General features: G+C 36.0%; 1 protein-coding gene across 3 annotated transcripts; it reads right to left on the reverse strand.

Annotated features, from left to right (window-relative positions):
* Positions 1-78,335: 78,335 nt before the first annotated feature.
* Top2 (DNA topoisomerase 2) lies at positions 78,336-222,986 on the reverse strand. 3 transcript variants are annotated; one of them, XM_081746017.1, is made up of 28 exons: positions 222,627-222,986; positions 205,233-205,416; positions 199,248-199,425; positions 196,219-196,462; positions 192,085-192,297; positions 188,640-188,813; positions 186,183-186,422; positions 183,725-183,830; positions 180,541-180,731; positions 176,254-176,385; positions 170,335-170,545; positions 164,983-165,092; positions 163,454-163,684; positions 157,109-157,356; positions 152,411-152,642; positions 143,408-143,604; positions 141,892-142,027; positions 138,973-139,130; positions 135,069-135,210; positions 125,338-125,547; positions 122,173-122,391; positions 117,253-117,382; positions 108,046-108,231; positions 102,438-102,555; positions 97,686-97,843; positions 88,256-88,504; positions 83,301-83,446; positions 78,336-80,034 (listed from the first exon to the last, which is right to left on the reverse strand). In XM_081746017.1, exons 2-28 carry the CDS (start codon positions 205,399-205,401, stop codon positions 79,870-79,872), a joined length of 4,893 nt encoding a protein of 1,630 aa, XP_081602143.1. In that variant the 5' UTR covers positions 205,402-205,416; positions 222,627-222,986; the 3' UTR covers positions 78,336-79,869. The 3 variants fall into 3 exon arrangements, with proteins under 3 accessions (XP_081602143.1, XP_081602144.1, XP_081602142.1); XM_081746018.1 differs by lacking the exon at positions 222,627-222,986 and adding an exon at positions 222,491-222,509; XM_081746016.1 differs by lacking the exon at positions 222,627-222,986 and adding an exon at positions 222,086-222,298.
* Between the last annotated feature and the right edge of the window lie 54,202 nt (positions 222,987-277,188).

The following is a 277,188-nucleotide window of genomic DNA, read 5'->3' on the forward strand; positions in this document are numbered from 1 at the left end:
ATTGAAAGATGGAAATTATCGAAAATAATAAATAAAATTATGAAAATATGAAATGAAATATGAAAACGAAATGTGGTATTTTTTTATCTTTTGTTTATTTTTATTTAATGTTTGTTATTTATATTTAAAAAGTGCGAAAGAAAATATACGACACTTCATTTCATACTTATACTTCCACATTGTACAAGTAATAGCTTGTTGGCAGTCTGGAACAGTTGAGCCATTTCAAACTTATATTTTGTTTTTCATCCTGCCGAAAATGAAAGAGCATTACAACTCTTGATACTATGATAGGGTTGCCATATTTCAAAAACGAAAATCCGTAAATTACGAGAATTTTTGAAATACTTAAAATGAAAAGAAGTGTTATTTACTAATTTACTTTCTTCCATTAGATCGAGTTGTTCAAGTATTATGTAATCACATTTTTAGTAATTTTAGTAGACTTTCTCCTCCATACTTAAGCAAACGTAACCAGTTTTGATTTACCCCTCCCCGCTAGTAAACATTTTTTTTCTCGGGATCTGTATATGTTTCGTGGCTTTCAAAGTTTGTTTTAGCTCATTCAAGGTATCATTTTCCTTCCACACGTTTTGTCTGTTCGGTTTTTCAATTTTTTATTTTATTTTGTTTTTTTCTAGAACGATTAGTATGTTCTGGTGGCGTTTGTTATTGTTATCTTCAAAGAACTTCTTTCGTTGAATATTCACTTTATTTCTGGGTTATCGTTAACAAACTAACAACTCAATAGCTTACACGAATGCTTCGTTCAATGTCAAAGTAGTTAAATCGTCAACTTAATTAAATCCATGTTTTATATATTCACGTTTTTTTTTCTTTTTTTCTGAATTGCCATACTCAGAAGTTGAAGAGAATAATTATATACCTGCTCCTGTGAAAAAAAAAGAAAAAAGAAAAAACAAATTATATTTCCTTCCTTTCTACCTCGCTGAAATCCGGGACATTTAAGCGTCCCGAGAAATATTTTCGGGACGCCGGGGCACAGACCTCGATTCCGTGATGGTCTCGAATTTTCGGGAACGAATGGTAACAATATACCTATGACCGAAGAAATGTGCAAATCTTGGAAAATTGTTTAATATTTCTCTTACACTTCTTCCTCAATCGTTGTTGATGAGATTTAATTATGTTCTGTGCGGTGGACAGATACAGCTAATTCCACAGTTTCTACACACCACTCATCATTGGAATTTTATTATATCACTAGTCTCAGGATATATTTACGTCCAAATGCTTCTTTTCAAAATATCATAACCTATAGTTGCAATTTTAAATAAAATCACACTTGGTATAAAATATGTATGTGCAAATCTTTTACATAAATTTCAAAATTTATATTTTTTTCAACGCAAATCTACTAAGTAATTATTAAAATTTCTCTTACTGTTTTGAAACATTCATAATGAATAACAATAGTTATTTTATCTTTGAGAAGCGTTTTTATTTGTTTGGCCTCCCCAAAGGCCTGTTCCGGAACGGCTGCAAGGGCTGCCTTGACATTTGCTTTGATGTCCTCGATGGAGCCGAAACGTTTTCCTTTCAGCGCTGATTTTAAGCGCGGAAAAAAGAAGTCAGGAGGCGACAAGTCCGAACTGTAGGAAGGCTGGTGTACCACAGAAACGTTGACTCGGACCAGGTAGTCGGTGACGACGAAGGCGGTGTGACTGGGGACGTTTTCGTGGTGAAGCTTCCAGCTGTTCTTGATGTCCCTGTGCTTGCGCGCGACGCTTCTTTTCAGCCTTTTCAGGACTTCCTGATAGTAAGCAGCGTTCATGGTCTGTCCGGGCGGGACAAAGTCGTAGTGGACGATCCCCGTCACTCCGAAAAAGGCGATGAACATGGTCTTCGTCTTCGATTTGCTCATCCGCGCTTTCTTGGGACGGGGTGAGTTTGAGGTGTGCCACTCAGCGGTTTGCCGTTTTGTTTCTGGATCATACTAAAAAGTCCAAGTTTCGTCGCCGGTTATCACTTTTTCGAGAAAGGCAGAATCGCCTTCGCACAATTGCAGCAGTTCTTCGCATCGGAGCACTCGGTTCCGTTTCTGTTTTTTAGTCAAAACTTTCGGCACAAGTTTCGCGCAGACTTTCCGCATGTGCAAGTTTTCGGTAACAATGCGTTGCACCATTGTCTCCTATAAGTTTAGAGCTTCAGCTACTTGGTAGAGACTCAAACGCCGGTCTGTGTTCAAAAACTCACGCATTCGCTGCACATTCACGTCAGTACGGGCGTCCAGACCGGGGTTCGTCAGTCACCTCTTCCCGGGCCTCACGAAAAGCCTTGTGCCACTTTTTGACTTGAGAATAGGACAGACACTCAGTCCCAAACGCCTGTTGAAGCATGGCGAATGTTTCGGAAGGAGACTGCAGGGTGTGCACGCGTCAGTATAAAGTGAGGCTCATTACTTCTGAATCCTACCCTGTATATCCTTTGAAAAAGGGTCATTACTTGGCAGCACTTAGTTTTACAGGAGGCAAAACGTTTTTTGATCTCTAGGAGGAAGTCTACATTATTTAATATCTATCTACAGGAGGTAGTGGAAAAGATCCTACAAAATAAAGGCGGCATTTCAGTAGAAGGTAGAATGATTACGTGTATACAGTTTGCAATGATATGGCGCTTGTTGCAGAATATGAAAAGGAACATCAATAAGATGTTAGAAAACTTGAGAAAGGTCTGTGAAGAATATCGGATAAAAATAAATGTTAGAAAGACAAAAGCCATGGTGATTGGAAAGAAAGGGTCGGTGTCAAATATAGAAGTAGGACGGGAGAAAATAGAACAGGTGACTAGTTTTCGATACCTGGGTAGTATTATTGGTAATGATATGAAATATGAACGTGAAATAAAAACAAGGATAGGGATGGCGAAAGAAGCCTTTAGGAGGAAGAAAACACTATTTTGTGGGACCTTGAATAAAGAGTTGAGAAAACGAGTAATAAAATGTTTCGTTTGAAGTATTGTACTGTATAGGTCAGAAACTTTAACATTACGCAAAAATTATGGAAAACGACTGGAAGCTTTCGAAATACGGATGTGGAGAAGAATGGAGCGAATTAGCTATGTCGAGGGGAAAACGAATGAGATTGTGTTAGAAATGGTAGGGGAGAAAAGAATAATGTTAGATATTATTAAGAAGAGAAAGAGAAACTTGCTAAGAAGAAACTGTATCATGAGGGACGTGCTAGAGAGTATGGTGGCAGGAAAGAGAGAAGGGGCGATGGAGACTACAAGTAATGGACGACATCCAAACAGAAAAATCATACGTGAAGACGAAGAGGTTAGCCGAAGACCATGCAGCATGGAAGCTTACCTTTTGCTGCAAGTAACCTGCCAATAATGGCAGAATACCTATGATGAGGAGGAGGAGGATGAAGAAGGAAGCATACTGCACACTTCCTCCTACCAAATTATCTCACTATTTTTTATTAACAATTTAACAGCATCATTGTCCTAATAGAAGTGATCATAGCTCCTGTAGAATGTGTAGTAACGATTTCTGGTATACCGTGACGGAGCACTGAATCTCGCGAAATTGTTGCAATTGTGCCATCTTTCATTTTAATATTCACTGCATCTCACCAGTGCACCTCAGATATATGTTTTCTAGCTTACCATTCGTCTTGGAAACACATCAAATCATGCTGAAGAGTCCATTCGATAATGTATCTCTACTCTCATCCTAGTATCAGTGTTCACTCAATGTTCAGTTTCTGCAAGAGAAAACAGACGATTTGCCTCTGCAATATTGAGACTTGACATGGAAAAGCTATCTGCGCAACAAAAGACTATTTTCATTTTTATTTCTGAAAAGTAAGAAAAGTAATTATCTTACTGAACAGAGCGATCCCTGTTTCATTTTTTAGTATGAGGAGTAGATTTACTAAATGTCAAGCGTTCCTTTTCTCTTGTTGTAGCACCTTCAGCTCACTGTTAATTTTCATACTGTGTCTGGTGCCTCATTTAATATTAGCTAAAAGCAAATGTTCCATTACACCAAGTAGAATTCAGAAGTAGACGTGTACCTCAAAACTGAACACAGAACAATTTACGGTGAGAATATAGTGTGTTTCTATATCTATAAACGTCGAATTAAATGGATGTTTTCTCAAGTGTACTGACTCGAATGAAATGTCAATGCAATAGCTGTAGGTATAAGAAAATGAAAAAATGAAATCTTTAAGTTTTACGTCCCACGGATATGCCGGTTAGGCTAAAGGAGAGGTGATTATGAGAAATGAATGAAATGGTGGAATGAAGAAAGTTTGAGGAAACAGGAGAACCCCGAGAAAACCCAAGAGCACGGTGTTTGTCCACCAGAAAGTGCACACGGCGCGAGCTGGGATCGAACCAGGGACCCCAAGCACCCAAAGGTGAACTCTCTACCACTGAGCCACCGCGCCCCCTGTAGGTATAAGAGTTTATTATTTGTTGTAATTCATCATCTAGTTCCATTACTTGATTACTTAATTTACATGCTTCTTGACGCTACAGCTTGGTGGCCCGGTGTAGGGACTGGCGTCCTCATCGATATGCCTCTATTTTTTCTATTGCTGATTCTCTTGTTCCATCCTCTCAGTTTCATGATCTTCAAGTCTATTATATCATCAAGCTAACTCAGTTTATGTCTTCCTCTTTTCTTCCCATTATATAGCCAACCTCCCTTTATATATATTCTTTTGGCGTGTCATTGCAGGTTACACAGTCACTCAATTCTCTGAATCTTTATATCCTCATTGTATCTTACGCGACAGATTTCATCTTGCCTTACAGACCTATATATTTTCCTTAGCACCTTTCTAAACAATGTTCTCAACCTCGTCTTTCCTCGTCAAAACCCACATCTCTGCACCATAGGTCACCATAGGTCTCATGAGTGTACGAGTGTATAGTATTTTCATTGTGTTAGAAACTAGTTTACTTCTCGGGAGATTGAGACTTGCATAATAAGCTTAGTTTCCAACTTGTAGTCTATACTGCATATATATATGTATTACACTAGACTCCCGAGTATCCGGCTAGCGACAATCCGGCCTAGTTTTCGTTTATCGTAATTAAATGAGGAAGGCAAGGTATTCCATTGGCAACATTGCCAAGCGGACGTCTACTATCCTCCTACGTGTCGTGTGCAAAATACAAGTTGTGACAGGAAATGAGCAGCGTTCTGCTCCTTGTTCATTGTTTCGTCAGTGTGTAACGACCTCAATGCAGTACGTTTGCCACTGTTCCTGATTATAATTGTACAGTACGTGCAGTACTGCATTCGTACATTGCTCTTGGAATATGCTTTTTTTTTTAATTTAATTTTACTCCAGTGAAGAAGCAGTCATCTAGTAAGGACTTTTTCAAAAATAAAAACTGTAAGTTTTGGCTCTTATCGTAGGGCTACTTTTTCATATCTGTGTACTGTAAAATCAGTTTGTGTCAATTTTCTTAAGAATTAGGCCTACGATTTACGTTAATGTTTCCTGCATTTAAGTTAAGCATTACAGAATTTATATTAAAATGTGAACTGTTTACAAATACTGTACAAATACTGATACGTGCAGTGCAGTACATGAACATTTATAAACTACCAGCACAGAGCCAAATAAGAAGTGAGAAAATACGTACTGTATTACAACAGTGAGTTTTGGTATAAAAACTTTGTCTTTTGGTATTGGTGGGGCAAAGAAATTAGTTCATAGAACTCCAGCCTATCCGGCCTTCCCTTCTACCACATTATGCTGGATACTCGGAGGTTTACTGTATATACCGAGTCTATTGCTTTTTATTCATCCCATTGCTTGTCTATAGTACCTTTATCTAAATTTAATTAGGGACCTTGGTTCTGATTAATTTCTTGAGTTGATTTTAACGTCCCGTTCAGCAGCGAGGCTATATAAGACGGGACCTACTGATTAACGTGGAATCCAAACCATATGAGCTCCCGTCGGGAATCGAACCCGGGTCTCTTACGACAAAGATGCGTATGCTAACCGCTTAGCCACGAAGAACTAAATTCGTATTTTCTTTTCTATAAACGTTTACGTCTTTTTACAAACAAAGAAATTTTGTGCAAAATGTTGGTTTATTTTATGGAATGGTTAGATTTACTTAGGTGGTTTGATAATTCTGAAACCGCCTGATTCTTATCTTAGAGTCATTAATATGAATAAGTTTCTCTTCGGCATACAATTTCTTTTCTTTTCTTTCTTTCTTTCTTCTTTTTTCTCTCACGCGGATGCCTTTATTCTGCGTTAAAGTGTTAATCAAATATCTGAAAGAGTTCCGTGTTATTGTTATTATATCTTTTGTGTGTAACTGATCTAGACGAAATATGTTTATCATTAGTAAGTTTTTGATAGGGAATTTATGAATATTTTTTATTAAATAATACAAGAGGCGTAAGATTGTTCTTTGGTCTTAATATTGAGGTTGCTCTTCTAGTGTCTTAATAACCTAAATGCCAGCTGCTACTGCATAATTCTCAGTCATAATAATTCTGTGCTAACAGAATATCTCCATCAACTAACAGGAAACCTCGCGTTATCTCCACTATATTTATTCATGCTTCCATTTCTTCTGGCAGCTACTATTTCTGATAATAAACCGCAATCAATTATTATACAATTATTCTAACTTTTACATTCAATATCACACCTACTTCAACACGAAAAACATATGAACAACATCGCAAAACGTAATCTAAAAATTCTGTTTTCTTCTTTATAGTACAGTCACTATTTTAAAAACATTTATTATCCCTCACGAATTGAACTCTACATGTGGAACGTCAGTGAACCTCGTCACATGTTTTGTGGGTACACTCGGATGATTTTATCTCCATCTGTGTGACCCTGAACCAGTTTTCCTCTCTATATTCAAACGTGGCGTTTTTTGATTCCCTGTCTCCAAATAGCTAATGCACACAGTCCCGGATTTGTACCCTGGTGAGGATACGAAGCCTCACATATAAATCGAAGGAATGGCTTGGATTCTACTTCAAGAGGTAACTCCCAGTCACCTACAGCCTTGGTACTGAGGACATTAAATTCCGACAAGTCAATCAAATAAGGGAAATATATACTTGTAAGATTCTCTATGGTGAGTTTCATAGTTGTCAATTGAAAACTAAAAATTGAAAGACATATCAAGATTCAATATGGACAAATATAACAGAAATCGCGGATTTGTGGTTATAAAATATCAAGTAGACTATCTACTATGGTCATTCAAAAAGTTGGTTGCACTACTTCAGAAAATAAAACAGGATAGAAATTTTACAATAACTTTATTTGTACCGTAAAGTTCCATTCACAATCTACTTTTCAATGTAATTACCTCCGTTATTTAAGCATTTGTCGAGGCGTGGTACAAGTGTTTCTATGCCTTCTGCAAAGAAATCCTATCTGATGCCCGCTAACTATTCTTGGGCTGCGGCTTTCACCTCGTCATCCGAGTATATCGTAATTTTGAAAGTTCGTCTTTCATGGAACCAAACACATGAAAGTCACAAGGTGAAAGGTCTGGGCTATAATGAGGGTGATCCCACACTTCCCACCTAAACTTTGTCAGAAGTTCGCACGTTTGTTGTGCTGCATGAGGTCTTGCACAATGCTTTTGAACAGTTTACTTGGCCGTCAACTTTTAAATGCTGATAAATTTCAGTGTAGCCACACCTTTTCGCTCACAAAAAAAAGAAAAGAAAAGAAAAAGAAAAAGAAAAAGAAAAAGAAAAACTGCACGCATTTCCAATTTGGACGCCACTTGCAGCTGTCGAGACATGTTTACGACTGATTATCAGAGCACTTCCACTTGCCTCGTGAAAGCCGCTACGTCACACGATACAGCTACGTATCTGTAGTGTTACCACACAATTTCATCAAAATAGCCTTTGACTGAAAATATTTACGAAAGAGTGCAACTAACTTTCTGACTAACCCACGTATTTATAGAAGCTATAGGGCACGTATTCATAAGAAAAGTGACTCACCTTGTGCCTCCAGGTTTAATACTTTAATTGAATATTTTCTTCCTCTCTGGGAAGGTCACCAGCACCACTTTTATTACTTATCACCAGATTCTTACTCTTATATGTCATGCAAAAATTCTTTAACTTACAAATTGGCTAATTCACTAACATCTTTCATTTATGACACCACACCTTTTGAAAACTTCATCAAGAATGGTAAGGAAGTCATTCCAGACATCATATCACTAGTTAATTTACATCTATCTTCGCTGGACGTCAAAGTTGTGTTTACTTCAATACTGATCAATTTAGCTATATCCTGTACACAGAGGAAACTAAGAGAAACAAGGTATCCGATCTCATCATTTACGAAGTCATAAAACTCCTTTAAAGCTGTCTCGACAATAATTATCTAATTTGAAGAATATATCCACAACCAAAAAGATCTTGAGATGGGAAACCCATTTTCTCCTCTACTTAACTATATAGTTATGGATAATTCGAAAAGAAAATTCTTAGCAATGCAAAATACAAATTCCCGAAATATTTTTGGTACATACACTATCTTCCAAAAAGTCACCGGTCACCCCCCAACTTTTGGAATGAAGCAAATCGTGACTTATTTAATATTGGGTAGAGCCTGGATCACAGCATGTATCCTTCGAGGAAGACTTTCCATCAGTTGCTGATAGGTATCAGGTAAGATGGCAGCCCACTCCTGCAAGGCGGTTCCAGGTGCGGCAGCTGAATTTCGACGAGTTGGTCTGGACCTTAAACGACGCTCCAATTCATCCCACAGATGTTCCACGGCGATTGAGCAGGCCACTGGAGCTTTGTGACCCCTCACATTGTTCCCGTAATACCACGACATAACATTCGCAGCTTTATGGCAAGGGGCATTATCATCCTGATAGTAACATGGGTGTATTCCAAAGAATTTCCATAATGTGGGAAGCACTGAATTGTCCAAAACGTCCAAATAATTTGCACTTTTCGTGTTACCAGGCACAACAAAAAGTGGGCCTTGGCCGAACCAACAAAATGCACCCCACACCATTACACCATCACCACCAAATTTCACTGTTGACACAATGTAGTCTCGTAAGAAGCGTTCCCCGGGCTGTAGCCACACCCACATCCGACCATCTGACATGAAACACGTGTAGCGTGATTCATCACTCCATAACACATGTTTCCATTGATCTAGGATCCAATTTCGATGAGCCTTACACTATGCCAACGTTCTGTCTTGGTTCGTTGGAGTGATGTGTGGCTTGTGGGCAGCTGCTCTACCATGGAAACCAAGTGCATGCAGTTCTGTCCTGATAGTGCTCAGTGAAACTAATGTGCCCGATGTAGTGTGAAACTCATGCTAGATGGAAGATGCAGTTTGACGGAGATTGCTAGATACCACTCGTTTCATCACTCTCCGGTCCCTGTTCGTCAATTTCTTGTGTCGGCCGGGCCGTTTAGGAACACTGGTGACACCGTGACGTTTCCATTTCAGGATTACATCTCTCACCGTTGATTTTGGGTAGCGTAACTGGGCACGAATGGCACGATTCGACAAACCCGCAATATGACAGCCGATGATGACTCCCCTATCGAACTCAATAAGTTCTTGTCTGTGCGCCATTCTCAGTCAAATTGACTCCTCGCCTGACGCACCTTCTGCACCGAAACAAATTACTAGCGTCCTGCAGGTTGCTCTGGATTTCTTACGGCAATGTCCTAGCAGACTGACCGGTGACTTTTGGTAGATAGTGTATGTTGATAATTTTTTGATCATCTACAAAGATCAGAACACCTTCTCACACCTAATCAAAGAATTCAAGAGCATTCGCAATAGTATAAACTTCATCACAGAAGAAAAGTCAGAAAACAGCATTAATTTTCTGGACATCCACATTTATAGGAAGCACAACAAATTCTTCACTTCGGTCTACGAAAAAATAAAAACCAAAGATTTTTTTTATAAACAATCGGCACATTCCCACCCCATCGAAGAGATTATTTGGAAAACTTCTTTTAAGAGCCTTCAAGTATTCTACAAAAGAACAGAACTCAATAAAAACATCGAAACACTGTTTGATTAAGGAAGAAAAATGGCATTGTCACACACACACTAGAAAAATGGAAAAGTTCAGTATGGGAATATTATTAAAAAAAAAAAAAAAAAAAAAAAAGAACCACGAAAGTTGACAAAACATGGGTTCCTTATCTCTCTGGCCAGTATTTTCTGAAAGGTTAAAGAAAGTAGGCAGTGCCTTTGGAATTAATTTCTCGTAAAATCTGGTACCACTTTCGAAAGGTTCTCATCAACATACAAAAATCAGTTTAAAGATGATTTGGTTTCAGGGATCTACAATATTTCGTGCGAATGTAATGAATCCTATATTGATATGACAAAAAGGAACATTTCAACCAAGATTAAAAAGCATTTCAAGAAAGGGAGAACCCTCCCACTTCCGGTCTCTCAAATCATCTGCAAGATACAGGACATAACATAGAACGCAACACAGCTTTATACCCTTGTTCCAATAAGACAGAAAGAAATGTTTATGAGTTCTTTTTCATTAGGCCCAAAGAACCTAAACTCAGCTTAGATAAGGGCATTCTAGATCACAGATGAAACAACAACTTCTCATCAACATCTCAAGAAAAACGTAAAATTAAGGCAAATATTTATTTATATTTTATTGCATTATTTATATTTTTGTCACAGATCTTTCCATTTTATACAACTTCACCGTTAAGATTCAGTCTTATCAAGGAACCTAAACAGGATCTCAATAGATGTTTTCTGAGGATATTTCACGTTGCCTTCACTTGGACTTGAATCGTCAATTGAAAATTATTTCACAAATTTACAATTTGATGCCAACAAAAATTTAAACTAGCTTTCAGAATATTCTAGTTAACAAACTACACAAGCCACAATAGGTGTTAAATGACCTTAGTCCAAACATTCACAAAATTTTGAAATGTTAAATCTGCCAGTAAAATTAGTGTTTACAACAACCAAAAATGAATTGAGGAACATCCACATTGAACATAAATTAAAGACATATTGTGGAAGTTTATTGTTAATGTAAATGGAATTTTTTATAAACATAGAGAATTGACGTGAAATACACAATTATTAACGATAATCAAAAAATCACAATTAAGTCATTGAATAGTTTGCACTAATCGTTAATTAAAGAAAACAAGATTTACAATAGGAAATGTACGATGTTGATTCAACATGCTTCGCTCCTGATCCGTTTCTAATGAAAGTAGAGACTTGTAATTTTATATTGAGCATAATATTGAGCATAATTTAGACTAATATCCACAAAGTTTCAAGAATTTACAATTTTTCTTTTTGTTACAGGCTGATGATCAGTAAGAAGTGTAGCCACATTTGAAGTAATAGAAAAATCAGAGGTCCGAGCAGTGACAAAATATTTACTCAAGAAAAATGTAACACCGAACGACATCCATGCAAATAAGGTGGGAACTCTTGGAGACTCTAGCCCTACATATGACCTAGTGAAGAAATGGTGCAATGAATTTAAATGTGGTCGGTAGACCTGTAAAGATCAGCATGGTAGTGATTCATGTGCAACGGTGACCACATCAGAAATGATTACAAAAGTGCATGACATGATTTTAGCAGAACGGTGAGTGACTGTCTGCCATACTCATGTGGCATCTCAACTGGCAGTGTGCGTTCCATTCTACATAAGTCTTTGTTAATGAAAAAGATCTCTGCACGTTGTGTCCAGCGAATGCTGACGTCCGACCAAAAGAGCACATATTGTGTGGCGAGTCAGAATCTGTTACGGACAATAAAGGCTGATATGCCAAAATTTCTAAAGAGATTTGTTACAATGGATGAAACGTGGGTTCATCACTTCGATCCCGAATCTAAACGCCATAGTATGCAATGAAAACACCCCAATTCTCCACCACAAAAGAAATTCAAGGTTCCACCATCAAAGGGAGAAGTCATGGCATCTGTTTTCTAGGATACAGCAGAAGGAATTCTTTTGATATATTATCTCAAACAGGGAAAGACAATCACAGCTGTTTATTTTGAAAACTTGATTGCACAATTACTTATTGCATCAAGGAAAAACGCCGCGGAATGTTAGCTCATTGCAACAATGCTCCTGACCACGCCTCCCAAGTTGCGGTGGGTGTAATTTATGCAGCAGGGTTCGAAATTATCCCTCATGCTCATTATTCTCCAGACCTGGCCCCTAGTGACTTCCACCTGTTCCCGAACATGAAGAAACATCTTCGTGGAAAACATTTTGCCAGTGATTCAGAGGTGATGGATGTTGTGAATGAATGGTTGCAGGACCAATCAAAAGAATTTTTTTTCCCGCTGGAATTGAAGCACTGGAAAGCTGATTGGAAACATGTTGCAGGGGACTACGTTGAAAAATAACTGGTTTGGTTTTCCGACGGGGGTCCTTCTATGTCAGAGGCGGAGCATGCTGAACCACCCTCGTAAAAGTAAGGACCGGTTATACAATAATAAAAATGGTGCTGATATTCACTGAAAAAAAGAAACAATCCCGTTCTAATAATAAACACAGAGGCACAAGGTGAGCCACTTTTCTTATCAAATAGGCTATTTTGTTTTTCTTGCCTCAAGAGACAAACAAACGGAAAGTCTAGAACGTAACATCAAAATAATGATATTATTTTTTAATTACTGAATTAAACTGTAATTTTAGGTTGAAGTGCTAAAATTCAAAACTCTAATTCTTTAGTAAGTTTTACATATAAATTTATCTACCTATATATCACAAGTAGAAGTTGATTTCACAGATTACACTGGGTTCGATTCGATTCTTGACTGAAGGATTCATATTTTTAATATAAGTTACAATAGTAGAAAGTCCCGCGAAACATGAGGTAATCTGTAGGTAAAAGCTACTTAAGACGAGCATACCTTTAATAATATTAAACATTGTCATTTATCTTGAATGCATAGTTTTGTTTACACGCAACTTATTATCCGTTATCACACTATTTTGTAGACATTGTCATGTTAGTATAAGGACCAAACATGGCTAATTATTAAAACTAAACTACGCAGTCAACGTAAATAACAATTTTACTATGCATATTTTAATGTTTTATACCTTTACTGATTTTAGGTTAAACTTACACAGTCCCAGTCCTCTTCGTAAAATTTGACTCCAGGTGCCGTCGAATCTTTCTTCAGGTGAAGTTGGCCGTACATTTTCCCTCCTGCTTTTGCAACCGGGCTGGGGACCGGCTTAGGCGAGTTAAAAATGTACTGCAGCCACCTCTGCAGTTTTCCTTAAAAATAAAACATACATTAACGTAACACTAAATGAAATAGAAGTCACAAAAGAATATTACATATATTTCATTTATATATATATATTTTTTTATTCATAGTTTATGTGTTTTATAGTATATGTTTGTTTGTGTTTCGACTCTTAAGCTGTTTTCGGTGCATATAGTTTCATGTTCGATTTCCAGTTGAAATGTATTCTTTATTCTGTAGCACAGACTAAATCTTGCAAAATGAATTCAGATTAAAGGACATTAACTATTCATTCCTGTTACTGAACTAGTTTCATTGATTAATACTAAAAAAGTGAAATATTAATAAGATACAAGATCGGAAACCTTAATAATAATTCATTAATTCATTCTCTCAATGTTAGTACCGTACAACCGATCATATTCTTTTGTAACATCTATTTACCTTATAGACATAATGTACTACATACTACGTATTATGTAATAATAATAATAATAATAATAAGAAGAAGAAGAAGAAGAAGAAGAAGAAGAAGAAAATGAACTGAAAACTCTAAGACGACGACCGCGGAGATTTTTTAGATTTAAAATTATGAAATATAACAGAGGTTTTCAATATATATACAGAGATCGATGTATATTTTTAAGATTCTTTTTCTTACTTGGGAAATTCAACTTCAAATAAAGGTAAAAAATATCGTATCCTTGCTTATATTTATGGTGTCTAATTATTTGAAAGCAAGGGGCAAGCGTGTGGCTAGAGGGAAAGAAAATCGAAGACGTTAAGACGTTCTCCTATTTAGGAAGTCTATAATCCTCGAATGGAAGAAATGAAAAAGACGTAAATTCCAGAAAAGCGCGGGCTAAACAAACATTCAATATAAAAAGAGGACTGCTAACATCAAGAAATGTGTCGTTCAACGTTCGAAAACGATTTATTGAGACTCTGATATGGAGCGTGACGCTTTACGAACCAGAAACATGAACATTGGGAAAAACCGAAATATCCAAGTTGGAAGTATTTAAAATGTGATGTTGGAGCAGAATGCTGCGAATATCACGGACCGAAAGGAAAAGGAATGAAGACATACTAAAGGAAGCTAATGAAGGACGACAGATCTTGAAGATAATAGGAAAAAAAGAAACAGCATGCTTGGCCATCTTATTCGGCACTCCGATTGGATCACTGTGTTGATAACGGGAAAGGCAGAAGGAAAACCAGGAAGAGGAAGAGCAGGGATAGACTAGATGCTCTTACGAAGAAGGCACCTTATCAAAGTATAAAACAGCTCTCCCAAGGGAGAGAAAAGCTTTAAAACTTCCATGTTGCCCAATAATCTATGACTGAGGACAGAAAGAATTATTTGAAGCACATATTGGAACAATCACCAATCCTCAATCGTATATTAGACATCTTCACTGGCTAGTGGCTAGAGCGCACGCCTTTGGTACACGTGATCTCGGGTTCGATTCTCCGTGGAAGAGCTTTGAAATTTGAGCGTTTTACGGAAATTTGTATTGCACCTTTAACTACAGGTCTACATCACATATAGCTCTGGTGCTGAAAATGGATGCTGAACCAAGAAATCAACTGTTTATTAACTCGGAAATTACTAGAAAATGTGAGTTATAGTTTTACCTCGGATCACAAAGAACCTAGGTAATAACTATTTATTATTATAATTATTATTAAATTTAATCTATTACCAGGTTAAACATTTCTCTTCTTTTTCCTATACACTAAATAAATGCTATGATAATAACTTCCTTCTTTTTCGATCCTCGAAAAAGCCACAAAACACAAACATGAAATAAGAATAACAAAAACATCCCAGCAAAATAACGCTTAAGAAAATGTTTGGTAAGAATTTTGGCTAAACTACTAGTTTTAAATATAGTTTTAATACAGTCTTTTAACTATAGTACCTTAATAACTATTTGATAAGTAGTGAGATGTTGCACAAGTAATGCAGGATTTGGGGTACCTCAATTTAAAACATGACTGTCATCCTAGTGATGTTATCTATATATACCGTGTTGTATATCGTTCAACAGCTTATATGTTACTTATTTTAGCTAAACACCTCGTAGAAAATATGAATTGTATTTCCGTTTTGATGTACTGAAACGATTTCTGTCGAATCTACCTCCACGAATTTAAACTTCACTGTAGCGTGCATAAATAGCTGAGCAGCATGTCGAGCTATGTCATCGGTATTTAAGCCTGAAGATAAAGTTAAGTCCCGAACATTGGTTTAATGCTGATTACAAATTAAAGGACATCCAGACCCGGGGACAACGATGCGAGAAGTTGTACGGGATTTCCGTCGCACGGCACTGGAGAAATTATGAAATGTCTAAACGATGGACACATTCATAGCACAAGAATGTACAAAGAATCGAACAAATTGGTACTTTTAATTAAGAAAAAAAAGACTGGAGGCTTTCTAAATATAGCCGTGAAGAAGAGTAGAGAAACTTACCTAGGTTGAACGGGAAATCAATAAGAAAGTATTATAAACAGTGGACGAGAAAAGTACAATTTAGAGGAAGAGAAACTAGTTGGGACATTTGCTGAGAAGGCATCATATCATGAAAGACATGATAGAAGCTAAGGTGAAGTGGAAAAAGGAGAGCGAAAGAGCCTACAGCTGATGGACGGTATTTAAAAAGAAAATTCCTACGTCAAGATGAAGAGATTAGCTGAAGAACGTGATGCATGGAAGCTTCTTTGTTGCCGCAAACTACCTGCAATAATGGCAGAATATCTATGATTATGAAATAAAATGAATGAAATGATATCTTTTAGTTTTACGTCCCACGCATATGCCGGCGAGGCTTAAGGAGACTGTGATGAGAAAAATGAATGGAATGGTGGAATGAAGAGTGGGAGGAAACGGGAGAATCGCACACGGGTTTGTCCACCATAAAGTTCACTTGGCGTGAGCTAGGATCGAACCAGGGACCCCTTGCATCAGAGGTGAACGCTCTACCACTGAATCTATGATTATGATGGTAAACGCTGCTCCTGCACAATAAAACAGATTCGGTTTTAGAACACGTTGTAGATCTTGTATGACATTTCGCGCGAAAGCTAGATTGCGCTTCTGCTCCTAAACACTTTCTAATACAACAGTTATACCCGAAAATCATGACAACTATGTAGTGATCTTTAGATGGAGTGAACCCCACAATCCGCGCAAATCCATCACGATTGAAAATTATCAGGAAATTGACCAAATGCATCAAACTTTCAACGCCTATGGCAAGCATTGTTGAACATAAAAGGCTCAATCATGTTAGTAACAATAGTGCCGTGCAAATGATGTTGCAGAACACTTATTAGGATACGAAACTCAGCATATCGTCCAACATATTCGTCAGACCTCTCGCCCACTATCACCTTTTTCTACACTTGGACTGCTTCTTGCCCGAACACGTCTTCAATAACCAAATCAAGAATGCGTTATGAGATTTTACCAGTTCTACAACCACAGATATTGGCAGAACTATATTGATGATGTTAGTTTTTACTTCAATAAATTTCGTTCAGTTTCATGTAAGTTGTGGCCATCTGAACCTGTGAACCAAGATCCTGCATTACTGTGCACCAATCTAGTAGGAAATTAAAGAAGATCAGAATACTTACGATATCAGTCATCAATAAATATACCTTTTAAATAGCTTCTTCCTATGAAGAACTCCAGAACAAACTGAAAAATTAGTCTCAACGAAAAAATAATTAATTATTTAAATAGCCAAGGAGTAAAGCAAGATTATTTGAAGACAAGAACGGAACAAAATGAGACCTATAATACACAATATGTCAATTGAAAGTTTTACTGAACAAATACACAGAATATTTAATGACGAACATAGACGGACTCTCAACATGCGGCGACAAACACCTTATGCAAACTGGGCAAACCCCAAAAGACTAGACTGAAGATACACAAAACACATTTGAACTTACACACCACAGATCAAAGATAGAAGGAAGAAAAGGTTTCCATTTGACAGCATAAGAGTATTTTATAAAATCAATACAATGGATTAAGAAGTGACGAAATTTACTAACTAAATTCTTTTAAAAGTGGCATATAGGAACATTACTTTTATGGTATTATTTAGATAATTTAAGCAATATAAATAGAACCAGATTATTACTTATGATATTGAAAACTTTCTACGTAAAAATTACTTTTATTACAACCTTATGTATATATAATGACCTCATCAATATTGGACACTAACGAGATATAAACATAATTTAAAAAGGAAAATTTTTCGCTGTAATGAAAAACTTGTAAAATTTATCTTTCATAAAAAAAACACATGTAACCTCATTTATTGATATGCAATATATATGAAATTTAAATAACAAAATTACCTCTAAATTGCCAGTCTGCTAAAATGAAATTAAAATTTAGTTAAACAAGCTTATTATATTATTCTTCAATAGAAAGAGAGAGAGAGAATATAATTTTTCGTAGAAAGTGATGATGTAACTATTTATTTACCATCTAATCTTACTTAAAACACATACACACTTATTTGTTAGTATTCCTAAACAAACCACGTCATATACAATTTAAGCCACTTAACATTAAAAAAAATACATACTTTTTTTACAACAAAACGAAATGAAAAACAGCATATACCTGGAAATAATTGCGACTTGTTCTAATTCTACAACCCTATGAATGCAAAAAGGAAAATCCAGTTCATTCATTCACAAGACTACTTTTTTAATACTAATTTTAAAAGTGCGCCAAACAGCAATATACCAAATAACTCAATTTTACATTAACATATTTTTATATCTGTTCTAATGTTACTGGATACTTTTTTCATTTACAAGCATTATGTGCCTCTATAATTTCAACATTATTTCCTATTTTAGTCCAAGTAACCGATTCTTATAATGACCTCTACATCTATCTACCTACCTACCTCTACACTACATCCTATTTTAGCCCGAGTGAACGACTGCCTGTATATCTACCTACCTACCAACACACTTACATACTATATGTACGGTATATCTTATTTTGACCCTAATGAACTATTCTTATATCTATAGATGTCTATTTTTTCAACCTCTAGGTTAATAGTTTTGGACTATCAAACGTAGAGACATCAAGTGTAATCGTAGAGCTCACAAAGTGTGATCTAATGCTGTAAATCGCTTTCTCTAGGCTTCAGCCACAATTTGTCATCGAATGAATGATCTCTACAGCGAGAACTTTATGAGTGATAGTCATGTGTACGAGAGCACACAAAGTTTTAAAAGGGACGTACCAAGGTGAATGGCAATGGTAGTCACGGGCGGAAATCTATGACGATGTGGTTGATTAAATACGTAGATTTTAGTCTTCTGAAATGTCTGCTGTCTTCCCTGAAATTTCAACATCAGTTCTCTATGGCACTTTGACTATAATGCTTGAGTACAAGAAACTTGGTCCACTGTGAGTTCCAAAAATTGATTACTGATCACCACAAGTCTCAGCAAATAGACTCGGCCTTGAAATTTTTGGAACGCTACGACGCGAAAGGAGAGAGTTTCCTGAACAAAACTGCTACGAGGGACGAGATGTATGTGCAGTTCAAAATTATAGAGATGAAAGTCCATCCCAAAGCTAACAAAGGCTTATGGCGTCTATAGCTAAGTGATCAGAAAGAAATCTACTTCGGTATAAGAAAACCCTTACCAAGGTATGATAAATACTTTAATCACAATGGCAGCTATGTAGAAATAACATGTGACATATCAGAGTGCGGTATCTTGAGTTAGCAGAATTAGAACAATGTTTAGCAAGTGAAAAATAAAGAGTTGTTCGAAGGTTTATAATTTTGTTAAGTGTAATATTTAAATTTGGAGCACAGATATGTATCTTGGTCGGCATTGCCACAATTTTTAGTTGAGGCAGAGTCCCATTGAACTGAGAAGAAATTTGGAATTTAGGTAAAGTGGACAAACAAAACAGATTTAAGAGGTAAACCACCCGTGAATCAACACGATTCAGTAAGAAATCCATACCAGTTCCCATCACGTAAAGCGGTATTAACAAGATAGCATTGTGTAGATATATAATTCACAGGCATCTTTTACCTGACAAGGTAATTTAAAAGCAGTAATTCAGAATTTATTAACACTATTTCTACAGTAGATGAGAAAATGTAGTTCCACAAGGAGTGTGATGTCCTTAAGAAACATGTACTGAGAATGACAAAATTTGGTCGTTGAAACGTTTACGTCAAGTTGTTATATGAGTACTTTGATGACTAGATTTATTCTGATGAATTTATGTATTCATGTTCTTATTTCTACTTTACTAGAGATTGAAAAAATAGCCCTCCTGTGTGCATATATAGCAACAACGCTACATTAACAAGTTACAAATCAAAGTACAATATCTTCTTCAGATATTGTTTACATCTTTATAAGTACAATAAATATTTTGTATTTACCTTTAACATACATTGTTTGTTTTCCTTTCCAACAGAAAGTTTATCACAGACTATCCTGTTTTGCCAGCTTAATTTACTCACTTTACAAAATTCACTGTTAATATACACTCAATATTTAAAAGGAAAAGAAAACATTTGAGCTAAGTACAAAACTATATTGGTAATAATTATTAAAGCTAACAAACAAGTTAGTAACAAAAACATTGATATATAGTATATACAAAATGAAAATGTAAAATGAAAACATGAACAAACAAAACAACACATTTAAATATATAATTACGCAGTAGCGTAATCATATGAACATTTCATAATTATCTACTCATAAAATACACAAAGATAATTATTTAGAAAAAAACATAACATGACATATATATATATTAAAATATTTACAATAAAATTACAAACATAATTGAAAACATGACATATAATTATTATTTTCTCGTTTTTATGAATATTTCAAAAATATTACTCTCTTACGCTTTCATTAAAAAATTAAAAAATACATTATATTAAACTTGTTCAATGCTTATGAACTAAACTTAGTTAAAAATATACTAATTATAACTATATTAATTACCTCTTACCTCTAGTGGGCCCTTCGCCCCAGGGATAGCTTCATCATATGAAGAGGAGCTATTCCTGGACACCCCCTTCGCCACGAGACACTGCACAACTATTATTAAGCAACAGCCAACAGATAGTAGTACAATTTCTAATTTCTAATAAGCAACAGCCAAAAGATAGTAGTAAAATTCACTAATTTATTTTTTTTACGAAATAATATCTATCAGATTACTTTTTGATGTTATGCTTTGAATATGGAACGTATAAATGCAAACTGAAGAATTTTTTTTTTTTTTTGTCCAAAGGAAACCACTATCTGGTTATTGGTTTTCTTTATTTACTTCTAAATAACTGCACAAGCTGCCTCGCTGCAACAGATTTCTACTGAACAGAATTCAGTAGATATCATTTTGCACGTGTAGGCGTCCCACAGGAAGGGGATTTTATTTATTTAAAAAATATATAATAAATATGTACATTTATATGCCACTGCTTGACAAAATTACTGTGTTAATTGAATGGAGTGAAATTATGTTTTTTTTCATTCATGATATTATTTACCTATGTATTGTTAACTTTCTCATTAACTGTTTATTTTGGATTTGTGAAGATTAAGATACGTAATGCATCATTAGTGCTATAGTAGTTAAGATGCAAATCGAAAAATCAAGAGACACTTTATGTATGAATATGAGTTAATAGGACGTATAAGAAATTATGCAACCATTTGAAGACAAAGAAATATCTGAAAGAAGACGTGTAAACATAACCGAAACTATTGGAAGAAGGAAGAAAGAGATACGAAGATTATAATATGTTCTAGAGATTTTTTAAAAGAAAGAATCATATAAGTACCAGAGAATGAATGAGTGTATAATTTATCACTTAGGGTTGTAATGGAAGAGAATTGTACCACTCAAATTTCACCAAAATTTGATACATATTTCAGAACATGACTGTTTACAGAAAGAACCAAGACTACTCTATTTAAGGCTAGGGTCAGACACGCCTCTTTTTTCGCCGTGGAAGCAGTGGTCAAACTATGACGTCACATGGCGACAACTAAAGGGACAAACACACACACATACACAAATGCAAATTAATGGGAAACATGTGTGGCTGAAAACAAGAATTTGAGAAGGGTTTCTGTTAGAAATTAGTTTGTTTTGTGATTGTGTTGTGGGCTGTGTTTTGTTGTGTATATTTTTTCATTATTATCATATATTCATGTGTTAATGCTGAGTGAGTGAGTGCATGTCTAATATCTAAAGAAAATGCCGTCTGAGTGTGCTGTTTCAACTTGTAAGAACAACAGCAGAAGTTGCAATAAAGACATTATTTTTCATCGTCTCCCAAAGGATTCTGCGGTCTCTGCGGTGTGGACAGTGAGGTGCAAACGAAAAGACAGTTTTAAGCCCGAAAATAGTAGAATTTGTTCTACGCATTTTTGTAGTGGTTATTATGAGCGTGACTTGGAACATGAATTATTAGGCCTCCCTCCCAGAAAACGTCTTAAACAAGATGCAGTTCCCAAAATAAGTTTACCGTCAAATTTTTCTCCCCAAAAATCAGAACGAAGTGATCGACAGTTAGTAAGAGAGAGGAAACGACAAATACTACTACATACTACAAGAATCATCGTCATCTCCTAACAAGAAGTGTAAAAGTGTACCGAGTGATAATATATATGATAATGATAATGTTCTCCAAAATAACTTAGTAAAAGAAAACGAAGAATTACGTGCGCAGCTAAACTAGAAACCGAAAAAAGGTGCAACAGAGCTTATCAAGCTCAAATTTCGAATTTGCGTAAAAAATTAAATCCCAGTAGGCAGCACGGATTCGTTACGAGTGAAGTTCGAAGAATTTTACAAACGTCATCCACTGACAGCCAAATTGATTGCCTACTTAATCAGAAAACGAGAACTAAATGGCAACAAGAAGATAAGACAATGTGTTTGTCTCTTTAGATTTTGTCAAAGAGAACATACATGTTCTTACGCGAAAAGTGTCATTTTCCACTGCCGAGTGTAAGTACCATTCGCCGTTGGTTTCGTTCAATAAAATGTGAACCAGGTCTTCTGAAGCAAGTCATATGCATATTAAAGGCCAAAGGTGAAAGTCTATCTGTTTCAGAAAAAATGTGTGTGATCTCGTTTGATGAAATGAATATTCTCCAAAAAGCTTGTTACGACAAACGGACTGATACTGTATATGGACCTTCTAAACAGGTATTAGTGGTGATGGTTCGAGGATTAGTGGGTAAATGGAAACAAGCAATATATTTTGATTTTCATATTAGGTTTACAAAAACATTATTTGACACAATTGTCCAAGTTCTAGAAGAAATAGGGTATCCTGTGGTTCCTGCAGTATCAGATCTTGGAGGATCAAATAGGCGTCTTTGGAAAGAGTTAGGAATAACAATGAGAAACACGTCATATCGCAATCCTTTCGACACTGAAAGAAATGTATTCTTTTTTGCCGATATTCCTCACATGATTAAGTCATTAAGGAATCATTTCTTAGATGAAGACTATGTATCACCATCAGGAGAGAGAATTTCAAAATTCCCATTAGTAACTCTTTCGAAATATGACTGTAATGAAATTAAAATATGTTCCAAGCTTCGTGACATTCATATTAACGTTCATGGAACAAACAGACAGTGTGTGAAATAGGCAACAGAACTTTTTTTGGAAAGTGTTGCAAAGGCAGTGCGGTATGTGTATCCAAAGGAAGAAACATTATCGAACTTCATTTTGGCTATAGATAAATTTTTTGATGTTTTTAATTCGGGCCTACCTTTCGATTTTAGAAAGCTCTTAAGAAATGCTTTTGGAAATTCTATTCAATCCCAATTAAGTATTTTGTCACAAATGCTAAATCTTACCTTAGATATAAGAAAAGTAGGAAGCAAAAATATTTTGCCATTTCAGGAAGGTATTCTATCTATTAAATCTTTAATATCTTTATTCGAATATGTCAAAAGTAAATATGGTATACAATACATATTAACGAGTAGACTTAACCAGGATTGCTTAGAGAATCTCTTTTCGCAGCTGCGCTTTGCTGATGGACAGTATGATCATCCTACACCAGTTGAAGTTAAGTATCGATTAAGAAAACTAACTTTAAATCGCAGTGTTTCCGCTGTAAGTTCAATTTTGAATGTGAGTGAAGACAGTGACGAGCCGTGTGTTTCCTCCGAGTTTTATGTATCACTATTGAAAGAATCACAGAGTATAGTTGAGAATCTCGAACATAAAACTGGTGAATGTTCAAGTAGTAATTATGCAACTGAACATGAAGGGCTTCATCGGAACTCTGTACACGAAACGCTGGAGGAAAATAGTGATGAGAACATAAACACGTCAAACGAAGGTGTTGTAAATGGCTTTTAGCTTTCAAAGAAGGTAAAAAATATCCAGAATAAATTATGCTCAGAGGACAAGAAAATAATAGATGGAAAAGTTTCATGGTTGTTTCTCTCTAGAGGTAGTCTTGTGCACCCGTCGAATAAATTTCATGAAGATGTGATGTTCATGAACAGAGAATTTTTGAAGTTTCATGGTTCAACATCATTTCGACAAAGGGCAAAAGTTGTGAAAATCCTATCCGAATTGATATGGCGCAACCACATGTGCCTCTTAGTGTAGTCGAAAGATTTATAAGATTAAGAACTATAATTAGGATTAGGCATATAAACAATGTTAGTTTACCAAGTCACGCTCAACAAAAGAAAATGAAAAAGTTAGTGAAGTAGTCACACAATGAAGCTTAACGTATCGATATAGCGTCGAAGGAGAGGGTAAGTTCTCCATTTTATATTACTCGCAAAAAAAGAAAAAAAAAAGTCTTTTAGTAGAATAGTTTTAACCTTATGCATTTTTTGTAAATATAGCAAGTCGATTCAAATTTCTTGCGCAAATTACTTTTTTTTTAGGGATTTGTTAATTACTTTTCATTTACTCGTTTGATATTTATGCCGCTAGTTACTTCATTTCGGTGTTTGTGCGTGTGTCAGGGGTGGAGTAGACTGTTGCAACTTCTAAAGTTAGTGTGAAAAATGTTATTTATAGGTAGGACACTGAGGAAAGCTAAAATATCCAAGCTCGAAGCATTTAAAATGTGGTGTTGGCGTAAGAATGCTGCACATATCATGGACCGAAAGGAAAAGGAATGAAGTGCTAAAGAAAGGTAATGAAGGACGATAATAGGAAAAAGAAGAAACAGCATGCTTAGCCATCTTATTCGGCACTCCGATTGGATCACCGTGATGATAGGGGAAAAGGCAGAAGGAAAACCAGAAAGAGGAAGACCAAGGATAGCTTATCTAAATGCTGTTACGAAGAAGAAACATTATCAAATTATAAAACAGCTTTCCCAAGCGAGAGAAAAGCTTTAAAATTTATATGTTGCCCACCAACCTATACTTGATGTGAACAAGAAGAAGATCATCCCAGAAAGAATGGAAGGTTGACTGGTAAACTCTGAGAGCCTGAAATATATTTAGAAAGGAAGCTTCAATGAGAATTCACATTTTGGTATACAGGAAGATCGTTTGAAATCGTTGTGCAACTATTTTGATCGCACAGCTTTGATTAATTTGTAGATTGAACTTGCACGTAAGTTAGTCTCGATGAAAATTATTTTCAGGTTCAATTTGATTATTATTTGGCCACGAAGTTGTCTTAGAGGAATATGTGAAGGTATTGCCGACATGAATGTTCTGTTTATAAAGTTACTTAAGAAAAATTAGATTTCCCGTAAAGTAAAGGTTAAACGTTCCATAACTCTCAAAGAATATTAGATATAAGTCTTCCCTCTTCTTGCTGATGCTAGATGGGGTAAATTGTGAGAGTGATCTACATGAACAACAAAGAACTTGTGATAAATAAAAGATAGAAGGATGTTAATTTTGATACCTAGCAACATTGATGATTCATGAAAAATGGAAATACTGTCATAGAATGAAATAGCGGGAACACGGAAGGCAGTCTCAGCTTGTTTAATTTATTACAACAGTGTTTATTATGGTCTTTAATCAAGTCTAAGTAATGGAATATACACATGAAAATCGAAACAAAAGAAGTTCAACAAAAATATGTCAATTAATTTTAGTAAGCATTTTTTAAAATTTGTCAAGCAGTGTAGATTGTAAAAATTGTCGAGATTTACGAAATATGTGGTTCATTTCTATTCCAAGCGTAATGACTTCCATTTTTCAACTAATCTAATATTCATTTTATTACAACAAATACTTTAAATTTTTTTTTATTCTTTAATTAACTGATATTCATTTGAAATCTACCCTATACTATATTTCTACAATCTAATTCTAATTTTTTTTTGGAAATCAACCCTAGAGTACAATGATCATGGTAAAAGATGTATCCATCTAATGTGCTCTAATCATTCAAAGAGCGCCATAGAACACGTGGACATTCTCATGAAATCTCTTTGCATAGCATAATTTGTCGATGCACACGAAACAGGAATTTCAATAAAAGAAAATAGCTTTTAGGACGACCTACAAATACACTATTGTGAAGAAGCATCTGCAACTTCAAGTATGACAGGAAGACATAATATCATGCGAAATGCCAATTGATAAGGTCAATTATTTAGAAAAGAATCATATCTAGATGCCGTTATTTTGAGAAGGTGATTTGGAAGATATGCTACATACAATGTTACTGTCACACAGTAAAGTGTGTTCAATATAAATATGTACAAACTTCTACAGGACAGCACCTGTCTCACGTAGTACATGAACAGGCGGTAGACCTGTCAGGATGATGAGCCAGTAGTGCACCAACAGATTGATATGGTCAATTATTTACAAGAGAATTACAGCGACATGACGTTCAGGAGGCGATTTGAAAGATATACTAGATATATTGATAACAAAATCGATGTTTGAGAAAGAGGCGAAAAAGAAAAAGAAATGTGCCAAGAGAAGGTTTATTAGTTTTCATAAAATGTTACTGTCACACAGTAAAGTGTGTTCAATATAAATATGTACAAACTTCTAGAGGACAGCACCTGTCTCACGTAGTACATGAACAGGCGGTAGACCTGTCAGGATGATGAGCCAGTAGTGCACCTATAGATACAGGTACAAATGGTGTTATCGTGATCCTGTTTGACGGCGAGGACACAACAAAGCACGAGTAAAATGTGCACAGTAAAACATTTTACAGCTGAAGGAGTGCCGCGTAGAACAACCTACGACATCATTAAACGATGTAAGAATGGGATTGAGTGACCATCCAGAAGCGCACAGAACAAGTAAAAAGTATGGTGAAACTCAAGTGTGGCCACTCGATGCTCGTGATTTCATCTTGGATGATGAAACCTATGTTACATTGTCCCATGCCTCTATCAATGGAAATGTTGGCTTCTATACATCCGAAACGTCTACAGCCCCATCTAGTGTTAAATTTGCCAAAAAGAAGAGATTTGAAGAGAAAGTGCATGTTTGGATTGCCATGGGTCCCAAAAGTGTTAGCCAACCGTTGTTGTGTCGATTTGAATTTGCTATTAACGCCCAGACATACCTGGTACAGTGCATTAGGAATAGACTAACACCGTACATACGTGTCAAAAATCCAGTCGAAATCCGTTGTGGAAAAGGAGCAAAATTGATGTTGTGACGCTTAGCAAGTGATTCATTTTCTCCTGATTTGTTGTACTTAGGGTTAATCTTTTTTTCTTTTTTTCTACTTCGCTTGGAATCTATTTTACTTTTGTTTCCTTTTTGTTTTTCAGATTTCTGCATTACTCAATATATTTTCTATTTCTATATTATATATCTGTTCTATACTACACTACATTCTACTTCCTACACAACTGTTCTACTTAACACTACTTTCTACCTACTTTATATTTTTAACTATTTTTTTTATTTTTTTAATTTTTTTTTACTTTTTTATTTTTTTAATTTTTTTTACTTTTTTATATTTTTTTATTTTTTTTACTTTTTTATTTTATTATTATTATTATTATTATTATTATTGATTTCTATATTGAGTCTATAACAGTGCATATGTATTGTGTAAAGAAACAGTTGGAATATTGGCATTCTCAACTTTCGATCAGTAAGTCTGAGGTTTGATGTTCGTAACCGCCTTTAACTTTTAAAATAAATCAAACCCGTTTGGAACTGTAGCACCATCATGTGTGAATAGATTGACCTGACTTTTTAACACTATGTACTAGATAATTTTATAGTTCTCTCTTGTATTTAAAATCTACAATCGCTGAAATATTTACTTAATGTGACTGAGAGTCAGTATGTTTCTCAAAAGTCACCACAAACATTCAAGCACTTGTCCAATTATGATACTGTTTAAATCCCTCCACACAGAATTCAGGAAGGTGGTCTTTGAACCACTGTTATACGGTGGCCTTCATTTCATCACATGTGAAATGTCATCTCATCAAAACCTGTCACCTTAGTGGCTTCTTCAGCAGACCGAAGATGTGAAGGTCCCAACGTGACAGGCCAATGATATAGGAAGGATGACTCAACATTTTTCACTTGAATCGTTGGAACAAGTCCTGTACTACTGGTTCTATATGAAACTTATATGAAACAATTTGAAACATTCTTTGATCTTTTGAGGTTAAGTAATGATGATTTTTGTTTTCTTGAAGAATAAAAGTGTAACAATAATCATTAAATACTGTTATAAACTCAATACAATATAAACTTCATGCAGAAATCTTCCTACTACAGTGATACCTTTGAATAACGGGCATTGATAGGGCATAGCTGTTTGTCTGTAAATAAAAGTTTTAGTTACAGAGAGAACATGTTCAAATTGTTGGGGGAGTAAAATAGGAATTCGGTTTCTAAACAAATAAAAGTATTATTGAAGAGATGTGTTTATGTGGGGTTGCAGGGGAAGATGCAACTACCAAGGGAAACAGAAGTAGTGACATTTTCAGGGAAGAAAAGAAACTTCGTGTAGAATTCTTGGTCTTATAATTGGTTCTCCTCCATAGAAAGTGTTGAAGGAGTAACGCCAGGAAGCAATTTAGTTTGGATAGATGTACAGGAAAATGAAGAATGTTATGTGTAGTGGTTCACCAATTTATTGAGATTGAATTTTAAAGATGTTTTGTAGAGAAGAGAATTTCTGTTTACTTAGCGTGACCACGTTTTATTTTTTAATTGAAGGAAGCATTTTTTGTACTGAATATGTATAAATTGAGAACAAAGAGCTTACTAAAGCATTAGGGGAAAAGAAGACTGCTGAGGCTCCTATCCTATTATAATACAAACAGTTTTAACGGGATTAAAAAAAAAAATCTGTCCGTATTGTGGAGGTGTCCGTTATTGTGAGGTTTCACTGTATTAGATTCTACAAAACGACTTGCCACTGAGAATTAGCAAAAGCTTACTATTAAATTTTGAATAACTACAATTACCACATAAATTATATACACATATATATACATCATCCTTTGGTCTTATGGATGTAATTTTAGTTCGTGAGGAACTGGAATATTCTGAGGCAAAAAGATAGGTAATAAAGATGTATTTAATCTTAACATAATACTTAACCCTTCTGCAAAATGATAACCTAAAGGATTGAAAAAGATGAAATATTTCTCAAAAGTCGCCGAGTTGAGAGTCCGTCAAATTACCCGAAATCATAACTGCAGACAAGTAATACAGAAAGTCCGAGACACAGACGTCAAAGAGAAATATCGAAGACTTACAAATACATAATACAGATAAGGACATTAAAGCGAATTGATAAAACGAAAGATATATTATGTTTAGATATTCTTATCTTTTTACCTCAATACCTCTTTAGATGAAGCACTCTCACTCACTGTCGTCGCACCAAGGAATGAAGCAGCAGCAGCAGCAGTACATATACTCCTTGCAACAACATTCAGTATTATGGGGGAGATGAAGTAAGTTGGGAGGAAGATCCCTGTTTCCATGCTGTCTTTCCCACTCTCTTCTTCTTTCCTCTCGTAGATCTAAAATGAACAAAAATATAAAAATAATGAGGATTTGAATTATTATATTTTATACAATTAAAATAGCATTATTTCTAATTTCAGTTTTTGTACTTGGGTTCATCTGGGAACTATTAGTACTCATGGGAACTAATGGTATTTAGAGGGACGTTACACGTTGAATACAGTATTATATAAGGCTTTCTGCGTACAAAATGGAGCTAGTTTCTCAAGTCTCTGGGTATATAAGTCGCAGCGTGTCCGGCATAAGGTCATTTCACAGTTGATAATTGAAGCTAGTAGATGTATAAGTTATGGGATTCTTACAATTAGAAGTAAGTGGATACTTTTAAATATCTAGGATCAATATTAATAGATGGAAACCATATTCACGAAAAAATTAAATGTCGACTAAAACAAGGGAATTTGTACTTATTCAGTTCAAAATCTATATTTATTTATTATTCAGTTCAAAATCTCTTGTCGTCGCGAATTCTGTCCAGGAATTTGAAACTTAAAATATATAAAATGATAATCATGCCTGTTGTGCTGTATGGTTGCGAAAGATGTTCGCTTACTCTGAGGGAAGAACGTAGATTATAAGTATTTGAGAACAAGACCCTAAGAAGAATATTCGGACACAAGAGGAACGGAAAAGGGGAATGGCGGAAACTTCATAACGAGGAAGTACATAATTTATGCGGTTTACCAAACATTGTTAGGGTCATCAAATCTAAGAGGGTCAGGTGGACAGGTCATGTAGCCAGGCTGGAAGAAAGCAGGAACGCTTTCAAAGTCTTGACTGGAAGATCAATCGGAAAACGACCATTAGAAAGACTTAGGCGCAGATAGGAGGGCAATATTAAAATGGATCTCGCAGAAATAGGAATACAAAGTAGAAACTGAATTCAGTTGGCTAAGGATAGAAGTCAGTGCAAAGCTTCTGTGAACGCTTGAGATAAATAAATATAGACAACTAGACTTGTTTGCCGCAAAAAGTTGCAATGTACTGGACTAGGTATGAATTAGTTGCATTTCAGTTCAACGGATAGCATCAGTAATCAGTGCTATAAGATGGTTTCACCGTGTAACCAAGTAAACATTTTATACTGGTACATAAAAGATTAACTCATAAAGATTAATGATCATAACTCTTATGGTGATAACACTAATTTGTACAGATTAAAATATCAAAATAACTTACACCAATTGTTGCATGGGTCCGCTTCTAAGCACAAAAAAGCCGAAAACGGGGCGACAACTAAGCTAGCTGCACAACTAAGCACACACAGAATTCTGCTTCGCCAAGATAAAGGATACGGCGGCTCCTGTAATAAAAATATGTTCTGTGAATAAATCTATAAACATTTTATAATTGTATCAATCTTACAAATATACAAATAATGTATATATAAACAATATATATATGAGTCACAATTTACCTGAACTGGGTGTTCACTCAGGCTATCATCATCGGCTTCACGCTGGTGCTCTCGCGGTGACCTCTCGGTGACCTCTTGTCTCTGCTTTCTCCGTCTTGTTGGTTCTTCTCGCCGTTCGCGCTATAATAAAACAATATAAATTTAATAACAATAGAGAATCATTTTTTATTGTTCTTGAAATTTCATATAGAAAACTATATATAATGATAATTCTAAGCTACTTACGTTTCGTAAAAAGAAAAAAAAATCAGTATCAGTGATGTTATTCAGCTAGTTCGCACAGATTCGCCCGAACTGGTTGTTAAAATCGCCTCTCCACCTCTAGAGCTAATAGAGAAGCACTTATGAAAAAGAAAGAAAAAATTAGTATTGTTCTTGAGAATCTAATATATTTATTTTCCTTTCCTTTCCAGCTTTCAAAGAGATGATTAACACCACATTAAAAAATTTTCAAGTGTTTGTAGATAGTCAAGGTTTTCCTAAAGCAGAAATTCATCAAATCATCAAGGAGGCAAGAAAAATAATTAAAGTTATTGCTGAGAGTTCCGCAAAGCCAGAAGGCATTCAATTTAATAAACAACGTAACTACAGATAAAAGAAACTCCCTCCTTGCTGAAACTCGTATCTCACCTCTGAGAATAACTTCTTGTAGGAAAGCATTTAGAAAAATGGGATGCAACGCACTGGTAAAAACGTGGTTACACCAAGGGTATTATACACGTGCCGATTGTTGGGTTAAAAAGAAAGCAACATCCGAGTATTCTAAACATCGACTTTAATTCTAGGCTTATCTCAACACCGGCGAGTTTTGCAAAGTAAATATTAAAATAACCATTTGCATGACTTCAATCTAATACTGTTATTAGTATCATTGAAATCAATCAATCAATAAATAAATAATAAACTAGCTTACCTCCTTGATCTCCTCCACGAAAACTTCTTTGACCATCGTCTCACGCTCCATCTGCGAGGTCCCAGGAGGAGAGATGGAATGACTTCGTTCCTCAGTTGGTGGTGGAGTGATCCGTCTTCGTGTTGCTTCCTCCTACGAAATATAAATCAAGTTATTTTAGTTCCAGTTCAAATCTGTTTCATCAATGACTCATCTTACTTGTAACAATACCCCTGTACTTTTATTTTCTACATAATATCTCTAGTTGCATATAAACATCATTAACAGCTGGGAATTCAATAGTATATAGATAAAGAGTGTTTGTGTCAACAATAAGTACAATCTCCTACTTCAAGTGAATTTTGCCACATGTGTAGTATGATTTCTTCCAGCATATTAAAAACAGTCATTTATTATTTGTAAAGAACGACATTATTTCGTTCATTTCCGTGGGATCTATCGATTTGTCTTATCCATCGGCGCAAATCTGTCTTCAACATTGGGGGGGGGGGACGGGTAAGACAGTTCATTTTTTTAAGCGATGTTCAAAATAGTTATGAAGTAGAAAAACAATGTTGTGAAGGATCAGGAGAGCACAGGTGTCTTCAACATTGGGAAGCCGGCAAATTTGAGGCTTATTCTGGAAAGGGGGAGGGGAGATGAGACTCATATTACGGTAGATGAATTTGATTTCCGAGGTGAACCTGTTGTGTATTATACAGCAAGGGACATCAATTTCATCTCAGTTTTCTTTGTAGTAAACACAAATAGTATCACATTCCCCCTCCCCCAACAAAAAAAACACATTTCAAATCGAATTATTGGGGGGGACATTCCCCCAGCCCCAAGATTGAGGGGAATTTGCGCCAATTGTCTTATCTTTGGACAATATTTTAGTTAAATAAAAATAAAAATTTAAGAGTTCATGATAATTTAGGGCTATATCTCATTAACAATCTATGTCTTAATGAAAAGCTTAATGGAGGGTTATTTTAACATGTTTTAAGAATAAGTTCTGGTACAGAATAAATTTTTAACTTTATAAATTAATTATTTTTTCCCTCCATTCTCTCAAAAACTACGCATGACCTTTTAAAGTCACACATATCATTTTGTTCTATCGATTGGTATATTTCTCATCTGTGAACATTTTTTTTCATTAAACGCTAAGAGTATTCTAGAATTGGGTTAAGGTACGTTTCATTAGTGGATTATGCTTTATTTCTGTGACAGGAGGTTAAAACTATAAATATGGATGACAATTTCACTTCTTCCTTTTCAGAGAGGTAACAGCGAAGGAAAAAAATCTGAGTTAAACTATATCCTAACCAACTATTAAATTAAACTCCGGAATGCGTCTAAATACCAGTTGTCAATACCGAAATTTTCAATGGGAATCTCCATCTTCTTCAGATGCTTATTTATTTACATAAACACACACTGCTCTTTTCAATCACATTTTATAGTTTCCATCACATAATTTAAAATATATATATATATATATATATTTCAGATATGGTTAAGCTTACATCTAACATTGGATAGTTTGTAGCAAATATGGTAATTTATAATACCATAAATATAATTAATGTTTCTGTTTCAATTAATTATTGGGGTTTCATCTGCGTTGTGAGAATTTTTTTTCTTTTTATCTGTGTAGTTATGCTTCCTGGTAATATGGTGAAAAATAAAAATAAAATCAATTAGTTCAGAAAATAGTTTGTATTAACTAATAAAGCTCAGCTGATAATATCACTTTCCCTGATAGCTCGGAATAGTAGATATGATTTGCTTCAAACTTTTCAATCTGCAAAGAATATTTGGGTCGTGATTTTCTTGATGCAATGATCCATTACACGCTGAAGAAGATGGTGACTTGCATTGAATATTTCGGCATTAACGCGTAGTTACACGCATTCCTGAATTTAAATTAAGAATTGTGAGCGTCAATTTAGTTTCTTCGGAAGTTCTATCTTAATATCTTCACATAAACAATTTAAACCTTTTGTCACAGCTTTTACGCTTAGAGTTAGTACAAATAGAAAAAATAAACTTATAAATTTCATAATTATAAATAAATAAAAATAACAAACTTCCTATTGATTAAAAATTAATTTCTATTTTATCGTCTTACCCTTCTCCTTGTCTCCGTCGGCAAATAAACCTCCTTATTCTGGTCAACCTTGAAGAACTAAGATAAAAAAGAAATTAGAATTCGTGTGAACATAAATACAATTTTAGTGCATTAACAAATAATAAAATAAAATTTGTAATTTCGATTAAGTTTTAGTCTTGTTATCATTATCAATATAATTCTCAGGTCTTTAACAAGCTGGGCCTGAGAAATACTACGGTCGCTAAAAGTGCATAACCCAAACCATTTTCAGAAGAATATGTATACGAATAAATAAGACTTTGAAGTATTACCTGGAACGGGGAGGCGGTCGAACAACTGGACCGTACACACGCTTAGTTCTTCTCTCTGGCTCGTTTCTGTCATCCATGACGGTCGATATTCCAGTTGCTGCTTCTTCTTCCTCCCTGTGGCTGCCAACTTCCTCCTCGGTGCGTGAGTGCAGTTCATCCTCCATTTGAGATGCAACCTCAGCTACACCTGATTCCACCAAATCTTCTCTAGGTGTAATGGCCTGTGTTGCCCGTCTCTTCAACTGGAGTAAGCGCCACAGGTAACATATACTTCTGAAGAAAATGGTTAGTGGCGATTCTTCAGGAGGAATACCACTGAAATCGTGTTCTGGTAAGTCCACGATGTTCCATGGCATCCCCACCTGAATCGTCTGCCAACTAACCACGTGGGGTGTAGGTACTCCAGGCATTAAGGTACCTGGAGTTGCTATTATCAGCAGGCTTCTAATGCGTTCGGCTGTAGAAACGCTAATAACGGCTAAATATGATATAGGTGTATACCCAAGAATCATTCTCAGCCATGGTACAGACATGGACTGAGGATGTACAGGTAGCACTGAGGTTGACTCAAAAGGAGAAAAAAAGCTCTCAACACTACTCTCTGCTGTTAGATCCTAATTCAAAGAAAGAGAAAACAGAGGTAAGTCACATTAACTGGATAACCATCAATAATATATAACTGGTATTATGTAAACACAATAGAAGTCTTTTAAAAAAATCTAGTTGAAGCAAAAGATAAATTAAAATACGAGCTATGAGTAATCACTTCAGCTCACGAGCTGTTGCCAGCCTGTGCATCTTCTCCCGATGTGATTTTATCGGAGGATGAACCTTGTAACTCAAGACTCCCATTTGTAATGGAAACCACGACTACGCCTATCGAAGACATACATAGCAACTGCATTTTTATTCTTCTTTTCATGATAAAACTAGCCGGAAAGAAGTGGCAACTGAAAAACAAATATTCTTAAAGAATTTTTGAAAGAAATGAGAAGTACAGTGGCGTATGTAAGGAAAAGTTCCAGAATGGATGACTCACTCGTTTTTTTCCATCACGTAGTGGACAATCTCTTTACAGGTGATAGTGTTGTCTGCTAGGTTGGTAGTCTGTTAATTGTTTATAGTGGGTAACTCATAAGTGTCTAGAGATTGTATTGTTCGTACCGAACGCGTGCTGTTCTTTTTCTACTCTCGTTGAAGGACAATAATAGTGACTATGCTTGGGAAAAGAATTTGTACAAATAAGGATTCAGAGTGAAGAAGGCTACAGTACTCGCCAAATTTCTGCCAGATTAGGTTGGCACAAAAAACAGTTGCCAGAGCAATAAGTAAAAGTAAGTTCCAAACCACTGGAAATTATGGAAAAAGCTGGAAAAAGCCAAAAGGACGTCAAAAGTGCACAACTAAGCGTATGGATGATGCCATACTTTTGGCAGGAAAGAAGTCACCCAGAAGATCAGCCAAAGCAATCCAGGCTGGTTTACTAAAAGATAGGAATCTATCTAACCGAAGGACAATCCGCAGGAGGTTATTATGTGCCAATTTCAAATCCTATAAGATTGCCAAAAAGCCGAAATTGCCGACCAAGAACATTGCCGATTCATTGACATTTTGTAAAAAGTATCAGGGATGAGCTGCTGAACAATAGAGAAGAGTTATGCTTTCGGCAGAGACCCAAGTATTGCAATTTTATACCTTTTGTAGACACATACGATGCCTTCCAATACAAGGGATTTTCAACGCTACATCATTCCCACCGTAAAGAATTCTAAAATCATGGTCTGAGTGACATTTCTCCTAAAGAGTTGTGGTTCATGCCTGAAAGGATATTAATGAATGGAACTGTCTTTCTCGATATGCTTAACGAGTAGTTACCTATGGAGATCAACCAGTGCACCCACTTCCAACATGATGGAGTTGTTGGGTAATTTTAAAGCGGAAAGTGGCTGAACGTAACTTCAGTTCAGTTTCTCAATTAAGAAAAGCTATAAAACACGTCTAGGTTACAGAAATTTCACCAGAATACTGCGAAAAATTGTATCTTTCCATGCCTTCTCGTATCTAAGCTGCGTTAAAAAAAATAAATAAAGGTTTCCACACCAAATATTGAACTCGCTTTCAAGCGTGTATACTTCACTGTGTTTCTATCACTGAAATGTATCCTTTGTATGTGTTTTTAACCTGAAATGTATCTTTATATCAATGTACATCCGTATTTAAATGAGAATATTCTTGTGTATTCATAAGCATGATACTTATTTGTGGTGAGTCATCCATTCTGGCCAATATATCGTGTTTCATAACAAGTACAACGTTTGAGAGGTGCTTCCTAACACAACATTCATAAGGACCTATGGAGAAAGTTGCTTAGATTCACAGCTAGGACTGTCTCAAAGTGAAAAAGCTACAATGCAACAAGAGAAACCATGGAGTGGTGCTACATATGAGTGTAAAAGAAGCCACATGCCATTCAATAATGCATTATTTCAGTAATATGCGAGGTGTACGCAAGGTATTCCCTCACAACATAAATTCCAGACATGCTAAAAACAGAATTTTTAGATATACTGTGACTTAAAAGGTGCATCTAAGTAGGCAAAAGGTAAGCTTTGACAACAGTAAATACGGAATGCGTAAGCCGGACGTCTGAAGTATTAGGGAACCCCAGCTCCGCGGTTCCTCGTGTTGGGAATAATGTATGCTAAGGTGAGATGTGCCACAGTATATTTCACGTATTTTTTTTAATACATATAAGCGTCAAATGATATATCACCTTCTGAGCGTTGACGGTGTTGTTTTGAGCACCCTATATATATGAAAATCACACTTGTCCTGAAATTATATGAAATAGAGTCCTTGAATCCCCCCTGATTATATTCTGCGTATGCCACTGGAAAAATATATTTAACAACTACTGAATATAATAAATAAAATGTTTGAATAAGAATTACATATTCATATTAAATACAGTGAACCCTTGGGTCCCTAATTTAATCCGTTTCGTAAGCTGTTTTTGAATGGTTAATTTGAACCTTTTCCAGTTTGAACAAATAGTTAAGGGAGGAGATAGAACCTATTCTTGGGACGCTGAAGTGATTAAAAACTAAAATTATTTTTGTTATTGAAATTAATGTAAATATACACAACAATTGATCTATTCTGGCTGCAGAAACATGCTATGTATTTTTTTTATTTTTTATTTTTTTACCTTTTTAAATGTTTCTTGTGATGAAGAATATAAATGAAAATACTCTTAATTATCGTAAACTAGATATAATGAAGACTAAAATACAAAAAAGGGCAAAGAAATTTTTGAACACCACACAACGACAAATAATGTTTATGACAAATGCTTGAAAGCACTACTGATAGCGTGCATACAAGTGTGTCTTCATAGCCCGAAATATCGTCGTGAACCGATTTGCTATCTCAAAAAGCCATTATTTGCTATCTCCTACTGTTTTTGTTCTATGGAGAATCCTATTAAAACCGGAAGTACTTGTAAATTTCAACCACTCTCGGTTTTCGTAGTGTGTTGTTGGTAGTGATAGTATATTCCCTTGAGACGATGATCGATTGCAAAAAAACCCTTTGTCGCTATCTATTACTGTTTTGGTTCTATGGTGATCAGCGTTGAAACCGGAAATATTAGACTTTTATCACTTCTGATTTGAACAGAGAATTAACAAAGGTGATGAAACTTATTCTTGCACGCTGAAGCGATTGAAAAAAAAAAACTCTTCTCGACGTCTTTTATCGTTTTTGCTTTATTGAAGACAATATTAAAACCGGAAGTATTAGTAAGTTCAACCACTTGTGGTTTTGGTATAGTGTTGTGGGTTGTGACGGTATATTTTCTTAAGACGACAATCGATTACAGAAAACCGCTTGTTGCTGTCTATTACCATTTTTGTTCTATGGCAACCAACGTTGAAACAGGAAATGGTTAATTTGAACCTCTTCCGGTTTGAACAAAGAGTTAAGGGAGGAGATAGAACCTATTCTTGGGACGCTAAAATGATTGAGAAAAACTGCTTCTTGATATCTCTTACCGTTTTTGTTCTGATATCTCTCGACAGACGGACGGAAAGAACTGTTGTATAAGACTCCGACATTTATGCACAGCATAGTATGGAAGTCTGATAATTCGTTCATATAAAGCTACACTTATTTTCGTAAATGTTAAGATAAAAATTACAAGGTAATAAAGCAGTAGAAACTTTGATGCAGACATACCTCAGACGCAGTACTCCAGCTACTACTGTCTCCAGTGTTACCTTCCTCACTTTCTGTCAAATCCGGGTTCTTTTCTAACGTCATATCCGTGTAATCGATGGAGTAGAAGCTTTCCGTTGAATCGGAACTATTCTCCTAAAATAATAATAATAATAATAATAATAATAATAATAATAATAATAATAATAATAATAATAATAATAATAATAATAATAATAATAATAATAATGTAGAAAATTATATACATTTAAAATTCTACAGCGTTAACGTCTATTCAAAGTCTATACTCATTTTCTTAAAGTTAATCTGTATTTATAAAAGTTTTAAGTACAAGGCATCCCTATAAACTTTTAAAGTACAGCTGCCTCCCTTTAAAATATTGCCATGATATAACAACACTGGAAACACCTTTGTCTAAGCTTCTTGTTCGTGCCTATTTAAGCTGGTTTGATGCAGTCTGTATCTGGGTAAGCCTGCGACAAATGTATGTAATGTGAAGTCATCGTACGAAACACATATCGAAATAGGGCAATATCCTAACACTAAGCTTTGTTACAAATTGGATAAAACTTGGATCGAAACGTTGCAGATATGGATGCAGAAGTGTTGACGATGATACAAGATCAGAACTCCATTGAACGTCAAGGAATGAGGCGAACATGCGAAAATATCGTTGAAATTTGATAAACATATAACTTCACAACAAATGTCTTTGATTTTTTAACAGAACAGTAAAAAAGCCAATAAGAAAGAGTAATGTGAGTATTTGGTGGCTACTGCAGTACGGGAAAACACCTTTCTAAAGTACATTGTGGCGGTCGATCAAACCTGACGTTCAAAAGTTTCGTACAACCATTTCACACTATATGCATTTGTCGAACGTTCACTCAAATACAAATTGCATAAAACTGATTTAAACAGGCACTAATAAAAAGCTTAGACAAAAGTATTTGCAGTGTTATCATTTTACGTTTTTTAAAGTTCAATTGAGTTGATTTGAGTTTAACGTCCCTTCCAGCAGCGAGGCTATATGAGACGGGACCTACTGATTAACGTGGAATCCGAAACACGTAAACTCCCGCCGGAAATCGAACCCGGGTCTCCCTTGCTTAAGTTCGAGTACTTTATAGGCGCGTTACTTTGTAATATTGAACTTTAGCTGCACCAATCACTTATATACGTAATAATGTACTTAGAAATTTTAAAAATGCGAGTAAGTAACTTAAAATAAATTTAAATATCTCTGACAATAAAATTTATCATCTAATTACATCTGTACAAACATCTATAAATTTTATTTGATTAATATTTTTAGAATTATAAATAAATAAATAAATCTTTAAGGTTTGATCATTGATATACGTAGAGGAAAGAAATGTAAGTGGCCACATTGAAGAAATTTAACCATTTTGTTTTAAGAGAAACTACCTATGTTCAAATATATCAGAGAAAGAGCTTATCTATATTTGTACACTAACTGTTAAATATTTGAATAGTAATCAAATATTGGGGATATCAGTGATGGAACGCTTACCTCTGGTTCGATCACAGATCATGTGAACTTACGGTAGATAACATCGTATCCATAGTTTCAGGTTTCCTACATTTTCATTCCACCAATTCTTACATAATCATTCAGTTTCATTTATCATCCGTCCTTTACTCTAAAGAGCATAATCATTGGGCGTAAAACTAAAATTCATTTCAGTTTTTAAAATGATAACAATAATAATAAACTTTCAGTCTAAATATTGCATAAACAAAAACATGTATTATTTAATAGTTGATTTATATGAAAGAAATCATTTTAAAATATCAAAAGAAATTTCATTTATTTTCATAATCGTAAGGTCAAAATTTAGAAGCTAGCAAGGCAGTAGAAACATTGTGATAAGCAATAAAATCTCAGAGAAAGAATATCGAAATTAATGGAGTCATGAAATAAGCTACGTTTATATGTATAATACGGATGTCAAAGAAATTTTAGGTCTTCAGTTTAACAATATACTGTATCGAGTTAAGCAGACGAGTTGAGTTCAGTTGATTTTGAGTTTAACGCCCCTTTCAGCGGCGAGGCTATATGAGACGGGACCTACTGAATCTGAACATGAGCTCCCGCCAGGAACCGAACTCGGGTCTCCCACGCTAAAGACGTGTATGCTAACCACGAAGAAGCTCAAGCAGACAACTTGAATAGTATAGTAAGACTATCCATGGCTTTGAATTGCTTATTTTAACAAAAGAAACACTGACCAAAGCTTAAAACACACTTTATTTTAAATTATAATTTGTAACATAACATATCCATCTAACATATCCTTCTTCAGACAATATCGAAAAATTGAATAGTATGTATCATTTATTGAAAATAATAAAAAGTGTATCAAGAAAAATCTATTTGACGATTCTAATTGAGGTTTCAATTCTTCATTTATATGATAATTTTGGAGAGAAATTTTCAGGAAAGTCATTTGTTACTTCTCCTTTAAGTTATACTTTCGGAAAGACTATACACCTATCATGCAGTAGTACAATATGTAGCATCGCAGTATTTGCTACGACTACGTTGCATAGCTCTTAATATATCGTACAATTTTTCTTCGTTGCGTATGGATAGTCTACCATTTTCTCATAGTTCTTTATCGATCTAGTCCCCGTAAATTTCTCAATTATCACTCCATGGAGATTAGGAGCCTTTGTACCTACAAATCTAATGGGAAACTGGTCTTTCATTGTCACCATGCTCACGACGTAACATCATTCTGAGCTCACTCGGCAAGACACGGTCTCACTCATTCAAAGGCGATGAGCAACAATGAACAGCAAAGAGATAGAGACATCTCGTCTCAAGGTTACCAACCTGACAGCTCGCGGAAGCAACCTGCTCACAATAAAGGATTACCAATTTTTGCAGAAAGCATTACTCGCAGCACACAGAATACAGTCTCTGAACATATAGGTGTATAGTTACTTTTTGAGCATATGTTTATATATGGTTTATACGATCCATTTATTGTGGAGTCTATCACAATATTTAAATTTACATATGATTACCTACTGCAATAGTCACCACACACACAAAAGAACCATATAAACTAATTTTAAAGAAAGATAAAAATAGCACTAACATTTTCGCTTAATACATTTTACCTTATTATTGTCATTAAATCATATATCATACAGTCTTGAACAATCTAAGTGTACTGACCTCAACATCGGGTTGCACTAGTTCCATTTGCAACTGCAAAATGGATGTCCCAATATCCAATCTTGTTCTGTAGATGGTTTCTCTGAAGCGCTCTTCCTCCTCTGTCAAGTCATCTACGAAGTTAATGCCTCTGGCAATGAACTCGTCAATCTGAAAGAGGAAATAAATAAACAGCGTGTACAAAGGTTTCTGTTTATAAATTATAATATACAGGGTGTAACGAAAAGGTACTGCAAAGTTTCATGGGTGGATTCCTTATGGGTAGACAAGCAAAAAAATTCATATGATCTTATGTCGGGAAATGCATCGTTACAGAGTTACGGCCATTGAGCCGCCTAATGGTGTGAAATAGTCACATTCTGGTCGCTCCTTAATGTGACTCAATTTAAATTTCAATAACTCAGACTATAGTTAAGCTACGAGGATACTTTTAGTAGAAATGTGTTCCTGAAGGATGAAGGTTTCCGTCTATATGTATTTTATGAGTGTACCCCCAAAGGGGAAGGAATGCCATCCCCAAATTTCTTATGCAAAAAATAAAAGTACACGTAATTGCCCTCCTCTGTCAGCCGTGGTACCCCTTACATACATAAAATACATATCGGCGGAAAGCCTCGTTCTTCAGAGATACATAGATACCGAAATTGTCTTCCTAGCTTAATTAGGGTCTGAGTTATTGAGGTTTAAATTGAGTCACATTAAAGAGCGACCAGAATGTAGCTATTTCACACCATTAGGAGGCTCAATTACCAATCTATATTTGTTATTTCCATATGACCTACAATTATGTCCTAGAATCTAGATGTTATGGGAAAAATCATACAACTTTTTTCTTTCGGACAATTCTTTCCGGATTTGGTTCGATATTTGCTACTTTTACTCTCACATAAGAATCAATATTCACATTTCTAAGTTGGTTTTCAAGAAACAAAGCATGTAAAATGCTAATACATAAAAGTAAGTACTACAGAACGGAACCAGATGTTCCAATGTCTTTTCACCTACAGGATTCCAACAGATTTTTTTAAACTGTTTTCCCTTACTTTTACTAACAAATAATTATCTATTTCTCTGACAAAAGTTTGTTTAATTTCTCCACTTTTTCGTATCCCCAGTAGTTTAATTAGATACCTAAATTCTCAGAACTGGAAAATTTTTTTTCTAGCTAAAATCAAATAATACGACATGCGAGCCAAAATTACGTGTCGTTTTGCCACAGTACAAAACAAATAATGGAGTATTAACCTAATTTACATTGTTTGATTTTGGACTTCAAGGTATAACTACAAAATCTCAAGCTTCTATATTCGTTTTTCATATATTCGTCTGTGAAAGAAAGTTCTTTTTAATACTATCCTGAAATGATTGATTTCACCATAGAGGTATTTAATAAAGATTTTGTTTACATGTTGGGTATTCATCTCTAGTGGAAGGATGCTTCCTTTGCAGATTCTACTATATGGAAGTGGATTGGGTGTCAACTGAAAATATGTCAACTATGTGAGAAAACTGTTCTTTAAAGATGTCCGTAACCTTAGAAAAGTTTCACATTGTATCGTGGAAAAAACTTTGACAAATCACGTTAGACTCTTCGACAGCTGGATAAAGAGAAGATAGTCTCTCGGATGTGAAGAAGGCTTTTCACAGGGTAAGAATATGAAGGGGTTCCTTATCCACTCTGCTTCACTGACTTCTGTCCGTTTTCGAAACTGAAAGATACCAGTAGTTGCGACACAGATATTTTCAGTCCAGAAGTCTCCTCGGAACTGAAATTTTTCCAGTGTCTAAAACACACCCTAGAAAAATAGTTCTCAGACGCTTTTGATAGCGACATACAAATATTGCAACGACGTCTAGAAGTGAACGGGAATTATCCTTTGAAAACTGACAGCAACATATATATCTCTCTCGAAAATAAAAACTGCAAGAATTATGGGGAAATGGCATGTAATTTTGGTACGCACCTCATATCGTAGAATTTTTATTATATGTACTCTTTTAGAGTAAGATAGACTTATGGTTTATATCTATAAATAAATGATTTAATTACTGTCAGAGAAAATTGTACATGGAACGAAAGAAATGATTGTCAGAGTTCAGGAAGAGGCCGTATGAAACCACAATCAGTCAATATATGACGTGACAAACGTACTTGACTCTCTCAAGGATTACTTTACGCTGTCTTAATGGAAGATTTTTAGATGCAAGGTGTATGTGTACGTTATTCCCAAGAAGTTAACCAATGAGTAACAGGAAGAGCGATGTGCAGTGGTCAATGGAGAAATAATTAGCAGGGTGAACGAGGATCCATATCTTTTGAACAGAGTGATTGATTAATTACTGGAAGTTTAATGGGAACGTCAGCAGCAACCCCTGTTATGTAGGCATTCATTACCATGTTTTAAGTTACGAAGTAATTTGTTAGGGGAAGTTGTTAAATTTATGAAAGACGTAACTCCCTTCCTACCCCTTTAAATATGGTCCAGGTGTTCCAGAGTTAAGCTGATACATACACACACATATTTTTATTTATTAAATATATAGATAGAGGTCTTTTTTAATTACTGGTACTATTTTCTAAATTAATTATAATGTGAATCAGCTAACCTGACTGTTAAGATTGCTGGTGCCTGGCTCGTGTCCCTCAAGCACACGCCGAAGTCTTTCTCCTTCTGCCAGGACACTTTGGGTCGTCTCTACTAGGCGTCTGCGAGCAGACGAAATATCTTGAAGCACTCTATTCATCTTCTCCATTGCTATCCTATCTGTAAAGAAAGGTGATAACACGTTAGGAAAATTATGTTCATCTTGGAACAACTTAGGAACGCAAATTAGATTTATATCTTGCGAGAGTAAAAATCATGCAATCCAATGGATCGTGAAAAAAAAAAAAAAAAAAAAGACTATCGGAATCTTATTTGCGCTCCTGTGCTGAGTCTTATTTCTAGAGAAGTCTACCAGTATCTACAACATCCGTTAGTGACCTTTTTGATTTTGTGTTATACCATTTGTTATAACAGTTACTTTTTGTACAATACAACTGCTTGTCTGATGGCTCAAATGTTAATTTCATGTTGTTCTTATGACTCACCTCAAAGGTACAGCACTATACTTTAGCGTGTCAGAAAATATCTACTATTTGACTGCCCTTTTTATTCTAAGAAGTATTTATGAAAAGTTTAAATCTCTTGTTTTGAGATTACACACATTGTTTATTATTATTATTATTATTATTATTATTATTATTATTATTATTATTATTATTATTATTATTATTATTATTATTATTATTATTATTATTTAAATATAAAATAAAGGTATACTATTCCAGAAATAAATATAAAAATAAATAAATAAATAAAGATAACCTGTCTTCACTTCTCTTTTAGGAATAACAGATTAAAATGTTATAGTCAAGTAACTGAAATGATGAACAATAAACTTATTTCATTTACAATTTAAACTTTTATGGATACTAACAAATTGGAGAGCATAATAGATGAATTGCTAACAGTTTCTGTAGGATAACATTTTATTTATTTAGCAACTGTTATTAGTTGATAATCGATAACGTTTTATTGATTTAGAACTGTTATTATAATTAGATCAACTTGATCAGTAACGGAATGTTTACTACATCTACTTTTTTTATCATTTTGGTTTATTGGGCTACATTCATAATCAACTATTCACTACTCACAATCTACGTTCGTATCTAATGAATGTATGCCCTCTAGATCCTGCATTATCTACAGTACCATGAACTACTTTACTTGTCAATTTATTTTAATGCAGGCTTTGCAACGTTATCTACTTCACTCACAATGTACAACGAATTCAAGTCAAGAAACAATGTTAGAAAACTGTCTTTATAGGTATTAGTTGATTGTTCCAAAGCTATATGTTCAATTTTAGTGGTAAGGATATATATAGTTTGTGTGGGGTCCCAACTACATGCACTAGTATACAAGAAAACGAAGTTGGATCTTCCAACCAAAAGCGAAAACGCTAATTATTTGATCATGAAGCACTTGTAATAGATTGCGGTTGCTCAGTGGTAGAGAACTCACCTCTAATGCATGAAATTCCTGGTTTGATCCCAGCTCGCGCCAATTAGGCTTATTGGTATGGTGGACAAACACCGTGTCATGGACGTTTCAGGGGTTTTCCCGTTTCCTCCTACTTTTTTCATTCCACCATCTCGTATATTATTATGATCACCGTCTAACTTAGTCTTGGAACATAATCTTGGGACATTAAGTTTAAAAAAACAACAACGAAGTAATGTCTTTCCTCAAGAATTACATTAGAATACATTTCCAGTAGAAGCTACATAAAATACTTCAGTTTTCATATTGGAAACATAATTCTTTGTTTTTAATTTTGTTTCCAAAGGAAGAAAGTGAACCTAAAAAATCTTCAGTGAAAACAAATTAACAACTACACAAAAAAAGTTTTGGTAATTTTTACAGAGTTACATGTAAAGTGCATAAATCGGCTTTTGATCAATTTAACGCATTTATTTTATTCAATTAATTATGTATTTTGGAAATTAAAGTTTTAAGAGTTAACATTTATCGAAGAAATAAGGATAAAATATCCGAAAACTATCTATATTTCGATAGTATTTTTTAAATATTTTATATTTATTACCACTTTATTATATTTATTATTTTATTATTATATTAATTATTTATTATTTTATACTATTTTATAAAAACAAGATGTTTGACTTGAATTAACTGCACATGTAAGTCTACTGAATTCTAACTACGCTACTTGGCCAAAATGAAATATGTGGAAAGTCTGGAGAACATACAGCAGATGGCACAGTGCTAAGATGGACCAGCACTTCAGGACTTAAGATTCGGATGGAAATCTGAGAACTGGAACAGCTTATTTCACTGAAAGCATTGATGGTTTGATTCGAAGATATCAGCGTGGCTTGTACAGAGACATTGGCTATCGAAGGCGATGAACTGGAACAATCAGAGGCAGTAGTTTACGACGTTTGTAATAAATACCCCCCTCCCAGTTTTCGAAGATCTTAAAATATAGCACCCTTCTGAACTTTCGACGATCGCGACAATTACCCCCCCTCCCATCGTTATATTTCGTTTAGATAATTAATTAGAATTAAACTTAGTAATTAGAATTAAGCATAGTAACTTATCATATTTTAAAAATAGTAAACAACGAAATACAATATAAAAATCAGATTATAAATAAAAACAGTATACAAAATTTAAAATATCTAAAAAAATAAAATTATGTAATAAACAATATGTAAATTGTAAAATATCAAAAAGTATTAACAAAATTATTATAAATAATAAGTACTCAAAAAATATATAATACAAAAATCATTAAAACCTCATTCCAAACACAGGTAAATACACACAAAATAAATAAATGAATAAAAATTATGTATAAGATGAAAAAGTAAATATCATAACAGAACATATACATAAAGAAATATTAAAATTGGAAACATATATAATTAAAAAAAAAGCTGCTAAGAAACATGGAGATTTCATGACTATAAAACACAATAGGAAAACTGTATACTCATACAAATATTTTAAAACACACAAACAGAGTAAGACGTACATAAAATATAAAATTTAAATATATCTGAAAAAAGATTGTAAAAAAAAAAGAAGTATTGTAAAACAAAAATTGTATACAAAATTCAAAAGAATAATAGTTAAGAATATGGTTTAAAATTTTAAAAAAACAACGTAAAATCATGAATATACAAGTGCATACGAACAGTATAATCAAAATATATTAAAAATTTAATTTAAAAAATGTTATAAAATAAGTAAAAAGAACCAAAATAATGGCAATAAACATAAAAAATAATGAAAAAAGATTGAAATGTAAATATATATATATAAATATAAAAGAAATTATAAAAAATAAAACAATAACTGAAAAGAAACAGAGAAAGGTATGTATTATACATAAAAATACACAACTTGAAAGAAATAGTAAAAAGATTCAAGATTATATTACTACACTTACTTGCATACAAACACACAAACACTAAAATAATAAAACTGAAAAGAAAAGCGAGAAAGTTATACATCGGATTCAACTCAAGAAAGTATATGACTTCATAGGCACTAGAATTGTTACATTAAGAGAAAAGTTCTACGTTATACACAAAATGATAAATAAAAAAGCACAAAAATACACAAAATTGTTATTAATGTTTGTACATACATACAATGTGGTAATTGAAGGGCAAAAAGGGGGGAAATCGCCAGGCACATCTGAACACTTCCCTGGAACCTCGTTCCTTTTGTGTTTTCTAAGGGGGGAAGGGACTTGGTAATGACATCAAACCTTCATGTTTAATCAAAATTTAAATTTATAAACAAATAAGAAATCAACAGTTTCTCAACTTACTACTAAAGAATCTGTATTGAAATAAAATCTTACTCCGAGAAGACAGAGTACAAAGTTTTAGTAAAGTGAGTTATGCGAAACGCTGAAAAGAAATATCTCCTGAGCAGTGAGCTACTTCTAATAAATATTCATAATAAATACAGTTATGCATTTTTATAACTTAAATTTAACGTGGTGTTTTAGTGATTAAAGAATATACAAATAAGATAGAAATATAATGCAAATACAATAACAAGAAATGAAAATAAAGAAAAAAATACTGTAAATGATTTAACGCAGAAAAATGGACAGTTCGAAAAATTTCTACAGACAACATTAAAATCAATTTGGAAAAAAGATATTAAAAAGGTGGATATTCATGCCATGTTCTAAGTATTCATAGGCATGAAGTGAACGGAGGACATTATTCATATAATGCCCTTCAATGGGGTCGGAAATTTACTGTTTATATAATGTAAACAAAAATGATGTTTACATTATGCATAGTCAAGAACAAAAGAAAATAGCATATCTTATATACAGGCTGTATGTAAACTATTATATTTTCTTTTGTTTGAAGCTAGAAAATACAGAACTTAAATCATAGGCGTTAGCCTGAAATCAAGAGGAAGAGAGAGAGACAAATTGTATTGTACAATTTAGACTATATATATATAACATAATAAATAAATATATAAAACAATGGAATAAAACAAAAATCACATGACACATAGAAACAATATAAAAAATTAATATCTAAAAGTGACGTTATAATAAACAATACAAAAATTTGCCAACCTATTTTTATTGACCCCATTTTTATATTCTTAACTTTGTACCAAAGGAAGATCTTTTTCCGTCATATCACAATATCGTGTCGTATCTAACTTCCCTCAATTCCTTTTATAATTCTTCCTGCTATCTTTAAGAGCAGTAGCAGATATAAAAGAAACGGTCAAATGAAAGAAGAATTTCTTAAAAACACATCACGGTCAGGATATGGAAAAGCTGAAGAAAATGAGATATCAACGATAACTTATAGGAATTCATGTGGGCATGTGTACCTCATGTTACATAACGAGAAAGCTCTAGCAGAGATAGAGGGAGACGTCAGTTATATCGTTATTCAATAGAGAACTGGCAGCCGTGTTGGAACTCATGAAGGTGCCACGATATTCTACGACGGGAAAAAAAAGTAAAGGGACACTTGCAGTTTCTCGCACTAGGGTTTGGTATCACTACTAGTATCTAGCGCTGAATTAGTGTCGTCTGCAATACTTCTATGCAACATGTCACTTTTATTCCCGTGTTAGTCGTTGGAGTGTAGCAGACATTTAAACATGGCAGCTCCATTGTCGATGTGCACAAAGGAAGAAATGAGGGCAGTGATTCGCTTTTCGTTTGCGGAAGTTGTTGAACCTGCGGAAATTATTCGTTGAATGCAAGCACAGAATGGTGACAGCTGTTTATCTTGAAGCAAAATCTACAAATGGGTAGAGTATTTCAAACAAGGAAGAACTTCTTTATGTGACGAAGAAAGATCAAGCAGGCCATCGACGTCAACGACTGGCGATGAATCGATAGGCTAAAGTTTCAGAAAGCGTGTGCAAGGTGGGTCCCGAAAGAATTGTCAGCGCAGCATAAGGCACAAATATTGGAGATCTCTCGTAAACATAAATCAATCGAATCATTGTCTGTATCGAGGGCCCCTACGATCCTTCAGATTAAAATTTAGCATCATAAACAAATCAAAGTTGCTAGCACATTGGAATACAAGAAAATAGGTTAGGATGTGCTTAGACCATTATCATATTCCGTTCTATTTTCTATTATCTCATTTAAAATCCTACATTACTTAAGTTCACAAGAATTACGAAGGAAATGAAGAACAATTATTATACAATAATGCGAGAAAGTGAAATGTTCACGTTGTGTTTCTTAGAATTAATTTTGACTATTTCGTTTGTTAAGGTATCGGAAATTTTAATGTCTATCGTCAAAGAATTCTTGAAAGATATAAATAGTTCACAACGTGTGTTATGCAATATACGAGTCATCTAACTTCCAATGAACTTGAATGATTTAAAAATATTAGGACTCTAAACTGGATTTCATCAATGATTAATACGAAAAATGTTACTCGGGGAAATCTCATAAGTGTATGCTATTTATTTTTTATATTTGAAAACAAAATCGAAAGTTTTCTTGTAATGAAAGTCAACACTAATGCTCGAAATAATTCCTTCTAAAATATTAACAGGAGCAAACCTAAAATACGAAAATTTCACTTTTTTTTCTTTTAAAATTATTAAATTTTATTATTCATGAGTACAAGTGTGTATTTTTTCTATAGATAAAAAATTATTAAACCAACTTTATTGTTTCTGAAATAGTTCAAATAAATGACTTTTATCCCTCTCTTCAATTTTCTAACTTCAGAAACGTGAATACGCCTTTCGATTCACATTACATACGGATCGAACACTATGCCTTGATTTCTGAGATACTAAAATCAGGGAAATTCATAAGATTTTGATATGAGCTAACAAGCTTGATCGAAAATAAATAATAATCCCTAGATACTGTCTTATTAATTTGGTTGATATTTCAGGTATAATTTCTACCTTTTTCAGCAACCAAGATACTACGGCTGGGCTGTATAAAATGGAATGTATTAAACGAGATTACAATTTAAGACTACATAATATTGGAGAATTAAAATTTATCAAACAATAACAAGTATAAAAATATTTGAAACTAAACTAAAAATATATTACAAAATATCAAATTTAAGATATAAAAAAGAAAAAGAATGAAAAAGAAAAACAAATGAAATTACAGGCTATATTCTAACAGTAATTATCAACCTGTGAATAAAATACTCTAAAATAAAAATAAATAAATAAATAACTTATTAGAGAAAATAAAATCAAAACAATCTATATAAATTATATAAATTGGAAATCGAAAATTTTAAGTTACAAGTCACATCCAATCTGTTGGTTAGTGTTCAAACTTAAAGGAATAAACCAGGGCGCAAAATTTCAAAATCAGATGCATCGAGAATCCAAAAATGATGGTCGCTAGTATCTCTCACATACACATAATGAGAGATCCCCTCCATCCCCACCCAACGGCCTTTGGTTTGACAAATAAATAAATTACATGAGGACATAAAATTTCAAAACCAGACAATTAGATTCAGGATAATCAATTTTGAACTGGGCAATTCACATACATGTTAAAAATATCTTACCTTAAGACTTCACGTTTGTGTAATGCTCTCTCTCTGCACTGAAGTACCAGTTGTCGATTGCAGTGATAATGGTATCCCACGCAAATATCTATTTTTTAACAATATTTTATATATTTATTTATTTATCACTGACATCGTGACGTGATTGGTTGATGTATTCTGTCCCCGCAGCTGTTCTAGCTTCAAACAGTGGGGAAACTATCTCTCGCGTTGACGTACCAGGAGGCAAACCTTCGATTGAGGGTAGGAAAGGAGGGGCCAATTACAACGTTCTGATGATTTCACTTTCCATGTCCGTTGTGAACACTTCATATTTCCTGTTTTCTCTCACTCAGTCACAATTATTTTTGTGCGACACTGAAACTGCGCAGTCCTGCGAGTTTAGGCAGAAATCATTCCTACTGAATGCTGATTGCCAGCTCTAAATTCCTAGTCGCCAATGGCGATCTGAGGACCGGAAAGTTTGCGCCCTGAACAAAGTTACTATATCACGGAGAGGAATGTGCGTACGGTTTCCTGGATTCTTTAAAAATTGCGATATTTACCATTATTTAACGTAGATATTAAAGCAGTAGAGCCCTTACGGAATCACAGGTCTGTGGGAAACATATTTTGAGAATTGACTCCTATGAACAGACTTGAGAAGTAGTTGCAAATTCGAAAAACACCTATATACTTATGCATAAGTTCAGTATGTGCCCAAGTTGTTTGTTATAAAGGGAAAAGTCTATTACATTTTGTTTTATGTAGCAGCGATTAAATGTTGGCAGCGTCGTCAAACGTATTTCAAAGAACAGTAGTTTCCAAGTAGTACAACCAAGGATGATCTATGCTACTACCTTTGTGGATAATCGTTATTTCGAGCGTTTGCAAGTATAATAATACTAATAGGGTTGAAAATGAAGTAGACTTGGTGCTAGAAGCGTGCAATAAGTTGCTACCGTTGGAGGCATTGTCTGCTACAGTCTATCTCGAAATTGATTCTAATTGGTTCATTAAATTCTAAAACTTCATGACACACGCAATGGGATTGCGCGACAGACCGGTTGGGAACCACTGCACTATACAATGAGTTGGATAACGCTAAGATCACCTATTGTATTACTGTCCATCTTATCCACCGGATACGTATTCACATAATGTGTATACATATACATAATAAACAGATATAACACTTTTACTCGCTCCTAGGATCATTGTAAAACCGAAGTTGTACATTGTTAGCACATCAATCATTTAATATTTCATTGGAGAAGTATACCCTGTCCACCACGCACCAAACACACAAGAAAGTCAATTAAGTGTAGGTATGCATAGTCGCTATACAATCAAATACAGTCGCTTGGGACCTATTACAAAATCTACATCGTTCCGGCTTTTCTTGGTGAAGTTTTAAAATGATTATCCTTCATCCGCTATTTAACTGAAACGCCACTCGCAACTTCTGATGTTACCTAATTAATTCTACTATCACCCTACATTTATAAAAACTGGAATACGTGACACCAACAATACTAATATATGTACACTACACGGAAAGGGGCCGCGATGGCTCAGAGGTAGAGCGTTCACCTCTGGTGCATGAGGTCCTTGGTTCGATCCCAGCTCGCGTCAAGTGAATTTTGTGGTGTACAAAAAACCTGATGCGTGGGTTTTCTCGGGATTCTCCCGTTTCATCCCACTTTCTTCATACCACCATTTCATTCATTTCTCATCATCACCGTCTCCTTCAGCCTAGCCACCATAACTGTGGGACGTAAAATTTACTGACTTCATTTTCATTTTTCACTTGTTGGGGAAGCAATAAAGTATACCCTTTGCTTTTGAAATGAGCTTTCAAATCTGCAATTGAGGAGGGGAAGAAGAAATAGTAGTGATATTGTTTCACGTCACACACTTTATTACTCACAAATTGCGAGGCGTACATTTTCCGTCAGTACTGCTTTTGTATTTTTACGGAAATCAAGCATGAATATTGATTTATTTGGCTTAATTATGAAAAGGAGGAAAACGATTGAAGAGTAAACTAACACCATCGACTATGCAACCTTTCCTTAAATTTAACATTACGTTCTCTCTGCAAGGATCCTTCCGTCTGGAAATCACTGGAAACTTCCCAGTATTTCGGAGACAGTTTTCACCTTGTCCACCGAGACATTACGTTCTCTCTGCAAGGATCTTTCCGTCTGGAAATCACTGGAAACTTCCCAGTATTTCGGAGACAGTTTTCACCTTGTCCACCGAGAACAAAAAAATAACACCATAAACAAGAGAAAATAATTTTATAACTAATCACTAAGATCACTAACATTTTGTTTGATCTACAGAATTACTTTATGGAAACAAACATAAAACTAATTGAACTATCAACATACTGGCTACTTAACAATTGTCTATCCAATGGCAAAGGAAATACAGACATCTACAACTTCAATAATCCTAATTTATACACCTAATGTATATATAAGTTCAAGCTTGTAACATACACCTATAAGTTTGGGTTTCCGGCAATGACGGTGCCAGTTTTAATTTCTTGGGCCGGCAAACGGCGGGTAGAGTTTTGGATGGCCAGCTATTCTTTTGTATACCGATAAAGGTAGTTTTATATTACGTGATGTACTTTACAGTACATGTCTAGAGAGCAGTCGGGGTTGAATGCAGTCGCCAGGGGTGTCCGAATTCGTCCCCCCCCCTCTGGTGTCGCCACTAGTTCCTGGATTATTCGAAAGAAAAATAGGATATTTGCGTCCTTGTCCCATAATCAACAATATAAAACACTCAATTCTTGGGATTCAATATGACCTTTACTTTTTTCTATCTACAATTTATTTATTTATTATTTTTTTTTTTTTTTTTACTCAAACACGAACGCGGTTAAAAGGAAGTTACCGTGGCCCCATATTTTTCAGCTTTTTTGGGTTTAAAATGTAGATTTCGATGAGCTGTACCCAATGGCACCGCTTTTGATTTCTGGAACCGACAGCTTCAGGGTCAAATTAGGGGTAAAAAATAAAAGGTGTGATCATTCGGGCAATAGGGGCCAGTGACTGACTGAGACAAAATGGGTGTCATTCGATTCGCATTCACACGTACATGAATAATTGATATGCCATTTTACCGAAGATTCTATTTTAACCCCGAAAATTCAGGAAAATCCAAGATCCAAAATTACAGATTTTCGTTAATTTTCGGGAAAATGTCATATCAATTATTCATGTACGTGTGAATTTGAATCGAATGGCATGCATTTTGTCCCAATCAGTCACTGGTTCGCATTTCCCAATTTGTCTCACTTTTTATTTATGAACTCTAATTTGACCTTGAATCGATCGGTGACATCAAAAAATGATGCCATTGGACACAACTCATCGAAATCTACATTTTAAGTCCAAAAAAGTTGAAAAATACGAGGCCACGGTAATTCCCTTTTAACCGAACCTGGGTCTTCTATGCCAAAGGCGTGTATGCTAACCTTTTCGCTACGAGAGAGTCCAGTGTTTTGTACAAATGTAAGAGTACTAAGCAATTCAAGGTCTTTTCTATACATCGGAAACTGCAGATCTCAACAACTATGGCTATAACTACAATGGTCAGCATTTTTTTAATTACACTCCCTCACCTTCTATTGTATCTTGTAGCCGGCGTCCCTACCTGCATAACTATCTATCTTTCTTTTCTAAATTTATTCTTAGTTTTTTAAGAAAAGAAACTAATTTTTATTTTTTACCTTCCATATTGATTTCCTAGGCGCGTCTTGCAATCCTAACGTTGAAGAAATCTTGATTTAACCTATTCTATGAAGTTTTCACCTATTCAATGTAAATTGCCACCGAAAGGAAATATAAAATAACCACCGCACCACACTAAAAGCCATAAATTTGGCTTAAATCTACAAATATACAAAGGATAGGCCTACTAAGAAAATACGTAATGCGTTTTCTGCTGATTATAGTTGTAATATATTGCTAAGTTTTAATCTACAAAATTGCTCAATCAACTATTAGCTGATTAAATAGAAGAAAAGTTGGGCTTTAGATATTACACTAATGTGCAAGATGTACTGCATCTATATTTTTAGGCCTAAACTACATGTAAGCCTAAGTTCAATAATTACACCTTTAAATACTCAGCTAGCTCAATCTGACCTTTATCAATGAACTTGAAGCTCTTTTTTCCGTTCTTGATCTTCATCAAAACCATTAAAAAAACACACACACACATAAATAATAGTTATTACTTCACTCACTGCACTTGATTCCCATCACGCCACCATCTTTACATTGCGACTTTCACTGCAATGATAGTTTCCATAGCATTGTAGATAAAAGAATAACGATATCCGATATATCCATTCTTAGTTCTCAAACAACAATGAAACGCATTTTTGAAATAAAAACTGTTAAAACCAATTGTAGACTAGCAAAGTAAATTATACTATCATAGCAACAAACACGGTTTATTTCTTTTGCTGAGGGTTGCTTATGTAAAACAGAATATAATCATAGTTTTTATTCACGTATGAAAAAATCGTATTAAACAGGGCATCCGATATACTGGGTGTACCAAAAGTTCGGTATCAAAGACCAACTCCGTTATGTATAAAGATACGGAAAATGGAAAGCATGGAAAGTTTTTGGAAATACGCGGTATTTAAACTAAAATAGTGATTTTTTTTCAATCGCACCAGCCATTTGGGCTCCACGCTGGTAAACAGTAATGTAGCGTGGATTTTTGAAATGGGAAGGCATAACTTATCGGAAAGTGGTAATTCATGTAATATATTATTTTACAGTTGACTGCACAATGCAAGAGAAAATATATAACATTGCTTCTGTTTCATAGAGAGTATTACTGCTTGAAATGAACAAGTAAAAAACTTTTGGAATTAACTATTCATCATTCAAATACGAACTTAAACTATCCACTTCACTCATAACCAGGGGTAAAAGTGGATCTGAAAAGATGGGGTAGGTAGCGACATGACTTCACGCCGTTCCACCTGCCTATCTTTGCCCATTGTAAAGTTTTAGGAACTGGGGGGACGCCGTACATATTTTTTCGAGGTGGGGGACGCCGTACATATTTTTTCGAGGTGGGGGACGCCGTCTCCCCGCATTCCCCCGCACTTTTACCCCTGCTCATAACAAGAAATATCGAAGTGCTAAAACAAAGCATTACTATTGCAGAATAGCACACAATACTTTATTCTATTACGAGCACAAGTTCACGTTCTTTGCACGGGAAGAATAAGTTTTGATGAAGATCTGAATTTTGAATATTGCAGAAATTTCCCATTAGAAGCAAAATTGTCGAAAACGATTGAACACTTGTTCCCGTATTTTTAATAATGAAAAGTTTAAATAGCGAATCCAAGGAAAGGGGAATTTTAATATTATAAAAAAAATAATCCATTCTCTATGTTTAGACAATGAAATAACGTATTTCACAGTGTTCCCTTGGGCCCTCACCATAACAACAATATAGCATTTTGGAAAATGGATTAGAGCTGTTCTAGATTCCATCGCGTAATAACGTGCACGTTACCCGTGTCACTTTTTTCGTGCCATTACATTCCCCTTGAACATCCTACTGAAGTGGAAACGTTACTTTTTCATTCAACATAGGGCGTCTTAGCAGTGTTGACTCCAAACGGCTGGAGTAATTGAAAAGATCCATAATTTTAGATTGAAAATCGTGGATTTCCAACAGTTCATCTCTCTTAAACTTTCTTTGTATCTTTAATCATAACATAGTTGGCTCATGACCCAGGGCTTTTGTTACGCCCTATTACAAGAGTAAGTCATAAGTCTTGCAATATTTCCACAACCCAAACACCAGGCGCGTGTATACGCCGTGATTGAGCGTAAATATAAGGTCAAACTGATCCAAGTGACAAGCGGACTGTTTAACAAGGAGGCCACCACTGCATCAGTATCTTCGGTGAGCTTAAGTCCCAGTGACAATAAGTGTTCAACGTCTGATATGTCAACTGTTACTCCACGAGTTCGAACTCGAGCATAACGCTGCGGTAGCAACCCAAAACATTTGTTACCCTAAAGGGAAAGATACAGTGACAACAACACAGCAATTCGTTGGTTCCAAAAAAAAAAAAAAAAAAAAAAAATAGTGCTGATTGTAAAAATGCCAAGATCAGCGCATGTCCGGTCACCCAGAGTAACAGATTCTGAGATCATACCAAGGATGTTATAAAATAGAGAATCTTCCCATACAACAAAATTGTGAAGCAACACGTCACAGCTTCGCCACACCTACTCTGCCCACTTCGCGCCACTAAGATCGCAATGTTTCGAGCCAACAATCATGGCGGAAACGAGAGTAGCCAATCAGACGTGCCGGCTCAGACGATGCTCGGTTGTTTTTTGGCTTCATTGAGTTCATATGTTGAAGATACGTATGGGCAGATCCTCTATTTTATAACATCCTTGGGTCATACGACACGTCATTGAGGAAAATGCATCCACCAGCAAAACATAAAGGATTGTCAAGCCGACTCCGCACTTCTCAGTATACGAGTGTCACCTTCACTAACTGGAGAAAACCACCAGGAGCTGATGCATTGTGCTATATGAGTTGATTCCAGCTCAGGCCTAGAGGAGAATGGACGTGTACCAAAACTGCTGCAAAATTCGCATGATGTGTCTTTCCTGAAATGGATTTTCATATGCAGCGAGAAATTGGTGTTTTTCTGAAATCCGAATGTGGAGAAACAATGTTTGAGCAAGGGCCAACTTCCAGAACTGATCATGAAACAGGGCCGTTTAGAACACAAAGTCGTGCTCTCTTTGTGTTGGGACTATCAGGGGATAATTCAGTTCGAGTTCGTTCCTAATGGTCGTTCCACTAATGCCGAACAGCTGTAGTGGATGTATGCTGCACTACGCCAAAGAATCCTACATTGGTGAACCGAAAACGCGCCCTACTGCAAAGGGTAACTGAAAACCACTCTCGGCTAGAAAAACGCGACAAAAAGTACAGGTACTTGATGGTATCAAACTGATGCCACTTGCGTCAGATGTTCTGACCTTACCCCTTCGGATTACTGAATGTTTCGGTCCATGACGTCGAAATAAAGAAGATCGATAATCAAATAATAACATGTATCTGAGATCATCTTTGAAAAAACAAAATGAAATTAGTTTAACGTTCTACGACCATGACCTATAGGTTAAAGGAAATATATCATTACTGAAAGCGAATAATGATGTATTTAATTTTGTGCTCGAGAACCGAACCCGGGTACACGTGCACTAATGATGATGAGTTGATTTTTAAGTTTAACGTCCCATTCAGCAGCGAGGCTATATGAGACGTGCACCTACTTATTAACGTTGAATCCGAACCAGATGAACTCCTTCCGGGAATCAAACCCGAGTCTCCCACGCCAAAGGTTAGCGTACGCAGGAGCTCATGTGGTGCGGATTCCACGTTAATAAGTAGGTGCACGTCTCATATAGCCTCGCTGCTGAACGGGGCGTTAAACTCAAAAATCAACTCATGCTTTAGTACTCTTCGTATTCGCATTTTTCCCCTTTTATTTGTGCTCCACAGTAACCGGTATTGAGATGGATCAGTTTTCAGAAATCCTTCTTCCCTAACTATATGAATAGCTTATTTATTATCTGCATTATCGTATAAAGATATAATTATCCAGTTTCTCACACTATCTATGGTGGGTAAAGGTAGACGTCGACTGCAGAGACAACTATGACGTAGACCAATAAAATTATGTATTTTTCCGAGAGAATTCGGATGGTATTACTTTGCTTGATATATCCAAATACTAAATATGTTTGACGAAATATTTTAATTGACATTTTATATCGATGTTCTACATTTATACAGGCTATTATTTTTGAATTTAAATATAAATTCAATCTGTATTTTAGTGGAAATACCCATTTATAAGGATACAGGCCAAAGGTCTTGGAAAACAAAGCGCTCAAATATATATTCTTATGCAATGAAGTACGCAGAATTTTATGAAGTAGGAGTTCAAATACCCAATCTCATATCCTTTCAGAACACGTGTAAGCGGTCCTGGGTTCAATTCCCTGTGGGGACACTCGGTCAGCCTTTTTTTGTTTGTTTGTTTTAAGGTCTCCACATTCCCCTGCCGTTGCCAATTATTTTTGGACTTTTATAGGGCAGTCGCAACTTTGCTTCTGCTTTTATTTCTCTCTTTTACTTTTATTTTCGTTTATCTCTCTCTTCTGTTCGGCTATTATTCCTCAGCAGGTTGAGGTGAGACATATTTTTCTAGCATGCCATCTAATACTTTAAACCATGACCTTTTCTGTATCTTTTTCTTGGGCTGCTTCCTCTACCGCCATCTGAAAATAAACTAAAAAGAATATACATTAATAACAATATAGCGAAGAAGAGACAGTGCGAAACAAATATTGGTTTGTACAAGTTTCCTCTGAGTTTTTCCTGTCTTTTATTATTTCTTTTTATGTTATTATTATTTTGTTTATTTCTTGACGTCGCACCAAACATTCACATTTAAGACACACAAATTACAATATGGACACTAGCACTGACACTAAACACTAAACACAAAACAAAAATAGCGTCATCCTGCTTGAGGTTTTCCTGGGTTTTCCTCATTCACACCAAGCAAATGCCGGAACGGTACCTAGCATAAGGTCCCAGGCTGCTTCCTTCCTTCCCCTTTTCCGGGATATAATGCTCGCCGAGCGACATCTTCCCTCATATGTGATGAGCTTATGACAGTAGTTGTCAGTAATGTCCATAGCTAACACGTGATAAACAAATAAATAACGCTTGTCCATAATGTATAAATAAAGCATGATTTCTGTATATACAAGGTGCGACCCAAAAGTATTGAAACAACTCTAATGTGTAAAACACACACCAATGTTAATACGGACATTTTTATTTTTATTCTTTAAAATACATTTCTCTTTGATCGATGCACTTGCACGTTCCTTCATCGTCTTCGTGGGCTGCAGAAAAACAGTTTTGGAAGATGATGAGAAGCCCCTTTATCGCAGTGACCCAAGAATATTGAGATGAGATGTTTTAACAAGTTACTATACGTGTCATCTAGTAGTTGACATCGAAGCTACGAAGCCAAGTGGTTCGTGTAACACGTAACTGAGTTTTTCAACCGTTCTCGGTCATGAGCCTATCAAGACGGACGCGGTTTGTAAGTAAAGATTTTTCGCCTTGTCATCACCGTCATGAGACAAGCAGAGAGGGGTAATTAAATTTTATCTTAAAGCGGGCAATAATAAGTAAAAGCCATCCTACTCACCAGATCTTGCTCTTGCTGATTACTTTCTCATTCCGAAATTGAAATTTTCCTTTTAAAAAATGACATTTTCAAACAGTGGGAGGCATTCAGAGCGCCGAGACAAAGGAGCTTGCAACATCTCCAAACCTTCTTTTCCATAGCCAGTAGCGTAACTAAGGATGCATGATGCACCTTACCCCCGCGAAAATGTCAAAAGGACTCCCAACTCCTACGTTTATGAAGACACGTAACATTTATACAGGATTAGAAAAAAATATTTTGACTTTGTATGTTCCATCTAGTCAGTCACTATTTGCTCGTATTATACAAATAATAATAATAATAATAATAATAATAATAATAATAATAATAATAATAATAATAATAATAATAATAATAATAATAATAATAATGTATTATTATTATTATTATTATTATTGTTGTTGTTGTTATTATTATTATATTTTAAGTACAATCAAATATCACGAAATTAATTATTAGTTTTAATTAACTGAATCGAGATGAAAATTAAATCTTAATCTCGAAAGATTAACTTTTAAGTTTATGTGTTCTGTATCTTTTTAAAGTAATAAATGCTGGAATTGATTTCAGGGCTGTTTCTGAGTGAATACTTTCTTCAAAATAATATTAAAAATTATAGAAAGATTTTCGAGATACTCGAGCCGAGTTGAGATTTTTACGAGCAGTCTCGACTCGAAAATTTGAGTCGAGAAATACGTTTGTCTCGACTCGTCTCGAATTTAACAAAGTGTGTCTCGACTCGAATTCGAGTCGAGATTCGAGACATGTCTCAACTCGTGCGCATCCCAAAGCCTAGGATAAAATATTTTCCGAACAGAGAACGAAATATAAGTTAAATTTTATGCAAGAAAAAGAAAATAAAAGTTTTGTATCTGCTTCTTCTTTTGTGGTACTTTTTTTCTTGTCTGTCAGATTGAATTTAGGCAACCAGCAAAATGTATATATGTCCATAAAATTGCAACGCTACCTTTGAACATCTCCGTTAAACTTTCTGAGAACAGGGAGTAAGAAACTTAGGCAGGTTGTATAGATTGACAATAGTTTCTCGATAAAATGAATTCATATTTAGTTTGTCATAACTCTCAACAAGAGTTACGTTCCATATTGCATTTTATTCCATTTCAACCTTGGAAAATGTGGTGCAGAAACCAAAAGAACGATGGAAGTGTATGGGAAGGATACCATTGATACAAGTACGGTAAGAGAAAGGTTTACCAACTTTAAGAAGGTAGATTTCAACCTGAAAGACAAGCGAAGGAGTGGAAGACCTGAAGAACTCGTAAACGATGGTCTGGAAATGTTACTTGAAGAAGACTCGAGCCAAACAAGTAAAGAATTGGGTGAGAAGCTTGGAGTCGACCATTAGACAATCGCTGAACGTCTACACGCGCTTAGTAAGATTCAGAAAGCAGCAAATTGATTCTACATGGACTTAAAGAACGCAGTATAAAGGTACAGGTCGTCTGAACACTTGTGTGTTAATTCATGCTTGCCATAAAAGAAAGTCTTTTATGTAGAAAATTTTAACAAGAGATAAAAAGTGGGTTTGCTGCGATAACTCCAAACGTCGAAAATCTTGGGTGAATCCTGGTCAGCCGTCAACTTCTGTTGCTGAAACGACATCCATAACAAAACGGTCTGTGAATCCGGTAGGATATTAAGGGAGTGCTCTATTACAAATTGGTGAAGCCTTGTGAGAACGCTGACAAAATGAAGCTAATGTGTAGGCAATATATTTGTGACAATAATATTAAAAACGGTAGCCATTGCTGCAATACAAAGCGAGATAAAGTTTCAGAACGAAATTTCTATAAAAACACCCTGTATATCATTTTCGAAGGGCTGTTGCAGACTTCGCGTTGGCGGTCCTGGTAACCCCCTTAATTATCACAAAGTCATGATTGATACATCGTTGGAAAGCTTATGAAACACTGATTTCAACGAGGTAACAGGCTTCTAGACCAATTCAGTGAAAATATATCTTGTCTTATATGGAACCGTCTTGGAAACAAATCACCCCCAGAAAGCAGAAAACTAAGCGCCATTTTCCTTGATTTCCACATGACCAAGAACATGGCAATGGTCACACAAGCAGTGTTGCCATCTCAACACAAACTTATAGTTTTTCAAATAAAATGTATATTATTTTATGGCATTAAAACAATTGGCATAAAACGTGAAAGAAAATAAGCAAAAGATGAGCTATCAATGTTGCCAAATAAGGGAGATTAATCTTTGCGAATCGATTCTGACGTACTTTCTTGTCACAGATTTGTTACCTTTCGTGCCACAGCTTTTATGTACTCTTTTCAGGCGCTACGCCGTTGTTTCTGTGGTTTGGAAGGCATGGAGGATTTTATGCAGTGTTGTGACCCCAAGACAGTTCGTTTTATATCTCTTGGGAACAGTTCAAGATATCGATTTCACACAAATGCAATTGGAATTGCTGCGCTACAGGAAGACTTGCTGTTCACATTTCCGCATTATGTCACATGGGACTTCTTTCTACTGTTACTCTACCATGTGCCTTTTTTTTATGAATGATGTATCAAGCTCGTTAGTCACTGGATGTTGTGCATGTTGCAGTTTACTCTCTACTGTACATTTGTTCCTTCTGCAGTCTTATCGTTGTTGTACACTTGTTCCTTTCTCTGTACGGACCCCATAATTTATGTTCTAGAGCCCCGTATTTCCGTTATTTGGGAATACTGATAACCCATCTTTTGCTAATTTTCTTTAACGTTTTATGCTAATTGCTTTAATGCCATAAAATGTTATACGTTCTATTTGAAAAACTATATATTTGTGTTGGGATGGCAACAATGCTTGTTTGACATTACTGCCGTGTTCTCGGTCACGTGTCCTCCTCTCGTAGGTATTAGGTTACCAGTATACATTTTTCATTTTCAGCCTTTTTCCGGCGTTTTTGGGGTATAACTCGGCACAGCCTCACCCGGTCACTGCTTGGTATATCTATTATACATAGCAGGTAAATAAGGCATTTCCGCACCGAGTGACTATCACTACGACGATTAGCGATCCACAATTAGTCAGGGTACCAATTTTCATAAATATCTAGCTGTCATGGTTCGCATACGTCCCTTGTGAGAAAAACTATGAGCACTACAAGAGATTAATCACAAACCTCCTAAGAATGTGTATTTTTATGGGAGAACACGCGAGAAGAACTAACAAATTTCTGTTACTCTAAACGTTAAATAAATTAACAATAGTGATTAAACAATAATTAGATTTTAAAATATCTCGATTTAAGAGAGAAAAAATAAAAATAGAACAATGTTTTAAAAAATAAGCCTATTTGTCATTATATATACTCGTACTAGCTGAACCTGCGCTCTCTACACAGCGCATCTTTTACATATGAGCATGAATCTTCTTGTTATTCCTTACAACTGTACACCCAGAAAAGAAAGCATTTGACAGTTGACAAGTTTTCTTTTGCCAATAACTCGGGAACAAATGAATTAATTTGGATCTTTTTTGTTGTTATCCTTAGAACAGTTATAATTTGATAAGTTGCCAAAATCGGTATTCTAATAGGTTAATTTATTGTTAAGTTTTTAGGGGGGAAATATTGTCAACTGAAAAATTCTTTCTTTCGTGACTGTACATGTCCCTTTACAGACAAGTGAAAGACGTCTTGGCAAGAGATACCATAAAGAGGAGATTTTGTCGATTATTTTTTCAATATCTCGCACCGTTTGCAAGATTTGGGCCTACTTTCGGTTGGAGTTTTTAATTCATGTATGATTAGTGTTTTCTTTCTTCTTGCATGCAGTATGTAATGAGCAAATACATTACACACACAATTAATTATAATGTCAGTGATATATGGTGTTCATTTGGCAAAACACTCCAAACAGTAAAGATTCAACTTACTGTTAGAGTGGAGAAATGGCTATCCTTCGTTTTTCATTATTATTTGGCCATTAAATAAACGCATGAGAGGTATGCAACTCCTGTATACAATTATGTGGTGTTGGAATATATAATGTGTAGGATATGATGCTTTAGTTTCTTTTTTTTTTTTTAGTTTCAACACTTCCAGTATATGCGTAAAAATGTAATAAAGAAATAATGACCATGTTTTTTTTTAAATATTCAATTAGAACTGGACAATCTACACAAAATTTGCAATCGAGCAGCGAAAACGTCATCTTTCTAGAACCTGTAGTTTCCGAGATCTCATTATCGAAAGGATTGGCCACAAACATATAAACGCCCACAAAGGTATAGTTTAAAAGAACTCCAAAGATGGTAGCACAATTCATTGGTATTGATTTTGGAAAAGGCTTATTAAAATACAAAGGCTTTGAACAATATTTTGAAAACAAACTTTTTATGAAAAAGGTCTACTTAAGTAATTCATTTAAAGTACACATAGTTTAAAATACTTGTTTCTGTTAAACGTGAAATCACAAATAACCGTAAATCAAAGGTTATAGGTTGGAGCTCAGGCGCTTTTGTTGCTATCATAGCATTTTAATAGATAGATTAATTGATTTCTCTTGACTGAGGGTGTTTTATTACGCAACAAATCATTGTGTCTTCTCTCTCCACCCACAGATTTACAGATACTTAACAATACTCGTCGACTGAGAAATAATTTTAATGTCGCTCTTGTAACGGCTCCGTTTGCTACTTTTTAATTATTTTAATTTTCGCATTTCGTTACAAGAATGAGAGTTTTCTAATACAAATTTAGTAACTGTTCGGTTCTTCAAGCCACGGAGATAGTTTTAGTTCATGAAAGGAAACAAATAAGATATCTGATTTGCTTGAAAACATTCAATGCACTCATGACGATTCGTGTGGGTGTACGAAGAAATTAGAAGCGTTGTAACAACTATGACCTGGCGAAAGAAGTACTACTGAAAATTTGTACAATGGCAATCTACACAACCAATCCACAATCCAACGATGGTGCATCCAGTTCCAGCGCCTCGGCTAGCTGCGACGTCATCGATGATGACTTATTTCAATTCAACTGATAATATGGCTGTTGATTTTCACAAATCAGATGAATTGTTGATGGATTTTAATGTATGTTGTTTGTTAGTCTTCAGCGAATAAAATTCAACATTTCAAATTGTACTATAATTCACTTCTAATCTTACACACACAAAAAACTGTTTAAAACCTACAATATGGGTTAAAAGTTAGCAGTTCAAAATCTAGCCATTTTTTGGATAAAAAAAGCTTATTTCTGAAGGTCATCTAGCCTATTTTCATCAGAGGTTGTTGGCAACACTGCATTTGATTCATTTATCTTCATTTTCCTCATTGCATACACTAACACTTTCTTTGAAATTTCCTTACTTTCTCATCTTCAACAATCCTATATATATATATATATATATATATATATATATATATATATTAGCATTCTTCTATTTTATCATTCCCATTCTCCCTTTTTTCTGATAACAAATTATTTGGTAGCGTATTGCAGCAAAACCTTTGGGATTGAAAGAATACCATGGGGTTTGCGTCGTGAAATACGAAGGAATTTGTTAGAATTCCCCCCACCCTTCATCTCATCATCATCCACTGGCAAGTTACTTGATAAAGTATCGCAGCAAAACCTTGGCATTAAAGGAATTCCAAAGGGTTTGTTTGCTAAGTGAAATATTAAGGAATTTGCTAGAATCTGGTTCTCCGGCATAAAATCGTAAGGTGCATATGGTCTTACGTCCCTCTCCAGTCAAAAGTAGGCCCTCACAGACGGTGGAGACCTTGACGAGGTTGTGGAGGCTTTCAACCAACATCTGCCTGCACCAATCTTCTAAATTTGTTTGGAACAATAATTTTTTTTTTTTAACTTTCTTTTCAGGTACACAAGGTGTATAGAGATGTTTAAACCACATCATTAGTTATGGACGTTACAAGAATTAAAGGCGACAAACTTGTATTGAAAATTGGAAGTATATAATTATTCAAAAGTTATGAGATGAAATGAGTTATCAACTTATCATACATCACTTCCACACTCATCTATTGGCAAACTCTGTTACGTTTTGGTAGCTTAGTTATTCTCTTGTCCATATGCAGCACACATACAGGGTCCATTATAAAAGTAATGCGCATTTTCTGAAGAAAGAAAAAAAAGACTTATTGATCAGACCTGTACAAATGCTTAAAACTCTTCGAAATACTCTCTCTCTCTCTCTCTCTCTGCATCAATACACCTGCGAAGACGTGTCTGCCACGCGTGGAAGCCACCCTGAAAGTCCTCAACGGAAATGTCTCTCAGGAACGTTGTAACATGCTTTTGGATGTTTTCCACGGTCTCTCAATGCTTTCCTTTTGAGCTCTCTCTTCAGTCGGGGATACAAACCAAAAAGTTGCACGGAGCCAAGTCGGGACTGTAAGGGGGATGGGGGACCATTCGGGTGTTGCTTCGAGGCAGGAAGTTGGCACACTTTCGGCACAAGCTTCGCGCAGACCTTGTGCATTTGCAGATCCTTGGTCACTATCCTATGTACCGCAAATGTAGACATGTGTAGGGTGTCAGAAATTTGCTGGATGCTCAATCGACGGTCGGAACGCAAAACTACGAACACACGATGCACGCTTACGTCGGTTCTGGCTGTTGTTGGGCTTCCAGAACGGGGTTTGTCGGCGACCTCCTCCCGGCCCTCCTTAAATGCCTTGTACCATTTCCCTGTAACCTTGGACTGTAACCTGAAATGTAGTCGTCGTTGAAGGCATCTTGAAGCATCTGGAATGTTTCAGTTGCATTCTTCCCAAGCTTCACGCAAAACTTGGCGTGTCGCTGTTCAAACGAATGCTCCATCGCGCCGTGCTACAAAGTCGAAAAAACACTTCAAACGAAGGCACATCTTTCCGCTCACACCGCTTGCATTAAACTGGTGACCGGCTGCATTGGAAGGGCAGACCCCCACCACATTGCCCGACCGGTTTTACCGCCCTGCCATAGATAATCGCGTCACAATAAAATCGTGCATTATTTTCATAATGTACCCTGTACTTTGTCACCACTTTAGAAAGTTTATCCAGAAGTAGTACAATTAAAGATTTCATATTTTCGTTACATTTTATTCGTTGTATATTATTACTTTAACAATAATTTTAATGAAATTGTTCGAAGCAACAAGAAAACAATAAACTTGAATATATCTTTTAAGATTACTGTTGATCTTATTTCACTAATTAGCATGTATTTGTTTATGTCCTAGAATAAGCTAATTTTCTAAGTGAATGATTGGGGTTTAGCAACTTGATTAGATTCCTATGTATTAGCCACAACACATCCACTCGCTTTTCTTGTTTATTCTCTCATTTCCCCCATTTTTCACACCTAGACATTCTCATAAGACATAACTCTCCGATGCAATACTGAATCCCTCTCTTTCTCAAATACAGTTCATTTTAGTAGTTTGTAGAAATTTTTACGTGAAAATAGCCTGCACCTCTTCCGAGAATTCAATGAGATCACAGCAGAGTATTTAAATTATTTTTCAATTTACTTCCCAAAACGTGGAGATGAAAACAATTGGATAGCAAATAGCTGCAGAACAGCTAACAGAACTATTTTACTGGTCCTTCTTTCAAGGTTAATTTCAAAAGAAAACGTCTTCTCAGCATTTGAGCAAACATCAGTGATGAGTATGAACAACTCACAAGGGAAGTACTTGAAGTGGTACGCGAGGATCTTTATGTATTATATATCGTTGGAAAGCTCACACCGAGTACACCTCACATGTGAAATATCTCGCTTGAATGGGACCTGTAGGGGGCGTGGCGACCATTTGAAGAGCAGAACAAGGCACGTTCCGAAACACCACAAAACGTGGACAAAATAGGAAGCTATGATGTAATTGTTTTGAGACGTGGTGTATATATAGGTTTAAAAGGTAGCTGAGTACGAATCTGACATCAAATGTTTACAAATCAAAATGACGGATCGAAGATGGCGGACACAAATTACAAAAAAAAAAAAAAAAAAAAAATTAAAAAAAAATGCTATAGATCTGAAATTGGGTACATAAAGATATTCCAAGTCACTGTGTATGAATTGGATACCAAAAGTGTACAATTCAAATTGGCGGATCCAAAATTGCAGGCAAAATGCAAAACACTGCTATGGAACTGAAAGCGGGTAGGTGGAGGTTTTCGTGGTGGCTGAGTACGAATTGAATGTTAAAAGTGCACAATGCAATAAGACGGATCCAATGTGTGTGTGCACAAAAAGTGCAAATACTATATACAGAACGAACAGTGTCGGAGCCCCTCTGGCTCACGAAAATGTATACGTAATATAGTAAACCACGTATATTAAATACCGGAAATGGCAGACGTAATATAGCAACCATGTAGATGGGCCCCTCTAGAAAATTTTCTTCCGTCGCCCCTGGTCATGTTGGTTATTCTCTGGTAGTGAAAAGTGGATGGGCAACAGAGATCAGAGACTGGGCAAGGATTATAAAAAAAACTAATAATAATAAAGTAGCAAAGCAAATCTCAAAATCACATATTTGTTTTTTGATAAGTGGAAAATGAATAGAACCATTAATGATTCAATGGAGAGTGAAAGGAAATTTGAAGCAAAGTTTTGGGCCCAGGTTCTGGAAAGAATTTTCGATATTACATTCACATTAGCATTTAGAGGCAGTAAAGAGCATGATGGACGCTACGATGGGAATTGTTTGTCTCTCGTACAGTTGTTAGCTACATATGATCCTACAATAAAAAGGGTAATCAACTTACCCAAACGCCAGATTAAGTATTCCAGCCATGATATTCAATATCAAATCATCCATTGCCTGTACTTAAACTTAGAAGCTAATTTGTTGAAGGAAATTACAAAAGTGGCATTTTCCCCATTAATCATTGATACAACTCAAGATTTATCAAAGATCAAATGAGTTTCAGTATTCACTATGTAAATTTTACAGAAGTAAACGGTAGCTTTAAAAAACGAAGTTTCTAGTCAGGTCGAAATTGAAGAAGTTTATTTAGGATATTTACATTCTCCGAAAACTTTCACTGACAAGTACAAAGGCTAACAAGGTATCAGAAGCAGGGCGATTGGTGAAAGTCAGGGATTGCTACGATTTTATCTTTCTGACTGTGGTACTGTCAAAAATATTTTCACAACTGAACATCGCATCACTTCTTCAAACTAAAAAAATGACCTTGAGAAACCTTTACGCACTCTTCAAGAGAACTGAGAAAAATTGAAGAAAATGAGAGAAGAATACCATCAAATAAAACAAGAGGTTACAATTGTTGCTGCGAAGTGGAAAGGTAGCCCTGTGTTCGTAGAAAAAAGCTAATCCAAAGTGAAACAAACAAACAAACAAACAAAAAAACGATGAACTGGTAGAAGATTATCGGCTTTCGGGCACAGAGGCTTGTTTCAGGGTTAATGTTTACAATAGACTTCTAGATATCGTGTACAGCGAAATAGAGAATTGTCTTACATCGTTACAGGCAATTCTTGATGAATTTTCAATCATATTCCCAAAATTACTTGTGAACCTTTCAGACGAAGAAATTCTAGTTAAATCTGAAAAACTACAAAAGACATTGGCCGGTCGCTGCCATTCGAATTAATTTCCCTTTGCACTGAACTTAAAAACCATATTTCAAAGATCACCACTGTTCTTGAATTGGCGGTATTACTATACGTCGAGTTTAATATTACTACCTCAAGTTATCCTGAAGTTTTGACTATTCTTACTTTATTCCTGACTTTACCCGCGATTGTGGCTTCCGCTGAAAGGCCATTCTTAATCTTAAAGAGGATCAAGAGCTATGTAAGATGTTAAATGACACCGGAAAGACTTGGAAATGTTGGCAATCAACCATGAGAGGGCTTGGACTATTGAAAAGAGAAACCTTATACGGGAGTTTGCAGGCGGAAGGATTTGTTGTAAAACGTAAATATTTGAAGCTCTATTCCATAGCAAATAGAACACTAGGAATATTTCATTAAAATGTATTATTAAAAAAAGTATTGAATATAGAAGGGGTTCTTTCAAATTTTCTTGTGGAGGGGCCCGAAATTTCTAGATCCGGTACTAGTCACAAACATAATGACATTCATTTTTGGATCAAAAGATCCAATATATTTCATTCAATCAAAATTTTGTAGCCAAACCCAAACTATCACTTAACTCAGTATGATGTGCTTATTCCGTAGAAAATACAAAAACTCGGTTTAGGGACCGTTCAAAAATATTGTGGCTCCTAATCCAAAAACTAATTATTGGCCAAGATCGCAATATTTTGATCCATTTGTCTTCCCGATCATTCCTAAAATTCTTTTGAAAAAAATGAAATTATGTTTGTGTTCGAACCCATACGAAAATGAACATCTGCACACACAGACATGACCTTTATATATATACACACCACAAAGCCAAAACTATGAGATATTTTTGTCTCGCTGTTTTTTGCTCTTATGCCCTACACATATTTTGATTTGAATTCGGTTCTTTCTAGCCTTAGAAGTACTTACAACTAATGAAATAAAATCTGACCAAAGGAAACACATATTATCTACAGGGTGGCCCATAATTATGTATGTTTGACTATATTATTTGTTATTCTGGACAAAAAGTTTCGATATGGCAACATTGTGTACCCTGAAAGTGGGGATAACGGTCCTGGCTAGACAGGATGGTGGAACAGTTTTTCTGGAACAGCATGTACGTTTATATTCTACAAGAAACGATTACGCGGTGAGATGGAGGATGGTATTTGAGTTGAAGGAAACAATCGCAAGAATAAACAATAAATTTGACGCTACTGTTGATGTTTTACATGCGAAGGGAGTGGCTATGCCCTGGGATATGCATACCAATGATAACAGAGCTCCTGTGTCGGAAGCCGTTAACTTGTCCCCTGGGAAACCAAATCTCAAAGATGTATGTCCACAGGGTTGAACGGAGATTAAAATTCTTTTAAGAAAAAGTACGAGAGTAATGTGTTTATGTTCAAGTTCTGTTGCTAGTTTCTTTGCCGCAGTCTTTGAAATAATTATAGCCCACCCCGTAGGTATTGCTAATCTGTGTTACAGTTTCGGCAATATATCATTACCTTCATGTAAGTGATGAAAGTAGTGATATAGCGAGGGCTGTCCAGAAAGTCCTAGACGTTTTGGCCTATCGCGGCAGTGGGTAAGGCTAGTCACCATCTTGGTGTCAGAACGTTGCCACATTCAGTACGCACGCAGCCGTGGTAGCGTTAAGACTGTGATGCTCTTACTGTGCTTTCTGTGACGTGTTACAATGTGCGCTACAATGGAAAATCCCACCTCTTGTGACGTGCGTTCTGTGCTTATGTTTTTGTTGGCAAAAAATCATAAGCCAATCGAAAATCCATCGCCAACTATGTGAAGCGCACGGACATGGAAGGTGTTGTTTTTTCACGACAATGCACGTACACAGACGGCCAAGCGTACCCGAGAGTTCTTGGTTGGTTTTGGATGGAAGGTGTTCGATCAACCACCATACAGCCCAAATTTGGCGCCAAGCGACTACCATCTATTCCCAGCAATGAAGATATGGCTCGCTACACAACGCTTTGATACTGACGCCAAACTGCATGCCGATATAAGCCAGTGGTTGAAATCGCAGTTGGCAGATTTCTACCGCGACGGTATTGAAAAACTTGTGCCTGGTGTAAGTGCCTTAATTTGCATAGCGATTATGTGGGGAAAATAGCTGAAGAGCGTACATTTCAAATGTATATAATACAATTTGGTTTGTTCATTCGGTTACTTTTTATTTCAAAACGTCTGTTACTTTCTTGGAATTTCTTGTAACTGATTTCTACATGGCAATTATATAATTACTTGGTGAAAACACCCATATTTACTTCTCATATACGAAGAAAACCAGAAAAGTTCTGTAATATGACTAGGGACACAAGTTTTTCGCATTGAGAATTTGAAAATTTCGCTTTTTGTTTTTCATATTTTGCGTTTTGTCCCATTTCCCAAATAAAATTTCGTCTTTTGTAGCTCTTGTGGAAAAGAATTCCCTGACATTTTTACAATTGTTACTTTTATTGATAAATCACTATAAAAATAAACCATAAAAACAAAATACACTGAATATTTCATTTGACAATGTCAATTTCATTTATAGAAAATTATATTTTTTTTTAAATCAAACTGACGAAAATCAGTAACTAAAGTTACTATGAGTAGGAAAGTATTGCTGTCTTCTGAAAATACATAGGCACAAATTGCATTTAAGCATTAAATATAAGCATGCTACATGTCACTTATCATCAGTCCATACTTGGAAAAAATCTCTCACAATTGGCATTGCTTGTTGGAAGCCACACATATGTAAGTGCATTTACAACAAACTTCAATCATCACTTCGGAACTCCCCATCCAACTGGGATGGTGATAGCAAACGGGCACCATGTTCCGTATAGTCGTGTCCTAATCACCCAAAATGCAAAATTCATGCCACGTTCTACCGTTCCGTCATCGGAAAATTAGCGTTTCTAAAGTAATGAAAACGTATTTTTAAAATTTCGCGTTATATCGTTAGGAATTGTTAAAAAATTTCGCGCAAAACTGCCAATTTCGCTTTTTATTGCGCAACGGAAACCAATGAAAATACACATAGAATATCATAAAACGTCAAGAAACTAAAAATTACTTAATTCTGACGCATTTCGTTTTATCACACATTGCGAAAAACTCGAGCCTCTAAATATGACGAAACGGATCATCAGAGGCGGTTGTAAGTTACCGCATGTTTACAATCTATTTACTGAAAGGTGGCTTCTGACAGATACCTGCACATGTTGTAAACAAAACGAGAGGGAGGATTGTTCGCCAATCGCAGCAGTATTCTTTCACGCCGTTGCTAGGCAACGAAGGTCATTGACCGCGCTGTTGCCGGTAGTTGAAACGACTTGTTAAACGTCTTAAGTTTGTCCCTAGAGCTGCTGTCTCTGTTGCTGAGCCTCTGGCAACAGCGCCTCCATTACTCCACGTGCTTTACCCAACTGTCAGAAGTCACCTTTCAGTAAATCGAGATTAGACAGGGCCCAACTTGTACTATAGCAGTGCTAGTCAGTATCAGTAACAAGAGGTAAACATTGCATAGTGGAGCAAAATCTCAAAAAAAGAGTAATTAAAATTATTTTTCCCTCAGACTAATTAGCTGTCACATGTATTGTTTACCACCTAAGGATATCCGAAGGCTATGCCTGACTGCAAGACGATAAGGGAGCCGTAGTATGATAAAGTGGAAGAAAATTCTGATGAAGTGAGTAGAGCTGCGCTTCATCTCATGGAATTCGATTAGTACTATTGCAGGTTTCAAATGATAAGCGGCATGGCCTTGAGTTGGCTTCACGCGGCGTCCAATTGGCTTTGAGCGGTGTTGACAATTCGCGACAAGCAGTCCTGCACGCTGATTTCTCGCGCTACTGCGAATCTTGACAATACCAGAGGCGCTTATTAGAAATATTGTATTAGCACATCAACTGCTCACTTTACGAAGTAGAGAAAAGAATTACGAACACATACGTGAAAACTACATCTTTTTATGTCAACTGGTTGTTATGATACACGCTTTTAAAGGTTTCCATATAAAACAATTGAATGGGTGAGTTGAAAAAGGGACATATTCCAAAAACCTCAACTTTCAAACATGGGTGGAAATATGAACACATTCCAGAAATATCTTCGATTTTTCACACATACGTTCCCGTAGACTTCAGTAAAGAGGACGTAAAATTAATGAATGCCTTCCTTGTTCTTCTCAAGCGGTGTAGGTACATATAAAATGAATATAACCATCCCGGTTTAGCTTGCCTATTTTCTGGAATGTGTACCTTTTTCAACTCACTCGTTCAATTAGTAAAACGAGCGATGAGTCCCGCGACTAATTTCCAGTGGATTTTTCTTCAATTTGGAAATAGAACTCAACTTTTATTACAGAATAATCATGGGTGTAACCAGCAGGTTGTTCTAGGGGAACATTATTTTCAGGGGGAGGAAAGCTTTTCACACATTTAAAAGAGAACAAATGATCTCTTTCAGAATATGAAAGCATTTTAACTCACCACACATACTATACGCATGTTATATTTTTACGATGCTACCTTATCAAAAGACGGATCTTGACAGTACTGAGTTGAAAACCGGATTGTAGATGAATCAATAAGCTATTCGTAAGAAAACAAATGCTGTTTATAGCAGACTGTTTATCTGACTTTGTATTTATATGGGTTAAAATAGTAAAGGAAAAAAAAACTCGAAAAAATATCAACTCAGATATTATTATGCAAGTGCGGAGTTTTCTTTAAAAAAAAAAATAAATAAATAAATACAAAAAATAGTGCTACGAAATCAGGCTCGAAGAATTATTTTTTGTTTACATTTTTTTTAAGCCCATAATAATAAATTTACAAGACAGATTCAGACAATGGCGAAATATTAACTGACATAGACGATAGTGAAAGTAGTGTTGAAGACGAGTGTTTAGCATATCCACTGGAAAAGTTAATAGGTAAGTAATTTAATTGCTATATATACTTCTAGGATGCACAGTCAAAATTCTTGAGTTTGTTGGAATAGTATATTTACATTGCGAATAATGTTGCCAATGTATGTGTCATAATCTTAACTGGAGGAAGAGCGAGAAGGGAAAGGGGAGTTGAGTTGATTTTAGTTTAGCGTCCCTTTCAGCAGCGAGGCTATATGAAAGGGAAAGGGGAGTCCATGATCCGGCAACACCGCGCGGAATATCGCGCACCATTGGCTATTGCCCGTGATGCTTTACATCTGAAACACACAGTAAGTATTTTAGCAGATATGTTCGTATTTTCAACTCATAAGTTCAATACTCAATTCTCCATGTCTGTGTGGCTCTGTCTGTTATTTGCGACTAGCAGCGTTCACCCCGCTTCGCTGCGGTCACCCCGGAACGCAATAAACTTTGTTACTTAGATAATTTTTACTTTTTCGCTTTCAAGTGATATGATAAAAACCATAGAAGATTGCAGTAAATGTTAACATTATATCGCCTGTCATTTATGTTAACCCGCCCCGCTTCGCTGCGGTCACCCCGGAACGCAATAAACTTTGTTACTTAGATAATTTTTACTTTTTCGCTTTCAATTGATATGATAAAAACCATAGAAGATTGCATTAATGTTAACATTATAGCGCCTGTCATTTATGTTAACCCGCCGAGTGACACGGTCATGCGGGTTGCATATAAATACGTTTATTTTTACCTATGATGAACTAACAAAGGATTTGTACGTTATGGACACTTGAATGGTCAATTATCTCAAGACACTGGTAATTAAAAATTAAAGTGATATGATAAAAACCATCTAGGGTCCAAATCCTAATAACCCCCCAAAAATAAAAGAAATTGGTTCAGCCGTATTAGCGTGATGAGGGAACAAAGGATTTGTACGTTCTCTTTTATAATATAGATTTTTTTCTTTCTTTCAATTTTGAGCCCTCCATTCGATAGAGCATCAAAAACTATCTGAGAAAGTAATGGATTTATTTGCGTCGGTCTTACCACTCCCGAGATATTGGCCAAAAAATAATTTCAATTTCGGCAGATTTAGGGAGCCATATCTCGGGAACCGTAAGTTATAGAGAGTTCATATTGGTGTTGATCAATACCTAAGAGGATGGGGAACATTTTGGTACCAAATAGTAACCGGTAGCGGTGGCCACTGGCACCCAGATATTTGCCAAAAAATTTCGAATTTAGGGAGATTTAAGAAGACATATCTCGGGAACCGGTTTCTTTGAAGCAAGACAGGCATGTGACTTACCTCCAAATAGAGGCGTCCTTGGACATAAGAGATATGATATTTTGCGAAAAACACAACAAGGTATGGATAAAAAAGATTTACTTTTACATGTAAGAACAGTTATCCTTCCCGCTCCATCTCTGCATTCTTTTTAAGTTGTTCTGGCAATGCTCTTGGAGCATTCTTAACTGGTTTAATAAGTTTTTTAACATCGCTTTCGTTTCATATTTCATATTATTTTTTGTTTTTTAATATTATTTTTATCGACGCGTAAGATTTAATTGTTGTAAAAACATTTGTGAGTAGGTATTTATGATTTTTTAAAAATATTTCTTCTTTCATCATTATTGTCACTAAAATATTTATTTTGTCACATGAACATATTTCTCCGAAAAAAAAAAAGTGTTTTATAGGTAGCGAATTTTTCAATTTTGATATATGTTGGAGACGTTACAATGTCGAAAATGTTGATTTTGAAATAAAGTATTTTTATTCCTTTCACGCAGTTATTTTTCTTTTTCGATCTTTTAATGTGTTCGACTTACTAAACCAGTGACCCTCTGTGACAAATCAGCCAGTGTGCCAATTTTTCCACACGTTATTGTTTTGAACACTTTTTTTCTTTTCATTTTTGCCCCACTGTGCGTCGTTGTGGTCAAAAACTAAATAGTGGGTAATTTTTGCACGTGACTTAAGTGTTGATCAGTGTCACGAGGAAATTGTTTTTGAAGATTGTCCTCATTGTACAAAAATATTTAAGTGATAGTGAGTTTCAAAGAAATTTGACTTGGACGACACTCCCAAATTAGCTCAACCATCTTCATAATAGGACTGAGGGATTATTGCTGCATTACGTAAAATATTTGAAGCAAGACAGGCATGTGACTTACCTCCAAATAGTGGCGTCCTTGGACATTAATGCACAGGCAGTTCTATGAGATTACCTTAGAAGTTAGATAGGGGCCGCATTACTTGACCGACAATCAGATGGGACGTCGGTTTCAGGGTCTCTTGAAATACTGAAAATATTTGAAAATGGGAAATCTCCCTACGTGAAAAGTATTGTGACAAGTGATGAAATTGGGATGTGTTATTATGACGTCCCCTCCCATGACTTAGAAAATCCACATCAGTGAAGAGAATGGTCACCATAAATATATATGTATGCATGTGTCTGTGAGGGAGTATCAGAGGAAGTTATTGTATGTTGGAAACTCAAGAGGACAGTCACAGGGAAGTGGTATAGCGATGAAATCCTGCTTAAAGTTGTCGAAGATCTCAAGAAGCTGGGTCCAACTAAAGATAGACAGTTCTTCCAATACAATAAATTCCAAAGTTTGCTCCGAACATTTGGCCCGTAACAAAACAGTCCTTCTTATAGTCCTGACCTCCTTTACGTATGTTCGCCTTCTTCCCCCACATGAACAGACTGAAGGGACACGTTTTATAAGCGATAATGACCTAAAGGTTGAAATGATGTGTGTGTCTCGATCTGTGGCAAAACATAGCAAGATTTGTTTGAAGACTAATTTCAAAGGATGAAGAACTGTATAATGCGTGGTAGAAATTACTTTGAACAATTGGAAAATTTTCCTAATAGTGTACTATTTGTGTTACTCTGTGACAAGGGAAAATAGAATTTCTTGCGTGTAGACGTTGAAATCGGAAAGAAAATTTTCTGGTCTAACTCTGAAAGCCTCTTTATGACCAAAAGTGTACAAAACAGTTGTTTTTGATTAGTCTTGAAATGCTCAAAGCCTTTAGAGATGGTCGGTACAACCACAAGCACGCTTAGATTTGCTCCAATGGTCAGTGATACACGGATCTGGTCATTACACATAATTTGCAACAACTATAGAAATTACTTAGGTTAACCAATAATGCACTACAGTCAATGGTCACAATTCCATTATAATACTTACTGCACTTACTGCAGAAGTTTCATTTGGAAAGATCATGTGTTACTCATTCCTAATGTGCTGAGATTCACTAATCATAAATTTGCCTTGTATTCTACCAACCATTACAACTACTAACAGGCAAAAAGAAAAAGGTTTCAGGAAATAACAAACACAGCTTTACATAAACATATTTATTTATCAAAATGTCAGGTTCACATCGAGGGCTTTTAATATTATTATAGGGAGAGTTTAGCAAGAAAATACAGTACAAAGAACAGCCTTCATAGGAAAGCAAGACTATATATTACACACAGGAAAGGTGCCTACTATTCTAAGAATTTTCAATTTATCTCTTTTTTAATATCTAGTAATTTGGAATGGAGGAATAAAGAATGTAGCTTTACTTAGCTGTCATCAATAGTATTTTACGCTACTCTAAAATATGTAACAACATACATTATTTTAACCACAAGTTTACTGCCACAGAACACACAAATTGTTTGTTCTATAGTTTACGCTGAAATTTCAGCAAGTTCGGTAATCTGTCCTTGAATGGTAAATAAGATCAGCCTTGGAAAATGTAAAATGGATTGTACACAATAAAATATGATAACTTGTGCAGTGGTCCTCGTCACAATGTGATGTTAGAATGTACGTTTGTAAGTTTTTACTGCATGTTCAAGAACTGAAGCTCATGACAAATTTACTGTATGTGCTTCATAATTTCCAGGCGAGATGATCAATATGAAATCAGCTATATTAAACAAAACTTACACTACCATTAAGACAAATTGGTAATAACTTTAAAAGAGAATGACAATAGTTTGTATCAGTGTTCTGTACTCTTGAACTGCATCATTTACAATGAGAAAAGAATAAGATAAAAGTACATAATAAAACACTGAACTTCCTCCGACGATTTTATACATAGACTTTTAAAAACAAGTACTATACGGAAATATAAATGATGTTCGCCCAGAGAACCTGCCACACGCTAATAATTTAACATAATGACATACGAACGATTTCAACACAATGAACTATTAAAACATTTCCATTCTGAAGATAAACTTTTATGAACTATCCTGTAAATACTGATTTTAAAAAAATAGTAATAAAAAAAGATATAACATGAACCTTCGTACGCGAAATCTCACCTTATGAAGAACAAATAAAATAAACTGAAAAAACAGTTAACGTGAAGGGGAATATGCGAATGACTACATGAAACTTACGCCGTAGTTCAATTGCGAAAATGAAACAAGCTAAAAACATAGCTCAGAAGATTCCTAACTTTCAGCAGACCTGGAATCTCTTATGATCGTACTCAGTATTAAAATTTGTTTTAAAACAAACATGACTACGAAAGCCTTCTTTTTGGGCACTCAACCATATACGATAAAATTTCAGAATAATTCTAGAAAACACTAACTCAATTTCCTATTACACTGTAAACGTAGAAAACTATTCCAGTTCTTTAAAAACCGAAAGCCACTGTGCAGCACCAATAGCATCATTTTACGTTTCGGAGGTACTTACAAAACACGTTCACTACCACATGAACAGTACAAAAACTTTAAGAACATTTCGTATCTTTCAGAGTAACCACACAACAAACTGTGTGAACAGCATCCGTACAAAAATATGTATGACTAATTTTTCTCCCTCACTTTCAATTTCCATACACGCATCTAGCACTCAGAAACATATTTAAAAATCAGAATCTTCGTCTGAGTCATCAAAGGTATATTTTATCGGTTTCCTCGCTCGTCCACTGGTTTCTCTCGCAGGAGGTGGAGGAACATCTTCAGAAGAAAGTCCAAGTTCATCGTCGTCCTCGTCTGAGCTGTCACGCTTCTTCTTTTTCGGTTTTTGCTGAAAGAAAAATAGACAGATGTCATTAGCGAACTGAATATAAAATTTTCGATTGTAGAAATTACTAGCTGGCGTATAAGTTTAAATCCGCTGTTTCCTCATAGATGGCGTTCGTGCGCGTACGAACCCATCATGGGCACGCCATATCTGTTGTTTGTAGGAGTTGGACATCTGACAACACGAATCAGTGCACATCGTCAGCAAGTGCAGACAACACACACTGGTTCCGTTGGTAAGCATGTCTAATTTTGTGCCCAACATAGAGAATATGTGGGAAGATCTGCTTTTCTGTTTCCATTTGAAGAAATAGGCTGCCGAATCGCATCGAATGTTTTTGTGAAGGCCTTTAGTGACAGTGCTGTATCGGAAACAAGGTGCCGAGATTGGTTTCGTCGATTCAAAGACGGCAATTTTGACCTGAGTGACAAGAAGCGTGAAAATCGGCCTCTGAAGTTTGAGGACCGTCAACTGCAGGCTCTCTTGAACGAGGATGCTATCTAACTGCAAAAAATGCTTGCAACTGGGTGTTACTAAAGCAGTTATTTCCATGCGTCTACGTGCCATGGGAAAGGTTCAAAAGATCGGAAAATGGGTGCCGCATGAATTGATCGATCGGCAGCTGGAGAGACGTCAACACACATGCAAAATCTTGCTCCCCAGACAAAAATAAAGTCGTTTCTGCATCGGACTGCGATGAGCGATGAAAAATGGATATATTTTGGGAATCCTAAACGCAAGAAATCGTGGGTTAATCCCAGCCAACCCTCAACATCTTCCTCGAGACCATATCGTTTCGGACGGAAGATGATGCTGTGTGTTTAGTGAATCAGCAGGGTATCGTCTACTTTGAGCTGTTGAAACCTGATGAAACTGTCAATGCCCACCGCTACCACCAACAACTGATCAAATTGCACCGTCCTCTGTGTGAAAAAAGGTCGGAGTATCAACAAAGACATGACATGCTGATTTTCCTCTACGACAACGCCTCGCACACGTCAACAGTGAGGTGCTACCCCATGCCACTTATTCACCAGACCTGGTCCCTTTCGACTACCATCTGTTTGCGTCGATAGGCCACGCCATTGCTGAGCATCACTTCGATCCGTATGCAGACGTCCGCAAATGGCTTGATGAGTGGTTTGCCTCGAAAGATTTTTTTTTTTGCGTGGTACCTACAAATTGCTCGAGAAGTGGGCAAAAAGTGTAGCTAGCGAGGGACAGTACTTAAGTTTCTTTTTTGCTTTCTATGAACAAAACGTGTTTTTCTGACTACAAAACAGCAGATTTAAGCTTATACACCTGGTATAAGGCCTGAATACGTAAAAAAATCTATCATGAAAGCTAATATCATGAATATAAGCGACGATCACTTCACAGGAATCTTCAATATATGAACTGAAATAAAACCAGCACACAAACAAGAACAAACCCTCTTGAGTCTGTTACTAAAGCCGTAATTTTATCTTATTATCAGGGAATGTTGGAAAATTATAATTTAAGCATTCATCCAGCAAGCAGAATATGAGCTTTCGAGTTAACGTATATCCAGCAAGCCAGATTTCATCACTGCTCTGTACTGTGCAAATGGTAGATACAAAGTCCATTCAATAAATAACCGGAAAAGTTGTGTAAGAAATACAATACTTCGACAAACTTTGTGCTTCTTTGTTATTTTTTTGGATGTTGTGCTAGAACTATTATCAGATAGGCCTGGAACGCCTGCCTCGCAAACGGGATGCTGGGAATCTGAAACAAGATGATGACACGCTTGCAGGTGTGCACCATGTGGAGCAGCGGAGTGTCATTGGATCTGTTTGCTGAAGGGTTGAAAACAATCAAAATTCACCGTCGGATGGCAGTGCAATATGGCGAATGTTGTTTGTGTAAAGGTGAAGGTTGCGAGGTGTGACACTCAGTTGCTCCAAGTGGCGCAAACTTACAAGGGCCATTTTGTTTCATTGATTCCCAGCGTCCCGTTCGCGAGGTAGGCGTGCCAGGGCCTAGATCTAGATAATAGATCTACGACACCACCAAAAAATAACAAAAAAGTACAAACTTTGTCGAAGTTTTGCATTTTTATACAACTTTTCCAGTTATTTATTGAATGGACCTTATACAAACACTTGAAGGAAGAAGTCTATTAAACATATTCAGACAGCGTTTTGTTTAGGAGACTTTGATCTGGCTTCAAAAAATAAATAAATAAAATAAAACAAAATAAACAAATAAAGGATCAAAGCAAATCGATCATTTTCTAGGAAATAAAGGGTAAATCGCGGATGCGGTGGATTCTCCAGTTCGAATGTCTGATTTACGAACTACTACTGTTCAACTTAGTAAAGGAAGTAACAGTATCAATAATAAATGTGCTGAAACTGTAACGATCGAAAAGAAAGAAAGAAAGAACGAGAGAGAGAGAGAGAGAGAGAGAGAGAGAGAGATTAATTGATAAAGAGTGTACAGCCCAAACGGCTAGTTCGATTTAAAAAATTCCTTCACTTAAAGATTGAGAACACCATATTTGAAGACTGTTTCCCCTCTTAAATTTTGTTGCAACTCTGGTAACAGTTTTAAGATAAAAAGTATAGACCAACCTGGGTGCACAAATGCTTCCTTTTGGAGTTATACGCTGCTAAAAACATGAAAAATGACATGAAAGAAAGAAAAAAAAAGAAAACTAAAGTTGATCAGGAGTTTAACGTCCCGTTCAGCAGCGAGGCTATATGAGACGTGGACCTACTGATTAACGTGGAATCCGAACCACATGAGCTCCCGCAAAAGAAAAAATCTAAAGGTCCACAGTTCCAAAACTATGGGACCTAGCGTAGTCGGTTCAAAATTTACTGGTACGTGTCCTATCCAAATATCCAAGTTTCAGAATCCTGCCGTACTTTCGCAACAATTTTTGTAGAGGTAGTTGTTGAGTACTTCAAATTATATGCTCGTAGCCAAACTCCCTCTATAAAAATTGTTGCGTGAGTACCTTAGGATTCTGAAACATATATTTTTGGACAACGCACATATTAATTCCTAAGTGAAGTCTTGACCCGATTAGGGTAGGTCCTATAGTTTTGGAGTTATGGAAAGTTCATTTTTTCATGTTTTCGGCAGCCTATAACTCCGAAAGGAAGCATTTGTGCACCCAAGTTGGTCTATACGTTTTGTCTTATCTTGGTGTCAGAACGGTGTTCTGAAACACTCTCTATATATAAAGTTATATTTTACTCGAAAGTTAAGTTACTGACAGAATTAAGAACTGTGAATACCTTCTTCTTCGGCTTTTCTTCGAACAAATCATCTTCTGAATCAGACACATTCTTCTTTCTTTTCGGAGCTGCTGGTTTTTTAGGTGCTTTTTTCGGCTTTGCTTCACCGTCTTCCTTTTTCTTTGGACCTCGTTTCTTTGGTGGTGCTGGAAGTAAAAAAGAACGGAAAAATCTTACAAAAGTCGAAATTCACAGAAAACTTTTGTAAACATAAAAGGCCATTCTGTTATTTAGTAAGTTTAGAAACTAATGAAGCTTTATATATATATATATATATATATATAAAGTAAAAGTAAAAGATAGTCTACATGTCTGACGAACTGTCCACCACAATTGTTCTGCGTGGTAGGTGGGCAGTCGTCGTCCTTAAGGCTGGTACTTGATACCTTAAATCTGTAGGTCCTCAGGTGGGTAGTGATTTCATTCAAAAGTATCTGCACAAGAAACTCTTACAAGGAGGGTAATTGGATACGCCCGGTTACATACTAGTGGAGGAAACTCTCCTACCGAGTAACAAAAATGAAACGATATTTCAGTTTTATGTCCGACAAATAATGCCGGCTAGGTTACAGGAGATGATGATGGAAAATGAACGAAAATGGTGGAATGAATAAAGTAGGAGGAAACGGAAGAAAACCCAAGAACACTGTGTTTGTTAGCGAGTAACAGTCTACCAGTATCTTCAGTATTGGTAGCCGAAGCGTTAAGGCAAGCTTATCTCACCGTTTTGATGCTGAAGCACCGTAAGGTACCGAATCCCAGGGTAAAACCACAACCCGGTAGAGTCAAACTCATTTCTGGGGACCCTTGGAAGCCATCGGGGGATAAATCCCAGCCTTTCCTATCTCAAACATGTTTGGAATTGCGTGCTGAAAAGCCATGTACACTCCAGGACACAATGACAGACGCGCGTTAGTACCTCATTTGAGAGATGGGCTAAAGCTCTCCTTCCCCGCTAGGGCTCGCAATTCAACCCATTTCTGGGAAGACTCCTCCCACCTTAATTTTACTTGAACTCAATGGCACGTTACTTGCCCATTTGAGAGATGAAAAACCTCTTCCTGGTAGGGACAGATAAAGTACACAATCGATGTATAGTTGTTTCCGTACTGACGTAACCAAGTGGGTCAAAATGTAGACTGCATTAATACGTTTGCGTCTTAATTATGGCCTTTAGGCATAGTGGGCAAAATTGTAGTCAATACGATTTGTGAATAAATAATAATAATAATAATAATACATTTTCATACTTCGTGTTGACTATTTATTTTTGTGAGAACTCTGTCTTCGTAATTCTATAATTTCAATAAGAAAATATAACAAATGTACTGAAACTTACTTATGTAACCTTCCCTGAGGATACACCGAAATTTAAATTATGGAACTGTCTATCAAAAACTGAAATAAAATAGCAACAGTACGAAATATCATCATCTTTGAAATGAGTTATTTTTGACGTGTCGGATGCAGACGGAAAAGATTTCTGAATCATCACTCCTTTACGATGAATACCAGTGACTGAAAAAACAAAGCAAGTCGTAAGCTGTGATGTTCCTATCTTTTCAACAAAGACATCATTTTCACGATGCTATCGCTTGACTTACTGTTGAGAAATGTTTTGCCCTCCTATTTAAGTATGACACACAGGACAGTCTGCAAGACTGCTTATTTACAAGCAAAACACTCTTGTCCTGGTTTCATATTCGCTAGATCAACCCAAAATTCCAAATACTTTGAACGTACAATAGCGCATTCAAAAAAGGGGGGGGGGGGGAGAAAATTTTTTGGTGGAAAAATGCGATAAATAATCAGGCGCTGCACACACACACACACACACACATCTTACTTGCTGCAAACTACATATGTTTCCATTATTTTGATAAGGATCTGTGTATATTTAATGTCATTATAATTTAGGAGGTGAAAGTTAAAAACCCTATCCCAAAGTTTCGTATCTCAAACATACTGACACAACAGTAAATGATATATTGATACGACAACAAAGAAAGAAAAAAATTGGTGAATAATCAAGTTTTAGTACCATATTAAATTATCATAATCAAAATTGCCATTGATGGTTTTAATTTTGCAACGGAACTCATATTGGAATCTCCTAACTGAATATCTGACAGCATTGCGTTCCCCGACAGAAGAACGAGATGTAAGCGTAATTCTTAGCAAAACAAAAATGACTTTGTGTTCCTTTGTTAATATTATCGCTTGCCAGTTTGAATTTCAGCACACCACGAACACATATGACAAATTTGTAACTTAGATGCTGGTAGATGGTTGAGCAAACGAAGTAACATGTTGGGCAGCATAACTAATTCCTGCTGGCAAACACTACAATGAAAGTATGAAAATGAATCAAGACAGCCGACCCCGAATTAAACGTAGGGCCCCTAGGCACTTTATGCTGTACAGATATTTCCTTAATAGTAGAATTCATTACAGGAAAATAAAGTTAGTGGTTGAGTTTAAAAAAATCATCAAAACCCAGAAACGGCAAAAATGTTCATCTCAGAAGTTTGCTTCTTTTTATTACTATTATTTTTATACTCAACACAGCCTAACGCAAGATAATCGCAGTGTACGAATGTCGTAATTATCGTAAAGGTTACATATTGCTGATCCTGTACATGGTTATTTCCATTATTTTGATAACTGCCTTGATTCTTCGTAATAACAAATTGAAAGCGTGGTATTTCTAATAGAAAAAAATGTCAGTAAGAATATGTTTAGTATTGCTCTGAAAAAAGTTGCTGATTGGCTGCAAAGCTACTAGCTATAGAACTGAGGTAGTACATTCACGTCTTACTCGTAACTCGGTCAAAGCACATTCCAGATCATTCAACGGCAATGCAAGGTCTATCCATACAAGGCGGAAGGGATTCTTGGAAATCTGTGAAGTCAAGGCAAGTGTATATGAACATGCTTGGATTGAGTAGTTACCAATAAGCAATAATATGTTTGTAGCTAGTTGTCATTTCAGATACTTTAGAAACAACTGATATGGTTAATATAAAACTCATACACGATTACATATCTCCGAGAATAACAGACTACAAATAAAGATCCCACTACAATCATTAACAGAGATCCCTAAATTTTCACGCAAAGGTCTTCCGATAATCCTCTCAATATCTGTTCAAAATGACTCTCGAAACTATTATTATCCTTTACTGAATCATATTTAAAAGTTGTTAGGCTACATTATATACAGTGTTGTTCAAAACATTTTGGCCACAAACCTTGCTTGAAGCCTATATTCTAGTAAGAGTACATAGGAAATTTTAATACTTTGTAAATACTTTTACTCAATTGGCCAAAGAAAGCCCACTTTTGTTTGATTTAATTCCAATTGTAGGTAAGTGCTGCACTTTTCAAAGATGGGTGGCCAGGTTTATTAAACAAGATTGTATACATCCCACTAAGAATAGGGAAACAATGTCTTACAAAACGTATTATCCTATCCTCCTGTGACCTGAGGCTAATTTTTAATCGCTCAAGCAACCATTCGGTTCTTGTGTTTTCAGGCATCGCTTCAACTTTCAGCGATCGTGAACTTGACGGTTGTTCGAGCAACCTTATAGGAACGTAATGGAAATTGCAGAAGTTTCTTATTCCGCCACACGTCGCAGCACAGTCAACAAGTAACCAGCAGTCCTGCTAAAATGGACGTGCCTGTAAGACGAGGTACGTCAATTTTTTTGCTCATAATTTGTAAGTTATTTTTTTTTTTTTTTTTTAATGAATGTGTAGGGAATTACTACATATACTTAGAATTCTGAATTTGTAAATAGTTTGATTGCAATGTTTGTTGAAAGTAGGTGATTGCTGTAATAACCAGCAGGTTATTATTGGTAAAATCTGGTAGTTGTTTATATTTATAGAAAAATAAAATATAGCAATGTAAATGTCATTCCCTAATGAAACAAGCAATGTAAAGGAAAAATAATTACAAAATTGTAGCTTACTTCAGAAAACACGTTGCTCTTAAGTTTAGCAATGAGACCTGAAGGTTGCTAGAGCAACTTTTCCTCACCTTTACGTGTTTTTCAAGAAAACTGAAACTTTACGTTTGAGTAGGTCCTCATTATTATAAAAACCATAATGAAACATTTTTGCAACATTCAGATTGATTCCGGGTCTCAGGAGGTTGTGAGAAGTTCCAACTTCCACAAAAATGAGGCAAATTAAGAAGTACAGGGTGCGGCACGTAAAACCGGCCCGTCGTAATATTCTGGTATATTGTGTTTTTGGCAACACTTAAATAATCTACCTTCCTACCAAGAGATGGCGTGTCGAGGTCGGGTCGACTTACGTGACCTGCAGCAGTCACGTGCAGCCGCAGCCAGTGAAACTTGTCGAAACCAGTTGAGAAAAAGGGCTCGTTGTGTTAAGCCGGGTGAGTGTCAGTGTGTGATAATGCCGTATTCGATACCCTTGCGTGTTGCCATTGTTGAAGGGTTCATTCTCACTGGATCTTTTGTGAAAACAAAGAATTTGTTTCGGGAGAAATTTCCAGGACGTTCTGTGCCAGCAAAAAGCAGCATTCAGGAATTGATTGAAAAATGACGGCGTACAGGATCGGTTCAAAATGCTCCCAGGAACAGAAGACCATCTGTCTGCACACCTGAATTAAAGATGCAGGTGGAGGAGATAATGACAAGAAGTCCTCGAAAGTCAACCAGGAGATTGAGTCAACAGGTTCATGCGAGTGAGAGAAGTTGCAGACGTGTTTGAAGGGACTGAAGTTAAAACCGTGCCCGTTTATGTGTTCACTTTACGGGCCGGTTTTACGTGCCGCACCCTGTATTATTGCACTCATTGCATCAGGCTGTATATTTGCATCAGATTTTAGACTACGTCTTTCAGGAACGAAGATTTGAAAGTAAGTTTGACCACCAAGGTATTTTGGGTCGCGATTAAATGTAATTACTATAACAACTTACGTTTTTCCTTCTCTAAGACGGGAGGCGGTAAGGAAACGGATGAGTTTTCATCATCTGAAATTACTGTCCTCGCTGGCTCTGGATCTTTCTTTTCAAATGGTTTATCATCATTGGGAACGAAATCTCCATCACTAGAGTCACTATCATTTTCATTCCTAACTGGAGCAGATGAAGGCTTGAGATCTTCGCTTCCTCCTCCACTACCACCAAGTAGAGAGTCAAAAAGAGCATCAGAAGATCTGTTGGACTCTGAAAGAACAGAATTTGAAGGAAATGGTATTAATACAATTCACTTTTTCATTTTTCTTAACATATCCATTTCTTGTAAATACAATAAATCAATAACATCAACAATTTAACAATTTTCAAACGTAGGTGGTACAAAATAGTATTAACCCCTTATGTTCCAAGTGTCATTTTCCTATGTGCGTGCTGCAATACCAGGTTTTCATTTACTGGTAAAAGACTGTCTAGACCAGCGCTGTCTAACGTTTTCGCCTTATCGGGCGCAACTGGCTCCTGTTTTCCGACGTGCGGGCGCCTTTCGAAAAAGTACAAAACTACTATAGAAATAAGTCTACTGCTACTAGACAACAACTACTACTTATTATTTATTTGTTATTAATATTATCATCATCACTATTATTATTATTATTATTATTATTATTATTATTTTGAAAATTGATACATACCTAGTGAGAAGACTGACACTGCACGTTTGCTGCCAGTTGAAGGAAATCTGGTGTGTAGCTGGAACAGGCTGCTCTTATTGCGTCATCCAGGTGAGAGGGTGTCAAGGAGGTTCGGTACTTATGTTTGATCATGTACATGGCAGAAAATGCGACTTCGCAAAGATAAGTTGAGCCAAAGCAGGAATAAATTTTTTTGCAACACTGCTCAGAAGGGGGTGTTTTACTCTGTCCGTTAGAATCCATATATTAGTACAAGTTCAATAGGAAGATTTCAAAACTATATCTTCTTGAATAGTTAGGATTTCAAGTTCTAAATCTTCAAGATTATAATTTCCAAACACTTCACATATCCTACTACCAAGATCAATAACATCAACAGAGACAAATGGATTATTGATGAACAGAACCACTGGTTCAAGTGCTACAAACGGCAAATCTGTTCCGAAACTCAAGAATAAGAATTTTCAAATGCTTTGAAAATTTTGAAAGATCACAAACAACACAATTTACCTTTTCCACCATAGATTTGAAGTTTGGAAAGTGAGAAAGGGAATTCCTGTTTAAGTGAGCAATCCACAGCTTCATTTTCTTTTGAAAAGCATTAACTGTACTTATCATGGCTGAAATGTTATGGCCTTTGCCTTGCAATTCTAGATTTAACTCATTTAATTTGAAAGTGAAATCTGCCAAGAAAGCTATATCTAGCAACCATGATGAATCATCGAGATCATGATAATACTGACCCTTAGATGACTTATGAAAGTCCCTGATTTCATCCAAAAGACAACAGAATCGTTCCAGTGTCTTGCCCCTATTCAGCCACCTGACGTCTACATGAAAAACGACGTCACCATGCTCAGCATCTGATAAATTCAAAATACTTTTGAATAATCGATGACGAGTGGAAGATGGCCTAATGTAATTTACTACACGAGTTACTATTTTCATGACATTGTCGAATTTTAAAACTTTTGCACATAAAGCTTCCTGATGAATGATACAGTGGTAAGATAGAAATGTTGGAAATGATTCATCCTTAGCACAAAGAGCAAGAAACCCGTTATTCCTGCCAGTCATAGAAGGTGCCCCATCCGTTGTTATTGCGACAAGTTTAGAAAGAGGCAAATTGCTATCCTTAGCAAACTTTTGAAAGGTGTTAAATATATCTTCCCCCCTAGTATGCCCATGAAGTGGCAGCAATTTGAGAAATTCCTCTTTCACCGTGAAATCACTAAAAATCATTCTAGTAACTACGCACAACTCAGCAGTGTCGGACATATCAGTACTTTCATCTAACTGGAGCGAAAAAAAATCACACGATTGCAAGTCCTGGTGCAAATGATTTTGCAGATTATTCGAAATCTGCTCCACCCTTCTAGCAACAGTTTGGTGAGACAACTGGAGTGCACTGATGGAAGACACAATTGTATGTTTATCTCTGTTTCTATCGAACAGAGATTCAGCGGCACTAATCATTGCTTCTTTCACTACTTCACCATCACGAAAAGGCCTTTTGCGTTTTAGCTAACACATAACACACTTTGAAAGAGGCAATTGTTACGTTAGTAGCTTGTTGAACAGGCCTTTGAAACACATTTTGTTGCAGCGTTAATTTAGATTTTAGATTTCTCACTTTGTGTTTCCTGAGTTCAGAATTTATAGGAAATTCAGTATCGAAGTATTTGCGATTCGTCGCGAAATGCCTCTCTACATTACTTTTCTTAGGAATAGACACACTTTCATTGCACAATAAGCACACCGGTTTTCATGTGTATTCAACAAAACAATATTGTTCCTCCCATCCACAGTTAAAACTATACGTTCTTTGTCTCTTGGCCATGGCAAATAAAGCACTGAAAAAAAGGAGTCACGAGTACAGTTGCAAATTTTCGCAATACACACGAGTTCACACCAAAAATATTCCCCAAGAGAGAGCGAGTCTATCCTCACAATGGAAATTTTTCAAGGCGCGATATGACAAAAGACGATCGGGTAAAGACAGACAGCGCCGCCAGCAGCAGGCACGCGAACTACCGCGGTTGTCATAGCGTAGCGGTAGCCTTATCCAAGTGTAAAGTAACAAATGTTCAAATTAATGTTGTGAAACTATTTCTTCGATTTTGTTGGATGTTTTTTTCCCAGAGTTCAGAACAGCCAGAAGTGCAAGTTACTAGTTTCGAAATGAAATAACAGAAATAAAAGAATATCTAATGTTGAAAACAAAAAAAAATTGCGTATTTTAGTTCGATTTCAGAGGGCGCAAGGAAAATGCTTGGCGGGCGCATGGCGCCCGCGGGCACCGCGTTGGACAGGGCTGGTCTAGACCGTTATATAGGGCATAGTTATTGTACAAGCGCGAGGATAGCATTCACATTACTGATTTAATATATATATATTTGCATTGTGGAACATTTGGACTGAAAAAGGGAAATTTTAATGTTCTAAATGGATTTTATACTGCTTCAGGTTGGCAACATTGACCTGAGATCAAACACAAAGTTATTTTCTCTTTCCTTTTTCCCCGATCTCGAAATACGATATCGGAGTTGCCAATTAGTTATCGTCAGAACAAAGACATGTGTGTCGTAATTGAACACATGTATTGCCAATTGTTGATTGTCAAAACAAACACATGGCTGTCGTCTACTGAGAAAACAATGTTTTGTCTTTTCTGTCAGTAAGGTGCTGTCAAATGCTGGGTGCTCTCAAGGTGCTGTCGTGCCTTGCATCCACTAAAAAAATTCATCATCTCCGGGATTAATATGGCCCTTAATAAAGGATACGTTTTCATGACATCCCTATGGATCTCACTGGAACGCAAAGGGATAAATAAACTAATATTTGCTTTCAAAATATTTCAAAGTGCAGAGTGTTCGACAACTGTGACGTCAAGCACTACGCGGATTGATTTCTGACAGTAAGAACGTCTTGGGCACAGTACTTACTTTATTTAACAGTATTTTGTACCTAATATACTGATATTTTTGATTTTCCTTACTTTATTGACAAACATTTAAAAAAATAAGAGTGCTAGTGAAAAACCTTAAAATGTTATTGTTTATAAATGGATACCATAATTTATAAAAATATTTCAACTTATTTCTTCCATGAAATTCAGTTATCTACAACCTTGGCTCTCGCGAAATACAGATGATTATTTCAGGTTTATGATAACGAATTTGGCACCTTTACCAGCTTAAGAAATACCACGATGCCACCAGGTGATGTGCTCGATGTGCAAGCCCTGTCTATGTAGCTAATATCGCTGTATCTCAGTTGCCACTGAAGAGATCTCGCTTCTTTCAACAACGCACAAATAAACGAAAATCCATTAGGAATTTATTACGAGATTTCACAGGAATGCCTCTAAATGGGATCGTACGAATTTCTGTTTCATTACACGAGGAGGGTTAGGTAAGTTTCTGGCCTAACACAGTACATGAACTCATATTTCAAAATACTTATGTAACTATATTTTAGAGGATGTTTTGCGGGGAAAAAAATACAAATACCTCCCTTTTGTTGTAGGTTCGAAGTAAAATGAAGGAACACATTGTGACTTTTATGTGAAAAGAGCACTCACCAATACCTCTTCTCAAAGAATCTGGGAGCGAAGGAAATTTTTGATAAATTGATACAGACAATGGTCAATGACTGTCCCTCATATAGCACAGTGAAATCGTGGCTAGCAGGGTTCAGGAGGGGCAGGAGAAGCACCGAAGATGAAGAGAGGTGTGGAAAACACAAAACAGTAATGACTGTGGATCTTGTGCACGACACGAACTTTGCAGAGAGGCGAACTGGTCTTCCAAAGTATTGCAGACACTGTAGGGATTAGTGTGGAGCATGTGCATTGTATCGCGCATGAACTTGGTATGAAAAAATTGTGGGCAAAACGGGTGCAAAAACTCCTCACAGCTGATGAGAAGCGGACGAGATGAGACTGTGCATACAGTGTGTTGTGCCGTTTTTCAGTAAGTGCTTCCTACTTTAGTAAACAAATTGTTACTGCTGATGAAACGCAATTACAGTACATGTGTGTAATCCCAAGACCAAAACTCAGTCTATGCAGTGGTAACATAGTGGGTCACGAAGGCCGAAAAACTGTCGCAGTGAAAAATACGCTGGGAAAGTGATTGGTGCGATTTTTTGAAATTGTGAAAAGGTAATACTGAGCGAATATTTGAAAAAAAGGCACTACATTCAATGCTGAAAGATATGTGAACCTGCTGGAAAAATGCATACTATATTGAAGGAAAAAAGGCTAGAAAAACTGTCCAAACACATCGCCTTCTTCCAAGAGAATGCTCTTTGCCAAAAAGTAGCCATCGCAAATGCAGAAACTGTGTGAACTGAAGTTCGACATCATTGACATCTTCCTTATTCTCCGGATCTGGCCTCTCAAATTATTATCTTTTCCCTAAACTTAAGATGCACCTAAAAGGAACTGAATTTAGAGACCCTAATGACGTCATAGCAGCTGCAGAGGCATGGTTTGCAGCAGAAAACAAAATGTTTTATCATCATGGGATAAAACTGTGGCAGGATCGTTGTTTTAAGTGTGTCAACTCACAAGGCAACTATGTTGAATAAAATGGCACCAATGTGTACCTGGCGTCATGTTTTCACTCCGAGGCCAGAAACTTTTCTACCCCTCTTCCCCCCTCCTCGTATCTTCATGTACGTCACCGTTTACTTTCCCGTATGACTGAACGTATCATCCTGGTGAACGAATACGCAAGATGCATTACTGCCATATAGTGATAAAATATTCTGGCGGTATAGTGGCTCGAAAATATTTGTATGATAATAAGTTCAATTGATTTTAGTCTTTCCACTCACTCTGCGAACGTAAGTTCTTTATTACAACAGTAATCACCAACAACCATAAGGCCGTGTGGAAAATTTTTCGCAAATCCACATGCTGTGAAAGCGACCTCTGGAATCACAGGACTGAGGGCTGATAGAAGACAGCCCTATCTTTATCACATTCCAACAGATACACTACTAATTTAGACCCAGAAGATCGCATTTGCATGAATTTCGACTGTTCGTCTTTCCATGATAAATGAGGGACGGAGAACATAAACCTTATTCTTCTGTACTATATGGAAACCTTGAGTGTTTACGTGTTTTACGGTCTCGGCGGAACGTTGTACTGCCTTTGTAATTGTTCTTTGAGACATTGGATCTTCATGCTGCACAAAGAACGCACTTTTTGCACACGTCAGCGGTATGGCCGAGCCTCCGAGTATTAACCCCTTTCTGCATGATTGTTTTCTTTTAGCGAAACAAAATAATCAGTATTGGAAATCCTCATATGGGAACTTGAAAAATGAATTAAAACTTGAATTTTAGATTTTTCACTTAATTCCGACGAGAAATAAGTAAGTGTCATATATGACACACTTACAACTCACGAAGAACATGCCAGATGACATCAATCTCTTATTCATACAAGTCAATATCTCACACACAGGACAAAACAGTCATTTGGTGCCTTTGATAAATCACACAAAAGCTAAAGTGAAAAAAGGGTATGTGCCATATATGGCACAGCATGCGGTAAGGAGTTAAAAAGGGCACAGCAACAGTAGGAGAGCACGTTTAGTTGCGATTCAACAGTATTGATCACTTTCTTTGACATACGGAAACGTATTATCATACACTGTAAGTCGGAAAGGAGAAATTAGTTCTCTCAAAAGGATGTAATTTTTCAGATCCATATAACCACCCACACATACACACAATTCTCTTCCCTGCAAGTCGACACATAACACTTCTGAACAACTCACAATAATTTCTCCGGTGCGTTCAATATGTGCTCCTACCCAGTGATCGAATTAGTTATCATAAACCTGAAGCTATGTTGAAATTACTGACGTATCCGTGTACAAGTTTTTAATTAAATAATTTCAGTAATTTCTGCTACTTTCTTCAATAATTTTCTAACTGCTACACTACTCATTGTGTATCTTCCTATCCTTGACTGTCTCAAAAAGAACGTTATTTTGGAAACGTAGATGAAAAATGATTTATGACAGACGTAAAATTATGAAGCACTTGTACACGTGTTCTTACAAAACGTCATTTCAAATTCACACACAGAGACACAGCAAGCAAGAAGACGACTGTAATCGTCTAACTAAAAAGAGTATTTTTTTTTTTTTTCACGGATATAAGGTTGGTAATTTCAATTTATAAATATGTATCCCATAGCATCCATTAGTAAAATACTGGAACTCCGTAATATTTGGTTACGGAAATTATGTAATTAAAAATTCAAAATAATTACATAAAACTAATAATAAAAAAATGCTGGAAGGTGGTGTGTGATATTAATTTTATAATACCTAACCAGCACAGTACGATCTTTCTACTTATGCATCATAACCTTCTTGTAAAATATTATATACACTGATTATTTGCTTAACTCAATGTCCAAGTAGAAGCCTGTTGGTTTTAAAAGGATTGGAAATAATTTTGGCTCTAACGATAGATGAGACTGGATAGGAGATTCCAAATTGTGTTTAATTTATTGGTACGAATTCTGTACCGCCTTGCAACTTGTTTTATAGACATAAAGAGAACGAAATAATTGTTGGAATATTTACACTATAAAAAATGAAAACAAGTGGGATGTCTGAAAACAGAACAATTACATTTAATTATATATGTCACTTCGAAGAAGTTAAGTGTTTTAATAAACAACATACGCAAAAGTTGAAATTAAAAGGCTTAGAGAATGTAAACTATTTCAGTTGCACGAATAACTGCGAGAATACAGGGTAGACAAAGTCTCTCTCTGATGATAAACATTCATAAGAAAATTAAGAATGACAGCATGTGGTTTGCGGCAAATAATAAGAAAACTCTTTTTTTTTTCCTCTTTTAACCTGGAGAATTTCCACGTGTGCTCCATTAGTTGCTCTGGAGACATCCAAGCGATATTCAATTTCCATCCATGTGTTACTCAACATTTCAGGAGTCACTTTGTCTACTGCGTCCCTTATCCTGTTTGAGTGTTGCAATACCACAGACAGATGTTGCTTAAACCCTGTCTTTAACATAACCCCACAGGAAGAAGTAAAGGGAGGTTATGTCTGAAGATCGTGGGGGAAATGGCATTGGGCCATCTCTCTCCGTCCATCGGTCAAAAAAAATTTCATCGAGAAATGAACATCAGTAGTCCAGTGTGGAGGAGCCCCGCCCATACCATTCATTTATGCTCTTAACATCTGGTTGATGCTGTCCATACTCTCTCCTGAATATTCGTTGAACTCTGGCGGGAGATTTTGTTTTATAATACCACACCACACACTTCGCTGTCTTCTGTGCTAACGCCGTTTCTAAACACATAACTGTCGCGCTGCGGTCAGCTGCAGTAGGTGGCAGCACAGGCTGTGGCAAAATCTTGAAGTACCATACAAGTGATGTTTTCAGACCGGATGCTTCTATCATTCTTTGTCTTCTTGTTATTAATCTTTGTTTCAGAGAGAGATTTTATGTCCACCCTATACAGTCATTACAATAAGGATTATCCCTAAAAACTTAACTAAAATTTTAAGGTAGCTTTAACATTTCTTTGGGATATGAGTATTTGCAATGTTACAGCATAGTCTTCACAATACAGATGGTTGATGTCACGCACTTAAAAGAAATGTGTGAGATGAGAGTGCCAAATCAGCAAGCATGCCTACATCGTCATATTTTGACAACTACATGGTGTTCAAAAAGTCGCGCAACTCGTAAGTTGGAGCAACAGAACTTTTGAATCATCAATGCGATAAAGCTGTCACCCAGGAAAAGTCTGTCTGTGTAGATATTTTTGAGGTATAAACCATCAAGTGGAGGAGCTTTCACATTGGACCTGACAAATGTCAGAAACATAGGATTTAAAAAAAAAAAAAAAAAAAAAAAAAAAAAAAAAAAAAAAAAAGAGAAACGTAAAAAATGCCAACTGAAGATATATCTAGCATTGCTTCTGGACGAATGAAAATCTTAATGGACATGCTGCATGGGAATGTAGCGTTCTAAAACAAGAACACATTGACACACCAAGTGCAGACATCCCACGGCCATGATAATAGCGTGCCATAAAGACACACGTGTTTTCCAGCATTATAGCAACGACATTGTTAATACATGTGCCTGGCCGCCAGCTATCCTACGAATAGACCGTTAAAAACAAACAAGAACCTTACAATCATTAAAAAAGGTCTACTTAACGTCTAGCAATGACATCCTCTATTGAATTGCAAATAGTTTATTTAACAGCGTATTCGTCTCCGGTGTGGCACTTTAACTTCATTGGCTTTTATAGTTCAAAAATGTTTATGCTCCGATGTTCGGGCTGCGCGACTTTCCGGGCACCCTGTAGAACGCAACAACGTCTGCCAACTTTCCAAAGCAGGTTTTATGGTGGTGTCAATTTGACCCCACAAATGCCAAAACATTCTATAGTCGAGAAATTAATATTTAAAATAACGAACTTAGAAAACCTTAAAATAAAACTGATTACCAAACCACGAAGTCATATTGATCGCAAGTTACAAATACAAAGCAACACAAATGATGTTCTATATCTAAAATAAACAATGAATACAAGCATTTAGGAACTGAACAAAAATGTTGGCAACAAGTTCAATTATGTTGTAAGATCGAATAGCATGAAAAAAAAAAAAAAAAAAAAAACACTTTTCTACTAGAAAGGTAAATAATCTTAAGATTTCCCTTACCTTCTTGAGTAGTTTTCTTTTCTTTCTTCTTCTTTGACTTCTTCGACGCTGCGTAATCGTCATCTGAATCAGAAGCGGCTTTCCTTTTACTCTTGAACTCGAATTCGCTGTCCGTATCACTCACTTCAAGTGCATCAGACTTTTTGGGAGTCCTAAAACTGGTTATAAAAATTAAATATAGAATGGAATGCGGCATATACAGAAAAATAATGATAATAATAATAATAATAATAATAATAATAATAATAATAATAATAATAATAATAATAATAATACTATACCGTAAGTGACAGCTTATCCCGGCTTATATAGACTTGTCAAATATATATATATACTTTCAAGAAGGAAACTATATTACCTGTTAAACTCAATTACACATCACAAGCTTAATACAGATTACAATGAAGCACAATAGAAGATTCCTCTTCCTGTAGTTACTGAAGATACTCAAAGCAGTTGCCGTTGACGTCCAGACACATATCACAAAGACAAGCGTTTTTCTCCGATACACATCCTTCCAGGTCCTCCAAAGGTGAAAATCCAGATGTGTTAAATCTGATATACATGCTGAGAAGTATGCAGGAGATTCAGTTTCGAGCTCACAACTGCACTAGCATTGACCTTTCGCAACGTTTTCAAATTAGAAAGGTACTTTAAAATTGATTTTGACAAGCATTGACCACTTCGTTTCATTACTATACGTCATAAAAGTATAGACGTCTATTCAGAAAATACCATACTACATTTTGTAATAATATTTTAACTTCGGAAACAACATGCAAATACAATGTGTACAAATTCTTTTGACGGACTATGTATATATGAGAGAAAAGAATACTTGGAATTATACTTACTCTCTATTACGTGAGAAGTAGTGTCACGGCAGTATCAATGAACTGAGTAGACGGTAATAGTGACCTTCCTTATTTTCAAATAGGGTCGATTGTTGACGCTCGGTGACGAAAGCGACACGTGTGTTGTGTGTGTAGCGAGAGACAGTGTTCCAGGTGATGATAGGCTATAAAACTCATGGGAAAACCATATCGGCGAAGACAGTATCCGGAAGAAAACCCTCAGTGACAGGTCCTGACAAGCATTAAAGCGGATTGTCATTCAGAACTGTGGTGTAAATGACAAAGGAACACAAATAGTAGCTCCTACAGCGTGTCAACAACCACAGTCCTCCACGAGTTACACATGGAAAAATGAAATGAAACCTTTTAAGTTTCACGTCCCGCGATTATGTCGGCTAGGCTAAGGAGATGGTCATGATGAGAAATGTATGAAATGGTGGAATGAAGAAAGTGGGATGAAACGAGAAAACCCGTGTACACGGTGTTTGCCCACCACAAAGCTCACTTGGTGCAAACTGGGATCAAATTAAAGACTCTAGGTACCAGAGGTGAACGCTCTATTGCTGAGCCCCCTGAGTTACATAGTAATACAGGGTCGGGTTACACAGGTGAAACTGCTGTTAAGGGAGCATAACGCTTTAGCATGACGCTCATGCTGCCGTGAACATGCAACATGGATTTCTGATGACTGAAAACGCGTGGTAGGATCGGATGAGCTATCGTTCGCCATATTTCAAACCACGGCCGGTGTTTGTGTAGTGGACGTCTGAATAAGCGTATAATCTGCACTGCCCAACTGTGAAACATGGCGGCGGCTTTATGAAATATCCTGATTTTAAATGAATCCCAGAATGATGCTCATCGGTGGTGTTATTGTCCGTGATTATGTAGCCATTTTAGACCATCTGCATCCTATTATCCAGATGTCTCTGAGCAATGACGCCATATTATAGGATGATAACTCGTCCATTTACAGAGCTCGAACTGTTGCGATGTGATTTGGAGCACATCAGGATCAAGTTAACACTTCCCCTGGTCTGCCTAATCCGCGAACCATAAGATCTGTTGTCCGTTTTGGCGAGACGAATTCCTCGCAGATTTTCGGGTCTATTTTCTCACAGAACTGAGCCGATGTAATGCATGTGAAATGTTATAATATTTCACTTGCTTCCATTTCACGTCGCATTTAAGCTGATCTGAAGGTGCAAGGTATCCAATGCCACATGAATATGCTAAATTGCAATCTGGTATGTTAAGGAGTTTAAATTAGATTGGTAAGTATATTATATATATAATCGGAATACTATGTGCAATATATAGTGAAAATTTGCGAGCAGTGACGAAACTAAAATAACCAGACAAGAGAACTGACATCCTCTGTAAGTGCTTCAGTATTTTGTTGTGACTTAACCTTTATTTCATATTTGTATACCAAAGATCCACTTAGCAGCTAACAATTATTCTAGGTTCAGTTTACCAATAATCTAAGGCAACGATTTTAAACTTTTTTTCAAATGGGATTACACTTATTAGAATGTCTTATGAACGACAAGTCTTGTCCATTTCAGAAGCTTTTCCTAAATGTTGTGAGCACATATTAGTATACTCATACGTATTTTTAAACTGTATTTCTTAAAATTTCCTTCATTTTATATTAGTATTAACAGAAAAGTACTTTTAATCTAACTGAAGGCTATCAACAATAATACATCTATATTAGGGGTGGGCAAAACCAATTTTTATAAAAACCGAAAACTGGTTTGTGTTACTAAATTCTGTGTATGTGTTTTATTATTTTATTATTTTTAAGTTTCTGCCGAGCAGAAAGATCTCTTAACCAAAAGCTATCTTAAGCAATGTCAACTCTATTACTTTACCATCAAATCCTCTTATTATCAATCTGTACCATCTGCACTCTTTCTTGTACAATCCGCGGCAAAAAACCTGCAACATGAGGATGTAAGTTTATTGTGAAACTAAGCCTAACAGCACAGGGAATGAACATAAAGTCTAAGTGGAACGAATCACGGCAGGATAAACCTCGGCCTCCTCCCGTGCACACTTATTTTGGAGCAAAAGACTGCGTCATTTCACAATAAACTTATATGCTCATGTTGCAGGTTTTTTGCCGCGGATTGTACAATAGACTTATCACATAATACCTTATTCTTCTTCAATGTAGCTTCTCTTCATTAATATAATCTAATTATCATCTCACTTTTTATTATTTGCATATACGTACATCATAAATCGATATCTTGTCTTAAAATCCACTTGAAACACTCATCATAAATCTACATCTTATTTGCACACACTACTTTCCTTCACAACACCTAGTAAAGTACCTAATTGACAAGCGTTTTTTACCCAAGCTTTATACCTACATTAATTCCAACAATTTGTAGAACAGAAATTTCGGTTTTTCACCGAAATCAGTTTTGCTAATTTCAAAAAACAAGTTTTTTTTTTATTTTTAAGTTTTCAAAAATCGGTTTTGATTTTTTTCTAAAAAAAATCGATTTTTTTGTGTGTGTACTCACCACTAATGTATAAAGTGACAAAAAACGACAAGAAGCTTTCGAAATATGGGTGTGGAGAAGAATGGAAAGAATTAGTTGGGTCGAGAGGAAAACGAACAAGAGGGCGTCAGATATAGTGGGGGAGAGAAGAACACTCTTAGATATTATTGAGAAGAGTAACTGGCTGGGACATTAGCTAAGAAAGAACTTTATCATGAGGGACGTTCTAAAGGGTATGGTAACTGGAAAGAGAGGGAGGGAGCGAAGGAGACTTAATATAAAAGCAGAAAGATTATACGTGAAGACGAAGAGGTTAGTGGAGGACCATGGAGCATGGAAGCTTCTCAGCTGCGGCAAGTGACCTGCTAATAATGTCAGAATACTTATGATGATGATGATGATGATGACTAATCTATATAAGCTATTAGAATTTCCAAAATCTTTATCTAATTAAAGTGAAGCATCTATACCTATGTGGATTTTCAAAAGTAGTGCCTGATACCCAATCAACTTGAATTTTATATTTTCTATTCTTTTATGATTAATGTTTAGTCTAAAAGCACCAGAGGGGCAAACTTCGAGAAACATCAGTAGTTCGCGGACTACAGTCTGAGAAATGTTGATATAAAATATGCAGAATCATACTTAAGGACGTGCTGGAGTTACGAAAAAATATGCCATCAATGTGGTTATGGCATCTGATCAAAAGTTTTTCGTCTCACTTAGATGTCAGTTCTGAAAACCAAGCGCCATAATAAACCACCACCACTCTGATACATAGAATTACAGGTTTTAGCCTTAAATCATCTACACAACAGCCTCACATTTCCAGTCGACATGGCGGTTTGACGTTCGGAATTTTTCGAGCCCTGGGTTAGGGTATCAACTAAGTAACGTTCGAACTAATCTAGTTCTGCAAAGCGAATAATTGAGCTTTGGTTCATCATTTGAATTAGCTATATTTAATTTAAAAAAAGCTAAAATGTTAACAATAAACAAAGAATAACTAAAATGTGGTCCATCTCTTCGTCTGTATAGCTGTTGTGTACGTAAATTATGAAATATTTTATCTATAGTAGTTCAAATATTTATCCGTATACTAATGTTAATGATTTTTTTTTTTTATCATGTAAAATTAACATATTCTCTTAACTCCAACACGACAGTATTTAATCCAGGGTGTTCAGAAACATAAAAAAAACTTTGGGAAATGAATTGTCACACGAAAACTAGGAAGAAAAGAATTATAAATCAAACAACGTGCATAAAAAGTGTAATCCCGCCGAAAATTGGTAAGAAAGATAAATGGATCTTGAGAACACCAGATGAGAATCGCGTAAGAGAACAGAGTAGTTATTTTTACCTAGATATATATTTACCTTTCGTCATCCTCTAATGCTGCAGGTTTGAATTCCTCTTCTATTTCGTTATCATGCAGTTCTAATTCACCATCACTTTCTTCGCTTTCAGAGTCGTAAGTAAACTTCACTTTGGCAGCTAGAACAGATATAATAAACTAAATACCTTATCTTGTAACTTAACAATACAACTTAATCTGTATTGTAACTTAACAATACAATTGACTTAAAGTAACGTATACGTATCTTGTGTCTCTCAACCTCTACAGGCAAATACCCGTAACTATTTCATCAGCTAAACAGCTGAAATTCTAGTCCTACAATTACTTTCCCCCCGAGCTACTTCATCGTTGCAGTAATTTTTGGTTAATTTTTTTACCTAACACGAAAAGAGGCGTCTACTGGTCTTGCCTGTGTGTAGTGTGCTCAAGAGATGTATTTCGTTGCTAATATATCTTCGCTAAACTTGATATTCATACCGTAAAGTTAATACTTCATTCTGTATAGTAAAAAATCGTCCCCCTTTTAACTATGCATCGCAGAAAATGGGATTATGTAAATGAATGGTGTTACGAGAGAATTTTCAGACACATTTAATTATAATTTAACTACATGTTACAGTAAAGTCCCTAAAGCTCGGCACTCGATAACCCGGCCACATCCTGGCAGGGCAAAAAAACCTCGCACGCAGACCAGTTCAAGGTTATTGCTGGGTATTTTTCTGAGGTTTATCTTATCAGGTAAATGACTGTACAGTGTATATTCATTAATTTTCATTTTCATGTATATTAAAGGCTCTATAGCTTCATAAAGTACATACTTTCGTTTAAGGGTAATTGGGCAGTTTATTCTCTGTTATATTATCAAACAACCAATACATACAAGTACAGTAATGTATTTTTCGAGGAAACACTCGTACTTATTCTTTTTTAATTCCATTCCGGATAACCCGTTATTTTCAGAAAGTCGGCCACCCTTCGGCCAACATTAGGGCGTTTTCATGATTACTGTATACATAATTATTTATCACAAAGTATGGTTTTAGTACTGGTATTTCATGAAACTAACGGTTTCTTTTTGGTACGAGATAAATCAGGATTAAAATCAATACTTCTTTTACCCTTCTTTTCTTACAATGGTAAAGGTCTATGAAAATATAATTGGAATGTCTTACTCTACATCCAAACAATTAAAAAAAAAAAAAAAAAAAAGGAGAAAAGGTTAAAATAATATTGTCGTTAAGGAGTTAACTATAATTTTACTAAGGATTTCTGATTTACGCTCTTGTTCAATCAGAGCTTATGAAAAACAGGATGTATCAATAGTGTCTCGTGACAGAAATGATTAGCGTTCTCGCCTAAAACGACCCACGCCCTATATTCGATGGGAGCACTTCAATTCTACGTTAAACTCCAAAGAAACAAACACATAAAGACACTACTCCTATTTCAGGCATTCCAATGCTCATGAGAAAAAATACAGGAAATCACGATGAAAAAATATAGGAGGTTCGTGAAGCTATGAAAAAGGAACATTTCAATTATCCAATAGGTAGAAATTTAAAAAAATCATATGAAACTTACACCAATTGTTATATGAACATACGTTCTACTCTAAATGTAACTAAATGGGTAATTATCTTGCCGCAAAATTTTATACGAATATCTTAGTGTTTTCGTATGTAGCTCACCAGTACTAAGCAACGACCACAAGGAAAGTGTAAAAAGGATCTGCTTAAAAAACCGGTGTTTGTAAGTACACGACTAATGTGAATACTCGTATATTCATCACTTGCAAGATCCTATCATTTCTATGTTAATTCTTATTTTAAATAATATACGTAAGTTGTACCTAGGTAAAAATCAGTACAAAATTCATTTAAAAAAAAAAAAAAAAATCAAACTACATGATACGAAGAGTTTGTTTGTTAAGTAGCTAAATACACAATTGCACACAGAATTTAGTGCATCTAAGGAAATATATATAACAATAAAAGTGCTAATTACGGTTTAATTTTCTTTAAACAATAAGCAGGAAAGGACGAAACACAGAAGTCTCCATTCAACCACTCTACCGTGGAGACAAAAGGCCCTTCAACCATCCACACCTTATTTCCTTACGTTATTTTGACAGGTGGGACTAGCAATGCTACAAAAATAGAGGAGGCTTCGTTAAAATATAGCAGTTTATAGGAAGAGACGCAAATATATAGGAAAAATAGGAAATATATGAGCATTGGAAAGCCTGCTATTTGAGTCCGTGACACTGTACTTCCAGATGGGTTTAGATCTACGATTATGCGAACTAATTCATGAACGCTCGAGTCATGAGGTTACGCAAGTCTTATTTCATTTAGAAACTACATTCTGAGAAGAAAAAAAAAAAGCTTCCAGGTTACATATATACATACATAACTGAAGACTAGTTGGATGATTGGATGAATGCTGTTGTAGTTCTAGATTATTCTTGAATGGATTTCTCAGGTTTACATTTATTCCCTAATGGAAGTGACTTTAAATCTAAACTCATCCCATAGTAATACTACAGAGAAATAGAAAAATAATATTAGGTATGGAGATTACTACTAATTAGAAATTCAAGCCTATAGAAGATGAAAAGAAAGAAAAAAAAACTATTAAGGTAAAGACTCTCTATAATAGTCAATTGTCACTGGAACAAGTACAGAACCGAAAGAATATGTAATGTATAATCATCATCTTTCGAACATACAGTTTCTATACTGTAGAACGTAAACAAAACAAAAACTCTTCTTGTTGAATGGCAAAACAATGCATAATTTGGCTTAATCTCGATGTCTTCTCTCCTCATTGCCTCATATAAATTAAAAGTAATTTAAGATATAAGGTACATATACACAGAGAATTGTTCGGTTTATTTTCGACCGATTTGGCAATGGTGCTGCCACCTGTGTAGTTGCACCAGAAACCGACCTGGTTGTAAGTATGGTATCTCAGTTTTCGAAGTACTATGTTAGTACTCGTAAAATGCCGCCAAATATGGGTCGTTATTGGAAAGGACACAACAGTTCTTTTCCACATACATTTCTCGTAAGCTGAACAAATAACCACCGGAGTGGGCACAGTTAAAGATATCGCGGCCAACCAAAAACAAATACGGTCAATGCAGAAATGCTGCCTGCGGTACTTCGTGGAATTTGTCAACTAGCAAGCGAGCAGAATCCACCACATAAACGTTGACATGACAAAAAGATTAAATCTACCGCAGTCCACTAACAGCCACAACATTTGAGAGTTCACTATCTCTTCCTGCGCTACACTGCTGAACGTAAGACAAAATACCGAAAACCACACGAAAGATACTTTAAGGTGGATTTAAATGGAAGACAGTTGTCATATTATCTCACGCACATTGGTGACATTTGGACAATTACATTCCATGACAACAATAGCAAAGGCACCGCCGGATACCTTTACGAGGAAAAGTTGAAGGTGCAAGGTGGATAAAATGTGACGGTAAGTGCTGCAGAGCCACCAAGAACCATGTGTGAATTCAAAATGGACAAAACGCACACTCATATTCTCGGGTTTTATGACATGAAGCAGGAAATGAGAATCAGTAGTATTCCCTTTCATGACTATGATTTTCTTCATTTCGTATTAGCTTATTTGGATTGTAAAAAGGACTTTTACAACATCGCTTCGCTGGCCTATGAATAAACTCCAGGGACGAATGGGACAGAAATCCTACACCTATGCTCCAACGTAGCTTGTTGCAGTGGAAATTTCGATGTCGGTCGACAGTTCATATTCTGCTGGTATAATAAAATGAACACAACTGGTGGTAGAGAGACGGTTTTTCATAAAATTAGTACACTTTGAAAATCGGTCAGATATAAACCAAACAACATTCTACATATTTGTCCGCTTTCAATGTTCATGTTAGCGTATTATAAAATAAAATAATTTTCCCTATTTTCATTCTTGTAGTAAAAAGAAAAGTAAAGTAAAAAAGAGCAGTTATGTACTAGAGCCTTTCTGTTTCAAGTGTGCCCTCGGAAAATAAGTGAAAGACACTTCGGCCCTGCCCTCTTACGGAGGAAACCCTCCCTTTGCTTTGGGGAAAGAAGCGAGTAACTTTTGCTGTGTTGCTAATTTGTCATTCAGTCGTTTGGTCTTGAAGAGTGAAGATTGTAGGCTATTTAGAAGGCTAACAAGACGGTGAGTACCGAAGTCCGTGAAAGAATTCATTGTGGCAATGTTGTCCGCAATCAACTACTGAAAGACTTCGGCCACAACAACTTGTCCCTCTTCTTTCGAAGGAGATACGGGAAAATATATCGACAGCAGCGCCAGAAGGGGCACACTTGAAATAGAAACGTTCTAGGAGTATTCAAGTGAAGTTTCATTTAATTAAGTAGCAAGCTATTTATAAACCAATGTTGCTTCTGCAAAGCACCCTCGAACTTACCCTGGATGTAAATTACAGAACATTCTTATCCACTATTATGTAGTAGACGAAAACCACTTACAAATCGGTTTCCGAAAACCACCCAATACGGCCATAATATTTTGTTGATTTGCAGTTTAGCGTTCCCTTCAGCACCAAGGCTATGTAAAATGGGACTACAGTTTAACATAGAATCCGAACCACATGATTTCCCACCAGAAATTGAAATCGGATCCCGCGCCAAAGGGTCGTACGCTTGCCAAGCGTCGGCAGTTTTACCATTAGCATAAGCAATATATATATACAAGTAACTGGAAGTACTTTTCATTATACAAGGGAAAGTCCTAAAATAAGTTTCCCCAGGCGACTGAGGACAAAGGTGGGGATGAAAGACTGAAAATAGCATATGACATTAAAGATCAGACGTACCTTTATTTTTCCACACAAGTACCACGTACATTGGGACATTTGTCACACCGGTTTATAAATTTCAAAAACATTTCCAGGACAAATTCAGGGCTCTGCACACGGGAAAACCGTCGAACAGCTTCTGTGACTTATCCGCATTGCTTCCAAAGCGCCTGCCGCCGAGTCTTCTTTAAAGCCGGAAACAAATAGAAGTCACCGTGTACAAAATCAGGACTGTATGACGGATAGGCAAGGCGTTCCCACTTAAGAGTTGCAATATGGTTTTACGTTGCTGTCGCTGAATGTGGTCTCGCATTATCATCCAAAACCAGAACATCAAATGTAAGAAGGCCAGGCTGCTTGTTCCGAATCGCCTGGACAACCACTCGCACTTCCTCTTTTGACCAGGACGTCAAAACGCGCCTTCTCTCCATAGCTACCAGGCTCAGACTGAAAGACTCGTCTCTTCTTTGCGCAGGCGTTACGACGGCGCCATTTGCAGGATCGCGGGCGAACGATACCCACTTGTGTCTGGGTGTGTTGCGCGTGCAACCGCTGTCTTCTTTTCCCCATTGCTCTTCACTTTTCTAGGGTAAACTTATTTTCGGACACCCCTTCTACTTCAATCGTGTACTCGTGGATAGTTATGCAATTTACACGATTCTCTAGTAAATATGCATTCAAACACAAGCTTTCAATCAAGATTTCTAGAAGGCTGAATTAATTAAATTCTTTTAATAAACTGAGTATACATTAGAAAAATGAACGGTGACACAGATATTACATCACTTACCTGCAGCTCTTCGTGATGTCTTCTCGCGTGGAGCAACCTTCACATTCAAAGAGACGTTTGATGCTACAGAAGCATCAGATAATATGTCGTCACTCATATCATCATCCTCCCAAGGTTTCTTTTTCTTTTTCGGACTGTCATCTTTATCCTTCGCCTTGAAGTTCAGCTTGGTTTGTTTAAGTCCATCTGAAATGAAAATAATATATCATAGAGCACTTGTTCGTTTTCCATCAGCCAAAGTTTCTCGAACTGCATAAAACTATGACCTATACAAGGTTCCTACTGATCTGAAGAAATCTATTTCCCCGACTTCTCCCTGACTTTCCCTGACCTTTGGCAGAACATTTCCTGACTTTCATGACAGGTATCGGATGATGTTGACATATAAATAAGGAATAAATAACGGTTAATATTTATATATGAGAACAGAGACAAATAGTAATCAATTGTTTATACCTACATTTCACCACCTCCCATAAAAATCTGAGCAACGCCCCATACTGTGATTATTAATATCTACCAACAAACTTCTGACAATCAATTACTCTGAAGATACGATACTTCTTATACATTGATTTAGCTGATAATGGTTGGCTAAGCTGAAATTAGTGTACAATTAATGTTAGAAACAATATATTTTTATAAAATTTTTCTGACTTTTCCTGGTTTCCAGTCTTTTTCCTTGAGCTTCCCTGGCCTGCATTATTTTCCCTGACTTTAATGACCAGTAGGAACCCTGCTATAGAGCTCGGAGGTTGAATGACGCATTCCCAAAAACTCTAGACTGACTTTTATACTTAGCACACTGTATTCAGTTTCCACTTTGTATTTCTATTTCTGCGACATACATCTTAATATTCTTCTTTCATCTGCGCCTAGATCTCCCTAATGGTCTTTTTCTGATTGAGTTTCCAGTTAAAATTTTGAAAGCATTCCTACTTTCTATTCTTTCTTCATTCTAGCTATATGACCTGCCCACCTCCCTGACAATGTTAGGTAAACGGTATAAATTACGCAGTTTCTTGTTATAAAATTTTCGACATTCCCCATTCCCGTCCTTCTTGGATATTCACCTTAGGATTTTATTTGCGAAGACTTTCAGTCTACGTTCTTTCCTCAAAATAAGCGACCCTGATTCGCAACCATATAACAGTGATAATTATCGTTTTATATACTTTAAGCTTCAAATTCTTCGACAGCATTAACGAAGACAAAATATTTCAGACTAAATAATAACACAAATTCTTTAATAACACTAATTAAAAATAGTAATGATCTTCGTCACATCCTAAGCCCGGCAATAACTTTTGAAAATCATGCGAGATTCTGAATGATACAAAGAAAGAGCATTTCCGTCAAAACACTCCTTTAAGTAAATATTTTCAAAACCAGGTGCTATTTACAAAACATCCCTAAAATTAATGTATATACTCCTTAAAACAGAACATCTCGCTAATTAAAGCAGATAGGTATACACATTTTGTCGGCTGTGTACCTTAAGGATGTAAACGTTTGCTAACAATGAAGATGGGTACGATCTTAACAAGGATCAGGCGCCACTCCAATTTCATCTCGATGTGAGGGATTTTCTCACTCACACATTCTCTGAGATGATAGAGCGAAGAGTGGGTGGTGCAGAGTACTTATCTCAATCTCCGAATTTCTCTCTCCTATACCTCCACTTAGGAAAAACAGAATCTATTTCTCGGACGCTGAATCCAAATCAAAGAGACATTATTCGCTATGCTTTACTGCTTTTGTTTTATGTCGATAAACGTTGAAACTGGAAACAGTTAATTTTAAGTATTCCCGGATTCAATAGAGGGTTAGTTAAGAGAGAATACAGAATCTACTCTTGAGAAGCTGAATCGATTGCAAAAAAAACTGCATCTGAATATCTCTTACCGTTTTTGCACTACGGAAATTAGTATTGAAACCGGTAACAGTAGTACATTTCAATTCATAAGGTCGGTTTTGGTAGTGTTGTGGGTTGTGGCGATATGCTCTCTTTAACACACTGAATCGACTGCAGAAAACCGCTTGTCGCTATCTATTATCTATTGTCGTGATAATTGTTAAAACAGGAAATGACTAATTTGAGCCACTTCCGGTTTGAGTAGAGGTTAGAGGAGTAGATTGTCAGAGGCGATGAAGATGAATCATATTCTTGAGACAATGAATCGATTGCAAAAACCGTATCTCAACATCTCTTACGGTAGTGTGTTCGGGATAATCATGGTATGTTTAATGAGACAACAAACATTCAGAAAACAGACTGGGAATTGTTCGAGAAAAAGCTCATCTTACCTCAGATAGAAGATTCAGAAAATGTGAATGGACTTGCGTTACAAATTGAAAAGGCCACTAAGCTAGCTTTACAGGAATAGACACCAAAATGTAATCCAAAACCTGAACACAGCGAATTCTGGACTCCTAAATTAGAGCGCCTAAAGAAAATCCTAAAAGCTAAAAGAAAAAGTTATCAATCAGCTTTATCACCAATAATCAAACAGAGAAGATTAATCATATATAGAACTGCGAAACAAGAATATACTGAAGAATTGCTTGAATCTAAGAAAAGAAGCTGGGAGAGATTTCTAAGAAAAAACATAGAACTGGATCCATGGGGCCTACCATATAAACTAATAATGCAAAAAATAAACCCAACGACATTATCAACTATAAAAGATAATGACGATTCTTACACCCAAACTTGGGAAGAAACCATACACAAACTATCTAGCAAATTTTTTCCAAGGGACTTACAAGATAATGAAAATGAAAATCAACGCAAAATAAGATGAGAATTTCAGAGCATTCAACCCGTAGAAGTCTTACACAATATTCAGGAGATAACAAATACCGAAGTAGAAAAAATTATAAGAAAACTAAAAACAGGAAAAGCCCCAGGCTTGGATGGCATAAAAAATGAAATTTATAAAAATAAGAAAAGTACTTGGATTCCCTATTTTACAAGACTGTTTAATTTTTTACTCAGAAAACAGGAATTCCCAACCATTTGGAAAGAAGCTAAATTAATAATATTGTTAAAAGGACAAGATAAAGACCCAACCGATGTAAGTTCGTACCGTCCTATCTGTCTACTCAGAAACATCGCGAAAATTTTTGAAAAAGTCATAGCTAATAGAATTAATAATGTTAGGAACATTGAAAATGATAAACTACAATTTGAGTTTAGGCCCGGCAAATCGACAGAAGATGCTCTCAACACCTTTGTAGAACAAATTAGAAGAAGCTGTTCAGCAAATAAATACGCGTTGGCATTATTTGTGGATATCGAAGGCGCGTTCGACAATCTTTGGATTCCTTCATTAATTCAAAATCTTATCAAAATAAATGTACCAGAGTACTTATTAAACATTATTAAGAATTACTTTACAGATAGGAAAATATTAATTAAAGGTGAAAAAGGGAATATTGTAGTTAAGACAGAGAAAGGATGCCCCCAAGGATCGATTTTGGGACCGTTGTTGTGGGACATAGAATTGCAGCCCTGTTTGGAATTTCTAAATAGTAAAGAAGAAATAGACCGAGTAGTCGCTTTTGCTGATGACATTGCAATTATCATCTCAGCTAATTCACGAAGAGAATTAGAAATTAAAGCAGAATTAGTCATTAATATCTTACAAAATTGGAGTAACAAAAGTAAGCTAAGGCTATCTGCGAAAAAAACAAAGTATATGTTGTTCGGTACACAACTGCGTAGGAATCCAACAATCAAATTAGGAACTAATACGATAAAAAGGGAAGCAGAATTCAAATACTTAGGTATACAAAATAACGAAAAACTAAATTTTGGGCCACATATAAGATATATAGTAGACAGGGGTCATAAAGTTGCAAACAAGTTAATATCGATAATTATCAGGAAAAGAGCTGCAATTTATTGGTTAAAAAAATCAAACATGGGGAAAGTACAAGAATTACTAAGTATTCAAAGTAAAACGGTCGAAGATATAGAAAACGAACTAATAAAAATTTGGAACAAAAATTGGCAAGAAACCAATGTCTCACGTAGATTGTATAATATAATACCAAAAATTGATATTCGTCTCAAATGGCAGCACTTTGACCCCAATCCAGGACTAATACATTATCTCTCAGGACACGGGCCATATGAACAATACTTGTACAGAATGGGTTTGAAAGAACAACCCAGATGCCAATGTCAAGAACTAGACACGCCGGAACACCATATTCTATGGTGTCCCCTCTTGGAAGATCAATTACAAGGAAGAGATGTCATCAGAACAAAAGAAACAGGGGAAGTCTTAGCTAAGGAAGAGGACTACAAAATATTAAGTAGAATAGCAAAGGAATATTCCGATCTAAGAAAACAATTATATAAAAGGCAACAAGAATAAGACAAAGACGTTTTGGAAATGTGATACAGGAACAAACAAAATGTAAAAGAAAACAACAATAAGGAATGAAAATGAATGTGTCAGAGTCCAAATGAGTATCTTCCAGGACCGGAGTTTTTGCTCCAGGAACGCTAGATTTCCGCGTGCCCCGGAAGAATAGTGTGAATGTGCGCTCGACGCATCCCCGGTATCCAGCCGGATTGGAACTCCGGATGTGTTGAGCGGGTGTGCACGGAAATAGGTGGTGGGAAATAGCGTAAACTTCAAAACAAAGCAAAAATAGCATATATACATAACATACACTAAAGATCCTATGCACAACAAAAGACAATTACTCGGTAAATGTCATACAGTGTCCACCTCGAACCTTGTTCGTGTAGGTGTCAACACCGGTCCCAGCGCTCACGGCGGCAGGACACAACTGACCAGGGCCTGCACTAAGTGCTCCGAGTGGGTCCTGGACCTCAAACCGTTGCACTGAGGATCAGAACTATAGAAGTCGATTGTGGAAAACTGAAATGACTAACTCCGCTTAGGATCAATAAGGAAATCAAAGTTTGCGCGATCGCAGAAAAGTGAATGGGTGTTGTAGTGTGCAGTGTGGTGATAGTGATATTTATTTATTTAACAATCACCAGATACAGCTCCGAGGCCATTTTACACTGGATATCCAACAATAACAATGGAAAGAATTTGGGAAGGTATCGGCCAGGGCCTGTTTAGTAGGTACCATCCCGGCATTTGCCTGGTAGGACTGAGGGAAACCCTGGAAAACCTCAGTCAGGATGGTCGGCAGCGGGATTCGAACCCACGACCTCCCGAATGCGAAGCCAACGCTCTACCACTTGAGCTACTTCGCTCGGTATGTTCTTTTTATTACGGAAAAGTTGTGTTTTCACACACAGGAGTGTGTAGTGCCTATTTAAGCGTGCAATATTTAAATGTAAGTGTGCAATAATGATGCTGAGTTTAGTGGTGCAAATATAATCATCCTCTATTAGAAGAATGTAGTAAAAATTTATTTAGAAAAAATCACACAGGAGGAAACCTAAATTTAAAAAATGTCAAAAAATAAAATAAAAAATAAAATAAAATAGGTGGAAAGCCTATCATACAGGTGAAACCTAAATCCAATGAAGATGATAATACAAAAAATAGGTGGAAAGCCTTTCATACAGGTGGAAGGCCAACACAGGTGAAACCTAAATCTAATGAAGATGATGATAATACAAAAATAGGTGGAAAGGATATTATATAGGTGGAAAGCTAATCACACAGGAGAAACCTGACTCAATGAGGAAGATGATCATAAAAACTAGGTGGAAAGCCTATCATACAGGTGAGACCTAGGCCAATGAAGAAGATGATAAACATACGAGAAAGGCTAAGTATGATGAAAGGAACGAGGATGAAACAACTGAAGACTAGAGTAAGCTAAACTTGAGTCGAGAATAGAATAGAATAGGACAATTAGAAGATGAACTAATATTAGGTAGTTAGGAGTTTATATAAAAAGAATTTTTTTTTTGTGTGTAAATTTATCTTTTGTTGTTTCTAAGTGTTGTGGTTTCGTCCATTTTTCCTATCCTCGTCCCTGTCCACCCTTGTCCAAATAGAAAAACAAATGATGAAAAAATAATAAAGCAAAGAAGATTGCAATGATGGTAGCCCTGTTTCGGTTAAACTTTCAGGTGCCGAAACTAAAAGGCACGATCTGAGCAAAAAATAAAATAAAATAATAATAATAAAAAAAAAAGAAAATCATGGTATGTTGCCTTGAGACGCTGAATCGTCTGAAAGAAAACAGTTTCACGGTTTTTTGTTTTTTTTTTTAACGTTTTCGTTATACGACGATAAACGCTGAAACCGGAAATGGAACCTATACTTAGGACGCTGAATCGATTGCAAAAAAACTGCGTCTCGACATTTCTTGACCGTTTATGTTCTGATACTGTCGACAGACGGACGGACAAATCCGTTCTATAAGAAATGAAATCTTTGAGTTTTACGTCCCACGGTTATGTCAGTAAGGCTAAAGGAGACGGTGAAGATGAGAAATGAATGAAATGGTGGAATGAAGGAAGTGGAAGGAAACGGGAAAACCCCGAGAAGACCCACGAGCATGGTGTATGTCCACTACCGAGTCCACACGGCGCGAGCTGGGATCGAACCAGGGACCTCAAGCACCGGAGGTGAACGCTCTACCACTGAGCCACCACACCCCCCTCCGTTCTATAAGACTTCCAACACTTACGCATAGCACTATGTTTGGAAGTCTAAAATTATAGAGTTTACCACTATCTGAAAGAGCAAATTAAGTAGACCTGTAGCTTTACCATTAGAATATAATCGGTATGCAGCTGTCTACTTCTTTATGTATGAGGTATTGCGCGGAAGGTCGCCAATTTAACCATTTCTATTCTTAAGGTATGAATTACAAAAATTGTATACCTATCTGTTTAACCAGCAAAATATTCTGTTTTAGAGAGAGTATACATAAATTTGAGACACACACTACATCAATCAAATGTGGATACGATTGCAAGTAAGTTTCCCCTCTTCAACATGAAGCTAAAATAGTTTCATCTGTTAAATCTAGGACGCTACATCTTTTCTACATTGCTGCCGTGTAAGCATGTCAATTATTACAGTATTATGGTATGCAAAACTCCATTTTTAGCATTACATTTATTTTTCCTACCTTTCTAAAAATTCATAACCTTCAACATTACAAAATTACATTTTTGCTATGATGCGAGAACTGTTAAATTCATTCACTTGCTGCAAAGAAAAGGGGGGCAAGGTTATATATATATATATATATATATATATATATATATATATATATACAAACAACTGTACGGACATGTCTTAACTGATGCTTAACTTGAACAACCAAGCGTGAGTTTGAGTAAGGGTCATACAAAATTGATGCATCTTGTTTGTTACACGATACCCCGTACATGGATCTCTCTTTCTTAAACGATAACCTCGGCTTTCATAAAATCTGAGCCGTTTTATTCGATGTTTTAGAAAATCCGTGATGAATTACAGGGGAATGAAACCAAACCTAGAATTTCCAGCACAGACACAATGTGATAAAACAATTTTCTGTCATAATTTCTGTTAAAATTACTTCATTTTGATACAATATGGTATATATTTTCTTTGGAGCTTTCCAATGGGGCCTACTGATAGAGATTAAAATAAGTCAGGGGTAAAGGAGTGGTGGGAAGCTCTAAATGCTTTTTACTCGAGTAAAAGGTGACAGTTTTCACCATGAATTTGTTATTACAGAAACTTCAACACTTTTAGTGTATCCTCCGATATTCCCTTGTGGTCTCAGATTGCCTATTTGTACCAGTATCAACCGTAAAATGGCGCTCAATGAGCGGCCGGGTCATATTGTTTGCTAGGATTAAACCGTAATAGGAGACCTACTTCTTTGATGAATAACAGTACAAAGGTTGTCCGTACAAATCGAGATAACGTAGATGAAGATTCTACAATCCGTCTTAGAGAACCTAGTTCTCCACTTGCTGAAAAAAATACAGCAACTGAGAATGTCCAGGCCTTCATTTTCGTGAAGATACTAACGAAAAGTGAGAACTGATTCTATTTCTTTAAGGGGAATTTGCTTGTTAAATTTCTAATTTTCGCTTCATCAAACAGCAGGTGAGGATTTTCTGGCAAATATTTGGAATCTAAGATCTCAGCATATGGAGTTTAATACCATATCCTTAAAAGAAACTCTTTGTAAAAGCTCCTTTCAGATTTCTATTTTAAAGGAAAACAAAGAAAAGTTACAGAAATTCCTTTACTTTCGAAAACAAAAAGGAAGTTGCCAGTATTCCGTACCTCCAAAAGAAAAACTAGTTACAGGGACTTCTCATATATTGTAGGGCTTATTGTGATGTAGTAGTTTAAACCAATAGTGGGCACAAAAACAGCTTTCTCGATTTTAAAAAAACAAAGCCAAGTGGAAACACGGTATGATATAGTCAAAACAATCAATGGTGGATCCACGAGGAGAGGGGTGGGGACGACCTCTCCCCCATGGTTGTCTTTTACCTAAGCTCAGTTGGTTTAGTGATACATAGCGCTCCCTACAAATGATACAGACGTTACCGTCATGTACCTCTTATCATTCAAGTGCACTAAACGGGGTAGCTAATACAACGTCATTTACCTGCTAAGTGCTGGAAGTGGGGGAACGCTGTTACCCTACCTCTTAAAATTACATCCCCTGTACAGTTTTGAGTACTTTTCTTTTTTCAATGGTACAGAATTATACACTGGTGTAAACAGAAATGACGGAAACAGGTATCTGAAGCAATTTTATTTTTATTTATTTATTTATTTGTTTGTTTGTTTTTTTAATCTCTATCAATCATACTGCGCTAAACGAAAGTCTCCATAATGCATATTTTATCTACCTCTTCTGCTGTGTTTATGTTGTCCTACGTAAACAAGATTCGTTCCGAAAACGCTATCATAAGGGTAGCTTTTAATGTGTGACCTTTGTGACTCGCATACAGCCGATTCAATCTCACCAACGAGTTACATTCCCCTCAATCACTGACCCTTCGCCCTTATCCTTAACCTTCGGACTGACCCTTCATCATTGTAGGCGCACTTAAATTCGGTTGGTGAAGGATGGAAATTAGCAAGCAATAACGTAACGTTTTATCAAAGTGGTAGAATGCAGCAAATTCAATCCAAATGTGACCCACGTATACGTCCAAAGTTCTTATTGTAGGTTAGGTTAGACCTTTTTCACCTCAAACTATAAAAAGGACTAATGAATTCAGATAAAACCCACCTTTCTTCTTCTCTTTCATTTTCTTTTCTATTTTGTCAGGTGAATTGCCCAATCTCTCTGAAAGTGATCGATTACCCGACTCCAGCATTTGATCAAATTCATCTCGTTCATCGTCATCTATTTTCTTGGCCTAAAAATATAGAAAAGAAAAAGAAAATGCAATAATTAGGAGAAAAAGTACTTTAAACATGCACTCATTATCAGATCAAACGACAAATAATTATAAAACATAATGCTCTAATTACTGTAAAATATTGAACGGTCCTAACAAATTTTACTCTGCTGTGTCGTTAAGCTTATCAATAAGGGAGAAACGCAAATAGCTGTAGAAAAGATGCACAAAAGGAAAACTATTTCACAGCTATGATACACAAAGTGTGAAAAAGTGCATGAATCGAACCCGGAATCTTCGGCGTACCGTGCCGATGCGTTAACCACTACCTATCCAGTCCGCTCCCGAACAGCCAATACGCTCTCTCACCTCTTAAGTCGGTGCTCTTTCACCCAAACTCATTGTTTGTATCATAACTTCCTGTTGTGCTTGAGCAATTCAGTGTCCATATTTAGAACACCTCTGACGGTTGTATTATAATTATATTAACGAATTTTTAACACACCAACTCCTCTTAAATGCAAATTTAATGGTACATAAAGAGTGACTCGGATCTGGGATCTCTGCTTGCCGAACAGCCACACTCTCCCAGCCTTTAAGTCGGTGTTCTCTCAACCAGACCACATGGGTTCTACCACAATTTCATGTTGTGCTTGGACAATCCAGTGTCCATATTCAGAATACCTTTGACGGTTGTACTACCATTACATTAACGAAAGAAGGAAGCAACAGATTTTTAACATACCAACTCCTCTATGGTATGTTAAAAATCGGCTGCTTTTTCATTTCGTTAATATTCCATAGCTGTTTTGCATCTCTATGTACATCTCCAAATCGTCTTCACTTTACAGCTTGACCCAGTAATAAGGAGAAGAAAACGATTACGACACAAGAACGTTTTAGGTAGCCACATACAACGTATCAACAATGTCAACGTATTTGATCTTTAGTGTGCTGTAACTGTTACAGATTTGACAATTTGTTAAAATATCAATTATAATTTAATTCTTATACACATGTTTAAGGATAAGTACTAGCAATGGGTACAAAAACAGGTTTACGGTTTTTAGAAAATATAAATCCGGTTTAAGAGAGCTTAAAAAATGACTTGGTTTTCTATCAAAAAGTGGATTTGCTTCTAAAACCGAACGGGTTTTGGAGAAGATCGAATTTCTACAAACCAGTTTCCGCTTTATACAAGGGGCGTTCGGTATGCTCTAATACTGACCCCCTTCCTTCTCATGTAGGATCATGATTTTAACATGTGTAGGAAGTAGACATCTTATGATGACTTTATGCCGCAGTGCAAGTTATTTAACCACGTACTTTCTTCTTTGCAGGTGTTTGCAGTAGAGCATCTGTAAGAACTCTGTGAAAATGGAAAATAGTGAGGTTCGTGCGGTTATCAAGTACCTGCAATTGAAAAACTTACAGCCAAGGGAAATTCATGACGACTTGGTACAAACATTAGGACAGTCTGCTCCATCACATCCCACAGCTGCGAGATGGTGCCGTGAGTTCAGATGTGGCAGACAATCATGCGAAGTTGTCCATGCAGGTGGGCCACCAGTAACAGTGACCACCGAAGAAAACATTACGAAGATCCTGGACATGGCTATGGCAGACAGACGAGTTACCATCAGGTGTTTAGCAGAGAGTATAGAGTTATTAACCGGCACAGTTCATAGCATCTTGACCAATAATTTATGTATGAAGAAAGTCTCGGCACGATGGGTCCCGCGAAACCTGAATGCTGACCAGAAGAGGAGCAGAGTGACATTTTCAAGGCAACATTTGGACAGGTATCGTGCAGATCCACAGGACTTTTTGACACGATTTGTGACAGTGGACGAAACATGGGTCCACAACTTTGATCCCGAATCCAAACAAAGCTCAATGCAATGGAAGCACACCAGCTCCCCAACCCCGAAGAAATTTCGTGTTCAACAGTCAGCCAAAAAGGTTACGGCAACTGCTGCTGGTGGATTATCTGGAACATGGAACCACAATGACGGGTCAGTATTATGCTGACCTTATACCAAAATTGCGAGCTGCAATAAAGAGCAAGAGACGAGGAATGTTGGCGCGTGGAGTGTTGTTGCTCCAGGACAATGCCCCCGTTCACAAGTCCGGTGTAGCCATGGCTACAATCCATACAGCAGGATTTGAATTGGTGCATCCCCCTTATTCACTCGACCTAGCCCCAAGTGACTTCCACTTGTTTCCACATTTGAAGCAGCATCTCCGTGGACAGGTTTTCCGGGATGACAATGCCGTCATGGATGCTGTTAAAAACCATGTTGTTAAAACGTGGTTGCAGGAGCAAGGAGACATCTTCTTCCAACAAGGTATAGAAGCTTTGGAGCGGCGATGGACTAAGTGCATTGACAGGGCAGGGGATTATGTTGAAAAATAAACATATTTTCATTTCCATCATATTTTGCTTTCTTGGTGAGTACTAGAGCATACTGAACGACCCTCGTATATATATGAAAACCGGTTTTGTCCATCCCTAGCAAGTACATTTACCAAGAAAAGATTCAAGAGTACCTACGACATTGTTAACGTGTTCAGAATAATCATAAAATCTGTCGTTCTTTCATATACATCGCCGAAAAAGGAAAAAACTCTACAAAACAGCCAGTGTATGAAGAGGTCTTACTTCAATTTTAGAACTCGTACATGAAAAATGCAAAATATGTTTATATAAGTGCGATATTTCTGCGAGTGACAACCTGGAGATCAAAGCCACTGAAACAAGTGGTTGGAACGATACGGAAAAACAACTTATTGAAGCAATCAACGAAGAAAGTTTGTTCCAGAACAAATTTATCTCGCTTATATCCTTAACAATTAAATTGGTTTACTTTTTTCGATCAGGGGAAAAGAATGCTAGTTTAATCAAATAGCAAACAATTACATTCATTGCCGGATGAGTCTCTCACGTGGAAATAATTAAAAAAAAAGTAATCATACTCTAGCAAACAATACTGACTTTACAGTTACGAACAAGAAGAAATCGAGATCAGTCTCAGACAAGAAGTGGAAGCAGTAATCAACGCTTAGAGTTCACGATTGCGAACACACTTCAGGAATAAGATATGGTAACACAGATTTGACTTAAGTTAAAATCCTATTAATTTGTTTTATCTCACTCAAATATCTTTGTTTAACGTCGCACGATTATGCCTTTTAGGCCAAAGGAGAAGTATGGTTAAGACAAGCGAATGATGGAAAGAAAATGTGGGAGGAAACGGGAGTAACCTCAAAATAACTCATGAACACGATGCTGCTACCTCATTCACGTGTATATATGAAGGGTAAGGGGGGAAAAGAAGGAATGTCACAAAACTGTAATTTCGAGAAAAACGTTTTACTATTGAAAGCCGCGTACAAAATGAATAGGATTAGTCAAATCTTTTGCCCGTTTCCTTGGACATTTCTACATCTACGCATGCATGGTATATACAGGCAAATAGTACCAAGAGTCATCAACATATAGGGCAAAGCACCCGTTAAAGCACACACACATGGACATTCCTTGTTTTCCCCTTATCCTTTATATTATATATATATATATATATATATATATATATATATATATATATATATATTCAGTAATAATAGTACAAAACTGACCAAAGCACTCAATATACGAGGAAACACCCAAAAATAAAAAAAATAACCGGAATCGTACTACTGCCCATCGCGTACTTGTAGTAAAAGCTTGCGCCGCTGTGATAGGACCTCTCATGAGTAAGTATGCCAAGTGGTGTCAACCGACAACGATGCGTGTGGTTTCTCTGCTAGTTCTGTGTGTGTGTGTCTGTCGTGCACTTGTCATACTGAAACGAAGAAATCACAGATTCTGAGGAATAACGTGCAGTTGTGAAGTTTTCTTACTCGGTAAGAACGCAGCAGAAACTGTTGTGATGATGCAAACAATTTACAAAGAACATGCTCCGTTCTTGCCGAATAAAAAACAAATCCTCCAAGCCACACGTCGTTCGTGAGATTCTGTCATTTCTTCGTGTCACGAATGCACTAAAGACATACACTCAGAACCACACACATCGTTGGGGGTTGACGTCACTGGGCATACTGACTCAGAAGTCCTCCCACAGCGCCCTAGCGGCGCAATCTCGTACTACAATTATACGATGTGCAGGAGTACAATTCCGATTATTTTTGGGTCCCCTCTCGTATATTAATACTTGAGTAACAGTTTCAACAATGTAACATCGCTTTCATCAGACACGTTATGAAAAATGAATCCAAGAATAAATACTCAAATATACGCAAAAATCGAAAGGAAGACACGCCCACACTTCCCAGAGCCAAGCAAGTTTACCCTTCACTTTTCACATCCATCTGTACAAACGTAAATTTTCAACCTTTAACTGTGAATATTTTTAAACTGACAACGAACAAGATATATATATATATTTTCTTTATTTCTTTCCTTTCTTATTAATTTTATTTCATTGAAGGACTGGTTACGTTTATGAACCGTACGAACATTCTTTCCCCTCTAGTAGTAATAACACGTCTGTAAAATCATCTATGTACCTTGCACATTAATATACCTGGCAATGGACTTTGAAGTGGACTACAACCCAAATGAGATCAATACAGGTAACACTTAAATAAGAAATCCAGGAAAAATACACAAGGTATTCTTTTCCATATTAATCACCCTACGGTTTCCTTTAATAATGCTATCAGTTGACCTAACAAAACTTCGAAAGAACTAAACTGAATTCACAGGATAGAAGAGATTTCTGGTTTATTGTATATTCAACACTTACCCGTTTGCCCTTATTTTCTTTCGCAGCTGCAGCTTTCTCCACCTTCTTCCTGAGTTCGGGATCAATTCTGGGTTCAACTCTTCGACCCATTGGAGAGGGCATGGTTTCTTCACTTGCAGTGGCCTTTTTCGCTCGACCTTTCGCTGTCAACTTCACGATCTTCTTTCCAGCTGCTCCTTCGGCTGCCTCCTCACGTTCTTGAGCTTCCAGTTTATCAAGCTACGGAACACAAGAAGATCAATGACTATTTTATAGATGCACGCCTTTGATTACACTTATGTCTTGTTCGTGAAGCTCATTCAAGAGTTTTAAAAACAGATACTTATATTTGTCAAGCGTGGTGAACTCAGACGATGTTAAATAGATCAACGAAGTTTTCTACATTATAATAAGCAACTTTCATTACAAACACATTAAATAAATGATGAAAACCTTTCTTAACACTTTACTTTAAAAAAATATTGTCATTTATAATGACAGAAATCCAAGAAAACGTTTCAACAAAACAGATAAGAACAAAATTTCAAAATAGAATAACAGGAGCCAAAAATTTACACAAGAAGTGAAGAGACTAATAAAGATTTATTTATAGGGCAAGCACATCAAGATCTGTAACGAGTTAAGAGAAATATAGGATATGCCTGGCAGAGGTTCAGGAAGTTATGAGGCTTGTTAGGAAAGTAAAGATACAAATACATTTGCACGTTAGGGGAAAAATATGCACCAAAGTTAATACTGGCACTAACCTTGATACATATGACGAGGACATTTGTCAGTGCTGCGCTGAGTCTTGTGCGTGGAGCACGTGTTGAAAATGGAAGTGGCAATACCGAATCCCATCTGGTGTGAAGTGCCTCCTGCACAAACAATTAAGCTGAAACATACTGGCAGACTTCGGCGTACAATTAAAAGCAAACGGAGGGACATGCTGTCACGTCAAATCCGCTTTATTCATGACAACGCCCATCCCTGATAAATTCCGTAAATGTCACCAAGGAGTTCTCTGTACATTTTCAATACGATATCTTTGAACATTCGTCTGGCACCCATCTGTGTATTTAAAGAGACATCTTGGTGGAAAACACTTTGACCAAGAGGATGAACTCAGGAAATAGCTCACAATGTGGTTCCAGATGCAGGAGCCAGAATTTTATGATGCTGGGGTACAAAGCTTGTTCCACCTGTACCAGTTTAGCTTTCTTTGCGTCCAACACATTTCTTGTATACCTTATTTTTCATTTGTATGTTTACTTTTTTGACAAGTCACGTAGATAGGAAGGGAGCGGTGAAGACCGGAAATTTTCCTATTTTCTTGTTCTTTCTTTTTATGGGGAAGACAATAAAACTCGACAACTAGAAACAATTTCTCATTCACAAACGAATATCAACAAGTAAAACGTATTGAATTTGTTTATGATATACTTTCCCTTATTACTCTTGAAAGTCGGCGGTACGATATTATTGCTCTAAAAGTACATACTCCAACAAAAGATAAGGACGACGATATAAAAGAGAGTTTTCAAGAAGTAGACCGTGTATTTGACCAATACCCGCGACATCATCTGAAAACTCTATTAGGACATTTCAACAGAGATAGAACAAGATATTTTCAAACTGATTATAAGGAAAAAGTCTGCATAAAAACAGTAATGACAACAGCGTTACGATTGCGAATTTCGCAACATCCAAAAACCTTATCGTCAAAAGTACAAATTATCACATAGGAAAATTCATGAATATACTTGGACTTCACCAAATAGAAAAACAAAATCAAATTGATCACGTTATAGTAGACAGAAGATAAGTGATATTCGGTTGTTTGGAGGAGTTTACTGTGATACTAATCACTATCTGGTAATATCGATTATAAGAAATTTTCGTTGAAAAAAGGATATAATGATCCTATTGCAACGGAGAGTTAAATAATAATAATAATAATAAAAATAAATAAAGGAGGATCAGGTGAGAGGGTACTATCAGATTGAATTAGGACAGATTCTTGGTTGTAGAAGATTTAAAATGCACTTGTATTGAGAATACTTCGGTTAAAATTGAGTATAGAATTAAAATTTCGGCTCAAGAAAAATTGGGGTACGCGGAAATATATAGAAACAAGTCATAGTTCGACCAGGAATGTACTGAACTAGCAGAGAAAACAGGCAGAATAGCGTTGGCTACAAAATCCGAACGATAGAACTGCTCAAAATTTAACTGACATCAGGCGGAAAATTTTCAAAACTTTATTCAAAAGAAATTATTATATTTTTTGAAAGCTCAAGTTGTTATGTATATATTTTCCAGAAATTAGCGTTGCTAAAATTGTCTTAGTTTTGAAGAAATATGCAAAGTAAGGAAACCAGAAGATTCCAACTAACTTTGGAAGTAATGGAACGGGTTGAAACAAAGTAGTTCTGCGCAAGCTCTATCAGATAACACCTAGAACGTTACACTGCGTTGTCCTATTTCCCCCTACTCTTCCCTATTAGATGGATTGAACCTTCCAGCTTTTCATGTCACTTTTAGTTTAACGTCCCACAATAACGCCCTTTTAGGCTAAGGGAACGATTAAAGCAAGTGAGTGATGGGAGAATTGGTGGAATTAGAAAGTGGGAGGAAACAGGAGTACCCCCTAAGAAAACCCACGAACAAGGCGTTATCCACCACAAACTTACTTGGGGGTATCGAACCAGGGACCCCACGCGCTAGAGGTAAGCGCTCTATCACTGAGCCACCGTGCCCTTTTTTCATGTCACTGAATTAAGAGCCTGTCGCATATTTCAGGTGTGCCCTCGTAAAATACGCGAAACACACTTCGGACCTACCCCCACCATCCTTTGATTGAGCAAACTCTCCCTTCGCTTAGGGAAAAGTGAATGACCTCAGCTGTGTTGCCAATATGTCATTCAGTCGTTTGATCTTGACAAGTGAAGATCGTAGGCTACTTAGAATAGCTAACAAGACTGGGCACGGCGAACTCCGTGAAATAATTCATTGTGGCAACGCTTCCGCATCCAACAATTGAAAAATCTCGGCCACGGCAACTTGCCCTTCCTCTTTCGAGGGAGTACAGGAAACACATCGACAGCAGCGCCAGAAGGCGCATAAGTTAAAATAGAAAGGTTCTAACTACTTGTTAATGAATGTTCGTGTTAATATACGACTTACCGCTTCCATTAAAACTTCGAGATCTTCTCTCCACAACTGAGATGGTGATTTCGCTTGCAGTGTTCGAAGTTCCTGCTGTTTGTCATCACGCTTCTTCAAGAGCTCGTCCTTCTTTTCTTTTGTGAGGTTCCACATCGGCATTCCTAACAAGTAATCGAAGTCAGGGCCTGTCGTGGTTTCCTCTTCTTCTGACTGAGAATTAGCTTCTTCCTGTAAGTGAAGAAGAATTTTGTCTTAATAAATATGTATTTTAAGTCACGCTCAAATGCATTCCACCAAAATACATCAACGCTGTGTGAACAGCATGCTGACTAATATTACATTCTTTACCAAATATAACAATAGAACTACTTAAAGGAACTACTATAGGTTTGTATGGTCCTTTGTCGAAAATTTAACAGTTACTAGTATGAGAGGTATCCTTATTTTGATAAGATCTCTGTGAATATGCCTTCTGATTTCCTTCGAGAGGTGGAAATCTGGGAAGTTCTCGGCGGTTTCATAATGTTGTCCAGGTATCAGATGTCTGATCACGAGTTCTGGATATTTCTCAGAAACTACAGAACATCCTCCCCACTTCTTTTACGTTTTAAACATTGGGTCAGTACCAACATCAAATGTAAATCATATAATTACAAACAAACGTATTATATATATATGTTTGACTTATTCAATATATAAGGTATACAAGGCTTCGATTCTCCGGTAGGTAGTTCGGATCCTACCTAAAGCTGTAGGTCCGTGTCTCCTGAAAGGGACGCTGAACTCAAATCAAGCCCAAAATAAGGTATAGACTTTGGTGTGGGAGACCTGGGTTTGATTCCCGGCGGGAGCTCATGTGGTTCGAATCTTATATAGCCTCGCTGCTGAAAGGACGCTAAACAGAAATGAACTCAACCAAAATAAAGTATATAACATGATCGTGGAAAAAAAGTAATACTAACATAGAAGTTGAATGAAAATTCATGATTCTGGATGTCCTATTACTAGTCTCTTTTAGTGGCCAGTAATTATTCAATCGGAATGACACTGGGAGACGTTTTAGTATATTTCAAAGTATCTTATATTACTTGAACAAGGGAGGTGAAACTAGCACTTTATCACGACTTTTTTAAAATTCCCCATAGCGTCCATTTGCTTGCAAATAACGATTGTATGAAATTTGTTTGATTACAAAAAACACTGTATATCGACAAGCTTTGTATAAATTCGCAAACTGACGACAATACTGACAAAATAAGTTTCTATCATGACAGTTACTAAACGTCTTAATGAATTGGTGGAATAAGAATGTGGGAGAAGCGGGGAAAATCTGATGTATCAAACAAACAAAAACTGGGTTTCTTGGCATTTAATAAAATTAAATCATCAAAGAGGGAAAAACTTAAATCCATCGACGAGACAATGAGATTTATATTATCTACGATTCCTTCGCGGATCAGCCAATTATATGCAGTTAAGGAGACACAAGTAGTAGCGCATGCAAGGTGATGGGGTCGGATTTAACCACTCCCCTCGATTAAGATATGTACTAATAAACGTTTACGGGAGGTTAAAAAGTCCCTCTTCCCTCGACCAACTTCTGCATTCGCTACTGGGCACAAGTATCACACAAAGTATGAATACAACTATTGACTTTTAAAATCTTATAAAATGGGATTTTCTTGCATTTGCTACAGTAGCACAACTTCATATATGGAGCTTAAATCCATTGCACTTGTCTGCCATAATAATTCCTGTTCATAAATTATGCACGACTCAATTTATGCATTGAATGCATGACTCAATTTGTGTAATATTTATTTATTTGTAAGACTAGGAACAGCGATCAGTCAATACATCACTGTGTCAAAATCATACACTTCTACATTTAGAAGAATACATATTAAGAAAAAGGAGAATAAAATGTTCGCATACACTATTACAAACTGCTGTTATATGTAAACGTGTGATAGTGCAATTATATATTCAGGGTTGCCAGGAATTTTTCAAATCAATTTTCCCTAACAATTCCAGGTTTTTCAGGCAAGATCTATTATTTTCCAGACATAATTTCTTCCTCCAAAGAATCAATGAATGGAAAACTCTCCACAACATCCACCCACTGCCTTCCATTCACTTTTTTTTTCCTTTTGTAAATACATAATTAACAAGATTTAAATCTTTCATCACAATAAAATTACAGTACCGTACTTATGATTGCAGTTTACATAAATCATTTCTGTTATGGAATTTTACACTAAACAAATCACTACTGCATATTTCCTTTGTTTCCACACTTCTCTACCTTAGAGATGCTTTCAAGGTCTCAATTTCATGTTCCAAATTTTGCATTCAATGAAAGTCTCCCATAAAAGTTTTGTTTCCTTTTTACCTAAAATGGTAATCTGATCAGCTATGAGCTTATTTTCCCTTTTCTTCAATTCGTTTGCAGTAGTTTTCGCCCTTTTCCTTTGCATGGCTTCTCCATAACGTGCATATGATCCACGTACGTACTGAAGCATTTTTGCCTATATAAATAGCAAGGGACCCTCCAGCATATTGTATAGTATCATGAACAACTCGTAAACTCAAAGATTTTTTATACATATTTTCTACCAGCATGTCATTGTTAACTCAGAAATCCTTCTCAACGGAAGTATTTCCATGGGAAAGGACAAGTAACATTGTAATTATGTCCCACAAATCAACGAATTCACAATTATCAAGTAAATTGCAATAAAAGACATTTAACTATCTGTGTATGCATTAAATGATTCGAATTCCTTCTCTTCTATTACTGAAACACGTTATTTTCTCAGCTTTGGCAGCTACAACTATACTCTTATTATGGAGTTACTCAAGAACATTTTACATGGTCCCTTCGCTTACACTTTGGTTAGGACAAATTTTATTTAGAATAAGACATGACAGATTTTGTACTATTTTGTGTTTTAATGGCCACTTTTAAATGATTTTTGAAGTTCTTTTTTAAAAAAATTAATGTCATCAATATACAAAATTCCCTGACATTTCCAGGTTTTCAGGTCGCTTGATATATATGCTTTTATTATTATTATTATTATTGTTCACTCGTACTTGCACTGCGAAACAGGTTAGGTCATATGTGTTTTGAGAAGGAGATCGTCAAGTTGATGGTAGACATGACGTCATATGTATGGCTTTCAAGAATACAATGCAAGACTTATTTTGTTCTCTCGCAAATGCTGTCTAGAAGACTTTCCTCTCCTTATTTTTTTAGATATCAGAAAATATTTGGCATACGCATTGGGCGCACTGTGAGATCTGTACGTAAACACATTGCCGGTCCAGACGAGCCTAAACTTTTGATCAGCGATTTTTATTATTATTATTATTATTATTATTATTATTATTAATAGAAAAAAATCCATTTTCCTCGAATACCCTTTCTCATGTATATGATACGGACATACGAATGGTACCATTTGGAAGGTTACTTTATTCTGAAGAGAGTGAGGTACGAACATGATCCTAGGATAAATAGTGATAATGCAGTGACTGCTTGATTGAAAGCCTAAAATTTTCCTTAAAAATCCCAAAAGGGATAATATACTTCATTCGGTTGTCTTGTTCTAACATTAGAACTTGCAATAAAATCTTTTCTATTATCTAAGTCCTGAACTGTTTATTACTGCGATCGAGCATTGTGTTGTTAGCACATCCATCCATAAAGGGCGACTTTAAGGATAGCTACCTATAGCCCATATCCCATACACATAATCGAATTTTTGAATTGTTTCTTACAATAGATGGGTAAGAACAATTACCTTGAACGAATTCGTTAATGAAATCAATCCGTTAACGTATTAACGGATAACGGTGACTATCTATTGTAATGAAACCATGAACTGAGAATTTAAAAACTAATGACATACGCTAAAGGTACTGTTCAGGAATTTTTCTTCCAGTTGGTGGGGTAATGTAATGAAACCATGAACTGAGAATTTAAAAAATCATTTTTTCATAAAAAATATAATGGCAATTTGGTAGGTGAAGATGGAACTAAGTTTTCTGTAATATTTTAACTTTTGGATACATGCATCACATTATTTTTAAAACTTACAAGGACAGTACTTGTAATCAAGAAATCGTTGGAAGCAGAAGCAAAATAGTCAAGAATCACCTGTAGTCAAATAACATTGCTTGTCAGTAGTAATTAACAATTTGGATAAAATCACAAAAAAAGATGAAAGCAAACCTCAGGGTAAATTGAAATTCAAAAAAACTTATTTTTACATCATTAAATAACAACAATATTTTCAGAAAATGTAATTTGGACTTTCCTAAGATTTTGTACCTTAATTAAAGAGTGTGAAATTAAACTAATGGTTGCAATCTCTTATTGTCATAAAAAGACAATATTTTATTAATGAAACAACTGACTTACAATGGTAGTATAGTGGAAATTTTTGTAACAATATAAATTATTTAACAGTAAACATCCAAGAGTACTGAATACAGATTATCAAATTAGTCCAGCATCGCAATGGAATGGTCTGTACGAAACTACAAATGCCGCAAGAAAAGCCCCTGCATTCCCAGAGGCCTAGTTGCAAACTTGGTCATTTTATATGGACTATTGTCCTTGTTTGCCTTAATTACTTTTCTTTTAACTTTGCCAAAAGCCAAAAAATTTACAAAATCTTAGGAAAGTCCAAATTACATTTTCTGAAAATATTGTTGTTATTTAATGATGTAAAAATAAGTTTTTTTGAATTTCAATTTACCCTGAGGTTTGCTTTCATCTTTTTTTGTGATTTTATCCAAATTGTTAATTACTACTGACAAGCAATGTTATTTGACTACAGGTGATTCTTGACTATTTTGCTTCTGCTTCCAACGATTTCTTGATTACAAGTACTGTCCTTGTAAGTTTTAAAAATAATGTGATGCATGTATCCAAAAGTTAAAATATTACAGAAAACTTAGTTCCATCTTCACCTACCAAATTGCCATTATATTTTTTATGAAAAAATGATTTTTTAAATTCTCAGTTCATGGTTTCATTACATTACCCCACCAACTGGAAGAAAAATTCCTGAACAGTACCTTTAGCGTATGTCATTAGTTTTTAAATTCTCAGTTCATGGTTTCATTACACTATAGTACATATCTCATAAATGTAAGCGAATTATTGAATTCTGTTTTCTGCAACAGATAGCTGGAACAATTATCTCGGTCGAGTTAACCCTTTCAGACCTGAGTTTTTGTTTACTCTCCGGTGTTATTGTTATTTTGAATTATTATTCTTTATGACTTAACAAATGAAATACAACCGTCAATTCGTTTGCGGATGTCATATTTAGAGAATTATGGACGAAACATTTTGCGTGCATTAGGGTTGAAATACGTATGTAAAATAAAAATGGGATTAATCGAACACATCATTGTGATCTATATAGTTTAGAAACTCAAAATACATCACTAAAACAAAAGGAAAATTTATTGCAAATAGCTTGTTTCGCCAAGAATAAAACAGCCTACGTGGGTGAGCTTTGTCCATTGTGATAGCTCCTGCAAGTAGTCTACAAGAAATGTGCATTGCTTCCTGACAACAGATTAAAATACCACAAAAATAGTGGAAAATGATTTAGAAAAGTTCAAAGAATTCTGACATAAAAACCCAGCCATTTAGAATCCTCCAGAGTAATTATATTAAGCGTAAAACTTAATGTACACAAATGTGACCACCAGGTCTGAAAGGGTTAAGTAGTTAACGTCTTAATGGGAAACGGTGTCTATCCGTATCCTACACATGGAAAGATTTTGCGCGATCTTCTCTACTGTCTTTACCAACTTATTTATAATATGATGCTGATTACAATACGCAATTACATTAATACTGTTACATATTACATATTACATATTACATTAATACACCTCCTCGTCTGAAGCGAAGCGATGGGCTCCTTGGTGCTCCTTCGAATGCGGGAACAGCTGAAAGTCGTTTGAAGCGAGACCCAGGTTGTGGGGAAGATAGTCGATGATGTCCCTGCGAAACTGCTTTAACAGCGTAGTGATCTTATGGGCTAAATGCGACACCATTCTGTTACATGTTGAGGAGACATTACAGTCTCTCAGTTCGCAAGACCAGTTTTCCAAACAAGTCACCATTTGTGTTTACATACAACTAGCGCCGTTTGTGACGGGTGGCTGAAACTGCACAGGTGTCAACTCCATGTATTAAAATTACCACATATTCCTCATTCCTCTATAACAGACAAAACTGCAGAAATATCGGCCCTGTAACCTTAGTTTCTGATCTTACCTCGTAATACGTTTTTGAAGACAATTCCTTTCCGGTGTCCGTGTTGAGTAATGACTCATAATTTATGCTATGCCGCAAGTAGAAAAAGGTTACGGAATACTGGTCTAGAGGAAACAAGTCACCACAAAATAAAAGCACAATGATGAATTCATTATTGAGAATAATGGAATTCCCCGTTACTTGTCCATATTTCAATATCAGAAGCATTACAATTTAAGCTACTTTTTCATCAACTATGTTACAAAATTCATGCCAATTATTATTCAAATTACTCACAAAATTTACTCATTCACTCCAGGCCAGTCTTTTGAAACTACTCTGAATTAAATCTTCAACTAGATACACACAAAGAAACTCTTATATAACATCAAACATTTATCAGTATATTAATTTTACTTCAACATTTCAAGCACTATTTGTAGGAATGTACCATGCATATGAAACAAACATACATACAGTATTTTTTACATATTTTTTCTTGCTTACCATTCCTGAGTCCTTGAAACGAGAAAATAAACAATAAAACAAAAATAAACATGTGGGATGGTATAGACTACTAATGTAACTTGACTTTACATATAAATAATTAATACTTTCCAAGTTTATAAAACAAGAAATATACCTATTTATTTCCATATTTCAAATCTTCACTTTGAGGTCCACTTTCTTTCACAATAATACTCGTGAATGATTGTTCTACACTCTGTACATATTCATGATTACTTCTGACTAAAGCTTTCAAGATATCTACAACTAAGTTTTATTATCATCAAAATTATAGTAATTCGTTTTTTACCTTTTACAATTATATTATTTGTTAATGTAGTGCGATGGTGTTATTCAACCAAAATATACACCAACCCTTCATTTTCAGTCTTGAATTCTTACCGCAAACATTTTAAGTTATTCTCTGCGACGTGAAACTAAAGTTATATTCTATTCTACCATACTAAACCAAACATCAAGCAAAATCAGAAACGAATTGAAGAGTTCAAAAACATGTGGATATTCGTGTTACGAAGGAAGTGTACGTTATGAAGTATTTAACGTAACAGGGACACGGCCCAATCATAAATGTAATGATGATAATTACAACTCGTAGCTTCTGTAGAAAGGGAAACTTTACGATGTTACCTTGTACTGTTCATCAAACTGTTTATCAAACGAGGTGGAATGATCACGTTTGTAAAATCTTTACAGATATCAAGTAGTTTTACTTTCTTTGTGTTTACTTCTTTACAGAAAATCTTAAATATTCATTAGAACAGTGATCGCCAGCTCGCGGGGACATTTTCGGTAGATCGCGTTAACGCCCCGGCTGGCAAGCGGTAAAAGTCGCTAAACCTAGGGTATCGATTTCCAGAAAAGCTTGCTGATGACAAAAGATTCCCATCCTTCTCATTAAAGTTACTGTCTGATTAAAAAAAAAAAAAATCTGTTATTACATTTGTTCTTTATTACTAACTATAATTTAATTTATTTCTTATGTACAATTCAATTTCAGTTTCCTTTTGTTATATACAGTTTAATTAAAATTGGTTTCATATTTACTAGAAATGTAAATTTATAGGCAATAAACAAATGTAAGATTAAAAAAAAAAAAAAAAAATCCTAGTTCTTTTGGTTGGTAGCTCGCAGTAGGATTTAAAAACTATACGGTAGCTTAGAAGCTTCATAACTTTGGTGACCACAGCATTAGAAAGTATGTCATGTACACTCATGTCCAAAATTATTGTCGCATATCTATAAATATGTTGTTGTAGAAATATAATTTGATAACGAATTCGCCCGAAAAGTATGTGTATAATCGGCAAAGACATGTATGTGGCAAATTTCATGTCAAAAGAGCAGTAAATAAAAAGGAATGAAACGAAAATAAAACTTTGTTCTCCATTTAGCAACATTTTGTTTTACTCATTCTAATTTTCGTATTTATAATTCTTTTCCTATGAAATTTACCACAAACATACACTTCCCGATTATACACATAGTATCAGTATTAAAAGTACTTTGCAAAAGCATTATCAAATTATATTCTCACAAGAAAACAGCTATAGATATGCGACAATCATTTTGGACATGAGAGTACATCCAAATGTTGCCACCAGATTATGTGCGCCGAGTGGTGGCTCTGAGCATGCCCGAAGTTTAGTCAAAACTGACAATGTTCTGAAATGGAGGAGACGAATTGCGAAAAGCGTGAGTACGTCAAAAGTATCAGTTTTCCGCGGCAGAAATGTATGGCAACAGCGGTTCAGTTATAACTGGAAGTTTGCGAAGAAGTACCTTTAAAAATAAACAAATAAAATTAAATGGCACTTTTCTTGAGTACCTTTAAAAAATACAATTCGCAATAGACGGTCATCGAATATAGGCCGGGGCCACCTGTCAACTTCGTTATGAATAAAGATACAAAAAAGGAAACAGTACAGATGTTGGAAATAGGTCGTTTTTAGTCTAAGATGCCATTTGCCCTTTACACTGATAAAGCACCCAATATTTAAAACGCAACGATGCCAGTTCAGCAGATTGCTTCCTTGGGCCCTTGCTATTAAGTAATTTTAGTAGTAAGAGATTGAAAATTTCTATTGTTTTAATACATTATAAACATATGGTGAATTAATATTTTACTTATAATTACCAATGACTACTTTATTGGTTGAAGAAAAAAACGAAAATAAAAGTCTGACTCGAATGGGAATCGAACCCGGGATTCTTTGCACTTGAGTCTCAGGTTCTTCTCACTCTGCCACGCCGTCACTTGATAACTTTTGCGCGTCTTACGATATATGCGGCGAGTAGAAAATTTTAAGACTTTTTTTTTCGGTTATTTTTGCCCATTGCGCTCTCCCAGTTTGTAATATTAACTCTTTAAATGTGCACTACCACCTCGCAAAAAATGGACCCGAAGTTCACTTACCAAGTCTGCCTTCTCCTTGTTAGAGATAGCGATCTAGAAAGTACAGAGATGGCACAGGTCTTCAATACGTAGTTGCTCGGTTCACACACATAGATGGCGCTTGTGTTCAAGATGTGAGCATTGTGCTGCGTGCGTTTAATAGAACAAGTGGCAGTTCTCGACTAAAACCTGGAGTGTTATTCAAACCGCGAACGGGTCGACATGCTATTCATGTACGGTCGTGCAGATGGCAATGGGCGTGAAGCTGTACGACTCCATCACGAGCGCTTTCCTAACAGACTTCAACCATCATATAGGATGTTTGCAGCAATTTAGTGGCGTGTGTGCAACGAAGACCGTATTACCTGTCTATATGGATGCTGGTCGACCCCGTCGTGTATGAATACGTTATTGATGAACTTATGTTGGAAAGAACTCGAAACCTTCAATGTCTGAATTTTACTTGATTACTATCTTCTTACCGTAGACTTTGCTCTAGAATAATGAATGTTACTATAAAAGAAATACGAAACAGTAACTTACCAGAACAGCATCTTTATTCTGTTTCAACTTCCACGCTTTGACGGGATCGGAGTCGTAGCCTTTGGCTACTAATTCTTCGATCATTAGTTTCTTTCTCTTATTTTCTACAACCAATATTCCATCACATTTTTCCAATATGAACCTGTACAAAAACAAAGCAGAAATTTGTTAATGGACCACTCGCGATTTTCGTCTGCATGTTAGATATTAGTACTTATCCTTCCTTTACGTTAGCTCCTTTAATCACTGATTAAATATTCAACTTTGACTAATACATCAACTTCGTCTTATCTAAGTACATCGTTCCTTCCATTTCGCACATTTTTAAACCACCTAATAGTACGATGAACCAATATTTTACATATAAATTTAAGAAGTTTTACTGCCGAATTCATATGTATGGGCAAAGTGAAGGAGAGAAAGTCGGAATAGGACGTAGTAAGCATGGATAAAGCAAGAGAATTCAAATAATTTTACCTACATTTGCTAAAATGATTGGCACCGTTGTCCACAGGGAACGGTAATTTAATGAAACAAACGGAACTACTAGCGAAGCAGATACCTTACCATTAACTGTGTAGTTTTGTAATGACTTGATAAAAGTTTTGGTTCACTGGTTTGCAACCCGTAGAAGAAAGTAACATTCAGGAATGTAATAAGATTGTTCTTATCGGATGTGGGTTATTTAGCATGTACTATGAACTGTATGCTTTGTGCTGCAAACCAAGAGTGGAAAGTCTGAACGGATTCTATAAAAAGCCCCATCCCCTATCAAGATGTGGCCGAAAAAAAACACGTACCGTACATGCGCATGTACAACATGCGCCTGGAAAACCCTTGAAATTGGAACATTGTTTTACGCCTGATCATGTGCTCGTGTTTTTTTAAAAAACATTGCGTGTTCAGTCCCTGGAAACGGAAAAACACAGGTAAACAAGGAAGAAGTGAACACCTAGTTTGTACCTGGAAAACCCATGTTTTGTACCTATAACCGAACGCAACATCTGTGGACTGCATGTTTTGCAACTGATCTTAACGTGTTTTCTCTTCAACAGCAGGTGATCATCCGCTGAACATTGCATGTAAAAGGAAGAAGACCAGTGCTATTCTAGCATTGTTCGAGAGCACTGAACATGCAATGTACAGGAATCGCAAACGTGCAGTGAGAGGGGAACTGGAAATAGGCGGTTCAGACGATACGAACACTACATTTTTCGATTAGTTAACACTGAATGCACAGGTCCCCTGTACATTGCCTGTAGTAAATGAGAAACCTGTACTGTTCACTAAAACAGTGCAGGTGCTGTACACTGAACCTTTTCAGTTTTGGTACTTCTGTCCCTCCTTCCACTGTACCTGGATCCGGTACAGGCCTATTACACATTCCTTTACAAGAACTGTGCCTACACTGTCTTTCTAAGAAATTTTCTTTCGTAATTCCACCCCAACTAATGTGTTCGAAATCCCTTTTTGCACAAAATACCACTTTCATCCTTACAGAAAACTATAGGTGACTAATTTCACTATAGTTTTCTATAAGGATGAAAGTGATACAATGTATGTGTTGGTACCGTTACATACGCAGACACGTTTTCACTAAATACCACGTGCTACACATAAACTTACATTCGCTGATCTGCACATGTCTGCAGCCTGCAACATTTTCTTCTGAACATTGCATGTACATGCGCGTCGCACAAGTACTGATCAGTCAATGTACAGTGCACACATGTGATTTCATGTCAGAACAAGAATTATTACATTCAAAAACAGGTGTTGTTTCCCGGATAAGTGCCTGTTTCTGTTCCAAACCATTTACTTTACACGTAACACCTGTAGCACATGAGCAAAACATGCGAAAACGCACTGTACATTGACTGTTTTCTCAAAAGTTTTCATGAGGGCAATTATGGGATATGGCATAATACCGTATATACCTTTTGGTGCGAACGAAATGCCCACTTTGACGTCTAGTGAGAAACTAACCTCGCCAGTACAGCATATGGATAGACTAAGATCTGGGTTTTAACCTCACAAACTGTACATCTACAGCAAATAGGCTGGGACACTCAGACAGATAGTTGTGCGTTGTTGAATAGGGTCATATCAAAGTGCAGCGTCCAAAATAAACACAATTATGAGGACTTTTCTTTACGACATTTCAAACTGGGTTATTTTCAGTAGTCGCAATGGGTGGCAAGATGAGCATCGTGCGTTTGGCATGGAGGAGTATACTCGTAATGGTGGTTTTGTAATTACTACTCAGCGGACTTGGTGATTACTACTCATTTCGCATTAGGTTCGGACTTGGCTGACATGATTCTGTTCCGGATAGAAAAAACTGTTCAAGTTTGGGTATCAAACTTTAGAGCAACAGGTTCTGCACTGAGAAAAAAATCGCCTGGTCGACCTCGGACTGTAACAATGCCGTAAAATGTGGCGCGTGTGAGAGCGTCCATCCAGCAATCTCCAATAATATTATATATATATATATATATATTAGTGCAGAACCTGTTGCTCTACTTCAATACATTTTTTATCCGTAACAGAATCATGGCGGCCAAGTCCGAACCGAATGCGAAATGCCCACTAACTTGTAAGTAGTAATCACCGAAGCACCATTACGAATAAACTTCTCCACAACAAATGCATGATGCTTACTACGTCACGCCACTGCGACTTCTGAAAATGGCTACTATACCACTATCGATCGATAACCCCTTCGCCACCGTATCTCCATCACAACTCACACAGTGTCCTCTTCAAATGCAGGTCTTTTTGCCGGACCCTGTATAATATGACCCCAAGTATTAGAGATGATTTATTAGAGACGATTTAGAATTTAAAAACAGCATAAAATATTACTGTAAAAATACTACAAAGGGGAAACATCAATGTAAAGCTCTTTTCAAGGTTTAAATCCTAGTCTTTATTACACTCCGTATTCAATATTGAGTACCTCGTGGAATAGTAATGAAAAAACATTAACTGAAAATTTAAGGTGTTTATCAAATCAAACCATAACAGAACATGTTACCATTACCTAAAACATCTGACCTTGAGTCACGCAACAGTATGGCACAGTCGTGGCTCACCTAGCGTGATATAAAATAACCTTTACAAAATGTAAAGGGCAAGAATGATGTCATAACACGAGTAGCTTTACGAAACTGTTTTTGAACAAAAATATCGTACTGAATTCGAATCAATACAGTACTTTCAAAATTTATTTATATGATTTTAAAGCGATTACCTTTCCTCAACAACACTAACACATGTCGCTGCTTGCGATTTGCAACGGATTTTTCGAGCATCTATACTTTATTTGATACAACTTGTGCTTTCTGACAGTTGTTTTTTTCTGTTTTTAACTTCCTGCACGTGGTCATAACAATCAAGCAAGAATAACTATTTCTATGGGAACAACACGTTCAGCCATTATAGTAGCTCACTTCTCTCGCTCCGCAATGGTAACCATTCTACCCTTTCCGTACGTTGCAAATTTGAATATAAACAAATGCACATTGTTTTAGTCGAATGTCAACTTGAGTAGTGGACCTGCAGGTTATTGAGTGCATTCTTTTTAGTTCTCTTTTGTCATTTAATTTTATAAAACTGAGATTTACTTGCAGTGGATGATTTCGTGTTACAATATCCGACGCAAAAGCTGGTAGCACAGCATTAAACAACACTTGTTGCGTGCAGCAAGCTATCAAAAAGGACAAGTAGTTATCAACTGCAGTGTAACTGTCTGACTTGAGGTACCGTACACATTTAATAATGTTGTACAAATAGATATTACAAAGTACACTTTCTTTCCCTGAAATTCAATGTATTCAATATATCTAGAAATAAAATTATTAAATGACACATTTGAAAAATAACTTTATTTCATTTATTTTACCTTGCTTGGTTTGAGAGTTTTGATGCTTCGGCTTGGAGCATGCCTTCCAAATAAGCTTTTCTTTTCTCATAGTACTTCAACCGTAACTCAAAGAACTCCTTCAGAATATCTTCAACAGAATCGAATCGTCTCAAACAGCCGTTGTGATCGAACAACACCTTGAAAAGATTTAGAAAATATAAAAGTCACAGAACATTTTTACAACATACTGAGTTTGTAACAAGTAATAGTTTGATAAAGCAACTCCTTCAATAGATGTTATTACTAAGAATATTAACAGATCAGTGAATATGAAACAATTTTTCATGAGTAAACGAAGGATTAAAAATAAATAAACAATTAGTGAATAACTCATAAGTTCAAACTGTAATATCATATGAAATGAAATGAAGTCGAAGTTTTACGTCCCACGGTTACCAGCTAACCCAGAGACGGTGATGATGAGAAATGAATGAAATGGTGAAACGAAGAAGAAAACGGGAGAATCCTTGAAAATCCACGCACACGGTGCTTTTCCACCACAAAACACACTTGGCGTAAGATGGGATAGAACCAGACTCCATGTTCCACAGGTGAACTCTCTATCACTGAGCTACCATGGCCCTGTAGTATCATAATCTCAGAAAAATACTTCGGTTCACGAAAACGAAAACTTCCAGTAAAGTATACAAAATGTAATAACAACAATCCTTTTTTGAAGACTGATAACTGGTGACGAAAACTGGATTGTTTACAATGTGGTGCGCAAACTGTCTTGGTCCCGATGTGATCACTTACCTCAAACAGCATCGAAAGGAGGCATTCATCAAAGGAAAGGTTATCCTGGCAGTGTGATGGTGTTTTAAGGTTGGTTTAAAGGGACAGGTTTTGCCGATAGATGGCACTACAGTCTTCGTATCTCTCCCATGTATTCTTTTACCGTTCACGAAAATTCACGATTTCTCTTACAAATTTCAACCTACAGACTACAAATTTTTAGAAAAGGAACTTAATGATCTATCGAAGGCAGTAATCCGAGCCAATTTTTTTATTTAGAATTTTCTTCATTATTGAAATGGCTTGATTGTTGAAATGGATATCCAAACCTTTAAGAATGGAACTGTTTCAAAAGTGAAGAAAATTCTAAATAAAAACTCGGCACGGATTGTTCCCTTCAATAGGTTATGAAGTTCCTTCTCTAAAAATCTCAAGTCTCTAGGTTGAAATTTGTAAGAAAAATTGTAAATTTTCGTGAAAGGTAAAAAATACAGAGTGTTGATTAATTCGTGTGTCAATTTCATTTGTCCACTGTGCAAAAGTGGTATAAGGTAAAGCCGTGGAATTTGGTGTAACTTTAGACGAAGGACATAAGTTTTGTTTCGCCATAGAAGCTTGTCACTTCGCCATAGAAGCTTGTCACTCGTACTGAAGGTTGAAGAGATATAGGGTCAAAGATCAAATTTTGATTTTTTTCCTTATGGGATTTCAATGTTAAATTCTGAAAGAGCCTGAAAATACGTAAATCGATGTGATAACAAAGAAAAAGCTGTATGGCATGATTCTATGTCGCAAGCCAACTAAATATGCGTCAATTAAGTGTCAAGGTCAGAGGTCACTGTCAGATCAAGGTCACAGGTCACCTTGAGAACCCATTTGAATACTCTGAAAACAACGCAATGTCCGTACCTCATCATGTCAAATGGGTTCTCAAGGTGACCTGTGACCTTGATCTGACAGTGACCTCTGACCTTGACACTTAATTGACGCATATTTAGTTGGCTTGCGACATAGAATCATGCCATACAGCTTTTTCTTTGTTATCACATCGATTTACGTATTTTCAGGCTCTTTCAGAATTTAACATTGAAATCCCATAAGGAAAAAATCAAAATTTGATCTTTGACCCTATATCTCTTCAACCTTCAGTACAAGTGACAAGCTTCTATGGCGAAACAAAACTTATGTCCTTCGTCTAAAGTTACACCAAATTCCACGGCTTTACCTCATACCACTTTTGCACAGTGGACAAATGAAATTGACACACGAATTAATCAACACTCTGTACATGGGAAAGATACGAAGACTGTAGTGACATCTATTGGCAAAACTTGTCCCTTTACACTAACCTTAAGGATATGTTTCCCGAGCCCCTGCCAAGGAACCGATCAATCAATTAGAACGGATATTACCGGTAATTGGACAGTCTGAACGACTCTATCATCCAGGAAATGCAGATCCCGTTAGACGTAAAGGGATTCTATTCCATCACAACACCAAATCAATCCTAATTTCGGTCATCCTTCTAAAATTGAAGCTTAGATGGGATGTTGCAATACCCACCACACTCGTTTGACCTTGAGCAGTCGGACTTACATTTATTTTACTCTTAGAACTCCTTGCATGATATAATGTTCAATTCAGATGAAACTGTAAATCAGCACTGTGCTCACTCTTCCGCCGACACGAACAGGTCCTTCTATGAATGAACAATTATAAGCCTACTGAAAGATAGCAAAAGGTTATTTAACAAAACGGGGAACTTTATTTATTTATTTATTTTAAATCTTGAGATGCCCTAAATTTTCAAATAGATTAAACAAAAAACTAAAATTTTGTACGATATAAATATCGAGAAGGGGAGATTGTCTCACATACTTCTTGTACAACCAGATTAACAGTGTGGTTAAACATAAAGTTTTTTTTTTTTTCCTCAAATTACACTACGCCAGCTTATTACGTATCCCAACCCTATAGGTTAAACGAAAGCTTACAATATTACGTTTATTGTTCAGTGGTAATGCGTTCAGATTTGAATGTATCCTACTGGAGACTGAACCCAAGACCCCGTGCACCCAAGGCATGCGTGATAGCCACTAGACCAGCAGAGAGGGCTCAAATAAGAAAGGGATCATTTATATCTATAATGGCTATATTACGTACCATGGAAGATGTTGAGATGGATGTTTGAAGCTTGAACACTTTATGCAAACCTTCATCTTCACACTTCATCAACTTGTCTTCGGACATCGTCACAACGAATCTTACTGTGGTATCCGTGTTGTACTCTTTGTAGTCGCTTAAAAGAAAAACAAAAAATGTGTCAAAATAATAAATACAATTAAATTACATTAAAAGTAACTTATGCGCACCAGAAATAGAATGTGCAACGAAAATAGACACAGACTGCCAATATTGCATGCAAGTCAAACAAATTAAATGTACTACGAAATAAAGTTTAATATGATAACAGGGTGTCTACTAAATGTTCATTTTCAAATTCCAGGTTTTATTGTAACTCTAACATACTGTAACTGGAACATACTCTCTGTTAGTGCTAGGTTTATCATTTAATGACAACAATTTATTATATCCATCAATCATGTAATGAACTTCAGCTTTCTCAGTAATTAAAAATTGATGGTGGAGTGTACCCACATTTGTGTAACGCAAAAACAGCAACTTCTTTCATTCCCCATTGCATTTTGAAAATGAAATTTCTACGTTTTACGTCCCACGTTTATGCTGGCTAGGCTAAAGGGGACGGTGATGATGAGAAGTGAATGAAATGGTGGAAGGGAACGGGAGAACTCCGAGAAAGCCCACCACACGGTGTTTGTCCACCACAAAGTTCACTTGGCGTGAGCTTGGATCGAACCAGTGACCCCATGCACCAGAAGTGAACGCTCTACCACTGAGTCCCCTCCCCCATTGCACCTTGAATCTATACAGAAACACAATGGCATTGTGAGACGCCAATATTGTGTGTCGGTATCAAGCATGTGCCAGGTAGAACAAAGAAACTGATTCCAAAAATATCAAAATGGGAAATTTTCAAAGCCCTCGGACCTTTATATCGTAAAATGAACAGAAAAAATCTAAAAAAAATATCAAATGAATGCAAACAAAGTATGATGGTCTAGCGTTGAAACTTGAGGAGCAAAAAAATGTAAACAACCACCAAAATTTACCTTCCATTTTCAAGCGTAGCATTTCGTTTCTATTACTCTCTCTACGTAATACAGTATGATTCACTACTGAGTACAAAACTCAAAGACAAGTCAACACGAACCTATGTTTGAATTCTCGTAATTTAGGTGACAGGCTTCCAAAATCGTGGCGAAATAAACTTACGAATTGGATATTACCAAACCATTAACTGTAGAGATGATCCACTACCTTATTCAAAATGTTATAATGTAAAGTTATGTAATGACGACACAAGCGTTCCCAAAACAGCGTAAGGGAATCCAGGTTCCAGAGTTTGGACGATGGTCTCCGGTTTGCTGTGATAGTGAGCTACTTCCCAGTCCATCCCTCGACCAACCACAAATCTAGTTACCACTAATACACAGTAGTGGTATTTATTCTTTAGACTCTTATGAATCGTCTTATTTAAAAATGGTTCTTTACAATACTTCTCGTGCAATAACAGAACTTACACCTAAAAAATACTTACTTGATAAGGGCTGGAGTTTTATCCCCGTGAAGCATTGGTTCTAAAACACTTTCTTTGTACGCTTGTGTCCATGTTCCAATAGGAAGTTCTGTAATTTCTAACTTATTATTATCAATAATAGCGACTTCTCCATTAATGAGGTATCTTTGGTGACCAAGTTCTTCGATCGTTCCTTTGAAATTCTTGTACCAAGGTTTCTGTCCAAAAGAGAAAACAATATTTCTAAAAAAATTAAACAAACAAATAAGCCTCTCATTCACAGAAATTAATTATGGCTAATAAATAGTAAAGAAAAAATATTTAACAAAACGTTATAAGGCTTACAAATTGTGGAAATACAGTTTTTCGTTATATTTATTTATATGATTTGCCCCTCCACTTCCCTGAATAAGGGAGTAAACTTCAATATTTTTGCCAAGTAATGGTCAAATGCAACAATTAAGATAGAATTTCCACCAAAGTTAACGTGAATTTAGCGGAAAACCTCGTTGCACTATCCATATTAGATGTCTACTGTCGATCAACGATAACAAAACCTGTTTATCTTTCAATGAAGATTCATCTCAGTTGTACACCTTTCATCGTGAATCATCCTATCATATGCGGACCGATATGTAACTCTTCATAATGCATTTTACATGCAGCTTATTTCGTAAATGTTACCAATAACCGGATATTAGACGAAATGTCTATTTCTTAATGTTCGAGATATGATAAAAATGTACAAATTCGGGGATTTATGCTTAAATTAAAGCAAAATTTACTTTGCCTATTTCGCTCTATATTGTCTATATCATGAATGGGCTATCACTAGGAAATTGTCACAGCGCAATTTCCTCCAAGCCAATATCCGAAGTGGCTGGGAACTGCTATAATCCCAGATCTTAAACTAAGAAAAGATTTGTGATAGATACAATAGAACATTTTACACAAAAGTGTACATTTTCAAACGGCAAAATACAATCCCAAATACAGGTGTAAAACCTAATGGCCGAGTTAAGCATATTAGGAGAATAGCAATTAATTATTGCGAAAAAGTAATTGAAAATTAATTTTGATCCAAGGTGACAAGAGTCAAGAGCCTCATTTTAAAGAATAATTGCATATACTGTGATGAGGAAATATATATATATATTTTTGGTAACTTCCTGTATATTGGACGTCTTCATTGCAACTTCCGCAAAAATGGGTCCTGAGTACATGTCAGTTAACTCCATAAAAGCAGTGAAGAGTCGGAGATATTCACTATCTTCTTTAATGCCGTTTTCTTTGCAAGGAGGGAGAGCTGTGGATGTCCCAAGGTTCTGTAGAAAGACTGACCGACTGGTCACAGCTTCAAGTCCCTTATCTGTCTTAAATTTAGTCTATCTTCTTGGTTGTTCGGAGCTAAAAGTTTTGGCTTCAAACTAGTACGTGAAGATTGGTGGCCCAATATCTCATCCCCATAGGCACGAGAAACGGCAATTCATTAAGACGGTGACTGCTAATGTCTTGTTTAGTAACACATACCGGCAGATCAACTTAACGCCTTACGGGCGTAATTTTTGGAAAATTTTCTTGTAGGAGTGGCGTTGCCCGTATTATTACGCATGTAATTTTCTAGGCGCATGGTAATTATTATTATTATTATTATTATTATTATTATGCGTTGAAAAACGTCACCCAAAACAGTATTAAATTACTCAGGGGTAACGCCACTTTCAAGCTACATAAGTTTTTGCATAATAATAATAATAAAGTTTAAGAAAATGCCAAAAAATAACGCCACCGAGGCAACACTTTTGTTCAGAAATTACGCAGCTGATACAAGATACGGAAGCCCGTGTATTTACGGGTTACGTACGTAAGGGGCTAAACACTCGCAGAAGTCAAGAGTTCTGACACTAGGACTTAGATGCGTCCTGTATCTACACAGTTCAGGATTAGAATCCTAGAAACATCTCTTTCCTTTCCTTGATTGTTTCCTTAACAAAGCATTCACATGGGCTTGGAGAATTTTTTTAAAATTAGCCTTTGGAAGACCAAGAGAAAATCACGAGTCTATTCATTTTTCTTCTAAAGTCTGAATTACATATATGTCTATTTAGAACCTTTTCACCTTAGATCAGAATTATTGTATCTTTTAAGAATGCAAGAGAAACGAATTCGCTCATGAAATCAGTGCTTACAAGCAAACATTTGTAAAGTAGAATCATGAAAATCCCTTCTGAATAGTGTTCTGTTTTTTCTTTAGAGATACAAAAGGAAGCAAAAAAAGAAAAAGAAAAAAGAAAGAAAGAAAAGCCAATATGAGCGGATGAGTTTGTCTGGAAAGTTTCCACCTGTTTTAGAGTTAATTTCTATTTCCTGATTTATAAAATTTAATTATTAAAATAAAAGTAATTGGAGGTTCCACTACAATCCAACTAGACTCTAGAGTTGTGAAGAACAAGTAAATTAATACGAAGTTAATAAAAATCAAAATATTACACAGAAATACTCAAACTGAAAGAAGTGTATATTATATATATAATGTGTACACTATCTGGCCATTCGTCACCAGACACCCGTAACTAGTACGTTAATCCGGTTTCAGCAGTCTATCAGTATCGTGTGGGGCCACCTTTCGCCGCAATTACGTCCGCAACCCTTTTAGGAAGACTTACCACCAACTTGCGATAGGATTTGACGAGAATCTTGCTCCATTCCCTTTGCAAAGCGGCGAACAACACTCTAGTGTTTTTTGGGCGGCATGGCCTGGTTCTCAAGTGGCGCTCCAACTCGTCCCAAAGATGCTCAATAGGGTTGATATCAGGACTTTGGGCTGGCCAATCAAGTTTTTGCACACCCATGTCCTCGAACCACGTGTTTATAACACCTGCAGTATGACATGGAGCATTGTCTTGCTGAAACAGATATGGACCAATGCCGAATTGTGCCCACAGTGTCGGTAGCGCATAATTGTCCAGGACCGTTTGGTATGTATTGGCATTCATGTTTTCCGGCACTAAACAAGAGGGCCAAGACCATACCACGAGAAGCACAACACCACCATGAGGCCACCTCCGCCGGATTTCACTGTAGGTGCGATACACTGTTTTAAACATCTTTCTCCGGGCATACGCCACACCCACACACGTCCATCGGACCGCCACATCTAGTAGCGCGCTTCATCACTCCATAGGACGTATTTCCATTGCTCAAGAGTCCAATGGCGGTGTTCCTTGCAGCACTGTAAACGACGGGCTGTGATAAGCCTTGTGAACTGCAGCACGACCATGGAAACTAAGTGCGATGATCTCCTGGCGGAAAAAACGATCACTTGCAACACTACCGGAAGCCGATCGAAACTCTCTGTGCCACCATCTGTAGCGACGCCTTCCGATTTGACTTCACCACACGTTTTAAGCTGCGACGGTCACGATCTGTTAATATTGTCGGTTTAGTTGGTCTGGGTCGGCATGTCATGGCCCCCTCCCGCTTCCACTTCACGAGAACATCGCTCACTGTCGATCGGGGTATCTGAAATTTGTTGGAAATCTCAAGGGTCGAATGCCCAAACCTGTGGGCTCCAGTGATCATTCCTCTTTCCTCTTCTTCAAGTTCACGTCGTCTGTCCATATTGCCTGCTGTAGCTAATGTGAGTATAATCTCCTGCGGCAACACCTTTTATAGCTAGTCTCACGTGCACAGACGATCCCAAGCACTTTTGGAGGAGTGTCCGGTTACGAATGGCAAGATAGTATATATATATATATATATATATATATATATATATATATATATGCTTAAATAATGCAATAAATATAAAATACTATGTAAAGCTAACGTACGTGATAAACTTCAACGAAATTCATCCATTTTATTAAAATTTAAAAACTAGAAAGAATTAAAATTGTAAAATTTAAAAAACAGAGTTATGGAAAATAATCTAATAATAATAATAATAATAATATTTACAAAGCTGAATGAATATCACGATGGAAGAATATAAATTAATCTTGAACATCCATCGAAAATCGAAAGATCAGGTGTCAGCCTAGTAAGTAGCATTAAATTTCATTCAACGAGATGTCTTGGTGGGCTTGAGGGCTCTCTATGAATATAGAATTCATATCCCCGATACACCAATATTATTCTAGCAGGCGTTTGAAACTGTGATATGTAACTATGAATACATTCACTGTTTCTTCGCTGCTGCAAACACCTGAAACGTCCAACATCGACAAACGAAAACAACATACTTCATACTTAAATTACACTGGAAAACTATATTTGTTGTTGTTGGAGTTCGTCCCTTTCACGACAGAGGCTGTATGTGACGTGCACTCTCCAAAGCAGAATGTTTTTCAACTTTCTATCACGACTTATAAAAAAAAAAAAAAAAAAAAAAAAAAATCAAACTTTCTGCAAGCATTTTAATCATGGCGCAGTGAAATTATACCATAAAATTTTCAAGCACATAAAAGCAAAAATGTTTTTACAACTGTATTTTCTAAACTTTTTTTATTTATTAGCTTTTTATTTATGGAGAAATACACAGGGAACTTAAAGAGATGTATAACTGAATAAGTAACCAATCAAGAAATCACCACATCTATTTATGCAAAGAGAATTACATGTACTTTTTTATTTTATCTTAAAACATGGAATGAATCATTTAAATCTCCCTGAATCCTTCGTACAATTTTGAATGTCATCTCTTTTTTTCATTAATTTCTCTCCCGAAATAGGGTTGAAATGATGATTGTGGTTGACTACCATATTTCTGACAGAAATTTTCAAAGATTTCTTGTTTCCCTTGTAACCAGCAGGTGGTCCATTTATCTGCATGTAAGCCAACGTATTAGTTGTGCCAATCTCTTCAAACGAAAAATTACTGACTGCAGGGCGGTTGGTCATAAGAATCCCAGCTTTCACAAATCGTCTTGAGGTAGACATTTTCTAAGTATGACAGTCGCATTATAACCACAACGGCAGCGCTACCAAGCACCGTGTAATAGCTCAGTAGGCATCCCGCCACTGGGCAGCTGTCTGCTGAAGTTTTGATTTGCTGCATGCACTGCAGCATTAGCGACTGTAGCGCTCGTATTAGCGACTGTACATATCGCTTATTTTTGCCATTGGCACCTCTTAAGTTTATCGGTATACTGTCATGACTAGGGCCCGGATAATTATTTAATTACATATTTTTGTAGGGGTTATATTTTTATACCAAATCTGGGTAATAATGTCATTTGTGACCCATAGTGCCTAAAAACACCCATTTGAAAGTACATATATTTACATATTTTACACTTATGTACATATAATTACATATTTTACTGATGAGCACATAATTTTACATATTTCTTGGTATTTTCATGTTTTGTAGGGATTTTTCGTACAAAAACTGTTCAACAATAGACTTTGAAAAGAAGAAAACACTCACCTCTCTTTGAATTTAAAGTGCTTGCTTTATTTTTAATTTTTATTTATTTACTTATTTATTTATTTATTGTTTCACTGCGTTTCACCCTTTTAAAATAGTATTGAAGCGTACTTTGGCGGATTGGTAGAGAGAGTTGGAAACAACCTGATTTGATTAGCAATCGTACACTCTCGGTCGCGGTAGTAGCGCTCACATCCTTACGTGAGATTAATAATTCAATCGAATTACTATCGCGACGCGGCTTTACGGTTGTCTATCGTGTTTTTGTCGCAAACTCGCCCCACTAATATTTTCCTTCGGCGAAAAATATTAAATCAGATGGGGAAGTTTGGATTCACGCAATTGGTAAGGCTGGACTCTTGATTTACAAAAGTGAAGCGCCTGCCGCCACAACGCATACCGTAGGGAAAGTGTGACCTATTTTATTGAATATTTAATCTCCTGTGCTGTCAGCAAATCCTATTTCTAAAATGCCAAAGGACAAAACCCCGTTGTCAATAAGACTTAAGCATTTCACGGAAGAGTTTGAGCATTTTTCCACAGATGGAAAAGTGCTTTATTGCCAGGTTTGTGAGAAGGGTGTCTCATGCGCTCAAGATTCTCAAGTTGTGTAACACATATTCACAGCACGCCATCAGACCCGAGCTTCAAAACCTAAACCACAAAAGCAGTTGCTAGTAACTTAATCTTAAGCTCAAAGTAGTCCAGGGCCACGGAAGTCTCAGTTTTCAAGTGATCTGTGCCGTGCTAAGGTATGTGCTGATACCCCTATTTGGAAACTAAACAATACAGTACTTCGTGAATTTCTGCAACAATACACATACCAAACAGTTCCAGATGAATCTACAATCAGAAAGCATTACGTGCCTGATTTATATGTGAAAACAATGAACTCTATTCGTGGGGAAATCGGTGATGGTCCTATTGTGGTGTCAATTGACGAAATAACTGATGTAGAGGGGCGACATGTTGGTAATGTTGTAATAGGTTTGTTGAAAGATAATGAAGTCAGCTAGCCTATCCTGTTAACTAGTGATTTGTTGCCGCGATGCAACCATAAAGCCATTGCAAAACTCTTTAATGATGTTATGGGACTTTTGTGGCCTGATGGTATCAAGCATAACAATGTCTTCCTTCTAGTGACTGATGCAGCACCGTACATGTGCAAAGCTGCAGAAGCCTTGCAAGTGTTGTATCCGAAGCTGTTACATCTAACTTGTCTTGCCCACGCATTTCATCGTGTTGCAAAATTTGTTCGTTCTAGATTTTCACAAGTGGGTGCATTAATTTTAAATACAAAGAAGGTATTTTTGAAGGCTCTCAGTAGAGTTGAGAAATTTAAAGAACTGTTCCCTGAACTATCTCTTCCTCCTCAGCCGGTACTAACGAGGTGGGGAAGCTAGATTGATGCTGTGTGTTACTATGTTACGGACTTTGATGCAGTGAAACAAGTGCTACATTTTCATTCTGAAGATGCATCTTCCATAGAAATAGCGAAACAAATGTTGATGACGGGAAGTTGAAGCATGATATTTCCTACATTCAGAGCAATTTTTCATGTCTCAGTAGTACTATTTAATCCTTGGAGAAATCATCATCTACCCTTTCAGACAATCTTGAAATTGTTCGCTCAACAGTAGCTTCTCTGGTAGGTGTGAAAGGACCGGTTAGGGATGCATTGAATACGAAGATAGCTTTCGTTTTGGAGAAAAATCCAGGCTATAAGACAATTTATGTATTGGTGGAGTTGTAAGTGAAGCTAAATCCATGTCGTGGCTATTGAACACGCACCTTCTGATTTGTGCAAGTTTAAGTATGCACCAATTAATTCGCGTAATGTCGAACGATCGTTCAGTCAATAAAAAGCTCTGTTGCGTGATACCAGGAGAGATTTAGTGTTTGAAAATTTGAAACACATTGTCGTTCCTTACTGTTACGGAGACCGACTGTTGAAATAGTGAAAAGATTAATTGAGAATGTTTTGTTCTTCACGATATTTTTTACTAAAATGTTTTGAGTGTGTAATGTACGGGAAGATTCTATAACGCTGGACACTCATTAGATGTACAATGGCATAAACAAAGTTTTCGTAAAAAATCCTTCCTCAATAAGGTTAATTAAGATTAATTAGAGATTAGAGAGGTTAGGCTATGTTATGGTAGGTTACTATCTGTTGTACAGGTAGGCGGGCCAGTGTTCTAGAATTCTCCCGTAATGTACAGCTGAACGAGCTTTGGATGATTTCTGAAAGTATAAATGTGCAGCAAGACTTTGTGTGAAGTGAAACGACCATTTAGTGCATATAAACTCTTTTATATGCAATAACAAGATAAGTTTTCTGACTGAAAATTTGAAACTCATTCTGTTTCTTAGTGTTGCAGAGATCATGCTGGAAAAGTAACAGGTAGTAAACATTGTAATTGAATAAATATTGTATTTACCAAATCAAATGTAGAAAACGTAATAGAAAATGCTGGTATTTTCATTTTACATATTTTGCTCTTTTGCAAGGGTTTTATTACATATTATTGAGATTTTATGAACATATATATGTACATATTTTCATTGTTTTTAGTACATAATTATCCGTTCCCTAGTCATGACTATCACACGCTGAATTGTTCTGAATCGTGTTTTATTTACGGAGAAGAAAATCTGCAACCGTAATTTTTATTTACGGAGTAGACAATATTTCGGAGGCAGTAATTTTAGTCTATACGGGGTTAATATATATATCTCCGGCGTTTGTTTCATGGCCAAATGATAATGAAAAACGAAAGATAAACATTTCTTCAGTCCAAGACGAATCTTTATTGTTTGGAGTATTTTGCCCAATGAACACTATATCAATGACACTATAATAGTGTGTGCAATGAATTTGCTTATTCAGGATGTCTACTAAAATTCCAAAATGAAATTTCGTGACTTTTTCGTGACCTTTTCTTTACCAAATCACAAAATTTCCTAACATTTTCAAGAGCGAATTTCGGTGCGAATTAGGCCGAATTTTCATCCATGCGATAGAAACGTACTTTGCTTGCGATTTGGTAGCGTCTAAAGCCGACCACAGACATTTTTGGTGGTGAATTTTGACGTTTTATAGAAGAAAATTTTCCAATCTGTACTTACATTTGTAGTTTTAAAAAAATCGTGACCCAAAAGCTAAATTTCGTGACTTTCATGACCGTTTTCTGATTTCGTGACTTTCGTTACCGATAGACAGCCTGTTATTACATACTGCATGCAAAAAGAAAGAAAACACTGATCATACATGAATTAGGAACTCCAACCGGAAGTAAACTCAAATCTTGCAAACGGTGCGAGATATTGAAAAAATAATCAAAAAAAAATCTACCCCTTTATGATACCCCTTGTTGATTTTTATCAAGACGTCTTTCACTTGTGTCTGTAAAGGAACATGTACAGATGTGAGGAATGACGAGGAGATCCATGCTCATATATGAATGATGCGCTGTGTAGAGAGTGCAGGTTCGGCTAGTTTATAGTATACTTTTATATAACTGTTTTACGTGCTTTTATTAGAAAAATTGAAACTGTTAATAACAATTTAAGGAACTTGAGACAATACATACCATACGACTGGGTTCCTCGTGGTCCAGCATTTTTATTATACATTGAGCAATTTCTCGAGGATTGAAGTTAGGAATCTTTGTCATCCATCCTGTACCAATACCATCAGCGCCGTTTACCAATACCATTGGTATCACAGGAATGTACCATTCAGGCTCGATTCTTTGATTATCATCATATAAATGCCTAAGGAGTGCATCATCGTTTGGATGGAATATGTGCCTTGCAAGAGGACTGGAATTGAAAAACGAGATTTATATAACAACTTCAGACAACTTTTCATTTAATAGTTTTAGCAATTAATATTTTGAGACACAATGACAAAATTATGTTTAAAAAGCAATTAAAATTAATGTGTTTATACAGCGTAATCACGGTGATACGACAAATCTGACTGGGCATTTTGCGAATAAGATATTGGTTAATACTCATTTCCAGTAAGAATGAAATTGAATCTTAAAGTTTTACGTCCCATGGTTATGCCGGCTGGGCTAAAGGAGACATGATGATGAGAAATGAAATGGTAGAATGAAGAAAGTGAAAGGAAACGGGAGAACCCCGAGAAAACCCACGCACATGGTGTTTGTCCACCACAAAGTTCACTTGGCACGAGCTGGGATAGAACCAAGGACCTCATGCACCGGAGTTGAATGCTCTACTATCACTGAGACACTGCAGCATCCATTAAAACTGTATGTAATCTAATAATCAAAAGGTTCAATCTATTTCAAAACCCAATATCCCTGCATTTTTAAAATACACCCAATTTACAGAAAACAAGTCCACATATAATGTATACAACATTTTCAATACGGTAGTTTACGTTATTAATATGATGTATAACACAACATGAATTAAAAATTGAAAATTTCCAGCAAGTCTCCGAAAAAATTCTACGTACACACGAATTACCCTGTGAATCGAGTAAATAATTTGGAAATAAAGCATGCAAACAATTTCTGTTTTCATTGTGTTCAACAAACTTACAATTATTCTTTTATTTTGTAGTTACTCTTGTATTCAACATTTTTATCGAATTACTTTTGCACTTTGGGATAGGTGTCAAGAAATATTTAATTACTGCTGGCCACTGCTTTACAAGTCGTCTACCTCCAGGCTCCAAGGTTAACCAACCATCTAGAAGATACATGCTTGATGAATCTATGACTGGGTAGTTTTTAAGATCATCTTGGTTAGAAGAAACGCTCCATCTTACAGGCCAATCATAAAAATATTCGGAAAGTGATATTCGAATCAGAATCTCCTAGTTTATCATTGGGTTCAGACCACGCGAAAAATTTTAACTGCTGTTTAACTGATGATGTGATTTTAATAGGGGATGATAGGAGAGCAATAGAAAGAAATGCAGAGGTCTTATTAAACGCTTGCAGGAACTTGGGTTTAGAAGTAAATGCACAGAGAACTAAATATATGGAAGCCCGTCGAAATCTTAATACTTCAAATCATGGATGTGTTAAAATATCAAACAATACTTTCGATAAAGTGGACACTTTCAAATACCTAGGATCAATATTAACAGACCAAAACCATGTTTACTAAGAAATTAAATGTCGACTAAAAGCAGGGAATTAATGTTATTATTGTAGAACTAAATAAATTAATACATATGTAGAATAATAATAGTAGTAATAGCAAAATAATAGCAGCAGTAGTCTATATAGCAATAATATGGGAAGGGGATGATATGTTATCTTTTGTTTCACTCGCAGAAATAAATTTTCTGAAATATCTTTCTTCTCAAGCAAATTAAGAAATAGGATATGTATAGACTTAGTCATTTATTGGGGGAAAAAATCTTTTCTGAGCGCAACGGTATTTATGATTTCGGACAAATTACAAATAATCCAGAAACTTGCAGTGGTGCTACTCTGATCAAGAGAACGTAAACTATATTATGCATCCACTGAAAAAAATGTCAGGTTTTACACATTACTTTTACTAATCTTAAGTATATTAACATTAGTATTTGTTTCGATACCAATAAATCTATGTTGTTTTCAGAAAAACAATTTTATTAAATTCAAATGTAGAATCTGATTAACAAATTTCTGTACAATCCATAAGAGGATAAATAACTAACTAACTACTAATACCCTTAACCTAAACTAGCCTATCCTACCTAACTTAACTTAACTAACCTAACCTAACCTAATCATGTTACTCAGTTCATAATTTTACAGATCCTACTACAGATGCAATTATTTATATTGTGGAAATACATTTTTCACCATGGACCAAGACTTATCAATTTATTATTATCTTTCTGAATTAATACATATATACTATTCAGACTGGTATCTTATTTTAAAGTAGCAAATGAGACGTTTCCTATGCTATTTTTATATTCTGCATAATGGATTTACAGATTATCAGTCAATTTATCACCAATTATAGCTTTCTTGAATGACCCGATTAGAGTTTCAGTAGGTAACACAGATGATCTATGCAATGATTAATATGTATAATTTTTATTTAATGTTAAGTATGATATTCAATGCTACCTTTCCATTTTTCTGCAATAATCAGTCATTATCTTAATTAACTTTGATTCCAATGCGCCAGCGATCAAGTTTAACAAAGGTACCATAGTATAGGATTTATAATTTGAAAATTGCGTTAATAGGCCTAATATTGGTAGCAGAAAACAAGTGAGGACACGCTCCCTTCATAGTTGGTTCAAATGTATGTGACGAACGCAAGTACTTAATTACTCATAAAAGATCATGATTAACACAATTCTCTACAGAAACACATATTTAAGATGAATAGTTTTTAAAAGTTATTGGTTTCAGTTTATTTAATAACTGTTCAGTGAAAAACAGGTTCATAGTGCAAATGGCGTCCCTCACAACTTCTGACATTGAAGTTAATTATTTGTAATTAAAATGATATTACCTGCATACTGTGTATTATATTTACAATCCTAATTGCTTATGAAGACGAATCTGGTGTAAATTTGCATATGGAAAGTCCAACTTTCCCCAATTACAACACAATTTGCAAGCATCCAGATATAACTTTAAACTCCCACTATTTACATCATCATCGGAAAACTTCGTGCCCTCTCGGGAATCGACCAGTAGTCTCATTAATGAACCGGAATTTTAAACAATTTAGAGCTCATTAATCTTATGCTTAAATTCTTTCATCATTAAGAGAAAGCTATTTTCACTCTTATTCTTAATTACCTTGTTTTATTTTGTGAAATTTTAATAATTTTTCCTGTTCCCGTATTTCAAGATGGCGTCACGCGCTAACTTCCTTTCTATGAAACAGATAAAATGTTGCAATGTTTACATTCCGAAATATTACGAAGTAGAGCAAAATAACCTATTTGAAGTTAATAAATGTAATAAATGTCTTACATTGTATATTATCATCTCAAAATTTCCCATTTTACTCCATAAAACTGCGAGTGATATATGTGAATTACAAATATAGGCCTACTCGAATACTTTCGTTTACATTGTATTTAGCTGTTCGTTATGCACTTATCTACTGTCCTACATCGTTCTGCTTTCATTTTTCTATGGAATAGCATATTACATTCCTTTTTAAATCATGATGCCATTCCTAATTTTTTAGTGTTTATATCCAATATGCCAAGAATTTGCATACATATGGTATTCTACTATTTCCGATCACTTCATAACTATACAATACTTGGCTATTTAAACACATTCAGACTCATTACGCACTATTAACCGTAAATGTAGTAAACGTAATTAATCTAAATTGAATTAATTTACAAACAAACGAAATGAAACTGCACTTTTACTGTGCACTCAGGTATCCATGTACCGCTCGTAGCGCATAAAATAGCCAAATTCAACAACACACTTGTATATCAATACCTAAGAAACCGCAATGCTATGACTTGCTGAAAAGCAGGTCATAACATTATTCAGTTCAAAATCTTTGGTCGTCGCAACATTGTCGAGGAATTTGAAGCCTAAAATATATAAAACGATAATCATGCCTGTTATTCTGTATGGTTGCGAAACATTGTCACTTACCAAAAGGGGAGAACGTACACTGAAAATATTTGAGAAAATCCTGAGATGAATATTTGGACCCGAAAGGAACGGGAATAGGGTATAGTGGAAACTTCATAACGAGGAACTGAGTAAGTTATACCATTTATCAAACATTGTTAGGGTCATCAAATTTAGGAGGCTTAGGTGGGCAGGTCATGTAAACAGAACGAAAGAAAGCAGGAACGCTTTTAAAGTTTTAATTGGGCATCCAATTCGGTAAACGACCATTAGGAAAAACTAGGCGCAGATGGGAGGACAATATTAAGATTGATCTCGCAGAAATAAGAATACAAAGTAGAAACTGGATCCAGTTGGCTAAGAATGGAAGTCAATGGAGAACATTCATGAATGCGACATTGAACCTCCGGGTTCCATAGGCCATAGAGTTAGTTAGTTTAATAACTGAAAATTCTTTGTTTAATGATTCAAAGAGCTTGAAATACTAACTTTAGTGGCAGTTTTTCCTCCATACATATTTATATCACCCATAATCCCTTCAGTCACCGAAGACTACCTTATCATGAACAATACAATAAAAAATAATAACAACGAAGAAAGTAACAATTAAGCTGTGCACTGAATCTACTAGACACCTACTTGTTACCTTTAAATTCTTTTAGTATATAATTATGAATTCCATACCTGAGCATTGTGAAAATATATCGAGGACTGGCAGCGTCTTTTCCTCCTTGTAATCTGGTACCGAATTGACCTATGGGTTGCAAGATATTGATGTTGTTACTGCCGACGTAATTTTGTGCTAAATTGATTATAGTTGACATCAGTGACTGTTCACCATGATGATACGCTGAATGTTCCGCAACCGATCCAGCCAATTGAGCTACCTTAATTTCTCTTTTGTCGTTTCTCTTCAGACAAGTGTATAAAACCTGTATAACAGAATATGGAATTTAAATTACACACATTGAAACCTTACACTTTTAAGTAATCCATCACTAAAACAACATATGAGAAAGTTTATATAATATACATACCATCATTTCAAGACAGAAAGAATGAATAATAAAAGGGTCATAAAACAACTGGACATTCACCATCCTCCAAGTTAATTATACAAAACCCAGCGAAATTGAACCTGAAAGGGTCTAGCTACAGTGGAGTTTTGGATTGGAATCATATTGCTTTGTGTAGGCAGTACGAGGGTGATTTAGAAAGTAATGCCTCTAAACCCACTATTTGGCCAACATTCTGAACTGTTTATTACTAATGCATTGATGTTTAAGCTATAAAATGTCATTTGTTCTACCTTCCTATCTCTTCTCGTTCCAGAATAATGGAGCAATTCGGTTGAAACAGCAGGCTGTCATTGAATCTCTGACTGTGGGAGGTTGTGCGTCCAGCAACATTCACTGCCAGCGACGAATCGTGGATACACCATTACGACCCGGAAACGAAGCGACAGTCGATGGAGTACCGCCACACTCCTTCGCCAAAAATATGTAAAGTTGTCCCATCTGCTGGCAAAGTTTTCTTGACATTCTGCCTTATCCTGCCTATAGTCCGGATCTTGCCTATAGCCCTGTGACTTTTGGCTCTTCCCCAATCTTAAGGCCCAACGCTACAGTTGTGACGCGGAAGTGGAAGCAGCAGTTCAGCAACGATGTCACCAGCAGCCATCATAATTCTTCGCCGACGGCATGAAAAGCTCTTTTAGCATTGGTGCAAGTGTGTTGCCCGTGATGGGGACCATGTTGAAAAATGATGCCACTATTTGTAGCTGACATTGCAAGCTTTTCACTGAAACCTGTATCAGTGCCATCTGTTACACACAAATAAAGAAATCATCTTGGAGGCATTACACTTTCTGAATCATCCTCGCAGTTGCAAACCCGAAATGAAAAAAAATGAAATCTTTTAAGTTTTACGTCCCACGGTTATGCCGGTTAGGCTAAAGGAGACGATGATGATAAGAGATGAGTGAAATGGTGGAATGAAGAAAAGGGAGGAAACGGGAGAACCCCGAGAAAAGCCACGAGCACGGTGTTTGTCCACCACAAAGTCCACACGGCGCGAGCTGGGATCGAACCAGGGACCGGAGGTGAACGCTGGGATCGAACCGGAGGTGAACGCTCTACCACTGAGCCACCGCGCCTCCAAACCCGAAATGAAATCTTTGTTATTTTACATCTTACGCTTATGCTGTTTTAGGAGAAAGGAGAGGGATGATTAACGGAAGTGAATTATTATGAAAGAATTTGTCGAATTATAATATGGGGGACCCGGACAAAACCTGAGAAATTTCATGGACACAATGTTGTCCACCACAAACTCATTTGGACTAGGATCGAACCAGGAATCCTACTATCAGAGTGAATGGTCTAGCAGTGAGCCATCAAGTCTCACAGTGAAGTAGTTTCACTTTGGATGTAAAACCAAGAAAAGTGTTTATAAAAGCTGTTGCACTTACGACGTAAACGTGCTTCCACTTAGCTTTATGTTCACGCATAGTGGGTCGGTGTCGAGTTACTTGCATAGAAGTGAACGAAGGAGAACTAACAAACAAACAAACAAGCAAACAAAACTACATTATTGTGTAAACACCTTAACAATTCTTACGATCTTTGAATACTAAAACACGGAGAGGTTCAACACAAACAAAACAAAATGGTTTCTAAATTTAATGGATATATCCACAATGCTTCCAAACACGAGAATTCTGAAATTTAATTCTTTTTGTGTCGTCTTTCGCATATGCCATCCTCATCGCCAAATGCTTAAGAATTTTTTTTTTTTTTTCTTTTTTCTCCGAATGCGAAATCCGACCTTAACGAAACTCATTTTCAGACTGTGGAAGAGGTGAAGCAGAAAACGGCACCGGTACTCAAGATGGTGACACCAAAAGATTTACACAACTGCTTTCAACAATGGAAACTTCTTATGTAAACATGTATCGAGAGGAAAGGGGGCATTGTTGTAGGGGATAACCTTTAATTAATAAATAAGTCTGTGGCAGTAAACCGTACTTTTGGCACCAGTATCGTTATTTTTTAACCAGACCTCGTACTCTGTACCTCGATTGTGGTAATTTTCTTCTCAAGTACGTACACTAATGTCCAAAATTATTGTCGCATGTCTATAAATATGTTGTTGTAGGAATATAATTTGATAACGAATTCGCCCGGTATTTCTTATAATGTTGCTATATGCAGAATCGGCAAAGACATGTATGTGGCAAATTTCATGTCAAAAGAGCAGTAGATAAGAACAATAAAACGAAAATAAAATTTTCTTGTCCATTTAGCAACATATTGTTTTACTCATTCTAATTTTCGTATTTATAATTCTTTTCCTATGAAATTTACCACAAATATACATTTCCTGATTATACACGCAGTATCAGTATTAAAAGTACCTTGCAAAATAATTATCAAATTATATTCTTACCAGAAGACAGTTATAGATATGCGACAATCATTTTGGACATAAGTGTACATACATTCCCCTATAAAAATTCCTCAATTCGCGTACTAAAACTGAAAATAATGCAACAAGAACATGCAACAATATTATTAAATACTGAACTTTTATTGTGGACAGAGAAAAGAATAAAGTTCAGCTTCTACAAGTTCTGTCTCTTGGTTCACCAGGTCATTGACTCATATCAAATACATTTTGTGTGAAAGAGATTCTTTTCTCTACTGTATTGCATCATAATTTATTTTCAAATTGCAAAAAGTATTTTCTGTGCTAAATACGTATGAACTGAGAACTCTCTCGGTTACGGGTATGTTACTGAAACGTTTGAGAAAAAGAAAGTCCTTGTCTGTAAAAGAGGGCTCTACTCTGTAATCTCTAAAAATAAAAGTAGTAGTCCTGAGTGCCTGACTGATCAACGCCTCGGTCATGCCGGTTAGGCTAAAGGAGACGGTGATTATGAGAAATGAATGAAAATGGTAGAATGAAGAAAGTGGGAGGAAACGGGAGAACAACGAGAAAATCCACACACACGGTGTTTGTCCATCACAAAGTTCACTTGGCGGGAGCAGGGTTTGAACCCGAGATCCCATGCACCAGAGATGAACGCCTCGGTCAAACCGCTTAAGCCAGAAACTTGAAATTTGGGTTTGTGACGTAAGGTTACACTAAGGAATGATTATTGGAAATTCAAAGGAAAACGGGGGGGGGGGGGGTAGCAACCAATTATTAAAGTTGGATACATGAAATTTGGTATTTGGACTTCTCATTGAAAATAATTACATATTTAGACGTGTTCCATCATTTTTGGATATTTATCCTAGAATGGAAGAAAAGAGGTAGGAACAAAAAGGGGTGGGGTTGCAATTATAATAATAAGATATCCATATCTCGAAATACTTTAAAGCTAAACACATGAAATTTGGTGTTTGGAGCCTCTAAAATAATTAAATACATGTTTTATCGCTTTTTGATGTTTGCAATACAGTCCATTCGATACACTTGTCCTTTCTGACACCTGTTTTTGCCTCGGTTTTTTCTTTCTTGCACGCGGTCATAACAATCAGGCAAGAAGAACTGTTTCTATAACAACAGCACGTTCAGCCAATTATAGTGGTTCATTTCTCTCACTCTGCAAGGGTAAATATTTCACCCTTTCCGCACGTTGCCAATTTGAATATGAACAAGTGTACATTGTTTTAGCCGAATGTCAACTTGAGTAGTGGACCTGCTGGATATTAAGAGCATATTTTTAACTTCACTCTTTAGTTCTCTTTTGTGTCATTTAATTTCATAAAACTGAGATTTACATGTAGTGAATAATTTCGTGTTTCAATACCCGACGCAAAAACTGGCAACACAGCACCACATGCGCCCAGCCAGCTGTCAGAAAGGACAAGTAGTATCAATTGCAGTATAGAAGAGTAAAAAGGAAAGAAAAAAGGGGGCGCAGGTGTTTTCTTAAGATATTCATACGAACGTTCGACTTTTTTCCCATACCTCAAGTTCAGACAAATTCTAAAGGAAAGGTACAGAAGGAAGACCTAAACCGCAAAAATACTCCTCACAGTAACAGGTGGAAACATCTTTCTGCCGTGGAGGAAAAGGGAAATGTTATGGAGGTGTCCGTTAACCCTTTTAAATTTTGTGTTTTTTTAAGGTAATTTTTAGGCTTTCAGTGAAGCAGTTACAGTACCAACAGTATTGACGCTAGGATCATGGTTCGTACCTCGTTTTTTTGTAATAAAGCAGTTTAAAACTGCATCAGTCAAATTTCCCTATTACGTACCAAATGCGTGAAATTCCCGCTCAAATTGGGAAAAGGGATTTTTTGGGGGGAAAATCGTCTTTCATCGCGAATTTCTCCGCTCAGGTATATGACACGCACATGCGAATGGTACCAAAAAAAAAAAAACTTTGCTTCATTGTGAAAATAATGAGGAACGAAGAATGTACGCGGAAAAATAGTCTTGACGCTATAGCCGATTTAGCAATTTTCCGTCGATAATACATATTCAGTCAATTTCTATCCAATCCGCTTCAGCATAAAGACTAATCATTGTAGGAACACAAATCGTACCTCGTCTTGTTCGGCATGAATCGGGCTTTACAACGGTATAACTTGCATATCCCTATCGTGCACCTGAGGCGAGAAAATTCCCCCAAAAGGAAATTTTTGTAAACTTTTTTCCCAATTTTGGGCCCTTCTGTAGGCCCCGAGTGGTAACGCTCAGTGCCCAAAGTATTTCGAAATATACTACATAGTGTATGTAATAACTGCACGAAATACCAGTCTCATATCTTGGAAACTAAGGGCGAGAAAAAATATTGAGCCATGTCTCAACAATATGCATGTTTCCTTATACCATGAAAAAAACGCCGAATTCTAGATAAAAATTTCTTGACACGTCCCAAATTGTCGTAGGGACAAGAATCATGCCTTGTTTTCTTTTGTATGAATCGGCCTTTCGAACGGTATAACTTGCATATCCGTATCGTGCACCTGAGAGGAGAAAATTCCCTGGGCGCACAAAGGGGCCCAAAATTGAGGGGGAAAAAAAGGAATTTTTTTTACAAAAGTTTCCTTTTGGGGGAATTTTCTCCCCTCAGGTGCACGATACAGATATGCAAGTTATACCGTTCGAAAGGCCGATTCATGCCGAAGCGAGATTCATGATTTTAGGATAAATAGTGATAATACTGTAGATACTTTACTAACTAATTGACTAAAAATGTGTAAATAAAGCAAGAATTCAAACACTGGAAAATTTCCTAGCATATTTCTATTTACTGTAGGAGCATGATTTGTATCTCGCTTTGTTCCAAATAAGAGTAGGTTTCCAACGGTACCACTTCTAATATGTTTATATGTCCCTGAGGGGAGATATTTAGAAAAAAAAAATTTTCCTGAAAAATCACTTTTTTAGATTTGGACGGGATTTTCCCGCTTCTGGTACATAATAGGGAAATTTGAGTGCTACATTTGGAAACTCTGCTTTATAGCAAAACCAACGAGGTACAAACTATGTTTCTAAGATAAATAGCGATGCATCACGGAATTTTTTTAACAAAGCTCTAAAATTTATCCTTTTTTAAGAGCCGTCTTCGTTGTTTGTGACGTCACTGCCCCCACGCATCGCACACGTGACTGCAAAATGCCCATAAAACATTTTCTTTGATGCTTCCATAATTGAATAAATGCAAAAAACCCGGTGTGAAAAGCTTTACTAGAGATTTATAAAGGAAATTCCGAAGGTCCGAATTTGTATACAGGCCAAAAAATTTAAAAGGGTTAAGGAAGGTTTTACACTATATCGTACGGATTCATTTCAGCAGCAAGACTAAGAAAAGCTGAATTTCTTCCTTCACTCTTTCCTAATTTTGTATAAACTGTACAGAAAGACATCCAATGTATTAGGCCACTTATGTTCAATTTCTTTAATTTTCATGTCAACACACAGGACGTACAAACAATTCTAAGTTAGTTTCTGAGACAAGAACTAATATCTCACAATGAAAAGTAAAATATATCCTAAGCTCCCAGTTACTGACCTTCCTCTGTCCAGGTTTCAAGCCGTCTACTAAACTTGGAATAGATCGTTCGTTGTCCAAGTTACTGAAAAGAACTAATTCCTTGTTCACAAAGTCTGAAAAGTTCACTGCCTTTGTATCCTTTTCATATAAGTACAACTCTGGAAGACCAAGTTCACGCCGCCTTTTGCATTCATCCATCCAATTTGTTAACCACTCTTTTCGCTGGTCAACACATTTCTTGCTGAAAGCCTGAAACATACAAAATAATAATTTTTATTAAAGTTAAAATAATTTTGATATGTTTCAGATTACTATGTATTCAAGTTCTTGTTTTAAGACTTATGACGATTTATATCATTTCTACAATATTGTACTACTTCTACTATTACTACTACTACTAATTTGATCTCATTTTAACATTCCTTTCAGTAGCAAAGCTCAGGGCTCATAGTGGTCTGGTCTCTTGTAAATAGTTGAAAAGAGACCAAAAGCACACGGTTCCTTTTTCCTTTGTCAATTTCTCCATCACCTCTCTCTTTGTTGTTGTTTTGTTTCATCTTTTCTTCTTTACTTCTTCTTTTCGAGCTTCCTTCTTTCTTAAGTTTTCTAAGTATGCTTTGTAGTTATGGTAAGCAACTTAGCACATGTAAGAAGCTTCTAAGTAAGTGGAACCAGTTCTGGCCTATTTCCAAATTTCTTCATCCAAAACATTATATTTAACTTAGCATTGAAAGTTCTCAAAGCCATGAAATATTCAAATTCATCACCTACTCTTAAGAAGAACATACAAGAAGCATAACACAAAATGAACATGATGAACCACACAAACACACAACGTTGAGCAGAGCCTTAACTATTACGAAAGAAAACTAAAAGACTATCATGACAGAAGAAAGAATAGACACAGAAGGGTTCTCAACCCCACCTTGAGAGCTTAAGCATCCACCAATCATCCACTGTGCTTTAGAAAGAATGAAAGATGTGAGAATAAAGCCGACTGTTTCACATGTGACAAGTACTGAAGCTTTCAGAAGAGTAATGACTAATAAGTTTCTGCCTTTTTCCATTTATTTTTATGTTTTTCTTAGAAAACTGCCAATGCAAATTATAAATCACACGAAAAAATCACTTTACCTTCCAAAAAAGTAACTTTTAGTGACAAATTTGAAAAAAAAAAAAAAAAAAAAAAAAAAAAAAGTAACTTTTAGTGACCAACTTGAAAATGAGCCCTGAAAGCTGTATGAGATGTAGACCTACTACGTGGGATCGAAACTGCTCCCGGCTGGAACCTAACCTGGGTGTTCCACGCCAAAGGCACGAGGGAGCTCTGTCAAAGACAAGAAATGTATATTCAAGATATAATAATTGTTTATAAATATTACTATAATAATTCACAAATGAAATTTTCCAGGCTTAACGAGGATACCTCGCAGACTTCAATGTCAACTTCGATTACATTATTTTTTAGAAATAACTTGATAAGTTATCGGTTTATTCCATATATTATCAATCTCTCACGAAATCACAACCTTATGTAAAATAATTACCATGTTAATACTGTGGTCGTCTTGATTTCCTGCATATTTGAATTTTATACGATGCCTCGCCATATCATGAAAGTACTCTTTTGCCTCCTTGGACGTGGAGGTACCCAAACCTGTAAGAAAACAAAATTAATTTTCAAACCAATTACGTTAAGTAGCAACTTTTATCTAAAAACAATGCATATTGAAAAATTCCTCAAACGTACGTACTTTATTTTCTTCATATTTATACTATTTTCACTCGTGTTATTAGAGATTATTCAAGACACCTGAACAACATTATATATAAAAATTAATTTCATAAATAGTGAAATTTATGCGAACATTAACTACACGATACTATTACAAGACAGAAAGTTATTGCAGAGTTCCTACTGATCTGAAGAAATCTAACAGACAAATAGTAATCAATTGCTCATACGTACATTCCACTTACCTCCCATAAATGGGTATTATAATGGTTGGCAACGCTGAAATTGATGTACAATTAATGATAGAGAAAATATATTTTATAAAATTTCCATGACTTTCCCTCATTTCCAGTCTTTTTCCCTGAGCTCCCCTGATGTGCACCATTTTCCCTGAAAGTTCCCTGACTTCCCTGACCCGTAGGAACCCTGTATTGTAGAATATAAAAGGTCTTCTCTAACACACGGAACCTTTCATCAGGAAATTTCTGTCATCTTGATATTAACAGAAGTTGTTTAGCTTTTAATGGTATGATTTGCAAGACTAATATGAAAAGAAAATTTTAGTATACATAGTGAAAATTATCTGTGGCTGGCCGCTATTGTTTCGGCCGAGAAATAGTCAAATTTCACAAGATATTTTGTAACGGAAATTAATGCCAATTCTAATGCCAACCCTTGAACTATTGACGTGATTCACTGTAGTGCTTGAATAAAAACTGAAAATACGATAAAAATCAATGCATTATACATCATCAGACAATATAAAATCACGCTCACGAATTCAATCATCTTACTTACAGATTGATGTTAATTCCTGAATATTACTTGTACTTCCGAGCTTGAATGTAAATGTAAAAACCATCAAGGAATAAATGAAACGGACTTACGAAGGGAAAAGTGGTGCTGGAAAACACTTCGTCAAGTACAACGATTAAATATCAAATAGTGGTGATTCAAGCTACAATGTAGCAAGTCAATTTGTGCGCTCTTTTGTTCCTTAGTAAAAAGCTTCCAGCTCAAGCTATTATTTCAGTGATATTTTCTTACCTAATTTCAATAAATGGTTCAGTGAAAGGCTCCAAAGCTTTTATTATTTTCGTTGTTATGCCAATGCTGTGAGAATTTTGTAATTACCACTTCCCATTCATTTAACCGCCCTTCTCCTTTTTATTTATTTTATTACAAAGAAATATATTTTCAGACAATAGTCTCTACTTCGTTTCTGACTTTTTTTTAAAAATCTTTCACCTTGTGTTCTGTTTTTTCAGATGCTTCAATTGCATCAGGCTCTCCGTTTCCCTAATATGCACCTTAACAGGGACCTTTAGATTTCTTTTGGTTTTGCCTATGTAAATCTCATGAGAACTGTATTTTATTTCATAAACACCCGATTTTTCATTGGGATCCATATATATCTCTTAAATTGGGTAAGATTCTTTTCTAAGGTTTTGTGGGAGTTTCTAAGCTGTACGGAAACGTATTGTGTATAGATCTGATTCAAAGCAGTTGTCGATCTGGCAAAAATAGGCAATCCTACCCATTTTGTGTTTGTGTCGGTTTCAGATCTATCGGAACATAAATCCTTTTTAACCTGGTTATACCAATTAATTAATTAATAGTGGGATTGGGTACATATTCATAGTACTTAGTTTCAATAAATGGTCCCACTTGATCTCTGTTTATAGAAATAAGTTGAATGTTACGTAAAAAGAAATTCTTTCAATATTAGCTCTGGCACTTCCAGAATAAGCAGATTTATAATGTATATACTGTGTACTGGCTATAGGCTTGTGGTGGGCACTAGTGAACAACTTAATGTTGCATCTTTTCATATTGAGATCTAAACAAGTAATCTACCTTGCTTTTCTTTCTCAACTGTGTCTCAAATTACTGTGCATACAATTCAATTCATTCAGTAATATATATACAGATAGCATCTTTAACAGATGGAAAGATTTCTTTGACGATTTACTTAACATCAGAACCCAACCGAATAGAAGTAGAAATCGCTATACGGAAATTAAAGAGACACAAATCTTTCGGTGTAGACGAAATTCCGGCTGAATTAATTTTAGCTGGAGGAGAAAAATTGTGGAACAAGATACACAAACTCATTCTCCTTATCTGGAACAAGGAAGAATTGCCACAAGAGTGGAAAGAGTCAATCATTGTTCCAATTCACAAAAAAGGCAACAAAACTGACAGTAATAATTATCGAGGCATTTCTCTTCTGTCAACATCCTATAAAGTCCTTTCAGACATTCTATTAGCAAGATTGACCCCATACGCAGATGAAATTATTGGAGATTATCAGTGCGGATTTAGACGAAAACGATTAACTATCGAAAAAATATTTACCATTCGACAAATACTCAAAAAGTGGGAATACAATACCCCGGTACATCAACTATTTATTAATTTTAGACAGGCTTCCGACTCTGTTAGAAGAGAGAGACTGTACAGCGTTCTCTTAGAATTCAGAATACCGAAAAAGCTAATTATATTAATTAAGGTATGTTTAGATGAATTCCAAAGTAAAGTTCGTGTAGAAAAATTTTCGTCCACGAACTTTCACGTCGAGAATGGCCTGAAACAAGGAGATGCGTTGTCACCATTATTATTCAACTCTGTCCTAGAATATGCTATAAGGATAGCAACCAGGACCTAGAGCTGAAAGGTGTTCACCAGGTTATGGCGTATGCTGATGATGTAAATTTAATAGGAGATAATACGAGAACAATAGAAAGAAATGCAGAGGTCTTATTAAACGCTTGCAGGAACTTGGGTTTAGAAGTAAATGCTGAGAAAACTAAATACATGGAAGTGCGTCAGGACCGTAATACGGCAAATTATGGATTCGTTAAAACATTAAATAATCGTTTTTGATAAAGTGGATACTTTCCAATATCTAGGATCAATATTAAAAGACGAAAATCATATTCACGAAGAAATTAAATGTCGAATAAAAGCAGGGAATTCGTGCTATTATTCGGTTCAAAATCTCTTGTCGCGAATTCTGTCAAGGAATTTGAAGCTTAAAATATATAATCATGCCTGTTGTTCTGTATGGTTGCGAAACATGGTCGCTTACTCTGAGGGAAGAACATAGACTGAAAGTATTTGAGAACAAGATCCTGAGACGAATATTCGGACCGAAGGGGAACGGGAAAGGAAATGAAATCTTTGAGTTTTACGTCCCACGGTTATGCCGGTTAGGCTAATGGAGACGGTGATGATGAGTGATGAATGAAATGGTGGAATGAATAGTGGAAGGAAACGGGAGAACCCCGAGAAAACCCACGCACATGGTGTTTATCCACCACATAGTTCACTTGGCGTGGGCTGGGATCGAACCCGGGACCCCAAGCACCAGAGGTGAACGCTCTATCACTGAGCCACCATGGCCCCAGGGAACGGGAAAGGAGAATGGTGGAAACTTCATAACTAGAAACTACATAATTTATACAGTTTACCAAACATTGTTAGGGTCATCAAATCTAGGAGGCTTAGGTGGGCAGGTCATGTAGCAGGATGGAAGAAAATAGAAACACTTTCAAAGTCTTGACTGGAAGATCAATCGGAAAACGACTATTAGGAAGACCTAGGCACAGACGGAAGGACAACATTAAGATGGATCTCACAGAAATAGGAATACAAAGTAGAAACTGGATCCAGCTGTACAAGGTAGATGGAACTGTCAATTTCAATCAGTGCATCAAACGGAGTGTATTTTGTCAGGGTGTCTACTAAAATTCCAAAATGAAATTTCGTGACTTTTTCGTGACCCTTTTCTTTTCCAAACCATAAAATTTCGTAGTATTCTCAAAACTGAATATGCGTGCGAATTAGGTCCAATTTTCATACATGCGATATAAGCGTGGTTTGCTTGCGATTTGGTAGCGTCTCAAGCCGACCATAGACATTTTTGGTGGTGAATTTTGATGTTTTGTAGAACAAACTTTTCTAGTCTGTACTTATATTTGTACAGATAAATTACCGTTTTCTGATTTTGTGACTTTTTCTCGACTTTCGTGACTTTCATGACCGAGAGACACCCTGTTTGTGTCTCACATGCTTTCACTATTTTTAATTTCTCACGATGCGTCTTTTCACAGAAAAAAGGTTTGAAATGTATAGTTTTCCAAGTAAATGAAGGATAAAAACATTATTTGTGAGGAACGCGCGACATTTAATTGTTTCCCAAATGGCGACGCTATCTTCAGAAATAATTTTCTTTTAGTTTCATAAAACAATGTCATGTAACTCTCTCTTGTCTTATGTGTATGATGAACCCAAAGGTTTAGTTAGTTGGCGAAATGTTACACATCGATATTTTAATAAAAACATTGCGCTTTCCTCAGAGGTTGCATTCTTCTATTTTAAACAAGCTTTCTATTTGAAACTTATCCCTATCAGATGATAAACCACTTCACTTTCAACCATGTTTTACGCTGCTGCAAAAACAAATTCGTTCGAAAATTCATAACTCCAGACTGTGGGTGAAAGCGTAATAACTGTAATGAAACAAAATCTTTAAGGTTTACATCCCATGGTTATCCTGGCTAGGCTAAAGGAGACAGTGATGATGAGTGAAATGAATGAAATAGTGGAATGGAGGAAATGGGAGGAAAAGGGAGAACCCCGAGAAAATCCAAGTACACGGTGTTTTTCCACCACAAAACTCATTTGGCGCGAGCTGGGATCGAACCAAGAACCTCATGTACTAGAGATGAACGTTATGTAATATTCTTTGCTTTTTTATTTATATTATTTATTTATTTATTTATACGTCGGATTTCTGCGTAAACTTCGAACGCAGTACAATTTAGCCTTAACATTTTACGAACAGCAAGTACTACTTTTAACTGTAAATTATCCTACAAGAAATTTCCGTAGTAATTCGCCGCCTAACAGTTCGTATCTCAGGAGATGGAAGTATATTAATCTGGTACCTAAAGACTGACTAACGAGTACAATTCACAAGACACGAATTAGGATAAGAAGAAAAATATTCCCTGATTACAGGTCGATAAGTACAAGGCATCGATATTACATCCCATTTACTCATAGACTTCAATCAATGATGAAAATAATGCACTATTTATTTTCTTCTACATGCATTTTTATACATTGAACATGTAAATTTCGTACCGAAAATACAAACCTTTGTAGTACTTTATTTTATATGTATGCCAATTGTCCTTTTCCTTTTTCCATTCTTCAAACTCAGGTAATGAGTAGAAAGACAGCTCCTCTTTCCCTTTCGTAGCCTTCACAATTGGAGTGATGAACTCTTCCAAAAATGGTAAACGAAGGAGAGTTGGCCAATTGTGATGGATAAAATTGATCAAAAGACCCTTGATGTGAGATCCGTCCTGTAAAAATCCAACAATATGATCTCGTAATTAGTACATGGAAACGTATTACAATACACATTTAATACTTACGATGTTTGGGATCTAATGGTTAGTCGTGCAAGAATATAAAGTAATTCTATTTAAGGAGGGTATGTACCTGGCTGGGGTAAAAATTTTCGATTTCTTGAAGTAAGTATCTCCTTAAAGTATATAACTTTCTGTTCAAAATCTATGAGTTTTATGTTCCCAATTAGCTACAAGCTTATAAATCCCGTTTGTAAAAGTTCTTGTCCCTAGAACCAAAAAAAAAAAAAAAAAAAAAGTATGACTTGCGTGACATAGTCTCGGTTTTGGAACTGTTGCTTATGTAAATAGTTATCCAGAACCAAAAACAGGTGATAAATGGAGTGCCGTACAGGAAGTAAGGAGGATGAGGTAATACTTTCCAACCAAGTGTGTTGATTACCGTTGTTATTTTCGCGTATGAGATCTGGTGTTGACTTGAAGAAGGATTACTCCTTTTCTGTTGACTAGTGCTGGCTGATTCTGACGCAGTGTGTGGCTGCAAACTTTTGTGTGAGACGAGTACATCTTGTCTGTGATGGTTTTGCCACACACTAGCAATTTAAAGTGAATAATACCACCACTGCTCCACCAAACACAGAACAGTACCTTCTGTTCATGGTTTTCTATGAAAACAAATGCCACAGAACCAGGGACGACCAATGATGTTTTCTTTTGCGATTACTGTATAACATCCATTTTTCGTCATATGTCAATATCTGATCCAGGAATGGAGCTTTTTTGTAACGTGACAGCCACTGGAATTTGGTTCCCTCGGTTAAAACCTGAGGGAACCCACCAACTGAGCTTTCAAGTCTTCCCAAGGTTGTGTGGAGCAATCAAATGGTTTCTTCCGGCACTCCAAATCCTTGTGCAAGTTCTTTGCACGTTTGATGTGGATCACGCTCAGATGACCTCCTTCAGTAAGGCTTCAATGATAATGGATGGACGTCCTGTTCGAGACTTGTCCTGGAGACATTTCCCGATGCAAATCAACTAAACCACTCTTGCGCTGTGCACTCACTAATTGATGCTTCTCCAAATGCGGAGCAAATCTTTCGAGCAGCTTCTGCAACATTGTTGGCCAATTCGAACTCAAAGTAAACACGGCCATAAATCATCCTTTAATATTGACAGATTCACTTCAGAATTGTAGTTCCTATAGAACTGTTTCAACACGTCTCGCAACTCTACACGGACTGACGGTTGACAGGAACGTCAACATCTGATGTCATCCAGACAGGTTTACCGACACTTGCTGTTTAAATTTCAATTTTTGTCCCAGTGGCAAAACTATATATATATGGTATTTTTCGTTTGCTTCAGTTCAATTCAGTTCTGCTTATTTCATTGGTGACTGTGAATTTAGCGCATTTACACCATGATTGAGGGCGAAGTATAAATTAATGAGTGCAAATTCGAAATATATATTGATGAAATACAGAAGAGAATGGGGTGGCAAACTACGACGTCTTGCTAATATATATATATATATATATATATATTGAATTTAGTGCTCTTAAATTAATACAAAAAGTGTAATTAGAAATTCACCAAACCACTGGCATAAGCGGTAGTTCTTTGTGCTATGTTGAATACGAAAGGCCAATACATCTTTACTATAGATCTCTGATATGGATCGTTGAATGAAACAATCTCAGGCTGCGGATAAGCTAAAACTATAGTTCCAATGTGCATTTAAGAAAACCCCTTATGGTGAAAAATCGACCGATTCGAATTTCTTTGCAAGCCCTAATCTACATGTAAAATTCGTTGCAGAACAAGTAATATTTTTATATTTGAAACTATTGTACTGCATTTATAGTTATTAACAGCTTTCAAAATATAATTAAAAAAAAACATGTAGATACTATACTATCTGACAAATAGTATTACAAATATGTTCAAGTTTTGTCCAAAAAGAACGGTAAAACCACCGTTGAATGTGTAGTGAAATTTCTGCAGATGGTTAACACTGTTCACATTAGAATGTCATAGTAGAAAGATAATGGAAGGGATACTCCTCTCCTATTAGAGTTTATGCATGCAGGCATGGAGGTAATTTTCTATTCGATAGTCCTACTCTCCTTGAAGGTACTTTCACTATCGAATACTGGACAAGAATTCCTCATCTGCCCCGATGTTTAATATTAATATCTTCATTTTCATTAACGATTACATTAGATTTTTGAGCTTAGCGTCCTGTTCAGCAGCGAGGCTATATGAAACGTGGACATATAGTTTAACGTGAGATCCGAACCACACGAGCTCCCGTCAAGAATCGAACCCAGGTCTCCCACGCCAAAGGCGTATACGCTCATTTCCATTAGTTTTGGAAAAAGTGAACTTTCTATTAATTTCAAAAATAAAATTTGTCTTAAAATTGTGAAAAAATGCCCGTTTTGTTTTCACACGCTTACGTTACACAGGATTACACTCAGAATTTTTCACAAAGATGTATGAGTACTAACGTTTCACATATTGAGCCACCATATTTATATAAATGGAGTTAAAATTACCACATAGTAAAGTCAACTGATCCTGAGCCAATCTCTGGAATGGAAACCAAGATCAGATGTCAGCCCAGTAGCCAGCTCTTAACTTCATTAAATAATGTGTCTTGGTGGGCTTGAGGGCTCTCTATGAATACAAAATTCATATCCCCGATACACCAATATTAATCTAGCAGCCATCTGAAACTGTGATATGTAACTGAAATGCATTCACTGTTTCTTTGCTGCTTTAAATACTTCAAACATGTCAGGTTATCAAAAACGAAAATAGCACAATTTACACTTAAATTATATATTAAAAATACTATTTACTTTTTGTCGATGCCTGTACTTACTTGCAAGAGTGTGAACTCTACAAAATAACTAGTCCATTACACTAATAAGAGAATTATTCAAACGTTCTACACTTAAAAATTAAATTACAGTAGAAACCCTCTCGTCCGTCCTCGGCTAGTTCGCCATTCCGGTTGATCCGACCGCACTCAAGCCGACCTCGCGCCGACTCGTCGGTGACTTACGAGACCCACTGTTGTTTACTGCCTTCGCTGCATTGTTGTTTACTTGCTGTTACCGCATATCAACGTAAGTGCTCCGTCATCTCTTGTATCGTTTCTTTCGTTGTATGTATTTTCTGTACTGTACTGTGCAGTTTTGTCGATCAAGAAATGCAGAAACATTGCATATAAGACTAGAATTTAATCTGCTAAACATTTTTTTTACCAACCTGGTAAATACTGTACATACATTATGTATTGTTCTTTACAGTAACAATAACAGCTTTTATGTGTTTTTTTGCAATGTTTTTACTGTAAAGAACAATACGGTCATTTTTGAGTTCAGAGATTATTTTATTATAAATCCGTATTTTTCTGTATTTTCTGATAATCTGACTTTTTCGTTCCAAGCATACCCCCAGTCCCAAAGCTGACGGATTAGAGGGGTTCTACTGTATTTGAAAATATATGAGGCAGTTAGTTTGTACCGAAACTTCCAAAACTATTCGAAAGTTGTTCGTCTAGATTTGAAGAGATTTTTAAATGGAAAGTGGATGAAAAATTTTGTTTTCGAACATATTTTTTATACTGAGTTTCTTTGCGCCTAGAGTGACACTGAAAATCAGTACTTCATGTTAAACAGTTTTCATAATTTCAACGCTATTTTAAGGACAGAGTATTTTCTGTAAGTGTTTGAAACAAGTTTTTTCTTCTTTCTTCCATATTTCCATATCTGAATCAACCAATACATTCGTGTTAAAAAAAAAAAAAAAATACCAAGTTCATGCGTGTTACATATCCACTGCACTCAGAATCTCTCAAAAAATTTATGCATAAAACACGTTAAAAAACAATTATTATAGTCATCTTTATTATAAACTAATTTGGAGAACATTAATTTTATTTTCTACAATGGACTTAAAAGAAGTGCATTGTATATTTCTTTCGTTTTATTTCTGCGTTTCTTTTTATGATACATGTGCTCTCTGTTCGTTTAATTCTTACCCGTGGGAAAGGTGCTGATACCGTGCTCTCACAGTCTGCTAATAAGTCATGATAAGGCTCCAGCTAATGAGAGTACATGGGCAGACGAAATGAGTAAAAATTCGTATGTTATGAGGGGTTGGAGACTTCATTTTACCCCTGGGTTCTAGACCCATGGGCGGGGCTTCGTGAGAGAAACGGGAGGAGCGATAGAGTACTCTTCAAGATGGTCATTTAACGTAAAGACCTGTATCATGTGTCGTGGTTAATTTTTCTTTTTTTTATTCATTTTTTTAAAACTTTTATGTAAGTATGTAGAAAGCTAAGAATAGCAATAATATAAGTATGATAAATTGGACCATGTATATATTTTTCTCCTCTGTACATGGCATGTGCGTAATAGTTCGTCGTAATATGTTTTATCTATCATTGATTAATAAATAACTTCTAATATAGTGGTTTACTGCGTTTGTTTGCGGTGAGGTTGGAACGAAACTTCGTTTTCTTTGAACCGCATCACAATTAGCTGGGAAACAGCATTTGTGTGTAGATAGCTTTGTATGTATTTATGGTCGATATTAGCTACGGTATCAATACACGGTTGCTGAACGGATTCCAAGTTCGATTCCCGAGCTTGGTTATCACGTTGGTTTCTTTGCCACACGCTGTAATCATCATATTATCTGTATGTTATGCCTCAAAAACTAAATATACACATATATACTTTACTTTTTTGTTTTAAAAAAATCTATTTACTCTTTATACAATCTAAATAATTATGTTCATTACATTATTAGCTACAGAAGAATTTATGCTTTCTTCATACTGGGGATCGGTTGAAGCCATTGTGGTGAAAAGAAACGGGAAGAATTTTACAGCACGCAAAATACGAACGGAACTTGGAAAGTAATTTCCGTTTGGCTGTAAATAAGTATTAAAACAAAGTCGTAGATATAAAAGTGTTTCTTACATATGAAAAATACATCTGTTTCTATTTTTAACACAGCACCATGTAAATTCAAACAGTTGTCATAGCGTTTCACCAACATACAAATCCCTTCTGCATAAAACTCGGCCGCCTGAGAATTAAACTGACTTTTTTTGTCACATTATTTCGAAAATCTTTGTCCCCGGCGCAGTGCTTTGTACCTCAAGCCACATTTTCATGCAAGTGAACAGACGAAAATCAAAAAGGAACCCAGTCCAGGCTCTGTGAAAATGATCAAATTTTCTTCACGAAATTACCACTAACTCTTACGTACATCGTGAATGTTTGTTCTTCCTTCTTTGAAAAATTTGATTCACTGACGCACAGTACCTTCATTCAACATTTGGGCAATATACGGTACTCAATTCACAATGAATGTCTACAGTTGGCAGTTTTTTTTTTCCCTCAAAAAATCTTATCACTTCGTGTATCTCACATTTGGCGGGATGCGCGGCAGTATGATGCTCTCATTAGCATATGGAAGCTTATTGAATCACTGATTGTGTGATGTAACAATGGTAACGCTTTGCCCACTACTAGCACCACGCCGCAACAGCGAATACTTTCCGAATTACCCTCGTACAAAAAAGATACTTAAAATACAAGTATAAAATTTGAACAATTAATTGCGCATTTTTTTTTTTTTCAAATACCTTATTGCACTATATATTTTTTTTTTCTTACCTGATCTTGATCTGTCATGATCATCAGTTTTCCGTATCTCAAAGTCTTCAGATCATCTATGGTTTCGTATTTCTTTTTGTACTGTAGACCAACAATCTTGATAATATTATTTATTTCAGCATTATCAAGTATCTAAAAATAAAAAAAGGAAGAAATTATTAAACTACTTGGCATATGAATTTCCTGTAAGTAACAAGTTAAATGTCCGCTAATGTAATTAAATGTTGTATTAACTGAATTCATCAAACTTACGTTTCTTGTGACAAACCTTAGCATAATATCTATTTATTCTCTACATATTTCGAAGATCCAGAATACTATACCGAGACTGTTCTGCGTACGTGACCGAATTATACTTACCAAATAGTTACAAAAATCCATGGAGCCGCCAGGTGCAGTGTTCGATGGTCTAGTTCCGGTTCTGTCTCCTGGTTCCGAACGATGGGTTGGCAATGTAGTTTTCATTCTAAAAGTCTGTTTGAGAACTACGAAGGAGTTTTGTTCCATTCCTCTTTCACAATTTTCCAGAGTCCATCCATAGTTCTTTACGCTACAGCAATTTTAAGCAGTCCAAATCCTCAAAAGTCCATTGACTTGCATATAGAGATTTCACAAGTGTTTTATTGAAAGGTAATCAAAGTTGCCTCCTTCATATCCAAGTACAATGCGAAGGACGATCTTGAGATCTCATGCAACTTTATCTTTATGAATGTGGACCATATTAATCTCGTTTCCGTACACTTCTGTTCGTAGACCGACATCAGGGTATCCTGGTAGTAATGCGAGTTGATTTTGCAGTACTTCACCCTGCATATCTTCAGTTTGCCTCGGTAACAGTAACCGGCAACTGACATGAAATCTTTGGGGAAATTCTCTGTGCATGCTCGGACCCATTTTGTGAAGCGCCATTCTCTCTATACATGATGGCTTTTAGTTTGCTGCGCTCGGAAAGGTATATTCACGTTTCGTTCAAGGTAAGGACGTACCGCCACCTTTGGTTTAACGGATGCCGCTCGTACAGTTTCCGAGCGTTACACTTGCGCTGCCGTCGGTGAACATCAATAAGGTGATGACCATCACCATTGATTTCCAAGATTCAGTCGTTTGCCCAAGGTGCAGCTGACAACTCCCAAAGACACGTTAAGACGATTTACCATCTGTCTTTGGGTAGGTGCATTCTCTTGCACGGCCATTTTGCGATGTTTCCCTTGCAGGCTGGTGTGGCTTGTCTGCACTAGTATTCTCGTCTCCTTTGTTGAAGAACCGAACGCTGGAACTATGGAACATACACTTTCCGGTCACATTCTTGAGAACAGTCAAGCTAATGTCACAACCCTTGCTGTTATACTGCTTCCTGATCAGTGGAACACTAAATTTTGTGTTGTAAACGGCTACAACATACCCTTCGGCCTAGCGAGAAAAAACAAACACTTGAAAAAATTATGAAACATACTATTTCAGAAAACTGTTCAGTTTGGGCACAATCTTGGGTCCAGCCTGAAAGTACAACACTTTCTTACAGCTTACATATTACACTGACAGCAGGCAAGTTCATTCTGCGCTTGCTGCGGAAGGAACTACATTTACTCGAACACGCTAGCTTTCTATACGTATTATACGTAAAATATATTGATTACTTTTTCATTTTCATAATAACCATAACATTTGAATAGACCGAATTAAGATCGACATGTAATAATGTCAATTGATATTGATCATCCATCGAGAATAGAAACTAGGATTAGGTGTCAGCCTAGTAACTACACTAAATTTATTACATGATATGTCTTGGTGGGCTTGAGGGCTCTATAAATACAGAATTCATATCCCTGATACACCAATATTAATCTAGCAATCATCTGAAACTCTATGTAACTGGGAATACATTCACTGTTTCTCTGCTACTACAAGCACTTGAAACATGTCCAATCATCGAGAAGTGAAAATAACTTATTACATGTTTAAATTACATTCGAAAACAGCTATTCACTTTTGTCGATGTCTGCACTTACTTTACAAAGTGTGAATTCCACAAGATAGGTAAAAATGATCACTAATCAAGAAAATTATTCAAACGTTCTACATTTCATTCTGTATTATCCGAGAACAAATGAAGCAGTTACATCGTACCAGAACTTCAAAAAATCGATCTAAACTTCAATTTATTTATTTATTTATTATCCAAACTCGGGTTGTACGCAATGATAAATTTTGTTTTCTAACATATTTTCCATTACGTATGTTAGGTATCAGCATGTTTCTCTTTAATTTATATGGAAAGTATTCTTTTCTGTAATAAAGCACGTCGAATTTTAATGATTTGATTTCACTGATTCCTTCCTCAAATCTACTTAAATGTCCCTTGCTCGCGAAAATTAAATTTTGTTACATATGAATACATCATATTTAGTTTAAAGTAATACTACATTTATATATGGTTCACACTAAAATTCTGATACTAAAAACCTACAAAGAGACCTACGACAGATACCCGGTGCAATTACAATCACATCTAAGGGGACAGCAAGTCCCCCAATCTCTCGCTGTATAATGGCACTTCGACAGCATGGAAGGTGGTCTCTCTACCCGATGACCATTACGTTGTATTCCTTTGAAACAAGTACATTGATGGCTCGTTTGCTGCAGTGATGTCAAGAACATGTCATAACTAGACATCGGATTTTTATGCAATTAAAATTCATGATATATGCATGCAACTATGCAGTTAAATGTGTTAAAATATACACTAATAATGCAATAAACGAGAGCATTTTCAAACATGCAGCAAAGTTGTGACAAAATTTTGTAGGTGAAACAGAACACTGAAGGTGTACTATACCTTTCACAGACTTCTCTTCGGAATTTACTTTTATGACAGTTACAGTTTATATACTCCTAACTTTAAAATACACACAAATTATGAGATTAAAATGAACACGGGAATAAGAGGACACGATTTCTAGTTTTTCTTTACAATTGTATTTTAAAGTACATTTTCTTTACACGAAATATTACGAGCCTCACTTTTCTACACGTTTCCACTGTTTGTTTTTAAGGATTTACTCCTTTCCGTAATTAGCCTTACAGTATATCACAAGATGCTACTCTTCATTTTTGCATGTCAGTTTGCTGACAAAATGACATATTAACATGAATAGATTTTACTGAACAATATTTATACAGAGAAGCAAGTTAATAGTGTATCTATATTTACTGAGGTTGAAATTTAACCCCTGAAGAGATTTTCTCATGGCCTCAACTGTTTTGGAGTTGAAATTTATGACAATAACATCCGTCAATTAATTTCTTTTCCATAGAGCACCCAAATTTACCAGGAATTGACTGGAGCTTATGCTGAACTTCTTCAACTAGAGCTAAGCATTTACTGAGCAGCATTCTTCGCGTGTCTTGTTTCTGAAACGATGTGGACACGATATTACAATGTCTTTATTCATCAGATTTCTCTTAACACCTTGGCAATTGCATGCGTCTCTGCTCTGCTGATCCGTTGCTAACATTATTGATCCTCCATAAACCAGGCATTTTTCCATCCTCATGCAAAAGCCGTTCAGTTGCAGTCATGTAAAGGCATTAAAAATACAAACTAAAATTGGATTTATTCCATGATATGAGCATACATCTGAAACAAAAGAACTCTTGTAATATACTAAATATGCTCTTAAGCACTAACATACGCTCAAACCTTTGAAATATGCATTTATATGCACTATAAAACTTTAAATTTGAGTTTTATTACTATCGTTAGAAACATCTATCAAGTTTAAGAGAGATGCATATAAGCAAACAATATATGCATTTGCATAAAAATCCGATGTCTAGTCATGACTAAACCGAGGAGGTTAACTTTAACACTAAGTCTGGTCCGTTCAATCCCTCGACTTGAAATTTATAGACAATCTGTAATGTTTTAAAGCAGTGAGTAAGGTACAGATTTCCTCCTTCATTATCGCTAACGTTACTGAGTGCTATGCTACATGAATAATGGTCCACTGTTCTTTTGAAGCGATTCAGTGTTATATTCAATTCATTGACATGAAGAAGCTGTACCACAGGCTCTAAGTGGTCCAACACCGTATTTGTAATTCAGACAGACATGTTACAGTCATAAACGATTCTGTGCATGTAAATTGTTTTCACTGGACAATGTTTCTAAATTCCACGATATTCTTGCTTCTTAACACGAATGAGAAATATATTGCAAGCATGTCATAACTAATCTTTGTCACTATACGCACTACTTATATAAAAATAAGTAACTTCATTCACCTGTTTGTGCGTTGCTTCTCGTACGTTTAGAAGTTTACCTCTGAGGGGAAATACACCGTATTTATCTCGCCCAACCACACCAAGACCAGACACAGCCAAAGACTTGGCTGAGTCTCCTTCAGTAAGGATAAGAGTACAGTCTAAGGAATTCTTCGTTCCAGCATCATTAGCATCCTCTAACTTTGGAATTCCTGAAAAACAGAGAGATAGACATTTATTAAGGGTACCATAAAATATACGATCATTATAGTTACTAAATGGTTCTAGACTTAATTATGATGGACACTCATACTTTTTGTGGATTCCAATCGCAGTTGGTCCTTTCTCTGAAGACACTGTACGCCCCAATTCGTCACGTGCTTCCAGTAATGTTCTTACCGCATTTATCATGTCATTTGAATGTAAAATTAAGAGTAAATAAACTGATGACTTGAGTAAATAAACTGATGACTTGATACAAGCACACAAATGTAGTACTAAAAAATACAGTAACGCCAAGAAAATCTTTCAGTTTTATGTCCAACGGTTACGCCGGCTAGGCTAAAAGAGACGGTGATGATGAGAAATGAATGCAATTGTGGAATGAATCAAATGGGAGGTAACGGGAGAACCCCGAGAAAACCCACGCACACGGTGTTTGTCTACCACAAAGCCCACTTAACGCGAGCTGGGATCGAACCAGGGATCCCATGCACCAGAGATGAACGCTCTACCACTGAGCCACCGTAACCCCTTAGTAATGCTAAAAGCCCAGATCAATATCCAAATTAATTTCTAGTTTAATATAATCACTGGTTTCCATTACACTTTTCACCTTACTTTCTTTGATTGATTATAGTAATAGAATTTACAAGAAAGATCCATTTAAGGAACTTAACTGATGCATAATTATGGATATTAACTTAAACTTTGATATACGTCAATATATTTATTCAAAAGGGATGTCTCAAAAGTAACGCCTCCACTGTATTAACTCCTCACATTCTTATCGGATTACAATAAAACTTCACACACGTGCAATATGATATATTAACGAGCACAACTTTTCTTTGCAAATAACTAAAGAACATTAGTGGCAGATGAAAACACAGATGTGATCGAGTTTTGGCTAAAAGAGGGCTGCCAAGCTCTAGAAATTCATAGTGGGCTGCAGGTAGCATAAATAGAGGACGCAAATGACATTAATGAAGAAAGAAGTTGCGTAGGGGATTGGTAGGATAGAATTACTGAAGTGGCAGATCTACAACACAGTAATGGATGAGAGCAGAGTAAGAATGAATTGATTTGGGCCTCTTTATGCATTAGAACCTTTTGCCACCGTCAAGGCAAAAGCCGCCATAATTTCAAACTTAATGCGACAAAATTGTTATATATATATATATATATATATATATATATATATATATATATATTTGTCGCCGCGGTACTTGTGCCGTGCCGTTGCAACCTACGGAACCCTTCGTTGTACTCTAGAAATCGTACACGGAAAATGTCGAGTAAACATTGTCTAACAAAATGAGAGGCAGCTGTTCTGTATACGCAAGACCGACATGTCGTTGTGACCTACTACTCGTACACTTCTTTTTCTCCCGTCTGAGAAAGATTATCGGGCTATCTACAAAGACTGGCTTTAAGCTGGAGACTACGAAATAAGAGTAGCAACACTGAAATCGTTCACCCTGCTCAATAACAAATGTCGCATACATAAAAGGGGTTCTTAGAGAAAACCGGTTTGGCCATACTGTAGATGTGTCAGGCGAAGAAATTAATTCTATCGAAACTGTTCATGTACAGAAACAAGCTACTCTAGGAAAAAAATAAATCACATTCTACAGGACAGGAGTACTTTTCGCTAACAACGCCCATCCCATGTCAATGTAAAATTCACAGGCCATTAACAAAATAGAGTTGCCACTAATACCCCAAACTCATTACAGTCACGTTTTTTTATTCTAATCTCACGTAAGATTTGTTGACCCTTTCAAAAGCAACCTTCGTTAACAGCATTTTCAAGACATGGAAAACGCATTAAACTTTGTGTGAATGCATGAGGGAAAGAAAAGTAAGAAAGAAAGAAAAAAACATTTTTCGAGAGCATATTTCAGCATTGTGTTGAAAAGTGGCAGAAATTTATCAAAAGCAAAGGACAATACTTTATATGACCTTATTAGCTATCAAACATCTACATCTTCTTTCACACAAAGTTTCCAATTCCTCCTCCTTCACTACAACGTTTCGCAGCAGAGAAGGGAGTACTTTTGGAAGGTGACTTTCCTACGAGTACCCCATCTTCTCAGCAGAAACCACTCTTAAAACATCAACTATTTTTTCTTTCGTTCTTCCCATGGTGTCAACCATATCTGAGAAACCTTATTGGTATACAAACAATAACTGATAACTTTCTTAAAGGAATAACAACATGATCACCTCAAGTAATTGCATCTCTACAGGTAAGGTTTTTCAAATATGACTAACGCCACCACGAGATGTGCTTAGAGAAAGAAAAACAGTTGATGTTTTAAGGGTGATTGCAGCAAATGAAAATGGGATGTCATTTCGGCCATACTACCATATTTATTCGAAGTCAGCACTAATTGTACGCTGACCCCGGGAAATCAAAAATGAAAATTTAAAAAGTGAAACATACAAAACTAAAACTTAAAATAAATAAATAAATAAACTTCTCTTGCTCACTGCAAAAATGCTAATAAATTCTGTTAATATGCTCTTTATGTAGAATGTATTTTTCTATATGTGAATACTTCAAATATCTGCTAAATCCAAACATACGCAAACAAAAAATTGCACCTTTTCTTCATTAAAAAACACTACAATCAGACGAAAATTTACTGACTTTGGAAGGCTACACGATGGCAAACACTTACTTGTGACAACTTCTGGTGATAATTTTAGGATTTTTTTCCTATCACATCGATAAAAACTGCTGACCACTTCACCGGCCGTGTATTAAGGATACAAATTCTTAGCTGAGAGGCACTTTTTGAATCAAGAAAGAAAGAAAGGAAAGAAATCCGTTTTCAATCGGGTGAATCTAGCATATTGATGTGTCCTAAAGTTAATATAAAGATCCATTTATTTTCGTAGAGACTGTATTATACTACGAAGACAGTTGTACTACATACACTTTGTGAATGCTTTGTGTTACACATATTTAGATACCTACCTCGTAACTTATTCTGTTTTTTGGTGCTGCATTTCTTGTCCAACTGATGTTCTGCCTTGAACTTCGCCCACGTTAATACAGATTCAATGATTCCACATTTTGTTACCTAGAACATTAAAACGATTTCTGTTACTCCACTGAACGATATACTGAACACTTATTCCATATTGAGTAAATTACCAGAAAGGAAGATAAAGAAATACATTTAACTCGACATACCATTACAAACGTTCCATAACAAGCACTGTATGTTTAAATATAATGTGTTTATCTTGTATCTTAAGTTAGGTGATTTATTTATAGTTTCAAGATCGCTGTACTACTTTCTTCAGTAACTTCCTATACTGTTAAATTTGATTCATTCCTAGATTTCTTCTTCCTGTGGAACTGTCATAGAACATTTAGTAGACTTTATACAACAGAGGGCCTGGTTTCGAGGCTATGCCCTTGTTCCTTTCGGCGAAGAACATTATGCCAACGGATATAATCAGGGCTTGAAAAATCCACTCACCTCTTCGCCAGTGGCTTTTTTTTTTTTTTTAAACATTTGGAGAGTGAAGTCCGATCAATCAGAAACGTGTTTTATCCCCCTCCCACACACACACACGAAAGTAATATTGCAATGCAACACCATCGTGAACGATCGTTTTCATTTGAATCTCAGCTCCTGTACATCGCTAAGTAGTTTTGTCAATTTTATTATAGTTTCCCGCCAAAGACTGGCGTTAGTGTTGCAGCAGTTTGGTTTGGATGCACACGTTGGTCCACCTGTGTTTCATATTTGGAATGAAAATCTTACCGGCAGATGAATACTCGCCCATACGCTATTGCCCTTTAAAACTGCGTATACTGGCTAACTTGCAAGCAAGATTTTTAAAGGTCTGGATATGATGGTGACCAACCTCAGTGTTGATCGAAATAATACACGAATAAAAGAATATTTTTCGCAATACAAAGGAAGGTCTACTTATGTTTGTGTAACATGTATCTTATACCTTCACTCAGTAAACATCCTACAAGAATTATTGTTAACATTAATCATCGAATTTAAAAAGAACATGAAATAAAGTATAGCTTATTTGAAATTTGTTATGATGTTAGTTTTTGTCTTTGAACCTTACTGTGAGTGAGTCACAGAAGGTTTAAGAACAAAAGGTAGCATTAATCTTTATTAGTAGTACAACACCCAAGTTTCCAATAATTGTTAATGTACTTGTTTCTTATATTATTTCTTAAAAAAAAAAAAAAAAAAAAAAAAAAAAAAGTTTGTTTAAAAAGAAAGAAAAAAAGATAACGGATTAATGTTGCAATAATTACCTTTAAGACAGTTCCACAGGGAAGAGGATTTGTTTTCAGCACCAAGGCTATATCAGATATGGACCTACAGCTTAAGCGGAATCCGAACAAACGTAATGCGTTCAAATGCTCTCCCACCGGGAATCAAACCTGAGACCCCGCACACTGAAGACGCGCGTCCTAGCCACTAGACAAGCGGGGAAGGCCACCCAGGGGAGGAATCTAGCAATAATTTCAGTTTAGCAATTTCAACAAGTTACTGAAGAAAGTGGCAGAGCAAAACTGTACAGATAGATCACCTATCCTGAGACTTGAGGTAAGAAGGTTTATTTTTAAAGCATCTACCAGCAAATACTCTGTATCCTCAAAATCTTACCTTGTGTTTCTAAGAGTTTGAGTTTTAAACGATGCACCCAAGAGTACATTTTAGTAACTACAAATACTCTGTACATTTAGATTCATGAACTACCTTTTAGAGATGGATACAGATAGAAGGTAGTAAAAAGTACGAAAAGAGAAATACGATGGAAGGACGAAAGTCTATCACGATAGATTCACACAATATTATTAGAATGTCTCTGAAGAACAGAGTTCCTCACTTGTTAAAAGCTGCAGCATCAAATCGTACAAAGCAACTATTTTTAGGCCGACATCCATCATACCAGAGTGATTATCAAGCAGAAAATGGGGTACTGGAAAAATTCAATCTTTTCTAGATCTAGTTTTCAACAAAGAGAAGCCAGGTTCTTGCATCTCAGGATAAGTGAGACCACTGAGGCTCTTTCTTCCTAGCTGTAATGAAATGCACGGTGTGCATGTCTGATATTCTACAGAGGTAACTAAAGAGAGAACATAAGATTTTTGAGAAGAAATATCTCGCCGATCTTAGATCAGAAAATAAAACCATTTTGTGAAAAATTACAATATTATATTATTTCCGAAGCAAAAATTAACTTCGCTGATAACTTATAATCATCTGGCTATACAATCTTTTATTTGCATAGCACGTTTACGATTTTATGTTGGTACGATACGGCTTACCCAGAACGATGTATTGTATATAATTATTCTCTTTTTGTTCTATTTCTCATGGAACAATACCTACAAATTATTATATCTAGTTTCTAAGTTTAAAATAAAAATAATTCAAATAAAAACTTACATTATTGACAAACTTCTCTGACAGAGTACACTTAGAACCAAAACTTTTTGCCTGAAGCGTCATGTTTTCCTTTGTCTGTGAATCGAAAGTAGGATTCACAATTAAACAATTCACAAAAATCCATAAATGATTTTTTATTTGGAAGGGTTTAATTTGTACGCCAGCCTTATTCTTCTTCTTGATTGCCTCTGTTAATTTCTTCACAACCATATCCACTACGTAATCTACATGCCGGCCACCCTGGAGATAAGAAATATTCAGTTATAAACTAAGAAAAAACCAAAGTCAACAACAAGCCAAAGTCAAGGTCAATCTACAACATAATGAAATATAGGTAAAACACTTTACAGACAATTTTGTTTGATCTTTATATACAGTAATCCCTCAAACTCAATAACCCGTCAGTCCGGATATCTCGGCCACACCCAAATAGGACATTTATTTATTTATAGGCAGTTTTTGCAAAGTCGGCTAGTTAATTTTCAGCCTTATGCCTCGGAGGTCTGTCTTATCAGGTAAATTACTGTACAGTGTGTATTCATTAATTTTCATCTTCATGTATAGTAAAGGCTCTATGCATTCATAAAGTACGTACTTTTCCTTTGTTTAAGAGGTTTTGGGCAGTTTATTTTCTGTTCAAGCAACCAATACACACAAGTACAGTACCGTTTATTCTTCTTTAATCTCATTCCCGGTAACCCAGCATTTTCACAAACTCAGCCACCCTTCGGTCCACATTAGGCCGAGTTTTCGGTACTCTACTGTATAACATATGTCCTGAGTGAATGCGTGCCACTTTGGATAGAAACTTGAAATTTCACAGTGTATAGGATTTGTAACGTGAGGTATCACTAAGGAAGGACTTTTGGGAAATTCGACGGAGGAGGAGGGAAAATAGGGATGGCAATATATATATAAGAAATAATGTAAAATGTTAGTCCGTCTCTGAATTTCTGCAAAGCGGAGACATGAAATGTGGTAGGACTTCCCATTTAAAGTAATTTTACACGTTTTCAGCATTTTCTGATATTTCCACTACATGGGAATAAAATGGCGGGAAGAAAAAGAGGTTGAGGTGCAACTGTTAAAATAAGGACATATCTCGAAATCCCTTAAGCTTAGTGAGATAAATTTGATATTTTAAACTTTTCATTTGAAACAATATTATAGCACTCCGAACAAATCTTACGAAAAGTTCAACGCTTTGTACACCACCAATATACCATCTTGTAAAACAGGCTAGAAAACTATATAATAGTAATATAGTGTATACTGAAATATATTATAATTGCAAACTAAGTATATATACTACAGTTCAGTTTAACCGAATCGCTAAAAAGTCTTTACTAAAGGGAAGTCAAAACTTTTTTTTTTTTTATTTTTTTCACAAGATGAGAAACATTATTGCTTTAATTGTACAGCTTTTTAGTTTAGCAGTGATCAGTTCAATGTTAAATTTTGAAGGCATCATTTGTTCCCAATAACGTCTTGTCACGCTGAATATATCAAATAGACAATACTGTATCAAAAAATCTGTATTCCAGTTTAACGGAACTTTCGTTCATCCGAAGCACCATCGGTCTCATTGAATTCGGTTAAACGGGACTCGAATGTGTATATGGAAAGATTAAAATAAAAACAGTAAAATTCTGAAGATAACACTTTCTGAATATAATAATTAAAGTCCAATTTAAAAGAATTAGTCAATCTTCCTAAAATTTCATATGCAGCAGGTAAAAATTTATCATTTTGTTGTCATCTTTGTATCATAAATTGGTTGAAATATGCTAAAAAATAAACAACAACAATAAAATCAAAGACTGGCAGATAATTCTTTGTCACAAAGTTAAAAACAATTTGTTAATCTATGTGATGAACGCTCTGTCAGTAGCTATAAGTTCCTTTTCTAATGTATGTTCAGTTTAAATTACTTTGTAATTCATCTACACATTTCAAATTTAAGGAATGGACTAATGTTGATCCATTCCTTATACTACAATACAGGGTTCCTACTGATCTGGAGAAACCTATTTCCATGACCTTTGGCAGCGAATTTTCTGACTTTCATGACAGGTGTCGGATGACGCTGACATATAAATAAGGAATAAATAACGGTGAATATTTATATACGAGAACATTTATTCTATAGAGACAAATAATAAGCAATTGCTCATACGTACATTCCTCTTACCTCTCATAAATAGGTAGTATAAAAGTTTGCCAAAGCTGAAATTGGTGTACAATTAATGTTAGAAAAAAATATATTTTATAAAATTTCCCTGATTTCCAGTCTTTCGCCCTGAGCTTTCCTCACCTGCACCATTTTCCCTGAGTTTTCTGACTAGTAGGACCTGTGCAATACTATCCTTATTTATTATTATTATTATACGTTAGTAATTTGTGTTACCAGGTACACAACTTTTGTCTTATCACAACATATCTTGAAAACAAACGTACCTTTGTTGTAGCTATGCTGTTGACAAAGGATACTTGCTGAAAACCCCTATCTGATGTGGAAATAGCAACTTCCCACCGATCGTTTATCTTCTCGTAGATAACCTTCACAGGTTTCCCTACATCATCTTCTCTACCTTTTAGGTACAGTTCTACATAATCCTTGAAATTCTTAACCTAGAATTTAAAAAGAGGCAAATTAATCTAATGTAAAGTATCGGTAACCCCGAAAAGAATAAAGAGACAGCAGGTTAACTTTTGAATAAATTTTTCAGAACTATTTTATGTGTAACTATCTCGTATACACAACACACTTCTCACAGCAATTTAGGAATGGTTTCCTACCTTAACTTATTATACTATGTCTTAACAATATTTAATGTAGTTTTTTATTTTATTTATTTATTTATTCATTTGCCAAAGTTCCAGATACAGCAAGGCAGCCATTTTATATTGAAACTATATAACATAGAATATAAAATTAACAATAACAAGTATAAACAAAAAGCTATATAAAGGTACATAAGTGTAGCAATAACAAATTGAAATAAAACTAAGGTTCTATAAGTGTAGCAATAATTTCCCGTCGGAATACATTCTCAGATTTAAAAATATCCACGTCAGAAGCAATGGAGTTAAATTCAGAAGCCAGTCTATGGAACAAAGAACGCTGAATAATTGATAATCGAGGCGTGTTGCAATGAAGTAGTTCACTACTTCTAGTTCTTCTTGTAGTTACCCGAATATTATATTTAGAGATTAGTTCTTCAGTTCTAAGTTTCCCATTTAGAATTCTATGAAGAAACATCATATCAAGTAGCATGCGACGAGATGAAGGTGTACGGATGCCAAGAACAGTCAACAATTCAAGTTTACTTAAACAGCGTACAGAAGGTTTTCTTTTCCTGACAATGGCAAGAAAGAAATTTAGAACTGAGTCAATGTGAGAGAGATTTGATACGCTAGCCATACTCCAAATGGTAGAACAGTACTCTATTTTGGTTGAAATAAACGTTTTATAGAATATACTTAAAGCTGTAATATTCCTAATCTCTGTAAACCTGTACAGGAGACCTGTTTTGCACGACACATAACAGAGTTGAGTTGATTTGAGTTTAACGTCCCTTTTCAGCAGCGAGGCTATATGAGACGTGGACCTACTGATTAACGTGGAATCCGAATCACATGAGCTCCCGCCGGGAAGACATAATAGAGAAACGCAAAAGTTGCAAAACGTATTCAATGCTTTCACCGCCACCATGACGTAACTAAAAGCAAAGGCATGTGTACATGTCTAAGATACAGATGATTAGTGCGTGACACTGAAGAATAATGCATTCAGTAATACAAAGGACCACTCATTCTGCAGATCATCTATAAGGTCTTCCAATAAAAAGACTGTAATTCACAATGCTAGTGTTCTTACGGTGTTCGCAGCAACTAAAAGAGCAGTCCTACATGTATTCTTGCTTCCCTCCAATTAAAAACTCGAAAATTTTTGAACACTACCTGAAAGACCGTCCGCAAATCCTTGCTACTTCAGAATTACAGCAGCGCTGGTCCGATTGCACCGCTTGGCATTTAATGTTAAACAGTAACCTTATAGCTTTACTCGGGAATGAGTCGACAGAACTGTAATGCTATTAGGGCACTTTCCTTTAAAACTGGGAAACGGATAGAATTAGAAAAATCAGAACGGCTACGCACACACATTCCATCACATTTTGTACGTAAATCTTCAGATGGTGATACCAGTAATAGGTTTAAAGTTCTCAATGAGAACGCAGTTTCTTCGCGAATACAACCATAGCTTATGTGAAAGACCATAGCTCATAATCCAGATTTTTATTGTTTATTTTTAAACTTGTTTTCATACCACCATAGGATTGTACAGAGTAACTTTCATTCCTTTTACGCCTGTACACTTATTTTACATTGATATATGTATTGAGACTCTGTCCCTTGGTGTTGAACGTACTTCGAAATAATACGGGAGCTCGCACAACGAGTACAATTTTCAATCGTCGTCTTAATCATTTACCTAGAGGCGATTAATCTGAGAAACAAGCTTCAATTTAAGATTTATGACGTAAAATTCAGAACAGCTCAAACGAAGAAGGCATTCGAAGAAAAGCAAGAGTTTCTAATCTGAGTTTCTGACTCAAGAAGAAAATATGTATTTTGTAAGTGTGTGTCAAAGACATGGATGATCACATAGTAATATGTTAATAGCTAACCTCTGCTTTTGTTACAGACGAGAATCGAGTCCTTTGGTTGCCTAAGATATTTTCCTCAGCTCAATTCTTATAATTCACGATAATCTGCCAGTTCCTTTCCTTATAGCCTTGGAATATTACGCTGATCACGTTGTAGCGGATTGATTTTGTTAAGAGCTTTATTAATAGATATTAACAAAGGCTAACTATTGACGAATATGATACACAAAGAGTGGCTGACTGGACCAAGACACAAACCCACGATCTTCGGCGTATCGTGCCGATGCGTTAATCACTACGCACCCAGTGCGCTCCCAGTTGACTGTTCTGGCAAATACGGTTACCGTTGATATGATTAATTTGCGATATCAATCTTTGGAATCTATGTGACAGCTTTAGCCTAAATAGCTCAAAATAAATAATTTTTCTCCTTGCCTACAATTCTTATAGTCATGCGAAGGTTAAATTCCAGTTAAGGTTTTTACTGTATATTTTTGAAGTGAGTACATGATCTTAGGCTGGAAATTTTTATTTATTTATTTATTTTCAGTAAAATAATTTCATAAACTTGGGATCGTATTATATTCCAAGTCGCACCATATTAAGGCAAATACGGAAAATTCCATCAAATGTTTTTAATGTCTACCAGCTAAATTTTGATTCATTGCCTAGTATTGGTTTTTCTCCTAACACTGTTATTTTTATACTTATTTATAAATTAAATTGGACTAGTTTTCAGCAAAAACATGTGTTTTGTATCACAAATATCTACAAGATATATATTATACACACACAAACGATTTTTATAACTTACTCGAACTCCTCCCTTACAGTATATTTCTCTATAGACACCTACCTACCTCTCTCTCTTGAATTCGAAGAGCTGGATGCAAAAGTAAAGCAGCTCTATGCCCTTACTTTATGAGGAAGCAAGAAGCAAAAAATTAATTATCCATATTATATGTACTGATAGCCGTAGCTCCTTTTGTTTTCTAATTCTGCTATTCTTGCACCATCAGCTGAGCGGAATTCGTCTATTACGTAATATCATAGTCTTACTTTTAACCAAAACAAGCTACATTGTTTTAAATTCCAACTCTTTTAACTTTGCTCATTCATATGGTTTGTTTCGCAGATTTGTGAACATCTGAAAACTTACAACTAAAGACCGACAAGAAACGATGGAAACAATTGACAGTTAATTTTATAACATTCATAAACTGCTTACTTACTGGTAATCGTTTACCATTCAAAAATACTTTTACTCCTCCCGTTGAAGCTGCTACGTCATACGCTCGTCGAGACATAAGAGAAATGATATCCTTATCCAACGTTTGCATCTTGAATTTCGCAAGATCTGGAGAAAAAGTAATTTTCGTGTAGTCATCGCCAAAGAAGTCCTTTATTTTGGGATCAGACGCTTTGCTCATATTGTTTGCCCATGTCTGAAACGAAAAAGGAGAAATAAATCACACCATGCCAGGTAAACTAACACGAATTTCCTTTATTAATATATCTTCAAACACACCGTAACGTTCAAAAAAGCAGTTTTTACAAGCTCTATACCCTCATCGACATAAATTAATGCGTGAATTCGTTCCTGTAAAATCTTGTATGTCTATATCGAAAGAAACTTTACATATAATCGTGTATGTATGAGGGGAGAAGGACATAGTGGCAAAGAACTCATATTACTGCAAGGGGTCACTGGTTCGACTCCAGCCATGTGACTATCATCACATAAATGAATTATCACTTAATAGTGCATGAAGTTTTCTTTATTATTATTATTAGCATAAAACAAAATGGACAATTAAATTATATTTTTCAAAGCAAATATTTGGTACGCGGAAGGTGATAGAGTAGTTAAAGCATTTAAAAGTAAAAATTATCTGAGGCTAAGGTTGTATAAACTAAAAAATAAACTTTCCCACAACAAGCTATAACATAACATCTAGCTAACCTCAATATGTGCATTTGTGATTTGATCTATTGTTTGCAAAAAATGTTAAAAACAAAATATCTGGTAACGTTCTAGTAAACAAACGGATTTTCCAAAACTAAACAAAAAAAACAAAAATAACCTTTATATTTGTATATATAATATTTATTTTAAAAAACTATGATTTAAACTTTTTAAAATTCAAAAATATAGTGCAAACTAGTTGTAACGAACAAAAATGAGGGTGTATATAAAGAGTAACACTTCTAAAACAAATCTATCATTCAACAATCATTCCGGATTAAAAAATCATTTGGCTTTCATCATTTGGACTCACTTCATTCAGAGCTTTAACATAAAATATGTGAGCAGCGGTCGTCAGGACATTAAGTATAAACTCAAAAAAACTAATACATGGTATAGTATAACACGTTAAAATTATCTATTAGCAACTTACATATTCTTGTAGTTATTGTACGCTTCTTTCTTTTAGTAATATATTTGTATATTAAACTTATACGTAATTGTTTCTTTTATTCTAAATATTAATTTATTACATTATGCATTCTTATTATTATCATTTTTATTCAATCTGTTTTATTCTACTACCTGTCACATCTAAATAAAATGTCATAAATCATTTGGATAATGGTCTCCATGTAACAGGCAATACACTGTAACTCTAATCCCACTATATTATCCGTTCCATTATTGTGGTATACTAATACACTTTACCTATTACACTGTTATAAATCAATTTTATTTTTTTTAATAGTGGACAATATAGTGTCCGTTGTTTTTTTCGGTGTTCGGTTTCCTTCCACATTTTCATTCTATCAATACTTTCATAATGATTTGTATCCTTTAGTCCAGTTAATTCACGGGACGCAAGAACAAGTGAATTACCTGAGGATGCAATGTATATTAGATGGTCATTTGAAGTACAGGTACGTCAGGCAGGGATAGAAGCATTACCGACGCAAGCGGACCGACGGTGATGCAAAAGGAAAAGATCTCTCTGAGTTTCAGAGGCCAAACCAAACTATGGGTGCGCGGTGTGTATCTCCGGTAACCGTAATTTATGAGGAAGCAAAGAGCAGGTTAGGTATGTCGCGAGGAACGATGTCCAGCCAAAATAACGCGGTTGGATTGTATTGTAATTTCCAATACTTGATCACAATCACCAACACTTCAGCAACAAAATGGTGCGGGTAACATGGAAAGTGGATCGAATATGATTGGAAATGCGTAATATGATCCGAAAAGTCATCTTTCATCTATTTCCGAGTGGTCATATTTATCAAAGGCGAGGACTGATAATATGCGCAGTCACTTCATGATATTTCGCGGCTCCTGTTAATACATTCACATTACATATATTACTGCACGTGTTTATGTGCAAAGTTTAAGTGACTTGCATCCCCCATGGCTCATATGTTTCCCTATGGTGACAATAGCTAATTCACACCGCTGGAGGTGTTGAGGTGTGCTTTTATGAACTACAACACTTAAGTTATTGATGATCAGCACGGGATTCTGAAGACAAGTTATACAAACTGATATTTACTATGACTTGTAGAAAACAAGTAAAAATAACCAGTAATTATGCCTTCAATCTCTTCTCCACGTTCCCTTTGCCCAGATTTAACATAGTCTTCAGTCCTAATAAAGAGCGATTAATACACCCCCCTGTTAGTAATGGAAGCTCAGAATACTTCAATGCTCACAATATGATTTATTGCTTGCAAAATATCTTGAAAAACCTAAACTAGTTTGGTCATTCCCCTTAGTATCCCTTTTACTATTCTCTCGTGGACAGGTTTCTTAAACCGGGTGTCTACTAAAATTCCAAAATGAAATTTCGTGACTTTTTCATGACATTTTCTTTCCCAAACTATAAAATTTAGTAATATTTTCAAGGGCAAACTTGGGTGCGAATTGAGCCGAATTTTCTTGCATGCGATAGAAGCGTGCTTTGCTTGCAATTTGATAGTGTCTAAAGCCGACCGTAGACATTTTTGGTGGTGAATTTTGACGTTGTATAAAATAAAATTTTCCAGTCATCTGTATAAAATAAAATCATCTGTATAAAATATTTGTACAGATGAAAAAAATTGTGACCCAAAAGCTAAATTTCTTGACTTTCGTGACAGATAGACACCCTGTTAAATACAAAACTGTAGACAGGGAAATGTTGCTTTATAAATTCCTGCTTACGAGAGAAAATCCGAAAATCATTTGTATCCCGAAAGCGGTCTTTCGAAACTAAGCCCAGATTGAAGAACGGATTTCTAAAGACGGACAGAACATTGAATCATGTTTTAGTGGGAAGAGCAATTGATAACAATACATTCATACAGTTTCTATAAGTAAATGCATATATTCCGCAAACAGGCATACTGATATCTAATAGACTAAGGTAGTTATCTAAATGCTCAAACGAGCAAAGCGCTAATAACAAACGTTAGTACATCTTCAACTTTGTTCCATCTTACCTACACTCTATAATACTCAAAAACTCACTTCATAAATACCGTAATTGCGCGAATATAAACCGCACTAATTTTTCCTAAATTTTGGCTTGAAAAATTATGATGCGGTCTATAATCGAGATTTTATCGCTCAGATCATAAATCATCAATTTCAAAATGACATGTACACGTATTTTGTGGGTTGAAACTAATACCATTACAAGTTAATGCAGTTACCGCTTATAAACCATCAAAGATTTAAGAAGAAAATAGCAGAAAACATACCTTGTTCGCAAAAATTGCCATCTTCATTTGTTTACCGGAAAAACTTTACACTGGCACAAAAAGCAATTGTACATTTAATAGTTCTATTAATAGGAATATGTATCTTTGTTATACAATATATATAATATATACGGAATATCTATACACAGTACCTGTTATTGAAAAAAAAAAGAAAAGCAACTTTGTTTCGCAAAACTGTGTCAGCTTGTTTGTACCCACCCAAATCACGCACAATCACTCCCCACTATTTCAGCATCACCAGAGTCTGATTCTTCACACTCGCTAGATGGTCCAGAATGCTGCTCAGCGTCAGTATCACAAAGGTCATCTTCATTAGTCACCCTTAGTCGTGTGGGAGTTAAAGAAGGGGAGGGAGAGATGCATGTCAAAGTGCTGTCTAATTGAACTTTCTCGTAAATTTAGTACTGCGGCCTATATTCCAGATTTACTTTTCTTCTATAATCTCGTGTCAAAAGTTTAGGTGCGGCCTATATTCGCGCAAATACGGTATTATAGTTACAGATTAAAAGGATTATGTCGACTTCAATGGATTCTGAAATTATAATGCGATACGTGTTCAATCATATTTCAACACTAAATTTTAATATGAAATACAATAGAATTACAAAATCTACTATTTTATTTTATAATATTTATTTTAACCTCACCTGTTTAAAGCTTCTTTTGTACTGTATCGAGGCCGTTTCTACAGTAAACTTGGTACTGAATATATTGCACAATTTAGCACCATAACCATTTCTTCCACCCGTAACTTTCTCTTCCTCATCGTTGTAATTAGATGAAGTCAACAAATGTCCAAATATCATAGTGGGAACGTGCATCTTCTCGTCTTTATGTTCGACAACCGGTATACCTTGGCCATTATTCCAGATTGAAATCTGATTGTTTTCGCTAAAAGGAATGAGATAAGTAAGTCAATATCGTATCATTTAATAAAGAAAAATCACAAAAATGCTTACCTTAATTCCAAATTCGTGAAGGTTCAATTAGTTTAACGTACGGGAACTGATTGTACAATGAATAAGCGCTCTAATTATTAAATATATACGATATCTTCTTTTAAAATAGCAGTTGCTTTTATTTATTTTTATATTTTTTTTAAATTTATTAATCATATTTTCATTCCATTCTCTATACAACAGCATTTCTTAAGCTTACTAATACATGGTGGGCACTAAGTACTTTCCCCAAAACAAGTACTTAAAAAAAAAAAAAAAAAAAAAGTGAACCATCGTTTTTAACTAGGACTGGCAACAATGTTTTTTGTACGTGTTTTGTTTAAGAGTTGTTTACTGAATGAAATTGTGCTGAGTAGTGCAGGTGTTGAGATGAATCGCGAATTAACAAAGAAACAACGTGTTTTCGTATTTCACGCTTTGTGGGAAGACAATAAGAACACAAATGTGGTGACAACAGATTTCAGAAGAAAATTTCCACGTGTAGAACCACCATCATGTCAAGCCATGAGAAACCAGAACAAACGATTCGGGGCTACAGGTACTGTGTCTAACCTAAAGCGAAGCGGACGACCACGAAATGTACAAAATCAAGGAAACAATGAACCTATTACTCAGAGCTGTGTGTCGATCCCAAAGTCTACCACAACGAGCGCACATGACCTGGGAATACCTACCTCTTTAAGGAACATGTTAAAAGGATTTGAAGATGAAATCTTACCGGCCAAAGCTTCAGCACGCTTTGCATGAACGTGATCCCAACCGACGTGTTGAGTTCTATGGCATAGGCGTGAACATTAAGAAAAGGCAAATCGAGATTGTGCAGGGCAATCAAAAGGATTGCGAAGAAAGAGAGAAAATTAATGTAAGGCAGGTTGCTGCGAAGATAAAGGAGGACTTAAGTGAGAGTATTTCACACCAAATAGTGTTAAGGCGTCTATCAGACATGTATATTAAAAAGAAACCGCACTTAAGAAAGACCCGTTTGACACAGAACCACCTTAAGGATAGAAAGAGTTCATGGATATGTTTTTCGAAAGTTGATTGGAAAACGGTAATTTTTCTCAGATGAGAAGAAATTCAAGGTTTTCGGTAATGATAGTAGTGTAACACTGTGGATGGAACCGCGAGAAAAGTTAAAGCAAGAGTGCATCACGGAGACAAAAAAGAAGAAATGAAATGAAATCTTTGAGTTTTACGTCCCATGTTTATGCCAGTTAGACTAAAGGAGACGGTGATGATGAGTAATGAATGAAATGGTGGAATGAATAAAGTGGGAGGAAACTGGAGAACCCCGAAAAAACCCACGCACACGGTGTTTGTCCGCCACAAAGTTCACTTGGCGGGGACTGGGATCGAACCCGGAACCCCAAGCACCAGAGATGAATGCTCTACCACTGACCCATCGCCCCCCCCCCCCCCGAGAAAAGTGTAATGCTATGGGGAGCAATGTGTTTCAAATGTAAGAAGTTTCCACAGGTCCAATCGATCGGCTTATACTGTAACATACTAAAGAAGGAGCTTTTGAATACAGCTAGGGACCATTTCAGTGGTTTAAACCTTGGACCTTCTTCAAGATGACAATGCATCGTGCTACGGCTCTAGTCGTCCTACAGTGTGCTTCAGAATTTGGTATTCAGAAGTTATGGTGGCAGGCAATTCCCCTTATATGAATCTCATCGAAAATTTTGTGGGCTATGTCTTCAAAATTGACCAAATATTGTTGTAGTTCCAGAATAGAATTAATGGGGGAAAAAATGTTCATGTTTGGTACCATGAAATCGAGCCAGGTACACTCATGTACAAAATGATTGTCGCATATCTATAACTGTCTTCTTGTAAGAATATAATTAGATAATGATTTTGCAGGGTACTTTTAATACTGATACTGTGTGTATAATCAGGAAATGTATATTTGTGGTAAATTTCGTAGGAAAAGAATTATAAATACGAAAATTAGAATGAGTAAAACTAAATGTTGCTAAATGGACAAGAAAATTTTATTTTCGTTTTATTGTTCTTATTTACTGCTGTTTTGTCATGAAATTTTCCACATACATGTCTTTGCCAATTATACACATACTAACATAAGAAATACTAGGCGAATTCTTTATCAAATTATATTCCCACAACAACATATTTATAGACTTGTTGCATCAATGCCAAAAAGAATTCAGGCTCTTAAAAAAAGCTAACGGATAACACACAAAATATTGAAACACTGTTCATTTGTATGTTAAATAATGTAAACTGTATTGTAAAGCAATAACATGAAGGTATATTACATAATATCAGTAAATAGCCTCTCATTTAAGTCATGAACAAAGCTTTTCAAGAAACCATGTGGGCGGGGATAATTTTTTGGACCGAATTGTATAGCTCATAATAGTAACGAAACCACAAAACCTATTTAAGAAACAACAGAGTTAAGATAATCTGGGTTAGATACTTTTTTTTTTTTTTTTCACATAGAAACTAACAAAATAGTAATCGTTACCATTACTACACTAATATTACAAAAAATACATTCAAACGTGATCGAATTTCTGGTTTTTCACAATTACTGGAATATGTAATCAGTGACACAATTATTAATTTTTGTTGGAAAGGTCTTACGCTTTTGCTCTCTCGTATAACTAAATATGATAAGTATTTGATCTTATGCTTAAGCTACAAAAATAGTAGTATCTCCCAATGCTACTATAACGTTTTCAACTTACGGATCTAGTTCGATTTTAATGCAGTCCATCTTGGGATCTCTTTGTTTGTTGTCCGCTGCGTTTACTAGGATTTCATCGAAAATTTTATAAAGACCTGGAACATAAGTAATTTCTCGCTGCACGATGCCTTCTTCTTCGTCGTACACCCACATCTGCTCAGTCACTGGCTCCACAGACCCTAAAATACAAAGTTACTGCCGTAAGTTCTTGTTTTCTTATTTGCACATCAACCCACATTATACCTTTTTGTAAGTTACGCTTGATTTTAAATTTGTTTTTAATACTGTAAGAATTCCCACCTTTCAGTGCGTATTATTTCTTTACGCACACGTTACAACTGTAAAACATGTGCTATTGATTGTAAATATCAACTCAAGCAGAGGCGACACGGTAGAACCCGAAGACGATCGACTCGCCCAGAAGCTATCCATAAAAAGGGACAAGAAGAAGACCAAATTATCTGTTGACCATTGATCACTTAACCTGTAACACCTGCTCCTGAGATCGTATTGAACAAAGGAGTTTTACTACCTTGCCTAATCTCCGGTAGCTGCATTGGGCGAAGGAGGATCCTTATAAACCGTTTCCTACAACCCCTGACGGCTGCATTGGGCAAAAGGGTTACCCGTACACCTAAATCCAACCTCCATCAACCGAAGCCAATGACGTATGCCAAGGACTAATACTGAAACTCTTATTTTGTATTACAAAGAAATTTTAATTATTCCATAAAGAACTATTTTTATAATAAAATTGATGACGGGCAATCCCTGATTATTATTCACTCTACCAAATAGACATTACAATATAAATAATGGAACGCACGGATGTAAACTACTTTTGAGGTCAACATTACTGACTTTCAATCTGAAAGTACTGAAAATACTAACTATATACAGATATATTAATATATTAAATTGACCACCCTACTCCCCACTGAACAGATGTAAGCATATGTTAACTCAAATCTTGCAATGAAAAAAATACCACGACTGTATTTGTATAACTGTCTAAGTAAAACTAAGTACATAGAAAACTGAATTGAAGTAAAGTCATTAAGATAATCAGGCCAATTTCCCTTATCTCCTCTTACTCAAACAAACTTAAGAACCTCATTATGTTCACTCTTTTTTTTCTTCTTCTTCTTGAAAAATGTAGCCATTAATGATTCATCAGCTTGTCTGTCTTCATCTTTGTGGCATTATCAAGCATCACTTGTGCTACATCGGCATCAACAAGAACCTTGTTCTTAATGGCCTCTCTCAACCGTCCATTTGCTTCCTTCAGTAACCTATCAGATGTCTGTCTCTTCTGTTCTTCTTCATCGCCTAGACGTTTTAAAGTACATTCTTTTTCTTCAAGTGTTCCTTTCTCAACTAATTTATTTCTTTTTAATTCTTCTTCAGCTGCCCGTTGTTTCTCCTATGCTTCTCTTTCTTGTTCCTTATATTTCCTCTGCTGCTTACAGAACTCTCTATAACTCTTGTAACCAGTATGTGCCAGATCTAAAAGCTGATGAATCATTAATGGCTGCATTGGGCAAAAGGGTTACCCGTACACCTAAATCCAACCTCCATCAACCGAAGCCAATGACGTATGCCAAGGACTAATACATGAGTACCTATCTCATGTAGAGCTTCCTTAATGTGCAAATGGACATTGAGAACCCTCTCTGATTTGTTAGCCCTATCAGGTGTCATAATGCGTAGGAGCCTGGAAACCTCTTTCTACTTCAGCTGAACTTACCTTTGAAATTTGAAAATTTCTGTTTAACATTTCAAAGTCTAAAATACTGACTTATTTAAAAAATAATAATACTGACTTTATTGATCAGTTTGCATCCCTGTGGAACGCAAATAGTATTCTACACACCACTTTCTGTCTATTTCTTAATACTCGCGGGAGGCTGGGTTCGATTACTGGTGGAGGCTCATGTGCTTTGGATCCCATGTTAAGCTGTAGCTGAAACGGACGCTAAACTCAATTCCATATTTATTAATACTAGCTGATACCCTGATTATTTTGGCTAGCTAACATCCATACGTTAAAACCGTGCTGAATTAAAAGCAGTTTACCTTTGACAATTTTACTTTTTCTCTTGTCCTTCAAACTCCACACTATACTTATGCCATTATTCAAGGACTCTGCTATATACAACATTTGTAATAACACTATCCATGGATATTGTAACAAAAGAAATACTGACCAAAGCATCAACACATATTGTATTTTAAACTACACTAGTGTCTATATAGTGTCTGATGAAGCTTTGGTCAGTAATTCTTTTGTTACATTTGTGTTGATTTAAATGAAAGTAGCAAGCGCTAGCGCAAAGAGCGACATCTATTACTGTGATTTTATTATTAGCAATTAGCGTGACTGAGAAGTTTCCCGTTTATTAATACATTGTAAAATAATATATTGTTATACAAGTACACACTGCAATAATAAACCAAAGCTTAAGGATGACAATCAAGTCATCTATGTTAAGTCTCTTCATGTGCACCATGAGAAAGTTGGTTAAGTGTAAGTTCTGCATGAGCCTCCAAATTTTCTTCTGTTACAAATGACTTTTTAGAATTCAAAATACAATACAGTGTAGAAAAGCTTCTCTAAACTAAAACGATGAACTGCTCTGATTTGAAGTGTGTATTGATCATTAAACCGTTAAACTTTAAATACTAAAAACGTCATTTTTTAACTGTTAACCCGTTCCTCACAGGACTTCAGTTACCGTTACAATAATTAGACCAGCATTTCCCAACCTTTTACAACTTACGGCACACTACGGGTGTAACTTGAATTTTCGCGGCACACTCATAGATATTAATATTATTATTATTTGCAAATATAAAATACCATGTTTTTTTTTTTTTTTTTATGTGATTACTAATCTCCTTCTCACAGAGATGAAAGCTCCATCACTGGTTCTCCCCTACGCTAATTCATTATGCTTATTTTTTATTGTAATTTTAAAATAGAAAACAATTACAATGAAATATAGGACTCAGATTTTTAAAAATACGCTTTCTTTTTCGAAAACTGTATCCAACCTTTCACTAAGAACGAAGATCACTAAATAACGAACGAATAAACAAATATCTTGTACTTTTAACTTTGCTGTTTTAACCAAAATCGGTGCATATTATTGCAATCACACAGCTTGCGATATGTCGAAGTCAAAACATAGCTGTTGAACAAAGTGTTGTTCTGCCATTAACGTGCGAATGAGTGTTCTACGAACGTTCATTTGACGCGTACCGTACAAGTGCTTCCATTTCTCGGTGTTAGTATAACTCTCATTGAAGTATAACATAGTAGCTAACTGTGGAAATGTGTACGAGCCGAAATACTGTCTGCTACACAGTAATAGATCTACAATAATATACAGGGTGTCCGAGAAGTCCTTCCTTGATTACAGAAATGGATAACTCAGGCTAGAAATAAGATAGAAATATGAAACTGGTGTTGAATTGTTTACAAACTATAAAAGTATTTGTCTGTGTTAGGTTTGTTCTGTTTTACCAAGTCTCAATTTTTTTTAAGGTTTGTAGTACGTAAGTAAGAAGCCCAAGAAACCATGCCAACCAACCAGGAGAAGGCACAGTGTGTCCTGTGGTACCATGAGACACGATCACCAACCACGGTGCAGAGACAGTTCCAGACAACATTTGGGAGGACTCCACCTGATGTCAAGAGCATTAAAGCCTGGTATGAGAAGTTCAAGAACACAGAGTCGGTTGCTGATCTTCCGAGGTCTGGTCGACCAAGAACCTCAGCAGACACGGTGGAGGATGTGCGGCAGTCTTTTCTGAGAAGTCCTAAGAAATCGGTGCGCAGGGCCTCACGTGAATTACAGATGCCAAAAAGCTCTATCCATGACATTTTACACAAACGTTTATTGTTTCGTGCTTACAAAGTGCAACTCGTTCAGGCCTTGTTGCCCGACGACGGTACACGTCGATATGACTTTGCGGTCGAAATGCTATCACGTATTGAGGACGATAATGGTTATCTCAGACGAATTGCCTTTTCCGACGAAGCGACATTCTTTGTCAGTGGAGTAGTGAATCGCCATAATGTACGCATTTGGGGTTCAGAACCCCCCAGGGAGGTCAGGGAGTTCACCAGAGGCAGTCCAAAGGTGAATGTTTGGTGCGCGTTATTGCACGATCGAATTATCGGGCCATTCTTCTTCGCTGAGGATACCAATCACATCTGCAGTGTACCTGGATATGTTGCAGCTGTATGCTGTTCCTCAGCTGCTTCAGTATCGCCCCGATGTCGTTTTTCAGCAAGACGGTGCACCACCTCATTGGGTTTTGGACGTCCGTGCCTATCTCGATAGGACATTTCCTGGGCGATGGATTGGTCGTGATGGACCAACAGCTTGGCCTCCACGCTCTCCTGACATAGCCCCATTAGACTTCTTTTTATGGGGTTATGTCAAGGATGAGGTTTACCTAACACGTGTACCAGATCTTGAAACCCTGCAGAAACGAATAACCACAGTCGTTGCATCGATCCCTCCAGTGATGTTGGCTAATGTGTGGATGGAAATTGAATATCGCCTAGATGTGCTACGTGATACCAAGGGTGCTCATGTGGAAGTGTACTGATGTGACCAAAACTTTTATAGTTTGTAAACAATTCAACACCAGTTTCATATTTCTATCTTATTTCTAGCCTGAGTTATCAATTTCTGTAATCAGGGAAGGACTTCTCGGACACCCTGTATTACAATTACAGTATTTTTTCCATGATAGAAATTCATAGTAATGTGAAATACAAAAATATACATTTTTTTCCTGTCTTGCAATTTCGTTGCTACAGAATTAATAATTTTGTTTTGATTTCCTCGCGGCACACCGGTTGGGAAACGCTGAATTAGACTAACAAAGAAGCAGTTAATTTTCTACGAACTATGCTTTATTTTCTTAAAATTTTGCTTTTTAAATTAGTTTTCTCTGGACTCCTAGATCACAAAACTATGTTTATGTTACCAAACTGCCTACAGTGCTCTCCTTCCCTTTTATTTGTTTTGTTCATTCTACAAAAATCCTATGAAACAAATGTACCTAAGTACAAACACAAATGTTTAAATGGGCCCGCGATGGCTTAGTAGTAGAGCGTTTACCTCTAGTGCACGGCGTTCCTGGTTCGATCCCAGCTTGCGCAATATGAATTTTGAAGTGGACAAAAACCGTGTGTGGGGGTTCTTTCCCCTTTCCAATCACTTTCGTCATTCTACCGTTATCATTCACAATCTCCCTTAGCCTAGACGCATAATTGTGGGTATTAAACTTAAAATAAATAAATAAATAAATAAATGCAGAATAATGCCATAAACTTTTCGAACGGCTATGGGTAGACAGGCAGAAAATGCACCTACAACTTCAACTTCACTTATATCAAGGCACTCAGAGGTTAATCCAATGTACATTTCTCCAAACTTCAAAATGCACGGATAATTTTTAGAAATCACTCAAAAGCCGTCACTCGCAACACACTGAGAGACCAATGTTAGGTATATCTGAAATTTATATTTTTGAACTACGTCTCTAAATACATTTGTACTTTCATATTTTATATACAAATGCAATCTAGATTCGTATTTCGTATTTGAAAAAGGGAACGCTAAATACAAAATATTTCGATGGTTTTAACTAACAAAACAATTTGACATTTCATAAAGTATTGAAAAATTTGTTAATCCATATATATTGATTATGCCAGTATATAAAGGAAATAAATACATTAAGTGATCCTAATCAGAGTATCAATTTAACATTTTCCTCCGAAGAAAAAAAAAAAAAAACTGGTCTGAAATTCCCTATTTTGGACCTTCTACTTTAAAATAATAAAGGATGAAATACTAAAAACTGTCACAGACAACATTTACGTAATGAACAATGTGTCGTTTTCTTATCGTCCAGAACAGGTTCACATTTGTATATAAACGATTTATTTCAAAATCTGACTAACCTATATATGTGTCTGGACGGAGAAGAATGTGCTCAAGCTGAGTCTTCTTTTGGTAAATCCTTTCAACCGACATTTTCTTCTTCGCAGGCTTTTTCGGTGCAGAATCGTTTCCCTCAACAGCTTCCACCTCGCCGTTGGTAGTAACTTCATGATTTGTGTTTGAATTCATATTGGCAGAGTTTTCCTGGAAGAATTTAATTTAATTAATTGAATGAACAGTATTTATACGAAAACATGCAATTTAAGAAAACAAAATTTACACTAATATGCAACACACTTACTTAATAGTGAGTTACACCATTCAAAATTAATCACTATCTGGAAATGCGTAAAGTATTCGGTTTACGATACGGAGCATTTCAATATTGACTTAGCAATTTAGAGGCAATAGTTAAATGAAGGGGGTGGGAAGTGATATTCTCACTCCCTCTCCGTTACAGGTGATCGCCGTATTTTTTATTTACAGCGTGCCTCACAAAAAAGCAGAAAATTTGGATTTTCTACAATAAGAGCGATTGTATGTGCAATAATGTGTGTTATGTGCAGTTGTATAGTTTTGCGCTGTTTCATTGTGTATATTACGTATGTGCACCCAGATGTTCCAAGACTAACACAGTTATGGATGATCACGAATGGACATGGCAACAAGACTGTGCGAAGGCCCACACAGCAATCGATACTGTGACCTGGATAAGAATTAATACTCCTGACTTCATCGAACCTAACGACTAGATCTTAACGTGATAGATTATTGCATTTGGGGTATACTGCTACAGAAGGTTCAAGAACAAAGGAGACATCACAAACATTGATGGCCTGAAAGCTGTACTGACAGATGCCTGGAACAACGTTACACTTCAAACTATTCAGAATGCCACCGGAAATTGGTTACAACGTCTACCTCGTGGAAGCCAAAAGGAATCATTTTGAGCACTTGCATTGATTATGAGCATTCAATTGACGGTGTCAGTAAAATATAAATGAAAATATGTGTGTCCACCTCATATTACAGAATCTACAATAGATTTCCTGCTTTTTTGTGGGGCACTTTTTTTTTTTTATTCTTTCCATAAAACTCGTAAGTGAAAGTTGTATTGTGAAATCTAATATAATGCAACAATGATTGCATATTATTCACATTCATAGAATATTTTCAATATGAGGACTACTATTTAGAAGATTTACAAGAAAAATCTAGTAGCTCTAACTCACCATGGAAAAGTAGCATCTAGGAAACATGATAAGGTATAAATCGCATAATTAACACATTACAATGTAACCCACTGTAAGGAGAAGCAATTATACACAACAAACTCTCTAACATAGTAAAAAGATACGAAGTTCCTATATTTAAAAAAAAAAAAAAAAAAAAAAAAAAATCATCATCTACTTTTAGAATAACGCTAATTCCTTTAGCGCATTTACATACCTTACGCCTATCCTATACAACATGAAAGCACAATTATAATGGTTACAAAATTTTTGATCTCGGCTTCTAGCCACATGTGTGTTGGGAAATTTTCAATCTGGACCAATTTCTGATGGGTGAGCATATATCAGATATTTCCTTACATTTCTTATTAACTTACAAAATATATACAAGCTGCTGACCGTACACCAGGGTTTGAAAAAACCCGGGTATTTTTGAAAAAACCCAACCCACCTGGGCCCATGTGGGTTTTTTCGGGTTTTATTGGTTTTTTTCGGGTTTAATTGGGTTTTTTCGAAATATTTCAATCTCTTTGGGGTAAAAATGTTAAAATATGATTTACATTTTATGAGTGTCATTGTCACAACTTGCAACAACTTTCTATTCATTGCTGTTTTGAAAAAAATTGCCGCCATTTTGAAATTTTATATTGGATCGCCGAAAAAATCTATACAGCAAATTTAGAAGGTCTTGTGCTTCTACCCTCAAAATATCAACTTAAAAAGTCCGAAAATTGCACCTTGTAGCATGGATACCCGCTATTTTGAAAAATGGCCGCCATTTTGAAATTTTATGCCGCCAAAATATATGCAGCTGATTTAGTCTCTCGTGCTTCTACTTTGAAAATTTCAACTTGAAAGACCTAAATTGCGCTTTGTAGCGTGGATATCAGCAGCGGCGCAAATTTGTCTTCAACATTGGGGAGACGGGTAAGACGGTATATATATATATATATATATATATATATATATATATATATATATATATATATATATATATATATATATATATATATATATATATATATGCGATGTACAAAAAATTTATGAACGCGAAAAACAATGCTGCTGGGGAGGATTACCCATGTCGGTCCCGGCGTCCTCCACAGGGGACATAAAATATGACGACATTATTATTGCTTTATAACTTTAAAATCCGACTGGCAACATTGAAAACTGTTTACAAGGGATGATCCAAATATGACATTTCCTGTAAACAGTTTTCAATGTTGTCAGTCTGATTTTAAAGTTGTAAAGTAATAATAATATCGTCATATTTTATGTCCCCTGTGTGGAACTCCGGGACAACATGGGTAGGGGAGCAGAGTTGTATTCAACATTGGGAGGCGGTCAGATTTGAGGTTTATTCTGGGAGGTATCAATTTCATCTCATTTTCCTTTGTGACAGTTGGACACAAATCATCACATTTCTTCCTAAAAGACACATTTCCAATCGGATTATTGAGGGAGACAGTTCCAAGATTGTAAGAGATATGTCCCCATCATCCCCCCGGTATTTTCGCCAGTGGATATCAGTTATTTTTTTTAAAAAAAAAGCGTGCCATTTTGTAATTTTACGTTGGTATGCTGCCAAAATCTAAACAGAAAATTTAGTGTGTCTGGTTTGTATCCTGAAAATTTAAAAGACCGAAAGTTGAACACTGTGTGGTAAAGGCAGACAAACTAACAAATGTAGATCGAGTCATCCTAGGAGCCTCAGTGACGTTCGCTAAATATGAATACCAAATAGCTATATTAATTTATTTATTGAAACAGAACACAACAGGTATTATACCCAATTACAGTGTTCATCTTTCATGAAATAATATATTTACAATTTCCCTTTTAAACCTTGTGAGGCAATCAGCGTAAATATCTATATTATTTGTCATTTTTAAGAGTATGTTGTAGGTTGCACTAATCCTCCATGTTGGCGACTTATTTAGGATATTAGTCCTTGCTTTTGCATAATAAAATAAGTTATAGTTTTCTGGACGTGTTTTGCTACCTGGAACGTTTATTTGAAAGCTCGAAAGCAATTCGTTGCAGTCTAGCTTATTATTAAGTACCTTGTACAAAAATATCATGTCAGATAACTTTCTTCTTTGTTTGAGGGTTAGAGTTTCAAAATTCCTATTCAATGAATTAGTGTTTTCAGTTCTTGGGAAAATGTTTGTTTCCTTATATACAAAATATCTAAGAAATTTGGATTGGATTTTTTCTATTTTTAGTGAGTTAATTTTTGTATCTGGGTTCCATACAAGCGTCGCGTATTCGAGTTTGGATCGAACGTAAGTTTGATATAATTTATGAAGTGTGGCAGGTTTACGAAACTCCCTACTAATTCTTAGAATAAACCCAAGATTTCTGTTCGCTTCATTTATTATGTTATCAATATGTGGTTCAAATGTAAATTTCGTATTATACATTACTCCTAAATCATTGGCAGTACTTATAACGGGTAGTTGAGTCTCATTAATTGAATATTTAAATTGCACTGGTTTTTTACGTTTTGTAATACTCATGATTTTACATTTACTAATATTTACATTCAATAAATTACTTTGACACCATTGCACCACTGAATTTATGTCTTGTTGAAGTTGATTACAGTCATTTATGGAATGTATACATCTAAAAAGTTTGAGATCATCGGCATACAACAGTTTGTGGGAATACGTTATACATCTAGGGAGATCATTTATAAATATTACAAATAGTAGTGGACCCAAATTTGATCCTTGTGGAACAGCAGATAGTTGCAAGTATTCGGTTGACTTGTATCCCTTATATACAACGAACTGCCTTCGGTCTCTCAAATACGACTCGAAGAGCCCAATTAACTCTGCGGAGAAGTTAAATTGACGAAGTTTCTCTATTAGTACCTTGTGATTTACTCTATCAAATGCTTTCGCAAAATCGGAGTAGATAATATCTACTTGACCACCTTGATCTAGAACAAACAAAGACATAATTTATCAAAACATCTTAAATATTCTTCAACGTAAAATAAATGGTCTTATTGTTGAAGTTCACTTTCGATGCTTTGTGCATTCAATTACGGGAATTACCCGAGCACTTCTTGCAAGACCGTTCTTTTCCGAAAATTAATTTAAAACAATTAACAAAGATAGGCCTATAATTCATATTTTATAAAGTAAATGTTTCAAAATGTCTAAAATGAAATGAAATATCCTCCAGCGTAAAATAGTTTTATTGTTGAAGTATTCACTTTCGATGCTTCGTGGGTTGAATTGCGAGAATTTCCCGAACACTTCTTTCTCGACGGGGTTTCCCTGAAAATGCAGCTTGCTTTACTGTACATCGAAACTTCCATTAATACTGAAGTTTGAATGCAGCACTTGAAATAGTAAGCGTTACGTAGTCTTCAGAGCTCCGAGCATTTCTTAATTTTGACAAGAATTTTTACGTTATTGCTAGTGTTGATTCTACAGAATGCTTATTTGAAGGCAAGCAACAAATGACTGAACTTAACTACTGTTGTTGGAAAACCAAATTTTACTGGATACTTTTGTTACCATCAAAGGTAAGAAATAATACTAATAGTTTTACTAATGTATTTACATATTTACTGTTAGTACCGGCACCTATGACCTTAAACCCGTCAACGTATGAGGGATAACGTCCCTCGGCGGTGCCGAGTCAGGAAACACACTATTCATGGAAAGTATTTTCTAAAATACACAACCGCTTACTTTACTTCAAATAGGTTATAAGCATAATCCACACATTAATTTGTTCTACAATTATCTCAAGCTAAGGTGAGGGTTTTATTTATTTATTTATTTAGTGCATTTAGAGCTTTATTAAGGTCTTATGTTGAATATTGTTGTCTATCTTAACATGAAAGCATATAATTCGCCCAAAGAAAGTTTAAAATCTGATAAAAATAACTTTCAATGTGATCACCTTAGTTGTACCAATAATACACTAACAAAAAAGTCAAAAACCCAGGTGGGTTTTAAGATGGGTTTTTTCAGGTGGGTCCAACCCGAAAAAACCCGGTGGGTTTTTTCGGGCTGGGCCCACTTAGGCAAACCCTGCCGTACACAAGGACAGGTTTAGCATGAATTTTAAACATATGTTAAACAGTAATTCTGTTCATGTATGTAATACTAAATGTGATACCGATAGTACGGAATCAAGTATCTTTCCAGGATTATTTTAACGTAATATCCGCCATATGAGCAACGTGAGTAAAGATCTAATGTAACCATCAACTATAAGATATCAGAATGAATATTTCACAGAGCATGTGAACTAGAGATTTAATTTATGGTTAGTGTAAAGGGACAAGTTTTGTCGATAGATGTCACTACAGTCCTCGTATCTTTCCCCATGTATTTTTTACCTTTCACGAAAATTTACAATTTCATTTATAAATTTCAACCTAGAGACTTCAAATTTTTAGAGAAGGAACTTCATAACCTATTAAAGGGAACAATCCGTGCCGATTTTTTATTTTGAATTTTTTTCATTGTTGAAACAGTTCCATTGATAAAGGTTTGGATATCCATTTCAACAATGAAGAAAATTCTAAATAAAAAAATCGCCACGGATTATTGCCTTCGATAGATTATGAAGTTCCTTTTCTAAAAATTTGAAGTCTGTAAAGTGAAATTTGTAAGAGAAATCGTGAATTTTCGTGAAAGATAAAAAATACATGGCAGAGATACGATGACTGTAGTGCCATCTACCGGCAAAACTTGTCCCTTTAAACCAACCTTAATATGCTTGCATAAATATGTAACAATATCTAACGTATTATTTACCTAATTACTTCTTCTATCATCGATAGCTTCATTCATTGAAAATCCTTTAGAAAAAGATACGTATCTCTTTTACTCTAATGTTTGCAATCCGGAAATTAACATATCACTATCTTTGTTTTATATTTAAGTTTCTAGTCCGTGTTATTCAGAAAATATTGCGATCATCATGGAAACGAGATGGGCGCCATGTCACTATTTCAGTCCATTGCAGAACGTTGGAAATAACTGTGAAAAATTATACACTGACGTCAAACTACCCCACTAACAGGGCTGTCTGCCTCAACGTAAATATACTTCATTTACCTATGCTCCAGCTTGTGATCCCTTCGGAATAATAGCGTTTGTCTGACCCAGCAAAATAGGTATTCGTTTCTGCAATAACCTCTTCATTTGACGTAAATCGCCTTCCCGCCAGCTATTTCTTGAGATTTGACAAGAAATATCGAAGAGGATAAACATGAGAAACTAACAAGTTGGAATCGTAATTCGATCAATTTTGCTCGAACAATGCAGAAAGAGTGCAATGATTGCATTGTTCGAATGGAACAGGACTTTTTAAGTGCCAAGTATGGACGTTCGTTTGGCAATTCGGATTTCATATCGTCGAGCAACGATGCATATGACTGACCTCTTACTGTTCCTACTTTTTTCCAAATAGTCAATCACGATTATGCCTTGCAAGTCTCAGAACACAGCTGGCATTACTTTCCCAGCTAAAGAAATATATTCATTTTCTGTGGAACAGTCCTTCCGCTATGTAATAGTGTATTCATGCTTCATTCAGTGACGAAATGGCGCATTAAGTCCTGTCCATTCTGCCGAAACAGATGCAAGATGTCCTCGCAGCATCTCACATGAGTCAGTTTCTGGTGGACCGTAAGCAATCGCGGCACTCATCTTGCAGATAGATATTTCATGTTCAACTATTCACGCAAAATATAATGCGTCCATGACGCCAGCAATTTCAAGCACCTTTACTCTTCTATCATTCATAACCATATTACGGGTTTTGTCAATGTTTTCTGGAGCGGTGGCCTCCAACTGATAGTTTCAGCAGCACTTGTGCTCATTGACTACTTCGAAAATTTTGAAACCACTTATAGTGTTCTAATCTTAGGTGCACATTCATTATAATGTTTGACAAGTTTCTCTTTGGCCTCCTTGGGCAATTTATTTTCCAAACAATAACACTTAGGAAATTCTCCTTCATCCATTATCTCAGAAATCTCACATTTTATTCATTTCAAACGTATACCACGTACGCAACATTAGTTTGTAGTGTGTTCTTCCAAACAATGCTCTAAACTGACGTCTCGCCGCTTATGTATTACCAAATTAGAACGGAATAAACAAAGGTCTACGAAAATACTTCTTAAAAAAAATAATAATTTTGATACGACATGTTCCTGGTCACAAAACCCTACATAGCATTCCAAAATTTAAAAAAAAAAAAAAAAAAAAGCCTATAAACTTCCGAATTTGCTCAGATCTACTTACAGGAAAATGTAATCTTCCTACATTTTGTTGCAGAAAGCAAGAGGCGCACACTGCCTCGACACTGCCACTAAACAAATATACACGAGAATAGTCATAACAAATTTAAAAAAAAAAAAAAAGAAAAAGAAAAGAAAAGGAAAGTTTTAAAAAAATTCTCATAATGCTTGACAGACGATCCAAGTTTGTAAAGCGTATACGAAAGAAAGAAAACCATCATCATAGAAGTTATCTCATGAATGATGTAGTTGGTAAGATCTTCTCCCTGAAAACAGATGTTCTTTATAGCATGGGTTCAAACTATGTATCAAAGTTGATTTTAGAATCTGCATAATATAGACAAAGAATACGAGTGTATGGACGTAAAGAAATTATAAAATATGTCCTGTACTGTAATTACTCAGAACATGTAACTGTCAAAAGTCTGAGCACACTATTAATTATTAATTATTTTATTTTGTCCATATAAAACCATGCTTATTGGACTTTTTTTTTTTTTTTTTTTTTTTTTTTTTTTTTTTTTATATATATACAAATAAACAGTGTTGTTTACATGAGGTTACGAAAATTCATTGTCTCTTCGTCATCGAGACAAATTTATTGAAGAAAACTGCTTGGCAATAAACAGACTAACTTGTTTGATGATGCATTGTATCAACGATACCTCCAGATTGTGTATGAATCCTTGTCAGTAGTTGTCTCTTTACTCCAACAAACAGTTGTGCATGCACTATTCAATCTTGTTGTGATATGGGAAGACTGGATGCAAATCTGTGACATCTGACCTTACCATTTCAATTCGCGTGAATCATTTGAATAGAGTGAAGACCATATAAATACTATAAAATGAGGAACAGAAACTGTTAACTAATACTCGAAGCACGCATGCAACTGATTATTTTGCGATAAAAGAGTCATTCTCTCCGAAAAATTGCTCAGCAACCAGGTGGAGCAGTGCGTCGGAGTATTGAAAGACCATTAAAAGCGCTGTAAATATTACACGTAAACGCACTGATTGTCAAAAGAGCTATTTCTAATCGATATCAAATAAGATAGTGGCCAAGCGCCTTCAGAACTATGGTCCTGGGGGTAGGATTGACATAAAGAAGCCATTATTTCAAACAGGGAACATTACGAACAGATAATCCTGGGCCAAAAATTAAAGATTGAAACGATGAACAATGGAAAAGCGCACTCTGGACCGACGAATCTAAATTTCAACTTTTCGCCTTCCAATGTTAAAGTTTGTGCGTCGTCCCGAAGAGTGCTTTCACCCCACCCTGTAATACCTATAGCAAAGAATGGAGAAGATAGCGTCACTGTTTGGGGATGGTCTACAGACTACTAACTCGATAGTTCTAATTAATGGAATAATAAAGAAAAACGTGTTTCACAATGTTTAAGTGAGGTATCGAATTCCATTAGGAACACGGATTTGGGGCAGCAACTTTGTACAACAATAGGGTTACCATTCCAAGCATTCTTCCAAGCTATGCACCAATTATCCGCAATGCAAAGAAGAAGCTTACATCAACAAATGGACTAGTCGCCAGTCACCGAATTTGTTACCCATCGAACTCTTGTAAGATGAACTTGACAGGACAGTCTGTAAATAGATGCCAACGAATACTGAAGGTCTTTCTATCACTGAGCCACCGTCGTCCATTAGAGAGTACTGCATTCTATGTTTACAAATTGAAGATTATTAGTGTAAGACCATTACAGAAACTATAGGAAGACATAACTAGGGCAACCATAAAGCATAAAAAACAGTAAAAGCTAATGGAACTTTCCACCTATAGTCGGTACCATATCTGTGATTTTGACCACTTTACATATCCAGATTTGCTAATCTTATAAGCATAATAAAGCATAATTTATAGAAATAAAGCATAAAGCATAATGCTTAATGCTTATTTCAGAACCTTGTGTATGTGTACAATAAAGAAAAATGTTAATATATTCTGAGTTGAGTTGATTTTGAGTTTAACGTCACTTACAGCAGCGAGGCTGTATGAGACGGGACCTATTGATTAAAGTGGAATCCGAACTACATGAGCTTCCGCCGGGAATCGAACCGAGGTTTCCCATGCCAAAGGCGCGTATGCTAACCGCCTAGTCACGGAGCTCGTTAATATATTTTGTGCCAAAGAAAAAAAGAACAACAAAGGCTGTTATCAATGCTGCAAACAATGGAAATCAACTGCGAATTGCCTTTACACGCAACAATGGAAAACTCAAATTCCTTCTCTCTCTACACCTTCTGCTGAGTTTTTTTTTTTTCCTTTTTTTTTTCCCCTCACTTTGTGTTAAAAGGCAGGTAAGACTAGTTGTGCTTATTCCAGGATGCCAAAATCAAGAGTATATGCAATGTCAGAAAGTAAGATAATTCCAAACTGACCATTTCAAAGTAGAAGGCGGTAATCTATTTTGTAGTCTCTGTTCTGAATTCATCAAACATGAGAAGTTTACTGTGCAGGTATATGTTTCTTCTTCCAAACATCGCTTAAGGAAAACTGCACAAAATGAGAAAATATGTTGTACGGGAAAAATTAATAGTTACATACGCGTATACATTTTTAATTCTTGTGAAATAAAAACGAATAAAATAAAACAAGTATGTAATACAAATGAATAAAATAAAGTATAATTCAAGGAACATTATATTAAGGCATAATTTAGGAAAAAGCATAATAAAGCATAATGTAAGGAAAAGTAAAGCATAACATACAACTGTTTAAAGCATAAAGTTGATTGCCCTACTTATTACTGTTGATAATTCTGAGTATTACATTAATGTTTGCAGCCGGGCATTCGTTTCTAACTCATATTATATATATGAGTCCGTTTCTGACTCCGTTTTCCCTATATACATATTGGCAAAACGGATTCGTAATTATGTCGACAATATCCGAACATTTCGTTGTGCCCTATTTAAAAACCTGTAAGTAACAAAAGCGATGAAATAAATTAAGTCATTTCTGGAAATACCTAGAGACTAATTTCTGAACAGCTATTTGCAAAGTGAACACGAAAGAGTAAATGCAAGGTAGTAACTATAATTCTTAGTGCACTATTATTCGTCGCGTTTTTATTGCTCGTGCTTAGGCTTGGAATACGCTGACCATGTATTGAAATGTAGATGGCTAATTACAATGCACACAAAGCAATAAAAACGTACAGGAAACGACAGCTTCAGCGTATTTAATGCGTTCCGGAACAAGATTCCCTGCTGTTTAAAAGATATCTAAAAGAAGGTTAAAAAAAAAAAAAAAAAGACGTGTTGCTAGGTAAGGGGATTTAAGCAAGAAACAGCTGCTTGGAAGGTGTTTTGTGCAGAGTATTGGAACTATCTCTACTATTATAGACCTGGAAACCCTGACTAGCTTACAGTATAACTCTGGCGAAAGTAAAATTACGGAGTAGCCACCTAGGTCGCGTTTGCTGCAGGGGGTAACGCATCGGAAATGCATCCTCAATAGCCATACACTTAACAAAAACTCAGTTATGTGTATACGCACCCCCCAACACTAAACGAGGATAAATACAATTCTTCTGTTACTGACACTTAGCACATGCTATGTTTTTGTTCTTCACATGAACAGATCTAATCTTTTTAAGGGCGTATCCAGGACAGACCCTAGACAATTGCCCCCCCCCCCTCGTTTTCTCCAGAAAGAACAAATCTTAAAGGCACGATTGTAAATATGCTACCCCCTCAACAACGAAGGGAAGGGAAAATGATCTTGCACTCAAAGGTCTAAACACTACAAATACAATCTCGCTGTGTTTTCTTCCCTCATTATATAATAAATTTTAAAAAAAAAAAAAAAACTAATAATGAATTACATTAGTGAAAGATAAACACACCTGCAGAGGAAAGAACTAATCCTTTTCATAGAATTAAATCTTAATACATCAGTTTGCAATTCCAGTGCAACTAGTTCTTTTACTTTTATTCCTTGATTTTCCTTCTATTTGGTCTAGGAATTAATTCGTGCGGGTGGACAAGAGATGGCGCAACGAACGGAGCGTCCCACAGTTCCGTGTATCCACACATGTGTTGCAAACCCCTGTCATCGCGTATCGTTCGTAGTATAGGGCAGTGGATTAAAGCGTCAACAACACCAGTTTGTAGTTAAGTGAACATGGCGCAATTTGTGCCTGATAAAGTGTTTTTGCGGGGTGTCCTGCTGCATTACTTTAACATGCAGAAAAGTGCGACTGAAAGTCATCGTATTTTGGTGGAAGTGTATGGTGACCATGCTCTAGCTGAGCGAACGTGTCAGAAGTGGTTTGCACGGTTTAGAAGTGGTGATTTCGACTTGGCAGACCAAGAGCGAGCTGGACAGCCAAAAAAATTTCAAGACGAAGAATTGACAGCATTGCTCGAACAGGATTCGTGTCAAACGCAGGAACAACTTGCAGCAGCATTAGGCGTTGATCAAACAACAGTCTCCAAACGCTTGAAAGCCATGGGAATGATTCAAAAGATGTCACATTGGGTTCCACATGAATTGAAAGACAGAGACGTTGAAAGACGAAAAACCATTTGCGAATTGCTTCCTTCAACGACAGAGCAGAAAGGGGTTTCTGCATCGAATTATTACGGGTGATGAGAAGTGGATCCATTACGAGAACCCTAAACGAAAAAAGGCCCGGGTGAAACCAGGTGAACCAGGTCCATCACAACCAAAACAAGATATTCACTGTGCAAAGGTTATACTGTGCATATGGTGGGATATGAAAGGTGTGGTGTACTATGAGCTGCTGCAACCGGGTGAAACTATGAATGGAGAACGTTATCGACGACAATTAATGCGTTTGAAGCAAGCTCTGGCCAGAACACGACCAGAATGGGAGAACAGACATGATAAACTTATTGTTCAACATGATAACGCTTGCCCACATGTCGCAAAACCGGTCAAAACCTATTTAGAAAATGTCGGATGGGAAGTTTTACCCCACCCGCCGTATTCACCAGACGTTGCTCCTTCGGACTACTACTTGTTCGATTGCATGAACAACGATTTGATTGGACAGCGGTTTACTTCTTCAGAAGATATCGAAACATGGGTCTCTGACTGGATCGCTTCCAAGGATGAGGACTTCTTTCGCCACGGAATCCGTACATTGCCTGACAGATGGGCGAAAGTGGTGGCTAGCGATGGACAATATTTTTCTTAAGGTATTTATGTATTTTGTGTTTGTACTACAGCTTCAATGTGTGCGTACCAACCGCACGAATTAATTCCTAGACCAAATACATCTATTAAAAAAAAAAGAAAAATTTTAAAAATGCTTCCACTTTCAATGACAAGGAACTTGTGTGTGACATAAGACTAGTTTTCATATGAAAACTGTGATAACTAACTAAATGGAACAGGTGTTTGCTACTGTTCGGGAATTTAATTTTTCTATTAACACCAATCAAGTAATTCATGCTGGGATTTGTTTGACCATTTGCTTTATTATTGGCCATGTGACAAACTAATGCAACCTAAAATGAATGCTTCATGAATGTAGTATTCAAGTAGATTAGCTTAGTAAATTTATCTACTCATCATGAAGTTGTTTTCAACAAGAAATGTTCATTTTAAATAATATACTTATGACAGATTTTGCCACCCTTCGAAATTTGCCGGCCCGTGCAAATGCACGTGTTGCACATATGGTAAAGGCCCTGGGCGCATCAGTTTGAAGATATATTATCAATATGTACATTCATGTCCAAATGATTGTCGCATATCTATAACTATCTTCTTGTAAGAATATAATTTGATAATGATTTTCCAGGGTACTTTTAATATTGATATTATGTGTATAATTGGGAAACGTATATTTGTGGTAAATTTCAATGAAAAAGAATTATAAATACGAAAATTAGAATGAATAAAACAAAATGTTCCTAAATGGACAAGGAAGTTTTCTTTTCGTTTTATTGTTTTTATTTACTGCTTTTTTGACATGAAATTTTCCACATACGTGTCTTTGCCGATTATACATATAGTAACATAGTAAGAAATACCGCGCGAATTCGTTATCAAATTATATTCCTACAAGAACATATTTATAGACATGCGACAATAATTTTGGACATGAGTGTACGTAACAACGTGGGCATACGTCAAGAATATAATAATCTACAACGTATCAAGATATCATCTAAAGCAAGAGAATTGCATGAGACGGATAAGCTCGTAAAAGTGTACTCTACTTCCTACTTTTACCTCCGCGCAGATTTATCCCATATACGCACCTACGCAGTAACAATTATTTGTAAGTCTATTACCTATAGTATGAAAAATCGTAGGCTATTCAAGTATTGACCTTAGGCATCTTACATGGTTTCAATGGAATTGAATAATGGTTTCAAAACTACTAGTAATGATGTGAATTTTTATCTGCCAAATCAGACCAGCTGTTCTATTAATGAAATAGACACAATTGGACACAATCCGTACAGATCAAGTTTCCGTACACTAATAAATTCAATTAGAAAGAATTCATGAAAAATTAAAATACTTTCACTAATTTCCTTCTTATTGTCCTTGAAAATATGACAATACCCCACTTACCGTAGGTGAAATTTAAGGGGACCACCAGAAGTACTTATTTAAAAATTATAATTCTTTCATGATTTTGAATATAAACAAAGTGTCCGAATATATGCAATAAAAATTACAGTGCAAGAGAAACAAACCAACCTGCGCTAGGTGGCATTAAAAACCATGAACGCTATGAGTCAGTTTAAGGCGAAGTTGGTGGGCCCGCAAGGCAGCGATCTTGAATAGGCGTGCAAGTAAAATTTATGACAACATGTGGTTTTTTGCAGTGATATGAGTTCCTATAGCACTTGTTATGGTTTCAAACGATTAACACTACACTTGTAAACATACAACACTAAAATTTTGGTATTCTGTCCTAAAATATTCCGTCGACGGAAAACAATATTTAATATTAATTTTTCATAAGCATTTTAACCGTCGTAAAGCACTTGTAACAATCCTATACTAGTAATCCTACACTTGTAAACATAAAAACAGCTGTATTACTATTAAATTCTGCTGTCTATAGAAAAATGTTATCTTATAAAAATGTCTTTGCAGGAAGAGTACGTAATTTTACCTCTAAATTTTGAAAAATGTAATTTTGCCTAAACCTGGTCAGCATCATTTAATGTCAAATTAACTCTCGTGTTTTTGACAGGGCATATTAGATCAAAACAGTCTACTCTGCCGTTCATACATATTTGACCTAGAGGGTAAGGTCCTAAAACACAAGTTCCCCTTTCCGTTGAGCTGTAATAAAGACAGAAAACAACGTGTCCTGCGGGGCTCTAATCCGCCTTCACTCACTGACGCTCGCAAGGCAATACTTTGTGAATTAAATATTAAACTTCGTAAGAGTAAGGGACCAACCTTGCTACTAATCTATATGGAGGGACCTGTGTTCTAGAACCTTCTTCATCCTCCTTACTAAATTAGGGCTAATTGCTGCATCGCTGGACCAATTCTTAATTTACCAGATTGAGTTGAATATTGTTTGGTTTATGAGGAAGAGTGAGTGAAAGTCAAGTGAAGGAACAGTTGAAGTTAAGAAAGTACTTGTTGTCGTTAGTTGTTTTCGATGTTGTAAGTGGATGTATATGTGGAGACGGAAGGGACTATTTGGCGGAGAGGCACACATCTTATGATTTATGGGAAAGGCAAAGTGTGGAGATGGTGCGTAAAAGACAAGAGGTGTACAAAAATAAGGAATGCCAGTTGTTGAAATTGTGTGAAAGACATGGCCTAGTAAACAGAACAGTTCGTCGTTAAGTGTAGAAACAAATTGAAACAGCATATTTTTGGAACTGGGGACCAGAATGTTTTGTTTAAATTCCGTACTTTCTTGCTATACTTTCTGTATTTTTCGATGCTTTAGGTAGGTTAGGGTAGCATATTTGGTTTGGGGGAGCAAAACACTTCGCTTAAAATTCGTACTTTGTTCCTATATTTTCTGTGTTTTTGATGGTTTAGGCTAAGTTAGGTCACATTATGTAAGGACTCAGTAATTACACTTAAGTAACATCAACTCATATCTCCAGTAAACTTAGCAATTCTACCTTATTCTTCCCCCCAAATCCAAAATTAGGGTTAAGTTTAGAGTTACCCCTCCGCTTTTTATAAAAATCAGGAAAATTTACAGGAGAAATGAGGTAAGAAATGATAATTTGAAGTTTTTATTTGATGTTTAGGAATTTAAGTTCGGCATGAGAGTTATGTTTAATACGAGAAAAGATATGTGGAAGTTAGTACTATTTGCCGGATGCGGAAGCATTCGCGGAAGGTTTCAGCAGCATGGTAGTTGTAAAATATGGCGAACATGTGTAATGGATGCTCAAAAACAATGAAGAAAACCTTTTAAATTTTTGTAAAGCCAACGGAGTACTAAAGTTAAGTGAAATGTAATAATTTTTAATACTTTAAGCACTGTTTTTTGTATGTTGCAAAGTCCAAGGGCATCTACAGACTGGAGGGGCAACTCTAAACTTAAGCCCAAAATTATCCCATTGAAACTATAGAAATAAAGCGGAACACCTAATCAAAGCTTAACTAAATTAATATCTTTAGGACTTTTTTTCCATGGTACTTAGTATCTCCCACAAAGTTCTGCAGCACACAACCCATGCATTTTACAACAAACACTTATAAAATGTTCTCCCACTATCCTTGTGTACGCGTATACCTACCGCTGCTGACGCGCCCGCTCCATACGGACGCTCTCGCCTAACACCCTTCCCGCCGAGTCGGTTAGGTAGCATTAGTGCGTTAGTGTCCACCTTACACAAGTTGGTTCGTGACTTATGAACTTGTTTTGATCCCATACATCTACATTGTGCTTCCAACAATAATCAATACCAAGTGAGCCAGGGTTACAACCTAGTGTTTCGGGGTAACATGTAAATTTTACAATATGATGTGCATTTTTATGAGAAATGTAAACCCATTAAACTCATTCAATACAAATATATTCCTCTACATAAAACCAAGTCATGTATATGTCACCAGCTACCCTAGTTACGTGTGTTTACATTAACAAGCTTTGCAGCCGGCACTAATATATTATATCCCTCATTTCGCAGGCCTTCAAATGTCACCTTACATCCAAGTGTAACGGAACAGTATGTTATCTAACATTAACTACTTGTCTGTTATTCCCACTGTAATATTAAGCTTGTTTCATAAGCCTCCTATAAATCTACTCGCCTACTATTGACGACTCTGCAAACTAACATTGATCCTAAGGCGTTGCATCGACGTGTGAATATTAGAAAACCCCTGTTGATGCTTAAAAAGATCTCTCACTACGTACCTTCAACGGAGCTTGTTTCATCTTCGCCGCCATTTCCCCTATCTCAACATCTTATACCAGAAAACATTTAACAGTATAAGTCATGTGGCAAAAAATTAGAAAAGTACAGAGCATGCTAAACATGTCCATATTTTTGGTTTTAGAAAATGATTCTTCAGAAACTTAAAACTTGTAATTTATTTATATTTTACCGCCTTTGTAATTTTCGTTATTCAAGAATTTGAACGAAACGAAACAAAGGCTTGATATTCTCTAACCAATCAAAACAAAGAATTGATATTATTGGGTAGCACGTACTATGAGAACAACTACCGCTCGTAATCTCCTTCAGATTTGCATAAATATATTATTTTCTTGTTTTCACCTTCTTCTTCAAAGATTTAAAACGTGTTAATTGCATCTTACCTTCACTGTCTGTCACCGGAGACTGCAAAACTTGTTCACGCACTGTGCTCGTACATTACACTAAACAAAATTTACGTAATTACAACACAAATGGTATTGTAATACTTTATGCTATGTTAATAAAAAGTACACTCACACTATGACGTCGAAGTACTGATCCTGTCAATCGTCTCTTCCTGACGAAAGCTCCTATTCAATAATGAAAAAAAAATTGGTTGCTTATTCCTCGCGATGCTAACATACTATCTTCTCATAAATTGCCAGTTTTGTTAACATTTATCAGCGCCAGCAGAGAAAAATAAGAACCGGAAACTGAAAGTACTTATTACTACAGCTTAACTGGACCGATTACAGCGACAGATTAAAAATAAAATACCGAATTTATCACACAAACACAAGTCACTGGACTCTTCTAGCCAATAACTACTCCACCATCTTCCCTGTTCACAAAGCTGACAGCCTGACAGCGCGGGTCGGAGCGGTTGGATGCGATGCAACATCGAATCGATCCGGAAGTTCGCACTCGAATGATTCATGTTGCTTATACCTAAAGCGGGATAATTTAAATAGATTAAATGACGTGGATTTCAGTGATGGATTATTAAACATACTGTTTACAGATTAATGTGTTTTCATTTCTAATTCACACTACAATAGTAACGTAACCTCTCTACAAGTCGAACTGATTAAAAAAAGCAGGGACGACATGTTCCCGTAAGCAAGATTTTCCCTTCACATTTTTATGTGTTTGCCTTTCATTCGGTTTACGATAACTTCTGGACAACGATTCTGAACATTTTTTAGAATTGGGAACGGGCTTGAGAAGTAAAAAAGGCTAGCCTTAAATTCCAAAAATATTTCTACTCCTTTTCTTTACTTTCTAAAATACATTTATTTTACAATTAGCTTAATTATTCTCTAAATATTATTTCATGATTAAAAAGTTATTTTTCTCATAAAATATTTTTTTTTTCCAGGGAACATTTTATCATTTTTGAATTTTTCATAGACGTCAACACAAGACAGCTTTTCAAGCCAATACTTGACCAGAGTGAAACTTCCCGTCTTTCCAATGACTAAAAAAAAATCCAAGATTGTCCGGACTTATTATTGTTATTATTATTATTATTATTATTATTATTATTATTATTATTATTATTATTATTATTATTATTATTATTATTATTTTGAATTAAAGGTACAGGTAACCACACTAAACTATCTCACTCCGATTACTTAATCTGATTCTTGCTATGTTACACTTCTTGCTGAAACATTTATTTATGGAATAGGCCTACCAACAAAATCTACTGACTTGTTTTGGGAAAATTCTCAGGAGAAAATCATCCCCAAGACAGAGGCGGACTGGGTCGCCCGGATACCCAGAAATTTCCGGGTGGACCCTGCCCTCTGCAAAATCACATAAAATATTGCTGGATTAGTTAAAACTAATTCAAAACCACATTCTCGCTTATATTAACCAGTGGCACAATTAACGGGCCCTCAGTGCATGCGAAGAGGTTGATTTAGGGATAGGGGGCCCCTGTCCAACTTGCATCCTTGTTTTTTTTTGTTTTTTTTTTTTTTTTTTTTTAATGAATAAGACAATTAAAAAGACTCAAAAATACGTGTAAGTTATTAACTTGAAAATGTAATCTCGTCCATAATTTATTTATTCAATAATGTGATGTGCAATCGATAACACATAAAGAGCATGGAGGTGATTCTCTTACGGTAAGGAAACCGTGTTAGACTTGGAGTTGTCGGATGCGAGTGGTGGGGATAAATAATGGTCCCCTGAGTACAGCGATGACGTCAATAAACGGGCCCGAAGCGCTAGGAATCATGCCCCGAAGTTTCGAGCTTGGGCCTCTTCTATTCACCAATGAAATATGTAGTTCTTGAACGTGGGAGGTGGCAATGGAAAGGTCCCTGAGCACAGCGGTGATGTTACAAACCGAGCCCGGGGCCTGATGTCCCCAAATATCGGGTCCCGAAAGTACAGGGTCGGGTCCCTTCTATTCACCATTGAAGCGTGGAGTTTTTGGACATGGGTTCTTGCATTGGAAAGGGCTGGTTTTCCCTGAGCACACCGGTGCTCGTAAATCTGGCCCGGAGCCCGAAAGGATGTTCATGCCATACTCTCCATGCTTTTTGCTCACAAGGGTAAGTTTCCTTATTATCCTGTCTGAATGTTATTCAACCGAATATTACAAGACAATGCTGTGATGCTTAATGGCAGTAAGGGACAGCGCAGTATATTTGATATCGAATAGAAAGGACCTGAGCCCAAAGATGTAGGGCCCGAAATTCTTGGGTTTCGGGCCACGGAACCAATTTCTAAAATCACTGCTGTGCTCAGGGGACGCGGTTCTTTCCAACGCCACAACTCGCGTTTCCAACTCCATATCTAACACAGTTTCTTTACTGGAGGAGGATTTTCATGGAATATTCTTCATATTCTTATCCAAGAGTAACAAAGACATTACAAAGCTGTGGGAATTAACAGGGCATTAGATTGGGACAATTTCTTCTTGTCGTATATATAAAGTACACGGGAAATAGAGGACCCCAATGGAAACGCACCATCCGTACTTGCAAATCTTTATTTTTTGGTTGTTTTTTTTATACTTGTTTTCAAAACTCGGGCAGAAGGAGGTCTCCATTGCTGATGCAATCATAGTTTTTTAACCTCTTAATTGCCAATGACGATTTAACTCATCATTGGAATTTCGCTTGTATTTACAGTCTGACGACTACGTTCGTCATAATAAGATTCGTATTGGGCGTGACAAATTAATACGTATTGTATCGAGCATGGTGTAGAACGTGAAACTCAAAGATTTAATTTCATTTCATAATATGCATTTTTAACAAATTTATTCCCCATTCACATGCAACTTTCTTACTCGAAACTCCCCAGTTAACAGGCTAAAGTTTGAGTCGATAAAGAGGAAGGGGAATAGCAAGACGGGGTTTCTAATTCGGTATACCTAATAATAGTTAATGAATATTGACGGGGGCCCATTTGCGAATACTGCGGAGTATTGGGGCACGCGATCATTAACATTAAGTAAACATTAAAACATTGTAATTTGAATTGTATTTATGCGTGTGTTATGTGTAATCAGTCAATTGATGTCTTCTGACACACGAGGGTTTGCTATAGCATGGGTTTTGCTTTCTCATCAGATTTGCGCCAAAAATTCAAAATCGCAAAATTGAACTTACGAGGGTTCACATCTTCAACGACGCATTCTTGCGTAAAAAGACGGAAAAAGAAATCTGCCACAAATAATAGAAGAAATACGTTTTCCCCACCTCATAAGCTTCTATTAAAAAAAAAAAAAAAATACCCCAACATTTTCCCATTGTTGTCTCTTCAGTTTTATTAATTAAAACAATATATTTTTCTTCTTGAATTGTCAGCAGAAAATTTTCCAAAATATCTTTCAGGAATTTGATTAAAATATTTCACAAGCAAGATGCAGATTTCAAGCAAGAGTACTAAAGATAGCAATAAGATTGAGCAGTAAAACCTTTTGCCCCTCACCCCAATGAAACGAATGCTTCGTTCAGTGTCAAAGTAGATTTCGTGTTTTATTTTTTTTTTTTTTTTTTTTTTAACTGTTGAACTGCCATACTCAGAAGTTAAAGAGAATAATTATATATTTGGTCTAGGAATTAATTCATGCGGTTGGTACGCACACATTGAAGCTGTAGTACAAACACAAAATACATAAATACCTTAAGAAAAATATTGTCTGTCGCTAGCCACCACTTTCGCCCATCTGTCAGGCAATGTACGGATTCCGTGGCGAAAGAAGTCCTCATCCTTGGAAGCGATCCAGTCAGAGACCCATGTTTCGATATCTTCTGAAGAAGTAAACCGCTGTCCAATCAAATCGTTGTTCATGCAATCGAACAAGTAGTAGTCCGAAGGAGCAACGTCTGGTGAATACGGCGGGTGGGGTAAAACTTCCCATCCGACATTTTCTAAATAGGTTTTGACCGGTTTTGCGACATGTGGGCGAGCGTTATCATGTTGAACAATAAGTTTATCATGTCTGTTCTCCCATTCTGGTCGTATTCTGGCCAGAGCTTGCTTCAAACGCATTAATTGTCGTCGATAACGTTCTCCATTCATAGTTTCACCCGGTTGCAGCAGCTCATAGTACACCACACCTTTCATATCCCACCATATGCACAGCATAACCTTTGCACAGTGAATATCTCGTTTTGGTTGTGATGGACCTGGTTCACCTGGTTTCACCCAGGCCTTTTTTCGTTTAGGGTTCTCGTAATGGATCCACTTCTCATCACCCGTAATAATTCGATGCAGAAACCCCTTTCTGCTCTGTCGTTGAAGCAGCAATTCGCAAATGGTTTTTCGTCTTTCAACGTCTCTGTCTTTCAATTCATGTGGAACCCAATGTGACATCTTTTGAATCATTCCCATGGCTTTCAAGCGTTTGGAGACTGTTGTTTGATCAACGCCTAATGCTGCTGCAAGTTGTTCCTGCGTTTGACACGAATCCTGCTCGAGCAATGCTGTCAATTCTTCGTCTTGAAATTTTTTTGGCTGTCCAGCTCGCTCTTGGTCTGCCAAGCCGAAATCACCACTTCTAAACCGTGCAAACCACTTCTGACACGTTCGCTCAGCTAGAGCATGGTCACCATACACTTCCACCAAAATACGATGACTTTCAGTCGCACTTTTCTGCATGTTAAAGTAATGCAGCAGGACACCCCGCAAAAACACTTTATCAGGCACAAATTGCGCCATGTTCACTTAACTACAAACTGGTGTTGTTGACGCTTTAATCCATTGCCCTATACTACGAACGATACGCGATGACAGGGGTTTGCAACACATGTGTGGATACACGGAACTGTGGGACGCTCCGTTCGTTGCGCCATCTCTTGTCCACCCGCACGAATTAATTCCTAGACCAAATACTTAATTCTGTGAGAAAGCAAACTATAGTATTTCCTTCCTCTCTTCTTCGCTCAAATCCGGGACATTTAAGTGTCCCGAGAAATATTTTCGGGATTCCGGAACGCAGATCTCGATTCCGGGACGAATGGCAACCCTAATCGAAGTACACACACCGGACGTTTTATAGACTGAGAGCCAGTGTTCGTAGATTTCCTTAAGAAAATTTCCCTAGATTAACATAAAGTTTTCTCTTTTTCTATCAAATTTTCCCTAGTTCGTTGACTGTATAATTCCTATGATAGAAGTTCCATGAAAAGATTAATTTAGCTATATTAAAGAAAGTGCCAACCGCATTTGTTTTATTCATTTGCTTTTACTTCTCTTTATTTTTCTTTTCCTTCATTTTCTTTACAAAAAAAAAAAAAAATACATAAATACACCTAGCCAGAAATAGATGCAAACTAGCAGCGTTCACCCCGCTTCGCTGCGGTCACCCCGGAACGCAATAAACTTTGTTACTTAGATAATTTTTACTTTTTCGCTTTCAAGTGATATGATAAAAACCATAGAAGATTGCACTAATGTTAACATTATATCGCCTGTCATTTATGTTAACCCGCCCCGCTTCGCTGCGGTCACCCCAACCCGCCCCGCTTCGCTGCGGTCATCCCGGAACGCAATAAACTTTGTTACTTAGATAATTTTTACTTTTTCGCTTTCAAGTGATTTATAGCGCCTGTCAGTTATGTTAACCCGCCGAGTCACAGGGTCATGCGGGTTGCATATAAATACGTTTATTTTTATACCTATGATGAACTAATAACAAAGGATTTGTACGTATGGACACCTGAATGGTCAATTATCTCAAGACACTGGTAATTGAAAATTAAAGTGATATGATAAAAACCATCTAGGGTCCACATCCTAACAACCCCCCAAAAATGAAAGAAATCGGTTCAGCCGTATTAGCGTGATGAGCGGACAAAGGATTTTTTGTACGTATTGACACCTGATTGGTCAATTATCTCAAGACACTGGTAATTGAAAATTAAAGTGATATGATAAAAACCATCTAGGGTCCAAATCCTAACAACCCCCCAAAAATGAAAGAAATCGGTTCAGCCGTATTAGCGTGATGAGCGGACAAAGGATTTTGTGCGTTCTCTTTTATATATATAGATTATGCTTCTCTGAATACACACACTAACAAACTATTGCTATTGTATTGGGTTGTTTCTGAATAACAAAGAAAAATTTAAGCATTTATACCGGTCAATCAGTCAGTAAGAGAATTTTCCTGATTTTCACGTTTTATCGGGAAAAAATCCCTTTCTCTCTTTCTGCTAAATTTCCCTCAAACTACAAACACTGTTGATAGCTGGAAGGAAATAAAGTTTTCGAATGAAATTACCATTTTAAGTTGCTAGATGTATAGGGAAAAGGGAAACTTTATTTGAATAGTCATTTATGGCGTTTTTGACCTTCCGTCTCAAGATCGGATAATGACGTCCCCCAACGCACGGCCTTATTCAAGGTATTCCTTGTGGTCCACAAGGGCAGTCCAGACTCCAGTAGGGATGGTACCGAGACCGAGACTAGTCTCGGTCTCGTCTCGGTATCGTCTCGAATTATCGAGACGAGACCGAGACCGAGACCGAGACGTCCTTTTATATACCGAGACGAGACCGAGACGGAGCTCTATAAATCGAGACGAGACCGAGACGAGACTTAGGTCAGTCTCGAAAGTCTCGGTCTCGTCTCGAATATTGATATAGATAGCTATTAGGATTGCCCTTTACTCAAAATTTATTTCGTTGCTGTGTTAGATAATATGGGAACGGATGACTAATGTTCAGTGGCGTACTTAGGGGGTGGCTATCGGACTGAAGCCCCTCCCGAAATAAATTTGTGATCATTTTTCCGCATTGCACGTACAATACAAATGTTTCTTACTCGTTCTCAAGCCTCTCCCGAACCAAAATCTACTGCTGATGTAGGCTATATAGCCTTCTCTGTCTCTCTTTCCCTCTCTCAACACACACACACACACACACACACATATATATATATATATATATATATATATATATATATATATATATATATATATATATATATATATATATATATATATATATATATTGAGGGAGGGGCTAAACCATAGTTTGACATTTTATCCAGTGTAAAGAAAGAAGTAGGATTGAAGCTCATTTTATACAGTGTATAGCTGAGCGTCAAGGCGAGCTATAAGCCCTTTAACCCTCCCCTTGGACCCTAGCCTGTATATCTTATCTAATGTAAGTAAAAGGAAGAGTTGGTTTGTCTGTGTGTTTGTGTGCCTGTCTTTCTGACAGCCTGTGTGCGGCCTGGGGACCAGACGCGAGTTCAAAAGTTACCAAATTTGGGTGACGGGTATCATGGCCCAGGAATCAGACCAAGAAGAAGCGTTTCTTTTTTTTTTTTTAATTTTGAACCAAGGGGGGTCTTAGGGGGGTGTTTACCAGAACATGTAAAAGTAATAGAAAATGACCGATGTTAGTGTCGAATACATAGTTTTCGCGGCCGCTGAGATCAATGGTGACACTTCCATTAGCGATGACTTTCAAATTCAGCTACCAATGCATGCGGACCGGGGTTCACCTGCAGGGGAGGGGAGTACCCAGACATGTAAAAATAATACAAAATAAACAATATTAGTGTCAAATAGTTTTTGCGGTCGCTGAGATCAATGGTGTCACTTCCATTAGCGATGACTTTCAAATTCAGTTACCAGCGCATGCGGGCCGGGGTTCACCTGCTGCGAAGGGGGTACCGAGACATCCGAGACATGTAAAAATAATACAAAATGACCAATATTAGTGTCAAATGCATAGTTTTCGCGGTTGCTGAGATAGTGATACTCCCACAGAGCTTCCAAATACTGGTCCCATGCGAAAAATGGGTATTTCATCTAGTTATATATATATATATATATATATATATATATATATATATATATATATATATATATATATATATATATATATATATATATATATATATATATATATATATATTAAAATGCTGAATTTTTAACATGCTGTGTGAAATATGGAAGGGGAAATTCTTCTAGATACTCTGTAATACCAATAGATAAACAAGCAGTGTTGCCAACGCAACATAAAGTTGTAATTTCTCAAATTGCACTACGTATGATATTACATACTTCTATTCAGTTAATTGAGTTTAACGTCTCTTTCAGCAGCAAGGCTATATGAGACTGAACCTACTGATTAACGTGGAATCCAAACCACATGAGCTCCCGCCGGGAATCGAACCCGGGCCTCTCACGCAAAAGGCTAACTGCTTAGCCACGAAAGAGCTCTACATATTTCTAATTTAGATATTAAATAAAACCACAATACCACATACATTATTCAGTGTAACAAGGGACAATACATATCACTAACATCAACATTTTGGAGATCTCTAATAACTCAAATGGCAGGAACATTATAACATTAGTATTCAGTAGTTTTAATTACAACAAGTCGCAGCTACATTATTTTAAGCAGTGTTGCGAACTTAAATAAATTGCTAAATATTATCTATATATATAAAAGAGAACGTACAAATTTTTTGTCCGCTCATCACGCTAATACGGCTGAACCAATTTCTTTTATTTTTGGGGGGTTATTAGGATTTGGACCCTAGATGGTTTTTATCATATCACTTAATTTTCAATTACCAGTGTCTTGAGATAATTGACCATTCAGGTGTCCGTTACGTACAAATCCTTTGTTAGTTCATCATAGGTATAAAAATAAACGTATGTATATGCAACCCGCATGACCGTGTCACTCGGCGGGTTAACATAAATGACAGGCGTTATAATGGTTTTTATCATATCACTTGAAAGCGAAAAAGTAAAAATTATCTAAGTAACAAAGTTTATTGCGTTCGGGGGTGACCGCAGCGAAGCGGGGCGGGTTAACATAAATGACAGGCGATATAATGTTAACATTTACTGCAATCTTCTATGGTTTTTATAATATCACTTGAAAGCGAAAAAGTAAAAATTATCTTAGTAACAAAGTTTATTGCGTTCCGGGGTGACCGCAGCGAAGCGGGGTGAACGCTGCTAGTTATAAATATAGTGCAAATAACGTAGCTAAACTGCAAAATATTTTAAAATTACTCGTAATTTGTTTTGTGGTGCAAGAATGTTTTCAAAACACGATGTTTTTCATAGTCTTTGGACTACTTATAATGTTATTATCAAAGTTTTCGTTCGAGCAATACATGTAAAAGCAAATTGTAACTGAAATTAAATGTAACTGATAACTTTTCAGTAACACTAGTTGTTCTCCCCAAGCCTTAGGTCTGGCGTATTTTTAGATTAAAACAGTGCTATATTAAAATTTTATTTACACAGTTACTACATTTCATTTGTTATAGTTTGACCACCGACCACCTCAAACTCGATCCATACCATATAGCTATATGCAATTATTCAAGGACTTACAGTTAGTAATACACATTGTGTTGATTTTTGGTTTGGTTTGTTTCAGTTTAACGTCTCAAGGTTATGCTAGGGCGGCTAAAGGGGACATGGAGTTACTGATCATAGTGGAATCCGAAAAACTTCGGTCGTTGAACATTACCGCCAACGGGAATCGAACTCGGGACCATGCGAACCAAAATCAAGCGTGCTAGCCAAGAGCAAATGGGAGTCCTTACATTATGTTGATTTAAATAATTGAGTCAGTGTTGCCAGATCCGAAGATCATAAAGTAGCGTGTCCGTGCTCCAAAAGTAGAGGATATGAATTATTTGTAGGCCAAATATATAGAAATGAATTATTTGGCAACTAATGACTGGTACTAATAAAATAATTTTTGAAATAGACTGGAAAATGTGATGGACATATTGCAAGACGAAATTATGATCGATAGACGAAAACAATTCTAGACTGGATACTACTTGACAAAAACAGCCTAGGAAAAGTGCACATACAAGAAATTGTGACAAAATCAGGAACCACTGGGAAGTAACCTGGAAAGGAATTACCCAAGATAGATAGTTGTAGAGAAAACTTGGGAAGACTTCATCCAGCAGCGGTTTGATAATGGTTGATTATGATGATGGTGATGATTTTATATCGAGACCTAAGAAGTAAACTAAACCAAGTCATAATTTCGTAATTTTACAGGAGAAGCGAAAAACCGGTTTCTTAACTAAGATCTAAAGTACTGTTTTTCAAACTATACTAAGTAGTTACAAAGTAGTAGGATGCTTTTAGACTTACATTATTACGCCATTAAAAAGAACATAGTCTATTAAAAGAGTATTCTAACTCAATTTGACCAAAAAGTGACTTTAGCATAGTCTACCACTAATGTTCATATATATATATATATATATATATATATATATATATATATATATATATATATATATACATGGGCGGCGATTAGGTGGGGCAAAGGGGACAGTTGCCCCCCCCCCCCAATTTTTTGAAGTTATCCATTAATGTATATAGTTTCATTTGGAAATGTAAAGTTTTTGTGTGTATTACTGGTTCGTAGAAAAAGTGGTGCCATATAATATTTGCCGTTGCGTGAGTACGTATTGGTTGTCTTCCCGTGGAGTTAAGAAAACTATAGGAATTGCATTTTAACTGCCACGGAAAATGTACTAAAAATTAACCCATTGCAGCGCAACAATTCCAGCGTACTTTCATTTCTTCTTACAAGGGCTTGATATGTTAGTCAGCCGCTTTGAAACTGATTGAAAGAACATTTCTAAAAAAAAGAAAGAAGTCTTTCACAATTTATTCTTTAAATGCACAAAAACTGAAAGTTCCTAAAATATCTTTTCTTCTTTCTAAAGTAAAGAATATTGTTTAAAAAGAGAGTAATAAGAAATAACTTAGTAGTAGGGACCCCGTTATGTCCAGCCGAGTCAGCAAAAATTTTTGTGACGTCATAGGTCAAAGGTCAATGACCTTGGCCCGGGGTCAATGACCTAGGGGTACCTAGGACCACCCCCTCTAAATTTTGGCAGGGGTACCATGGTCCACCCCCTAAATTTTGGCAGGGGTACATAGGACCACCCCCCTTAAATTTTGGAAATTGCCAAATCTAAAAATTTGGTATGGTAGCCTAGGACCATAGTATGTACCTCTATTAGTATTGGGTGTCTATGTTGTTCCCTTTTATGGGTAAAAAATTGCCAAAAATTCAAATTTCGGGGGTTTTTGACCTAATTTATCCCCTTGGATGAGGTATTATTACCTTATATGGTTATATGGGCGTATACAGGGGTCCATTCCCTTTCATAACATATAGGTATATTAATGCACCCCTTGAAAAATTTGGGAGGGGTACCTTGGCCCACCCCTTCAGTTTTGGAAATTGCCCAATTTCAACATTGGGTATTATAGTACCGGACCCTAATATGTATCATGATAAATTTGGGTGGTCCACCTCGTTCCCTTCTAGGGGTACAAAATTGCCAAAACTATAAACGTAAGCAATACGTTGTACCACGTGTTTGGTTTTCGACCTAATTTATCTCCTTGGATGAGGTCCTATTACCTTATATGATTATATGGTCATGTATAGGGGTCCATTACCCATCATAAGACATAGGTACATTTGTGCACCCCTTTAAAATTTTGGGAGGGGTACCTTGGCCCACCCCTTTAATTTTGGAAATTGCCCAATTTCAACATTGGGTATTATAGTATAGGACCCTAATATGTATTATGATAAATTTGGGTGGTCCACCTCATTCCCTTCTAGGGGTACAAAATTGCCAAAACTATAAACGTAAGCAATACGTTATACCACGTGTTTTGTTTCGACCTAAGTTATCCTTTTGATGAGGTGTTATTACCCTATATGGTTATATGGGCGTATACAGGGGTCCATTACCTTTCATAAGACATGGGTATATTAATGCACCCCTTTAAAAAATTTGGGAGGGGTACCTTGGCCCACCCCTTCATTTTTAGAAATTGCCCAATTTAAACATTTGGTATTATAGTATAGGACGCTAATATGGATCACTATAAATTTGGGTGGTCCACCTCGTTCCCTTTTAGGGGTACAAAATTGCCAAATTTTAGTACAACCACGTGTTTGGTTTTTAACCTAATTTATCTCCTTGGATGAGGTCCTATTACCTTATATGGTTATATGGTCATGTATAGGTGTTCATTCCCTATCATAAGACATAGGTACATTGGTGCACCCCTTTAAATTTTTAGGAGGGGTACCCTGGCCCACCCCTTCAATTTCAGAAATTCTCCAATTTAAGCATTTGGTATTATAGTACAGGACCTCATTATGTATTATGATAAATTTGGATGGTCCATCTCGTTCCCTTTCATGGGTACGAAATTGCCAAATTTTAGTACAACCACGTGTTTGTTTTTGATTTAATTTATTCCCTTGGATGAGGTCCTATTACCTTATATGGTTATATGGTCATGTATATTGGTCCATTCCCTATCATAAGACATAGGTACATTTTTGCACGCCTTTAAATTTTTGGGAGAGGTACCTTTGCCCACCCCTTTAATTTTGGAAATTGTTCAATTTAAACATTTGGTATTACAGTATAGGACCCTAATATATATTACTATAAATTTGGGTGGTCCACCTCGTTCCCTTTTTAGGGGTACAAAATTGCCAAAATATAAACGTAAGCAATACGTTGTACCACGTGTTTGGTTTTTGACCTAATTTATCTCCTTGGATGAGGTCCTATTACCTTATATGGTTATATTGTAATGTATAAGTGTTCATTTCCTATCATAAGACATAGGTACATTGGTGCATCCCTTTCAATTTTAGGAGAGGTACGTACCTTGGACCGCCCCTTAAATTTTGGAATTTTTTTTGATTTAAGCATTCGGTATTATAGTACAGGACCTTAATATGTATCATGATAAATTTGGATGGTCCACATCGTCCACTTTCATGGGTACGAAATTGCCAAAATATAAACGTAAGCAATACGTTGTACCACGTGTTTGACATTTTGACCCAATTTATCTCTTGGATGAGGTCCTATTACCTTATATGTTTATATGGTTATGTATAGGGGTCTATTCCCTATCATAAGACATAGGTACATTTGTGCACCCCTTTAAAATTTGTTAGGGGTACCTTGGTCCATCCCTTAAATTTTAGAAATTGCTCATTTTATATATTTGGTATTATAGTACTGGACCCTAACATGTATTATGATAAATGTGGGTGGTTTACCTCGTTTCTCTTTCAGGGGTACATGTTATATGGGTATGTACAGAGGTTTATTACCTTTATATGTTTATGTTCCCTTTTAAATTTGGGGAATTATCAAATAACAAAATTCGGTAAACCTTTTTCTAGGACCCATTGTAGATGTTGGTGTTCCTCTTATGGCCAAATATTCAAAATTTAAAGGTTATTGACCGGCTTTATTATTGAATAAGTACAGGATTTATTACTTTTTTCATAACACACAGGTGTATTTGTGTACCAATCTTAAATTTTGAAAGGGGTACATTTCTTATTGTCATATCAATAATTGGTAATTGGATAGTATCTCATTCATTGGGTAAATCATTGTGATCACGTAATCAGTTATTGACCTATGATGGAATTAGGAGTCCAGGACATTGGTACATTGAAACTTTGTAGGATAATTTGAGAATTGCGTCATTGGTTTTGATTATTCCCGCCAAATATAAACGTAAGCAAGACTTTGTACCACGTGATTGTCCTTGATGAGGTAGTGTACAGGGATTCATTTTCTTTGTTGTGGTACTTCTTAAGTTTGAGTACACACTTAAACAGTTGGTTCTACTCAGGTAAACAATTGACGGACATTATTGACCTTATTGAACATATAATGATATGATTAACTCTAAGACTTAGGTATATCAAGAGAAGTATTCTTTAAATTTGGGAATGGTGATAAACAGAATTTTAACATAAGGTGCGAAATTTGAAACAATACATTGAACTTTAGTCACAGCTCATAGTCTAAGATCATTGGTGGTGATTGATTTGAAATCTGATAGCTAACCTTATTGAATCTTATGACTCATAGACGAAAGGCAATACATGCTACAACAGTTTGAAATTTAATCATAAGGTGATGTAATCTGACACTAGCAAAGTTATTGTTAATGCAATTTGATTGGATGATCACTATCTTTCCTGCAATCTGATTGTTTGATCACTATCTTTCGTGCAATATGATTGGTTGATGATTTTCAAATCTTTGCTGTATTCAGTTTTAAGTTTTGTTTAACATTTAAAAATCTTGGTTTCGTTCAACATTTTGCACTCACTGAAACCGTTTATTTGTTAATCGAATAGTTAAAAACCGGATAAAGTTTGACGATTAACCGTGAAACGTAAATTTTTTTAGTTTGAAATTTTTTTGCTTGAAATTTTTTGTTTGAAAATTTTTCGTTTCCAATTTTTTTTTGTTTCGAAATTTTGTTTGAGATTTTTTCGTTTGAAATTTTTGTTTGAATTTTTTTTCGTTTGAAATTTTTTGTTTGAAAATTTTTGTTCGAAAATTTTGTTTAAAATTTTTTGTTTAAAATTTTTCGTTTCCAAATTTTTTGTTTGAAATTTTTTGTTTCAAAATTTTGTTTGAAATTTTTTTCGCTTCAAAATTTTGTTTGAATTTTTTTCGTTTGAAATTTTTGTTTGAATTTTTTTTCGTTTCAAAATTTTGTTTCAAAGATTTTTGTTTCAAAGTTTGAGTTGACATTTTTAAAAGTTTGTGCACTTATTAGTAAAGAACTGGAACTGTTTAGAACAAAAACCTTTGACAACATTGTGGTGCAATAGTACACGTCAGAACCTGGGGTTGTACTTGAAATGAAAAAACACAATTCATTGAAATGGATCATTTTATTACACTCCACATACATCCATACCATATTGTGGTTCTGGATATTGTCGATACAATGTATTTTGAACTTCTTGCACTAGTTTGTCTTTAGCATATAATTTTAATTCCAGTTGAAGTCTTTTAAGGTCTAATGCAATATCAATTGGTGGAAACTCAATGTCCATTTGATCACAAATAAACTGTTTATCAATACAGGTATGCACCCACGAACGATGTTGACAACCATCACAATATCTAGATACATGTTGTACAATATGCATAACACATTTTTCAAAATAGTACTTTTTCAGGAATATACTAGTTTTGTTGCACACTTCCACTGCATGTTTCACACACTGAAATACGCTGATGAATTTGTTCCATTCCGTTTCCGTTAGATACACCATATTGCGAGGGGCATGAAATGTACTCTTTTTACGTAACAACACCATCTTCTCTTCGAGGACTGTACGCAGCACCACTTCATGATTTGAGCCTAATGATTTGACTATGGTCACATTTAGCTCATCATGAAAATAATCGTTCATTTGGTCGATTCGTGAACATAATTTTTGCCATTCTTCACAGGTCAGTTGTACACCAAATTGTTCTGCTTTGCCCAATCGAATCACAGGTTCAAATGTTCTAGCACTGATACCAATCATCACATGCTTTGTTTGAAATATATTTATTGGATAATAGCTTGCGAAGATGAACTCTTTATCATTAGAAGTACACATCTTTCCTGCTGAAACGCACTTGCTCAAATGATTTCGTGGGATGCCAGTGTATTGGCTGATTTATAGTTATTGCTGAAGTTATTGGTAAGGAATGTGCTGACGTTTGAATACATGATTTCATCACACTTGCTGACGTCATGCTGACCAACCACATTCATACAACTATGCCTGATCTGCTGACGTTTGAATTCATGATTTCATCACAATTGCTGACGAATCCGGCTGTGTACTAAATTCAAGTTGATGACTTCGACCCAAGAATCCTTTGTAACATAAAGATACAGATCCAGTATTTAAGAAACGCAGCAGTTCTTCTTGTTTTGATGCTTCCATGGGTAAATATCTTGCTGGTAAAATTATATTCTTATCATTTTCAAGCTTCACTACGATTCTTAATCCAAACTTTGTAGGGATCATTTGGCTAGCTAAGATTCTATAAGGTACATTCTGTTGTAAATCAGTAATCTTGGTAAATGATTTCATCACATCACGTGTGTTTAGAAACTGCAGACAAGTAGCCATGATGATGTTATCATGAATACTAACTCGAACGATTCTTATATATGATGCAAAACTGATGACGTTGCATGATCATGTTCTGACGTGTACTATTGCACCACAATGTTGCCAGAGGTTTTAGTTCTAAACAGTTTCGGTTCTTTACCAATGAGTGCACAAACTTTTAAAAATGTCAAACCAAAATTTTGAAACAAACATTTCAAACAAAAATCTTTGAAACAAAATTTTGAAACGAAAAAAATTCAAACAAAAAATTTCAAACGAAAAAATTCAAACAAAATTTTGAAACGAAAAAAATTTCAAACAAAATTTTGAAAAAAAATTTCAAACAAAAAAATTTGGAAACGAAAAAATTTCAAACAAAAATTTTAAACAAAATTTTGAAACGAAAAATTTTTAAACAAAAAAATTTTGAAACAAAAGTTGTCAAAAAAAATTTCAAACAAAATTTCGAAACAAAAAGTTTCAAACAAAAAAATTTCAAACTAAAAAAATTTTACGTTTCACGGTTAACCGTCAAACTTTATCCGGTTTTTAACTATTCGATTAACAAATAAACGGTTTCAGTGAGTGCAAAATGTTGAACGAAACCAAGATTTTTAAATGTTAAACAAAACTTAAAACTGAATACAGCAAAGATTTGAAAATCATCAACCAATCATATTGCACGAAAGATAGTGATCAAACAATCAGATTGCAGGAAAGATAGTGATCATCCAATCAAATTGCATTAACAATAACTTTGCTAGTGTCAGATTACATCACCTTATGATTAAATTTCAAACTGTTGTAGCATGTATTGCCTTTCGTCTATGAGTCATAAGATTCAATAAGGTTAGCTATCAGATTTCAAATCAATCACCACCAATGATCTTAGACTATGAGCTGTGACTAAAGTTCAATGTATTGTTTCAAATTTCGCACCTTATGTTAAAATTCTGTTTATCACCATTCCCAAATTGAAAGAATACTTCTCTTGATATACCTAAGTCTTAGAGTTAATCATATCATTATATGTTCAATAAGGTCAATAATGTCCGTCAATTGTTTACCTGAGTAGAACCAACTGTTTAAGTGTGTACTCAAACTTAAGAAGTACCACAACAAAGAAAATGAATCCTTGTACACTACCTCATCAAGGACAATCACGTGGTACAAAGTCTTGCTTACGTTTATATTTGGCGGGAATAATCAAAACCAATGACGCAATTCTCAAATTATCCTACAAAGTTTCAATGTACCAATGTCCTGGACTCCTAATTCCATCATAGGTCAATAACTGATTACGTGATCACAATGATTTACCCAATGAATGAGATACTATCCAATTACCAATTATTGATATGACAATAAGAAATGTACCCCTTTCAAAATTTAAGATTGGTACACAAATACACCTGTGTGTTATGAAAAAAGTAATAAATCCTGTACTTATTCAATAATAAAGCCGGTCAATAACCTTTAAATTTTGAATATTTGGCCATAAGAGGAACACCAACATCTACAATGGGTCCTAGAAAAAGGTTTACCGAATTTTGTTATTTGATAATTCCCCAAATTTAAAAGGGAACATAAACATATAAAGGTAATAAACCTCTGTACATACCCATATAACATGTACCCCTGAAAGAGAAACGAGGTAAACCACCCACATTTATCATAATACATGTTAGGGTCCAGTACTATAATACCAAATATATAAAATGAGCAATTTCTAAAATTTAAGGGATGGACCAAGGTACCCCTAACAAATTTTAAAGGGGTGCACAAATGTACCTATGTCTTATGATAGGGAATAGACCCCTATACATAACCATATAAACATATAAGGTAATAGGACCTCATCCAAGAGATAAATTGGGTCAAAATGTCAAACACGTGGTACAACGTATTGCTTACGTTTATATTTTGGCAATTTCGTACCCATGAAAGTGGACGATGTGGACCATCCAAATTTATCATGATACATATTAAGGTCCTGTACTATAATACCGAATGCTTAAATCAAAAAAAATTCCAAAATTTAAGGGGCGGTCCAAGGTACGTACCTCTCCTAAAATTGAAAGGGATGCACCAATGTACCTATGTCTTATGATAGGAAATGAACACTTATACATTACAATATAACCATATAAGGTAATAGGACCTCATCCAAGGAGATAAATTAGGTCAAAAACCAAACACGTGGTACAACGTATTGCTTACGTTTATATTTTGGCAATTTTGTACCCCTAAAAAGGGAACGAGGTGGACCACCCAAATTTATAGTAATATATATTAGGGTCCTATACTGTAATACCAAATGTTTAAATTGAACAATTTCCAAAATTAAAGGGGTGGGCAAAGGTACCTCTCCCAAAAATTTAAAGGCGTGCAAAAATGTACCTATGTCTTATGATAGGGAATGGACCAATATACATGACCATATAACCATATAAGGTAATAGGACCTCATCCAAGGGAATAAATTAAATCAAAAACAAACACGTGGTTGTACTAAAATTTGGCAATTTCGTACCCATGAAAGGGAACGAGATGGACCATCCAAATTTATCATAATACATAATGAGGTCCTGTACTATAATACCAAATGCTTAAATTGGAGAATTTCTGAAATTGAAGGGGTGGGCCAGGGTACCCCTCCTAAAAATTTAAAGGGGTGCACCAATGTACCTATGTCTTATGATAGGGAATGAACACCTATACATGACCATATAACCATATAAGGTAATAGGACCTCATCCAAGGAGATAAATTAGGTTAAAAACCAAACACGTGGTTGTACTAAAATTTGGCAATTTTGTACCCCTAAAAGGGAACGAGGTGGACCACCCAAATTTATAGTGATCCATATTAGCGTCCTATACTATAATACCAAATGTTTAAATTGGGCAATTTCTAAAAATGAAGGGGTGGGCCAAGGTACCCCTCCCAAATTTTTTAAAGGGGTGCATTAATATACCCATGTCTTATGAAAGGTAATGGACCCCTGTATACGCCCATATAACCATATAGGGTAATAACACCTCATCAAAAGGATAACTTAGGTCGAAACAAAACACGTGGTATAACGTATTGCTTACGTTTATAGTTTTGGCAATTTTGTACCCCTAGAAGGGAATGAGGTGGACCACCCAAATTTATCATAATACATATTAGGGTCCTATACTATAATACCCAATGTTGAAATTGGGCAATTTCCAAAATTAAAGGGGTGGGCCAAGGTACCCCTCCCAAAATTTTAAAGGGGTGCACAAATGTACCTATGTCTTATGATGGGTAATGGACCCCTATACATGACCATATAATCATATAAGGTAATAGGACCTCATCCAAGGAGATAAATTAGGTCGAAAACCAAACACGTGGTACAACGTATTGCTTACGTTTATAGTTTTGGCAATTTTGTACCCCTAGAAGGGAACGAGGTGGACCACCCAAATTTATCATGATACATATTAGGGTCCGGTACTATAATACCCAATGTTGAAATTGGGCAATTTCCAAAACTGAAGGGGTGGGCCAAGGTACCCCTCCCAAATTTTTCAAGGGGTGCATTAATATACCTATATGTTATGAAAGGGAATGGACCCCTGTATACGCCCATATAACCATATAAGGTAATAATACCTCATCCAAGGGGATAAATTAGGTCAAAAAACCCCGAAATTTGAATTTTTGGCAATTTTTTACCCATAAAAGGGAACGACATAGACACCCAATACTAATAGAGGTACATACTATGGTCCTAGGCTACCATACCAAATTTTTAGATTTGGCAATTTCCAAAATTTAAGGGGGGTGGTCCTATGTACCCCTGCCAAAATTTAGAGGGGGTGGTCCTAGGTACCCCTAGGTCATTGACCCCGGGCCAAGGTCATTGACCTTTGACCTATGACGTCACAAAAAGTTTTGCTGACTCGGCTGGACATAACGGGGTCCCTACTACTAACTTATACCTTTTTCCATTGTTTTGCAGTGTAATAAACGAGTGAAGTGGTGTGTTCAGAATTGTACGAGTGTATATACAATTAAATTTAGTGAATTCAACATAATTCTAGGTGTTGGGATTATTTTGTATAACTGGAGTGATTCTAAGTATTGTTGTGGTTTGATGTGTTCCAAGAAAGTAAAAACTGCGCCTAATGGCAACGAACATATTTCGGGAAGCTGCAAAAGTATTTCTTTAAATGTCGTAGCATATGCTTGTAATATTTACTGTCTTTCAAAGAGTAATAACATACATTTAATAGCATGTGTTTAATTAAAATTATAAGTAGTTCATTAATCCCCGGTTTCAATATAACTTGCAAAACAAGCCCCATTATTCATTACAATCATTAATATTATCCTCTCCATTTATTTGTTTTGCAAATTTGTTATTAAATAATCTCATCACACAATTTCCCAGACAGAATTTTAAGATGTTCATGAGTAAGAAATCAAATCTCTTCTTACACCTTCGTTGTTTACGAGTACAAAGGGCTACTACCGAGCTACTCGCGTTCTTCTTGTCAGTTTACTTAATAAAATATGAAATACGATATTCGGTATTTTGACTGAAAAAATATAGTATCCTATTAGTTATACAACCTTTCGTTAAACAAAGTGTTAGAAACAACCAGGGAAAACTACCATTGATATAAAAATATTCAGATTATGTTTTGCCCCCCTACTTTTAACGTCCAATCTCCGCCACTGTATATATATATATATATATATATATATATATATATATATATATATATATATATATATATATATATATATATATATATATATATATATATATATATACTGTATAACTTTTGCTAGGTAAGGTAGGGTAAAATTGGATCCAAAATTTAACGAGTCGTTCCAAAATTTTTTTTGACTATTTAATACTTCATGTTGTTGCAAAACTAAGAAAATTAATACAAAAGAAAACTAGAAAGCTAAGAATCACTTATTTTGGCGAGAGAGAGAAAATAGATACAGATAGCTCGAATTACCTATATACTTATATAATATGTATGTTCATGTTTCGCAAGTAATATTCAATCAACATGAAATTTCAACATAATGAAGGCACGATTGGTTTGCTCGAATAAAGATCACATGCACCGCTAAGAGCTCAGGAATAAGCTTAATCTATGTTACAGCAGTGGATATATGCGTATGTAAAGCATTAGAACTTTAGGAACTTGTATAAGAAACAGGATGTACTGAAATTTAGACGCGAACTATGCGAAACGTCTGACTTTGAATCTAACTTGTTTCGGGATGCAACCCAAGACCACACATAGCAAAGAAGAGTGTCGTAGCTCCCACCACAAAGTTCAGAAAGTTCGTGTTATAAGGTGTCAATTAAACACGTAGATGTGAAACGGTAATAAAGCATTTGATCAATATTAAACAAAATATATTGCAGTAATAATTTACACTATTTGTTAAGATAATGAACGTTATAATTTGTTTTTAAAATGACAGTCAAGGCATAACGTACTGGATAATAAATGAGAAATTGTAAAATTTCAATTTCGGTAAGATTAAATACATTCGTGTTGCTATGTGTTGCGTTATCCGTTAGGAGATATTGAACAATTCTGATCAAAGTAAGGAAATAAACTACTGTATAGTACTGAAGTTAATTTAATAGAGTTTAATTGTATAGGCAGTACTGAGGCCATATGAGAAAATCTTTTGCTGAAAGTAAAATATGGGTTGCTATTAGAGTTTTATCCCAGGCATGATATACTCACTGATAATTGAACCTGGAAGACACGCATGGAAGGCATTAGCGCTAGCAAATTAGCTCTGAAGAAGTGCACCACATTATAATTCTAAGTCAAGAATAAGGCCAAAAATGAGAAGCAGAAACGAGAGACTTTACGATAATAATACTTTTACAATTTTAATTTCACCTATTTATTTCGAGACTTTCGAGACGAGACCGAGACGAGACCGAGACGAGACCGAGACCGAGATCGAGACAAGCATTTGTTGACCGAGACGAGACCGAGACCGAGACGGCGATTTTTGACTCGAGACGAGACCGAGACCGAGACAGCTATTTTTCAACCGAGACGAGACCGAGACTGTACAAAGTCTCGTCTCGTCTCGTCTCGATACCATCCCTAGACTCCAGACCAATTCGGTATTCATCAAAGCCCTTAAGCATCTTTCTCCGGGTGGGCACTTGTACTCCCAGTCCTCCTCTGCCTCGAGAGTAAGTACCCTTATGGATTTTTCAGAACAAATGAAGTTATTAATGAAACAATTACTCGTATTTATAAAATAAAATATGAACAAAATCACCTATTTCGTTTTTGAGAAAACCTTGCGGGGAAGAAAACTCATCCCCAAAAGTAAACTAAATCTTGATTATTTTTTCACGACAAATGAGTTATGCGTATATTGTTAAGTTATTATTAATGAAACATTTATTTTGGACCCTCGCTTGGCCCAGTGGCTACGCTTGCCTTTGGTGCGTGTGGTCACGGGTTTGATTCCCGGTGAAGGTACAATTGAACGAAAAAAATGGTTCGGATTTCACTATAATCAGTAGGTGCCCGCTCCCTTAGCCGCCCAGGCATAATGGTTGGACGTTAAACTCAAAGAAACAAATGAAACATTTATTTACTCTATAAAATAAGAATAAAGTCGTCTGAATCGTTTTTAAGAAAATTGTGTTAAAAAAAGACACCTCGCAAAAGAGAACGAGGCCTAACTTTTCTGGATTTTTATAAGTATGACTACTTTCGTTACAGTGTAGTGTTGTTAATAAAACACATGTTTCTGGAATATTAAAAAAAATAGCATAAACCGTTTTTGATTAGGAGTTCACTCAGGATAACTGACCTGGAAATGTTTTGGGGTCGTTCATATATTATGTAAAGCTTTTTTGACCAATTTTTGCTTCCTCACTCCCCTTTGTCACACTGCGTAAAGCAAGGCGAATCCCTCCCCCCTTTGTTACATAATACTTTTTTATTTTGTATTTTCACCAATTTTGCTTATTTTGGGACTTATTACAGTAAAGAAACTAGTTTTAACGGTATAACTTTTTATTACAAAATGCTTGTATTCTGAATATATTTGTAGTTTTTTTTCAACAAATCAAAATATTCGAATATGGTAGTACCGTAATAATATGTTTACTCCATAAAGTTGTTTAATTAGCCAGTCTTTATTCTACAAAATTCCATACTGTTTTTTCCCAAGCACATCGCACCCATCCGTTTAGGCCACCGATGATTGGCAACGAGAAAATACTGCCGAAAATTGTAGGCGAAACAGGATTTACAGAACTGACATCGATTTTTCCGGGATTCAGGATGCTTCCTGTATTTGAAGTTCGCCAGTATCGATGATGCAAAGAAGTTCTCTTCCTTATCGACCGCATATTCGAAGTGACGACACACGTAAAAAATCAGGGTCATCTCGTTTGTGAATGGGTTTTCGAGCATCTTCGTTGGAATTTGGACTTCAGTTTACCCCTTTTCAATTGTCCTAAATCAGTGTTAGAATGCAAATAAACTCGACTTCTCCAGAAGTATTCAAATGCAAAAATAAAAAAAAATCAGTACGAGATGAATATCCGACGAATTAGATTTTTAATATCGTAATTTTATTTTGGATTCGTTCCATCGAAATCGTGGATCGTTCCGTCGCGGAAGATTATTTCACGAAAGAGTTTCTTAGGTTTCATATGCGAAACCCCTTAGAAGAATGGAGTGGTTAATGATTCAAATGAAAAAATTAAATAATATTCTCGGGAATACCGATACGACTGGGAACACGAGAACATTTTCAGGCGGAGGTTACAATCGCTAACAACTAACTCCAGAAAAGTGTTGACGTATATGCAATGCTCCGATAGTTACAAAAGTTTTTTGTTTTTATTGTTTTACAGAAAGGAACATGCGTTACGTAAAGAAGACGTAAAAAATAAAAATTACAGAAAAAAACGCGTTACGTAACGAAAACAAAAACCCCTCCTCCCTACGTCACACGTGGTAACGAAAGGCAAAGCTCCCTTTCCTTTCCCGCGTTACGTAATATGTGGACGACCCCTTTACACTTTTTGGACCGAGTGTCTGACAGGGAATTGAGCCGGAGACAGCTCGCACAAAAAAATGAGAGTGTTAGCGACTACACTACGCGGCATCACAAGAGCCGTTTTTGAGAAATCATGCTCAAAGAACCAGCCCCTATAAGTAAACTACATCTGAATTTTTCCCAGAAAAAAATACTTTTACCACATTATAGCACAATGAAAGATTGATTTATGAAATATGAACAAAATCGTTAGTGCCGTTTCCTGAGAAAATCGTATTTTTTTAAAATTTTCACCCTTCAGTAAACTACCCTTATTTTGATGGATAAGGAAAAAATCGTCTAAAATTCCTAGATAAATCTATAAAAACTTTATATTTGATTGATTTATTTATTTTACAATACTTTTTTTCTCCCATCGTCGCTCGAAATTAAAAATCAGAATTCAACACTTCTGGTGTTAAAAATAAATAAATAAATAAATAGGTAAAAGTAGGTCTTCATTGTTCTTGAACGTGCAGTAAGTTCAAGTGTTTCTGTATTTTCTCGACTTCCCCATCGTAAATGAATAGAAAATCACTCCCGATTTCATAATACAGTCCTAAAAATAATGGAAAATTGCAATTATTGCGTACAATTTATTCAAAAGAGTGTCTTTATTTTCTAATAATCGAATATTTCTGATTATTCAATACAGTAATGTGTTTTTGTTTATATATACAGGTATGTTATATATATATATATATATATATATATATATATATATATATATATATATATATATATATATATAATATGCTCTGGTATTAATGATAACGATCTAATTATTAACCTAACCAAATGTCCTCCAATATTCATATATTTATATATCCTAGGAACTCCACAACAATTGAACAAAATCAATGTAGTCTACTACCCACTATAAGGATTTGGATTCGTACATTTCCTATTATATTCATGTGAAAACTTTAGAATTGTTGTTAAATGAGGAACTAAATTGGAATATACAGTACACGTTTCTAACCATTGTAATAAAGCAATTATTCTATTACGCCGCCTTACTAAATAAAAGATTACTTGACTTTGTCTGTAAAACTGTAAGCCTACCTAACGAATGTACTTATTCTACCTTTGTTTGACTATTGTGACCAGTGTTGCCAATTTGGGGGAAAAGTCGCTAAATCTAGGGGATTCGCCTTCCAGGATAGCGACAAAAAATATTTTTTCCGATTAGCGACTTTTTTGGTGATTTTGGAATGACGATTTAGCGACTTACTTACAAATCTAGCGACTTTTGTACTGCGAAAAACTATCATAAAATAAGTACTATTAACTCGAATCAGTTCAGATATATGTTTATTTTCCTTTTGCTTACTTGAATCAGTTCAGATGTTGACGAGCTGGGAAAGTAGGCTACATAACATTTATCTCTATATTCCCGCTTTGATTGCTTACTTGAATCAGTTCAGATGTTGACGAGCTGGGAAAGTAGGCTACGTAACATTTATCTCTATATTCCTGCTTTGATTGCTGTTATCCCTTACCTTTTAATGGGGACCAACTCGAGCTTTTAATGTCCTTTAGTTTACAGAGCTTCCGTTTAGAGGCACAAATAATGCATTAACGATAGCAAACAGATTATCTGTAGAAGCGTGAATAGAAGTGAAGTAAGATTTTTCTAGACCTTTAATTTTGTTCGTTTCTCTAATCTCACTTTTGATTTCGTTGAAGCAAAATTGATCATAATGTTAAAAATATTTAAAAGTGAAATTATTGTTAGTTATACAATGGGTCTTCGAGCATTTCATATACGTTCTTTTAGCGTAAATAGCAGGGTTGGCTGGTTTAAACCAAAAAAAAAAAAAGAACGAAAAATGCTTTAAATCGTGTGAACTTCATGGTGACATTTCCACATATCAAGCTATCCGCATTACGTTTATCTACTTTTCACCTTTTAATCAAGGGGTCCCGTGTTCAATTCTCGGTCTAACCACAACCCATCTTTCAAGTGTAAACCAAGTAGCGATTTGAGGTGTCCCTTTAAGCGAAAGTCTTCTCCGTGATAACCTTGGTATTTCATACGGATGTTAAGCCTAAACATTCGAACTGAAACCAAATTATATATTTCTACTTGAATGAATGCCTGTTGTTTTATAAAGAAGCTAAGGTTGCTTAAATATATTGATAGAAATTGGCAAAATTTATCAACTGCCTACGCAGCTTCCAACATCACCTTGGATTTGACTTTGTTTTAATTTTATTGAATGATATCTACATACCAAATTTGTAATTTAATACCTCAGTTTTAGCGTAGCAATTATGATACGTTGACCTTAAAATTTTACATACAAATACATTTAAAGTAATAACAGGATTTTTCCAATGGCTAAGGCGGGAGTTTCTGATTTTTATATATAATCCTGGCATAATGTTTTTACTTGTGTAACTGTTTATTTTTTTGTCCTTCTGAAATGACTTGACAATTGTATTAACAAGTAGGCCTATGTAAAGATCAGTACAACGTATTTTTATCAGGAGTCATTCGTGAGTGAGTCAGCAATCGCATTTGTAACCAATTAGTCCCGGTTTCGTGTGCAAATAAACAATTTCTCTTGGATGTAAGTCGAGAAGCAGTTTGGATTCCGCTTTAAGCTTATGTGACCCCTTCCAGCATAACCTTGTTGTTGCATAATAACATCAAGGCGAAACAAACTAATTTCTGTCCATATCTAATATAAATACATAGAGTAAATTATTTAAACCAAAAAAACAGGGTTTAAACAAAAAAAAACCTGGTTTAAACCAAAAAACGTGTTTTTTTTGTTTTTTTCAATAAAAACCATGGTTTTTGCCAACCCTGGTAAATAGTACTATGGCTTGAATTGATCACGTATCTTACATTTTATATATATATATATATATAGGCTATATAAGAGGCAAAATTCCACGAAATTTTTTTTAGCGACTTTTCACCCAAAATTGGAGTCATTTCGTCCCGTATTTAGCGACTTTTTGTATCAACTTGTTGGCAACACTGATTGTGACCCAGTACATGGACAATCTCTTTTCGCTTACAGATTTAAAACTATACAGAAAAAAAAATCAGATCATGCAATCGGTTTGCTTTTAATCTAAAAAGGAAAGGAACACATTTTAACCATTTTGAACACCAACAATATTACGATGGCAATATCAAGTTCAAGATACCTGCTTCATTGTTGTATTCATATGACCTCAATATTAGCATCGTAAGCTCACACATCGGTCAAATATTCATCCTTATGTGACTTGTGATAGTAAAAATTTCGACTCAGCAAGGCGCTGGGTAAAGCAAGTAGAAAGATGTTTCTCTATGTCAGTGTCAAGTGCGTGAAACGCACTTCCTAAATAAGTGAATTAACTTTTTTAGAAACGATTTAAAAGTTTACTATTCAATGAAAGCTATTAGGGGTCGTCCACATATTAAGTAACGCGGTAAAGGGGAGGAGGGGGTTCGACCCTACGTTATGAAGTGTTACAAGGGGAAGGATGAGTTTACGTTTTTGTTACGTAACGCATGGTTTTTGCTGTAATTTTTATTTTTATTGTCAGATTTATGTGCAATCTTTTAAACAAATACTTTTATTCAGTTCTTTCCTTTCTTATAAATAAATATTCCTATTGCTTTAAGAAAATTGCGAACTATAATCTATATAAATTGAATCATACAGAAGGGATTCGAAGATACAGGGTGCGGCACGTAAAACCGGCCCGTCGTAATATTCTGGTATATTGTGTTTTTGGCAACACTTAAATAATCTATCTTCCTACCAAGAGATGGCGTGTCGAGGTCGGGTCGACTTACGTGACCTGCAGCAGTCACGTGCAGCCGCAGCCAGTGAAACTTGTCGAAACCAGTTGAGAAAAAGGCCTCGTTATGTTAAGCCGGGTGAGTGTCAGTGCCGGGTGAGCGTGGCCTCCTCGGTCACCAGACTTGTCCACGTGTGACTTTTACTTATGGGGACTGTTAAAGGGAAGAGTATACGAAACAAATCCACACACAATTGAAGAACTCAAGACCAGGATCCAGGATGTCACCAATAGCATTACAACACATGAACTGACAAGGGTATATATGGATCTCCTCAATCGTGCTCACATGTGTGTTGAAGTGGGCGGAGGACACTTTCAGCACCTGCTGTGAAGGCTGCTGTGAAGGTGAGTAGTCATATTCAATACATTACATTTCATTTATGTGTTGTAGTTAATCATATTCAATACATTACATTTCATTTTATGTGTTCACTTTACGGGCCGGTTTTAAGTGCCGCACCCTGTACTACTAAACATCAGCGCAGCATTACATTTACGGCACACATTTTTCCGAAGTTAATTGTTAGTGATCGTATCCACCGCTTGAAAACTCCCTCGCGTTCTCATTCGTATCGCTATTTATGAGAATATTATTTAAAACTTGTGATTTGAATCATTACCGACTCTAATCATCTAAAGGGTTTCGCATGTGAAACAAAGTGAAGTACTATTGTTTGGGACGGGACGATCCATGATTTGCAGACCAAAATAAGATATAAAAAACCTAATACATCGGATATTCATTCTTTACAAAGTTTTTTGAATTTCGGAGTTGAATATTTCTGGAGAAATCGAGTTTATTCGCATACAAGCATTGATTTAGGAGAAGAATTTGAAAAGAGGTAAACTGAAGTCCAAAGTCCAAAGAAGGTGCTCAAAAGCTGGTTCACTAACGTGAGGTCCCTGCTCCTTCACGCGTGCAGCCACTTCGAATCTGTGGTCGACGAGGAAGAGAAGTTTGCATCGTCGACACTGGCAAACTTTAAATGAACGAACCATCCTGGATCCCCGAAAAAGAGGACGATGTTAGTTCTTTAGATTGTGTTTCACCTGTACCTCCTTGCAGATCATCGGTGACCTAAACGGATGGAGGCGATCTCCTTGGAAAAACGACAGTATGCAGTTTTGAAGAATTAGGACGGATTATTTACACAACCTTATAGGATTAAAATATTATTGCGGTTTTACATTTTCTAATACTCTGATTTGTTGGCGAAAAAACGCTACAAACATATTCAGTATACAGCAGAGATGCAGTAGGTCGGTGGGTCAAGTGGGTCAAGTGGCTCAAGTTTTCTGGGTGGGTCAGTGGGTCGTGGGTCAACAACATGTGACCCACTGTGACCCACCACCCACCATGACCCACTGTGACCCACCACCCACCATGACCCACTGACCCACCACCCACCGTGACCCACTGTGACCCACCATCCACCATGACCCACTGCGACCCACCACCCACCATAAACCCACTGCGACCGACAGGCTCAGTCTGACCAACCGACTCACTCTGCTCAGTGCATTGTAGACAGTATCTCATGAAGATTGGTGAATTTGTCTGCGTTTTACTTTCAAGACCTTCATTTCCCTTCCTTTTCCATTTGTTTCTGTCTACTTACCTGAGGTGAGTAGGCTATATCTAAGTGAAAAAAGAACTTCAGGCATTTTTGGATATTGATATTTTTAATTGTAATAATAGCGATAGACGTATGCTACTACTTGGTTTTCGAGGCCTGTGAGTTTTTAGATGAGCTAACTACTGGAAAAATACATTTTTGAATCACTGTAATACATAATTTTTATATAAAAAATTGAATGTAACTATGTGTGCCTGATCATCACGGCCAAATTGCAAAGTCAAATGAAATGACCTTTGGTATATAGTTAGGCCTTAATCCAAACTGGGATGTATATTACTTTCATTATAATACATATCCTAAGGCGGTAGTGAGGATCCGAATTTTTGCGAGAAAAAAATAGTATCTCGCAAGTCGTTAGACTTACGGAGCTGAAATTCAGTGTATTAACTCTTTATTGAAAATAACCAGAATGTGTCCTAGCATTTTTTTAAGATTCTCCTTTATGGGGGGGGGGGGTACACTTTCTATATATGGAAAATTGGTAGTGAGTTGGTTTGTAAAAATGATCAAAAACGATCGATATTAGTTAAGAAAAAAATTCAGAAACAAAAAATACAGTGTTTCGCTTCATATATCCATTGCTTTCTACTATAATAATTGCTGAAGCTTATGTTTATTATATGGAGCGCTTACAGCACAGGGCAATCAACCCATAAAGTTGTGAGAAAAATATACACAAAATTTGTACTGTAAGCTTAATTACACGGAAATTTTAAGTTTGGATTGTACGCATAATTATATGGAAAATTTTACTCTTTTCTTTCCCTTTACGTTGGTCTACTTACCTTGATTTGGGACTTTCAAATTTCATCCTTTTTTCCACTGAAAAATATCGATAATTCATCAAGGAAATAATTATACTATGATAATTTAATTAAAATGCATAGTAATTTGGCCCATGGCAAACAGCGGTGTGGTAATTGAAGGGGAAAAGGGGGAAATTGCCAGGCACCTCTGAACAATTCCCTGGAAACTCGTTCCCTTTTGCCTTGTAGGGGGAAGGGAACTTGGTTCTGACATCAAACTTTCATGTGTAATTACAAAAATTAAATTTATAAACAAATAAGAAATCATCAGTTTATCAGGTTCTAATTGATAATTTATGCACAAGAATTCCTATCGAAGATGTGGTAGATGAAGTTTCTGTTCTCCATGAGTAGACATTGCAAACTGACATAGTCGATATGGAAAAGATGTTGTATTGTGATAGAGAATTTTAAAACTGACCGAGAAAAATCGTTATCAGACTTAAGTCTAACAAGCAGATTGTCGATGAGATGCAGAAATTTCTACGTCGGATAGAAGTATTATCAATTTCCACGGCAGAGTGCGAACGGGGATTTCCCCCTAGGAATTTACAGATGACTGATATTAGAAATAGACTAAGTGCTCAAACATTGTCTAACTTGTTGTTCATCAATGTTAATGACTCACCACTAGACAAGCTCAAAGTAGACGAGCTAGTTATTTCTTGGCTGAAGAATGGACATCATTCCACTGCTGATGATTTACTACGAAAAAATCCTGGAGGCCAATAGGAAGTAAACCCGATTTCAGATTTGTTTTAAGGTGGCAAACGAGTTATGGAAAATGTATACTTGTATTACTAATGACTTATTTGTATTATTCAACTTTCTACCTAGTTTTTAATAAGTCTCTTCTTTCCTTTTTATAAACTAGAAGGTAAACTACTTTGAATAAATATTCATAATAATTGCAATTATGCATATTTGTAACTTAAATTTAACGCAGTGTTTTAGTGATTACACAAATTACAATTATGAGCATACTTTATGGAGATGCTCTCACAGAGGGTACCCAAGCACCTTTATATGCTATGAAAAACTGATTTTTCAAGTCTTTTGGAGAAAAATACTGTGAACTGAGAAATCATAACCTTTTCCATATTGTACAAGCGTATTTTCCTGCGAATAGAAGTTTCTTTTGGAGTTCGCTGAGAAATTAACACTTGCAAGAATACTCTCTTAGTACAAGTATATTTTATTTACACACTAATTTCCCCCCACCTCGAAGTGCTTCAATTTTCTCAGTGACGTAACACTTTACCATTTTATATCGTAAAGGTCAGATCCGCCGTTATGGTAACAGAGTTGTGTTTGAGCGATTGACCGCAGAAATTCAAACTCCGATTAGTGACAATTTCAGTCTTGTTTTATTACAAGTGTAAACTCTTTAGTCAGTAGAGAAGAGGACGTGGATCATGTGTCAGAGTTGATGACGATGGATTTTGGTGAGTCAGAGTAGGTCACAGTAGATGAGAGTGGTTCATGGTGGGTCACGGTGATTGGTGGGATATGGTGGGTCACAGTGGGTGGTGGGTCAGAGTGGGTCACGGTGGGTGGTGGGTCAGAGTGGGTCATGGTGGGTGGTGGGTCAGATTGGGTCACGGTGGGTGGTGAGTCATGGTGGGTGGTGGGTCATGGTGGATCGTGGGTCATGGTGGGTGGTGGGTCAGTGGGTCGTGGGTCAAGTTTTCATTGACCAACGCCAACTCTGGTATACAAGCATTTTGTAATAAAAAATTATATCATTAAAAATAGCTTTTTATTGTAATAACACCAAAAATAAGCAAAATTGGTGAAAAAACAAGAATCAAAAAGTGTTACGTAAGAAAGGGGAATGGGGGTTCGATCTTGCGTTACGAAAGTGACAAAGAAGAGGGTCAAATTCGGATAAAAATTGGTCAAAATAGCGTTACGTAATATGTGGACGTCCCCTTATCCTCTAGTACTCAAGATGTGCACTATTTGGTGTGACAATACACAGCGCTTTTTCTTTCTTTTTGTATTTACATATTTGAAATACATCGCAGATTTAGATTACTTTTAATTATTTTTTGAACTTATATTTACTTTTGTATCTCTTTTTATTATTTTATTTTAATTTGATTATTCTTATATGTCTTTTTAATTATAATCTTTGCTCTTTGATTTACTTTCTTTCTTGATGACAAGGTTTAGATGTTAAAGCAGCCTTGACTGAATCTCGGCTGCTTTAATAAATGCATTTGAATTTGAACTTAAATGTGAATTTGAATATCATTCAGGTAACCGGACTAAATTTTTAACTTAGTATTTTTTACGTTCCTCTAGGGGGAGGGGTTCGCCTTTTCTTCATACTCCCAAAAGTAAGAGTAGTTTACTGACAAGTAAACCTTACGTTTGGGCGAACCGAGTTGCTGACTGAGACACATATGAGAAAGTAGTACTAAATGTGGTCAGTATTTCAGTGAAGTTGTAGGTGCGAAGCTCCAGGGGTTTAGGAGATACAGCTACCAGAACATCACATTTAAGTACAGAATAGTCTTCATACAGTTGGAGGTAAAAGCTCTGTAAGACTTCTTGTAACGACAAAAGGTGAATAACAAATATATGAGTACATATTAGGACTAGAGGGATGTCATATAGTAAGGGTATACCTGATGGCGGCCATCTTAAAATCCGCTATTTTGAATTAAGTTTAAGTTTTTAAAATAGGAATAGGGTCATGTGATACATGATTTAAGGCGCAAATTTAATCAGAAGAACAATGGTGACGTTAATTTTGATTTACGCGCAATTGGTAAAAAGTTACATTTAAATTAAATATGGTTGTAGCATATGTATTAGTCCTTTACCCCACCTTGTAAATTTTGTGTTAATGATAATAATTAAATAAAAAGCAGGTGGATAAATATTAGGTCTATGGTAAGAGTTGCCTTGATGGCGGCCATGTTCAAATCCGCCATTTTGAATCAGACAAAAGTTTTAAACAAAACTCATAACAGTGACACCTTATTAATAGCAAATTTTACCATAAATCCAACAGTATAACCATTTTTGCTTTATCATTAACCAGCACAAAATTAAATGGGAATAGAGTAATGCAACAGATGACTTTGGGCTAGAAGTCAATCAGAAATACAATGTTGGCGTTAACATGTTAGTTGTTTGATGCTGTACTTGCACTCATTTCGTTGTTTGATTCAAAATGGCGGATTTGAACATGGCCGCCATCAAGGCAACTCTTACCATAGACCTAATATTTATCCACCTGCTTTTTATTTAATTATTATCATTAACACAAAATTTACAAGGTGGGGTAAAGGACTAATACATATGCTGCAACAATATTTAATTTAAATGTAACTTTTTACCAATTGTACGTAAATCAAAATTAACGTCACCATTGTTCTTCTGATTAAATTTGCGCCTTAAATCATGTATCACATGACCCTATTCCTATTTTAAAAACTTAAACTTAATTCAAAATGGCGGATTCCAAGATGGCCGCCGTCAGGTATACCCTTACTATATGACTTCCTCCTAGTCCTAATATGTACCCATACATTTGTTATTCATCTTTTGTCGTTACAAGAGGTCTTGCAGAGCTTTTACCTCAAACTGTATGAAGACTATTTTGTACTTCCATGTGATGTTCTGGTAGCTGTATCTCCTAAACCCCTGGAGCTTCGCACCTACGACTCCACTGAAATACTGACCACATTTAGTACTACTTTCTCATATGTGTCTCAGTCAGCAACTCGATTCACCCAAACGTAAGGTTTACTTGTGAGGAACAAAAATAAAAATTATGATTTTCTCGAAAACGGATCTAATAATTTTGATTTTTTTTTTTCATAAATAAATATTTTATTAAAGCTATAACATAACGTCGTCTCTCTGAGAGAAATCCAGAAGAGGTAGTTTAACTTTGGAAATGAGTTGTTCAGGGACAATCTTCTCAAAAACCATTCCGAAAACTTTGTTTATATTTTATAACTAAATGTTCCGTTAGGAAGCTTACAATACGGTATAAATAATTTTGCATTTTAAAAAAATCCATAAGGGGTAGGTTGTTCCTGGATGTTTTCCTTCGATACAATTTTCCGAAATCATCTAAGATAATTTTATTCACATTTCGTAAATAAATGTTTCCGTAATAACTACAGCATGATGCTATGATTGATTTTAAGAAACGGGGGGCGCGGTGGCTCAGTGGTAGAAGGTGGGACCCACTGTCAATTTCATTCATATCCTCCAAGCGAACCAGGGACCCTCTGTCAATTTCATACATATCCCTTCAACCAATAACAGAACAGTGCCTAGATAATGTTTTTTAAAAAATAAATAGAATCTCTCTTTTACGCTCTTAAGGCTAAAGGAGACGGATGACTTACCATCATCATCATCATCATAGGTATTCTATCATTATTGGCAGATCACATGCCGCAACTGAGAAGCTGCCATGCTCCTCGGCCTTCCGCTAACCTCTTCGCCCTCACGTACGATTTTTTGTTTTGACATCTTCCATTAATTGAAGTCTCCTTCGCTCCCTCCCTCTCTTTCCTGCCACCATACACCCTAGCACGTCCCTCATGATACAGTTCCTTCTTAGCCAATGTCGCAACCAGTTTCTCTTCCTCTTCTTAATAATATCTAAATTTGTATAGATGATTAGTGAAAGTATTTTTTTTATGAACGAAATGGTCGAATGAGAATGTGCGAGGAAACGGAAGAACCTTAGAAGAATTCATAGACATGATTGTCCACCACAGACTCACATAGCCTAGATCAAACCAGGGACTCCTAGGTCAGAGGGGATCAAAATATTAAATTAATATTCTATAATGAATATAAAATGCGGATATACGTATACGTATATTAAATCTGGGGCTCCTAAGAACCAGCATAGTTTTGCACGTACCGTACACAGTAAAAACTGGCTGCGTCAATTCAACATAATAACTAAGTGTTATCAGAGTTGTATTAAATTTTGACACAAGCCTAGTGCTATTTAAACTCCATTGCACTTAGGAGAAAAGTGTTAAAATGGTGGTCTCTATATCAACCATCTCACCTGATGAGATCATTTTAGTATCACGCAATTCGTGTTTTTATATATACACAGTTGTCAAACAACTACTTTTACCAAAACATTTTCTTTCTTATTAAGCGGCTATGACTTTTACGGGGGCATCATTTGAGATTCCATGCGGAACAATTGCCCCCTTAGGTTTGAGATTTATATAGAACTTAATCAATAGGATAATAATATACCTAGCGGGAAAATCTACTTATATCGGAAGTCCTGACCCCCGAAGCCAAATCTGATAGAAAGATGCTGCTTGAAGTACGACATAAATTTATGTATAAGTGGTTACGAGGAACGAAATATAGTTGGTTGCTAAGGGGAACATATTAACAACAAATTTCACGTTGTCAGAAAATGCCTACGCTCACAAAACCATTTTCGCGAAAAATCACAGGAAATATAATACGTTTTTTCATAACTTGGTTTTAATAGCAAAAATACGCGTAAAGTTTTGCTTATAGCAAAAACTAAGAATTAATGTCATCGATTTGTTTAGAAAGGTAATCAGGTTTGAAAAAGTTTCCCGGGCTATACAAACCATTGCTCTCTTTTAACACTATAGTAATGATTAATCTTATTAGTAAGTCTAGTGGTTTGAAAATATTTCATAGTTGTTTCCTACGCTACTATAACACCAATGTATATTTTTTATCTTGCTTATTAAAAAAAAATTTAGAGCCTGACCCGAAACGATACTTGCTCGACCAAAATTTGAAATTTCGTTACAAGCCTGCAATGACCGCAGATTTTTTTTTATTAAAAAAAAGAGTGTGTGTGAGAGAGAGAGAGAGATAGATAGAGGGGAGAGAGAGAGAGAGAAAATCGAAAAACAGATATAAACTAAAATTAACAAAAACAGAACCCAAACCAAATCAGAAAATAGAAAAATTGTACAGATTTTTTTTCGGCTTTTCTATACAAAATTACAGTTGAGACGGTGCGTGTCTACTTTAGACACAGGAAGATGTCCACTTATCATCCTCTTGTAAGCTTCCCATCAACCATCCGCGAGTCATACAACTGTTTTTGCAGCGGGGAGGGCAGGTAAAGAAGATAAAGATGTAAGGATGATCCATTGAATGTCCTCCCAGCTCTACCCTTTTCCAGCGTTGAGCATCCGCTGCATAATTCGGATGAAAGTTTCTGTGTTGCCTCCTGTTGTAGAACACTGAAAAAGATTAGTTGAAAGGTCATGGAGACAACTGTCTCGGTTTGAGAGATTTAAAAACAATAGCTAGTCGATGCGTATTTTGTGCAAGAGGTCTCCAGCTCAACCTTCGGTGGTACTTCGAATGCACTACAGTAGTTCACTTTAAACTGTAGTTTTTGTCTTATATAGTCTAGGTGCTGACAAATGACGTATATGTAAATCAGTCAATCTTTCAACTCAGAGGATTATTTTTTTAGAGTCACAATTTTAATATTGTATATAGCTAGAAAACAAAAATGTTATCTCTGAACTCGCGACATATCGAACCCCATTCTCAAGTTTGTTGGGCAAATGTTCTACCACTGAGCTACTAGTGGCACAATTTCTTTATTATGTTTGTTGATTACTGCTCAGCAGTGGCGTTTCGTGAAGGAAACAACTTCGGTAAAAATTAATGTTTTATCACTTTAAATTAAGGAAAGAAAGATTGTATACAACATTTTGAACATTCAGTAACTTGTTTTTCTTCAGTTTGAAGTCATAGGACTTTAACTTTTACCGGTGTGATCCTCCCTCACGAGCCGCGCCTGATACTCGCATAGTTAAGGAACTAGGTTCTTGCCAGTATTTTGCAGGGGCACTGAGATAATTTAAAGAAACTACATGATCCACACTTGAAGAACTTTGTGCAGGATTACGATGAATAATGAAATATACTACCGTGACTTTGATTTATCTCTACTCATTACGAAGTTTGGTACAATGGCAATAGAAACTTACTCACATATCAAACTGAAGACGTCGAATATCAGTGGCGGATCCAGGATATGATCAAGAGAGGGGCTAAACCTTAGTTTGCCGCTTTATCCAGTGTAAAGCAAGATTGAAGCCCATTTTATCCCGTGTATACCTGAGCGTCAAGGGGGACTATAGCCTCTATAGCCCCCCTTGGATCCGCGCCTGTCGAATATGGTGGTGATTTAACACCAATTGTGCTAAGTACTTTTGAGATTTTAAATATCTTTAAAGTAATTAAACTAATATTAGTTAAAATTATGCATCTTTCCTAGCAATGGCTGGATTATGGCGATATTTTTAAATCGTAATACTTTCTATAGTGGTTTTGTTCACAAAACTGGTGAAATTTTGAGCCATTCAGTTGGCAAGTCTGATTTGGAGTGTTCATATATCATGTTTCTTATAGTGTGCGCATCGTTGTTTAGCGCTCTGGGGAGAATAGCGATGGCTGAATGAGTGGATTAAAGCATAGCGTCTTTTTCAGCACAGAAGCCATATGAGACATGGACCTTAAACGTGAGATCAGAACTACATGAGCCCCTCATTGGGAATCGAACCCGGTTACGAAGAACCAGCATATATTGCATTTTCGCATTTACACATATAGAGAGACAATTTTCATTTACCGAACACGGAGCCTACATACATTGACTTACATTTTTATATCATATTGACTATTATTTCCGTTTACTAATCTTTTTGACTACTTAGATAGCAGATCCTCTTTGATTTAATAAATTCCATCTCGATTTTGATATACTTTCCCGAGCTTGATTTTTTTTTTTAATCCTCAATTTTGACGTTTTATTCCGACTATTGTCGTTTCTTTATACTTTTTTCTTACATTTTTCACCGTTGTATATTTTTCTATAATTATAATTGTCAGTAAAGAACAGAAGGTTAGCAAAATTTAATCAAAAGTTATTGGAAAGTAGATTTTGGGAGGAGAGGGAGTAAAAGACAGGAAGCGTACAAGGACAGATTGCCACTTTGTGACATGCGCAGAATTATCCATTTTTTCCACTCGGAAGTCGAAGAAAGATTGTGATATTACTCAATTCAGTACATGAACTGGCTTCACTGGATCAAGCAGTCTCGGTTGCGTTAACTCCCCATTCCATCCGTCTGAATAAGCCAAACTCATTGCAATTTCATTTAGATCAGTGGCGTCGGAAGTATTTTTCAGCTGGGGGGCAAACTGCTGTCTTGAAAATAGACACGGGAATGTAACATCGATAAGATAATAAGAATATATGTTCGTCATGTAACAATAATTTGATTTGGTTGGATAATAATAATAATAATAATAATAATAATAATAATAATAATAATAATAATAATAATAATAATAATAATAATAATAATAATAATAATACAGCTACAAACAGTTTCGTGAGAGTGAAATTTCCATTTATGAGAAGCCTCTTGGTTTACATCTTTAGACTAATTAATCTAGTGTCAGTTTTGTGCTGGATTTGGACTGATGCAGAAATTTTCAAGCACTGAAATCACAATTAAAAACATACAAAATTGTAAAAAAAAAAAAAAAAAAAAAATGTACTGCTTACAATGTTTGTAAGTACAATTTTTACTATTTTATACACTGGTACATATTTTTAACTGTATTGGAAATGACCATGCGGCCACTATTAAAAAAATCTTGCAGCTACTTAAATAATTTGGAAACGAGGAAATTAAAATTACATTTTTAAAAATTCAGTTCTGGTGTTGCAGTACATTGTAATATTAGAAATTCCTATTTAGAACTAGAAACTTTTTAGTACTTTGTAGTAGAAAGTAACTTGAACATTATAAAACAGGCTACATAATCAAGTAAAAGAATAAGAAAATATTTTTTTTTTTCTACTTACTTGCCAGAAATGGAAAAATGGAATTTTCACTAAACAGTTCATGAAATTTATATAGGAAATTCAATTACACTAATTATCCAGAGTTACTTGTATTTTTTACTACACTTACTTCATTGTATCCAGTTTGTTATTACATTCACCTCTCCTCCTAATGTCATTATATTCACTTCACTTCACACTAATAAAGTACTACACAATCAATAAGGAATAATTCAAATTTATATTGAATTTTGGGTGCTTTTTGTAATATGAAGAATTGGTTATATAACGCTTAACATTTTCACTTACTTGATTCTAAATTTATTTCTTTTCAAAATTGACCAAAAGTGTCTTTCCTTTCGCTTGTCTTTGATGTGAATTCTCTTGCAATGGTGTTTAAATCTCACACTGAAATCTGGTCGTTATGCACATGCAACAGCAGATGAGACAATCTTTTCTACGTCATGGAAGTCCTCAAATATATCTTTAGACGACGCAAAGAGCTGAATGATCTTTTGTAAGATGCTAAAGAAGCTCGCACAGTGAGAACGAAAGTCTCTAGACGAACAATTTGGTCGAGAAGGCTGCGAACAGTTCGGGTTTCAGGACTGATAGGTGGAAGCACTGTGAGCTGAGCGCATAATCTATCCAGGTTAAAATCCGACGCAAGAACTCCAAATTCCTGCCTCAAATAATCTCTTGAGAGATGCTCACAACATACAGCATCTTCACAAAGCATTTTCTCGAGTTATATGAGTTGTTTGAGGCCTGGCTGATTGAAACAACGCTGCACTTCATTCAGCAAATAGTCAATGATATTGAAGTAGATTTTTGGAAGATCTGATACAGGTTTTAGGGTAGGTGCTATAGAAGGAATATCAGTGTGCTCCAATCTAATTGGTGTTCTGTTTGATCTTGATGAAGTGGGCAATTTTAAGTGTAGTCTGTCTGCATTTTCCTTTGCTTCCTTATAGATGTTTTCAAATGCACTGCCCGTTCGTTGGTTTCTTAGAGTATCCTCTAGAATCGCTGTTGCTCTTTTAGCTCTAGAAGCAGAAGCTTCAGAATTTTGAAGCACTTTCACCAGTTGTTCGCAAAGTACAAAAGCACATATACTGACTATCAGAAAAAAATATCATTCCGAATTCGTTCATTCTTTTCAAATACCCTTTTAGTATTACTTTTTGACTATCATGTGGACCACTTGTATTACTGATGATTTTTTTCAACGTGATTTGAATTCGTTTGTAGTAGATTGAAATCTGATTAGAGATTTTCGTCTAACACAACAGCGAGTAGAACAAAGAGGCAGCAAATATTTAGGATGATTTTCGTTCTTAGTTTTACAGGATTCAAGAACGATGTCGGCGTTTGTTGTCTCTCGTTTTGCATAATCCAGGTTGATGATACAAACGTCTTTCACTATGGCCGGTACGTCACACAAAGATTAGCATTTTCGTGCTTTTTCCTGAAATGGAAGATCTAACCCATGATTACTGCAATGAATGTATACAGCTTTCGGATGTTGAGTCAAAATTATCTTCTGCACTCGTCCTGACATATTAGCTGCACCATCTTAACACTGGCCGCGGACATTTTCTGCATTCAGGTTAAGTCTCGTTAGAATATCTTTGATTGCGAATTCTAATGTTTCCGATTTTGTGCCATGTGGGGTAATCATTCCTATATTTTTTTTTGGGGGGGGGGAGGTTTCTGAGTCAGAGTCAGCACAGTGCACACAGAGACAACTGATCTTTCTTTGAAATATCAGTCGTGGAGTCGGCTATGATTGCATAAAATTGAGACTTTACTTCTGCTACCAAGTCTGTCTGTATTGCATGTGCCATAATCTTCAAAATTTCATTATTTCAATCAGCACTAAGCCAGTTATCCTGTCGATTAATCCATTGGCTGAGAACAGGCACATCCATTTTTCTTTCATCCAGGAGCGACATCAAATTACCCGTATGTCCACTGATTGTTTGACCACTGTGAGCTAAATATCTGAGACTACTAATTATTACAAGCAGCGACTGTCTTCCTTATTCTTGTTGTTTACGAAGTTGGTCGGAAAGTAGAGCTGAAATAGGTATTCTGTTTTTGCACTTATATCTTAAACGAACGGAACGACAATGGACTTCGAATGGACGACATGTGCTCTGAATGTACATGTACATGTGCTCTGAATTATTAATCCTACCTCATATATTTTTACTCCTCAATATAAAACTTATTGCACTCTGCATATTATTTGTAAGAACATTAATATCACTTTATAGAAAATGTATTTAAATGTCCTGTTTCTTATTTAAACTGTTATATTTCTTTTAACTTTAAAATCTCGCTCAACGACTCGTTTCACATTGCAGACTTACGATTAATTAAACAGCAATCTTTAAAGAATTTGCAGTGTTTTGAGAATGTAGACCAATGGAAATAAAGAGAATTTTCAATTCTTTTTCCTAAATCTTTCTGTCTAACATGGGGTCAGAAAAAGAGTCTGGTCCCACGTCTCCAAGAGAAAGATGAATCTGGAATAGAGATTTTTTTCACAATACCATAGAAAGCAAAATTTAGTCCATATAATCACTGTTGTGTGATGTTTTTACAGTCTGAAAGTGAGGGGGCAAAACGAGTATCTTGTCCCCTCTAAAAGTTTTAGGGGGGTAGCTGCCCCCTTTCCCCCGGTTCCGGCGTCCCCGATTTAGATATTTCAACTTTTGATTTCCTTTTCAAAGTCTTTTTATAAACTGTTATATGAAAGACTAGCAAATGTCCCCAGTTGTTAGTGCAGGCAATAGTTTGCGTTTTCCCTTCTGCGTCTTTCATATACTGTACAAATTTGTCTGAACTTACAAAGTCTTGTACAAAATTCAGACACCTTATGTGACCATCTTAGTGAAGCATCTCATTTCATTTTCTTCCTTTGCATGTCTAGTTAAAAAAAAAAAAAAAAAAAAAAAAAGTTTAATGATGTTAAATAGAAAGTCCAAATACAAAATTTCATGTATCTAAACTTAAGAGATTATGGGAGATGGACTTCTTATTGTAATAATTGCAACCACTTCCCCCAAGGGTGTAAATAAGGGCCCTGCAGATCCCGCATTGCGGGGATGCCTCAAGCCATCAAGGGGCCCTCAAATCGTGAAGTGGGACGTAGAGAAGGGCCTCCGCTCCACGCTGTCTGCGGGAGGGCCCTGAAGCCTTCAGTTACGGCACTGCGAGTTCCCCCCGACTTTTTACGTAGAATTTACAAAAATCTTTCCTTAGTGTTACCTTACGTCATAAGTGGTATGTACTGCATAAATGTCAAGTTTCTAGTTTAAGCAGCTTGGTGTAGGCGTTGACCAGTCAGTCAGTCAGAACTTCTTTTATTACGTATAGAGATATATCGGATCTTTATCGATTTATTGAGCTACGTACTGTGGCATCATTAGCAACATTCTAGATAAAATTCTATTAGCGCTCAAGATCGAATAATGTTCTCCCACATTGGGCCATGGCAGCACCTATACATCTCTCTAGACTTCATTCTGTTCTGAATTCTGCTCTGAATTTCTTTATTGCTATAGTACTATAGTATATAGTACTTTATTGCTATATTTCGTGTTCCTGCACTTCGAATATTTCCTAAGAAGGAACTCTGCGATCTCTAACATCCAGACTCCGAGAGTACGCAGAAATAACTCTGTCCTGAAATTGCTTCATAACATAGTTAGTGCAAACTTAATGAATCCTTACGTGCCCCTTTCCTGATAACTCGGAATACCCACCTATTTCGTTTTGCCCGCCCTAGGTTGGCAATAATACAGAGGTATCTTTTTCACAGAATACCGAACTATTATACTCATCTAACAACTGATGTGGATGTTTTTCCGAGCTACCAGGTGTTTGACAGATCAATTAAACGAGTTTCGGCCATATAATATTACTTTCGCACTCTTTGTTGACATTCATTTTTTCCCTTGTTTGTTAACATTTTCCTGTCTAAAATGGCTAAGTTCTGGGAATTTGATCAATAAATAAATAAATAAATAAATAAATAAATAAATATGTACCGAGCTTAGAAGTGACCAACTCATCATCGCCCAGGTCATATTATAGGTAGGAATGTGAAATTTGGGCAGAATACTATTTTGTCATGGATGCAAGAGATAAGAAAAGGAATTTAGAAAAAGTGTACTAGAAGAGGCAAGGGTAAAGACTGTTTAAATTTTCTGCCAGGAATTTAGTATACTGTCAAACGGGGCAATGCTGATACACTTTTGGGGTAAAAAGGTACGTAACTTCAAAATAATTACAGCTGGAATTGGAAAGAAGATTATTTTACGTACATCCTTCCTTCATCTTCACATTAATACAGAAACGGGATTAATTAATGTTTATATATTACAGAAATAATAATAATTAGTATTGTATCAGCATGGCCTCGAGGTCGGAGTAATGCTGATACAGTCAGTTGAATTGCCATTATCTTGACGCTGGTGTCTGTCAGAGGGACAATGCAGGTACAGTAGAAACGTGCTCTTTAGCTGATTCTGTAGATATGCAACATGATATATTTCTGGCAGATTTTGTTCAGTTTACATACAGGTCACAAAGAAAATGGAAGTTGTGCAAACTAGAACTTCTGTTAGGCAAATTGGGTAACAAAATAGTGTAACTGAACCAAAATATTTTCAGCATGAGACCTTAATGTTCCAAGGATCTTGACAATTCTTCAAAAAATAAAACCTGACAAAAATTATACATTACACAGTGGTGCCCACCCCTTTTATGTCCATGACGCACCCCCCAATTGTCTATCCGTAGGTATTCTTCCATGAAGAAAAATCTTTTCGATTAATTTTTACACACCCTCAAACATATTTATATAGATTTTTAACCCCCCAAATATTTCAATGACGCAGTTTGCGTCATAGCCCCCCTTTGTGAACACCCTTGCATTACAAGAAAACATTGACAATGAACACTGACAAACAAATAAAATTAAATACAGCTATTCTGCTTCTGTGAATGCAGTACACATATTAATGAAATTTTGCTGCTGATCCGTTGTGTACAATACCTGAACCATATCAAAAAGTATGCAGTTCTCACAGTAAATGAAAGAAGTGTCATATTACTCGTACTTGTAAAATTATTAATGCTCAACAGAAGCATAAATGAAACAAAACAAACAGTAACTAACTGATTCAGACTAGCTTTGCTATATTCAATAACTTACACTAAAATACAAATGCTAAGCAAAGCAACTTTTATTATAAAATAATAAAAGACATAGAGAAATTTCACAATCAATTGGAGACCAATGGATGTGATAAAAGAAAGCTAAAAATGGAAAGGATAAGAAGAAAGAACCAAAAAAGTAAGACGAAGAAGGAATATACGAAAGAAGAAGATGGAGAGGAAGAAAAGAATCCATGGTGGGGAATAGAAAGAATAGGGGAAGATAATCAAGAGAGTTCTAAAGAAAATAGGGAACGTTTCAACATACAGGAAAGGAAGTAGAAGACCATTGGATGTGTTAAGAATGAAGCAAGAAGGGAAAGAGGAAAGCCGAGAGGAGCTGATGGAAAGAAGAGGATAAGCTGTCTATACAATAATCTGCCTGGAAAATATTTCTAAATTTCATTTGTCAAAAGGTACAGACCTTCTAAATTGATCAACGAAAAATGGCAAAAGTAGGCCCTATACAAAACATTTTTTGGGGGAAAAAGTGGGGCTAAAAATGTACAATGTAAGACCTTGTTATATATATATTGTACTGATGTATATTTCTAATTTACAGATTTATTTCATATTTTACACTCAGGGTAAAAACGAAGACTTTTTCCCTTTTTGTTCAGGTTTACTCCGTGGGTTCAGCATTGCCCAGGTTGACGGTATTACGAATCCCTAAGGATAGAAAAATGTAACTTGGGGTATGAATATGTTAAGAGGGATCAAGTCATTAAAAATTCTCTTACAAATAGCTAAATTGTGTTTTTGTATTGGCCAAGAAAGGGAGGATGGCCCCCCTAGACCCCCTCTGGTTACGGACCTATCCTAATTAGAAATAAAGTAATAATGTTTCCAAAAATTTGGCTCCTATGGAGAAAAGAGGGTCATTTCTGTAATATCCTATTTCCCTTTCTTTACTAAAAAAATGGCAAACATGAAGATGTGTTTTAGTTAAAGGTGTGAAATTCAATACATATTCTTTTCATTAAAAAATAACTGAAAACGTGTTTCAGCTTTTTCGAAAATTCCACTTGTGAAGGGGTAAAGAAGATCAATTTCTATAATAATCAAATTTTAGACGTTCAGATACGTGAACATTACGCAAAAATGATGAAAAACGACTAGAAGATTTAGAAATGTGAGTATGGAGAAGAATGAAGCGAATTAGCTGGGTCGAAAGGAAAACGAATGAAAGAGTGTTAGAAATGGTATTGGAGAAAACAACAATTTTAGACATTATTCAGAAGAGGAAGAGAAACTGGTTGGGACATTGGATAAGAAGGAACTAAATCATGAGCGATGCGCTAGAGCGTATGGTGGCAGGAAAGAGAGGGAGGGGTGAAGGACAATTGATGGACGATATTTATTTATTTATTCTCTAGTTTCATACAGCACAAGATCAATTGGCTGAAACTGATCAACATAAAAAACATAAAATATCAGAAAGAAAAACAAAGAAAAAAGGGATAAAAATAAACAACAAAACAAGTACAAAATATTAGATGAAAACAAAGAGGTTAACTGAAGACAGGGGCGGATCCAGGGGGTAGTCGGGGCGATTGCCCCCCTTCCCCAGAAGAAGAAACTTTATTGTTTTTTATATATAAATAAAATCCATCCCAGAGTTTGGAGCCCTTAAAAGTAGAATTATGACAACCCACCGCCCCCCGAGAAGTCGGTCCTGGATCCGCCCCTGACAGAAGACTGTGGCCCAAGGAAGCTTCTTAGTTGCAGCAAGTGACTGTCAGTACTGGCAGAATACCTATAATGATGATGATGATATTTATGGTGTCATATTCTTACATTGCAAAGAACGGGTACTTCTGGTAGTTAAAAAATATTGTTCAGCATAACGATATCATGCTTAATTTATGTTTTGATTCTGCAAACACAACTACATCAAGTCATTTTAAGCAAATAAACACTTCTATTTCTAAAATTAATACCATTGTAAGTAAAATTGGAAGAAGTACGTCTATACAAATTCCGTTTCTTTTAATTTTATTGAAGTCATCTTTGCAAATCTATTTATCGAAACGTGTTTCACTATGAGACAACGGTATATTGTACAAATATACGGAATCCATATGTTTACTACGGAAATATGTACGGATCATACGTGCTACTTAAGTGCTGTCTTTTTCTCACTTACTAGTTAGATGTTACATCACGTCGCTGCATAATGTCAAACATAGGCTATAACAGTCCTAAATAGACTCTATATTACATGTATACGTATGTTATATAGGTCAGCTACATGTTATAAACGTCATCTGTATGTGAGATCCTGACCATCTATATACAGTTCTTTCTTTTATACGGAAAGTACGTATACACGGATTACATAGACGGAAATATTATAAAATATACGTTTTCAGTTGTATGTTTGCTGGAGGATATCATACGTAGTCTTACATTAAGTCCAAAAACTACAGGATTTACGCATGTAATCTACATACTTTTTTCCCTCTGTGTATCGATCACTGTACGCCCAGTAATAATAAACGATGTCTTATGAAAAATGGGAGATAACAATTCTTTCCGGCATACTATCGGAAGGCAAATCTTACTGTTAAGGAATGAGTACGCTAGAAATAGCGATAATTATTTGATCCCGTTTTTATCTGGATCTTAAAATTTCTAAGAATTTGGTTTCAACGTCATGTAACAAATGTTTTATAAATGTCTTGGCTAATTGTCCCCTCACAAATCCCTGGAGCTAAGATACAGAATAATAGTGTAAACATTGACTCTTGATTACCAATAGGAAGGTTGGAATTTTGGTGTTGACTCATTTTTTTTTTTTACGAGGGTTATTCAGAAAGTAATTCCTCCAAGGTGATACCTTTATTTGTGATTGACAGATAGCACCGCTATTAATGGAAAGTTTGCAATGTCAACTGCAAACCAAGAATCTTATAAAATAGAGGATCTGCCCTTACAACAAAATCTTGAAGCCATACGTCACAGTTTCGCCACCCCTACTCTGCCCACTCCGCCCAATAGGATCGCAACATTTTGAGCCAACAATCATGGCGGAAACGAAAGTATCCAATCAGACGATGGCAGAAACGATAGTAGCCAATCAGACGTGCCGATGCTCAGTTGTTTTTTTTTTTTTTTTTTTTTTAGCTTCATCGATTTAATAGGATGAAGATACATATCGGCAGATCCTCTATTTATAACATCCTTGCTGCAAACGGTGGCATAATTAAAAAAAAAAAAAAAAAAACATAGTCCAAATCACGGGCAACACAAGCGCCAACGCGAAACAAAGATTTTCGTGCCGTCAGCGAATAATTGTGGTGAATGTTGGCGATAGCATTATCGAACTGCTGCTTTCACCTTCGCGTCACAATTGTAGCGTTGTCCCTGAAGGTGATCCTTAAGTTTGGGGAAGAGCCAAAAATCGCAGGGCGCAAGATGCAGACTATAGGCAAGCCGAGGCAGAATATCCGTGAACCTCATGCGCTGCAGTGTTTCTTCAGTTTTGTGGTTTTCGTGCGGACGAGCATTGTCGTGGTTCAAATTTACATGTTTATCTTTGGGAGATCGTTGCAATCTGGCCCGCAGTCGATTTAGGGTGTCAACGTAGTGATCTGGGTCAACAACACTTTGCCAACAGATGGGAGAACTGTGATTGGGGGGGGGGCGGAAGAGAGGACGTGTGGCGGTATTCTATCGGCTGACAGTACTGACGTCAACACAGACTTCCCCATAAACTGCAGTCATACGACGAGTTTCCATCCAGTTTCTGGGCGCATAACCTTTCACAGTCAGAAATTCCATTACAGCCCGCTGACTCAACCGGACGTCATCACTGGATACCATAGATTGCTCCATTACTCTGGAACGAAAAGAGATAAGAAGATGAAAAAAGGGACATTCTACAGCTTAAATATCAGTGCATTAATGATAAACAGTTCAGAATGTTTGCAGTACTATTGGCCAAGTAGTGGGCTTGAAGATATTGCTTTCTGAATGCTCATCATATATAAAGACAACTGGAAAAACTTCTTTGCCAGACAAGTGGTTAGTTCTCCCACTATCTATTGCTCGATTCTTGTGGAGAACAAGGTTTGTCTTCTATTCTTAGGGTGAATGAGGCATATTATACTAATTCTTCCATATATACTTCTTCTGTGTTGATTTATAGTATTTCTTCTGTATATATTTTTTTCTGTATTATTTGACCTACTGAACTCTTTCTTACTTACATATGAAAAGAAATCATTTGCATGTGCAAATTAAACTTACACAGCAATTTAAAGCTTTGTTAACATTTTCAGTAGCGCAGGAAAATAGTATGTATTTTACTATTTTAGTAAACATGATGTAACAAAATTAAACTACTTTTGTACTTGTCCGATCAAAAAGTAATGAAACTATTTTTTTTTTTTTTTCAAGGAAGATATGATTCAGAGACTAACAAATGTTGTGTTACTATGTAGCCTGATATTCAATAAATGTGCCGTAAAATATACAAACTTATGTCTTATTGCTCATGAGGAGACCATTGAAAGCTGTGTATTGTTAAAAATCGCCTATCAGTGTATAAGATATTGTGTCATGGTGCCCAATATTTCTTCCAAACATGTTTTTGGAGGGCCATTGTCTCCCCCAGTGCTCTAAGAGTGCCACCTGGAGGAGACCGAACTAACACGTCTATAACATAATAAACAGAAAAATAGAATAGTACCGTGTGAAAATAGTGTGTGGCCCCCCGGATTTTTTTTTCTGAATGAAACACTGATGGTGTCCAGTATTTCGAACAGCTTGCGCTGTCAAGTTTTGTGTTCATTTGAAGAAGTCTGTTACTGAGACCTACAAACTTCTTCAAGAAGTTAATGAAAATGACTGTATCTCACATACTGCAGCATTTAAATGGCCTAACTCGTCCTTGAAGGAAAGAGAAGATAGATGATCACAGAAAATTGGGACAGTGGCCCAACCAGCTATGAGCTCGGGAGGCTCAGGCCTCCTCCGAAATTAATCTGGTCTAGCTTATACAGCAGCGCTGTACAAAAACCTTTGTGAAATTTTAAAACAATCATTATTGCTTCGTCATTTGTCCATTCACTGTGCGTGAAGTAGTAAGTATTGAGGCATGATACATCACATGTGAAGTATCGTCTTAATAATTCTGAATTTGAAATTTATTTTAAGGCCTTTTAGCATGTTAATAATAGGAATAATAAATTTCTTGTAATAGAAAGATGTCAAACTTTCAATTTTGTCCAAATCAGATGGTGCAGCACGTCGTTTTGGCCCCTCTCGAAATAAAATCCTGGTTTCACCACTGGATCAGGACGCCCTACAACACAAAGAACGGAGAGTATGGTAAACACTGTGACAGTCGCCTTTTTGAAGTTTATCTAGTGGACAGATTTCAGCCGACTTTAATTTGTCATGGCTCCATTAGATTATTCTTACTGACGATCCTGGAATGTCGAGAGTTTCTCGTGTGCTGAATGAGTAACATAAGGCGAATAGTGTTGCTGTGTGCAAATGAGTTACAAGAACGAGTTTGAAATGTAGGAAATGCTTTCAACTGTTTCCTGAATCACAGAAACAGTTCTGTGATGGCCATTTTTAATGCAAGTTTGATTTTCAAAGTCGGTTTAGGCAATTTGCAAACACTTTTCACAAAATGGACCAAATCATATATTTTTTGCATGGCAAGAGCACTAAAAAAATGTGTAGCAATGGAGGGAAGTATTTTGACAAAGGCCATTTAAATACATCAGAAATAGTTTGCTGAGGTAAAAATAATCTAATTACTTTTTGATCTGCCCTCGTATATCACAAATATGTAAATATAATCATTAGAGACGGGATGATTAGGCATTAAAAACCTGGAAAATAGGCAGGTAAATAGGCAGTGAAATAGATACTAAAATGAAACTCGAAATAATGAAGATAAATACTCAATAGAATTTTAAAAAAATAAATTCAAGTCACATATAATGTTGAAAAACTATAGAAACATATCTGTTTGTTAATATCTTCTTTTATTGTATATATAAAAACGATGCTCGACATGTATTCAATGTATATATTTGGTAAATACATTCTCTACAGCACTATATCACTACACATAACAGTCCCAATTTTATACACTATAAGTACATACACCAGTCCAAAGTTTTACAGCACCTTATCAATTCACATAGCAGTCCAAAGTTTTAAGACATCTTATCACTACAGTCAACACCTATATTTCTCGAAAGAGGCAAAATCCTTTCTTGAAATACTAAATTATATATATTCCCCCAATAAAGTCTTATTTTCAAGAAAATACATAGAATAGGCAACATTAGGCACTAAAGCAATTATTTAGGCAGGAATGGGTGAAATAGGCAAAATGAAATTGGCTTAAATTGAAACCATAATACCCCATATAAACTTTAAAACGTTATTTTTGATCATATCGTTAATATTAAAGAATAGGCATTTAGCCTAACATCCGGTATCTAATAATAATAAAAAGCAAAGTAAAATAATAATAATAATAATAATAATAATAATAATAATAATAATAATAATAATAATAATAATAATAATAATGGCGAATTTAGAAAATACTAACTTTGCCATTCCACGGCTTGTCTAATTTAGTTGCTGGGGTTTAATGTGTCTATGTGGAGTTTATTGTTTTATTTCTTAAAAGTTTAATTGTCAAATGTGTAATGATTTCCGAGCTTATGTGATTTGGGAAACCTCGTTAAGCTATAGGTCCTCGTCTCATATAGCCTTGCAGCTGAAAGAGATGCTAAATTATAATCCAACCAACCAAAATATGAATACTACTTGTAATATATTTTGGCCCCTATTTGCAGCTATTTTGTCTTAGAGATTCGATAGTAACACCTAAACTGTTGCACAACACATTCTTCTGGAAAATTTTCCGTATTTCACCAGATGTTTTTCGAATTTGGAAATCCTACTACTTATTCAGGGAAAATACCACTATTCAGGCACGTAGTCAGCCCAAAAATGTAGGGGGGGCCCGGCTGAAGTTAGGGAGGGCAATCCAACCATATGATAGTTCATCCCCATATTATAGTTCTTTTGCAAGCCTACTGCAAAACTTTTAGGAGGCCAGCAAAAATTTTGGGGGCCACCCCCCTAGACCCCCCTGGATACGGACCTGCCACTATTTATTCTTTACCGATTTCAACCTCATACTAAATGAATGGCTGTGATGTCCTAAATATAATGTACGACATAGTATTACACATTAAAATCGAATAGTTGTAAGGGAAATTATCATGGAACTTTTTTTCTTTAATTTTTGGAGGGGATGAGTAATTAAAACAATATGAAGGAGCTAATATCACTGCTCATTTGTGACTAATTTTAATCTCAAGCACTGGAGATTATGGACAATGTACACTATATTGTATCTAAACCGAATTAATCTTAGAAAATTTATCTGGAACTCTTAAAGAAATGAAGGAAAGGGGATCCAGATAGATATATTTACATTAAGGGTCTTCACTACAGCGAAATTAAACTACCGCTAATTTTAGAGTTTTTCAGTAATATCTTCAAAACAAATAAAAATATTCGAAAAGCAGAAACGTAGTGAACTAGACAATACGATTTTGCATGTGATACAGGGTGCGGCACGTAAAACCGGCCCGTCGTAATATTCTGGTATATTGTGTTTTTGGCAACACTTAAATAATCTACCTTCCTACCAAGAGATGGTGTGTCGAGGTCGGGTCGACTTACGTGACCTGGAGCAGTCATGTGCAGCCGCAGCCAGTGAAACTTGTCGAAACCAGTTGAGAAAAAGGCCTCGTTGTGTTAAGCCGGGTGAGTGTCAGTGTGTGATAATGCCGTATTCGATACCCGAGCGTGTTGCCATTGTTGAAGTGTTCATTCTCACTGGATCTTTTTCGGGAGAAATTTCCAGAACGTTCTGTGCCAGCAAAAAGCACCATTCAGGAATTGATTGAAAAATGGCGGCGTACAGGATCGGTTCAAAATGCTCCCAGGAACAGACGACCATCTGTCTGCACACCTGAATTGAAGATGCAGGTGGAGGAGATAATGACAAGAAGTCCTCGAAAGTCAACCAGGAGATTGAGTCAGCAGGTTCATGCGAGTGAGAGAAGTTGCAGACGTGTTTTAAGGGGACTGAAGTTAAAACCGTACCGGATAAGTGTTCTGCAAGAACTGAAGGAGCTTAACCTGCAGAAGGGGGTGCATTTCTGTTCATGGCTGTTGAGCAATGTTGCCAGTGGTTTCTTGGATTCACTAATGCTCATCATGAGTGACGAGGCGTGGTTCCACCTGTCTGGGTACGTAAATTCCCAAAACAACCGGTATTGGTCGACAGAAAATCCACACGCAATCCATCAGGTACCCTTGCATGATGAGAAGATTGGTGTTTAATGTGCCATTTCCGCCACACGCGTTATTGGGCCCATATTCTTTGAGACGACAGTGAACAGTGACGTGTATATGGGAATCCTGGAGGAGTTTTATACACACTTGACCGAAGAGGAGCGTCAGTTATGTTACTTTCAGCAGGACGGTGCAACATGCCACACATCAGCTGCATCATTGTCCCTTGTGCATGAGATGTTTACACCAGAGAGGACAATCAGCAAAGGCTTGTGGCCTCCTCGGTCACCAGACTTGTCCACGTGTGACTTTTACTTATGGGGACTGTTAAAGGGAAGAGTATACGAAACAAATCCACACACAATTGAAGAACTCAAGACCAGGATCCAGGATGTCACCAATAGCATTACAACACAAGAACTGACAAGGGTATATATGAATATCCTCAATCGTGCTCACATGTGTGTTGAAGTGGGCGGAGGACACTTTCAGCACCTGCTGTGAAGGTGAGTAGTCACATTCAATACATTACCTTTCATTTATGTGTTATAGTTAATCATATTCAATACATTACATTTCATTTATGTGTTGTAGTTAATCATATTCAATACATTACATTTCATTTTATGTGTTCACTTTACGGGCCGGTTTTACGTGCCGCACCCTGTACCTTTACCATAATTCACCTATCTGCTTTTGGTATGCCGCTATTTACAGAAACCGCAGAAAATACTAAATCCATCTACAGTTCCAAATCGAAAGCAGACTGGCTGGCTTATTACTGGCTTTATAGAGTGCGCCTTGCCACTTCTCAATCTCCATAGGTTTGTTGGTTGGATTGGATTTTAGCGTTCTTCTCAGCACTGAGGCTATATGAGAGGTGGACCTAGAATTAACGTGGGATCTGAACCCAGGTTCTCCGTGTTGAAGGCGCGTAACGTTAACCATATAGCCACGAGTCATTATCAGAGGCTGCTGGATAAGCACTGAAGATTTTGTGTCCCTAAAGGGAGTCAAACCACATACTCTTATAGAAAATAAAGTATGAACGTCCAATTTGTTGTTAAAAAAAAGATATATTCGTATATATCAAAGGTAGAGAACAATTAAGCAAAACAATTAAGATAGCAAGCGTACACGATGAGTTACCTATACCTTGTCATTCAACATTTATATGTTTACGTGTTTATCTCCTTACTATGGTAATCACTAAAGCACTTTCTTTTCCTGTTTCACTTTGATACAAATATTCTGAATCTCCCTGAATAAACACAGCTTGAATAAATATATTTTAAGCTTAAAAATCATACCTACGATATTTCTTTCTTTTAGATGTACTACAAGAAGTATATTATATGCTTTCTAGATGACTAAAATTATCCAAAAATAGATTCAGAGCAACTGAATTATTTTATCAAATGTTTATTTTCACAAAGCCAGGGCCAGTCAGAGCCCACTCTACCATATGTGCAACACATGCATTTGCATGGGGCGGCAAAATCTGTCATAACTATATTATTTAAAATAAATATTTCTTGTTGGAAAGAGACTTCATGATGAACGTAGATAAAGTTACTAAGCTGACCTTCTATTTGAATACTACATTCATACATCATGTTTAGGTCAGGGGCGGATCCAGGACCGACTTCTGGGGGGGGCGGTGGGTTGTCATACTGCTACTTTTAAGGGCTCCAAACTTTGGGATGGGTTTTATTTATATATATAAAATAAGAAAGTTTTCTCTTCGGGGGGTGATTGCCCCCCCTTGAATCCGCCTCTGGTTTAGGTCGCGTTAGGTTAAGGTCACATGGACAGTGCTAAACAGCAAGTGGTCAAACCA

This window comes from Thermobia domestica, chromosome 18, assembly GCF_964235325.1.
Source record: "Thermobia domestica chromosome 18, izTheDome1.hap1.1, whole genome shotgun sequence".
NCBI classification, from domain to species: Eukaryota; Metazoa; Arthropoda; class Insecta; order Zygentoma; family Lepismatidae; genus Thermobia; species Thermobia domestica.

Coding starts and splice junctions, on each gene's coding strand:
- Top2 (XM_081746016.1), bottom strand. CDS start 222,118: ATGGCGGCGAAGATGAAACAAGCTCCGTTGAAG. Junction 180,732..183,724: donor AAAACAGAATAAGTTACGAG/GTAGGTATCTAA, acceptor TCTGTTTTTCAG/GAATTCCAAAGTTAGAGGAT. Junction 139,131..141,891: donor CCATCTCAACATCTTCCATG/GTACGTAATATA, acceptor AATCTTTTCAAG/GTGTTGTTCGATCACAACGG.